Raw genomic sequence first — 261416 nt, forward strand, 5'->3', positions numbered from 1 at the left:
TATGACACTCACAATTTTATCAAAAGAATATCTTATAATATAGGACTAAGGTAGTATAATTTTTATTATCTTTTGGATAAATAATGACTCACGCAGGTCTTATACAACAATTTGCCCTAATTATTATGATGTAACATGTATGGCAGCTAGATTATATGTATCTTTTATAGATATAACAATATGATATAATAGGATTAAATTGTGATTTATCTTTGCATTGGGAGATTCTCCCATCATCTCCTAAATTTGTGACTCATATTCCGAGGTAATTATGTCTATTTTAAGTTGGCTAAAATATAAATTTAACTTTTAACTTTACACAAAATTTTCATTTTAATTATTTAATTTTAAAAAAATGTTTTTCCCATTTTATAACCTTAAAATTGTTCATTTCATAAATTAAAAAAAAAAGAAAACATAACGTTGAGTCATTGTATTTTATTCAAATTTTGTTATAAATTCTTACAGTTTTTTTTCGGTGTCATAAGTCCCTATAATTTTATTTTTTTTGGTGTTATTACAAAATAAAAATATAGACATCTAAAATATCGAGAGAGAAAAAAATGTAAGAATAAAAATATCCTTGCGTTTAAGACTATGTTTGGGCTTTTGCCTCATATTGTTTACCTACAAACTTCCAAATATTGAAAGAAACATTTTTAAATGCTGACATACAAATTTGTTTTAAAAAAACAATAATTGACACAAAAAAAAACAATTATTTCAAATTAACAGTACGATGATAAAAGGATTGAAAAGATAATCTTTTCAACAATAAAAGAACATTATCACTAACAACAGTCTAATTGATATTTCAGGGATGTTTTTGACATTTTCATTTGATGCAATTGCATATCCCAGGACTAACACGAGACCTAAAAATAGTTGGGTCAATTTATTTACCCAGTTGAACCAAGCACTCCTTGGTTCAATTGTTTTCGTTGTTGAAGCAATTATCACGAAAAAAGAAAAAAGTATCTTGATTAATGACACTATGTACATTCGGTTTTCAAGAATTCACCGGAAACAACTACAAAGCTTGGTCACATGAACACATCACATCCCCTACAATATGAAATAATCGTTTGCGACCAAAAAGCATCGAAATCACCATAACTCTAGTTGGCACATACCTGAGATCCAAGAACAGAGATGGCACAACTTGAGATCAATACACTCATCAATCATCATCCACTTCAACAGAATATTTTCCTTGAGTGCAGTAAGCACGTTCCAGACTCTCTCTCTCTCTCTCTCTCTCGCTTTTCTGCCTCTTCTGCCGAGTGCTAGGATCAAGATGAGCTCTCTTGATTTGCAAGAGAAATGACCATCAGAAACCGATCGCTGGTGCTTTATTCACAACTTAAGCTCTTGGGTAGTCACCAAAACCCCACTATTAGGCATTGGCACCTCGGAAAGGTGTTTGTGGAGACCAAGCAAACCTGAAAGTTTCTGTTCAGAGATCATGATAATGGCATCCATCAGTTAACAGCATTAAACATACCATCGCTGGTGCTTTAATCCTATCTTGCCAGAGGTGGATTATTTTCACTCACTCCCATATTCTTTCTACCTCTACTCTACAAATGCAAATCTTAATGGGCCTAGGTTCATGGGAAAGTAGAATTATTCACATTTAGTTTCCACCTAACCACAGCTTACATAGTTCGCCTTCATGAAGGGGTTGCATCCTTTAACCAAATGGGATTATATCTTTCACTCAATACACTCCTATCACTGACTAAATGTCACAGGCTCAGGTTAAAATGTTGAACAGTATCCATGGACTAACCGAGCTAAGAAAGACTATCATACAGCCTATTTGAATATAAAAATTTTGTTTATCGAAAGACAAAAGTTCAATATATATTTGCGTTTCCTCCTATTGAATGGCACAGTACTAGCTCCTTTAAAAGCCAAAAGTCAAATAATATGTAATGCACAAAATCTCTCAGATAGAGTTGCTCAATAATCTCACCACTTAGCCATGAAAGAAAAACCATTCATTCACATTCACTGCTTTGACACTTCATTAGGATTTTTTCCCCTAGAAAAAATTATATAATAAATCAGTACTATATTCCATCCTGGCAAACTGCATAACTGGAGAAAAAATCAAGTACAATAACACATATTAAAGCATGCATAGTCAACTCACACGCTAATTCTGTTAATATTTTTATTAAACAAGTTGCCACTACGAGAAGTACATGCATTTGCCCAGATACAAAAGTGAGGAATCTAATTGAGACAGGCAGAAATAATATGCTGAACAGAAAAATTGATATTATGGAAATAATCATACCAAAAACACGTATTTGCAAAGGGTAACATAGTCATAAAAAGGATAGTATTTTTGGGGGGTGTTCCTTTCCCAGGTAAAAAAAAAAAAAAAGAATACCTGCACCAAGCACGTCAGGAAGATTGTTATCTGGTATGCTAACCTCTCCTGATACTTTGTCACCCTCCAAATTTTGTGCTAGAAGGAAGTATAGACCCATGGCTCTTGTTTACCACTTTTGCCTTTCTGTATTGACATAGATAATGGGGTGCAATAAAATTTCAAATCATTAGAAGCACAATATTTTATATGTGCTGAAACATTGATTTAAAGATTTTCGTTTCAGTTCATACCTGATCATCTTTCGCTTCATAATACCAGCTTTCAACTTTGACAACCCTTTTGCAAACCATGAAAGATATTGATCAAGTCCTCTAACAGTTAGGCACATTCAGATGACAAAGTAAAGTAAGAAGACAAGTAAATATGTTATAGCTTTACCTGGTTAAAGAGCCGTGGAGGTTGAAATGGGCTTGCGATTGCCCCTCTCAAGCTTTAATTGAAGCAATAACAGAATCAGCAGTAGGTCCCAGCCCTTTTCTTCCCCACCAGCTTTACTCCCAGCTTTTCACAAAGGTAATTCATTCTCATCTCATCACCACCTCTTACCTCTCTTAGCTGCAGAACTTGTTGCCTTGATAGCATAGTGTAAACATGAAGCTGGCTGCTGCTGATTAAAATGAGACGGAAGCTGCTGGAAAAGTAATTTGTTTGAGTGTTGCTGATCTTGTTTTGAAAGGTCATGAGTCTTCTTCCTAGGCTCACCAAATGTCACCCTTAAAATTGCTGGAGCTTGGGGTCTGCATTTTTCTGGGAAAAAATGACTGAAAAGCTCCCAAATTCTATATCAGGTTCTCTAAATAAATCTGTAAGGAGGGAAGCACAAGAATGAGCATTTGAAGGAGTCCTATCAACTTCATTCTAAGGGACCTAACACTAGCATAGTGGGCCATATTTGCAGCTTCTCTTAGGCCACTAAGAAAAGCCCCATGCATAGTAGCAGGATAGCGCCTCGTGGTCGCCTCCCCAGCAAAGAATAGTCTACCATCTCCAACACTTTCTGCTAGAATGTCATAGTCATCTCCTGAAGCTCCAACTGCAACATTAGAATAAGAACCAAAACAGAATGGATCACTACCCCATCTAGTACAGACAGTTTGAAATAGGTTCGGGGACATTGATTTCCTTTTGGCTCATAGATACCTGCACACATCTAAAGCAGTTAACTTCATGAAATATTTTCTTGAAACGAAAAAGTTAACACATCCAGGAGATGCAAGGTTATTAGATTTAACAATTCACATTTTTGTAAGCAATCATTTAGAATTATCATTATAAATATAAGTTAGAAAATCTATAAAGAACCACACTATTCATGAGTCATGAATAGTGCACTGCCCCTAGGCTCCATGCAATACATTTTATTCTTGCAATCTTTCTCCACAAATTTCACTGAGTTTTTTAGCAGCTTTTTTTAAATTCCTTCAATCTTTTTTTCAAACACATTTCAGCAGGATTCAAATGTTAGAAAAAAAGTGCAATCTTCCAAAAACTTTAAAATTATTATTTATCATATGCATCACACAGGAAACAGATGCCTAGTTAGCATTAAAAATGAAGCAACTAAACAGTTTATGCTGCAATATCATAACATGATATGAATAATTTTAGACACGATGGCATTATGACAAACAACACTGCTGTGGAAATAGTATGACACTACAACAGTCAAGTGCAGCTTTGGCAGTGATGCTGATCAGAAACTTGATGGCAAAAACGAGTCACATCACAATAATCTAATCATCAGGTCATTTACTAAATATATTCAATGGTGTTTTAGATCCAGCATTGCATTTTTGCTTCATCATGTGAACTGAAGTAATTCAGTAGCACTGAAAGCAATGCTGAAAAGTCCATTAAATGGTCCACAATCTGAAACTGATTATACTTCCCCTGCTACCAAAGCAATCAACAAGGGGCCACCAGCAACTGTTGAATAGCTGTAAAACAAAAGAGAACTCTCCACGACGACTTGGATCATCAAAAAGGTGGCCAAATGTATCCAGATCTGTCTCCCAGAACACATGAGGAAAGAGCATGGCAACCTTGTTTAGCAGACCAAAACCCAGTCTTCTTATTCCATCAAGCTTTCTCTGTGGCAACTCAGGAATAAATTTAATAGATCCTTTCTTTAATACCCCTAGAGGAACCGTGCACAATGCCATATCGCCATCAAAGACCTGATTTCCTGTAATAACTTGCACTCCATCACTACTGTAGCGAACTGTATGTACAGTTTTCTCATATAAAATAGGGCACGTTCTCAGCTAAAGCTTGAACCAGCCTCCATTTCCTCCTTCCGGGCAAGAAGCAATGATCCCCACCCATATCATATGGATCATCTTGGTCCCAAAATGCCAGTGACAGATTTGATAGTAAACCAGCATTAGCATATTCCAAGTTTGCAAGATGCCAATTGAACAAGTTCATCTCCTCATCATTCACCGCATCCCCATAAACCTGTCTGAAAGTTTCCAGTGCGGCACCAAGGGACACATCAACAGAGACATCGCCCATCAACTCTCTAAGCCTGCTTGCCTTATCTAGTAATCGATTAAAAGCAGTTTCTACCTTCATATCCATGTCCGGGTCAACTGGTTTTCCATCCACACTATAAAGGGGACACTTATCTCTAACTTTGTGAAGTGTATAACCTAATTGCCTAGCTACAATCCCGAGAGGATTCCCATGAGTACCCGTTAAAACACTACCACCTAATTCTGCAGCTGCAGACACCCTATTCCCTCCCTCCATCTTCTTTGTATAAACCCGCCCGCCGGCACGCTTCCTGCCTTCCAAAACTGTCACTTTAAACCCAAAGCGCATTAGCTGCCGTGCAGCAGCCAACCCTGCAAGGCCAGCACCAATGATAATAACGCTCGGTTTACTAGGTTCAGCTGGAATTTTCTCTTTTATGGCGGGAGCAATTCCAAAGTTGATATATCCACGGGAGACCAAATAGTTATACCGCCGAGTCCAAAAGGGCGCGGTAGTGTTGAGGTATGTAATCAATAAACATTTCCTTAGTGACCCAATTGGTCACGCTTTCACGCCATTTAGCAATAATGTGGTTTCTAATGAGAGTGTAATTAACTTGTTCGATTCCACCGATAACGGGGAGAACACCAGCTTCAATTTCCTCCTCAGTAAGTGAATCGGCAGGAAAACCAGCACTGAGAGCAATCAAGGCCTCAGCCTTGGGTTCCTTGTTTATCACAATAATCTCATCAGATACGTCGGGGACAGGTCTTATTCCCGATGGATTATTATCAACATTTGTCTATTAACTGAAACTGAAGTAGAAGAAGAAGAACCGTAAGGGAGAGATCGTTGTTATTACCGTTCATAACTCCATTGAAAATAACAGGAACACGAAAGGACGCTGGGCTTCGGTGGGGCCTGCCACGCCGTCTCTTCTTAGGGACCGAGAAAGAAAGATAGTGATTTAAGCTAGGGTTAGGGTTTTCGACCAATTTGGGACCGAATTAGCGTTAGGGTAGGAGAAAACATCATGGTTTTGTTGGGGAGGGCATGGTACAAAATGCGGAGGAGGAAATGCAGAGAGTTCTTCTGGAATTTGGGTCGGAGGATCCATGTAAGCGCAGGTTTCAGTTTCACTCTGATTTTAGCGAAAAAAGGGCGTATAATGGAATTTAAACGACAAGATCATAGAGGTTGCGAAACTGCGTCGAATAGGCATGCCCCCGAGCTTCCCTGGCCAGCGCCGCCGCCGCTTGTCGGATGACTCTGATGGGATTTTTAAATCTGTAGTCAAGATTTAATATCTTATATAATATGTAAGCGTATAATGGAATTAACGACAACGATCATAGAGGTTGCGAAACTGCGTCGAATAGGCATGCCCCCGAGCCTCCCTGGCCAGCGCCGCCGCCGCTTGTCGGATGACTCTGATGGGATTTTTAATCTGTAGTCAAGATTGATATCTTATATAATATGTAATTAATGTTTTTAAAATTATTTCACTCGTTATTAATATCATTATAAATTATTAAATATTAATTATAATATTAATGCATCTCAAATTTTATTTTCCTTCAATTTTTCTCATTTAATATTGTCATTTTTAAGTCTGCATGATGATTTCCCCGATCTTATTTTACATCGCATCTCAGTTCTCACCACCCTCTCCGCTTTTCTTTTTTCTTTCTTCGTGCACGCTCCGGGCCTCTCTCTTTGTTTGCTGTCACTCGTCCTCCCTCCCTTACCTTTCTTTGTCTCCTCCTCTATTTCTTCTTTTATTCACATTTCCCTCCTCCATCCCCAATTTTTACACCTTGCAATTTTTAACACCTTGATTTGACAAATCTTTCTACTTTCATGCTTGATTTCAGCTTCCTTCAACCTTTCGACTTAAAGCTGCACTGAATCGAGTGGGGATGGAGAGAGAACCAAAATATGAAGAACGCCGAACATGCTGGGAGCACCGAAAGAAGGAGAAGACTGAAGGTGAGAACACCGAAGGAAGTAGAAATGCAAAACTAATTAAGAGAACACGAGTAATGAGAGTGAAGGATTCAAGGTAACACAAACTGAAAAAAAGTTAAAACTGAATGAGAGAACACGAGCAATGAAAGTAAATGATTGAAAGCAAGACAAACTCAAAAAGTATAAAGGAAGTTAACTCAAGGCTTCATAATTTTCTTCAATTTTTTTATATTTTAAATTTAGAAACTGCATGGTTTTGAGGGTTTAAAAAATAAAATAATTAACGTACTCAATCCTGTTAGGAGTTGAAAATGTTAATTCAAATTATCTTTAATTGATTAGTTCTCATAAAAAAAACAAATTGAATCGAATAAATAGTCAGTTCACTGATTTACCAATTCATTAGCTCGATCAATTAGTTCAGTTTGATTTTACAAATAATAAATTATGGAAACAATTTTTTCCTTTGGGATTTTCTCTCATCTTTTTGTGGAAAAATCATAAATAAGAAACTCTAAATATGATAAATTTATAATCTACATCACAAAATTATCAAATTGAATTTAGAATCATAATTTTCTTAGTTTAAAAATAATATATTTTACTAAAACGTTTGTGTGGGGTGACCAAGTTGGTAAGTCTTGGAGTGAAAATTTTTTTCCACTCAAATAAAATAATTTATAATCCTTCAAATAAATTTTCAATACAATTGAATGATTTTAAATACTAACAATTTTAAGTTGGCTAATTATAAATTTAGTGACCAATTTTTATAAATTTAGGGGTAAAAGTTTGTTCAACTCAAGTGATTCTATCACCATTTTCAGTTAAGTGCGTATTTAATTAAAGTTCATTTAATAAAAATCAACTTAATAAAAGTTAGTTGTAAAGAAAATTATATTTAGATATATTTTTAAAAAATTAGTTTGGTGGAATGAAAATTATTTGAATTATGATTAAAATTTGTTTGGAATACTTCTTTCGTTAAAAAATATAGGATATTTTTTAAGGGATTGAATTTTAAAAATGTAAAGTATTTTAATTTTTTAAGGTGTAATTATTGTCTTTTTAAGTACCCCTATTGAATAAATTGCTTTATTTATTTTAAGATCAAAATCATATTAATAAAGATAAATATAAAAAGATATATTAGTTTGAAGACAAATAACTATTTTATGGATGGTTAGATTCGATTAAAATATTTTGTATTCATAAAATTACCACAAAGAACATTAATTTTTTATTCTTTGTAATTTTATTTTGCAATAGAAATATTTAAATTATTAAAATGTAATAAAAGTTTAAATAACATAAAATTCGAGAGAAATCCTTAAGTATATGGGTATATCACATTATTTATAGTCTATTTAATTAAATATATCAGTCATCTAAATAAAATCTCATATATATTATTTTAATTATTTTTATTCTTATAATAGAATGCATATTTAATTTTTTTACATTTTTTCTCTTACTATCATTAATGTCAAAATTAATTTACATTTAATATATTTTGAATATCATTTTTTATTAGATAGATCATAAATAACATGGCGCCATTCAATCTATCTAAGAATTTCCCAAAATTTGATATGTTAAATAATAAAACCAAAATTTGATATGTTAAATAATAAAAATAAAAAATATAAAGTTTGATATATTAAAAAAATTATATAATAAATAGTTTAACATATATTAATATTTAAATTAAATATGTTTCAAAAAATATATATGATAAAAAAATTGATTTAAAAAATTTTACTAATTGGACAAACCTTTTTGATTATAAAAATTTTAAATAACATAAAATTTTATATATTAAATAATAAAAGTATATAATATTAAAATTAATATATTTGACAAAATTTTTATAAATAGCTGAATATATATTAATGCTAAAAATTAATATTATTATTATTCAATCTACAATGCTAAAACATGATTTCTAATTATTTTTTGGACAAAGATCTCTAATTATTATTATTCTTATTATTATTATTATTATTTAAATGATAATATATTTCAATGAATTAATATATTTTTTTTAATAAAAGAATAATGCTACCACAAGTTTAATTCATTCAACTTGGGGTAGCATAGTTAAATAATATTTTACTTTTAACAAACTCCATCCTCTTATGTCTACTAAAATCCACTTTTAATAATATTATTAAAATATTTTAGGATATATTTTTATCTTTTTTTTCAAACGGCATTACACATCCCAAAAGTGGGTTATCTAAAAACACTCTAAATTTCTAACCCAATTAATATGATTTCAATACTAGTGAATTTTAAAGGGAGAACTTTAGCAACATACCAAGAATATGACATAATAATAGAGAGTGACCATTAAAACCTAAAATTTTAGTTTAGTTTACAACTGAAATGAAATTAATTTAAATGATGAAATGACCAAAATAACTTTTATTTAAGCATTAAAAAATAGCAATTAGATTTATCTATAATATTTGAAAATTAACAATTAAAATTGGATAATTAACAACTGAAGTTGCTTCATAAGTTATTTGTTTCAATTAATTTATAGAAAATTATGAAGTAACATCATTTGTTAATTTTTCAACAATTTTGTAAATTACTTTACTTGACTTACAATTCTTGATTTGTTCAATCAATTTTTGTAGACTTATGAAGTAACATCAGTTGTTGATATTGCAACTTTATTTATTAATTATCCAATATCACTTATAAATTACTTTACTTGACTTGTTAATGTAACATCCTAAGTTTTCAATTTAAACTTGGAGTATTTAAAAAGGGTAAATTGGTCAAACATGTGATTTATAAATTAATGGTGTGTTTGGGACACTAACAAAGTTATTTAACTTTTAGACAGCCTTGAAAATGAGCTAAGATGATTTATGAATCAATCGAGCTCAAGAGGGTGGCTAAAATGGCATATGGCACTCGCTATGCCATATTTGTGTATCGCGGTGCATGAGCAAAATTTAGGTTAAATCAAAAGTGAAAGTACATCTATTTCAAAAAAAAGAAAAGAAAGAAATGGGAGAAAGGCGACAGAGGGGACATTGAGAGTTGCTAGGGCTTTACATTGGGAGGTAATTGGAGGTATTTAGAACTTATTGCTGCCTTGAGCAAGTTTCCTCTCCCTCTTCCCTTTCTTTTAGGCAAGATTCCCATGATTTTAGGGCAATGTAGGGCTTGAATTGTGTTTCTTTAGGTTTTGACCTAACCTATTAGCATAGTTAAGATTTTAGGAAATCAAATCAAGCTTCTAATCTTAGGTTTATGGATTGTGTAGTGATTTGAAATTTTTGATTAGAGTTTGGATGAACCTTAAGTAAAATTGAGAGTTTTAAAACAATGTGGGTAAATGAATGAGGATATTAGTGTGTTTGGGTGCAAAATAGACTAATGGACCATGTTGAAAGAATTGATGTTGATAAAATGAGATCTTTAGATATAATGGTACCAAAAATGTAGTGATTTTTGGGTTTAATTAGAGTGATAATTAACAATTATCACTTAATCGTATAGATTAGGTATTGCTTGAGTATTGTTGCACGTGTGGATTGTGTGGAGTAACCATTAAATCATGGTAATCATTTTTGTGACAAAAGGGTTGAGGTAATGAAATAATTTATTCTATTTAATTAAGTACTTAACTATTTAAGAGTAATATGTACTTTACATACGTGTGTTTTGAATGTATTGTATATTGTGAAAGGAGGATTTTGTGCATTTGAAATGATTTTAAAGCAAGAAATTTGTGAAAGCTTTTATATAAGTAATTTATGGTTTTGATACAAATATGTGATATTATGAGAAGTGAGAGCATGATCATGATAGGGATGGAAGTTCATCCGTAGGAAGGAGTAGTAGAAGTCCATTGACATTTATTTTTCTAATACCTAGTAAGGTACGATGTTGAAGATTAGCTCCTTAATACTCACGTGTGTTTTGAATGTATTGTATATTGTGAAAGGAGGATTTGTGCATTTGAATGATTTTAAAGCAAGAAATTTGTGAAAGCTTTTATATAAGTAATTTATGGTTTTGATACAAATATGTGATAATTATGAGAAGTGAGAGAGCATGATCATGATAGGGATGGAAGTTCATCCGTAGGAAGGGAGAGTAGTAGAAGTCCATAGACATTTATTTTTCTAATACCTAGTAAGGTCACGATGTTGAAGATTAGCTCCTTAATACTCATGTAGGGTGTGGTAATACTCATGTAGGGTGTGGTGTGTGGAGAATTACACTCCTTAGCATTTATGTGATACGGTGTTAGAGTAACGATATCTCAAACTGTATGTAATATGGGGAAATTATAGTTCAGAAGTGAAATAAAATACTTTTAGTTGGGTGATTTTACCACTGAAGGTGCGCTTAGGCCATTATGTATGTGTGCTTGGTTTAACAGAGCTCTTAGTTTCAATCAGGGTGATATAAAGGCTCGAATGGTAAAATAATTATGCTAGAATGGAAATGACCTATGATTATAGAAAAGCTTATGTTTGAATATGCTAAATAGGTGTTTTTACATAAATAATTTTTACTCGCTTATAGTTGTGCATGTTAATTGATAGTTGTGAATTATTTTATTACTGAAATATTTATCTTACCTCATGATTATATTTTCACAGGTGAGGGTTCTGATAAGGGCAAAGGAAAGGAAGGGATTACCAAGGATTGAGAGCTTTATCTATATAGCTCTTTCCCTTTTTATTTTGGTATTGTAATGAATTTGTGTTAATTATGCTAATTTAGGATTGCTTATTATTTCGTATTCACTTGCACGAGAATTGTGATTGTATAAGTGTATCTTAACCTAGAATGATGTATCTGTGTTGAAATTGTTGTGTGAGATTAAGATATTAGTGCAAGTGATAATCTTGTAATGTTTTATATGTATGGATGACCAAGTACGTTATTTGAGATAATATTATTACCCCTTGATATTAGCGTGAAATCAAGGTTTTAGTGGACATTGTGTATATATGGTTGTTGTTGTGATATAATTAGGTTTATCAGGTTGTATATGGTCCATTTGAGTTAGTCCAAGTGGTTTCAGGTTTGGACACCTTTGTGTGTGATATGGGTTGAAAATGGACCATGTTGGATTCAAGTACCCAACTTTTAAATAGTTGAATGTTTGGGTGCGAGACTATAGCCAATAGTTAAAGGGCTTGAAGAGCTATATGTGCATGCTTGAATCATTCAAATCAAATGTTGGATGGCAAAATGATGAGCTTTGAAAGTTGGATCTAGAGTATTGTCAGGATAGCAGCAACGTGTTGCAGCAAATAGCACATGTGTTGTGGCGGATAAAGCAATTTTTAAACAATAAATGGCCTCTTTTAGTGCTTGTTTGATAGGTTATTCGATCTTCTTGCTTTCGCTACCTTATTTGATTTGTTTTAAACTATAGTTTGAGCTCAAATATCTTTTAAAAAAAGAGTTTTCTTGGAATCCTAATATTTTAAACTATTTATTTCCAAGCCCTTAGATTGTGATGACTTTATTTAAGGATTTTAATAATCCTAGTTATCACAATGGTGTGTTAGAATATTGTTCTAGTAATGTCAATAAGGACATTATAGTTAATCCTTAAAAAAAATGAAAGAACTATTCAATTAATTTATCTAAATTTATGAAATAACTTCAGTTTATTAATTTCTAACTTTAATTGTTAATTCCATAACATGACATGTAAATTTGACTTCTATTTTTTTAATGTTTAAAAATGAGGCTATTTTTGTATTATCATCATTTAAGTTAATTTTATGGGTTAAAGGGCAAATCTACAAATAAAGTAGTCAGCCAAGGTACCAAGTATCATAAAGTAGAGAGTGGTGCAAAGTACCACACACGTTAATTAATGAGTATAGCTATTCCATATTTGTTTGAGCTAGTAAATGTTGACCATGAAAGTACACAAGTAAGCTAACAGTTGAAATACCTGCTTATATGTCCGTGTAGCTTGTCCTTCTCCTTATTAAATTTGACCTTCTAGAAGTAATAAGGGTATACCAACCATAGTAGAATCATGAGCATTAACAATAAAGAAGGTCTTCATCTTCATTGGGTACTAGCATGGCATTGTCTTCATCTTCTACCATAAGAAGTAGCAAGAAGAGGGTTGTGATCATTAGACAAGGTCAGAGGGTTGTGATCATTAGACAAGGTCAACGTGAGGAGGAATATGAAATTGTAATAAGGTATTACCATTGTGGCTTAATGGCACCCAGATAGACGGCATGGACCAAAGATAACCCAGGTGGAAGATTCTATAGTTGCAAGAGCTATTATTAGGTATAAGATTTTGAAATTAATTTATCCTCCCTCCCTTTAATACAGTCAACGGAATTTTGATGTTGAGGCTTAATTTAATAAGGTGTGGTGGTTGTTGGTTCTTCATCTGGCATGATGGTGACTTAAGGGAGAGGGAGAAGGTTTTGATTAAAGATTAGATTTTAATGGTATAGACAAACTTTATGATGAGAATACAGTACTCAAGAGAGGATACGATGGTCAAAGATTCCATGAAGAAATTATTGTCGTGCAAGCAAATTTAAAGAAGTTGAAGGAAAGATTGTGAAAGGAGGATTAAATTTGTCATGGTAGTATTGTTCCTATCTTGAGTCTTTTTCTATTCAATGTACATGAGTTGTGTGTTCATTAGAAGCTGTACATGACTTTGTAAAGGCAATACTTTTATATGTTTATTATCTTGTTCATAGACATTAAATTTCAAAAGAGATAGGAATATGAATCACTTAAGTTTGAATCACTCCCCCTTCTAAAGGTAATGATTAAATCCCCTTAAGCTCCTAGGTTTAAGAGCCTTTATTTCAAGAATAGAAAATAAGGATAAACAGAGTAAGTTTAAGAATGACTTGTTAAATGTTTAATCCTACTCAATGTTGTGCTTAAAAGGTTTCTAGATAGATAAGAATGTAAACATAACATTTGGAATATGGAAAGATTATACAAGGAATGGGAATCAAATTACATAGCAAAGGAAATGAAAAATAGAGTACAAAAATTGATGTTTATATTAGAATAAGTCAGTATAATCAAGCACAATGTGAGAATATGAGCTAAGATGTTGTTTGTGTATAAAAATTGTGTTGGAATAACTTTTTATAAAAATTGGTGATTTTGAGAGGAGTGAATAAAGATATTAATACCCTATATATCAAGAAAGTTTATATCTAAAAAGTAAGCTTATACCAAAATAAAGATAGTTATTCCTAAATAAGGATGGTTATACCCAAATAAGAGAGCTAGTTATGCCCAAATAAAGGTAGTTGCTCCTGAATAGAGATGCAAGGTGAAGCTTAAGGAAACAAAGGTCACTATATTAGAATAAAGAAGCTTTGTATGGGTATAAGGAAGCTTTGTACTGGTATAAGAAACTTATATGGGTATAAGCTGAGAAGATAAGGAAATAAGAAGAGCTATACTGATATAAACAACATTGTTCCAGTATAAGCATTCAAGACAATATGGGTCAATTTCTATTAGTCATAACTCTTTTATTTTAAATCTAAATTAGACAATGACCTATGGTTGAAAAGATCTAGATGTCTAGTTTCCAATGAAATAATATCTACTTGAAAATCTGATCTATTTTGAGAGATATGATCAAAAAAGTAAGAGAAGGTCAATAACATTTTTCAACAAAACTGGAAGCTTTAGCAGCTAATTTTGAAAAGTCAAATCTATTTCATATAAAATCTATTTTGAATAAATAAATGTCTTTAAAAAGATTTACAAGTCTATTTTGAAGTGATATAATTTTCATATTAAATGGATTTGCATGTTAAGAGATATAAAGAGAATATTAATTAAATGTTAAAAATCATATATCTTCAAAACTCTTAAACTCAAGTGCTAATAACATAATTAAACTTAAGCTAAAACTTTTCAATACTCAAGATAGATTCAAAAAGAAATTGAGATAAATCAAATATTTATTCCAATGATAAATTCAAAGAAACTTAGAACTTTGGATAAGATGATAGAGATTAATTATATAGATCAATTACTCTTAATTGCCATAAAACACAATTAAAATCTCTACAAAAACATTACAAAATACACAATCTAAGTACATAAGACAAAAATTTTGAGCAACCCAACATGATTGTTACAAGATTAAAACATATAATGTAGAACAATCTAAATGTCAACCTTCCTTAACTTGGTCTTTGTCTTTTCAATTCTCTTTTCTCATTTTGTTGACATATGAGAGGTTGTTACACAAGATTATCCATTTCACTTGAGTTTAGGGGGTTTGAATAGGAGCTGTGAAGGCTGTGTAATAGAAGTATAAGCTGTGTATTGTCTTTTCATAGACCGTAACCTTAGCGACAGATTCTCCCATCACATGTGTAACATCTTGGAATTGCAAACTTGAGAATTTTAAGTATTTTGAAGGGTATATTGGTAAAAGTATGTGAATTTTTGATTAATGATATTTTGAGAAGCTAATGGATCATTAGATAGTCTTAAAAGAGGGCTGGATTAGAGTTTGAGCAGGTCATGGCATGGAGAGAGGTTCAATTTATGTGTGGGGCACTTTATGCCATGCATCGCGACACACGTACAAAATTTACACTTATTAAACCCTCAAAAACAAATTAAAATTAGAAGTAGGAGAAGAGAAAATGTGAGAAGGTGACGAGCAACAACCGGTGGGTGCTAGGGCTCAATCTTGCAATTAGTTTGGAAGCATTTGGAGCATAATTTATCTTTAGGTGAACTTCCTACACCTCTCTCTTTATGCAAATTTTTTGAGGTTTGGGGTAACGTGGACTTGATTTTGGTTGTTCTTGGGTAATGATCGAACACATTGCCTTAATTAAGGTCTTGAAAATTTAAATCAAGCCTTTAAACCTAGATTTATGAATTATATAGTTATTTGAAATTCTTGGGTAGGGTTTAAACGAATCGTAAGCAGAAATTGAGAGATTAAAAGCAATGTAGGTAGAGATTTAGAGTTTTTAGTGTGTTTAGGTGTTAAATAGAATTAATGAAATGTGTTGGGAGAATTAGTCAAATTAAATTAAGGTTTTGAGTATAATAGGTACTCGAAATATGTTAAAAATAGGGTAATTATCATGTAGATTAATGATTAAAAGTTTAATCTTATAGATTAATTGTTGATCAAGCATTGTGTTATTAATAACACGTGTGAAGCCATTGTTTAATTACGGTAACCCTTTTAGTAACAAAAGGGTTGATGTAACTAAATTGTCTAAACTCTATTTGCGTATTTGGTTATGTGATTACTTTTAAAGCTAATACTCTTGTTTTGTAATAGCATAGTATTGATACAAAATTATTATGATTTAGAAACCCTATATGAAGTGGAATGAAAAAGTGTGTTTTGAATGTCGTGGATTTGAAAGACTAAACCTTATATTCAAGTATAATTATTTGTAAATTTTTTATGGTTTTAGTAGGAACCTCCTTGTTATAGATATGTGTGGAAATGATTAAGTTGTAAAAATTTTATGTTATGGCTATGTGAAATCACTGAGCATATGTTTGACATGATCATTGTGAGAATGTAGGAGTTCACCCTAGTGTATTGTTAGGGATGTTATTTGAAAATTCATATGATACACTTGCATTGTGGAGGCGCCAATACTCGGTATTATATTGTTTGAAAGTTTAAGTACTATGCGAGATAGATTAGGTATCGACATCCCTAGCATTCGAGACCAAGGGGAATTTGTGGTTATAGTAGATGAAGACGCTCTTGGCTGGAGCTGCCTCCTACTAATGGTGAGCTTGAGCCAGTCCAATCACATAAATTTGGTTCTATAGAGTTGTCAATTCACAAATTTAGTCAAAAAATATAAGGATGGTATAAGGTGGTGTGATGATCATACATATCATTCTATAACCATATGTATGTTTGTGTAGCTTGCTATGCATTTTAAATTCCACTTCACATACATACTATCTGTTCTCATGCACGAGTAGTTTGTTTAGACTATTTAGTTATTGAGTCCTTGACTCATCCCGTGGTTATATTTTACAGATGAAAGCTCCAATAGAGGCAAGGGAAAAGAAGGTGTGACTGAGCATCAAGGGGCCTAGCTAGTGTTTGTATAGCCCTTTTTATTTCTTTTGGTTTTGTAACGAATGATATATGCATATGCCAACTTAGGAATTATATGTTATTTTAAGAAGCACTTGCATGAATGCTAGGTCTGTTTGGTTTTCCTCCATTTCACATTCAGAAAGTAAAATTTTGCTTTTAGAAAGTTGGAAGTTGTTTGGGTAGAATATTTTACAGGAAAGCACATCTTGAAAATATATTCAAACAGTAGCTGAAAGTGAATTTCTGAAACGTAACTATTTGAAGCTTTTGAAAAGTGGATTTGAAAAGTAGGATGTTATTTGACCATACTACCCTAAGTTTAATTTCTTATTCTTTTATTTAAAAAATAGTTAATTCATTAAAAATATAATTATTATTTTAATAATAATAATTAGGTATCAATTTTTTAGTATTATAAATTGAATAATTAATCATGTTAATTTTTAGCATTAATGTATAATAAAAATTATAAATCTTTACTACATCTTTTAAAATTACAAATTAAAAAAATATAAATAATTAGAGATCAAATTTTTAGCACTATAGATCAAAATTTATGTTATTTAAAATCTTTATTACATTTTTTTAAATATTTTAAATATATTACATTTATATAATAAAAATTATAAATCATTATAAATCAATATTTTTTTTTATAATTGTACATTCAAAAGCACATTTTATTATCACAAACCAAACAACTTTCAATGTATCAAACTGACTTTTAAAAAAATATATTCAAACACAAATTTCGTTACAACAACTGACTTTTACCAAATGAACTTTTGGCAAACTGAAAACCAAACGCACATGCTGTTGTAAAGTGGCGTATCTTGGCTTGGGATATTGTATTTATGTTATAATGGCTGTGAGAGGTCGAGATGCTAGTGCCAATATTATTTTGTATGGATTCATATGATTGTTTAGCTACTGGAATGATTATTATATGTTTGTTATCCCTTATGAGATTTATGCTAAATTGTGTTTTGGGTGGCCAAATCTTGTATAGGATGTTGTTGTTGTGGTTCGAATGCATGTACAAGTTGTTTGTAGTCTATTTGAGTTGGGTCAAGTGATTCTATAATTATTGACACTTGGCATGTAAGTTTGGACACCTTGGTTGTGGTTTTGAAAAGGAAATGCACTGTTTTGGGTTTAGGTGTTCAAATTTCTTTTGGTGTGGTGTTTGAATGTGAGACCAGTGCCAATAATTTGGTAGGCTCTAAGAGCTATATGTGGACACTTGAATCACTCAAATCAAATGTTGGATGGTGAAATGGCGCTCTCTAGAATTTAGCTTGGAGTGCAGTTATAACAGCAATTGCACGCCACGGCGTATTGACACTTACGTCACGGCACAATATACAGAGAGGGATGTTTCCCTCTGTGCAGTTCAACTCGGCGAGGTGAGGCCTGCACTATGGCATACTATATCATTTTCTAGAAAACTTTCCAAAATTGTTCCTTTTGCATTTCTTATGTATATTTTAGGCTCTTATGCTTCCATTATCCTATTTAATTAGTTTTAAATAATAGTTTAAACTCAAATGAATTTTAAAAAGGGTTTTATTGTGATTTTAATTTTTTTTGAATCTTAACCCTTGAGTTATGAAAGCCACTTTAAGGGATTTAAAAGTCCTAGTTGTCATAATGGCTTTCTGTGTTTGGTGTGTTGTGTATTTGGTAATATTAGGGATGACATTACAACATGAGCCTTACTTCCTTCATTGTCACGACTCTTAACCATTTGTGCTTTGCCTTTTACTTTCTTCACCATGGTCTCACCAAGCCGTCTTCATAATTTCGAACCTTACAATACAAGAGACCTTGAGCTTTTGACTCTTGGATGTAACACAATAATATAACGAAGCGCCTAGACTTAGCTTTAAGATTCCAAGGATTAATTGTGATTCAGCCAAGGAAATACCAATAAGGATCACCTTTCACAGACACATTAGCAAATATTTCAATTGTTAGTTTACATGTGCACTTATGCGATCAGTGTTCACCATCTCAAACAAATATAGCACAATTGCACTCATTAATTTAACGTTTAGGGTATTTTCACACTTCTCTCTACTTTATGATACTAGGTGCTTCTAGACAACTAGTTTATGTGTAGATTTGCCCTTTAACCCTAATTTCATTTCAATCCTCTTAGATTGAACTAAAATTTCAGATTTTAATGGTCCTTCTTTATTATTATGTCACATCCTTCATATTTTGTTGAAATTCTCCTAATTTTAAATTGGACAATTGTAAGTTTAAAAGTAAAAACATATTTAACTAAAATAAAGTGATTTCATAACCCTTTCAACTAAATGTTTAACTCACTTAAAATAATTTCAATATTAGCAAATTTATGTTGGTATTTAAAATGGGGACATTTTAGTTAATATATTATTTTTAAAGCTAAACAAAAGATCTATGATCTTAAAATTTAAGTTCATAATTTTATGTAGAGTTATACACAAGTGAGAATGAGCCGCCCATGACTTTACCAATTACTAGCCTATTATTGGCTAAACAAGTGGCCACCAACACATACTTGTATAGACCATTTTGCACTCATTTTAAAATGGGCGCAAACTAGTATTAGCATGTCTGAGCCCGCGTGGCACTTGCAAGTAAAGATGTTCATCGAATTCCAAAACCTTGTAACATGTAACTATAGTCTATACTCTATAATTGCTAGTTGTGTGCAACATAATATTTCAAAAAGAGCCATACAAAGATCCTCACAATTAACTCAATCATCTGCATTCTGCCACCCAAACATCAATCTTTAGATATATGATATATCTAGATAAAATCCACTCTAGCATAAAAAATATTTCCAGACTTGAAAGCATTAACCTAAGAAAAATAGAAGGGAAAAGAGTATAAAAGGGAAGGAGCAATAACCTAAGAAGAAGGTAGGTCAACTGCTTGCGATGGTGGAACTGTGGAGGTGGAGGGAGGAGCTATTTGACTGCGTGCATCTACGACAGTGCGTGCATTTGTAACAATAGAGCTGAAGTCGACGATAGAGGTTGAGCATGGATAAAGGCAAATGATGAAGTTGAATAGGGGCTTAGGGAGTTGAATGGCAAAGTATGGAGTCTCAATACTCGAAAGATATCTTTGACTTTGAATAGAGGAGAAATTGAATAAAGGATTGAGGGAGGCAAGTTAGGGGCTTAGGGCACAGGTGTTTAGGACTTTGGTCTTTTAATGATAGCCGTAGGCACATCAACAAGATGAGGACTGGCCATGTATGAGATATTAAGATGTAAGAAATTAAAATAAATAATAAGTATATACAAGAGAATATGAGCCACCCATTTTTTGACATACAAGTATATACCCATCCACACTCATTTTTCTCCCTTCATGAACAGGTATGGGTTGACTTGTTTGCAATGGATAGGACGAGTATGAACAAGTTTGCAGGTAAAATGTTCACCCCTAATTTTATGATTTGATTGATTATTTGATATTTAGAGGTGTTTACCTATCATTTTATCAAGAACAAACGTACTAATCAAACAAAGTTTTTTAGAGAACATGCTCTTTTTTCGATTCTATTTAACGTACTGGAGCAAAAAAATTGTATTGTTCTTATTTTCTTTTTCATAAATGAGTTTCTTTGTTGACAAAAAAAAAATTGTACTTTCTTTACTTTGGTTTGGCTTAATTAACCCACCATAACTTTTCTCCCGTCATTGTGAGAATGTTTATTACAAACTGTAACTCCAATTCAAGACCCAATAAATTAATTCAATTAACCACGTGGATTCAATGTATCTAGTTCAAATTGCTTTTTTGGAGCAAAGTGTCTGTGGCAAAAAATTAATGGTAAAAGTATATTTTTTATGTTTGAAATATTCTCTGAGGAGCATCCAACACTCTAAATTATTAGTTAGAACAATTTCATCTTTAAAATAATTAAAACGGAGTATTTTGACCTACCGTATAATTTTTAACGTTAATCATTAGAAAATGTTAATTGAAACTTTAATATTGATTATTGAGAATTTAACTGCAAGGGCAAAAACATTTTATTTTAATTACTTTAAGAATAAAAAGCTTATTTGGATAGAGTGTATAATCAATTTTTAGGGCAAAATAATCAATTTTAATAAAAATTACCTAAACAGTCAAAAAATTTAATAATTAATTATTGAGTCAGGATTATGTTTTAAAATAAATTTTAAAAAGTTGTTTATAGATTCAATTTTACTGTTGAATAATATATTTTACTTCTTAAATATAGTTTAAAAAATTTAATTTAATAATATTAAATATAAATTTGTCAATAATTTAATTTTAAAAAGTAATATCATTTATGATAATTTATATAATTAAAATTAATTTTAAAAAATAATATTTAAATAGATTGTATTATAATATAATTAAATATAATCAAAATTAATTATATTAATTAATTATTTTTATAATCAATTATAGCTACTTAAAATCTAAATGTGCCCAAAATGTTTCAACTAATAATTTAACATATAGAGAGTACTTCAATAACAAAAAAAACATTTCTACCAAAAAATTAATATTTTTTCCATGTGATTTGATGTTACCCAAACCGTTTGCAACTTATTACAACCATGTACCATCAATATTCGCACCGCAAAAGCAGTTTATAGCAGCGGACCGATGATAGTGTAACGTTGTAGTAGGAGGCATTTGATTTTGGCAAAATTTCCTCTCGTGATTCGTGACCGCGTCTCGAGTCAACATCGTCGTGTTTATAACAGTAACACCGTCCCACGCAAGGAGGTCCACTTTCTCCCTATCTTTCCCATGACCTCCACCGCGCGCCTCAGACGACTCGGCACGGCCGTCGGAGCCGCCGTTGCCACCGCTTACGGTGGCTCAATCATCTTTCATCCTCCGATCTCTGCCAGTGATCATGGAGGTGGCCCTGCTCACCTTTCCGCCATTCGGCAGAAGATCCACGACCCCTACGCCGTTGTTCCCTCGAGAGACGTCCAGCAATCGGCCTTGATTGGTGCCAGCTCGGCCAATCCTCTCGACATACTTGTTATTGGTGGTGGCGCCACGGGTTCCGGTGTAGCACTCGACGCTGTGACCCGAGGACTCCGCGTTGGTCTCGTTGAAAGAGAGGATTTTTCTTCTGGAACTTCCTCCCGCTCCACTAAGCTCATTCATGGAGGTACAGACGTTCGTACGCGTTTTTGTGTATGTTGCAGAATTATAAGCAATGATTTTTTGGCCAACAATTTTTGGTAATGACTGATCAATGATAAGATCAAATTCAACACTTGCATTTTTTTCCCTCTCAAACTTTGGCTTCTTTAAAGTCTAGCAAAATTCAAACACTTCTGTCATTCTTAATCAAGTTGCCTGCGAATCTTTTTCATGAATGCTCATCCAGTACGTTGATTTTCAGTTGTTGGTGTTTTGCCATGTGGCGATCATATATGTCAATATGAATGTATGTATGTATGTATATCATTTTTCTATTCATATAATGACCGTCAATGTCGTCGTGGTGGCCCTCTACATTACCATGTTGGATGTCTTATAGTCATGTGCATTTGTTTGCACGATGAACATTGATCTCATTTTCTAAAAGAAAATCGTGGTAGAACTACAATCATAAGGGATGACTTATGACATGTAGTTAATAAAACTAAATTCTATAACTGAGGAATGGTTTTGGGATTTTAAATGTAAAAGCATAGAAATCACTAGTCAGAGAAGGTCAGCGGTTATTGTGATTTTAAATCTCGAGGAACTGATTTAAAAATCAAGTTAAACCTATGATAATCAACACAACAATTGTATAGGCTTATTTACTTCTTCGCAATGTAGATACCAAATGCTTGAGTATTACCCTCATGTAGTGGCATTTTATTCATGTTATGTGCCAAGAGGGATTTCTGCTCCTTCGTATTTCAAATATCTTTAGTTGTTTTTCTAATCTTTCAGTGTTTCTGTAAACTATTAGGTGTCCGCTACTTGGAGAAAGCTGTCTTTAATCTTGACTATGGGCAACTGAAATTGGTATTCCATGCACTTGAGGAGCGTAAACAGGTTATTGACAATGCACCACACCTATGCAATGCCTTGCCTTGCATGACACCATGTTTTGACTGGTTTGAGGTAGTGTACTACTGGTTAGGATTGAAAATGTACGATTTGGTCGCAGGAGCACGACTCTTGCATTTATCAAGATATTATTCCGCAAAAGAATCTTCTGAACTCTTCCCTACCCTAGCAAGGGAGGGGAAAGGTAGAAGCTTGAGGGGCACAGTAGTTTATTATGACGGGCAGATGAATGATTCAAGACTTAATGTCGGATTGGCTTGTACTGCTGCATTAGCTGGTGCAGCAGTGCTGAATCATGCAGAGGTTATTTCCTTTCTGAAGGATGATGTTGGTGAGCGAATAATAGGTGCACGAATCCGAGACAGCCTATCTGGTAACAAATATCCCTTCTACTTCAAATAGTTACTAGGGATTAGGTTCATCACTTATTTATATTATTGACAATTTGTCTATCCCAATTTCATTAAGTTTACATAGGTGTATTGAGGGGGATATATATCACTTATTTTAAAGGCACCTGGTGAACATATGACATGATCACACAAATATTCAATTAGATATTCACTTCTAACCTCTCTCCACATGCACATTCTTTCCCCAGTGGAATGAATCACATCAATTGGTTGGAAAGAACCATTAGCTTTATTTATTTTTGAATATAGAATTGCAGGACTTTGCATCTTAGTCAATCAAAAGCATATTTTTGCTTGAATGTTGTTTTTTCTTTTATTTTCTTTTATTTTTTTGATTAAGGTTCATTCACTCAGCAATTATGCACTGTTATGAGAGCAACTGACATACCATTTCTTGCAAATGGAAAGAAAAGTTCTCAGACATATCTCTGTTGGGGGTTTGTGGCCTAGGGAGTGTTCTTGTGAAAAATGAATGCAAATCTTTTTTAAGTGGGTTTGTTAGTTTGCTTGGTCTGGACTTTGTGAGTGGTAGTGATAATCTCAAAACTAAATTTTTTTTTCGTGAAGCTTGGTTACTTTTGCTTATTTAGCATGCATTTCAAATTGTGCAGGCAAAGAGTTTGATACATATGCAAAAGTAATCGTTAATGCAGCTGGACCATTTTGTGACTCTGTAAGAAAATTAGCTGACAAGGATGCACGAGCTATGATCTGTCCCAGCAGCGGTGTACATATTGTCCTCCCTGATTACTATTCTCCTGAAGGAATGGGCTTAATTGTTCCTAAAACTAAGGATGGCCGTGTTGTTTTCATGCTGCCATGGCTAGGAAGAACTGTGGCTGGAACTACGGATTCCAACACCACAATTACTTTACTTCCAGAACCGCATGAAGATGAGATACAATTCATTTTGGATGCCATCTCTGATTACCTGAATATTAAAGTACGGTATCCCTTAAATACAATTTATTTTGAAAAAATTTCTTTTGTTCCTTTTTTCACCTAATGTTAGATTTGGACTCTATGTCAAATGTACATTTTTGGTTTACTATTTTCTTGCCATTATTGAGGGAAAAAAGAAATGCGTGTCGGATATCCATTGGATTGATTCATACAAGAGAAAGTGAAGCCCCCTCTTCTTCTTCTTCTTCTTCTTCTTCTTTACGGGTCATGAAGTTTAAATTATGATTAAATTCAAGGCAGAAAGTGGTAGTGAGAAATCACTCAATCTAGGTGGTGTCATTCTTTTTAATTTTTTTACAAAGTCTGCTTGTGTTTAGACTAAAGAATGCAGGGAAATTTTAGGTAAGACGGACAGATGTGCTTTCTGCTTGGAGTGGAATTCGCCCACTAGCAATGGATCCATCAGCCAAAAATACTGAGAGTATTTCCAGGGATCATGTTGTCTGTGAGGATTATCCTGGTTTGGTTACTATAACTGGTGGAAAGTGGACTACCTATCGCAGGTAAATATTGAATGGGCCAAGCTTGCATTTCTTTGTCGGAAGTTTTTCTTGATGTGTCTACTCTCTAGCTTGGCATTTTCTTAGTCACATCGGTCATTTAGTTACTCCATTTTGCAAGTATTATTTCTGCTTCCCTTTGTTATTTTCTTTCCTTCTCGTCCTCTTACTCTTGCATCAAACTTTTTGTTACACCCATATAGTTTACTTACCTCAGTATGTTTCAGCATGGCAGAAGATGCAGTTGACACAGCTATTAAGTCTGGAAAGCTGAATGCTGCTAGCAGATGTTTGACCAGCAATCTGCGTCTTGTTGGTGGTGAAGGTTGGGATCCAGCACATTTTACCATTATTGCACAACAATACATGCGCATGAAAAGAACACATAGTGGTAAAATTGTTCCTGGAGTAATGGACACTGCTTCAGCAAAGCACTTGTCTCATGCATATGGAATATTAGCTGAACGTGTGGCTGCCATAGCTCAGGTTGGTTTGTATTACTACTATATAGGCCTCTAGGAGTATTTGGACCAAGAAATTTTGGTATCTTTTGTTGCCTTATGTTATGTTATTTGTATTATGTAGATTTATAAGATCTTGAGCACCAAGCATAACCAGTTGCATGTCAGCACCATTGATTTATTTGGTGTCACCGCCGGTTTGATTTAGAAACTGTAGCTATAACCATTGAAATGCTTGCATTCCGATAAACATGTATTGCCTTTTGCTTTGTATTTTTTTGTTGGTTCAGTTCTCGTGTTATAACTTATAACCTTACGGTTCGCCTAGGTTTAGTTTGAAATTCATCTGATGATTTTTTTCAAGTTTGGTTGAGTTTGTCTCTTTTACTTCATAAATTGGGCAACAGTTACAGGTTTTGCCTGAATGGCACTGTTTACATGTCTCTTTTACTTCATAAATTGGGCAAAAAGTTACATATTTTGCATGAATGGTACTGCCTCTTCCTATTAGGGATGAGATGATGGTCTAAGTCAGAAACTCGTGTAGCTGATCTTATCACGCACGAAACAAGGCATACAGCATAGCCATTTTCTTTAAAATAGCTTTTGATTCCGGTCATTGTACTATATTAGTATATTTCTTAAAGTATTCATGTTGTAAATGCGTGATGTAGTAAGAAACTTTATCTCACCTGCATTCAATAATAAATATTTTTGCTGTAGTTGTACTTTAGAATTTTATCTTATTTTCTTGCACTTGTGGCATAGATATAAAAAATTACCCCTTTTCTTATTCGGGATTGAGCTTCTACGTCTCATATTGATAAAATCTCTTTTGGAATTATTTTATGATTGTTGTGCTGGCGTGAAACTTCGCTACGTTTAAGGATACCTGAAGTACTTGTAACTACAATCTGAATCAGCTTGCTGTAAATTATAAACATGTGACATTATGTTATAGAAGCTGATCACAATATTGGGATGTTGCGAGGTCATTGGTCTACTTTAGTTGAATTGAAGTTCAAAAGCCAATGGTTTTAATCATGTCATCTTGTATTATATGATAAAATTATCACCCTTAATCATGGTCTGTAAGTTTTGATTAATTTTATGTTTTCATCTTGCGGCTAATTGTTTTCTTCTCTCTTATTGTTTTAATGCTAGAATGAAAATCTTGGTAAGCGACTTGCCCATGGCTACCCGTTTCTGGAGGCCGAAGTGGCCTACTGCGCACGTCATGAATATTGCGAATCTGCTATTGACTTCATTGCAAGAAGGTCTCGTCTGGCATTTCTTGACACTGATGCTGCAGGACGGGCATTACCTCGTGTTATTGAAATATTGGGTGCTGAGCACAAGTGGGACAAATCAAGGCGGAAGGAAGAGTTGAAAAAGGCTAAAGAATTCTTGGAGACTTTCAAATCGTCAAAAAACGCTCAGTTCCATGATGGAAAACACAGTTAGGATGTGGTTTCGTCATCTAACCCTGAGTCACATATAGAGAAATTTCTCGGCCCTTTATCACTGAGTCCGACACTTCTTGGGTCCAAAAGGGACAAACAATTATATTTGTTACAATTTATTATTTCTCAATAAAATTCTCAGGTTCCAGACTAGAACGAGCTGGGAATATTTTCCCCATCGTGGCAAGAATTTACCAATTATCTTCAACAAAAATTTAGCTTTTGTGACGTTGTGTCTGTGGCTATGTGCGCTTTGTTATTCATTTGCCTGCTACAGAGAAAATTATCATGCTTAAATCATGGAGTTGCGGTGAAAGAATTTTGATTTGTTGACCGGGTGAGGCTTTTTAAGGGGAACCCTATGTTTGTTTGGTAAGTTTTCGTCCTGTTATACATACATAAATGCAAATCTCTGTACGAGAGTAGAAATCTAAAGATAGTAAAATTCAACCTCTCGTGTAGCAACAATACCCTTCTTCATATGCATGTCTATGTTTTAATGTATGATTTGGTGTTTTGAAAGTGATTGTGCACATGGTCAATGCCTGAAGAATTTAAAGACTATACAATTCCCTTCTGTCTTTTGTTTTTTGAGGGGGGGGGTTGGTTTGGGGAATGCAGCTCTTCCCATAGAAATTTTATTTTATTTGTATGTTTACCTAAAAAGAAAATACACACGTTTTAGAGTAGCCTATAAGTAATTCATTAATTTTTGAGATTTCGGCTGGGAATATATAACAAAAAATTAATATATAATTTGGATTTTGAATTATACTTTAAAAGATGATTTGAATCTTATAATTAGTTCATTTTGAATCCTAAAAGTTAAAAGCAGTGCATGCCTCTCCCCACCATTAATTTGAAGCTAATGTTATTACTTTTTAAATATAGTGGGGCTGCATTCTCACTTTGTCTGCATCTCTGCCTCTTTCCTCCCCCTCTCTCTCCTCTCTTTTATTTTTTTTTATATTAAGGGAAAAGAAAACAAAGAAAATACAAACAGCAAAGCAAAAGAAATACGCCCATGGAGGTCTAAACATAAAACATATCTCCACGAGCCAAGTATTCCTCGGAGAAAGGAATAGAATCTTAAGTCATGTTTGGTACATTAGAATTGGTCCAAGAAAAATGAAATTGAAATTAAAATCATGCTTTCAATTATTTGATATGCATGAATCCAATTCCTTATGTTTCAATTCTACCAAAATACCTAGAATTCAATTCCATCTCCATCATGATGGAATTGCCACAATTCCATGGAATTGTCATAAGTGCCCCACATACACACTCCATCATGATGGCTATGTTTTTTATTTTTTTTATAAGGACATTTTAGTCTTTATCTATTTTAAATACATATATTTATTAATATTATATTCAGATTCTATCTTTATACCAAACATACATTTATAACTCAATTCAATTCTGATTCCGATTTCGATTCCATCAAAAACTCTTCCATCATACCAAACGAGGCCTTAGGTGACATCCAGTGCCTGGTTAGCTAAGCCATCAACTTCAAACGTTGGGCTGTTGAGGAATATAGCTGAGATCAACTTCCCAGTCGTGATCCAACATGGACCTAGCTTCCAATATCTCATTCTCATGCATCTCAATCTCTCCACTCGGCTACAGTCGCTAAACATCCTGCACTTTCTCGTTCCTTGTTCCCAAGCACTTTTGAACCCCATTAAGCTCGCCCATATCTCAGTAGCCAGTGCATCCCCAGTTTGTAGTTGAAACATGAACGCCCCTGTCGCACTACCTTGTGGATCCTTGAATACCCCACCACTAGCTGCCTTTCCAGTGCTACTTGAGAACGCCCCATCTCTCTCTCTCTTCTCTCTTGCTCTCTCCGACGTCGATGACTTCCTCTGGAAAAAGGAAGACAAGTGGTTGTAGTGATCTGAGTCGTATCAGCACTTCATCGGTTGATCATGGCTGTGGTTTGTTCAGCAGTGACGGCTATGACGACCAACCAAAGCTCTAGTTTCGTCTTCCAGAAGCGAGATGCCACCTCACGATGGGGTGGTAGAAGAAGAAGAAGGTGGCGTGGTGAGTGGCAGGCAATGGTGTCGCCGTGAGGGTACAATGGGGTGGAGGGTGGAAGGGAAGGTGAGAGAGAGCATGGCGATGGTGAAGAAGTCGGAGGATCCGTATAGTGATTTCAGGAGGTCGATAATGGAGATGATAGTCTCACGACTATTATCGCGACTGGAGGATGATAGTCTCACGATGATGGAGATGATAGCACTACTTCAACGTCTTCTTCTGCTTCATGGTCTCTTTAGAGCAAAGAGCAAGAGGAGCGAGAGAGATGGAGGGAGCCAGAGAAAGAAAAGGTGACAATGTGGACCTCAGTATATTCAAAAGTAATTTATATTAACTGTAGACATGGGATATATCAACTTTAATTGTTTAAAATTTAAAATATATGAATTATAAATATATGGTTTAAATTGTTGCTAAATCTGTAATTCTGAATAATATCATTAAAAGATCTTAAAAGAATTTAATATTTAATAAGGGCTTTGAACAAGTAAACATTAATAATTAATAAGTAAAATTTAAATTTTAATAAATATTCGATTTGTTCACATCTTTATTTGATATTAAATTTTTTTAAGGGTCATTTATTAATATTCTCTCTAAAAATAATTAATTTGTTATTTGCGCTTACAGCTATGTATTTTCCTTTTTCAAGAACATAGTGCACTTGTAATTCTTGTTTTTATCTTATTATTGTAAAAGCTAGTAGGTTGGCATTTTTTTTTTTGAAAAAAATCTTTTGTTCAGCTTGTTTAGATATTCCTTTTGTTAAAAAATATGAAGTATTTTTAACTGAATCTCATTTCTTAATAAAGTAATCACTTATTTTTAAACTAATCATATTTTTTTATATTTACCTCTATTAAATACTCTACAATAAATATAAAATTATTCATCAAGAAGAACACTTTTAAAAAAAATTAATGATTACATCTCAAAAAACTAAAAATATCTTATATTTTTTAGCATCTAACTTTTTAAAAAATATTTTATATTCTTAAACAAAGATAGTATAAAATAAAACAATTATATGTTGTATATATTGTGACACCGTTGCTACCAAAAATGCTTTTTTAAAAAGTAAGGTTAAAATATAAAATATTTTTCTAAACTTTAAAATAGTTGCCTAGAATTCTCTTATCTTTAAAAATTTAATGTTAACTTTCCTAATCTTTTAATGTTTATCAACATACTTGCTTACTGTTATTTATTAGTTGTATTAATAAAATAAATTGATATGTTATATTAACAAAGATACGTGACAATTTATGTGATATTCAATATAAACTAATAATGATTGTATAAAAATTTTATTCACATATATTTATGTTATTATTAATTTATATTGGATATCACATAAGTTGTAACATGTTTTTTTTAAAATTGGGGGCTGGTCTCTGCCTCTGCTAGTTGTCCATTAACCCCCAAAAATTTCCTTCATATTATAATTATTTTCACGTTATTTTGGCGGTTCATTTATGTTTCTCACTTTCTATCCTCTCATTTCAGGCTCTTGTGTACTTACTCATAGAAAGAGGAAGAGAAAAAGAAAAATAATTCAATTTTTGTTCTAAGTAGGAATAGTGAGATTTTTAATCTTTTAAACTTACAAATTAGTTTTTAATTTAATTTTTTAAGTTTAATTTTTATTGATTTAATCCTTTATATTTTTTTTAAATTATGATGGTAGTCATTTCACTTGTAAAATGTAAATTTATTCTCAAATTGATGATTTGATAACTTCACATGCATGTATAATTAAATGAGACAAAAAAAAAAAAAAACAAAGTCGAAGTTTGTTGAAGAAATTCAATTACATGAAATGGTTTGGGTTCAGCCAACAAAAATTGGACGAGTTGGAGAAATTCAAGCCCGTTCTAAGGTGGGCTGATACGATCCCCTCCACTCCACTCAATCTACCAAAAAAGTGAGCTGGCTGCCTTTTTTTTTTTAAAAAAAAAATGTTTTGATTTAAATTTTTTTTCCCTAGAATTTCCACTTTCGACAAGGTTAATAACATTTTTAATTTCAGTGTCCAGCATCCATCGATTCAATTTCCAAAATATGATTATATGTGAAATTACATATTACATGGCATTCATATAAGTTTTAAAATTACACTTTATGTTGGATCTCCTGTACAAACATGTGTTTGGGCACAAACTAGCTCAACGTTTCTTTTTTTTTGTAAAAATGAACAATTTTCAGTTCCTACTTGTGATCAAGAGGCCCATAGTTCTATCCTAAAAGCCCAGCCCACTGGCTCTTCTTTTCAGTTAGCTTCCCTCTGTATTATCGTCCTCAATCAAAATTGGCTTCTTCTGCAGTAGCAACAGCAATGGCTGCACTACCATCCCTCTCTTTACAATACTTCGCCAAAACATTCCTCACACACACTTCATCATTTCGCATGCTTCATCGTCTCACTTGTTCCTTCTCTACTTCTTCTTCTTCCTCGTCTTCCTTAGAATTCGACATTTCCTTCGCGCCCTCTAAACACAAGCCCAAGCTTGAATCCAAGACCACCGAGGCAGACCCAATTCCTGACGACGATGACGCTCCCGGTGGAGCCGGGCAGCTCTTTATCCCCTGGATTGTTCGTGGCGAGGATGGTAACCTCAAGCTTCAAGCTCACCCTCCTGCGAGTCTTCTTCAGGCCGTGGCCGATTCTGAAATTGGTCCTAAGAAGAAGAAGAAGAAGAAGAAGCAGAAAGCTGAAAAGAGTACCTCGGAGCCGAAGCACTCCAAGGCAGCCCGAAGGTTCTACAACGAGAATTTCAGAGACTCGGGGATGCGGTTAAGTAAGGTTCTTGCCGCTGCCGGAGGTAATTCCGTTGTCATTCTTTGTTACAGATGGAAGTCCCTGTGAAGATCAATTCAACTTCCATAATTTGACCGTTGCCCTCAGTAGTGCTATCTCTAATCACGAGTATATATAGCTCTTAACTTTATGTAATTATATGTGTCTGTGTGTCTTACACTTGTCAGGTTATATTTTTGTTTTCAGTTGCATCCCGACGGAGTAGTGAGGAACTTATATTTGAAGGCACGGTTACTGTTAATGGCTCTGTGTGTAATACTCCGCAGGTTTGTTTCCTCTATGTCAACTACCATGGACTCCTCAAAATTTGGGCAGGAGAGAGGAAATGATTCATCAAGAGTATATTTTATTTGCTGTTTTCTTAATAGCATTATGGAAAAAGCCATTCCTAGGATTTTCCTTTATTATGTTTCATATCGTATTCAATTATTATTTAGTGGTTTTATGTCGTTGCTTGTCAAATGCAGACTAGAGTTGATCCTGCAAAGGATGTCATCTATGTCAATGGGAACCGCCTTCCTAAGAAGCAGCCCCCAAAGGTGTATTTTGCCTTGAACAAGCCAAAAGGGTTTGTTGTATGAATATCCTTTTTTAACTGAATTTATAATTTTGGTTCACGCTATGGCCACCTACAATGTGACACAATTGTGCTTTGACAGGTACATTTGCTCGGCTGGGGAGAAGGAGTCTAAATCTGTAATAAGTTTATTCGATGATTATTTGAAGAATTGGGTATGTGCAAATTGGGATGTATCAGTACTTGTAAACGTCTGTTTTGTGCATTATGATTAGACTCAAATATGCTTGAATTCTAATTTACCATCACATATGGGGGGCTTTGGTTTCTCCTTTGTTGTTCTAAGCATCTCTGATATTTAAAAAAAAAAAAAAATCATTTCCAGGGTAAAAGAAATCCCGGAGTACCCAAACCACGGCTATTTACTGTAGGGCGCCTTGATGTTGCAACCACTGGGTTAATTATTGTGACTAATGACGGTATGTAAAGCAACCTAGATTCCCTAAGTTCATTTTAGTTCGGGTCATAAATCAAATCTAAACTTCAACAATTTCCATCTAAGTGCATACACGTCGATGCTTATTTGCAGGTGATTTTGCTCAGAGACTTTCACACCCATCATCTAATTTATCAAAGGAGTGAGTGTTTTCTCATTGGTTTTTGTTCTTGTATTGTTTTTTGTATAATTCCATGGATGAAGAACTCTTCGTTCCTATCTCTCTAATATTGTCACGTTTTGTTTTGCCAGATACATTGCAACAATTGATGGTGCAGTTCATAAGCGGCACCTAATAGCCATAAGTGAGGGAACAACTATTGAGGGCCTTCACTGCGTACCTGATGTTGTGGAGTTGCTTCCACATCAGCCAGATGCACCTAGAGCTCGTCTTCGTATTGTGGTATGTTTCGTCACTCTTCTTGTGGTTTTGATTTTGTTCACTAGATCATTTTTAGTACAGACGTAGTTTAACATATTTTTTGCTGACTGTGTTTGAAACTTCAATATTTAGTCCTTAAACAGAACTTTTATTGGACTGGGTTTTTCAGTTGAAAACTCTTTATAATCAGTCAATATTGAATAATTTCAGCATCTCTTCTTGAGACATTTGTAAGAACTCCAAAACGAATGGCCTGGATTGATTAATGGTAATCCTTTTTTCTTGTTGTCCTTAGATTGCTTACTCATTTTTGGCCATCAGTGGCAAATTGTGTATATCTATTATGCATAGGATTTGTGGTTAAGATTTAACGGATAAAACTGGAGACTGACATCCTCATCATTCAAGATGGCTTCACTGGAATCTGTTGGTTTATTTTGCTCTGTTTGCTTGTTAAGCATGTAACTTTTATGAAAATGCAGAAAGCTGAACCCAAATATTCTGTTTGCTTGTTTGGATTCTTGTAGGTTCATGACGGGAGGAAACATGAAGTTCGTGAACTTCTGAAGAATGCTGGGCTTGAGGTTAGCTTTAACAATGTGAGATCCATTTGAAATGCATGGGTTATAAGCACCATGGTTATAAGCACCGAGAACGACGTCACATGTCTAATCTATTTATTTTTAGACTAAATTGCACATACTTTTCACGTGTTTTGCTGAAATTACTCAAATCTTCCTTGAAACAAATTGTACCCAACACTTTAGTCCATTTTTTAATGAAACTAAAATACTCTTCCTTTAACTTATTTTAGATAGTGCTTGGATGGGTGGTTTTGAATTTGAATTTTAAGTTTTAAATATCAAATTTAAAATCTCACATTTAAGATCCATATATTTAAAATTCTTTTTAAATTCGTTTTTTAAAAAAATGTATTCAGGTTTATGGAGAATATTTAGACAAAAATTTAAATCAGATTTAAGTGTAGAGTAAGTTCCGGTTTTTGAGGATGATTGTGTATGCTTTGAAAATAAAAGAAGAGGTGTCTGTAATTTGAACAAAATTCAGAAGTTTTTGTATGAACCCTTACTTCTATTCTTGGGAGCAACGACTTATTTTCCTGTTTGTGTTTTCTGTTCCAGATTCATTCGTTAAAGCGAGTGCGCGTTGGCGGTTTTAAACTTCCATCAGATCTCGGGTTATAATCACGTTTTAATTTTAGTTCTTAACCAGACCGTTCTTTAGTATATGTAGCGCCATGCGATTGGCATTTGAATTATTTTTCACCTCTTATGTTTTCAGGATAGGGAAGCACATTGAACTAAAACCCACAGATCTGAAGGCATTGGGGTGAAAGAGTTGAAAAAGGTTGCTCCTTAATTGCTATAGCTAAAAATATTACTTCGACTGGTCGTTTCAGCCAAAGGCAACTCCGAAGCTAACATTTCAAGAAGTTGAAAGTGTGAATCCCGGTTTCTTTCTTGAAACTGTTTTGGGAATAGGACTGAGAAGTGCTTGATGATATCTCATGCTGTGATGCCGATGAGATGCTCTCAAAACAAAGCTATCTATCTACCTATGGAAGAGTTTGGAGAAGATTTTAGACTAAGAAATGATATTATGGCCTTTTTGTCAATTTGAATGATGATGTTAATGTACTAAATGTACCAGAGATGATGAACTATATATGATATTTGAACTGTAGGGATACAGTAAAATTTGCCAATTCAAGAGGGACATGAAGTCATCATCCCTGTATTAGGAATGGATAAAGGTGTGAATTTAGTCATGTGTTATTTTTTTTCAGAATATTCTATAGCCTAAACTGTTAAGTCATATGAAATAAACAATGAATTTTTAAAAATGGAGTATTTAGTAGTTTGTCATTAATTTCAGTTGATGTATGTCATGTGGGATTCACAATGATACATGGCACTTCACGGGCACTTCACATCAGAATGTGTAAAAATATAAATTTAGCCACGAACTATTTTTTCAAAAAGCACTGGATAATTTTTACTATAAAAAAACAAACTATCCAACATTATTCCATCAATTTTGACAAAACACTACTTATTTTTAGATTTGTGAGATTCATAACATGTCAATTTTTTCAATTTTCTTACCTTTATTCTTAATTTTAGCTCTAGAAGAAAAGATTTAAAAAGTTTTTATTTGAAGACATTCACAAAGGCGATGCTAAGAAAGTAGAAAAAAGTAATTCGTGATTAATTTAAACTAGAATCAAGCACCTTCCACATGTAATAAAATCAAACTTCTACTTTTTATTGTCATTGTTTTCATGAATATCGTTAGATCAGAACTTTTTGAACCTCTTCTTCTCAAGCTGATATTGAGAATGAAGGCAAAAAAATTAAAAAGATTGATTCATTGCGAATCTTATAAGTATGAAAATAAACTATGTTTAGTCAAAATTGAGAGAAAAGTATTGGATGACTCATTTTAATAGTAGAATTTATCTAGTGCTTCTTGAAAAATAGTTCGTAGCTAATTTTGCACTTTTATACATACTGACGTGAAGTGCTCGTAAAGTAACATATGTCATTGTGAGCCTCACATAACGGCTGTCAATTAAAGTTAATGTAGGGCCATTGAATATTTTGTTTTTTAAAGTTCATGATTTATTTTACAACATCTAATAGTTTAGGTTACCATATGCTCTTGAAAAAAATAAAATATGATCAAATTTACACCTTTATTCTATCAAAAATTATTCTCGTACATTTTGGCCCCCTAATAATAAAAATTATTATAAGAAAATTTTGATTCTATGCGATGGTCTGTTATGATTAATAACTAGCAACGCATCCGTGTCTCACGAATATTCTTGATTTTTATGTAAATTAATATTATAAAAATGAATGTGTTATGTACAATATTGTAATAATTATCGCGGCTCGCGCGCCTTGGTAACAGAAGGGTAGCTAAGTCGTTTAACATTGTAAAATATTGACACCAAAGCACCATGGTCCTTGCACAAAGGGAGAATCACAGAGAAATTTTAAAAAAATTAATTAATTTAAATTAAATTTTAAGTGTTAAATTTTAAAAATTTATAATTAAAATTTTTTTTTATAATTATACTGTGATAAATTTATAATTTATATTTTAAATTTTAATAAAAAAATAAACTTTTATATTTTTTAATAAAGTTAAAATTTAAAAAATAAATTATAAATTCATCACAGTATAATTGTAAGATTAAAAAATTAAATTATAAATTTTTAAAAATTGATAGTCAAAACTTAAATTAATTTTAAAACCTCTTTTTCATTTTACCTTAGATAGATTGTAGAGGCTGATGGACAATTAGTTGGCTCGAAAGGTACTTTTGGCAATTTTTCCTCTAGAAGTGCATGTTGAGTTATTGACTAATTAACTTCACCGTTTGTTATCACACCCATCTTTCACTTGAGGATGAAATTTGTAGATAAATGACAACAGATTCTGAAACCCGATCCTTGTATCAATGATTGGCAAATAAAAGATGCTTCAGGTTTACTCTGCAATTCCACCCTATATTCCTTCTCATCCACCTCTTCCAGAAATTCTCAAACTCAAAACCGATCTTCTCGGAAACTTCAATTCGCCATTTGAGCTCAAACAGCTTCACGCCCTTCTCATTAAAACCCACACTCCTCTCTCTTCTCTCCCTCTCACTCGCGTCGGCCTCGTCTGTGCTCTCAGTCCCAGTTTTGCTTATGCCCAACGGATTTTCCAGACCGTCGGAAAGCCACAAATTGTTGTGTGGAACTCGTGTCTTAAGATCTTCGCTGAAGAAAATTCACCCCAAGACGCCATCTTCCTTTTCTATCACCTCCGTCAGGTCGATGTTCTGCCCGACGATTTCACGTGTTCGTTTGTTCTCAAGGCGTGTGCGAATTTGTTGGACATTCTTAATGGCAGAATCGTTCATGGTTATGTGGAGAAACTTGGTCTTCAGAGTAATTTGATTCTACAGAATATGATTCTTCATCTTTACGCCTTGTGCGGTGCAATGAGTGATGCTCGGCTTCTGTTCGTCAAAATGCCTCAAAGAGATGTTGTTACCTATAATATAATGATAAGCCAATGGATCAAGGCTGGGAATCTTGATATGGCTTATGATTTATTTTCTAAAATGTCTCAGAGGAATGTAAGGTCATGGACATCAATGATTTCTGGGTTTGTACAGTGTGGGAGATCAAAGGAAGCAATTCGTTTATTCTTGGAGATGGAGAGGGAAGGTCAGAGGCCAAACGAAGTGACAGTAGTGGCTGTTGTTTCAGCTTGTGCTGATTTGGGTGCATTGGATCTTGGCAGAAGAGTCCATGAATACTCAAATCGAAGTGGGTTTCATGAAAATGTCCATATTTCCAACACATTGATTGACATGTACGTAAAATGTGGGTGCTTGGAGGACAGTTACAGAGTTTTTGAAGCCATGCGAGAAAGAACTATTGTGTCATGGTCAGCTATGATTTCAGGGTTCGCAATGCATGGACAAGGAGAGAAGGCTTTAGAACTGTATGGTACAATGATTAGATCAGGAATGAAACCCAATGATGTAACTTTCGTTGCACTACTTCATGCTTGTAGTCACATGGGACTGGTAGACAAAGGTTGGGAGTTTCTAACCAGCATGACCAGGGATTATGGCATAGAACCTAAAATTGAGCATTATGGTTGTATGGTTGATTTATATAGTCGTGCAGGCCTCCTAAAAGAGGCTCACGAGTTCATTGTAAACATGCCTATGGCGCCCAATGGGGTTGTATGGGGTGCTCTGCTCGGTGGATGCAGAGTTCATAAGAACATTGAATTAGCTGAGGAGGCAATCAGACACATATCTGAACTGGACCCACTTAATGATGGGTACTATGTTGTTTTGTCGAATGTTTATGCAGAAGCTGGACAATGGGAAGAAGTGGTGAAAATCAGGAAGCTGATGAAACATCAAGGCGTGAAGAAAACACCAGGATGGAGTTCAATCACCATTGATGGGGTGGTTCATGAGTTTGTAGCCGGGGACGGGAGTCATCCTGAAGCTGAAGAGATATTTGGAATGTGGGAACAGTTACTTGTTAAGATGAAGTTAAAAGGATACGTGCCAAATACTTCAGTTGTTCTTCTTGATGTGGAAGATAGAGAGAAGGAGAAGTTCCTTTTTCGCCATAGTGAGAAATTGGCTCTTGTTTTCGGGTTGATGAAATTGCCACCTGGAGTGTCAATTAGGATAATGAAGAACCTTCGTATGTGTGAGGATTGCCATGCTTCTTTTAAACTAATATCGGCCATTGAAAATCGACATATTGTGGTGCGTGATCGTAATAGATTTCATTGTTTCGAAACAGGGGCTTGTACATGCAGGGATTACTGGTAGTTAATGCATGACCTTTTACTTGCGTTTCCATGCAAGAGAGTTGAAAGAAATATTTATTCCTCAGCTCTAGGGATTGTAGGTTGGGATATGCTTGACAGTTCTTGTCATTTTCCAAGACTATCATAATATTTAGAGTTGGACCTAGTAAATCTATTCACTCAGTAAGCATCTCACATTACACAATAAAAACCATTTAATTTAATCAAAGTACTATAAAAAAATTATGTAATATTCAAAAAATATTAAATCTCAAATATTTGAAGGGACAACATAGCAAAAAGCGTTTTGATAATAAAAATTGTTTTAAATATTTTAATCAAAATATATCCAAAATTTTCAAGTTTTGATAAAAATTAATAACCATAATTGAAACATTCATCGAGTGACTAAATTTAGATCATTCACTAAATTTAAATCCATACATTATCTAGAGGTTCCAGAAAAGTGTAGGCTGGGATGATCTAAACTCAGTTTTTGTACTGCTCATTTGTAATGAGATCCTTTCATTATTCACACACACATCCATTTAATCCATTCTCGCGCCACCCCCAATCACAAGATGCAACTGTCAAATGTCAAGTTTTGGAATTTTATTGTCAAAGATGTTCTCAAACTTTGGCTGAAACTTAATAGCTAAATATGTGAACCAAGTTTATTGAGAAATGCCATCTTATAGTGATTCACATGTACGCGTTTTGTTTGAAGAAAATATCGACAACATTCTCCTTAAACATGGTCGAGTAGTTACAAGAAGGAAGCAGAGACAGCTTGAACATGAAGAGATACTCAACCCAAAAGGAAAGCAAAGGCATAAAAAATTGACGTTTCTCATTAAATTACATTACATTACAAACAAATGATGGAAAACAATGGAACAGCTATCATGGAGAGCGAAAACATGATCAACTCTTAAATAGTGGGTGGCAATATTGACTTGTGGCTTCAAAGGGGCAAAAATGACATATACATCCACTTGGCATCAGACTCAGAGATAGGATCAGAGGTTCATTTGATGCCAGAACCCATCAAGTCCAAAACAAACTCTGGAATATAAACAGATGAATGCATATATACTACAGTGATAAAATTTCGGATGCACGATATTGTGCATCAGGTGGTATCTCCCTCCCTGGGACCTGGACCTTTAGAAGGTTACCATACCTGTAGAAACAACGTCATCATAGTCGAAGAAAGAAAGAAAGCAATATGAAAGTAGAACAACTACAGCTGGCATCAACTTACTCGATGGCAGTAAACAAGTGCTTATGTTCTGTAACGAAGGCAATCAAGGCCTGCAATGGGTAAATTAATAATAATGATTAACGAAACGAAATGGTGTTACGAGAATTACTACGGCATGAAGCCGATAGTTCAGTTGACTTGCCTCAAATGGCATGTTTAACAGTTCATAATAGGTGCGGACTCTATCCAATCTCTGTTGAACAACTTCACTACTAATTGATGGTATAGCTGACAGTGCCTGTAATCACAACATCCCAAATTGCATGAGAATGCAGTCAATAATCATCAGATCAACGAAAATCCCAACAATTAGCTTCCTTTCAAGTGGTAATTGACTTTATCATCAATAGCGTGAATGAAACCCAGATTACATAGAAAAACGACTAAGCGGCTTGAGAAGTGAAGACATGATTCTCACATAAGAAATTAGCCATAAAGACATGTTTCCCAAAGAATCACTACATGCCATCATATAGTGTGTAAAACCTCAAATCCCAAAGGACCTAAAGACAATCGTCCATAAATAATGGGCAATTCCAGATCCCCAACGAAGAAAGGGCATGACAAAGTTTTTTCTTTTTTAGTTTTGCACAAGTGAGGGTATTGGAGGAAATCTAATTTGGTTATCTAAAATAAAAGTCCAATTTCTTAATATGTGCACAATCACTTTTTTTCATAATTTCATAGTATGGCTCATAAGTTTTATCCTTTAGTAGTTTCCACAGTTTTGAATATCCCCCTTATTCTAGTATATAGGCACCAAAGTGCTTCTCCTCCATTTCTTCAACATATTCTTGGATCTCAAAATCTCGTTAAATAGCTTAATTAGCCAAAGAACACCCTCCTCTCCCCTATATTCCCACTTTTGGGCAATGCTACTTTTTCTTCTTTATCAATCCTCCATTCAGGATTGATGGGTTCAAACCATTGCAAAAAAGTTCACAATTCGAGTTTGATAGAAACCAAGCAAATTCTTGTGGTAGTAATAATGACATGGAATCCCAGCTAGCCTATTGCTCATCTATCCCAGAATTCATGCAATGGAGTCAACATTTGATTTCACATTACCCTGATTTCTGCGACTTATTTCAGTTCAGTTCCTTCCATTTAAGCTCCTACTTTCATGGAATTCTAGTTTAGTGGCAAACATGTTGCCATGGTCCCTATAAACGTTCATTCGATTCAAATAAATTAGAGCATTCAGATTACTTTTCTTTTCCATTTTCAGCTTGAGATAGACTCTTTGCGGAAATGCATACAGAAAAACTGAGGAACAAACATCAGAGTTAGCAGAATTGCCTAAAACAGGAAAATAAAGAAGTGCAAGAAAAATGATAAAAACACTAGCTGTTTGGGATGCTAGTAGCCGAGCCTTCCAATGGCTTTCTCACAACCCCCTCATCACCTCCTTTTCCCTTCTTAATCACAACAACATTACACAAGTTCCCAGTCTATGAACCCCAACATTCCCCAGTCCACATCTCCTCACAGACTTTGATACATGGCTTTAGGAACAATTATCGTTTTGATGTGTTTGTATGTTTAATGTTTATTATGTTTTATGTCATTTACATGATGTATGTCTGTGAGCATTTGTGGGTGTGGGTTGTCTTAGTTGATTAGTAGGATTACTATAAGCTGCTGAGCAACGAACTATGATTCTAAAGAGGTCCTTTAATATATTACACAATAATTCCATATATTGGGAATCAGATTGGAAGTGAATACAATTTGGATTTCCGGTTTCAAGCCATTGCAACAGACTTCCTCTACATGCAACCTCCCTGCCACGCTCCTCTAAAATATACCTTCACCATTAGGGGTAAATCAATGTTTAAAAAAACATACCCAAGCTTTCATTATCATCGATTGACATGGCTACTAGTCCAAACTTCAGTTAAATGAGAATAACTAAAAAAAATTAAGACTAAATGACCAGATAATTTCAGAAAGAATTACTTCTATTATCAGCACAAGATTTTAGGGTCAGCATCCCCCCCCTCCAGGCGAAAACACACGCTCACACATTGTAAGCTGTAGCCCTAAACTTCTCTTTTCAAATATAGGAGTATCTAAGATGTCTAAGAGAAAAGAATGGGAACATAAGTCACCTGTTCCAGAGCGATAGAGTCTCGGCATATTTGCTGAACCCCAAAAAGGTTAATAGACTTCATATCCGCCAAAGCCTAATAAGTTCATCCTCTCATTAGCAGTGAGGAAAATGGAAACAATTCAAATGATTTAACTGGCAATGCAGCCAAAAATATAGATATGCAAAACTTTGACATAAAAACTAATGTAGAAAAACACTCATCTGTACCTTAAGGAATGCATTTGCAGCGATACTGCAAATTCCACCAAATATGTAATTCCGCTTTGCATTTGAGACAAAAGGAGCCATTTTCTCATCTCTCTGTGTTATCTGAGAACACAATAAATAAGATAAACTGGTTTGAGTTGTGTAACCATGAAATATCTTGGCACCAACTAAACTTTCTAAGACGAGTCAGCATGCTGCACTTAATGTCATGTCCAATAATTTACGCTGTTAACTGCTTTTGATGCATACGGTAAGCATCAAGAAAAGTAATCTTCAAAATCAAATCATTTCAGTAATTTGGTTTTGTTTTGTTACTGGGGCTTATTGTGAATTTCTGTCTGTGCTAAATCAGAATTGCATAGAATTTTTCAGACATTTAAATGTAGCAAAATTAGGTTTAGGAAGTTTCTATAGGTTCTGTTTAGACAACTTCAATTGTTTGCCAGGGATGATGAGATTTTGGTTATGGAATAAAAATTGTTGCATCAAGGGATTGAGTATTATTAGTTCAATTCAAGCTAGTTATATTTGGTTACATTTACTAGGCTTGCAATAGTGGAAGAAATAGGTGTCCAGTAAAATACAAGCCAACCAGAGTTAAAGCTAGCAGGGGACAACATGTATTTTATGACTAATTTTAATTGGCATTAATATCTCGACTTATATTGGCTAGCAGATGTTTGTTTCTAATTTCCCTAAAGATAATCAGTTAAACGGGGCAGACTTCTTCATGGGAATCTTGTTGCATTAAATACTCCCATTAGCCACCAATGATAATTGGGACAGTAGGGAACTAAACAGAGGATGCTAAATAAGTTGACATGCAAGCATTTAATTCAATTTTGATTTTGGGAAATACAAAAAAAAAAACAGAAATGAAAATAGAAGATCAAATGAGTAGATGAACAAACGCCTGCAAATCATTAACTACTTTTAATATCGAATATTGGGCAATACTTTGACAGTGGAGGCTTATGTAATAATCTCTTTAAAGTACTTGCACATACTGGGAGCAGGAACCCATAAAAATTCCAAGCAGAAGCAGATGATATAAAGGCACACCTGTGCAGTGAGCGAAATGATGAAGTCATCTGGTTCTTCAGCATCTTGGTCATCCAAATATTCTCTATTTGTCATTCCCTGTTCAAATTTGTGAGGCTCAGTTCAATTGGAGACAATTAGAGACAATCAAATCAAAAGAGACCAACCTGCAAATGAAATATTGTTTCCATCTGCATCTCTATACGTAAAACTTTAAGACAATCAATGGCCAATTTCCTATACTCTTGAGCAAATGATGCCAAATTCTTTGTGTTGTCTGTGTGAGTGAGATTTGGTGCTCTTTGTGTAGCTTCTCCAAGCCTGCAAATTCCACAAGAATCCAATGCACCGTTAAAAACACTGCCATAAGGCTTAAAAGAGGAACATCCATGAGTATCTGATACCATACTTCACTATTCTATTACGTCCAACACCAAAATTCCTGTGACAATTGACGCCACAGTACTTTAAGAATGTTAAGATATACTAACAAAAGCAAATCACATCCTTACAATGCGGCATCGATAGAATTTCATAGAGAAAAAGAAACAGATATTTAACCCAAAGCCGCCACCCCCTGCCCCCACCAAAAATATTTTTTTATGTCTCTCACAACTTTTTTCCACCCAAACAAACAACAAAAGGGAAGTCAATTAGCTGCATTGTAGAACAAATTCCCCCTTATAGGAAACAACTTACCCAACAAACTCAGTCCAATGGGCTAGAGACAAAAAATAGCATTCTGTGTTCAAAATAAAGATTGGATCTCAAAATACTTATGCATAAGGCTCTTGTATGATATTTATATTTCATTCAAGATCAAACTTGAAATTAAACTCCTCAGTTCCTCATGGTAAAGCATAAGATATGCATACAGTAACAGTTGCCATGAGTTTCCCACTAGCCCATATAAACTTCCTTTGAACAAGATAGAACATTGTTCTTAGGATTGCAGAGGACGGTAAGCTCACCTTTCAATAGAGTCTGCAACATACTCCAATGAATCGCTAAGAGATGCCAACAAAATAAGTTTGTTATCATCATGGATTAGATTTTCCTGAAGCAAAGAGACTGTCAACAAAGTTTCTTTTGTCTTGGTAATATAAGCTTCTCCATAGCAGCCAAAGAACAAATGGAACAAAAATTGGAAAAGAAAATAAAATCAACAAACAATGCTGATAAGGAAAAAGCAGAAAAGAAAATACAGAACTGAATTTGGCAGCTAATTGACTTGCCATTTGTTGAAATGAATGAGTTTTCAAGCAATTTGTGGGAATATTAAGCATTTATTGTAAATATTTTTAGGCTTTATTAGTCTTTATTAGTAATTATTACTATTTTCTCATTCTAGTGTATAAATACCTATTTGTATTTCAATATTCAGAATCAATGAGAAATACTTTCTTTTAAAATTCCACATGGTATCAAAACTGAGAGGAAAACACCTAGGGTTTGTGCATCAAAGTTGGGACCCAGAGTAGTGACTTGAGAATGGACATGAGTGATAGCGAGGAGTGTGATCTGGATCTCACCACCCACAAAGGGACCTCTAGCAGCCTTCGATCAGCCCAGTCCTAGAGTGCCATCTCCATTGGCGACGCGTGTGAGAGCTTTGTTTAGTGTTAGAAGGTGTAGGGCGGTGCATGGAGGCGCGTGCAAGGATTGGATTGACAGCAACGCCTTCCATCGTCGATGATGTGGAATTTCCTGTGAGAATCCAACATTCTCCGAGTCTAAGGAGTCTGCTCATCATTTCTTGGTCACGTGCTTCTTGTTTTGTTCTACCTCTCACTGTGCAAAGGGTCTCCATGTGTGGGGCTGTGCTTTCTGACTTCTCTTCGTTATGAGAAAATTTTTATGACCTTAAAAGTGCTAATATGGGTACTTCTATCAGTTGCTCCTTATGTGACCAAAACTGAAGTTAGGGTCTCAGTAGCAAAAAGAGGGAGTTTTCTTTAGGCACTAAAGACATCCCAAGATTTAATTGTGTAGATCATTGACTCGGGAGCATCTGATTATATGACTAGTTGTCATTAGTTGTTTACCACTTATATCTCGTGTGCTGGGAATATTAAATTGAAAATTGCAAATGTTCTTTAGCACCTGTAGCGGGAAAAGGGAGTACTCGAATTTCAAATTCCATAGTGTTGGAATCTGTACTCCATGTGCCTAAACTTGATTGCAATTTACTTTCCATCAGTCAATTGACCAAGCAGTCAAATTGTTATGCTAAATTTCTCCCATCCCATTGTGTGTTTCAGAATCTATCATTTGGAGCGACAATCAAAAGTACTAAGGAGTATGAGAGGCTCTACTATTTTGATGTCATCGATCGAGTGGGTAATTCACCAATTGTCAGTAATTCTGTATCTACCTTCAAAGTTGATGATTTATGTTGTGGCATAAGAAAATGGGTCACCCCAACTTTCATTACCTTCAACGATTGTTTCCTACCTTATGTCCAAACCTGAATGCTAATAAACTTCATTGTGAAGTGTGTGAACTTGCCAAACACCATAAAACATCATTTCCCAAAGCCAAATACACTCCTACCAAACCTTTTACAACAATTCATAGTGACTTGTGGGGACTATCTCCTACACCTAATCACACTAAAGCAACATGATTCATTTCCTTTACTGATGACCACACTCATGTTTGTTGGGTTTATCTCTTACAAAACAAGTCTGAGGCTGCATCCACGTTCATAAATTTCTTCAGCATGATCAAAACCTAGTTTAATACCACTATCCAAGTCTTACACACCAACAATGCTACCGAGCACTTTAACCAATCTTTGAGTACCTTCCTCCAAGTGCATGGTATTATATATACCAATTCTTGTGCCCATACGCCTCAACAAAATGGGATTGCTAAGAGAAAAAATCGTCATATCCTTGACGTTGCTAGAGCACTCATGTTTACCAACAATGTGACTAAGTTTTATTAGGGGGATGCTATTTTAACCACAACCTACCTCATCAACCGTATGCCCAGTCAAATCTTATCCTTTGAAACTCCTCTTAAAAAATTGCAAAGTAATTTCTCCACATCCCATCTTAAAATTGCTCTTCCACTTTATGTGTTTGGTTGCACAGCCTTTGTCCATAACCACTAAAGCACCAAACTTGAATCTCGAGCCACCAAATACATATTCCTTGGCTATTCTCCTACTCAGAAAAAATACAAATGTTTTGATCCTTTCACCAAACACACATTTGTCAGTCTTGATACCACCTTTCATGAAACTACTCCTTTCTATCCCAATTCTTCTATTCAAGGGGAGAGCGTAGATGAATCTCAAACTTGGGAAAAGAACCTAATCAAGAGCTAGTGCTCCTTGAACCATGGTTTACACCAACTGAGCCATAACCTTCCCCTATTCTACCTGCACCACCATCTTCTTTTATGCCACAATTAGAGGAACACCGGCAGAGAAAAGGAGATGCAAAAAAACCACAAAAGGGAGAATTGCTTGTTTACACTCGAAAAAAGAAATCAAAAGATAGTGAGCAACTTATACTTGAAGTACCAAGAGACTCAGAACCAAAGGTAGCTCTTGAAGTAGAAACTTATGGAGACTCATAATTTGGGGCAACTTCTGACATCCCAAAGATGGATGATACAGAACAAGTGAATCTACTAATCTTGACCTTCTTATTGCTTCGAGGAAGCAAACTCGCCCATATACTCTTCATCTAATAGAGAGGTTTGTTTCATACAATGCACTTTCTCCTCAATATTGGGCCTTTATTGTTCATCTTGATAAGGTAAAGGTACTTGAGACTATACAAGAAACTCTAAGTATCCCTGAATGGCGGAGTGCTGTCATGAAAGAAATGAGAGGCCTAAACAAGAATAGGACATGGAACTTGTTCGGCTACCTAAAGGAAAGAGAACAGAAATTGTAAGTAGGTGTTCACCCCAAAATACAGGGCTGATGGAACTCTTGACAAGCTGAACGCACGCTTGGTTACCAGGGAATTTACCCAAACATATGGCCGAGACTATGAAAAAACATGTGCTCTGATGGCAAAAATTGAATAATATCAAAGTCTTGTTATCTGTATCAACTAATCTTGAGTGGCCTCTTCACTAGCTTGACATCAAAAATGTCTTTTTAAATAGAGAGTTAAAAGAAGAAGTCTATATGAGTCTACCTCCTGGGTTTAATAAAGGTAGAGAAACTCAAGTTTGTAAATTGGAAAAGTCTGTATATGGCTTGAAACAGTCACCGAGAGCTTGATTTGATAGGTTCTCAAAAGTCCTAAAGTCTGAAGGTTACAAGCAAGCGCTACTAGATCATACAATGTTTGTTAGAGTGGATGGAAGCAAGAAATGTATTCTTATTGTCTATGTCGATGATATAATACTCATTGGGGATCACCTTGAGGAGATAGAGAGAGTGAAGGCTTCCCTTAGAAAGGAATTTGAAGTCAAGGACCTCAGGAAGCTAAAATACTTTCTTGAGATGGAAGTTGCCAGGTCAACAAGAGAAATCTATGTTTCTCAGAGATAATATATACTTGATCCCTTGACTGAGACAAGTATGTTGGCTTGTAGACCTATTGAAACCCCTATTGAGGTCAAGAAACCAAAGAACAAGCTTAAGGTAAATAAGGAAGGTGAAGAAGAAGAGGAGGAAGTCAAAGAAAGGAAGAAGAAGCTAACAAAGAGAGATATTAGAAGCTTGTTGGAAAACTAATATATCTCTCTCATACGAGGCCAGATACTGTCCGTATAGCCAGTCAATATATGAGCTGTCCAATGAAGAGTCATATGGAGGCAATGTTCTAGATCTTGAGATATCTAAAAGGTACTCCTAATGGAGGTTTGTTTATTAAAAAACATGAGCAAAGATCCATTAAAGTTTACACCAACGCAAGTTAAGGTGGAACTTATAAAGATCAAAGATCAACCTCCGGCTACTGTTCATTTGTGTGGGAAAATTTATTGACATGGAGAAGCCAGAAGCAAAGAGTCATTTCCAGAAGCAGTGTTAAATCTGAATTGAAAGCTTTGGCTCAAGGAATTACTAAGGAGTTGTGGTTGAAACAAGTCTTGAATGAGATACAGGTTGGAACATGCTCAACATTGAAGCTTTATTGTAATAATAAGGCTACCATAACATGGCCTTAAATCCAGTAGAACATGATAGGCCTAAACATGTTGAGATTGCCTGACACTTCATCATCGAAAAAAGTAGAAAAAGGAATTCTCTGTTTGACATATTTGCCTACAAAGTTGCAAGCTGCTGATGTTTTGACTAAAGGGTTACTTGGGCCTACATTTGAGAATTGCATAAGCAAATTGGACATGATTAATATCTATGATCCAACTTGAGGGGGAGTGTGGGAATATTAAGCATTTATTGTAAATATTCTTAGACATTTATTGTAAATATTCTTAGGCTTTATTATTCTTTATTAGTAATTATTACCATTTTCTCATTCTAGTGTATAAATACCTAGTTTTATTTCAATATTCAGAATCAATGATAAATACTTTCTTCTAAAATTCCACACAATTTTCTCAGCCATGTTATTTTATTCAGCATCAGAGGTATAGAGATTTTGAGCCAACAAGCCTGCCTCTCTAGCTCTAATAAATCTAGGTTAAATCTATCTAATAACTCTAGAAGATATGATGATAAAAAAATTAGATAAAATATCTAATAGATAAAATACTTGATGGATAAATACCTAGATATTAAATATTAGATATCTAATATCATAGGCCTTTATCCGTGACTTTCAACATCTAATTACCAGGCAGCTTCTCCATTAGGGAATAATCCAACCTATAAGAACTGGATGGCAACAAAGTTTGGCTATAACCAAGGCTTGACAAGTTCACAAAGACTATTATAGAATAAAGGCTATGGTTATATTCAAGGAAAAACTAACCACACTCTATTTACTGAGCTATCCCCTAATAGTAAAATTGCTGTTTTGATCGTCCATGTGCATGATCTCATAATGATTCATGATTTTAGAAGAAATCAAGTGGCTTAAATGAACTCTTGAAAATCAGTTTGGGATTAAGTTGCTCGCTGACCTGAAGAATTTCCCATGTAAGGAACTTACCAGCTCAAAAAAAGGAATTTTGATCACAGAGAAAATATACCCTGAATCTTCTGGAAGAGACTACATGCTGGCTGGAAAGCCAGTAGAGAATCCAATTGAACCTACGCATAAGATGTGGCTCAAAGAAGATAGACACTGAGAGATACGAAAGACATGTGAGGAAACTAATCGGCTTGTCTCATTTGAGGTGAGATGTCAATTTCTAACTCAGTTTGGTTAGCCAGTTTATAAATAGAGACCCATAGAGAAGCACATTTTTGCTGTCATCTCTTAAGGTGCTTGAAGATACACCAGAAAACTATCAATGTGATAACATGGCCCCAATCATCAATATACTAACTAACTTTGTATATCTTGACAGAACAAAACATGTGGAGCTTGAAAAAAAATTTAATCAAGAAAAAGCTCGAAAAAAAGTATATTTAAACTTCTTCACTCATCTAATAATTTCAAGTAGCAGACCCGTTGGGCAAAGCTGTGCTAGGAGCTAAATTTGAGAATATGACAAGAAAGCTAGAAATGCAAAATATCCACTTTCCAGCAAGGAAGGAGAGTTGTTGGTTGTACTTATTTGATCAGCCAATCATGTGTTTTTATCATGTTTTCTTATTATTTGTTCATTCACTTAATCGGTTGTTTTCCTACATTTTATAACTTCCCTTGTTTCTTTACTTGTTGGGTTGAGTTAGGCATCTATCCAACTTGCCTTCATACCCTAATTCATGGCATAATAAAGTCAGAGGATACAGAACTCTGATTGGTCCAGATCAAGAAGTAAATTAGTGTAATTATGAAATATAGAACCCATACAAAGCTATACTCTCTTGTATCACTCTCTTTGAATGCATAAATGCATCAATGAAGATCCAAAGGCAATTCTGACAATCCGACCAAAATACACAAAATCAATATGCAAAAAGAACAAACATTTTACTTCAGACAGCTCCACACAAACCTGCTTAATGGGACGCAAATTCAGTAGTAAATCGCTTAGCTCTAATTCAACCTCAATTGTTTCAGCATCAGGCAAATTACTTTCTGTGTTAAACTGACCAAGCAGGTTAGGCAAATATGCGCTTGAGGAGTCAATCCTCATCAGTTTGTCAACATCATGCCTCCCAATGAGCATATAACTCTGCTTCTCAAGGACAGCCTGAAAAATCATTGTCAAAGCTGTAAGGAAACTGTAGTAGAAAGAACATAGAATACAAGACAACAGTGTTCAATCATCCAATGACCCAAATAGATTAAAAGCTAAAAGTTATATTTAATTAGCAATGCAAAGAAGAAATAGCCGGCTTAATAGTATACCAAAATTACAGACGTTTATTTTAACACGGCTCTCAAATGATTGCAGTGATATAGCAAATTAAATTGCAAATTCTAATATCTTCTTCTACCAGAAAAACTTCATTGCAATTAAGGGAGAAAGATACAGTGACGTAGGTATTCTTTTGAAACACCCCAAACAACAATAAATAAATAATAAAGATACATGATAAGACTTTACCCAAATAAAAAAAGGAGAAATGATAGCATTAAAACTACAAGGCCCACCAATCTGGCAAAATCCCTATCCGGTTAAAAAAAAATCCCCGAATAAACCCATGAGCTCAACACCAAAGACAGGCAAGCAATAGAACCAACACTCAACCAGACACCACACATATGAGTAAATGTCATAGCCGAATAAAATTTTCCCTCTTTGCTCCTCCCCAGAACCCTTAATTTAACCAATAAAAATTGCTTGAAATTATGAAAAGGAACCCAAGTTTAACAAAAAAATTGGGGGACAAAAGTCACAGAGAACTACAGAACAATTTAAAAAGAGATGAGCAAACTATGACCTAAATGAAGAAAAAGAAAATAACATTCATTCAAAAATTAAAATTCCCAATAGAAACAATTCAACAGGACCAAGAAAAAAAAACATAAATAATGAATATTAAATTAAGGGGGCAAAATAGGGATAAAGAAAAAACTAAAATGAGTAAATGAACACTGTAAGCACAGTTCTAAAATTTGTAAGCAGTCTCTATTCAACAGGGTTGCTTTGTGCAATATCATAAGTTATTGTGACTGCCTTTTGAACAATGCAGCTTTTCTTTTTTTCAATTCCTTTTGGAGACTTCTTATCCTCCATTGTCGTGTCTTCCTGCTTTACTTCTACTGAATATTCTTTATTCAAGAAAGAAAGAAAAGATACCTCCATGTATGAAGTTCGACATCTTTCATAAGTCCGCTCCAGGAAAGTTTGCACATACTTCACAAGGTCACTAGCAAATTTGGGCATTGCTTGTGCCCAACCAAGAACCTATACATTAATAAGATGTCATAATCTAGAAGGAAGAACATCCGCAATTCCAAATGCTAATTTAATTTCAGGCAGACTTGATAAAAAGAAGCCCAACTCTCATGAGGTCAGTGTTTATACCTTCCAGAATATAGCATAGGAATAAAAATAAAACGAAAGAAAATATAACACGTCTTCGACAAAGTAAAGTTAAAACTTACCTCCTTTGTCAGGAAATCTATAGCCAATAGTCCTTGTAATACAGGTCGACCTTTCTCAATTGATGAAGTGTACGTAGTAACCAAGTGTGCCCTTGGGCGAAAAGCAGCTGGACCTAAAAGATTATATGCAGAAATCAAAAATTTCAATAAATCTATGCAAGTAACAAAACTGTCCAAGGACTTTCACCAAAATGCAAAGTTTTTTTTTTCCTTGAAGAAAACTCACATGCAGAAAGAACTAGAAAAGTATATCAATGAGCTATAACCTCATAACTCTGTAATCCTATTACCCTATGTCATCATATTAAGTCATTTGCAACTTCCGCAGCTTCATATTTATTATTATTGATTTGTAACACCAAATATCATGTACACAGCAAGCAAGCATAACAGCCATTTAAACTACACACTAGCAACTTCTGGATATCTAAATATAACCATACTATGAAAACTTGCATTTTTTGTACCTATATGGAGGCCAGTGCTAGATATCATTTATTCATACAAACTCAAGCTCAAAGCAAGACAGTTATCATCAAGCTTTTCAACTGAAAAAAGCCTGCGCTTTTCAGAAAACCAACAGCATGCACATAAAGCTAACTTCTTGATCTTCAAAAGCACAAATAAATAATGCAGTATGACCAAGATATTTCAAGACATGAGATGGAAAAATGAAAATATTAGTTGTCAAGCTCAAATAATATCAATAGAAAGGATCTCAATGGTTTGTAGACTTGCTTGATATGGCTTGCTGTACGCATTTTCTGTAGTCCACGAACATAGTAGGTAAAAAGTGGTCCTTCACAAAGTTCTCCACAAAAGCTAACAGTCCATCATTCCTTCTTCTGCTCAGGAAGTTGAAAACAAGATGTTTCCATTAAATTGGAAAGCAATAATGCTTTAGCGCAACAAGTTGTTCCATAATTTGATTTAGAGTAAAACAGAAAGAACAAAAGATACATACCAAAGCATAATAAGTAAAACAACTCATAAAAAGAATGTAAAGTTCAGTAAAAACATGCAGCGAAAAAATTATTTGGCCTTTCTACAGTTTCAGTGAATTGATTATTAAAGAAGCAACAATGATCTGGATGTATGCATGTTTGCGTATCCATGCAACTGGTGGACAGTTGAAGGCCTCAACCTCCTCAATGATCAGTATGCACACAAGGCAACTTTTGTTATATCACTTGTACAGAATAAAATGATAAAGTCAGCTTTGAGAACAAAAAGCATCACAATGGTTTGTAACTCACCCAAGCTGGGAATACTTTGTCGGCAGCATTGAAGCAATTTTATCTGCAAACTACATAATGAGTCAGGTCAATAAGAAAATCAAAAAGTATAAAGAACTCAATATATACTTTATAAGAAACGTTGATCTTTATGGTTTAACTTAAACAGGGACTTGGTGACAAGGAAGGATTATTCACCTTCGCACCCATTTTCCAAATTCATACTCTTAGATAATATAGCAAAAAAGGGCGGGAATATGACAAACCATATACAAATAATCAGTCCTCCTGGTAATGGTAAACTGATCAACTGCTAAGCAAACTTCTAAATCCTTGATACGTATTAACAGGAGAGAATGTAACAGTCCAATATATAATACCTGAAGCACAGGTCGGTATATAGAAGCTGCTAGATATATGCCTTGCTCTGGCAAAACTGCTGCAGATCCATAACCTTCTGGCAACACATTGGGACCCCTTCTGCTCCATCCTTGTCGGATAAGATCAACTCCTGGACATTAATACAACCAGCCATAGGCATTGAGAAATAACAAAATAAACTAGAAGCAAAGCAAGCAACCATAAATAAATATTAAAGAAAATCCACAAAAATATACTTAAACGAAATATACAAATCAAAAGTAACCCAGAAAAAAAAGTCTAAAAAAAAAAGCTCAAAATTAAAACCTTGATCAATAATTATAGGAAAACTACAAAAAGTCAAAGTGATGTCACAATAAACTCCCCTAAGCAGTTTATCATTAAAAATATGATAGACCCAAGAAAGATTAGAAAAGAATTTTCAAAATGGAATATCTTGCTATACTGAAATAAGAGAACCTACAAAGGCAGAGAGAGAAGAAAGTACAAAATTGTAAGGATAAGAGATCCTCAAATCAGAAAATAAAAAAAAAAAAAAAAGACAAACAAAGATCGATGAAACAAAAAGGATGACAATAATTAGCATAGCAGAGCAGTCAAATCTCTTCATTTAACTTTACCCAATTATTTCCAAATTATGCAAGCTTTACTTTCTGTTTATATTAAAGGAGTTTATTCAGAGTAATAAAAGAATTACAAAAATCAAGGATAAAAGGATTAAGAAATTCTCCCATAACTAACACCAAAAAAATACCGTAAAAATATTCTCCAATCAAGCCGTAAATACATTAGAGAACCACCCTTAAAAAAACCCATGAGATCAACCCATTGAGATATGTAGCAAATAGACCGAAAAACTCTTATTATTGAATCCCAGAGTATGTACACTGATTTATACATGTGAGAAGATGATCAAATCTCCAAGAAATCAGGAGATGGAATCAGGAGAGGATATTCGGGAATAGGATATCTACAAAATCCCTATTTTTACTCCTCACAGTATCCCCTTTATTAATAAATAATATTTACATTAAATATAGGTCAACCACACTCCCCCTCAAGTTGGATCATAGATGCTAATCATGTCCAATTTGCTTATACAACTATCAAATGCTGGCTTGTGTAATCCTTTGGTGAGTACATCAGCAGCTTGAAGCTTTGTTGGTATGTAGACAAGGCACACAATTCCTTCTTCAACCTTTTCCCTTATAAAATGTCTATCAATCTCCACATGTTTGGATCTTTCGTGTTGAACTGGATTTAGCGCCATACTTATGGCAGCCTTGTTGTCACAGTACAACTTCAGTGGAAGATCAGTCTTGACGTATATCTCATCTAGTACTCGCCTTACCCATAGTACCTCTGATATACCTTGGGCCAACGCCCTTAGTTCTGATTCTGCACTACTCCTTGAGACCACTCTTTGCTTTTGACTCTTCCATGAAACTAGGTTTCCCCATACACATGAGCAGTAGCCTGACGTTGATCTCTTATCCTTGTATGTTCCTCCCCAATCTGCATCTGTGTAGATTTCTATTGATCGTAGACTTTGCTTCTTGAACAATAATCCTTTACCTGGTGTCCCCTTCAAGTACCTTAGGATTCTGTATACAGCTTCCATATGCCTTTCTCTAGGGTCACACATATACTGGCTTGCCACACTTACTGCAAAAGTTATGTCTGGTCGAGTATGAGAGAGATAAATCAGTTTCCCAACTAGCTTCTGGTATCTTTCTTTTTCCACAGGCTCATTCTTCTCTCCTTCTTCTTCACAATCATTTTCCTCAGGTTCAACTTCATCTTCTTGATTTTCCATATCTTTTATTAATTTCTTCCCCTTCTTCTTCACAACAATAGGGGTCTCTACAGGTTTACATCCCAACATTCCTGTTTCAGTAAGCAAGTCGAGAACATATTTTCTTTGAGACATATAAATCCCTTTTTGTGATCTTGCAACCTCCATGCCCAGAAAGTATTTCAAGTTACCAAGATCCTTCACTTCAAATTCCTTTCCAAGAGCCTTCTTTACTCTATCTACCTCTTCCTCATAGTCACCTGTGACAATTATATCATCAACATATACAATGAGAATACATCTCTTACCACCTTCCATTTTTACAAACATTGTGTGATCAGACAATCCCTGCTTATATCCTTCATTCTTCAAGACTTCCGAGAATCTGTCAAACCAAGCCCGCGGTGATTGTTTTAGGCCATACAAGGATTTCTTAAGCTTACACACTTGATTGTTCTTTCCCGCCTCAAAACCTGGAGGTAGTGTCATGAAGACTTCTTCCTTAAGGTCACCATTTAGGAAGGCGTTTTTAATATCTAGCTGCTGGAGAGGCCAATCCAGATTTACAGCCACAGAGATTAGGATTCTGATAGTATTAAGCTTGGCTACAGGGGCAAAAGTTTCTTTGTAGTCCAAGCCATATGTTTGGGTGAACCCTTTTGCCACTAACCGTGCCTTTAATCTGTCCAACTTACCAGCAGCATCATATTTTGGGGTGAACACCCACTTGCAGCCCACAACCCTCTTCCCTTTGGTAGCTCTACAATTCCCATGTGCCATTTTTTGTTAAAGCATTCATCTCCTCTATCACAGCATTCTTCCAATCTGGTATGCTAAGGGCCTCATATACATCATTGGGAATCTTCACTTTATCAAGGTTAGTTACAAAAGTGCGGAATTGTGAGGATAGAGTCTGATAGCTCACAAACCTTTGGATGGGGTGCTGTGTACAAGTTCTGGGTTGTTTTCTGAGGGCTATCGGTAAGTCTGTCTCCGCTTTCCCAGCTTCAGGAGCCTCTTGTGGTTCGAATTCTGGTTGTGCTTCAGGTATAACAGTCTCCCTTTCTCGCCATTTCTTCCTAGAGTAGACTATGGGTGTCTTTTCCAGTGCATTTCCAGCAATTTCAGTGCAATCTGAAAGACTTTTTACTTCAGTTTCTGGCCTAGGAGATTGGACCCTGAATTCGGTGGACTGTGGGTTTAAGAGTTCAGACTCTATTTGAGAGTTTGTTGGTGCAAGAATGAAGGGATCAGAATCATGAATGGTGGTGATTTCTTTACCCCTTTGCCTCTCACTTTCACTTTCCAAAAACTGAAAGTCACTCCCCCTCTCCCCCTGACTTGAAGTGTTTGGGTAAAAGGACTCATGCTCAACAAAGCTAACGTCTCGGCTTATGTAAAGTTTCTTGGTATGAGGATCAAAGCATTTATACCCTTTTTGTGTAGAGGAATAACCAAGAAAGATACATTTGATGGCCTTAGGGTCCAGCTTTTGGGAGTGATGGGAGTGAACATAAGTGGAACAACCAAAAATTTTAAGTGGTAGGTTGGTGTCAAGATGAGTAATGGAGTGAGATTCTTTTAATTTCTCAAGAGGTGTGGTAAATGAGAGGACACGACTTGGCATGCGGTTGATTAAATATGTAGCGGTAAGAATTGCATCTCCCCAGAAATATTTGGGAACGTTATAAGTGAAGAGCAAGGCACGTGCAACTTCTAAGAGGTGTTTGTTTTTCCGTTCCGCAATACCATTTTGTTGGGGAGTGTTAGGACAGGTACTTTTATGGACAATTCCATGTTCTGTGAGGAACATATCCATGGTTTTATTAAAGTATTCAGTGCCATTGTCAGTATGGAGGACTTGGATTGTGGTGTCAAACTGGTTTTTTACCATTGTATAAAATTGAGAAAAGACAGAGGGCACAGCAGATTTATCTTGTAATAGGTAGACCCAACACATTCTAGTATGGTCATCAATAAATGTAATGAACCATTTAGTATTTGTACGATTAGCAATACGAGTAGGACCCCATAAGTCACTATGAATAATGGAAAAAGGACGGGTAGATTTATATTCAACAGGTTTGAACACAGATCTGTGATGTTTAGCAAGTTCACACTCAGCACAGTGAAATGAAGAAATTTTATTAACTTGAAATTCAGGAAACAAACGACATAAGTATTGAAAATTTGGATGACCCATTCTCCTATGCCATAACATAAGATCATTAAAGTCTTTATTTGCAATGTGACACTGGATTCGAGACCAAAGACTACTCACGGTTGATTCATCGAGATAGTAGAGACCGTTATGCTCCTTAGCACTGCCAATCATCTTCCCCGATAAGAGGTCCTGAAAAATACAATGAGTAGAACAGAAATGAGCCCAGCAATTTGCCTCTTTAGTCAACTTACTTATAGACAATAAGTTACAAGCCAAGTAAGGTACATGTAAAACATGATTCAGTCTCATGACTTTAGAAATAACCACACTTCCTGTTCCTGCTATTGACGAGGAAGATCCATTAGCTGTACTTACTGTTTCATTCCCAGCGCTAGGAATATAGGTATTGAATAGTTTAACATCTGAGGTCATATGATCAGTTGCCCCAGTATCAACAATCCATTTGGGGTTACTATTAGAAGTAAGTAAGGCACATTTACCTTTGTGAGCCACAGATGCAGTAGGATTCAGTTTCTGGTTTTTCTCATTCTTCTGCAACACACTAAGCATCTCAAGTAGCTTACCTAGTTGCTCCTTATCAATTTCAGGTATTGAGTCTGGTTTATCTGGCGGTACATCATGAGAAGTTTGATAACTTCGTTGCTTGCCCTTTTTCGGCTTCCAATCGGCTGGCTTTCCATGTATATCCCAACAAGTGTCACGGGTATGCCCAATCTTCTTGCAATGTTCACAAGTGACCTTCCCCTTTTGGTTCTTATGATTTGAATCACTGCCCTTGCTCACAAGTGCAGCAGTGTCCAAGGAAGAAGTTGGTGCAGAAATAGCTCCAGGAGTCATTACCTTGCGTCTTGAAGCCTCTGACGTACCTCTGAGAATACTTCTCTAGTGGATGGAAGTGGCATACGGCTCAGAACGCGCCCCCGTACATCATCTAGAGATTGATTCAGTCCTGCAAGAAACTGAAACACCCGTTCATTCTCGACTTGCTCCTTATAACGGATTGCATCATTACTGCTAGACCATTCCACTTCTGTCATCAAGTCTAATTCCTGCCAGATGGTATTCAGCTCCAGCCAGAAAGCCGTGACATCACGTTCTCCCTGCTGCAGTGACCATGCTTTTGTTTTAAGCTCATATATTCGCGCCAAATCCTTCCCATCAGAGTATGAATCTCGCACAGCTTTCCAGATTTCATGAGCTGATGGAAGAAATATGAAGCTCTGTTGAATTTCCGGAATCATGGCATTGATCAGCCACGATGATACCAACGAATTTTCGGTATGCCATCGCTGTAGCTCCTGCGTTCTGGACTCTTCTGGAATTTTTGATGAGCCATCGAGGTAACCCATCTTCCCTCGGCCTCCAATTGCAAGTCGCATAGCCTGTGCCCATACCCGATAATTCGAGCCATTGAGTTTCATGGTAACCACGAGCACCGATGATCCGTCATGACCAGTGATCGACCCGAGGGGACTACCGGCCTTATCTGGATCGATTTGCGAGGACCCATCACTCTTCGACATTGGAGAAGTGTGAATCGGGTGCAACTCTTGTGTCTCGTCTTCGGTGCTTTCTGTCTCAGAGTTTTCGGCGTCGATATCTGCTAGTTGCTCTGATACCATGTAGCAAATAGACCGAAAAACTCTTATTATTGAATCCCAGAGTATGTACACTGATTTATACATGTGAGAAGATGATCAAATCTCCAAGAAATCAGGAGATGGAATCAGGAGAGGATATTCGGGAATAGGATATCTACAAAATCCCTATTTTTACTCCTCACAGTATCCCCTTTATTAATAAATAATATTTACATTAAATATAGGTCAACCACAAGATACCAAATAAATTGTTCTATCCCATAAAAGATGAGAAGCAGCTAAATTTAACTAAACTCACCAATAATTCTTTCATGGGAATTACATAAAAGTCCCACTCAAGACAATTAATTACTCCTAGGTCCATTAACAATTGAGCTTAGAAGAAAGACAACACATTGAGTGGGACATTAAAGTAATTCCCCCTTCTTTCATAATAACAGGTCAATAAGTAACATTAGTTATGTTCCTCAATTAAATACGGCATACCCTGATTAGGAACAGATACAGTAGCATCAGTGAAGCGGAATGCAAAGGTAAGGCCATCATCTGATCCATCTCTGTAATCAATTGAAAACGATAAGATAAGCAAATGTGATAAACATTAATTATTAAATATCAATACATTTGACTTTACATCTTCGCTAGTTGTAGATTGCACTGAATGACCATAAGTTCCTCAATTTTGACAAATTACTATTGGAGCCGAAAGAGTTCTTTACAATGATGGTTTGCTTGAAATGAATGTAGAAGTAAGAAAGAATCAATTCTGATATGATATAGTGCAAAAGTAAGCTTTAGGCAACAGCACTAGGCATTTGCGAGTTGTTGAGGCTTAAGATTACTCTAGAAGGTTTGAAAACTACATGGAGACCCTAAGGAAACTATATAGTGAGAATCAATCAACTATCTATACAGATCATAACCCAGTTCAGAATGATAGAACTAAACATGTGAAGATTGATAAACATTTAAGGAAAAACTGGAAATTGGGTTGACTTGCATCTCGTATATACCTACAGGAGAGCAATCTATCAACTAAAGGTTGGCCAAGCTCAGATTCCAAAGGATAATAAACAAGCTTACGATTACTTTTATTTAAAACTCTACTTGGAGGGAGTGCTGAAATCATGACAATTTGAATTTACTTATGTGACTAAATTGTAAATAGCCATACTGATCATGATTCCTTGACTTTAAGGATTTACGCATTAAGTTAATCATCTATAAAGAGAATCCTTTTAACATATATACTCTTGGAAAGACGATTTATGAGAAAAGAATTTGCCTCAGTAGCCTCTTCTGTGAATTTCTAGATTCCATGTGTTTTAGTTATTGCATTGCCAAAGGACCCAATACAGTATTTCAAAAACCCTAAGCTTGACAGAAGAGAGTAATATTAAATCTTCGATTGAAAAGAGCAATATAAGTTACGAGCACTTGCCTCTTCTCTTTGGAAGGGACTTTGCTTGCAAGCCTAGCAGTTTGCACAGCAGCATCCGCTGATGCAGCTTCAGGAGTAGCCCGCAGAATCTCACAAATTAGTTGTTGACATTCACTCTACAGCAAATTAGAAAAGAAATACAAGCTGAAATGTAAAATAAGAAAGGGTATCCATCCAATATATACAATATAGGATATCTAGACTCCTCAGGTTAGGCCCTCTTCTATCTTAGTTCCATACATATTAACTAAGCAATTAATATTCACCATTAACCCTTTCACTATGAGCTAAAACGAAATGAGAAATTTGGTGTTTCTTCCACAAATGACTAAACAACACATGAAAACATAGGACAAAACATTTTGCATTTCACATTCAATAACAGTTCCATCGGCGTACATTAATCAAATGACATAGTGGGAGCAAAGTGAGCTACTGAGCTGGAGAGAAAATGCCCAACAGGTTGCATTCAAAACAAATCTCTAAGATATAATTAACCATGGCAAACCAAAAGCACATATTGGAAATAACACATCAAAAACCGTGGTCTAGTCAAGGGGAAATAGAGGTAAACAATCCACTAACTCTCTCTAAGCAAGTATCTCACTCAAAGAAAACTAGTAGCCAAGTCAAGGAGATTCTCTAGAGACTGAAATAATACTTTGATTAATTCTGAAATTGCCTTCTAGGAACAAGCAGACCAATTAAATAGACTGAACAATAACTAAAAGACTCTGAAAAAACTACTCACTTACTTAAATTTAGGACTTAGTGGGTAACTGACTCATAACTAACTGCAAATGCTTATTCAAATGAATAACTCCCCCTAAAAACTAGGGAAGAGGTTCCACTATGATACAGAATTGTAATTATGTATGAAAAAGAAAATAGAAAAGAATATGAGAGATTGGAGGGAAGAACAGAGAAGAGAGAAGAATAGGAGAGATTGAGAGATTGAAAGAGAAATGGAGAGAAAAGAGGATTCAATGAATAATATGCAAATTGTATTGATGACTTAGCATAGGAGTTACAATGAGATCGTAAGTATTTATAAGCTCTTTAATGAGATCCAAATGGGTACCTTCCTATAACTAACTCTAATGGCTAGTTCTAACATAATCAATAACTAACTAAGTCACAATTACAATTATATAACAATACCCCCCTCCCAAGAGACCCTTGCCCTCAAGGGTCATGCAAAGCCATTTGAGGGAACCTTTGCTGAAATATTGAAAAGAGAGCATGAAACTCTTAGAAGCCAATGTTCACTGTTCTCTGTCACTGTTCACTATTGCTGTGCACTATCATTGGTCACTGTTGATGCTAAATAAACATACTAGAGTCCAAAAGCATTTTTAGTAATTCTCCTTTGTACCATAGAAGAACAAACAAGTGGGTAGGGAGGAGTTGAAGACAAAGAAAAGTCCAACAAGACAGATTTTTCAATGGGTTGATTGTAATGTCTTTGAGTAACATTGGACCCACACAATTACCCCAATTCAGAAGCTGGTTCTGGTTCAGTAAAGATAAAAGGTACAGCTTCTGCATTTGAAATTTCCACCTACATGACAGATGAGGTTTTGATTTTTCAACCTTTATAGGACCTAGCCACATGACCTTCAAAACAAAACAAAAGAAAAACAAGGAGTTCCTTTTTCCTTCTTGAAACTTAAACCCATGAATTGAGTATTAGTGATAGTTGGCATCCACTAAAACTACACCCACTTGATATGGAGGATAGCTGTCTTTAACCCATGCACCCATGTGTGCAAACCCAAAAAAAAAGAAAAAAGCCCACTGAAGCTTACTGTCACATGCCCTTGCTGTTGTGAAAAGTTCATCCATGTTAAGGGAAGAGAGAAGAAGGGAGAGAAGAGCCTGATTTCATTCACAAAAATGTGCCAAGGACGTAGGATACAAGATATACCCCGAACCTAGACACGTGTCCCAAAAGGTAAGGTCCTATACTGTCAATAACTAATCTGTAATGCAAAAATTTATGAAAAGACAATAATAACCTATCAGCATAAATACAATAAAGCCATCAAATAACTATAAAATAGCATAACGTGTAACAATACTCCCCCCCCAAAAAACATCCTCGTCTACAAGGTTAGTGGTAGAAGCTGGAGCATCTGTCTTAAAGTGAGGGAACTGCTGTTTTATGGCTGAAAGATCTTCCCAAGTAGTGTCTTCAGGTTGAGAAAATTTCCAGCGAACAAACACTTGAGTCACCGGTAGATTATGGCACTTAATGATTTTTCTACCCAGTAATTCCTCTGGTTCCAGCATTAATTGACCATGATCATCCACCGGGGGTAAGGTGGGGGTAGTGGGGTTAGCCGTGCTAACATACTTTTCTAACATGGAAATATGAAAAACTGGGTGGACCTTAGTGTGAGGAGGAAGGTCCAGTTCATATGCAACTTCCCCAAGACGCCGTAACACCTTGAATGGTCCAAAGTAACGAGCAGCTAGCTTATGCAAGGAAGAGTTGTTCAAGAGATTCTTCCTAAAAGGGTGTAGTTTGAGAAAAACCATGTCTCCTTCAACAAATTTTCACTCAAACCGGTGCTTATTAGCTTGTTGAATCATCCTATGTTGAGCCTTCAACAGGTGTTGTTTCAGAAGCTGAATAGTAAGCTCCCATAAATTGCAAGTTCTATCAACCATTTCATTAGATGAATCACCAACAATGTAAGGCAGATGAGTAGGAGGAGGCACCCCATAAACAGATTCAAAGGGAGACACACCAATGGAAGAGTGGAAGATAGTATTGTACCATAATTCAACAAGTGGCAGCCACTTAACCCACTGTTAAGGAAAATCTCCCGACATGCAACGGAGGTAACACTCTAAACAGCGGTTGAGTACCTCGGTTTGGCCATCCGTTTAGGGGGTGATATGCTAAAGAAAATTGTAATTTGACCCCATACAGCCGTGCGAGTTCCTTCCAGAATTTCCCATAGAAAATAAGATCCCGTTTTGAAACAATAGACTTAGGAAACCCATGCAACTTAACCACATTATCCATGAAGATATTGGCCACATCTACAGCAGTAAATGAGTGCTTGAGAGCCATGAAATGAGCAGCCTTAGATAAACGATCAACAACAACTAAAATAGTAGTCTTAGAATAAGATTTGGGAAGGCCACTAATAAAGTCCATTGAGAGCTCGGACCAAATATGTTCCGGAATAGGTAAGGGTTGGAGAAGACCAAGGGAGGCAATTAATTCAGGTTTAAAGCGCTGACATGTAGTGCATTAACGTACAAAATTGCAAACATCCTTTTCCATTCCTTTCCAATAAAAAAAAGAGGCAAGCCCTTTGTAGGTGGGAGTCATACCTGAATGGCCCCCAATGCCATCAGCATGAAAAAACTGAAGTAAAGACTCCCTAAGACCTTGATCAGCACCCACCACCAGCTTAGCCTTTCGTTTCAACAATTGGTGTTCCCAAGTGTATTTAGGATAAGAAAAGGGATTAGTTTCCAAACTTCTAATCAGCTGCTGTAAATGGTCATCAAGAAGCCAAGAATCGCATACCCTCTCATATAATGGAGAGATTGGCATTGAAATGGCCAAACAGTCCCCTTCGGAACGCCTAGATAACGCATCAGCTGCAGTGTTATCACATCCTTTGCGGTAAATGATTTCATGGTCGAGCCCCCAAAGTTTATGCAACCACTTACACTGCTCTTGACTCAAGTCACGTTGCTCCAAGAGATGCTTCAAAGGTAAATGGTCAGTACGGATGATAAATTTGCATCCCCAAAGATAAGAACGCCACTGCTTGACAGCAAAAACAATGGCCAACAATTCACGCTCATACGCAGACAATTGTCTCTTACGGTAAGAAAGTGCCTTACTAGCAAAAGCCAAAAGATGGCCATTTTGGGATAATATTATGCCCAATCCATGCCCTAAAGCATCAGTTTCGACCATAAAGGTCTCATTAAAATTGGGAAGACCAAGCACCGGCGGGGAAGTCATGGAAACCTTGAGGGATTCAAAAGCTGATTGAGCCTTAGGAGACCAAGCGAAAGGCTCATTTTTCTTTAACAACTCAGTTAGGGGACTGCTGATAGAACCATACCCTTTGACAAAGCGTCGATAGTAACCCATAAGACCGAGGAAGCCTCGTAGTGCTTTAATGGAAGAAGGGATGGGCCAAGAAGCTATGGCCTCTAGTTTCTTTGGGTCTGCCTGAACCCCATCAACTGTGATGACATGACCAAGATAATCAATGTGTTGCTGCAAAAATGCATTTAGAGGCCTTAGCAAAAAGGTAATGCTGCCGCAAGAGTGATAAGGTTGCTCTCAAGTGCTCCAAGTGGGCTGCCCACTGTTTGCTATAAACCAAGATATCATCAAAGAAAACTAGGATAGACTTCTGCAAGAAAGGTTTGAAAACCAAATTCATAAGGCTTTGAAAAGTAGCAAGTGCATTAGTGAGACCAAACGGCATGACCATGAATTCATATAAGCCTTCATGTGTGCGGAAGGCTGTTTTAGCAATATCAGATTCATTCATTCGAATCTGGTGGTAACCGGCTCTTAAATCCAGCTTAGAGAAAAACTATACTCTAGTAAGTTCGCCTAAGAGCTCTTCGATAACTGGAATAGGAAATTTGTTCTTAACAGTGGCTTCATTTAATCTTCTATAATCAACATAGAAACGCCATGTGCCATCTTTTTTCTACACTAGAACAACAAAGGCTGCAAAAGAACTATTGTTTTCCCATATGATTCCATTATCAAGCATCTGCTGGACTTGCTGTTCAATCTCAGATTTTTGAACAGGTCCATATCGGTAAGGTCTACAACTCACAGGTTGGTCCGTTTTAAGGGGAATGGAGTGGTCAAAAGAATGAGAAGGTGGTAGGGTAGTGGGCTCAGTAAAACCATCAGTGAAGGAGTCGAGTAAATTGTGCAATTGGTTTCACTGATCAAAAGAAAGAGAAGAGTTGCAAGGTAACTGTACCTGTAAGTGTTGAGGAATATGAATGAGGTAGAGATGATCAGCCATGGTTTTATCACCATCAAAGAGAGTCATGTGCATAATGGGCTTCAGTATTCTGTAGCTCATCCCCTTTAGTGTAATTAATTGACCATTCTAATGAAATTTGAATAGATGCTCTGCCATGTCCATAGAGAAACGCCTTAAGGTTTTGAGCCATTGAGCACCCAAAATCATATCGAACGCCCCAACCTTCATGATTATAAAATCAGAAGAAAAGAAAGAAGCCCCCATTTCCCATTCCAAATTCGAACAGCATTTGGAGACTAACAGCTGCCGATTATCCGCTACAGTAATTCGAATGCCATCTCGTTCTTGAACCTTCAATTTAAGCCATTTAGCTACCCTTGAATCTAAGACATTATGCGTGCTTCCCGTGTCAATTAGGATAACAATGCTCTGATGTTTTATGCGGCCAGCAAGATGCAGCGTAGACGTGCCTTCTCTGCCCTCAATCGCATTCACTGTTCCGGTAGAGGGTAAAGGCTCGATCTCTTCTAATGCATCCTCAAAGAGTTCTAACTTATCTTCGAGGATGAGGGCAAAGAGATGGGAATCTCGGCATCCATGGGTGCTGCTATATTTTTCATTACACCAATAACAGAGCCCCTTACGACGTCGTTCATCCATCTCTCGCTTGGAAAGCTACTTAGTGGGTCTGGACGAAGCTGAACTGGACATACTGGTGGAGCTGAACGATTTGGGCTTATCAATAGTAGGGCCCGTAGACAGAAGGGGGTTGGGGTTCAGTTCGGTTTTGTGGCCCGATAGAGAGGAAGGCAGAAATCGAGAAGCAGTTGATGCAGAAAACGCAGAGGAGGCATGAAAAGGCTCATGCAGCGCTGAGGGGAGAGCATTCTTGTGAATCGCCTTAATGGTTGCAACCTGATGCCTCGCCATTTTCATTGCACTGGCCAAAGATGTGGGTTGTAGACTACGAACACTCTGTTGCACATCACTCCTAAGTCCGCCTATATAACAATTCATGGCAGCAACTTCAGATAAGTCAACTTCGGTGAGTAACTCATCAAATTTCTCTTCATACTCTTCCACAGACTCTTGCATCTGGAGCTTCTTAATAGCAATCATGGGTTTTTCATCCTTAATATCCCCAAACTTAGCTTCCATCTCATGAAAATATTCATCCCAAGAGAGGTCCGACAAAAGCCTCTGTTTTACAAAAGCAAGATGCCAACGCAAGGCGCGTTTCTCTAAATGGATACTGAGAAGACGGATGCGATGCTCGACAGGTGTTTCACCCACCTCAAAAAATTGGCGACACCTATAAGCCCATCCTCTGAAATCGGTACCATCAAATTTCAGAAACTCTACTCTGCTGTTCTTGGTTGGAACAGAGTAAGAAGGTTGAGAGGTGGGAATAAGTCCTTGGAACAAACCAAACAGAGGAGGTGGGGTTGATAGGGGAGGAGGAGGAGCTGTTGCGGAGGACGTGGTTAGTCTAGGAAATGAGGGTGGTGGAATATTGATTGGTGGGAGAGAGGCTGAAGCTGCTAGTCTAGGTGGTGTATTTGTCGCAGCGGGAGCTTGGGAAGGTTCACTAACTTCAAGGTTAGCAGAACGTGAAGGTTGATTAATAATCATGGAAAGCTTGGCATTAATGTCATTGAGCTGGGTAGAAAACTGGTTTATGGTTAGCCGCATGTCGGATATTTCCTGTGTGTGTTTGTCCACAGCAAGCTAAGTGCTAGCCACCAATGCAGATTGCATCTCCAATCGATGCTCAAGGTTGCCCACGCGTTCAGTAGAGGACCGAGTCTCTGGCGGAGCCATGGCCAGAGAGACGGCTCTGATACCAAAATATTAAGGGAAGAGAGAAGGGAGAGAAGAGACTGATTTCATTCACAAAAATGTGCCAAGGACGTAGGATACAAGATATACCCTAAACCTAGACACATGTCCCAAAAGGTAAGGTCCTATACTGTCAATAATCAATCTGTAATGCAGAAATATATGAAAAGACAATAATAACCCATTAGCATGAAGACAATAAAGCCATCAAATAACTATAAAATAGCATAACTGTAACAACCTAAGTCCTAGAGCTATGGGAAGTCTAGAATCTTTAAATGGATATGGGTAAGACATACGCACGCTGATGAGAAGACAAAAGGGGGCAGTGGTGATGGTGCAAACAACCACGAAGCATTCAGAGTTACAAAATCAGGTTGTAATAGAGGAAACCAAAGAAGTCAATGACGACGACACCCCAGAGACAGTAGATAACAATGGAGAAGTTTGTGGTGGCGGCAAAAAAACAAAAATAGGTTACGAAGAGTTGATCAGGACCAAAGGCAAAGAGAAAGTTGGAACCGAGGGTGACGGTGGCTTTGCAAGTGGGCAACAACGATGTTTTGAACAATATTGGGTATCGAAACTCAAGTCAAGACCAACGGTTTTACCCATACCAACAGCAAAAGAGCTTAAGAAGTCATGCTTAGAGATGCTCGAGCCTACTTCACTTTCAAACTCACAAAGAAACCTTCTTGAAATCACTGCCATCAGCTTACAGCTCTTGCCGTTCTTGCGCTAGTAAGGAAGATCCAACTTCAACTTCAATTGTTCTAGCTACAGGATCCCCATGACTTCTAATGCCATTCTCAGCTTGCTAACTCCCACAATCTTGTAGAGGGTACTTCCTTCATCCTTCTCCAAAAACTCTTTATGACCCATAATTATCTTGAAGTGCCCGTGCCTTCTTTTTTGTCTGACGTATAAGCATGATTTCTTACACTCTTGCAAGACTTCTAGCTTCTTGCATTATTCTTTGTTTGAAGAGACACACTGGTTCAACAAGTTCTGGCTTGAGCCCAACCATATATGTAGAAATCAAATATTTTTCTTGCAAGTTTAATCCACTGGTGTGGCTATCAAAGAATTCATTGAATTCTTTCACACTCCCCCACTGAAGAAGCCACATCTGGTCGTCATCCTCATATTGGAATGAATGATGTGCCATAGCTGAGAATGACTAGCTCTAGTACCACTGATACAGAATTGTAATTCTGTATGAGAGAGAAAATAGAGAAGAATAGGAGAGATAAGAGAGAAGAACAAAGAAGAGAGACGAATAGGGAGATTCAAAGAGATTGAGAGAATGAGAAATAAAGTGACAAGAGGATTCATTGAACAACATGCAAATTGTATTGATGACTTAGCATAGGATTTACAATGAGATCATAAATATTTATCACCATTTAATGAGATCCCAACAGCTATCTTCCTATAACTAACTCTAAATGGCTAGTTCTAATCTAACCAATAACTAAATCACAATTACAATTAGATAACACACTAACGCCTAAACTTGGGGAATAATAAACTGAATTAATAAAATAAAATAACAGACTTAAAGAAATTAGGAAAAATCCAAAATTAATCACATATCTTCCTCTTTTTTCAGTTGTATGTGATTTGTGGCCTATCACGTCAGGTGAAATTCTGGAAACTAAGCTGTAAACAAGTCATAATCCTCCCAATTAGCATCTTCAAGTGGCCGGTTTTTCCAAGATACGAATAATTCTAGCATATTCCCAAAATGCTAGCAATGATCCAATATACGATCAAGTTGCAGAGGAGCTCCCAATCATCTGAAATTGGAAGAAGAGCTAGAGAAGATGGTGGTAAAACACCATGTGCAAGACACAACAAGAAAACATGGAAGATGGGATGGACTATTGCATTAGATGGGAGTTCCAGCTTATAAACTACAACTCCTATTTTCCTTAGAATTTTGTAGGGTCCGAAAAATCTAGGAGATAGCTTCTCATACCTTTGCTTCAAGAGAGATTTCTATCTAAAGGGTTGAATGCACAACAACACATAGTCGCCTTCATGAAAAACAAGCTCTCGGCGTTGCTTATCTTACTGATTTTTCATTTGACCTTGGGCCTTTAAGAGGTTATCTCTTAATTGCCTCAACATCGAATCTCTAGTTAACATCTGCTCTTCCAACTCAGCATTAGCCATTTCACCCCTCACAAATGGGTGCAAAGGGGGACAATCCCTACCATATACCACCTTGAAGGGTGTAGTACCTAAGGACACATGGAATCTAGTGTTGTATGAGTAATCTACCTAACATAAATAAGCACTCCACTACATTGGTTGCTCATGAGAAAAACAATCAAGGTAAGCTTCCAAGCACATGTTAACCCCTTCTGTTTAGCCATCCATCTACAAGCGATAAGATGTGCTCATCAACTTGGTTTGGCTAAGACAAAACAATTCTTGCCAAAAAGAGCTAAAGAAGATGGAATCCCTATCTGAAACAATTGAGTGGGGCATGCCATGAAGACAAACAACCTCCTTGCAATAAATTCCAGCCACAATTTTTGTTGAATAAGGATGAGAAAGTGGAATAAGTGGTTATATTTGCTCAAGCAATCAGCCACAACAAGTATAGTGTTGACTCCTTGTGATTTGGGTAGACCAACAATAAAGTCAATAGCGATGTCTTCCCAAATTTGTTCTGGATTTGGCAAATGATGTGACACGCCTGAGGGAGCAAGAGTCTCATATCTGTTTTGGTGGCAAGTCAAACGTTGCTGAACGTGCAACTTCACATCCTTCTTCATTTGGGGACAATAGAACTGATCAGTAAGCTGTTTAAGTGTCTTCAAATAACCACCATGGCCTCCTGTCAAGGTTTCATGTGCTACCTATAAAAGAGTAGCATGCAAATTGGTTACAAAAGGAATCACCAACTTGCTTTTGTGAAAAAGCCTGTTGGTTGTCCATTAAAAATTTGGCCTTGAATTAGCATCTTGTTGCAAATCAAAAGTAATAGCCTAAGTGTAGGGGTATTGTAACAATGCTTCCGACAACTTGAAAAAATCCAAGGGCACAGCTATAGATAAATTGAACAATTCAGCTTGCTGTGGTTTCCGAGAAAGGGCATCTGCAGCTATATTTTACTTTCCTGCCTTATACAGGATGGTGAAGTCAAAAAGGCATTAGCTTCAAGATAAGCCTTTGCTGTGAATTAGTTGTAACATGCTGCTCCAAAAGACGCCTTAAGCTACTATGGTCAGTCTTGACAAAAAAATGATGCCCAAATAAATAATGTTTCCATTTTTGAAGAAGAAGAACAAGAGCCAATAGGTCTCTATCATAGGAAGATTTATATCAACTAGAAGGAGAAAACCCCTTACTAAAGTAAGTAATAAGATGATCTTGTTGCACGAGGACAACTCCAACTCCCTCCATGGAGGCATCACATTCAATGAATGGTTGAGAGAAATCGGGCAACTGGAGAACCAGGACAACAATTAATGCCCCCTTAAGCTTTTGAAAAGCTACCTCAACTTGTTCATTTCAGCACAAAGTATACTTCTTTATGATATCCATGAGTGGTTTGGCAATGACTCCTTAATTTTCCACAAACCTCCTTTAATACCCAGTAAGTCCAAGAAATCCTTAGAGCTCCTTGACCATTGTAGGAGAGGGCCATTGTTTGACAGAATCAATTTTCTCAGGATCAACTCCAACACCTGCCTATGATACAATATGGCCAAGAAAATTGACAACTTGGCAGCCAAAGAGCACTTCTTAGCATGAGCAAAGAAAGCACTAGTTCATAACAAATTAAGAATTGTCTCCAAATGAAGTTTATGCAAATGTAAAGAGGGCCTCTAAACCAGTTTATCATCAAAGAAAACGAAGACAAAACATCTCAAATGTGAACGAAAGAGGTCATTTATTATTGATTGAGAAGTTGATGGAGCATTAGTGAGTCCAAAGGGCATAATGGTAAATCCTTAATGATCTGAATGTGTCCAAAAGGCTGTCATGCAAATGGCTAGAGGGTTGACTCAGATTTGATGGTACCCCAAGCTAAGATCAATCTTTGAAAAGTAGGCAGCACCATGTAATTAATGAAGCAACTCATCCACATTAGGAATTGGATACTTATCTAGAACTGTAACACAGTTAAGTTCTCAATAGCCGATGCACATCCTCACAGGACTTGCAAAAGGGCTAAAGCTAGGTTGGATAAACCTTTTTGCTAAAAAATCAGCAACCTGCCTCTCAATTTCATCCTTCTAAAAGTAAGGACATATATGTGGCTTGACGTTAGGAGGTTGATAATTTAGACGTAGAATAATGGCGTGTGAGTGTGTCTAGAGAGGAGGCAAAGTTGTAGGTCCTGTAAATACATCCCTATAATCCTAAAGTAGCCCTCCAATATCTGTGAATTTATACTGGAGGCTCCCTTTAGAACCTTCCTGCTTAGCCAACACATTAAACGCATTGAATTCTGCCTTAGAAGTAGTCTTCTAGGGCACTCCTTGCAATTTATACCTCTTTCCATTAACCCAAAAAATCATAGACATCTACTGCCAATTTGCTTGTATTGTATTCAATGAAGCTAACCATTAAATGCCAAGAACCATGTCTGAACCAGCAAGAGAAAAACAGAAAAAAATCACCCACAACCTTCAAATCTTGAACTTGTACATGTAACTACTTACAAACTCGGGTGCAGCAAATTAAAGAGCCACCCCTAATGTGTACGCCAAAAGGTGGAGTGATCTGAGAGGGCAACTTGAGTTCATCAACCAATGATTCCCTCACAAAGTTATGAGTCAAACCACTGTCCACTAGTATGGTGATTTCCCACTGTTGTAACATACCATGGAGCTTCATAGTGGAGGCTGAGTTTTTCCCTAAAATGGCATGGAGAGAGATTTCAGCCTGTCTCTCAATGTTTTCAACCTACTCTTCCTCAACAAACTCAATTGCACATACAGGGTCACCTTCATTCACCTCCATGATTTTCAACGTCCATGTTCTACAACGATGCCCAAGCATAAACTTTTCATCACACCTAAAGCATACACCCTTGCCACGTAGCTTCTACTTCTGACTCCTAAGTGCTGGCCATTGCATACGAGTGGCAGAAGGTCGCGTTCGAGAACGTGTTCACTAGAATTAGGTTGTAAGATCCCAAGCTGCGTGCGTCACATGCAAGATAAGTGGAACTAGGCTAGATCCGGGTCAGGTTCGATTACCCACTCATTTTTGGCCCACGACCTAATAGGTTTTTGGCCTCAAATTCTATTTCAAGGCTCATAACCTTGTAGATTGATCGCGGCTTATGAATTCTCACATCTGCCTTCAATTCTTCCTTCAACCTACTCAAGAAGACGCCTAAGAGACAATGCTCAAGCCAATTTTTTACCCTCGCAAATCTCTTAGCGAACTCCTGTCTATACTCTTGCACCATTCCCATTTGCTTGATGCCGCAAAGATGCTCATTTATGTTTTGAAATTCAGCAAGACCATAGTGCTCTTGAAGCACCATTGTGAGTTATTCTCAGTAGAGCAAGGTTTGCTTAATATTGATCCAAGCAAAATCAAGTACATCTCCTTCAAGGTACATAGCTACAATATCTACCTTCAATTCATCAGGGTTTGATAATACTGAAAATTTTTTCGGCCTTCAAAATCCATTCTCTAGGGTCACCACCTTCAAATTTGGAGAATTCAATTTTTGTAGATGGTCACTTCAAGGGATTTTTCAGCCGCCAGGGTCTGTCATAATCATCTTCATCATTAGAATCACAGACATGTGCCTTCCCTTTGTCTTCGTTGCTTCCTTCAGCGTGAGTTTCATTGTGAGAGGCCTTAAGGGCAGCCATCTCCATGCTAAGATGACCTAACTGGGCAGCCATCTCAGAGAGCTATTGAATAAAGGCGTTTGGAAGGTTAACTTGTTCAAAGGAGCGTGTAGAAACCATCTCATAACCGGGCTCGAATACCAAATGGTAGAGTCAAGGGGAAACAAGGGTAAACAATCTATTAATTCTCTCTAAGCAAGTATCTCACTCAAAGATAACAAGTAGCCAAGTCAAGGAGAATCTCCAAAGATTGAAATAATACTTTGTTTAATCCTGAAATTGCCTTCTACAAACGAGCAAACCAATTAAATAGACTGAACAATAGCTGAAAGACTTTGAAAAAACCACTCACCTCCTTAAACTTAGGACTTAAGTGGGCAACTGACTCATAATTGACTGCAAATGCTTATTCAAATTAATAACTCCCCCAAAAAACTAGGAAGGAGGTTCCACTAACTCCTAAACTTGGGGAATAATAAACTATATTAATATACAGACTTAAAGAAATCAGGAAAAATCTGAAACTAATCACATATCTTCCTCCTTTTTCTGCTGTACATGATTAGTGGCCTATCAATCCCATAACTTAGAGGTCAAAAATCCTTTAAATGAGATATTCCACAACTTTTGTGGACACCTCAACAAGCAAGTTTTCCTTTTCAACCATCCAAATCCAATATCACATTACAATGGCTCACAGTAATTCCATCTGCCTTCCTCTTACATCTACTATTACAGGGTAGTTAAGACTTAAGAGACACTTCATAGCATATGATTAAGAGAAACATGGCTTAACTGCAGACGAGGTTCAAGAGCATAAATATGCAACATTACCAACACTGCTTTAAAATATATTAATATCTTGCAACTAAATTGCTCAAAGAGACTACCTGTAAAACTGACAGGGCGAAGCCTACACTATAACCTCCAGTAGCTTGAGATGCTTCAGAATCAAGGTTCCAATTCACATCTGCTGGCATTGATTTTGGTGTGTTCATGTCAGCATGCTGGCTGGCTTTTGATTCCAAGAGCTCCCCAACAACAACATGATTCCCTGATGTCCCATGAGATAAAAATTATTGGATGGACAATTGATTAAGAAAGAAGAAAATAAAAAATAATAATAGCATGCCTCACCAAATATTCGAACAACAGCATCCAAAATTGAATCAAGGAGCTCCTTTGCAGCAGCCTGCGCTTTCCCACCAGGAGACATAACCGGCGATACAGGGCTTACGGTCACTAGAGTCCCAGCAATTGATATTCCATTCTGATGCTTCTGCTTTGGCAACTGATAGACTTCAAGTTGACCCTTTATAAAGTGCAGCCCTCCAGCACCAGCTCGTGAACCCTGGCCAATGCTGGACCTTGACGAACTCTGATGTTCAGCATGAGCTTTAATCTTGGATGTAATAATCTCATGAATTGTTGGCCGCAATCTTTGGCTGGTATACAACAAAAGTTTATACAACATATTTACTTAAAAACATGACAACAACAACAACAACAACAACAACAACAAAAGCATGAAAGTCAGACAGGGCAAGATTTGAACAGCCAAGTGCGCCCTCCTCCAACCACAATAATGGACTTAAGGTACCATGTCTCCTAGTAACATTAATGATTTATATGGATGGAAGGGAATCCATAGAATGGAAAGGGAAATCTACAGAAAGAGAACTTTCTTCCTTTGTAAGTTTCAAAAATAAAGGAGAGTCGGTGTTATCATTTCTGTCCTTCCCCTCAAAACACCAATTTTTGTTCCCTTCCAAATTATGAGTAATGAGGGCGAACCCCAACTTTTATTATGATTGACAAAGATCAGTCAGCATAATGCTAAATTCTCTATCAAGACAAATGCCGACTATAAGAACAACAACCAACATCTAATTTCCAGCACTGGTGTTTGTAGACTAATATACCATGCAGTACCAGTGAGCACCACATGGCAGATATGTTTTAACATAGAGCAAAAACACAGCAGATGTTCACAAAATGCTATAAAGATTAGAATTTCAGGTTCACAACTCTATCAGGGATTATAGGAGACCATTTATTAAACAAAGCCCAACCCTTCCACAAATTTCTAAGACATGCCTGCAGAGAAATTAAATTCTCAAAGAGTTTCTAGCAAAAGGAATAAATCATCATGTTGGAGTGCACTGATTTATAAAAATATATGTTGTTGAACGCGATCTCTTAATTAATAATATTCCTAAAAGCTTGATAAATGATAGAGCACAATGGCGTCTTGCAATTCATGTAGCCGACCCCACCTAGTGGGATAAAGGCTTGTTGTTGTTGTTGTTGTTGTTGTTGTTGGAGTGCACTGATTTATGATTTCTCATTAGGGTTTATTAAGAAGAAAACCTACCTTATTATAGCACCTGCAGCTGCCACTTTGCCAAGCTTGCAAAGGCACTCGACCATTGTCTGAAGATACTTCACATGAAGTGGAGCATCACTTTTTCTGATTAATTCCTATGCACAAGAATTTAATCCAAAACTTCAGTTAATAGACTAGAAATCAAAACTAAGCTCAATAAGCAAAGTGAATATGCTGAAGTGGCTAGTACAAGAAACTCATCAGGAGTAGAATTTGAAAGCCATATTGGCATTTGTGAAAAAGCAGTCTTCGTGTCCTTTGTTACATCACCACCATGGACCTTCAATGTTGACATGTGCCCATCTAAGGCAGCTTCTTCATTTATTTCCAGAGCACCTTCCTCTTCGTGACCATCAAAAGATCTAAAACATTTGATCATAAATAATATATACACACACAAGTACATTATGCAAGCAAAAACACACAGTAAACAGATAAATGTGCAAATTGAATAGAAAACAGGAGATAATCTCTTACAAGAATAATGTACGTTTAAAATTATTCATAGAGGTGAAGAGTGCATGGCCTCACATGGAAAACAACACATTAGGCACAGAAAGTTACACCACACCAAACAAAGATTCATAAACAGCTAAAATTTTCCCAATTCTTCAAAGAGCAACTTAAATATTCAGTACAGTTGCTTGAAACCTTGTAAACTGTTGGAGAGCAGCATTGCACCTTCATGTGATTAGAGTTTTTTCTTTTCTACTGCCACCACGTGTTCATGACATGCTTTGATTAGTTTTATTGTTCTGTTTTATTTTTTGTTATTTAGAATTAGAACATACTTTCATCAATTCCATCAAGGAGAAAATGGTAAAAAAAAAAAAAACCATTTAAGACGGTTCAGACAAATGAAAAAAAGGCTGATGGAGGCACTAGTTTGGAGGGTTAAGCAAATGATCTTTAACCCTATCAAGAGAGTTAGAGGGAGATCAGCAAGGACACTCAAGAAAATAATCGAATGTGATCTATTAGTGCATGATATATCTAAAGAGTTGATTGTTGATAGAGTATAATGGCCTTGCAGTATTCATATAGCTGATCTTACCAAGTGGGACAAGGCCTGTTATTATTGTTGTATATTATCCTTGACTCTATTTAGATTAATAGAATCTCAGGATGTTTGGATTATAGTTTGGGAGCCCAAACCTAGCTGGAGAAGGTTCATTTAATACACCATGAATTATATTATCCAAACAAATTTCAGCAGGCCAAATGGACCTTTTTAAAAAAGTATCCAAACATAAATTGCATTACAATAACTGACTTTTACCTAAATTTCAGTTTGCAAGCTCTGGTTTATAAAAACTCTAGTTTTGCAAACCCTAATCCAAACACACTTATTAGAATAATTGAGTTGCCCTACAATCAATCAATGAGAATTAGATTGAATAAGAATACACAAAAACTCAGCCAATTTCTTCATAAACAAAAGCAAAAAATGCATCTAATGGTGAGAGAAATACTAGCATGAAGCAAATAAAATCAAAAATCAAAAATCAAGCATAGGACATGAAAATGCCAGGAAGACTTGAATCCAACAAAATGACATGTTCAAACTTTCCTCTTAATACTCAGCAAAGGATACATCTGTTTCATAGAGGAACAAGTTCTTCTCATGGAAAAAAATGTGGATGAACAAGAAAAGAAAGTGCAATGGGGAGAGATAAAAATATCTGAGAGGGGGGAGGGGAGAGACTGAACAAAACAGAAAACCAAACAAATAAAAAACAGTGAGGCCTTCCAATTCCCTCCAAAATCCAAAAGAGCCAGCCTCTTGATAGTTCAGGAGTGGAACACCAAAGGGATACCAAAATCATAATCCTATCCCCAATGGAAGAGACAAAGAAAATCCCCTGAAATCAGGGCATTCCTCTCCAAGCAAGTGTACCATAACACCATGGAAATTCCTCCAGCTAATTTCAAATAACTGAAACAGTAAACAGAAAGTGGGTACTAAAATATATTGCGTCTGTAAAGCTGCAAAATGTCATTTGCATAAATTTGTTACAAGTTGAGCACTGGCAGTCTATTAGAAAACCGTTACTGCCCAAAAGTTATTGTCAAGTATGCTCATTATTGGCTTTGTCTTTAACACCATAGTTTACGTAAAAACCCTTTTGGGCCTGAAGCATGGACATGACACAAGCCCAACATATGCTGTGCTAAAATGTCATTCAAAATGTGAAGAATGAGTGTGACAAGAACTCCTGACCACTTGAATAAAGGTCAATTATTTTTTTTATTATTTTGTTATGCTCTAATCCATGAAAAACATAAAGGACAAAAGATCAGTCCTGTAACTCAGTTCCCCTCCTCAGATACATCCTATTCCAGGATCGAACAAGATTCATGAACGCCCCAACAAGTTAAGTTAAGCTAAGCCTCAAAAGAGGACTCTTAGTAACAAGCTTTCCCACCTTTATGATGTTTCAGAGAGATGAAGTTTCCAAAACTAAAATATATGACCATTGGTGATGCATCGTACAATAAAAGAACAAATGAAGCTCAAGTAGAAGATAGGTATGTGAAACATGCAGATCAAAACAATCAAGATAATGAAAACAGTGACAAATTGAAATTATCAGTATTACCCTCCATCCATGGATCGTGACCTATATGATCCATCATTGTCACCTTTGAGTAACCTCGTTCTTCGTGACAAAGGTTGTGAATTCTGTGTAGTAAGTGCAACAGCTGTGGTGGTTGGTACTTCATCATCATTGTCCAGCATGGTGGAGCCAGCAGAGCTGTACAATAACAGTTCAAAGCTATATGAAATAAATGAACCACAACGCAAGGAATATGGATTTAAACTGAGCACTCAAAAAAATTAAAAAAAGAGAGAGATTCATGAACAGAGGTTAAGACATGCTCCTAAAGAAAAACAAAATGTGAAGTAAAAGTAGAGAGCCAACTCAAAAGTGTAATAATCTTCCAAATCCCCCGGCATAACAAACAGGGTCATGCCCTTTAAGAAAGCAAAGTCAACACACAAGAAAGAATCCACAAACAAAAGCTCATTAGATAAGACATCTCGAGGCATCAAGAGGCAGCCCTGAAAATGTAACTGCTCGTGCTCAAAAGAAAAACACCAGAGTGCATCGAAAACAGTACATTGCTGTAAAGCCTTGCAATCCTTTGTTCATTCAAAGCCTTTGAACCCAATCAAACAGAAGCATCCTAGATGAGAAACATGTTTTCCATGTACATCAAAAAAAGAAAAAAGAAATGAAAATAAAATTGAGAAAAGGAGAAATTAAGCTTCAACATCAGCTTAAGAACACCATGCCATAATGAACAGGTACATAGCACACATAAGCAACAACTAAAATGCATTTCCAAAGCACATTGTAAACAGCCTCGTGCTCAATATTCAAATGCCTCACAGAATGCTCAAACTTAGAGAACATGGTGAAAAGGAGATACCTATATTCTCCCTTGTTGTATAAATGGGCATGCAAATCCTCCAAAACCTTATAAAAGAGGACTCCCCTTAACTTTGTTAACTCCGAACGGACATCTTGAAGTGCACCAACCTGAGCCACATGTTACACCGCATGCAAAGCACATCAAAATGCATCCACATATGCAAATAAATGTGAAATAATGGACAATGCGACTTGGGAGTTCACATTTTTTATAGACTCTTTTTCTTAACTCTTAAAACTAACATCTATATGGGCAAACAGGGCAAAAAAACTTGATAACCCAACATTTGAGTAACAATAATACAGACCTTCCATGTTTTGATTATCAAAAATAACTATTTGAAAAATAGAAATAAAAGAAACACAGGAGGAGCATAAAATTCATCAATGCGACAGAAAAAAATTATTCTTGGTTTGACATCACTTTTTTTTATTTGATAAAAGAAGAATCTATTAAAACAAGAGAAGAGAATACGCAGGGGGATAAGAAATCCTTGTAAAAGGGAGAGAGAGAAAAAATTTGAAACTGAAATTTTGATGAAGCTACAATTTTGCTTCATCAGAAGATCAATTAAAAAATGTTCAACTCGAGCTGAGAAAAAGGCTGTTAACATGAACTTAAGAAACGAGTTAGATTAAAAAAAAAAAAAAAACCACCACGTGAAATTGTTTGAAGCACATAGGTTCACTTTGAAGTGCCTACTGTATCTAATATGACTGTGCAACAAATGTTGGGCACAAACATAACTCATTCATTATGTTTAGTTTTTGTGCTTCATAGGTTTCAACCTATAATGATCTAGACAAAAGCCGTCCATCAAATACTGTACATAAGTTTGACACAAAATAAGAAGTAATGATCATAGAAATAAATCAAACAGGATAATGAGAAGTTGAAATCCTACAGTTTGGAGACCTTCCCGTTCAAGCATCAACATTGACTGCACATGCAATTGAACTGCAGCATAAAACTGCTTCTCTGCAATGAGCTTCTCTATACGAGCTGGAACCTGCACCAATTTTCACCAAAAAAAAAAAAGGGGATCTTCAGAATCAAAAAGCAGATGACCTCAAACAGGCCATTGACCAGAAGCAAGCAATAAAATGGTGAGGCCCTACAAGGGTCAAGTACATAGGGATCTTTCAACTTGAAAGAACTTTGTTTAACCCCATCAGTTACAATCCAAATAAAATTTAGGAAGCCAGAGTTCGCCCATATTATTTGATTGGGCCTGAAGATAATTGACCGATATCAATAGCTTAGTGGTAAGGGTGCAAATATTTTTTTTCCTCACATTAAATTCACAATCTTGAATTCTTAACCTTCTAGGCCAATTAGTTCTTTGACACAGTATTAAAGGATGGTTGGCGAAGGTCTGTAGTTCCTCACTGACTTCAATCTTAAATCTATTGTTCAAGTCTGTAATGTTTAATTTCAGTTCTAACTAGTTGTTAACCAACACTTTATCTCAGTTTCTAGCAAATGGACTTCCAATAACTAATAGTCGCTTACCCCCAATGCCTATCTCTCTCTCTCACACACACTCTCACCTCTCATCGCATGAGCTAGTTACAATTTTGGCTCATTACCATCAAGTTCATAGCTATTATTGTCTGCAGCTCATGCCATAAAGTCAAGCGGTACCTTAACAATTTAAAAGGGAAAAAGGTAACACACACGCACAGATCCTATGCACAGGCAGCAAAATCTGTACAATTCTTTCTTTCATTACTAACCATCATCGTCATTATTCTTAAACATCCCTTGAGTTTTGTTGAAATTACATAGGCCTCTCTAATTTCAAAATATGCACTTTACTCCAATTTTCATTTCTTTCACTAAAAAACCCTTCATAAGAAAATTTCCAAGCATATATTTTAGATTATATATATGCACTTAGATAAAAGAAGGGCCTTTTAGTAAAAATAAATAAATAAATAAAAATGGAATGAAAGCACAGCAAAACTTTTCGCTTATGGGGAAGTGTATTTTAAAAAAAAAATAGAAAAGTACGTATAATTTCAACAAAACTCAAGGGAGATCTGCATAATTCACTCTTATTAACATTACCCCCACATTCTAGTAGCAGCAGCAATATTGTTGTCATTGTTGATGTGTGATAGAAGGCACGAACAGCATAAATGAAGCACATCAATTATCAAACAACACATATGTTGATGCAAGTCATTTATCTGTTTTTTCCAGCTCACAGAACTTAATCGCAGTAAGCAACTCCAATTGGAGAATAAAAATTCAGCATATGCCAGAATGTCTTAAAACAAAGGAAATGAGATTGCATTAATCTCTGCAGCTGACTAGACTTGTGCAGCAGAATCAAGAATTAACTTTTCTTTTCGCAGCAGAAGAAAAAATATAATCTACAATTGTCTTAAATCAGAACACCAGAAGACAGACCTTAGCAATGCCCTCAATTTGATCTAACAAGGAGATTATGTGTCTCAGTGTCACTGACCGATACCATAACTGATGCAATTGCTTATTGCGTGCACTAAGGCGCTTCTTTGCCTCTGCTAAATCTAATTTTAGGACTGCAATACTTTCAGTGGATTCACTGAACAGCCTCAAGATCTGTGGAGAAAGACAAATAATCATAACAAGGAAAATCACAGGGAGGGGCCAATCTTAAACTTGCTACTTTCAAAGATTTTTTGGAAAAGACTGAAACTTTGAGTTAATGATGCAAGAAGAAACTCTGAAAACCAAAGGGAAGAGAAAGTAATGATAAAACAAGAAAATGAAACATAAAGTTAAAAACCAGTAGAACTTTCCAATCATTTTTTTACAACAAATAGAGAAACTCCCTTACAAAAAGACATGAGTCAAACACCAAACAGAAGCCACGAACATAACAGTTGCTCAACGTGGCTATTTCACCAGAAGTTTGAGAGATGTATTTTAGATCGTCAAAGAAAACTATCCCCATTTTTCTACATTGCAAAGTGGCTTGGCAGGTTTGGAACAGGTTTTTTGGTATCTTGAAAATGATCTGGATCTAGCTGATTTAGAGTTGTTCAAGGCAGCAAGTTTTCTTAGCAGAATAGTGGTGCATTTGGTTAGGACAGAATTCAAGATTTTGAACAGTTCTTCGTTCTCATCATCATTCTCGGGTAAGGATTAATTTTATGGCTTCCAAGTGGATTTCAGTGGATGGCTTTTTTAGGGGGGCTGTCCCTTAAGGATCTACAAATTGGAAAGCACTTCGGTTGGTCATTTTATTGTTTTTCTTTTCCTTTGTGTTTTTTTTTTTTTTGGGCATTTGGCTGTGAGGCAGATCTCTTGCTTTTTTTATTTTGAAACATTCTCTTTTCTCAACAATTCATCTTTTTCTATCCAATAAAAAATAGAATCAAAGGACAAGAAGACACAGCTGAAAATATCATCATTTAGCCCTAATCAAATATTTTAAATCACAGCTAAAAACCAATAAATTCCTGTGTTTAAACAATGGAATGGAGAAAAATAATCATGGACATCTTGAAAAATTTAAATATAAAAATTAGGAACCACAGACAGTTTCAGTTATAGCTATTAAGATATTGCTAGTCAAATAACATTAAAATTAAATGTTCATCATTCCATGCACTTCTAACTGCACCTTATCCATTTGAAGTTCATAAATACAAAGAATACCCTGCCAAGATCATTTCTTTGCTTCCCTTTTTTCACCTTATCACTTTAAATCATACGGGAGGAAGATTCTTAAGACTGTAAATTGTGACGAAGACTTGACAGGACAAGAATTAACAAAAGATTACATCAAATGCTAAGAAATATACCAGAAAAATGCAAGCACTAGGGTATATTAAGTTGCAAATATAGAAAAGAAATTAGCTTTTGCATTGAAATAATTCTAACATGTTTTAAGAGACTTCATGATCAAACAACCGACAGTTTGATCTTTGTCTCCCCCATTCTTCTTATCAAATTTCAGTATATGGAGGAATGAACTTGTGTTTTATCATTGCTTCAAGCTTAAAGGATTTTCACATAGAGAGTGGGTTAGAGGTACACATCAAAAGTCAAAACCATTCATAGGCAATCGCCAAACTGTCAAAAAATTTTGGTCAAAATGATTATTGACAAAAACCAAATACAAAATTGTAACTGTAATAATAAAAAAAGACTAAATAAATTATAAAATAGAGATGCCACAAGGAAAACTTTATACAGTGGAAGGAGTGGCAACTATCAGGGGTCTAAACTAAAAAAGCATAAAAAATCAAGAAAATAAAAATAAAAAGAATCACCTGACTTTTCAAGACTACACATATTTTGTACAGCCAAAGCATACAGCAACATCTATTGCAATCAAAACATACAATCCACATTGTTTCCAATGGAAAAGAGACAATTTTCAGAAACCTGGGAATAGTTTTGGATGGCTTTGTTGAAGCCACTGTGATAAGAGTGTACTACTTCATCAACAACTTCTTCAATAACATCACTTTGCTCCTTCAAATATTGGACCTCACCTTCACGATCTTTTGATGTCAAAATGTGGACAACATGAGGTAAAGAATCAAAACGGGCAGCTGCCCAAAGCTCATCAACTCTAGAAAGCTCTTCCCTCAAATACTGCACTCAAGGGAAGCATATAGGTTCATTATTAATAATAGAATATATATAGTGTACATTAACAATGAACCACTATCAAAAAATCCCCCCAGCAAGAAGACTGTGAATCACCCTAAATATTAGAATCAAAAGTATCAAAGTAAAGCTTACTTCTTTCTCTGGAGGAACGGGCAATTCATCAAAAAGTCCCATCTTGAGCCTTCAATGTCTCCAGACACCATAAAAATCTAAGATTAACTCATGCTAGAAAACTACTATCCTGACTGCATTGAAAAATACAAGAATATTCAACTTCTACTGAAAAATTCCCAAAAGCATCAGAAAGAAAGAAAGGCACTGCTGATTTTCACCGCCAAAGAATTAAATTATACGTATGTTTATGTAATATGCCCCTCCAGTTTAAAATTGCAATAGCAGGCGGGACCAAGTACAGTAATTCAATTCTATATTCCTTCCTCTTGCTTAAAAAAGGTTGGGTCACCAACAAAAGAGTGATTTGGCCAGAAAAGAAAAGCAGGGTAAAGATTCAAAGGAATACCTCCCAAGTCCAGCTCCAATTGCAGCCAAGTGTCCTTTAATTTTACTTCAATAACCTGAAATAAACAACATCAAGAGATTATCAAGGAAAGAACAGTAAATCTTTCCCAATTTAAAAAAGTAAAAAAATGAAGGTATTAAAAAATTAGCACTTGATTAGATTATCGAACACATCAGAATACCTATTACACGACATTCAACAGAATCGTCATTCTCTTAAATGTTGGTGCCACATTTTATCATCAGGCAAAGGGAATTTTCCAAGTATCTTTTCGGATATAAAATATGAATCGACAAGAATTTCACCAGTTAATTTTTCAGAGTCATTTTGCATCCGATAAATTTTTTTTTAGAAATTTTAGTATTCTATTGCCATTACCTTCAACAGTTGCATGCGTGATAATTTATTCATAATCATATTTAACTTTTGATGAAATCTAATAAGGTGAATCGAAGATTAAATAAGCAATGAATAATTAGGGAATGTTGCCACTTGCCAAAATGGCCAAAAATCTTCTCTACCACCAAAAGCCGAGATAAATCCATGTTTCCTCTTCATGCGTATACTTAGTTAAGCTCCATGGTAATTTAGTTCATTCTCTACAGTTCCTCCTCTGCCCAGCAAAATATGCTACAAAACTGCTTCCTATATACACTTTCTCATAATTTCTTTAAATTCCATAGACATTTGACAATTCATAACCGTAAACAACTAGAAAAATCCAATATACATTGCACTTCAAAGATCACGAGAATTGTGCTTCATATCCGAATTCATCCAAAGACGCTCCTTTTATTTTCCACGTCAAATCAAACAATTGGTTGCGCTAATCAAATGCATTTATGCAGCAAACGTAATCTTACTCGAGCAAGGAAGCTGGATGGAGCTGAAGCTCAAGAAGCCGATGCCACCGTCGTTGCCCACTGTGAAAGCAGTGCGGAAATGGCGGCGAATGAAGGGAAGTTGTGGATTTGTGAGTGGCACTCGCAGCAGAATCGGAATTCAGAGTGGGAAGAGTGAAGTTAGCGATGGAAGCCAGACGCAACGGAGGGTAGCGAAGATTTCAGAGTGGTGGTGACGACACGGTTAACGACGGCCTGAACAGAGATTGGCGTCGTCGCGGAGGGCGTGAGCGCGTGAGGGAAGGAAATTAGAGCTCAATTAAAGAGCTACACAAATCTGAATTGACTGGTAATTAAACATGGAAGGAAGACTGTTCCTCGAAGATGTTGAAGCGCGTGTATTGGATCCAAAAGTCCCATTAGAGAGAGAGAGAGAGAGAGAGAGAGAGAGAAGGAAAGAAAGAAAGAAAGGATATTCAATTATGCATTCATAGTTTTTTTTTTAATTAAATTAAAAGTGACGGGGAAAATATTAAAACTAGTGGAAATTTCCATAAGAACCATAAAATGTAATTAACTTCAAATAAAAATGTCAAATTTCTGAAATGATTACCTTAGCCCTTCAAAAAAACAATGTCAATAAAAATGTTAAAATTCTTCCCTTTCTTTTTCTAGTGCCCATCATTTTAGCAGCCTCAACTCATATTACCATTCTCTTCTCATTAAAATTGAAAATGATAATCACTTTTGCTATTTTAGCTTGGGGTAAAAATAGGCTAGGTTCTTATTAGATGCCTATGCCATAACTTATTTTAGATTCAATATAACCTATTTAGTAAATAGGTTTAGGTTATGTTCTGAAATTTAATTAGAACTATATAGTTAAATATAGGTCGGGCCTATTTTTTAAGGCTTAGTCTACGAGTCTAACAGGTCAGCTTATTTATACACATGTATATAATGTAATATATCAGGTATGTATCAATTTCACCATTTGATGTTTAATCAATGTGTACTTTTTTATTTTTAGTTATATTTTCAATCTTATTGTATTTAATGACTTCCAATATCTTACTAAATTTATTCATGTTTTTAATGCAATTTGAAGTCATTTGTTCAAATTTATTAAACAAAAATGTGATTGATTGAATGATCATGTGTGAAATGGACACAAAAATGTAATTAGAAGTTAGTGGACTAATTATAGAATTAGTGTTAGATTTTATATATGTAGGGAGGCCTAATTTATAGGCCTAAATGTGAAAATTTTCAAAACCCAAATCTAAAGAAGTAAATTTAAAAAGAAAATCTGCACAAGTCACGTTCGCTGCAGTGAAGTAAAATTTTAATAAAATGTATAATTTTAATCTTCAATGAACTTTTTAAGATTTAGGGGCCTCATTTTTAACTATTCCTAATTGACAGTAGCTACAAAACATTTAAGGAGAAGAAAAGGAGTCAAAGGAGGGTTGGAAAGGTTTGGTTTAATAAAAAATCAAAGATTTTGCTGAAAATTGCTCTGATTAAACTTTTCTTCTCCTTTTTCTCTTTACTTGCTGTATATATTGCTGATTTTTGTTGTCATTAAAGCCATATGTGGCTGATTTTCTTTTAATCTAAGGTAGTTGTGAACTGATTCTTAGATTAGAACATGTTTGAATCATTGATTTAAGCTTGATATTAGTTTTGTTTACTTAATTTTATACTTATTTGTCTACTTAATGATTGGTCACCACTAAGTGTGAATTTTGGGATTTAAGTTTTGTGTTGAAAAAGAAAAATCTGAATTAAACCATTAGATTTAACAATGTAGAATTAGAATTATTCATAATTTGTCAATAGAATATGAATATATCTATTAGACCCATATAATCACGTTAGAGTGAATTTGTGCCCTTTTACCTTTTGGGTATTTGTGTTAGGAATAGCATATTAATTCAAGAAAGGAGTGTAATTAATTAAAAGATAATTATTTCTATTAATACTCTAAATTAAAAAATTAATATTAAGTGAATTTATTTGAATAATTACATGCTCTATGAATTGAAGAAGGAATTAGCCACCTTAAATTGCCTTGATTATTTGTGGTTGTTGGAAATTTAATTTTATTACATATGTATAACTTCAATTTTTATTTTGCATTGTCAAATCCAAATTTTGATTTGGTCAATTTAAATGAAAATGGACAATTTATAGCCTAATCACTAATTAACTTAATTTTTTGTGGAAACGACCTTTATTTATCGCTTGCTATCTTACGAATCGTACACTTATGGAATCTATTACATATTTGTGAGAATTATATTTATATATTAATTTTAATATTATTACTTTATTATTTTATTGTATTATTGATAAGTCCTTTTAATTATTATATATTATAATTAATAAATCAGGTTATATATTATATGCTAATAGTCATAAAATATATTTGAGATATTTAAAACTAATGCGAGCCTTTTTTAAATGCTTGTTTTTAAGTAGACTTTTAAATAGATTTTTAGGTTAGACTTTAGATAGCATCAAATTTGAGCCGTGAGAAAAGCCTTATACAAGCTTTAAGCTAAGTTTAGGTCTCTGATTTATTATATAGGCTCAAGTCTATTTGACTAATGCTTAACTCAATTTAACCTATTTCTACCCTTGTTCTAGCCATCCATTCAAGTGTCAAGTTACTTGGTTATTAGAAAAAGAGTTTACAAACTATATAATCAAGAAGTCATGGTCTTCAAATGGCTCGATTGAGAATGTGAAAAACTTCATTATTATAGCTATGGATTGGAGATAGAAAAAAATTTGGAAATACTTCAAAAAAATAAATTTTTATTTAACCCACTTAGTGCAATTGATAGAGCCAAAAGTTAGACAGGATAATCAGCACTTGATATAGACTAAAAAAGAGTTGTGGAAGGAATATAATAAAGGTGCCAACTCAAGAAGAGGTGATTTGGTATTAAAAGTCAAGATATAGTTGGCTTAAATGGAGTATAAGAATAGTACATGTTTCCATGCTACTACATTTAAAGAAGAAAAAATTGAGTTGATTGCTTGAAAAATCAAAATAACTATTGAGTTTTTGATCAGTTTTTTTTTTTTCGCCTGAAGAGTTTTTGATCAGTTTGAACTTGAAAATGTTGATGTTGAATGCTGTGAAACTTCGTTCACAAGCAATAGAGGATCCGTTGAATATATTTGCAAGTTTTATGGTTATTTAATCATATAACTTCATAAAAAATATGGAAACAACTTAAATATAATTTATAAAAAATTTTCAAATTCAATTTAAAATAAAAAAAAACACTTAGATGAATTTGTTCGGCTTTGCCCAACCTATAACCACGAAGCCATATTCTCAATTGATATTGATAAATAAGTCACAAAAATCACTAACATAAAGAGTAAATTAGACCAACAAAACATATTAGGAAAAACGCAAAATAGGACATGTTATTACTTATAAAGTAGATATATATTTTTTCTTGATGGTTAGTGTAAAAATTGAACTCAACATTATTATTGCATGTTATTAACTAGTCATTTATTAAATCTTCCAATCAACAGGCAATAACTAGTTATTACTTCGTGCAATGATGAATAATTAATCCTCTTCATTAATAATTATACTTGAAAAATAATATCTCACATTCCTCACTTGTAAAATATAATGAATTCCATGCACAATGTGACAAATTAAAGTTTAAATTCCTATAAAAAGATATGCTTATATTTAATGTTTAATTGTATCTTACAAGATCTTAAAAAAAAGCATGTTTAACAATGAATAGCTATTCTAAATAGCTAAATAATGTGACACAGTTAAAGAAAATGTATCATAAGATTTAAAAATCACTAAATAATAAATATAAATATTGTTCACAAAAAGATATCACAAAAGGTATCATAAAATATGGAATATTTAATATGAAAATTCTTTAATATATTAATGATTAAGAAGTATTTATATAACTAATCAAACAAAGCACATAACACAATCTACTAATCTATCCGTTAGATAATCATGGCATGTTTTCATGCAATCTACTAATCTATCCGTTAGATAATCATGGCATGTTTTCATGCTGTAATTTCCTAAATAGAAAACAAAAAAATCTAAAAGTTAAATAATACAGCTCATTTTCCTCAATAAAAAACAAAAAAAATCTAAACGTTAGATAATTACAACTCATTATTACATATCGATTGATTAATTGATCTTCACGTTTTTTTGGGCCAACAGGGTTTTTTTAGTTAAATGATTGATGGATCCAAAAAAAAAAATGATTGATTCATGAGCACAGTCCCATATTTTGGCCATTGATTTCCTCAATAAAAAATAGAAGCAAAATCCAATCAAAACATTATATAATTAATTAAATTTAATCGTTTTTCATAAATTATTAAATTTAGTATCATAAATTTAGCATTACATCCCATGAATTATTACTTATTACTAGCCGTTTGTGATAAATTTAGTTTAGCATCATATCATAGCATAAATTTAACATTATAGCTCATGAGTTATTTATCACTTAAAACATATCATGTTTTACAGCTGTAATTTACCACTAATCCAATGGGCAATGGCTATACAAATTGGCATTTTTCTTTTTATATAGACAATTTGATATGTTCTACTCTACCATATTTTCATGTATCTAAAACTGAGTTTATTGCTCAAGAGTTTAATAGCCATTTGTTACAAATTTAATTTAATATCATATATTTAATTGACTGACTTATTTTTTTAGCTAAATGATCAATTAGCCTTTTAGCACTTGTTTGTTGGATTGTTTAATCAATTCATTCACGAGAACAGCTCCCGTATATTTTACCATTGTTTTCTTTGATGACAAGAAACAGGAAAAAAAATATATTTTCAAGGGTTAGATAATTAATGTAATTTAGCCGTTGGTCATAAATTAAATTTAGTATCATAAATTTAACATTGCAGCTCAATTTTTTGTCAGCAACATTACAGCTCCTCCCGATTTATTATTTCCTTCTACAAGTTTTATGTTTTATATATTTGTAATTTGTAAGTGCATCATATGATACTTTTTATCTACAGTTAGATGAACATCTTCATGTGCATTTTTTTCTTATTATAGATGAACAGTGCCATGGAATTTTCTTTTTTCCACCTGAATTTAATACTTGCATATTAAGAGTTCAAACATGAGTTGAAACAAACATTAAAAAAAATAGGCATGGGACTCATAACAAAAAAATACTTGTAGATATTATGACTTATGAGACTTATAATAAAAATAATATGTATGAGATCTAATATATTTTTTGGTAAATGTAGGAGATTTATCATTTATTACTTGTACTATGTATGTTTAAGATAGTTACTCTTATCTTATATATTTGTAAAGTGCATCATGTTAGTATTGTTCATTTGCAGTTGGATGAATAGTACTATGAATTTTTATTCCCCCCAAATTTAATACTTGCATATTAAGAATTCATATGGAACCCAAAAAAAAAAGTATGGGACACATAATAAAAAATACTTGTAGATATGAGAACTATAATAAAAAAAATTTCTTATCTTATATAACATGTATGAGATCTAATATTTTTGTTCGCATTTGCGAGATGAATCAACTAAATAATCAAAGTATCAGGCATGTTAGAGACACCAAATTTCAAATAAAATGGATTCCCTAACTCTTTTACTTTAGTTCACTCGGATGTAGAGATGTAAATTGAGACAAAATGGAACAAGTTTGATTAAATAGTGTGCGTGAGCACGAAATTACAATGCGTAGATTGATAAGATAAACTAAACAAAAAGATAAGTTAAGGCTAAAAGCTAATAATTGACAGAGCTCCTGAGAGTTTTAATTTGTTTTTTGCGTGTCCTTTTTTTTGCTGCTATTTTCTAATTTATAGTGTGCACAAGCTATGTTAGTTATTTGCATCTACCAACCCCTGTTCCTGAAATATCCACCGATGAAGGTCACAATCTCACAAGATTTGAGGCTCATTTAGATTATGGTCTCATGTACGGCAACGATCCAACTGGTAGTTCCTAGTCTTAAGAGATTCAAGAATCCGTGCTTACTTAGTCAGGCCATTTTACCATGTTGTGGATTGGATCTATCATTATTGATCTCTTGTTAGGCCTGATACTTTACTTACTTGGCCCAATTCTTGCTATAGCCATTGTGATTTTTTGAATAGGTGTCATTTCAGTTTTAGTCCAAACATTTTTTTTTGTAAATGTAGAAAACTTATCATTTATTACTTTTATTTTGTATATGTATAAAATAATTAATTGTATATAACATACAAATTTTAATAATAAATTATGAAGTAAAATATTTTATTATTTAAATTAATCAACTTATTCTCGTTTGCTTTTATGTGAATGCAGGAGACTTATCAGTTATTGCTTTTATTATTTAAATTAATTCATAAATTTTAAAAAATTAGTTGATCCTAATAATTATATCTAAAATTGAAAAATTCAATTAAGACATATATATGCTGAACAATAATTGGATTTGAATTATTTAGACAACCATATCAAAAAAATGTGTTATTTACATTTTTCATATGAACAAGGATAAGAAATCCTTAAAAAAAGTAGTTATTTATATATAAAAGTAATAACTTTTTAACTAGAATATGTTGTTTAATTTTTAATTTGTGCGGGCATCATATAAAATTTTTTTATATTTTTTGTATGTACATGATATCATATTTTAAAATAATTTGTGTAAGAATAAACAAATTGTTATCTATTTTTTTATTATTCATAAGTATTTTTCTATTGAAGGCAATAATAGTCTAAACACAATTTTATGATAAAACAAGTTATTATTTATTTTTATTTTCTAATCACAAATATGCTAGGGGAATAAAAGTATATAGTTATTTTTCATTATTATAATTATTTATCTGTAACCACATATACAATTTTATTTCAACTTTCCATAAACTATTAGTTTTAGAAAATTATCAAATTAATATTTACTTGTAATTTAACTTCTATTAATTTTTATAATTTGTTTATATTAAAAAAAATAACTAGCAGGTGAGATTTTAAATTTTAGTGACTTTAATTTAAAAAATATATAGAATTGTAGCTAGAAAGTATTTAGGGAAAATTGATCAAAAAGACCAAGCTGGAAAAGAAATTAGTCCCAAGGATGCTCTTCAAAGACCAAGCTTTTTTATTTTATTCATTTTACTTTGTGTTGTGCTAATCAAAATGCCCTTACAACATTAAAAAAAAAGCAATAAATGAAGGAAGAGGCTGTTGAGGTTTGTCGAACATTATAGCACCAACGTCTCGCTTGCACTCGAGCATAATGGTCCAACGATTATCTTTGGCTGGGTGTAACATCCTGGTTTTTAATTCCTTGATTTACTAAGATGAATTAGGATAATTAAGTAAGTTGACATGGTGTGTGGTTAGAGGAGAATAATAAGTATTTTTAGTTAGAATTTTAGATATAATTTAGGTCCAAAGTGAAATTGGGTCACTTAGGGACCAAAAAATTGAAAAAACAAGTTAAAAAGCCTCTGTGCCACATGCCGTGATGTGCTGTGATGCACAAGGCCACAAGGTGAGAGGTTGTCTTCTCTGTGCCATATGTTGTAAAGTGTGGGGACACGCACTGCAACACAGTGCGAATTCTACAAAAATAAGTCATGAATTGATGTGAAAAACAAAAGAGAAGAAAAGGGAAACAGAGAAAACTCATATTTTCTCTACTAGGGCATGATCTAGGGGAGGATTTAAGAAGGTTTAAAGATTCAAATTGTCAAAGGTAAAGATTCTTAAACCTTTTTTTCTCCCTTTCTCTTCTATTTTCTTGAAGACTTAAGTTAGGATTCGAATAAAGATGATGATTTTAGTCCATAAAGGGTATAGGTCCAAAACTATTGACTCAAATGGAGTTAATGGGAGTTGTTTAGAGTATTTAAATCTACTATTAATGATTTTGGTGGTTGTTGGATGGTGAGTTCCATTAATACCTAAAAATGGATATTAAATCTATAATTATTATGGCTGTTGAGGTATTAATAGCAATATGGATATTCAATAAAGCTATATAATGTTAAAGATAGTTAACAAATCTAATGGATAGGCCCAAATGTGAACAATGTGGGCATTGGATAAGTTAGAAGTAGCATGTGAGTTGAGAGTATTGTGTGATCGACTTTATTGATGAAATCCAACTTGGTAAATTATAGATTAAACTCTTGGACACCTATTTGGTTTGAGAATTCAAGCTTGAAAGCTATAACATTAAGGGGTAAATCTATAACCTCTCTAAGGTTTGAGGTAATCGGGGGGACCCTACTTTGGATGGTTATATGTTAATTGTAATGTGGTGTTAATTTTGAGTTGTGAATGAGTGCATCATGCAAAGAAATCTTGTGTTTGTCTAAATACTTTGATATGCATTAAATATGCTAAAGAGATTGCGAAAATGAGTTTTAAGTTGCAAGGTGATATTTGAGATGAATTGCATGTTTATAATGTGTTTTGAATGAGTAGTTGATGATGGATTTAATAAAGGCTAGTAATTGAGATTGAAAATGATATGTTTATTGATATAAAGGGAAATAAAACTTGATGATCACTTGGGTAACACAAGGTCATGAGCCTAACGTAATTATTGTGATAATGATAAATAAAAATGTGAAAATGAGTGAGCATCATATATGGCATGATCAGCGGTAGGAGTTCACCTAGGGATTAGGAGCAAAGAAAAATTCATATGGTATTTAGGCTGCCCTCCGATGTACGGGGGTATAACCTTATCCCACAATTTATCGATGGACTGTCTCATAGTTTGTTGAGGGACTAAAACCTAGCTTTCTCCACCAGTTCAACAAGGAGAATAGCCTAGGGTATAAGACACCCTAAAGATTCGAGAGTGGGGGAAACTGTGGTTTAACGGTGAGTCATGTGATTTTTGGTCGGGTCGAACTTCATGATTAGTGAGCTTAGGTGGTTTAGTCACACGAACGGAGCCCTATTCAATGTTATAGCCCATGATTTCAGTCTAAAAAAATAAGGAAGATATAAGGTTGGTTGATTATTGCCTATGTAACTGTATGATGTGTCACATGTTTTGAGTTGTGGTAAGTTGCATGTTGTGGCGGGTCATGATCATACGTGTGTGTGTCTTGTGATTATGTACTTAGCATGTATGAGATAAAAACGTGTTAATTAGATTAATAAGTGCTGATATGTGTTAAAGCATGTTAAGTAATTGGTTTCATATACATGTGTTTGATTTACAATCGATATATAACTGTATAAGATAGGTTTTACCTTAATTATTGAGTGGCTAGACTTACCCCTTTCATTTAATACTTTATAGGCTTTAGCTCCGGTGCAGAGAGGGAGAAGGCTCAAGAGGTTAGGAAATAGTACGTTCCTATTGTATGCCTCTAGTTTCTATTTATTTTGTGTATTAGTATATGGTTGCCAATTCTAGGTTACATATAATTAATTACACTTGCACTATTTTGTTATTATAAATGTTTGAATTGTATTTTGAGCCTTGAATAATTGTGTATTAAGAAATATATATATTAATAGAGCCAAAATACTAGTGCAAGTGTAGGAATAATGTTTTAAATATGTTAAAATAGTTTTTGATGCAATGCAGCAATAATTGCCTCCCCCTTCTATTTTTAATAAAAAGGGGTTGAGGAGTGATTTTATGTTATACTAGTTTTTAAGTATGTATAACGTGTTATACTGATAGTCTTAGATCTAATGTTTATAGTTCAGGTGTTAGGAAAGTTTTTTAGCATTTATGAGTTTTGGACACCCTTTTTGTGTGAAAGTTTTGAAAAGTGGTCAAAATGTGTTTGGATGTCTAACTTTCTGGTGTGACTTGTTTTAGAAGTAAAACTAGTACCATTAGCTAGTTTATGAAAAAAACTTTCCGTAGACACCTAGATCATGTCATTCGAATGTCAGACAGAGAATTGAAACATGTTAGAAGTTCCTTGATTTTGCTGTCTAATACATGCAACATGTCGCAGCACATGGCGTTTGAGCTGCGACGCGTGGCACAGAGAGCAACACGCCTTGACGCAGTGTGCACAAGTCATAGTGCATTGCCTTGTTTCACAGCAAATGGGTATTTTTTCAATTGTTTTCGTTCTTTTTCACTCCTCTGAGGTATCTCATACTTCCGTAACTTGTTTTTACTCTAAGAGACGAGTTTATAATTGTTTTAAACTCATTTTGATTATGAAAACTTAGAATCCCTTAAATTTGAAATAAATTTTGGTAATCACCTTTATGTGTTAATCTTTTGGTTAACATGAGTTTTATTAGTTAATTTGTGGTTAGTAGGGTGAGATTTTACAACTACTGACTTAATGGTAACAGGTTTGGCCACAACTTCACAAAGGTAAGAGAGGTTGGGGGCTCGATCCCTGAGAAGGTTCTAAAAGACCTCTTTGGTGGGATAAGGAATAACCTATGTACTACTATAGGGAAAGTCACACGTGGGCCTATGAGGGGATACATGCCAAAACCACATTTGCCTGCGTAAAGGGCTGGGGGCCATGCTGTTATACTGAGCATGATGGATAAGTCATTGATAGTTAGGTATTACTTTCTTACTCTGAGGATGCTAAAAATTATTTCATTTTTGAATTTATTGCTTAGTTCAACGTTGTTTGGACATCATTGATGGATGCTTTATTCATGCATTTGAAAGCAGGAGAGCTCTTGTTCAATGCAAATGTGATTCAACTGACTCTTCATCCTCCAACATCTATCTAGCTTCAAAAATTCTCAAGTTACTATCTTTGATTTGTAAAAGGGCTTCCTCTGAAGTTTGAGACCTTAAAAAATAGAAGTGATAATTACAACACAAAGTATAAAAGCATCAATGGAGAGTAGTTTTGGGATGGTATGAGTGTGTTGTGATGTAATTTTTAATTGCAACCTTTACTGCTAAAGATGACTTACAACACTCACACCAAACTTAAAAAGCACATGATATTAGTTCCTTACTCTCTTGCTTTTAATGTATTTTTCTCGTTTGTGAAGTTTGTGGTTCTTGTTTTTTCAATATCTTGTAGAGTAAAATGATTAATGTGCAAGAGAATGAGATATATTGCTTCTTCCACTTGGGTGGGAAGATTGTGATAGTTTCTAAGGAATTTTTATATGATGGTGGGGTAGTATGTTAATGAATGGTAAGAGAAGGAACCACAGGCCCTGTTTGGTATTGGAAGGATGGGAGTGGGATTAGGATTGAGTAAATCTACTTTTATAATATTTGGTACAAAGGATTGCTTATTACTTGGGATTGTTGAAACCCATATTGGTGGGATTGGGCAAACCTATAGGAGAGGTGGTATTGAAAATTTAATCCTAGGATTGAAACTTTTTAAACCAAGTTGCCCTCCCTCTTCTCCTCCCTCTCCAGTCACCATCGTCTCTCTCGTCTCTCTGCCCTTGCCTCCAGCCCCATCCTTCGCCATTCTCTCACTCAGTCAAGTCTACTATGGCCATCCCTAGTATCGGCGTAATCCTCTACTACTAACATGTTCGTTTTCCTCCCTTCTCCCTCCATCTACCTCCCATCATTCTCCCTTCATCTTTTATCATTTCCTTTCGTCTCCCTTCCATCTTCCACCATCAAAATCATTCTCCTTTCATCTTCTACCATCAAAATCATTCTCCTTTCATCTTCCACCATCGGTGCCATTCTCGCCTTCTTACTGTTCTTACCATTTTAGTCTACTCGCCTTCTTACCTTTAAATATGAGTTAAACAGGGTTGTTGTGTTTGTTGCGTTTGCCTTTGAATCTTTGAGATTTAGGATGGATGAGAACGGTTGCTGGATTTGCTCCCAATTTTATGTCGTTGGGTACGGTGATCGGCGGTAGGGGGAGTTTGGGTTGTGAGCATATAGAGATGGGTGTTGGGAAATTTTTTTATTAATTATAAGGGTATTATAGTCTTTTTATAATTTATATTTAATTATAAAATAAAATGGAGGAAAGTATTCCCTATAATTATTATTCCATACTAAAACATAATTTTAAAGCCCCAATCCCAGTCCCAGTCCCAATCTTAATCCCTTTAAATGCAAGCCTGCGTACTAAACAAGGCCATAATTTTTTAGCTAAGAGGCATCATATCTTCATACTATATATCGAATTAGAAGGATTTATCATTAAGTTTGCACTCATGAACTTAGACAAACATACTCTAATAGATGTAGAAGGTGAAGAAGTTGTGAGGTGAGTAGTAAAGTATAACAAGAAATATGCACACCTGTAATACTATAAGAAGCATGTGACTTTAGTCATGGAGAACATCACTACTCTATGATTAGGTGTTGTTCAAAGTCATTGTAAAATCTGAGGCATTTGCTACCTTATGTTATTTTTGTTGTATTTTTGTGGATTTGTGTAGTGTACATATTAATGTTGAACCTAAATTACATGTTATTCATTTAGTTGTATATGATCTATTCTAGCTCAAAATTAGGTTGCAACTTTCTCTACTTATGAAGGAAAGAATTGGTTTGGACATATTGCTATTATTTATGAATGATTTTGGAGAAAAAATACTTTGTCTCTACTTCAATTTTTTTGAATAAACTTAGTTTGATGTTGTTTTCAATTTACATGAAATCCATTTGTATGTACATGTAATTTCACTCAAACGTGTTTAATTTACATGAAAATCCTAGATCTTACATGTAATTGTGGCTCAGTCATATTTATTAATGTAACTCATTTATCCAACTACATGTAATCAAAGGTTGTTTCCTTGGAAATCATTGACCCTAATGGTAATATGTTCTCTATCAATTAAATTTACATGAAATCCATTTGTATTTACATATAATTTTACTCAAATGTGTTTGATTTACATGAAATTCCATGGATCTTACATTTAAATGGAGTGCGGAGAGTAGAAGGGTTAAATCTTGGGTACATAGGTACAAGGAATATGACTTAGGTGCAAGGATTTTGGCTTAAGGTGTAAGGGATTTGGTTTGGGTGCAAGGGTTTTGGCTTAGGTATAAGGGTTATATGTTGTGTTATACCAACATTGATTTACATGTAAATCTTGAACTTTATCATGTAAATTTGGCTATGGGTGTAAGGCTTTAGGTTATGTGCAAGGATTATATCTTGTGTCATGACAACATTGATTTACATGTAAGTCTTGAATGTTTTTATATAAATCTGGCCTTGGTTGCAAGGTTTTTAGCTTGGGTGCAAAGGTTCTAACTTCAGGCATAAGGCTTTTGGCTAATGGTGCAAGGGGATTGGCATGTGGTCCAAAGAGTCTGGCTTTATTGATTTATATGCAATCACATGCAATTTTCATGTAATTCTTAGGCATCCACAAGGGTATCATTTCTATGTGATTTGATTTACATGTAATTCGTCAAATTACATGTAAAATTAGTTATTAGCCTTGCTCACACTTTCTCCACCTATTGATTTACATATAAACTGTATATGTTTTCATGTAATTTTTTAGCACTAACAGGGACGTCCTTTTTGTATGATTTGATTTACATGTAATCCACCAAGGATTACATGTAAAATTGGCTATAAAAGTCATGCTCACAACTTTCTCTACCTATTAATTTACATGTAAATCATATTTATTTTCATATAATTATGGGTCACTCACAAGGACATGCTCTCTGAGTATTTAATTTACATGTAATTTGCTAAGGATTACATGTAAAATTGGCTATCAGTCTTGCTCACAACTTTTTCCACCTATTGATTTACATGTAAACTGTTTATGTTTTCATGTAATTCTAAATCATTCACAGGAGCTTATTCTCTATGTGTTTGATTTATATGTAATTACTTAGAGATTACATATAAATTATTTTTCAAGCATGATCGCTGATTTTCCCCCACATCGATTTACATGAAATGAGTGATGGTTTTTATGTAATCCTCTAGGTATTGCATGTAAATTTTTTCTCATGCATGCTCAGGAGTTTTTTTTTTCATATTGCTTTACATGTAATCCATGGTGTTTTACATGGAAATTAATGGCATTGACAGCAGAATTCATATAGAATTATTCACTATTATCATGGAATTTTTGATGAGTCATATAGAAGGCAAATTATATCCATACTTAGTATCATAAATATTAAAGTGTTATTGTACATACATAAATCTATATATAGAAAAATCTATCTCTAACATGTGCTTAATAACATCTATACATTGTACAATAAAAACTATGTCCTCTTCCTAGTTTTCTTTCCTTTTACAACTTTTTAACATTCTAATTCCTCGATGACATCTTCTTGCTTGTCGTTCCATGAATGGGTTAAAAACCACCATACCACTTCAGCCCTCTGTGTAGGCAAATTAACTAGGACAATATTGAAAACATGTGATATAAGTTGATGAATTAAGCTATGAAATTATTATACATGAGTAATGCAACATACTGTAGGTAGATCAAGTCTGTTAGTGCACTTAAGAATAGAGTTATTATTCCAACCTTGAAGTTAGCATATGATAAGTATACTATAGTCATATCTGCTCATAATAGGAAATACATCATCATTTACAAAATTCAACAATGTAAAAAATGGCATGGCATGAACATGTAAAGACACAATGCTTAACGTGTTCTTCTGTTGTAGAACCCTTGTAATTTTTGAAATCAATGTGAGGAATATATCCAAATTCATCTGGGAATAAGTATGCAATAACTCTTGTAATTTTTTAGCCCGTTATCACAATACTAACAATTATATTGATATAAAAGTGTGAAGCGTACTTTAAAACTAAAATAACATAGGAAGGTTACTACACATGCAATACCACTTGTCTCCATTGATCAATCCTTACTTAGATCAAATGTTGTCCTTGTAGACCAATGATCACAGGCAGTATTGAATATGGAAGGTATAAGGTCATGCCCCTCTTCACAAAAGCATAACAAAACTAATGCTCATCTTTGCATATAAGTACAAAAATGATGTCACAAGTTGATAAATCATGTTGGGCTTAGTTGGATTCAATCAATCTCGCATGGTTTTCCAGCCTCTATTGGTCCCAACTGAATAACATGCCTCCCTACCACATAAAGAATCAACATTAGTTACTAATATCAGATATAAAAGACAAATTCAAAAAGCAAATTACATAGTAAGTATTTATCGCTAGTAAAGGATCTAAAATTAGGCACTTAAAGGTCCATTATGACTTCACTTAAAATTTAAAATCTTACTAATCACTATCATCACTTGTGATCAATCATATCGTAAGAGATTTAGATAGAACGAAACAATAAATAGTGAATGCACCATAGTACATGATATAACATCCTAGATTTTAACTTTGGGAATTTTTACTATTTATAAGGTATTTTAGTCAAATTAAGTAAATTTTTGGTTAATAATGTTTTAAGGAGACTAATGTAGCTAATGGATCATTGGATAGCCTTAAAAGAAGGCCATATCAAAGTACAAGTGGGTCATGGCACGGAGAGAGATTCAAAATAAGCCTGAGGATCTCTGTACCATGCACTGTGACAAATGAACCAATGTACTGCGGCTTATGTACAAAATTTGCATTTTGTCAATCGCGAAACAGACTCGAAATCAGAAAAAGAGAGAAATCAAAGGAAGCAATAAAGGGAGCTCATAGTTTGTTAAGGCACGACTTTAGGATCACTTTGAAAGCATTTGGAGCTTGAATTATCATTGGGTAAGCTTCCCTTTCCTTCCCTTCTCTATGTCATGCCAAAATTTTGACTTTAGGGCATTTATAGGCTTGTTTTTGGTTGTGGTTGAGCAACAGACAAACTCATTAGCTTATTTAAGATTTTGAGGAGTTAAATCAAGCCTCTAAACCTATATTTATGGATTACATAAAGATTTAGAATTTTTAATAAGGTTTGGATGAACCCTAGGTAGAATTGGATGATTAAGAGCCATGCAGGTAGTGTAATGGTGTTATTTATATGTTGGAATGTTAAATAGGGTTAATATAGTGTGTTGGAAGGATTATTAGAGCTAAATTGAGGTTTTGAACATAATGGGTACCCTAGTTGTATTATAAATGTGGTGATTAATGAGAGGATTTGACAATTAAGGGTTTAATTGTGTAGATTAATCTTGATCGAGCATTATAGTGCTAGTGAATGTGTGTGGAGCTATTGGGAGACCACGATAACCCTTTCAGTAATAAAAGGATTGAAGTAACCGGATTGTCTAATATCTCTTTTTGTGTGTTTGGATGGTAGTGTGTTCAATTTAGAAGTTATCTTTTAGTTTAATACTAGCCTACTATTAATATGAAATTATGATTGTGAAGTTATGTGAAGTGGAAAGAAAATTTATTCTAATGCTTTTTTATTTGAAAAGCTAAATGCTATTTTTATGTAAAATTACTTGCGAGATTCTATAGTTTAAGTAGAAATAAGAAATTGTGATAAATGATATGTTATGGATATGTGTTGGGTGTATTAAGTATGTTTGGCATGATCATTGTGAGATGGTGGGAGTTCACCATAGTGTGTTATCAGGACATTGTTTGGAAATTCATATAGCATACTAGCACCATAGAGGCCTCGGTACTCAGTATTATATTGTTTGAAAGTCTTAATACTACAAATAGTAGATTGGGCATCAATACCTCTAGTAATTATGGACAGGGAAAATTTGTGGTCTATAGTAGGCGAAGACGATCTTAGTCGGGTTGCCTCCTACTAACGGTGAGTTTGGGCCAGTCTAGTCACATGAACTTGGTCCTATCAAATTGTCAGCCCATAGATTCAGTCGGAAGATATAAGGAGAATATAAGGTGGTGTGTTGATCATACATATCATTTTATAACTATATGTGTGGATTTATGAGACATATTATATGATTTACTATGCCACTTCACATACGCACAAACTGTTCTCACGCACGAGTAGTTGATTAGACTATTTAGTTACTGAGTCCTCGACTTACCCCGTGGTTACATTTTATATGTGAAGGCTCTGATAGGGACAAGGGAAAGGAAGGTGCAACCAAGCATCGAGGGGACTAGCTCTAAGTTGTATAGTCCTTACATCTATTTTGGTTTGTAACAAATATTGAATGCATATGCCAACTTAGGACATATTTATATAATTTTATGACGCAGTTGCATGAATTCTGTTGTGAACAATGGGTATCTCGACCTAGGTTTGTTATATCTATGTTGTAATGGCTGTGAGAAGTTGAGATACTAGTGCAAGTATTAGTTTTGTATTGACTTATGTGTTAGATTGGTTAGTGGATTATTTATGAGGAATTATTATCCCTTCTAAAAATTATGTTGAAAATGGGGTTTTGGTGACCAATTCTTGTCTGGGTTGTTATTATTATGATATCAATGCTCTAAACAGGTTGTTTATGGTCCATTTAAGTTAGTCTAAATAGTTTCATGGCTATTGGCATTGGTTTAGGAGGTTGGGCACCTTGGTAATGTTTTTAAATGAAAATGAGCTATTTTAGGTTTGGTCCAAATCTCATTAGGCTCAATGTTTGGGTGTGGGATTGATGCCAATAGTAGGTGGTTTTAAGAGTTACATATAGACGCTTGAATCACTCGAATCAGACGTCGGATGGCAAAATGAGGCACTTCAGAAGTTAGTCTAAAGAGTTGTCATGACATGCCATGGCATATTGTCTGTTGCATCGTGGCATGAGTCGTAAAGAGGGGCGTTCCCTTCTGTGCAGTTTGCTACAGCGGGCGATGCACTGCACCACAGCGCATTGTGCCTATATGACTAGAATATTTTATTTTATATATTATAGCCTGATGAATTTCTTATACTTTCATTGTCTTATTTACTTGGTTTTAAATCATAGTTTGAGCTAAAACGATATTTTAAAAAAGGTTTTTCTCAAGGTCCCATTTTCTCAAACATTTTTCTAAACCTTGTGTATTTTTCTAAACCTTGTGTTATGATGACCATTCGCCTTGGGATTAGACTAATTTTGGTTATCATAACGGTGTTCTGTGTTTGGTGTTATTTGTGTTTAGTAATGTTAGGGATGACATTACACATGACATTTAAATTTGCCCATTAATTTATCCATTGTCTAAAGGAAAAGCAATATATTTCTTGCTAGGTTAGGTAGAGCCCATTGACTTAACAAACGATCTCCTCCTCATATCCAACTTTAGGCTTCCTAGTGTACAGTTGTACTCCTGTTCTAAAGGCTGGTGGGCATTTGAGAAAAAGGGTGAAAGTAAGAAACATGAGCTAGCTTGCTTTATCTTCTTATGATCCCAATAGAGTAATGCATTATTTGACTAGGCCACCTTACTACCATTCAAGGGAAAGTTTTGAAGAACCATAATCTGCAATCACAAGGTGAAAAAATATCATGTTTACAAGGTAATAAAAATGTAAAAACAATCAAATTATTTTACGTACAATCAAATTATGTAATTTTCATGTACCCAAACCTGTTCATAGATTAATTTACATGAAATTTTTGAAGAGCACTGGGTTCGAGCAATTGGAAGTTTAGGGTCAACCTCAAATATGAATGGAGATAAGCTAAGTTTAAATGACAAGACGCATTTCACTTAAGTTTAGATGGCGTGAAGAATGGAAGAAGCAACTCACAACAAGAGTAAACCAAGACCGTACTCCCTCGGACAAAATGGCAACTTTGACACACAATGTGCACCCGTTTGTCACCCAAGTTGCTGTTTGCTCCATCGTAGATCAACTGTAAGGCACTCTAAAGTCACTCAAAACTTGTCGATCACAATTTGTTTGATTAGGGTACCTTGCGAAGAGATAGGGTTGTCTTTTTCAAAACTTATTACTTACAACTTGCTCACAGCTTAAATTGTCAATGATATTCCATAAAAAATGTCCCTCACCACTATGCTCTAGTCTTCTCTCGTTCAAATCATGCAAATAACCTAAAATGTGAGGGTCATTTTCCTTTGCAGAATGTTTTGTTTAAGACAGTGGCATTTTGGTTAGCACAATACAAAGTAAAATAAAAAGCTTGGTCTTAAAAGAGTATTTGGTTCTTGGGACTAATTTCCTTTTTAACCTAGTCTTTTTGAGCAATTTTCTCAAGTTTTTAATTATTTTTTGTCTTTTATATCTCTCAAGCCATTTTTTTTTTAAAATTGAACTCATTAGGACATTTTTTTTCTTTTTTATTCAGTTTAAACAAAGCATGATGATTAATATTCTCGTGCAATACACGGGTGTGAAATCTATCTAGTTCATATTTAATTTAATTAAATTTGGTTTGATTTTTCCCCAGCAATTGAATGCTTCATGAGCACAATGAACGATTTCCTTTGTAAAAGGGAGCCAACAAAAAAAAAAAACAAAAAAAAAAAATGGCGACGGGGAAGGAGGAGCAAGTCGGCAAATTTGCCCGTTCCATTCTGTAGTTGAGTTTGGATTGGTTCGCTCATGTGAGCCTTGGAACAGCGCTTCGTTTCCATGGAGTTAGAAGTGAAGTTGGTAGGGAGCATAGATAACTGCTTTGTATCCCTTCCTCTTCCTCTCATCCAACTTCTGCATTCCACACGCTCGGCGCCACTCCCTCATATTCTCGCTCTCGAGCTTCGCTCTCGCTCCGACGATCCATGGGTCGTTGCTTGGTCTGGAGCCACTTCTGCTTCTAATGCCATAGAGGTAGGTGCCTTCGCTATTCCTTTTCGTTCTATCTCCGTGTCAGTCCTGTCATCGTTTAAGCAATGAAATTGGGCTTTACCGGAGATGACAATTTCTTGCGAAACTGGGGTCTTACCTTTACTTAGACATGGTGGGTAATTCACTGGAGATGACAACTGAAATCTTAGGCATTTTGAATTGCACAACAATTTATGAGCCCCCCAAAACAAGAAAAAAGGAAAAAAAGAAAGGGATGTTGAAAGAAGAATGGTGTTTTTAAGGCTTGAATTCCTTTTGCACATTGATTTTAGTTTGAAAGGCTAGGGTCCACATAAAATTTAAAAAATTCCAACCTTAATGTAGAATACAACGCTGTTTTTCTCTTTTCTTTTGTCTATGTTGTCTTCTACAGGGTGGCATCCATGAAAGTTTTGTTTGATGGCGTGCTGGACATGTCGTCCTCTTCTTTCCAAAACCTGAGATTCTGTTGAAGACTATAAGTTGAGCCTTTTATCTACGTTGCATAACCATAACTTTACGTGAAAGGTTGTATGGGCATGTGTTCTGCAGGGCGGAAAATGTTTCTACTATCTTGCCTGAATATTGTATTCACATCACCATACTTCTAATTTTCCTAGAGTTTCTTGACCATTTTTGTTCTGGTCAATTGTTGTCAGCATTATCTTTTCATACGAATTTCTTCAAGTACTAATATAGAAAAATTTAGGTTGCCCAACATTTCGCAGAATGCATTTCCTTGCCAGATCGTACTAGAGTTCAAGTAAAAGCTGCTTCTAATGTGTCACATGCTTCTCTAATCACAATAGAACCCCATACAGAAGATGACTGGGAAATTTTGGAGCTGAACTCAGAGCAAGCTGAGGCAGCAATCTTAAACCAGGTTTGCAATTTAAACCATTGAAGCGTGAGGTTATCATTTTTAACCTATACTTTGCTGGGTGGATGAATTGAGCTTATCGGACTTTGAAGAATTTGTTTTATCCTCTCGTTCTGTATTGTGTTGTACCTGTATAGGACCTCATTTGCGTGCCTGATGGGCACTTACTAAAAGCTTTTCGTTACTTTGTGCAGGTCCGGATTGTCCATGAAGGAATGAGATTTCCTTTGTGGTTGCATGGTCACACAATGATTACATTCTTTGTCACTTCTGTTATTCCCAAGAAAGCAGTGGGTAAGATGATGCCAAATGCTTTCTAGACCCTTTTTTGGTTATATTGCTAAACACATGGACACAGCTTAAAGCTATCTAATGGTACTATTGTTTGCTTTCTTTTTAACCTTGTAAGCTACTCCCACTCCCACTTGAATTGTGATGGTAAGTGTGCTATGGATGTATTATTAGTAACAGTTATTGATTTAGCATGTAACGTGCTTGTAGTGCTGAGGTCTACGAAATGCTGGCTGCACTAAAATCCAGGGAACAATCGAGCAAAACCCCATTTACTTACTCAAAGATGCCCCTATTAAAAATTGACTCTAATGATTTTTTTTTTACTTTAATTTTTAAAAGCTTGATTTTGTTCCAGTTTTCATCCTTCTAGTGAAAGTGGAATGTTATCATACAATCTATTAAAGAACAAATATTTTATTTGGTTGAAACAAAATCAACCTTTTTAGTGAAGTGATTCAAAAAACTTTGAAGAAGCCAATTGATTTATCAAATAAATCTCTTGAATGGCTTATTAACAAATATTTGTGTTTTATATATTCATTAGCTGATGCACTCAGTATATTCAATTTTATTTTCTTCCCTTGTTCAGGCATTTGCACTTGCATGCGCGGGTGTGTGAAAGGATGAACGCTGATTTGTTATTTATTTTATTTTAAGATGGAGCTCCTAGTTCTAACTCACAAAATTTATACAACTTGGTCATAAAAAATATAAGCAATTATAAATTTGTGGACCAAATTTACTGTGATGCATGCACGCTTTTAAATTGGTAGAATAAACAAGTTAACATTGTTTTTTCAAGTTGGTTTTCCGGCTCAAAGGATTCTTGAATTTGCTGTTTCTAAATTATTTTGTAAATGTGATTTTAAGGATGTTGTGTGTTAGGAAGTGATAAATTTGGTGAAAAAATACTCTTCATTATTTCACTCACGCTATTTGCAAGAGTTGGCTGTGATATTTTAAGAGTATATCAATATAGAGTAATAAATGCTATCTTAACCTCTAACCACCAACTAATAGCTATCTATTAAAGCAGTAAAATAAATTTACACAATTTAACTACATATTTTAACACTCCCCTTCAAGATGGATAGTGGATGTCATCCATTCCTAGCATGCATGCTAACGTATGAAAATGTTTGTTTGATAATCCTTTGTGAGTATATCTGCCAATTGATCACTAGAGGGTGTATAGGGGGTACATATTAGACCACTTTCCAACATCTCTTTGATAAAGTGTTAATCAATTTCAACATGCTTGGTCCTATTATGTTGCATAAGATTATGAGCAATGTTGATAGCTGACTTGTTGTCACAATAAAGTCTTATTGGACCTTCCCATTTGATTCTCAAATCTGATAAAACTATCTTTACCCACAACAACTCACAAATTCCAGGTGCCATAGCTCTAAACTCAGCTTTAGCACTAGATCTAGATACTACATCTTGCTTCTTAATCCTCCAAGTAATGAGATTTGAGCCAAGAAACGTACAATAGTTAATCTTTTCCCTCCCTTGAACATAATGCCTTTTCCTGGAGTACCTTTCAAATACTCAAGTATTTGAAAAACCGCTTGTAGATGAGGCTCTTTAGGATCATGCATAAATTGACTTACCACGCTCATTGCATAAGCAATGTCTGGCTTAGTGTGAGCTAGATAAATCAATTTCCCAACAAGCTTTGGTAGGATTCTTTATTGATAGAAGGCTTTGGAGGAGGAGTTTTGAAATGGGATGAAGACTAGTAAGGAAAGTTTTGTGACTACAAGACAATTTCTCATGGCAAGTGAAGACATTGGGCATAAGGATTTTTTGATACAACTGTGGGTCCCTTTTCTCAAAGCAATAGGTAGATTAGAATCAAGTTGTTTAGAATTATTTTCAGATACATCTTGATTATCAGAAACATCATGAGAACTTGAAGGAATTTTAGTGTTTTCAGGAAGATCAAGAGTTACCTCGCAATTTTCATGCATGAGTTCAGAAGTTTGAGCAGGAGCTGTTTTAGATGATTGGACTTACGCAAGTTGAGATATTCTCTTTTGAGTGAAGACTAGTAGTGGACGAGTAGATTGAGGAGTTGATGGTGCTTCCAAGGTCTCACTAAGTAAGGAACTACGTTTGGTGACAAGAGGATCGTGACCCTGATCCTCATTAAGAGGGCTCTCTCTTTCAAAAGGGGTATTGAAATAAGAATTAGATTCGGAAAAAGTGACATCAACAGACACAAAAAACTTCTTAGAAGGAGGATGATAACACTTGTACTCCTTTTGAGTAGATGAATACCTAACAAACACACATTTAAAAGTTCTAGGGTCAAGTTTAGTCCTTTTTTAAGAATGCACATGAACAAAGACAACATGTCCGAATATTCGAGGTATAAGACCACTTGATGCATTAAAATCAGGAAAAATTGGGAAAGAATATCGATAGGACTTTTTGAACCAAGGATAGGGGTTGGAAGTCTATTAATCATGTGTGTAGCAATTAAAACAGCTTTTCCCCAATAATGCTTAGGCACATTAGTTTGAAACAATAAGGCTCTAGTAATATTAAGAAGATGACTATTTTTCCTCTTAGCCACCCTATTTTGTTGGGGAGTATTAACACAGGATGATTCATGTAAAATTTCATGTGTATCAAAAAATATGAATAATGATTGATTAAAAAAATCTTTTGCATTGTCAGATCTAAGCCTTTGTATCTCAACTCCAAATTGAGTTTTAATCATGTTATAAAAGGTGGGAAAAATATTACTAACATTAGATTTTTGTTTTAGCAAATAAATCCATGTTACACGGGTGCAATCATCAATAAAGGACACAAACCATCGAGACCCGGTAACATTAGGGACATTAGAGGGACCCCAAATGTTGCTATGAATCAGGCTGAAAGGAATCGAAGTTCTTTTATTACTCATAGGATATGAAGATTGTTTATGTTTTGCAAACTCGCAAACATCACAATGAAAGGAGTCGACAGGTACATCTTTAAACCAAGAAGGAAACATAGTTTTCAAAACATTAAACGAGGGGTGACCCAAACGACGATGATAAAGCCAAATCTGGTTTTTTTTGACTCGACTCTTTTTGACTGAGAAGAGGAGGAAGTCATCAAGCTTTGAATCCTACTACATTCACTAGGCTCATCAAAAAAATAAAGTTCATCTCTTTCTTCAGCAAGTCCAATCATTTGATTCGTCTCTCGTTCTTGAAAAATTCAAGAGATAGAAGAGAATAGGACATAACAATTAGGATCAGTAGCAAGTTTTTTCATGGAGATAAGGTTTGTGCACAGTTTAAGCACTTGCAAGACATTTTTCAGGATAAGACTATCGCTCAATCTAACATCCCCTTGATCAGCCACAGTAGCTATAAACCTGTCACCCCACATGATTTTCCTAGTACTAGGACATGGATTATAAGATACGAAATTCTTGGAGGAATTTGTCAAATGGTTTGAGGCTCCAGAATTCACAATCCAAGAGTGAAGAAAATCTCGTTTTGAGGCAATAAATACAAATGAAAATAAGACAAATGAAGGCTGAAAGGATATACCTGAGAACCCTAAGGAATAGATTCCTGTACTAGAACTAGCAATAGTCGCCTTGTCAAGTGACTCTAGCATAGATCTTAGTTTCTCAATCTTCCCCTTAAGATCAGTCTAACTAGAATTCTCCTTGGTAGAATTAGTGGCCACATGAGCTTGTCCTTTTTTCATATTTGGAGGCTTACCATGTAGCTTCTAGTACTTCTCCTTGGTGTGCCACAACTTCTTGCAAAGAGAGCACCGGGCAGGTTCTTTTTTGGAAGAGTCCCCTCATTTTTGATTTTCCATAGAATGAGAAGCAATATTCCTTAAAATCAGGTTGGAGCTTTCCACAAGTGGAGTTTCCATCATCACTCCTCAACGGCCTTCTTCTGCTAATATAATGGCAATGGTCTCATTGAGAGAAAGAACATCTTCTCGACCAAGAATTTGAACTCTTATAGGATCAAATTCTGATTAAGTCCAGCAAGATACTCAATTCTCTGCTTCTCAATGAAGCATTTAAAGGTAGCTGCATTATTAGGATCTTTTAAAGTAATGCACTAATAATGGTCTAATTCTTGCCATAAGCTCTTCATAAAGGTAGAGTATTATTAGTGCAAGACATTACCATTGAGTCAACTTGAGGAGTCATAGATTGCCATGGCCAGGACATTACTATTGAGTCAACTTTATCCCAAGCATCGAACTTGGGTTCTCTTGGCTTAGGACCAGTCCTAAGTAAATGACTAAGCTTCCCTTAACCCTTTTAAAAAGGTACGAACATACTGAGACCGAGCTAGAAAGTCGGCTCTAGTCAATCAGTAAGCAATTGGAACACTTGGCAACTCCCCAGAAACCCCAAACAAGGAAGACCCAGTACTGTCAGACGTTTTTTTTTTCGGACATGAGTGAAACAAGGAGAGAAGGAGATTTCGAGTATAACGAAGGTGACTGGAGACCAAACAAAGCCCAGATGTGCTCTCATGCACCAAAAACACAGCACAAGGTGAATTTAGTTGAGCAGCGTGTGGCGGTGGACGGTGGTCAGACTTCTGGGCTCAGTCGGTCAGCAGTAGGTGGAGGCAATGGTCTGGCTTGTGTAGGCTAGATGGTCTCTAGCAACAATGGGTTTGACTGTTCAGAACCTAATGCATCGAGACAGCTAAACTCTAACGCAAAAATGAACCCAATCTCAAAAAAAAAAAAAAAACCCAAAGCCTTAGATAGTCTCTGATACCATGACAAACGTGGTGAAAAAATACTATATTGCACTCACTATTTACAAGAGCTGGCTGTAATATTTATAAGAGCATATCAATATAAAGTAATAAATGCTATCTTAACCTCTAACCACCAACTAATATCTATCTATTAAAGAAATAAAATAAATTTACACAATTTAACTACACATTTTAACAGGAAGATGTTAAGCTTACTTGTTATTCTATTCTTGGATGAATTTTTGCATTCTAGCACATATAATTAAGTTTAAGTTTTATCAAATACTAATTCATTCTTATTATACATTATACGACTTTCCCAGTGCAACTCATGCCAGGAACTGAAGTTGCAGTTGCCCCAAAGAGACGTAAAAGAATTTTGGATTCACTTGCAGACTTCCATCCGGGCTCCTATAATAGAGAATACACTACAAAGATGCTGCTCCGTATACAGGATCCAGACAGGCTGTGTCACACAAGTGCTTGTGTCAAAGGAGTTGATCTTCATATGGAGCTTACTTCTGCTGCTTTTGTTCATCCTGAAACAAGCAAACGGTTCTCACTAAATAGGCTTCAATTGGTCTCCATAGTTCCAAGAATATCCAACAAGAAGGCTAGTAGTACTTCCAGAACGAATTTTATGAAAACAAAAGACAGTTCAACTATTAGGGAAGTTGACTCTGGAAATTTAACTGATGAGAAAGAGTATCGACAAGCAATTGTTTATCTTATGCTTTCAGAGTCAGTGGCTAAGGGGCATGTGATGGTTGCTAAATCTCTTCGTCAGTATTTGAGAGCTGGTCTGCATTCATGTATGTCAAATTGTCTTGCACTCATCTACCCTACCTGTATGCCCATGAAATCCAAATATTTTTCTGATAAATGAATTATTTTGTCTGACGTCAACTGAATATTTGTTATTGAATTCATTGTGTTTATCATTTAATAGATCTTCATAGTTGGAGCCTGGAATGTTGCATTTTTTACATTTTGATGTTGCATCATGCATCACAATAACAGAAAAAGCATTCTGCTATTTTGACTTGCAGTGCCCTTCCTGTGGTACTTAAATTTTTTTGTTCATGAATTTTCATGGCTTTGGCAGATTAGAATTGTGAAGTTTTGTTGGGGGATAGATTTAAAAAAATGTCTTGTTCTGGAGTGTGTTCTCCTCTCAGGGGTTGATGTATTCAGTTTGAAAGCAATACTAGTTTCAAATACCAGATTCTTAGCCTTGTTACTTAAATGAGATAGGATGATTTTACTTCTTTATGCTATTTGTTCTGAGGTATTATAATAGAGACTTAGATAGTATCAAATTTTCATGTGTTGTTTGTTAGATATTCGTAATGGATCAGAGTCACCGACAGCCTTTTCAGCTAATGCTGTTAAGCCTCCTTTTTGTCTTCAAACTATCAAAAAAGCTCATACTTCTTATTTTCTTTCTTGTCATATGTGAAATGGTTTCTCCTTGCATTCTTCTTACAATAATTTATTGCAGAGGAGCAATCACTTTAATTGTTTCCAGTTTTTCTCTTTGCAGAAACTTCCTCCAAAGTCAAATATTTTATTTAGACAGCATTACTCAAAATAATTAACACAGTCAATGTGTTTCAAATTTGAAGACTAACAATAGCTATGTGTCCTAACACCACTTTTATGCACATGTACAGGCCAGAAACTGGAGCTCCTTTATTTTGGACACCATTGAGTGCCTATTTTCTTGTGGAATGATTTATTCTGGATTTTTTTGTCAGAATTGGGTTTGTTGGTAGGATTGTTTCTGTGTACAGTTCAAAATTTTTGGCTAAAATGGATGGAAGATCTGTGGCAATGTGCAGTGTATCCAGTAATTTTGATTGCATGGCTAGAGTGGAAAGTTTGTATTTGTGGGGTTGTTTCTTTTTCTCTAGATTACCATAAAATCCTGCAGTTTCATTTGTGGTGTTTGAATGGATTTGGCAGCACTATTACATTTGTGACTTTCTTTGGTCAGTTACTTTTTATTTTCTTGTTTTGGAATTTGATGGTGGGGCTCATGTACCACATGCATGAGATTATATGGGGCTCTTGTACCACATAGAACCCCATATAGTAAGTTGCATTGTTCATGGCTTGTTAATAGTGTGGCTTTCTTTAGAGTTGTTAGATATGTAGATTTCTTTTTCTTTGGAGGGTGCCTATTCCTCTTCATTTTGTTCTTTCTTCTATCTAGCACATTCTAGTGGTAAGATGTCTTCACCTCTGTGTTATTTTGTGGTCTAGGTTCTTTGCAAAGTTAATTTCAGAAGATTACTATACTGCTATAGCTTCTATGTTGCCTTCAGTATTAAATGTTCGAACAGCCTGCTATACTTCTTTCCCCCCGTCTGTTGTTCAATGCTTGTTTGGGCTGAAAAATTTGTTTGTCCTTTCAGCTTGGGGAAGTGATTTTCAAATACAATCTTTCTATTCTTACAGGGGTCTATTTGAAGGCATGTGATGTTAATTTGGAAAAAGCTATTCCCTCCCTCTCTCTCTCTCCTTGCCACGTCAGAATGTTAAGGCAGAATAATGATGATGAGAATCATATAGATAAGGACAAGCTCACAAGGACTGCATCAGGTGTCTTTGGGGATCTTGTAGATTGGACGATCCATAATGAAGTTATTAATGTTCTTTCAGATGAATCTCATTCTGAAGCAGATGAAGAGTTTGCAAATCAGTCTGAGAATCAAAAGGGGCTACAGCATCTTCTAAGACTATGGTGTATTGCACAACTTGATGCAGTTGCTTCCTTTGCCGGTATGGAGGTTAATGCACTGGTGTTGGGTAGTAAAACTTTACTTCATTTTGAAGTGAGTTACATAAAGCTTGCAACTAATGGAAAGGTTCAGTTAGCTTCTAATTCATCAGAAAACAGAAACAAGACACCAGGAATATTGTTTTTATTGACTATTGGTGAAGATTCTTTGCGTCATGGAAAAATTACTGCATATGAAATTTTACTCGGTGAAAGAAACAAAATGAACAGTATTCAGTCAGATCAACAGCTGTTTAGAAGGCTGAAGTTCACTGATCCCGTCTCTATCCAATCTCTAGAAGATAAAATATCTGAAGAACATATTACTTCAGAATTAACTAGCCTTGACTGGATGGAGGCAACTGCTTCTGATGTTATCAATAGTAGGTATTTTCTGTAAGGAGTTTCTATCTGCTCTTCAATTTATTCATTGTTCCCATCAGTTTTATTGTGTAAAACCTTGAATGTTCTTTGCGTGTGTTGGTTCTATCATAGTTAGTTATAGATGAACGGGCCAAAAAGGAAATAATTCAGAGGATGTGTGAGTATTCAATTGCCAAAGAAGTGAAACAACACCATGGATGTGGTGTTTGCTTTTATGATGGCACCCCACCTTAACTCTGTAGGTAGTTTATCCATACTAATGGAGTGCTTATGTCTCTTCTGCTTTTTCTTTTTCCTGAGTTTTGAAAGAAAGAATAAATCCATGAGGCATGCTAAATAAATCCTCTTTTAGCTTTGAATATGGGTCTCTTAAATTTTCATTTATGGGCTTCTTAAATTCAGAAGCTTTAGATAATGCATCTCATCCTTTTGCCTTCTTGGTGCTGCACCTTTAATTTTTTTCTTAACTTAATGACATTGCCTAGTAATGATATAATTTGCCGTTTCTTACTTGTTGCAGGGATGACTGTATTGTTATCTTCTACTTCTGGTATGTGGTTTGATTCATACCACTTACCACTTCCAGGACACATTCTTATATATGGACCTTCAGTAAGTGCAATTTTGTTTTTATGCTATTTAAGTCCAAGATATTAGCAGGCAATAAGTCCTGATGGCAATGTGTTCAAATGTCAAGAGTCTGCAAATACTTGTTTACTCTTTGCAACATATTGCACCTCCTTCATAATGTCTTGTGCATTTATAAAATGAATTATCAAGTATCAAACAAATGGCATGTGTCTCTGCAATTTAGAAACATAGAGGTAGTTTACCAAATATTCTCTTACTCAGTTTGCAAGTCTATAGAAGAGCTTATTGTCATTATCATGGGGACAAAAACTGGATAGCTTATGTAAGCAGAAAGACAATTCTTACTTGGTGTAGCAATGTAACTTGTACTCCTGATCACCTATATTAAAAATCCTGAATGTGCTCTTGTTTCATATTTTTTGTGGTTTCCAACATAAAAAGTCATGCAATAAGAGTTACTGACAGTTCTTTTGTTTACAAGTGCTTTGGAGCAAGGTTGTCAAAATTTTGACTAAATCTTAAGATCTTAGTACATTACATTCTAAAATAACCGTAGCAACATGATCATGTGTAAGAGTTAGTACATTGTTGATTTTCTGACTTCACCTTTGTGCCTAGTGGTGTGGTATGCTGTGTTGAATATGATGGATAGAAAATCATAAAACTAAACCAAACCCACATCAATACTGCATGCTTACAGCCTTCCACGCTTGATTTGCTCAATTTTCAAGTTCATTTGGAGAAGGTTGAGAAGAAGATATCATAGGACCAAATTTATTTGTCTAAAAAGATGCAACGTTTTAGTTGCAGCAATGGACTTTCAAGTGGGAGGTTTTTTTGGTAGAGTGATTTTGATAGTATTATGCTTATTTATGACTTCTATTACATTTTTTTAGTTTGTATTCAAACATCTCAAATTATTTTGCACTATAATCCTTAAAATTTGATCCTAGATCTATCTCTTCATGTTGTGGTTGGTGTTGGTTTCATATATTTGTTCAGGTTGCTTATCTGATATGGGTGAATAATCTTTACATTTGACAAGTTTAAAATTATATTTTTCAGGGCTCTGGCAAAACTGTGCTAGCAAGGACTGTTGCAAAATACTTTGAGATGTTTGAAGACATCTTAGCACACATGTATTAAGTTAATTCCTACTTATCACACATTACTTTTTTTCTTTTTTACCACGATTGTCTGTAACCAATTAAGTTTGTTCGAATTTGAGGTTGAGTTCAGCATACATTGCTGTGCAGAATTTTTGTTTCTTGTTCAAAACTAGCTTTGGAGAATGTCCCAATAATCCGGAAAGAAGTTACTAACAACATTATGGAAGCTTTAGATCATGCACCTTCTGTTGTCATCTTTGATGATCTTGATAGCATAATTTCCACCTCTGACTCAGATGGGCCTCAACCCTTAATGTCTGCTGCTGGACTTGCAAGTTTTCTGGCTGACATTATTGATGAATATGGGGTAAGAAATTTTTTCAATTACAATTGATTTCTGAATATGTTATACTCAGTGTGGTAATCTCATGGATACTGATTTTCATCGCCATTGTTTTTAATGTATTCGTTGCCATATCTTTTGGGTGATTGTTGTAAGTGGTAACAAACAGAAGGAAAGGTTATTGCAAACCAGAATTGGCATAGCTATAAAGGATGATAGAAGTTTAATATTTATGTCAGGAAAGTGAAATGTGATAAGGAAAATTTTTAGATATCCAAGTTGCATTCTCTATGAATTACTAGATAATAATATTATAAGTTAAAGAACTTCCAGGTCACAGAAAAAGCCTGGTTATTCAGTTTTTTAATATTTCTCTGGATAAGGGAAGTTCTTGGTTGCATGCTGGCATTTGCCCGTCTCTTTGTAACCAGGTTACAAAATTACTAATATCATTTCAGAATATTTCTAACTACATTGGAAGTCTATTTTAATGAAGTATAAGAAAGAGAAGGGAAGAGAAATCCAAACAAAAAGATGAGGGGAAGAGATGTGGGAGAAGAAACAATCAATATGGGAAGAGCTGAATATAAAATACTAAGACATGGATGTAAAGTCTTGTGAAGATGTTGTTTTCTGTCATGGGGTTATTGATGTTGAGCTTGACTATGATGATTATGATAGTATGTTGATGGTTCTGCTTTCAAGGAAGGTACTTGTAAAGATTCTGCTAGGACCTTAGAAGTTGTAAGGACTAAGGAACGGAGATTCAAAGAACAGGGTATCAACTGAGGTGAAGGAAAGGCAAGGGATGATGAAATTTCAATTTTTGGCATTGTTTTCCTAGTTATATTTAAATCTAACAAACTTTTCCCTTAGCCTCCAAAGCTTTCCTGAATTCCTAATACCTCTTGACAAACATCCTTAGGTAAGTGCCTAAAACAATTTTATGCTGCTCTCACTATTGTGGAACACATTGTCTTGATCCTTGGCATTGTTTTGTTACTCATCTGGTGGCTTTTCCCCACACGGATTCTTTTTCTGGATTTCGTTTTGCTTTCCTTGCATGTTCTAATGTTCAGCATTTCTTTCTTTTGTCATGCTTTAATAGCATGCATGGTCTGCTCACACTGCTCTTTCTTCCAAAATTTATTATTAGAAGAAATGTCTTTAAACCAAGTAGTAGTGGTAATAATAAAAACCCTACTTCTCTACCTTCAATTATTTTTAGTGGTCATGCGAAAGCCTTTCTGCCAGTAAAAAAAAAAAAAAAAAAAAGAATAGAAGAGAATGCAGAAGTCTCGTGCAGAGATGGTAATGTGGAAGTACATAAGATACTCACTTTGATGCTCATACATTTAACTACTTTTATACATAATTATATGCAAAAATTATTGTCTTACTATTCCATCAAACAGGAGAGAAGGCGAAAATCGTGTGGAATTGGACCAATAGCCTTCATAGCTTCTGTACAAGCTCTTGAGAAGATACCACAATCTTTAAGCTCTTCAGGTTTACTACTTTTTGCTATGAATTGATAACATAGTGAAATCCAATAGGAACCATGGCTCTAGGATTCTCTTTTGACCTTTGCATTCCGTTTCATGTTTTGGGTGCTAATTTCTTGGCCCTATCATTATCAGGGAGGTTTGACTTTCACATACAGCTGCCAACTCCTGCAGCTTCGGAGCGGGGGGCAATGTTGAGGCATGAAATAAAAAGGCGTCACTTGCAATGTGCTGATGACATACTTCTTGATATAGCTGTCAAATGTGATGGTTATGATGGTTATGATCTGGTATTCTGCTAATTCTGGACGTCTTAATCAATAAGGTGTTTCTGGCCTAGAAGTTGTGGGTGTCTGTTTTCTTATCCATCCTGTTGTGGTTCCTTTTGTTATGTGCACCCATGTGTGTAGTTGTGTACATATGCGGCCTGCAATGTGTAGAGAAACTGCCATGGTGAGAAGAAAAGAAAAAGGTTGCCAGGAATGAAAGATTTCTGCCCTCACGTTGCTTAAGGTTTCTCCTTTTTTTCCTTGGGAAGAGGAGGATGATTTGTTTAACATTTTTATAGAGTTATTCAGTTCTTGGCTTGAATGTGAACGACTTTTCAAGATGGTCTTGCCATCTTGTTTCTACCGAATTTAATTGTTTTGTAAATGCCTATAATTGCATCTTAACTGATGTCTACTTAATATCTTTGATGTTTGATTGTTAGCCGGTGAAAGTTGAATATATTTTAATGACAGAAATGTTAAGACCATGCCTGAGTTGTGTGTTAGGTTTTAATTTTAAATAATTTTGCCGTCCAGGAAATATTGGTTGATAGAGCTGTACATGCTGCTGTTTCTCGCTTCCTCCCATCAAAAGCTGCTCTTAATGGGCATGAGAGTTCTGCTTTACTTATGGAAGATTTCTCTCAAGCGATGCATGATTTTCTTCCAGTTGCAATGCGAGACATTACAAAAACTGCTTCTGATGGTGGACGTTCTGGATGGGATGATGTGGGAGGTCTTGTTGACATTCAAAACACTATTAAGGAGGTGATATCCCCTTTTACAATTCGATATCTGCAGTCTGGAGTTTATTTCTCTTTTCCTCATATTCAAAGTATTATATTCTAATATGGCATTGATTTTCCTTTGTTTACACTTCAAGAACAAGGGTTTTTAATGTGTGGGAAATGTTGGGAAAAAGGGAGAGCATAAATTGGGGAGAAAAAAAAATGGAATATCAAAATAAATATATATTATTGAAAGACTCGATGATGGTGTTATGTACTCCAATACTGTGACCATTTTAAAGAATTATGCCTCTGACATTGAATGCACTCCAAGAACTATTTTTTTTAACTTACGTGCCTTTTTGTAAATTTTGACACCTCTTTAAGTTCTAAGAATAACTCTTCTCGTAATTGACACATCCCCTGCATTCTTAGCATCTATGGACACGGAAATATGTTCAATTTTTGTGTTATTTATTTATGGAAAAACTTATATACTTAGCCTTATATACTCAGGGTGCTTGTTATTAATGTAATCAAGACATGCGGATCTTTTTATTTAATTATTTATTCTATAACAAACTCTTATTATTAATATTATTAACACATTAAAACTTATTCATCTTGATTTGGTTGGATAAAAATATATTAAGTATATATGGTTAAATACTTGAGTTTTTTCCCTTTGTTTATTTTAAATTTCGTGAATAATAATGTAACTTCTTTATCACATGCATGAAAGAAGTTGAAGCATGAATAGTTAGCAGTAGTTGAACGAAAACTTATGATTGCTTGTGATACTTGTTTACCCTATCTTGTGTGTTTGCATTTTACTATGTTATTGTTTCTCAAATCTTGAGTTGTTAATTTTATTTCCAGATGATAGAGTTGCCTTCTAAGTTTCCAAAAACTTTTGCGCAAGCTCCTTTGAGGTTACGATCAAATGTCCTTTTGTATGGGCCTCCTGGTTGTGGCAAAACTCACATAGTTGGTGCTGCCGCCGCCGCTTGTTCACTACGTTTCATATCTGTGAAAGGGCCAGAACTATTGAACAAGTACATTGGTGCTTCTGAACAAGCTGTGAGGGCCTACATAGATTTCGTTTAGCATTTATTTTGTCTACAATTCTGAACTTATATGCATGTTTATTAGTCCATAAACTTTGCTTGATGTCAAAGTATGACACCTTACATCCTTATACAATGATTCTATCATAATGACTCATTATAATTCTAATCCTATAATTAAACTGATTATGATTACAAAATATCTAGATACATGAAAGAATATTTCCTAAGACTCTCAAGTTAATGGCTGTTTAGATAGAAGGCTTACATATCTCTGGGGTGTGGTAGCAAACTATGGATTTAAGCAACTAGAGCACGGTTAATGAGTCCTGAAATATTTAACTGAATTTAGATGTAGGAATGATTATAAGCCGGTCAAGTACAATGTGCTATGTTGAATATTGCTTTCAGGTTAGGGATATATTCTCTAAAGCAGCTGCAGCTGCACCATGTCTACTCTTTTTTGACGAATTTGATTCTATTGCCCCCAAGAGAGGACATGACAATACTGGAGTCACTGATCGTGTTGTGAATCAGGTTAGTGATTAGCAGAGTACTTCTTATATTATCTAATATCTTATATTGATTATATTCTGATACCTATGTTTTCACTTTTCACAGTTTCTGACTGAGTTAGATGGTGTTGAGATTTTAACAGGTGTATTTGTGTTTGCCGCAACCAGGTTAGTTTCATCTGCACAAATTTTTGTTTAAATTTTGGGTAAAACAGAGATGATTGACTTGGACATGAAAACGTTGTTGCAGTCCGCTCTTATTAATTCTTAATTATTTTTATTTGGAAATAGAGACTAATTACAAGTTAAACTTCTGAAGATAATTGCAAGACTTCTAGACAATAATATGCTCTGACTCCTGGATAATGGTAAAGTCCTATTTCTCTTCGGAGTCCCATTTTGTGAAAGATTTCACTATTATGGCATTCAAGCTGAAGCTTATTCTAGATTCAACTTGTTGAAAATAAAACCCCCTTTCAAAATTTTTTCTCCTTATGATAGCTTTGGATGTGTCTATGCTGCATGGGAGATGCAAACGCAAAAGGGAAATGACCATTATAGGGAAGCTGAGTGGCATAAAGTAAAAAATGAGATGAAATGACAGCCTCTTTGATTAAGCAGTCAAGGACTGAAAACTATGTGCCTCTGAATAAAGAAAAAGGTGTTGCAAGTTGAAATGGAGCGGAAGGTTGTTGAGGACAATAAGAATGTAGAAAAGGGATGTAAATTTGCTTGGTGCTTCATCAATGTAGTAAAGAGAAAAAAGTTGGTCACTAAGCCTAGGTACAGAAAGGGTTCTACATGGGGTGACATGTAAGAGTGCCCATTGAGCCCTTTGAATGGAAATCTTGACAATTTAAGGAGAACACCTCGCATCTTTAGGGGACAGTTACAAGTAGCAAAGTATAGGGGTTAATTGTACCAGGCCTTCAATTGATGTGGATCGTGTGCAGTTTAGCTTTCCTCTTACTGGCTATTGGCCTGAGGCTAGCAAAACTCACCACAGTGACCCACTTTTGCTAACCTGGACTCTTCTTAAATGTGCATTGGACTTCGATTTGACCTCGCTCCTCAGCCTCCAACTATGATTTTGTTCTGTGTTTACCCATGTGAGGTTTTTATGTGTGATTTGGAACCTTGGTTGAGAAAAGAAAAGGGCTAGTTTAAGATTTCAGCTCTATATTGTGTTTTGTTGGGTGCCATGACTTGCAACTAGGATATTGGGTGATAGAAATAAGAATGTGAGGGGATGATCATGGGAAGCTAGTCAAAGATTGTTAGAGTAGTTATTTAATAGTAGTTGAGAGTTAGCTTTTATAAAATTCTCTTTTCTTTCTAGCACTCACCTTTACACTTTAAATACTGATATGTACTCTAATGCTACCTTCGAATAATACAGTCAAATTCTCTCTACTCTTGCTCCCTCTCTCTCACATCTGTTATGATATTATAGCTATAAACCTGGAGATGGATGGCTCGTAGAACACTCAACTCTCCTAGGCTTTATCAGTCAAGAAGGATGCGGCTGCTTCCACCTTCTCCATTTCAAGGAAGCTTGATGACAATAACTTGATGGTAATTAGGGAGTGTGATTTGCTGTTATGGGATTGAGAGGTTTATCGATCTCTCAGCTATGCCACCACCTCAATTCTTGATCAAAGATCTTAGAAGCAGGCAGCTGAACTGAGAAATTTTTCTTGGTTTATTGATCTCTTAGCAATGTTTAGTCTAGACCAGTGGTTATATTCTGTGATTATCAATATTATCAATGTTTAGTTTAGACTGGCAGTTATATTCTGTTATGATTAACAGTATTAGCTTTATCTACATACATACATACATCCATCCATATACATTTGTACACAACATCTATATTAGCTTTATCCACATACATACATACATCCATCCATATACATTTGTACACAACATCTATCAATACAAGTTTGCTCTCCGATACATTCTCGCTCCTCCGTCCCTCCAAGTCTTGATTTCATCCCATTATCAGGGCTTGGCTAAATGGAAAACCTCAATCAAGGCACCAAACTTTCACCTCAAATGTTCTCTCATGCAATCTTTATAAAGCTCAATGAGAGTAATTAAGCTTCAACACCAGGTTATCACTACTATGAGACGGTTTGCTCTGGAGAATTTCCTCCAAGGGTTGAAGTAGGTTCCATCAAAATTTGAGACGAGGGACAATCCTATTGAGGTTTGAGTCAGCAAGGAGCGTACTGGCTATTGCTAACCTCTACTCTATAAATACTGATATGACTCTAACGCAAGCAATGAATTGGAAGCATTCACAATTGCAAATATTATTGCATTGCTCTAATGTGGTTTTTGGATTACAATTGCTTCGAATTTTAGCTATTGATATTTTTAGGGATGTTGTTTTTCTAAATTTGAATTGGAAGCATGTGATCATTTGAGTCCCAATGTTTGGTCTAGGTTTTGAATTCCTAGTTTGAATATGATATTCTTTTATTATAGCTGGGTATGTAACCAGCTGAAGTTGGACTTCGAATAATCATTGGGTTGAGCTGTGTTAGAATAGTGTGTTATTGAGTTTGTACTGTATGTTCTACACTTTGGCTTAACATAGTTTATATTTATTAATTATTAACAGACACTGAGACGCATTAGCTGCTTGCTAAGTACATAAAGATATACCCCTTCAGACTACTACAAATATGAGTGAAAATTTCATTTTCTCATTCCCTTGCAATTCTGACTTATTTTCTCATGTAAAAGCAGTAGACCGGATTTGCTTGATGCAGCACTTCTGAGACCAGGCAGGTTAGATCGACTCCTATTCTGCGACTTTCCATCTTGGCAGGAGAGGTTTGAAATTCTGACAGTACTTTCCAGAAAGGTGTGTTAAGCTACTGGATTATTCAATTATTGCTTACCGATTGCTTATATATATTCTATTGTTTTTCTCCACTGCTCAATATCTTACCATTTCTTACCTGTATTGGGATGGATGTTTTTCATTTTATTTTCATTGTAGTGCATTCAGGGCTATAACTCATAAGGATATTAAAAATGAGGGATGCAATGAATTGACATTTGCAGTGCTGTATTTTTTCTTCATTTAAATTACATTTGAAGCCTATGTATTATTTTAGATTTGGCTGGCATCTGCAGATTGTGAGCAAATTTGGGGAGCATGTTTGTGTAGTCAATAATGGACTTACACTTGAGGGGGATTGTTGGGCTGTCAAGTGTGAGCGAATTTGACTTGATGTGGAGAGAATTCTCACATCAGATAAAATTAGGCTGGAGATAAAGTATACAAGTGGAAGGACCCATAAGTTCACTGCCTTAATAGATTTTGGGTTACAGTGTGATGTGTAGTCTATTTATTGCATTCTCTTATTGTTGCAGAGTCCAAGTGAACTCTTCTTCCTTTGGGCTGCTCCCTAGGTCTAAAAAGTGATCTCAAAGCTGTTCAACACGGTTTTCTAGTGTTGTCTTTCATGAATACTCCAAGCACATCAAGACTGATTGTCATTTTATCCATGAAATGATTTATTTGTGAAAAATTGAGTATGATTAACATCTATTTTCCAACTTGAGGGGAGTGTTAAAGAATATGTATTTAAGTATAGAATTGCCAATTAGGATATGATTTGTAAGTCCTTATTAGCGTTGATTGTATAGGATTTAATAACATTGATTGCATAGGAGCCTTCTAATGTTATAAATAGAGGCTCACATTGCTCAGAATAATGCAAGGAATCATTTTCCCACTCTGATTATTGGAAGCCTAGCGTAAGACAGTGCAAAACAATATACTTAACCATGAAAAGGTTGATATTTTATTACAGTTGGAGTTTGTTTATATCTTGCACAAGAAAGACACTTTCAGGATGTAAAAAAACGGTTGAAAAGTTAAATTTTTAATGAGCCGTGATTCATGATTAGCTGAAAATTTAGATGGTTATATAAACATTTTAACTAAATGACATTGAATTCAACCAGAGACTTCTGCAAGTTGTCAACTTAGTGATTTACCTTTCACTAATTAACTGACTTTGGAAGTTTCCCTATGAAGACATAAATCGAATCTTGCTCCATAACGATTATATCACATTGACATATTCTACAATACACTCATGGCGATTCAGTAGGGATGCACTAATTTCCCAGATTTTGTCTTTCAAACTTGATGTTTTCCTAACTCACAATGATTTGGTTTTAATTAATGCAGTTGCCTCTGGCCAGTGATGTGGATTTGGCTGCAGTAGCTCATATGACTGAGGGATTTAGTGGAGCTGATCTCCAAGCTCTTCTTTCAGATGCGCAACTTGCAGCAGTTCATGAAGTCTTGGACGATGCAAACACCACCTCTGGGCCCGAGAAAAAGCCAGTCATTACAGATGCCCTTCTCAGGGTTACAGCTTCTAGGGCTAGACCATCCGTTTCAGATGAAGAGAAAAGAAGACTCTATAGCATCTACAGCCAGTTCCTGGATTCCAAGAAATCTGTTGCTGCTCAGGTTTATCCCGCTCCCTCCCAGTTTTTGTTCATGTTTTCTGTTTGAAATTGGAGATTTCACATTTTGCTATGCCATATCTGATGTGGCTATCATAAAATGGTGCAGTCAAGAGATGCAAAAGGCAAGAGGGCAACTCTAGCATGACAATGCGATCCAGTATAATTTCTTCTTCATGGGGTGGAAATTGCTGTTTTCTTGTTTCTTCATTTGTGTGCCATTTACAAAGTAAATATGTGCCAACCCAGGATTTGTTTTGGCCGCTTCATTGGTCGTTTTAAAATATGTGCAAAGTAATTTTTGCCATGTAAGCAATAATTTGTGTAAGCAATAATTTGTGTGATGTATCTATAGGTTCGTCCATAGGGTTTCTTTTATGCCTCGTTTGGTACAGGGGAAATGATTTTGATGGAAATAAAAATTGATATGAAAGTGACAATGGATATGAATATGAAAGTGGATATAGAATTTAAAAATATATTTGGTATGTTCATGGAATTGAAAAATTATTTTTATTAAATATTAATATTAAAAATATGAAAAGATAAAATGCTCCTCATCCTAAAAAAATTTACCCCAACCCAGATCATCCAAATCAAAGCAAATACATTTATGCAAGCAAAATACATTCAAGCAAAAATTGTGATCCATCAGAAATTGCAAATGTAGCCTCCGTTAACAATTGATTCAAACATGGAAGCAAGGGATAGCATAGGGGAAGATGATGACATCGTCGAGGTTTTGGAAACTGGTTGCCCATGGCAATGTTGCTACCATCGCTGAGGATTTCCTTGGATGCGATGGGGTTTCAATTGCCGACCAAATAGTTTCGAAAGGAAGAACTGACAAAGTGAATTAGTGAAGAACGAAACCCATAGCACCCTCTACGACTTCTCTCTACAAAGTGATAAGAGAGGAGGAATAAGACAAACGATAAGGAGTGGTGGAAGTAGAATCAGTGAGGGAGGAGGTCGTTGATGTTGGAAAACGAGCGACAATAGCTAAACAATGGAGTTCGAAGATCGAACATCGAAGGTCGATCTTCATTGCTGATGCTGAGGAGGTCGGTATTATTCATTTGTGTGAAGGTGTGAGGGAATAAGAGAGAAAGGGTAAAAACTGAAAGAGGATATGTGGAATTGTAAAATTGATTGTTTTTTTTATGGAACCCAATTCCATCAATTTTGATGGAAATGATTTCCATGTGGAAATCAAATTCAACTTCATTTTAACCAATCAAACATAAAAAAATTTTAATTCTATCTCCATATTCATTTTCACTCTCCAAATTCTATCATACCAAATGGGCCCTTAAAGTTATGGGGTAAAAATATCTCAAAAGCTTTTGAAAAGGAATATTGAATATTTTTACCTTTTAGAAGGGGTAATGTTGTTTTAAAAGTCTAAAAAGTAGAGCAATTTTATCCTTTTCAAATGGTTGACTAATGTTTGACTAATGAAATGTTAAAAACCAATACTCGCAAGTCATATGGAATGTTAAATTGACCTGGCATTTTTAAAGAAATAAAAAAAAAATCTAGAAAGATGGAGCCTAGGCTCGTCGGACCTAAGTATGAGGAATCATCATCCTTTATGCTTAAACCTGGGTCCACCGTCAAAGCTATAAGGACCACTCGAGCTTCGTGCCAAGCTTTAAAATGCAATCATCATCCCTCCATGCTTAAACTTGGGTCCACTATGGGGGTTATTAGGACTACTCAGGCTTCATTCCAAGCTCTGAAATATAATCTTCCCAAATGAGTTCATGCTTGGGGTTGGGGCTGTTCATGCTTCAAGGACACACCCCTACTGCCAATCCCATCGGATTCCCTTATAGCTCAGCATACGGGGCTCCTTTGGACCCGATTACATGGTGGATGATCTATTAATAATCTCTGGTTATTATGAATTGAACCTGATGCCCTTGGCTTCATGAATCTCATTTTTGTTTGAGCTGGGTTCGAGTTTTAATGGATGGATATCGGGTTGGGGTTGGTCTTGGTCTTGTCCAAATCAGAGGGCAAACTTGAGCTGACTTCGTGATTGTGGTTGGAGGATGAAGATGAAAGAGAAAGTTGAGAAGATATTGATACAAATTCACAGTCTAAGTCTTTCGACAATGGAAGAGTAAGAGAAGTATAAGAGAACCTCGAGCTTCTGTGAAGGAAATGCTTCAAGGACTTGTTAGCGTAAGTAGACGACGAATTGGCTTTATGCATCTCACTCTTGAGTCTTGACAGCATTAAATTTTGGTACAGCTTCTCCTTTTAGTGAATTGAACACTTTGGAGCCTTTGGCAAGAACAAGTAAGGATCCATCCTGGAAATATTGGTTACATACCCTGCCTTGGTGGCCTCTGGCGACCTCGCCTCTAGCAAAGTCGACTTGTTTGTGGAAGGTTTTGGATGAAGTCGACAGTGAAGTCTTTCTAGATTTGTTTTTTAAATTTTTGTAGAAAATGCCAGGTCAATTTAGCATTCCACAAGGCTTGTAGGTATTGGTTTTAAGCATTCCATTAATCAAACATTAGCCAACCCTTGAAAAGGGCAAAATTGCTCTACTTTTTAGACTTTAAGAATAGCATTACTTCTTCTCAAAAATAAGGATACTTAATGTTTTTTTTCCAGAAACCTTTAGTTCTTTCTTTTATTATCTTTTTTTGGGCCAAGAATATGGTTTGTTTTACTATCAAGCAATAAATTCTTACAAATTATTTGATGTGATCCAGCAAGCTGTTTCCAGAAACGAAGTTAAATAGCACGTTGTTTCCAACACTTTAGGAGAGCCAACTATTTTAGATGCCCCAAGAGACCCTCTTCAGATTCCAAGTGGTGCAATAACAAGAGCAAGAGCAAGAGCTAGATGAGTTAAAGAAGCATTACATGGATTTGTTCAAGACACTTTGACAAAGCAAATGACAATTGGATCATCAAGCCAAAACAATAATGCTAAAAATGTCACTAATGTGATTTGGGTTGAAGACGGAGTTGTTATGCATGTTTTGGGCTTGGGGACTTCAAAATAAAAGGCTTAGTCCAAGTAACATATATGGGAAGGCTCGTTTGGGCTTTAATAATGATAATTTGAGTTTGAAGTGCTAATTACATTTAGTCATTTGTAGTTGTGCAAAAATTAGATTTAATTTGGCAGATTTGACTCTTGAGTTTTCTAAATTCATTTGAATTAAGTCTTTGTAAATTTCTAGGCTAGAATTAAGTATCTTTCAGTTTTTTTTTTCTATTTCCTTGATAATTAAGTTAGACTTTAAATTATATCACTTAAAATACTTTGTACCCACTCATTTTGCAATCAAATTTGATAAACTGAATATTGATGAGTTTTTATTGTTTTGGGTTTTTCTAGAGTTGGGAGAGATTCTTTCTAGGGTTCTTCTTAACGGACTTGTCAAGACTTGATCAACCTTGTGGCATCTTTCTGTACTTTGGGTCCTTGTTTGATAGTGCTCAAGGGTTCAAGTGAATCACAAGACTTTGTTCAGCGTTTTTGAGGTGCGTGTATCCAGATTGCTTGTGGGTTCGGGGGATTCTTCCCTAGTGAGTTCTCACCAGTATCATATGCAAGTTTGTCTTTTGCTCTGTTGCAAAGAACGATGATTTTTCGATACCACAACGTATTTAAACATACAAGTCATGTATTTTAACATGGGATCAAGTTTATAGTATGAAAACACTTTTTTTAATTGAAATATTAACACAACAAAGATAAGAAAAAAATATATGAATTCATATGAAAATATGTAACTTCTGCGTCCAGTTTATCTCATAAGCCCTCGCTTGGACAATAGAGGAAAGGAGGCAAGCAATCCAAGAGCATTGCTTCATCATGCTAAGAACAAGGAGTCTTTGCGCAAGTAAAATGCCAGAGAAAGAAAAATAGAAACGGTGCAAGAAATGGGAAGGGATTTTTTTTTTTGAAAAAAAAAAAAAAAAAGAGGCGGGGTTATATGAAGCTAGAACTAGAACCCCTTTTCCCCTTGTTATCCTAAGAATTGGGTTGGCGTATGTTTTTTTTTTTTAATAATATCATAACAAGTGAGTTTCACAAAAAATAGAGATCATTTTCATGAGGTATTAAAAATAAAAAGTAAATATCTCTCAATTAAATTGCTGCATATACCATGACTGGTGTATGTAAAATAAATATTATAATTGTTGTTTTACAGTAAAATATTTCAATCTAATAAGACAAAAAAAGTGTTCAAATGAATATGATAAGTAATTTGGATTGACTGGGTTTATTCAAATTAATTTAAAATACCTTAACATGTAAAAAAGAGAAAATTTACATTCATGTCCTATAGAAGGAAGTTTATTATTTAAAAGTCTTATGAATTTTACAAAATATTCTTAAATTTCAAATCTTGTGCATTGACAACTTGATTAAGAATATTGATAACTGTACAATGATCATTTATGACTTGTAATGAAAAATGACAACTTATAATAGCTAATTGTAAATAACTGTTGCTCAATTGTTAATGTTCTTAATCAAGTTGTTAATGTGCAGAATTTAAAATTTGAAAGTATTTTATAAAATTTATAAGACTTTCGATAATAAATTTTCTTTTGAAAACAAAATATATCTTTTTTAAAAAAAAACCCATATAATTAAACTCGACCCTAACTCCTCAAGCTTTTGGGCTAGCTCAAATACTTGAATGGTTAAATATTATTTTATTTTTTGTTTTTTTATGTAATTTCAATTTATATTTTAAAAAAATATTTTCAATTTTTATCTTATTTTTTAATATATCTTATTTTCAATAAATAGTAAAAAAGGCATTCAGGCATTGTGGCTATGTTTGGATTTCTTCAAGTTTATTCGGGTGGCCCCAATAAGCATAGAGTAAAAAAAAATATATTTTAAACTCTCAAATCCAAGCTCAAAAATTTTCATACTTATTTAGGTTAGCCTGTCGAACATGGTCCAAATTATTGCCTTTCCAAATGGATCCACAAACATAAAAGTTGCACAAGATGTTTTGGTGGTAATACTAAATTCCCTTGGCCAATATAATTTCTAGATAATACATATTTATTGTCATCAAAATAGAGATTGAGAGAATGAGAGAAGAGAGAAAACTATATTAAGAAAATGAGATAATTGAGAACTTTCTTATTTTGGTGTACCTAATACAGTCAAGTTGCATTTTATTTATAGACACAAATATATCAATTAAATAAAATAAAATAAATAAAATAATAATAATTGAAAGATATTAGATATCATAGAATTTGAAAGATATGATGAAATAACAGACATTTACATAATATTTTAATATTTATAACACTTATAAATTTATAAAATTGAATCATGGAGCTAAAAATTTTCAAGCAACAAGTCAACAAGCCTTTGAACTAAAAATAATTAGAAAAAGAAATGATAAAACCCATCACTTTATATTCAATCGGTCCATTTTCCAAATAAAAAATTTGTCATGTGTACTATTTTTTAACACGCGGGTTGACAGAGTTTGGGCCATAAAAAAGGGTACCGAACCACGCATAGCAAAATTTGAATGGAAAATAAAAAATGACCTAATAGCTAAGAGATAAAAAAGAATACTTTTTATTTAAAATTTAATTAATTATGTACAGTTTAAATACATAATTTACAGATGTCCTGTACACATAGGCTTATGCCCGTGCCCTCCTGTACACAATCAGGCACCATAAATATATATAAAAAAATAAATTTAGATAACTAAACAATATAATATGAAACAAAAAAAATAGAATATCCTTTTTAAAATATTATAATTATTATTATAACTGCATATTAATCTATAACAATGTCATTGCTCGTGAGTGTGGTCTGGATTTTTTTTGGCATTGGAAATTACTCCCTCTATCCTTATATATAAGGTATTTTTAATCAAATTATGTAAACCAATAAAAATTAGTTATCTAATTAAAAGCATAATAATATTTTAATTTTGTCCCTAATTATTATAAATAAAAAATGAATCTCTTTTTTTAAATTAAATTAAAAAAATAATTATATTTTTTTCTAATTTAATAGGACTATAATGGTTCATTCATTAAAAAAAATGTTAATAACCTCTTATATTTAAAAATAAAAAATATTTTAATTTTTTTTATATATACAGACGGAAGAAGGGTTAATTAATTAGCATATTCATGATTTTGGATATTGTGCACCGGCACACTATTATAAGTATGTGCTTACATATAGTACGTGTTTGTGACTTTTTATCAAAGAATTAGTTTTTAAAAAATTACCAAAAATGTCAAAATAGAGAAAGACACCAAAAATAGAGAGGAGGTGATAGAGAGAATATTTTTCCTATTAGAACATCTACTTTTGGATATTTTAGAGATAATTGAAGCTTGATTTCACCTAGGTATACCTTCATTATCTCTTCTTCTTTTTGCATGATGTGGAAGTAAGATTTAAGGTTAGGAGATGAGGATTTTCAAAATTAAGGCTATGGGTCCAAACCTAGTAGTCTAAATGGACTAATGGGAGTTGTTTAAGTATTTTACACATAGTTTAGAAGTTTTTATAAAGTTGTGAACTTAGGTCATCCATTTTGGACGAATCTCATACTTTTAAAATGTGATTTTGGATTGTGAGGTATTATATTGGTGATTATTTAAATCAATAAAAAATAAATGGAGTTAATGAGAGTCAATAAACTTAATAATTATGCTTAAATGCAAGATATTAGAATTTTGGGTAATTAAAGTGTTGATTGATGAAATTTGAAAGAGTGTTTATGAAGAGATTGATGATGATTGATATGATTAATTATAGATTAATCATCTTATACATCACTCAAGCTTTGGTATATTTTTTAAAGTACTTTCATTGATAAGCAAACCTTTGACTCTTAAATGTTTGAAGTAACTAAGGAAAATCTTACTTTTACCTTTATGTGCTAATTATTTACTTAGTTTTTATAAACTATTGTCGAGATATGTGAATATGTTTTTTTTAAGTGTGGCAAAAAATATTTAACAATCATATATTATGATTTATGAGATATTGAAAATAAATGTGCATAAACTTACAAATGGAATGATTGTTGTGATATAGACTAATTTAAGCAAAACTTGTACTTGTTTCATGTCTCAAATGAGTAGTGTGAGATAATGGTAAATTGATGAGTTATGTGGAGTTATGTAAAGAAAATTGTAAGTGAATATGGAGTTAAGTGTTAATTTATGATGCGAGAAGCATGCGATGATTGTGTTATGATGAAAATGATGATGATAAATTATATGCTAATTATGATGATTTATATGCATGTTATGTTTTGCGCATTTGTGCATGGCATAATCATGTGAGGTGGGAGATTGATGAGGGAGAGGAGTAAAAAATCTAAACTCACATGGTATGATCGCCATTCAGAGCTTGATATCTTGCCTTGATTATATTTATATTCTTTCACTTATTTTATGAGGGACTATCCCACTTGTTATATGAAAACTTGAACCTAACTAATTTTTCACTTGTTTGACAAGGAAGTTAGTTTAGAAAATAACACCTCATAGTGTGAGATTTGGGAAAAATTGTGAATCATAAGTAGTCAAGTAACTTTGGTTGAGTAGCTTCTCACATGTGTAAGGCTAGGGTAGTTTTATCACATAGATGAGCCCATTGTATAATAGTGCACGGTTTCATGTTGGAGACATGAATAGGTTATAAGGAAAGTGTGATCATACATTTATCATTAAGGGCATATGGTTGTTAATATTGTGACCTTAGTTAGGATTGATGTGAAATCTTTTGATTGATGATGTAATTGTGTATTGGTCCTTGAGTTAAATGCACATGTAAAAGTTATATATATCACTTGCATTTTAATTAATTAACATGAATTAGCATAGGCTTGATGTACTTTAATTATTGAGTTATTGTACTCACCTCCTCTCTTCAATATTACATGTGCTACCTCACTAATTCAAGATAGAGGGAAATTGCTTGAGGCATAGAATTTCTTATCCTAACTTATAACCCTCATTTATTTTGTGTATTATGTGTATAATATTAAATAATGTTGCCAATAAGGAGTCACATGTTCGATCTACTTGCACTATTGAATGCTTGAGTTAATTGTGTATTTTGGACTTTGGATTGTATGTGAATTAAATATGAAATCTAAATAAAGTCAAAATATTAGTGCAAGTAAGAAGTGAGTATATTTGTAAATGATGATGAATTAAATGTGGAATTATATGATTGAGACTCCCACTGTTACTTTTGAGATTAATGAGCTAAGTATTAAAGACATGTTGTACATGTTATTGGAGTATTGTGTGTGTTGTATAGGTCTTTTTGAGTCTATTGAGTATGTTCTAAAAGTGGTTGTGAACTTATGAAACTTGGTTGTGATTTTGGACACCCTAGTTATATTTTGAAATAAAAAATGAGGGAGTTTGCATTTTGATGTTCAACTTTTGATTGATAAATGATTTAAATATGAAACCAATGCCATTAGCTAGAGTTCAAAGAAAGCTTTTTGTAGATATGTAAATCACTTTAATTGGACATTGGACACAAAAATGGTGCTTATCAGATAACATAAAATTTTATGTCACAGTATATTGTTCCAGAATTGCTGTTTTCAACTCTTTTAACTCTACCTTGATTTGTTATCTTACCTTGTATGATTTTCATATATATTTTTTCTCTATTTTAAATTAGTTTATATTTGATTTCAAAGTTTAAGTCATTAAACATAGGATCCCAACTTTAAAAGGTTTATATTTTTAAATGAAGTTATTGTTGGATTGTGAAGTGAATATTCTAATACTTGTTTTTAAACATTTTAACTATAATAGACCCTTGATTTTTCTTTTCTTTTATACTATGGTTAGTATTTTAATAACTAGTTAAAGTATAACTATGGTTTGGTAATGATTTGGTTTAATTCATAATTATCATAGAGGTTTTGGCTAAGTACTGAAGTAATACAGAGAACATTACATAAGCCACTACCGATGATGGCTAAAGAATTATAGAAAATTAAGTTATCTAAAGGTGGCCAAGGGTGAGTTTGAACCCATGACCCCTTGACTTACCAAAATGATAAAAATCACCTAGTTATTAAACCTATTCAATCATATAATGTATAAAATTATACATACATATTATATATATATATATAAAATAAACTTTATTTCGAAACCACTTAATTATCATATTACTTGTTAATTGTGTAATTTTATTTATTAATATTTTTACAAGACTTGTTAATTACTTAATTTTTTTTGTTAAGTTCATGACTCCACAATAAAATTATATTACTTGTTAATTGCGTAATTTTACTTGTTAATACTTTAACAGAATTTGTTAATTATTTAACTTTTCTTATTAAGTTCGTGACTCCCACAATCGAATTACATTACTTATTAATTGCATAATTTTACTTGTTAATATCTTAGTATAACTTGTTAATTACTTAATTTTTCTTGTAAAGTTTGTGACTTCCACAATAAAACTATATTACTTGTTAATTTTTTGAAGAGACTTATTAATTATTTAAGTTTTCTTGTTAAGTCTGTGACTGTCACAATATAACTATATTACTTGTTAATCGTGTAACTTTACTTGTTAATTTTTTAAAGAAACTTATTAATTACTTAACTTTATTTGTTAAGTTCGTGGCTCCCATAACAGAACAACGTTACCTATTAATTATGTAATCTTACTTGTTAATTCTTTAAAAGGACTTGTTAATTACTTAACTTTCTTTGTTAAATCCATACTTCCACAAATAAGACTACATTACTTATTAATTGCATAACTTTACTTGTTAATTCTTTAAAAGAATTTGTTAACTACTTAACTTTACTTGTTAAGTCTGTCACTCCTAGAATAAAATTACATTACTTGTTAATCACATAATTTTACTTGTTAATTTCTCAATAGGACTTGCTAATTATTAACTTTATTTGTTAAATTCATAACTCCTACAACTAAACTGATTATTTGTTAATCGCGTAACTTTACTTATTAATTTTCCAACAAGACTTGTTAATTACTTGATTTTACTTATTAAGTCCATTACTCCCTCAATTGAATTATATTGCTTGTTAATCGCATAATTTTTCTTGTTAATTCTGCAATAATACTTATTAGTTGTATAGCTTGACTTGTTAATACTATAACAAGACTTGTTTAACCGTTGTTTCGACAAGCAATTAAATTCTTTGTTAATTGTGTAATTTCATTTGTTAATTTATCAACAATACTTATTAAGTGCCTATTGTCACTTGTTAAATGAACATATAATTTACATAAAAAAAATTAAATTTATCAAATAATAAAAGTGATGATAATGGGGTCTCCCTTATCAATATTAGCAAACTAGATACTCAACTATATATACATACATATATACATATATATATATAGAGAGAGAGAGAGAGAGAGAGAGAGTGCACAGTATTCCAAAAAAAAACAAATATAATACTAACAAGTAAAATTGAAATGACAAGCTATATTAGACTTTCAACAAGTTCACTCTATCGTAATAATTAAGAGGTTTGAAAAATCAAATTTATTACAAATATAATTTTGAGGGAGTCATGAATTTAACAAGTAAAGTTACGTGATTAATAAGTAATGTAGTTTAATTGAGGGAGTCACAAATTTAACAAGTGAAGTTAAGTAATTAACAAGTTTTGTTAAAAATTTAAGAAGTAAAGTTACACGATTAATAAGTAATGTCGTTCTATTGTGAGAGTCACGGATTTAACTAGTAAAGTCAAATAATTAATAAGTTCCTTTAAGGAATTAATAAGTAATGTAGTTTTGTTATGAGAGTTATAAACTTACCAAAAAAATTAAGTAATTAACAAGTTCTATTAAGGTATGAATAAAAAAAGTTATGCCATTAGCAAGTAATGTAATAATCAATTGGTTTGGAAGTAAAGTTTATTATATATATAATTTTATGTATTATATAATTGAATAGGTTCAATGGGATTCTTATTATTTTTTTTTCAAATGTCGCATTGGTTACCTTTAGAGAACTTAATTCTCGATAATTTCTAGCCAGTGCTAATGGTGTCCAACTGGAGGCCAGAGCTTCAGCAATAGAAGTCTAATAGCTGCTGTCACTGGTAAGGCTTCGATCATCGACCATAATGCTCTGTTGATGGTGGCTAGTGGTTTTTTTAAAATAAATAAAGGGCATTTTGATTATTTTATTTTAAAAATAATTTCAAATTAATCTTTTGATTATTTTATTATATTTTATAGTCATATCAAATTTTCCCAGTAATTAATTTAATACCACAGCTGATATCCCCTGCGAATTCCTGCGTTTATTTTGAGAAGCTCCTGCCTTGTCCGAAATAAAACTTGAGAAGTCAGTCTACTACTGCGTTTTCTAAACTGATCTCACTGCAAACTTTCCTTTCCTTGAAGACTCAGCGTCTTCTGGTGAGTTTATTCCAAGAATCATGAGGCCAGTATCGTGCGTGGTTATGGACTTGCAGACCTGAATCATCCCTAATTCTTCGAATTTCCGCTTTGCTGACAACACAAGTTCCAACGATATTCCTTGGTTTGGCTGATAATTATCGTTCTCAATGGCTCAAATTCCTAACCTCGACAATGCCCTGTCAATCTCACATCCGTTAGGTAAAAACCAATGCTCTGCAATCGTCATTAACGTCAAGTCTTCAAAGTTAATGATGTCTTCGTCTCTCCCTTCTTGTTTAATTCAGGGAACAATCTCAAAAGGAGCTCATCAATATCCTTAAGAATGTAAGTGTTTTGTTTTTAATCCTCGCCATTTGTTCGTTTCCCAAAAATGGAAATCTGACCTATGGAAAAAGAAAAGTTTTATTTCAGCTTGCTTACCATAGCATAAGAAAATGTAACTAAGGAACTCTAGTTCCGTTCTGCACTGTAACTTCATGTTCAAGCATGCTGTTTAATTTTATTTCTTGCATATAGTAACGATACTAAATTTTGACAATACGAATGTTTGCTGTATTGAACTTGAGTGCTCGCAGATAAGAGGGAAAAAGTGCTTGGTCATAGATCCGAAGCTCGGTGGCTCTCTCTCCCTGATTATACAGACATCAATTCTGAAGGCACTTTTCCTAAAACTACTCCTTCCTTGAGTTCTTTTTTTTTTTTTTGGGCCAACAATCAGTTAATTTCTGATGATAGAGAGAGGTCACATTTAGCTCTTTAAACAGGAGCTTGGGGCTGAATTGCGACATCTTTCAGCTGAGCCAATTCAAACTGACTGCACCAAAATAGTTTACCTTGTGCGCTCTCAGCCTAATTTGATGAGATTTATATGTTCAAATGTTAACAATGACATGTCAAAAGGACTGCAAAGAGAGCATCATGTTTATTTTGTCCCTCGTCGCACTGTTGTTTGTGAGAAAGTAAGTTCTTGGGAAATTTATCCATGCTCTTTAATCTAAGTCCTTTTATTGACAATTCTTTATGCATACAATAATTCATCATTTTTGTCTTGCAGGTTCTTGAGGAAGAGAAAGTGCATCATATGATGTCAATAGGGGAATATCCCTTGTATCTTGTACCAATGGATGATGATTTACTCTCGTTTGAACTGGATCTTGCTTACAAAGTATGGTGGATGATACTGTATCTGCGTATATTTATTGAGACTCGTGTCTTTGATTTTGTACTTGTTATTTCTCTTGACTAATGGCTTATCCTATTTTGCCATCTCTTTGTGGTAGGAATGCCTGGTAGATGGTGATACAAGCTCGCTTTGGCATATTGCAAAAGCTATTCACAAACTTGAGGTTTTAGTTTACTTAGTATTCACATAGATTTACATAACAGTGGAACTTTAGAATCATTAGTGGGGATATATCAATAGAATTTCCTTTTTACGAATATCATCACATATATGAAATGACATTAATATTTTCATATCTGTGATGCTTTCACTATATGTTACAGTTTTCCTTTGGATTGATACCAAATGTGAGGGCAAAAGGGAAAGCATCTGTCCGTGTGGCTGACATTCTAAACCGCATGCAATCTGAGGAGCCAGTTAGCTCACCTGATGTAATTTTTATTACTCTGCTTCTCTTCAAACTACTCAGCATGGAAGATAATGAGCATAACAAAGTTATGAGATCTTATTTAATGAAAATGCTTCCTATAACTATTCATTTGCTTATTGTTTGCACAGATGCTTGTGCCAGAGATAAATACTCTTATCCTTTTAGATAGGGAGGTAAGCCTTTTTTCACCACATCATCTTTTTGATATTCATATGGCATTTGGTAAGTTAAATTATGTTTGTGCATGGTAGTCCATTTTGTAGCTTCTCCTACATACAACATGATTGCCTGTTGAAATTCTGACGTATATTGGGATAATGAACCCTGAACATAATATTGGACAGAGAGTGACATGCCAAAATGATGTAGAAAAGCATTGAAAGGGGAAGGGAGGAATTTGGGAATGAAAAACAGAGAAGTTGGGATAGAAACTGGTAAGGATTATGGATAGAACCCAATCACTCTTAATAACTTAAAAATATAACATAATTTAAAGAAAAACAAAGAAATTTAAATTATTATTTCCAGTCTAATCTTAATTTAAATCCTATTACTTACAAATTATCTTTAATTCTTGATTTACAAATAATAAAAAAATAATTTTGTAATCTCTTTCCATTCTCCATCATTCTCCTTTGCTTGGAGAAAACTCAATCTCAATTTTTTAAGAGTGGAAGTAGTGGAATAATCCATCCTAGAGATTTTGGTAGGACAGTTGATGCTGCTTCAAATATGAGAGCCAAACCAACATTGGGCTCTCCAATACATTTGAGATAGCTAACCTGGCAGGATATAGCAGTTTACTTAGTTGGATTTGGACATGGCATTCTGCAACTTGAGGTTTAACTTCTGACTATTGTTCAGAACTGTCATGAACTTCACTCCCAAATATACTTTCAACTGCTCTTCAAAAACCTATGGTGTTAGCATCATTGTCGATGCCTGATAGATAGTCAAGGGTTCCGCGATCATCAAATTGGCTCTTTAGAGTTACCTTCTCCTATTGTATCAAGATCATGAAGACATTCTTCTTCTGCCTTTAGCTCTTGCAAGTATTTACCTGTTATTTGACTACTTAGTAGATTAATGCCTCTCAGGATTTCTTCAAAACAGTGGTCAGTATTTTCTGTCAAATTCATGCCCTCCCTCAAGGTTCTTTAGGTGAATTTGTAGCAATTTCAAAAGCTAAACTCAATAGAAAGATCCCCAAACTACTGTCAACTGATGATTATTTGCATTTAATGTTGAATTGGGTGAGCACAGGGTAAAAAAGGGTTAAATTTGACAAAATTATGGGGAGTTCCAACAGCTGAAATGTGACTAGGATAATGGTAACTTGCATTTGATACCAAAATGATATAGGGTAATAATGAAAAGGTGGAACAAGGAAGTTGGGAGAGAAAAAAATGAGTGATAATTAGTCTGAAAATTCAATAAGTCTTCAATAAAACAAAGTAATTTCAATATTAATTTCTGATATAATCTTGATTAAAATGCTATTTCCTATATTTATCTTTAATTCCTAATTTGCAAGTAATTAATAATATTTTTCCTAATAATCTTTCCTTTGTTCATTAGACCAAAAGTTTTTTAGAGGCATCCATAGTGATTTCTCCAAAGAATTTTTGTTTGTATTAAATTTTAATACACACGCATATATTTGCAATGAGTGTGGCAACGGTGATACTAAGTTTGAATGGTTATGGATAGGAAGTAGTGATAAAAATTGATGATATATTTTCATTTGTAAAGGCTCTCGCTCTTTCTCCCTTTAGTAAAAGAATTATTGAAAAGGCCAAAGGAGAATGAAATGTATGTAAGTATGCAATCTGCAGTCAGCCTACTGAACGCCTAAAATTTAACGCATATAACGTTGAGATGATTTGATTATGCTTTTGTTCACTTGATGTTAGTTTTTCATTAATTTTGTTTTTTTAATTAAACATGTCATTTGAATTGTAATTTGATTCACTTATTTTTGGTTGAAGTTCTCTTTCTTTGTGATGTCTTTGTTGACTTTCTAAAATGTTTACATTGCAGTAAATTTGTTCATAAAGTGAGTAATTAATTCAAGTTTCTGTATTGAAATTTGAACAAATTGTTGCCTCTGCATTTTGAAAATTGAATAAATTATTGCTTCTATATATATATATATATATTGCTTTGTGTTTATTTTCTGTAACATAATTTTATGTCTCCTTCAAAGTTCTTGCTATTCCAGATACAATTGATGTTTGCATAAACGGTGGTCAGATTGTTGAAATTGATTACTTTTTGATGCAGGTGGACATGGTTACTCCTTTGTGTTCTCAGTTAACATACGAGGGGCTTCTTGATGAGGCAAGTTAATGCGAATCAGACAACGTCTTTTTTTTTTTGGATAAAAAGACGTCTTTTTAAATGAGCAACTATTTCACAAAAGATTTTTTTGTTTTGTCATCTGATAGGGCCTTTCTCTTAGAGTTTTCTTTAAACAAGTTTGGTCTTTATGTGCGTGCGTGTGTGTACATGTAAAGAAAGTTTATGTGTTCATGATTTTTTTGGCAAGAAATTATCAATTCACCATAGGCTTTGTGCTGACTGCCGATCCTATTTAAAATTTGAGTTTGCATTTGTAATGAAGTCAAATATGCAATGATGCACAAATAAAAAAGGATCGAATTTTTGTGGAGGCTTAATGGAATTTTTTATCATCGTAGTTTCTGCACATCAACAATGGTGCTGTGGAGCTTGATTCATCCATTATGGGTCAACAGGAAGGAAAAAAGATGAAAGTTCCTCTTAATTCAAGGCAAGTTATTTGCTTCACTTGTTCATTTTTTGTCAGTGATGCAAATAAGTTTTTCATTTATTGTGAAATTAATTTTATAGTTTATTTCATGTTTTCTCATAGATTTTGAAGTTTATAACTTAAAGCCTACTACTCATATATTCTCTCATTTTATAAATCTACTTGTATCGATATCATAATTTTGTTTTCTAACTTGTTCAGCATGTTTGTTGATCTTGTTGCAACAGTGTGTCAATGTGTGTGATATGCACGCAAACAAAATACACTCCTGCACACACATACATTGTCATGCACACACCTGCATATGCATGCGTGTGTTTCTCAGAAGGTAACTTGAGCAAAGGGAAATGAGGGCTACTATTTTTTCCATTCTATTATAAACATCAGTAAAATATTTTCAAAACTTAGATGGCTTCCTGTTTGTCCTTTTTCTTTCTAATTAGATCAGTCATTTTTTGTTTCTTTTTATGATTTTTAGTTGATACATTGTACTAGGAAATTTTTGTTCTTTGAACAATCATGTGAAGTTAGTTGGAAACTCCTGTAAGACTGGTACCTTGCTTATTGTCAGTGTCAAGGAACAGCCCAACAAAAAAGTTTCTGCTGTTAGCCTATTGACTAAAGGCCCATGACTTATTTTATCAACAATTTTATTGGTCACTTTGCACATAATCAAAATTTAGGGTATGGATGGAGCCTCTTGCAAAAGTCTCAAAATTTTCCATAAGAGTTGGTGAAAATGAACGTTTGTGGTTCCTTATGCTTCCAACAACATTATCAGTTTTTTCCTACTGTTGAAATGCTGTTTCTTTATTTCTTTTTGTTTAAATGTAGTTTATTTCCTTCTGCTTATTTATTGGTTCACATTCACTTGCTTGGTTGTAATGTTAGTGACAAGCTTTTTAAGGAGATACGGGATCTCAACTTTGAAGTTGTTGTGCAGGTCACTTCATTTTTATCACCTTTTGATTCATTAAACATTTTCTTTTTTATCTGTTAATAATCTCTCTCACACACACATGCACTTGCGTGCACTCAAGAGTTTGTGGAAAGGTTATTAGAAATATGATGATTGGATTTCTTGGAGCCCTATTTTCTTAGTAGCTGTTTGTAGTATTATTGCAGATTTTGCGTCAAAAAGCTACATCCATGAAGCAGGACTACACAGAGATGACAACTACTGTATGTAGATGGTTTACATTTGGACTCTGATTTTTCTGTGTACACTTTGCATATATGATTTTTTTCTTTTCTGAATCATTTTTTCACAAGCATTCCTAGTGATTTTCCTGAAATCCTGTTTTATCTTGTTCCTCCTTCGTCCGGGGGTGTCAGCTTGTCAAATAAAATTGTTCCTTTATTCCTTTTCATTACCTAATAGGAGTTGTTCATTGCATGCCTGATAAATGAAAACCTTAAGAATCCAGGATTTCTGCATGATGGTGCATTTGCCTTACCTGCAGTAATAATACAAGTTTTCTTTTTCAGTTTAGGAAGAGTTAAGTGTATCTACAAATGGTTTCTGATGTATTACTTTCCATCCTGTCCAGACACAGACAGTTTCTGAATTGAAGGATTTTGTGAAAAAACTGAACTCATTGCCAGAAATGACCGTAAGATTTTTTTTTTTTTAATTTTTGATCTTGACATTCATCTACAGGATTCTCCTAGTAAATTTAAAATAATAATATGCATTAAATTATTGTTCCAGAGACACATAAATCTGGCACAGCATTTGTCAAAATTCACATCAAAGCCATCATTTCTTGGGCAGCTTGATATGGAACATACAATTATCGAGTCCCAAAGTTACGAAATGTGAGTAGTTTTACAATTATTCCAATGTAAGTTGAGAGCAACTTGATTTGATCTCACTTTATGTTGCTTGCTTTATAGATTTAGTTGCAATCGTTGACCTTATGGATTTATAGATTTTTGTTGCTTACTTTATGTCTTATGGCGTGTTGGCTGGATTTTGAATTATATGAAAATAGATCTGGATACATCAATTTTTGTATTGGAAAAATTGTCTTTTCTATTTTTTTCTCATCAGGGATTGGTGTCTTGCGGCTTTTGATGTGAGATGATATATAGGATGCTGCACTTACATGACTTAAAGATTGAAACTTATGCTGTTCAATTCATACATGCAGATGCTTTGAGTACATTGAGGAGATGATCCAGAAGCAGGAGCCACTTACAACTGTCCTTCGCCTTCTTATATTATTCTCTATTACTAATTCAGGGTTGCCAAAGAAGCATTTTGACTACTTGAGGCAAGAGTCTTATGCTTAATATGGCATTTGTCCTTTTTCTCTTCTTTTCTTTCTTCTTCTTCTTCTTCTTCTTTTTCTGTTTCTATTTGGTGACACAGTTGATCTCAGGGCTCTCTTAACTTATAAGATTGAGGAAGAATTACATTGATGTCCCACACAAGAAAATTAATTATACAAGGTCCATTGACAACTAAACTAAGCCATTGTCAATGGACCTTGTAGTAATCAATTTTCTTGTGTGGGACTCAATGTAATTCTTCCTACGATATTAACCCCCATTTTCCATTTTTTAGCATTTTTTTTCTCTTGTGGAGGACTTAAAGATATCTATATATTTTGTGCTTCCAATTTAGGAGAGAACTACTCCACAGTTATGGGTTTGAGCACATGGCAACACTAAATAATTTAGAAAAATCTGGACTGCTAAAGAAGCAGGTATGATACGTGAGTTATTTGCAAGCTCGAATAATTTAAGTGCTTACATTTTTTGTCTCTCATTTTTCATATGATCCTTTCAGGAGTCAAAAAGTAACTGGCTTACCGTAAAACGTGCTCTGCAACTGGTAGTTGATGACACTGACACAGCAAAGTAAAATTCCCTTGCCTCTTTGTTGTCTTGTATTTAGTTCATGAGTTGTGACTATGATCTGGGTTACTGGTCAACATTACCATGGATATGCAGTAGAACTGTAGCATGGTGAACCTTTTCCATAATGAACAATTTGTTCAATGCTTTCCATGGAGACTGGCAAAAGTATATTGCTTTCTGACTTAGTTTGCCCATAGTTTGGCAACCCTTTTCAGAAGCCTGTTAAATGAAATTGTTGAATTTGACCTCTGACAGTCTTCTGTCAAGGTCTAATTCTTTCTAAATCCTTGTCATCATTTACCACAGCGATTCCCCCTTCCTTTGTCCAATTTTTCTTTTCAAGTTAATTGTTGTTGCAGCATTACCTTAACTTGACTATTGTTAGATTGATGTACATGTCTCAAGTGCCTTTTTCTTGCATTTAACCATTATCATTTATACTATATGACCTTTGTAGCTTCGACATTTTCATTTATTAATGTCTTTTTGCTCTTTTAGTAGAACTGACTGTTGTTGCAGCATTACCTTTACTTGATTATTGTTAGTTTGATGCTTGTGTCAAGTGCCTTTGTTCTTGTGTTTAACTGTAATCATTTATACCATATGATCTTTGTAGCTCTGGCATTTTCATTCATTGATGTCTTTTTGGTCGGTCAATAGAACAACTGATTGTGTTTCTGTGTTGATTTGCATTGTAGTTGCAATTAAGGATGCTGTTTTCACTTTTGGGTCTTAAATTTGTCTTGGCTTCTCTTCTATTGGAAGAAAAAACTGTATTGCATGCTTTATAGGAAGTTGCACTCATAGTTTCTTACAACAGATATATGGACTATTTTTGCACTGCAATTATTTACATGTTTATTCTGTTACTTTTTCCCTACTAACACTGCAAATGATATCTTAATATGACAGCCCCAACGACATTGCTTATGTGTTCTCTGGATATGCACCACTTAGTATTCGTCTGATCCAGCATGCCATACGATCTGGATGGTAAATTTGAATCCTTGATGAAAAATGTCTTCCAAATTACTTTTTAGTAGGACAATTACTGTACTAAATCATTGTTTACCCTCAAATACAAGACAAGTTTGAATTATAGGCACTGTAAAATTCAACTTACCATCCTAATTGTTGAGCTTGGCTTAGTATAGGTGCTTAACTGTTAGATAGCATAGGCAAAAATGAATCAGTACGGACCATCAAGTATAATTCAAATTGTACACCTCTGATCTGTTGTAATAATACCTTAGGCCCTGACACATGATCGCATGTACACCAGTAATGACCTTCCTTGGTGTGATATTAAATGCTATTTATTGTCCACGCTATGCATTATGTTGAAATAATGGAATCCAAAGTGATACAATTATTAATGATAGAATTGGCATGCATTGCTCCTTGTAGTGGGTGAACTCAAATTTCTAGAACTCAAATTTCTACTCAGCCGATTATGCTTACTACTAATGGTCTTTTTCTGCAGGTAACTCAAAATTTAGAAGCTACTTCTTAGATCATAAATAGTTTTGTCATGTGATACTTTTTTAGCTTTTATTTGTACTAAAGTTTACACATCATGGCATGCAATGCCATGTTTTTGCTTCAAATGATGTATTGGTTAGTTTAGTGGTTGCATTGAATTTTCAGAAAGGTCTTTGGTTGATGAACACAAACTTTGTAGTCCGTTGACATTCTCTTTGCAAATAAATTTGATATTTTAGGCGTCCTGTTGAAGAAATTCTGAAGCTGCTTCCTGGACCTCATTTGGAAACCAAGAGGGTCAGTGTGTGATCAGTTTTCCTACTTAAAATCTTGCATAATGATATAACTATCAAGTGCCTGCTTGTGCTGGACATACAATTTTATTTCATTTTTAAGTTCTCATACTGAATATTTCAAGTTATGCCAATTCTATCTTCCCTACCCTTCCTTGTAAACTCTGAAGTTTTGCATTTTCTTCCTATTCATGCAGGGTGGATTCTCAAATAGCCCATCATTTGACGCTTTGTCTGGTGCTTCAACCAACACAACTAAGTATGTAATCCACTGGTGCTAGATTTCTAGGATTTGGCATCCTCTCTTCTTTTCGCCATAGCAGAAGAGCTACTTCTTATTTTCAGAAAAATATAAATTCCTGGAAACTTATTTTTTATATCTGAAGTCAGGATCTATGTCAAATCATTGCAGTTTAATATTTAGCAGCAGACAATTTCACACATTTGCTGCTATTCTCATTGTATTTCATTCATTGTCAATCACTTGTGGAGCAAACTTATCACCTTAGATGAGGCTAGGTGCCTTGAGAAAATTCCTTGAAGCAGGAAAGGCTTCAAGGTGTCTAATTGATTTGTAGACATTCGTGTTTAGCTACTTGAATAATGTAACATTTAAAACTGGTGGATTTACAGCAGCAAAGGTGTTAGTGGGTTTGTTCTTTGGGATTAGTTAGTTGTTTGCAGAAATTATTAAGAATTAACAATATCAAGAATTCTGTCAGATGACTTGCATCTGTAGTAGCCTATAAATATGGGATGATGGAGATGTATGATGGAGTGATTAAATGAATAGTGTTGCGTTTCCATTTTCTCTAGGTGTTCATGTAATTGCTGATTTTTTTCATTCTTGAAGAAACCAATAAATATTGTTCGCTTGTGTTATGACACTTTCCATATTTTTCAGAATAACTGATGGAAGGCGTTCACTGGTGCTTGTCGTCTTTGTTGGAGGGGTTACCTTTGCAGAGATTTCTGCACTTCGGTTTCTTAGTGCCCAGGTATGTAAATTGGTATAGTTTTAGGTCATGTTTGGTATGCAAGAATAAAGTTAAAGAAAATGGGAACGAAAATAGGAATGGGAACAAATTTTAAAAACATGTTTGGTATGTCAGTAATATGTTGATATAATTTTTATTTGATATTTATAAATATAATAGTAAAAGACATTGATGCCCTTCATCTCGTTCTTCTCCTTCGTCATTTTTCTTCTCCCTCCTAAAATCAATATGCCAGATTCAGATCAAGCAATCATCATCATCTCATCTTCCTGGAAAAATTGCAGAATTTCATATGTGTGTGTGTGTGTGTATTAACCAATCATCTCTTGTAACAAATCCATATATTCATCTTCATCCTCATTCATCAGAAAACTTTTTCCAGAAATTTTGGATTTTTATCTTCTAATTTCTTAGTTTGGATTGCCTTGCAGGAAGGAATGGCATATGATTTGATTATTGCAACAACAAAAATAATCAATGGCTGCACGGTGGTCGAAACATTCGTGGAAAAGATGGGTTGAGGAGTGAGTATAGTTTTACATCATGTCTCTGTCTTCTATCTTGGCATGGAAAACCAAACCCATCAAGGAGTTTGCCAATGGAATGCAGTTCTGAAAGCTCCCATTGGTGCTATAATATCCTCGTGTTGATTTGTGGCTGGAAATTGAGTGGTAGAACTGAAGAATAGGAGCTCAGTCTTTTGAAGGAATAATCCAGAATGAATAGCAAGGGGGATACTTTTTGATTTGCTAATGAGTGAACTCAGTATTCCATGCATGGTTGCACTTACTTTGGATTTTTTCAGAATCATTTTTGTGTGTGGGTTTGGAAAAAGAATGGGAAGTGGAAGTGAGTTAAGAATAACAACCTAAACTTATGTATAATTGCTATTACTATGGTTAAAAATAGGAGAAGGGCTTGTGTTCTTTTTGCATTTGATGACTTGAATATTTCTGTTCTTATGCTTCTATGTTTTCTTGCTCTTCTCTAGTGTAACTCGCACCATTTTGGTTCTAGACCTGATGAATGTTGCTTTAAAAAGTTTTAGAAGTTTTACTTTGGCATTTTTTATGACCTATTGGTGAATAAAAAATTCTAGAATGACTAATAGGGGTTAGATCTAGCAGATGGAGTTAAACCAAAGTTCTGCCAAGAGATGTGCTCACATTTAATATTCAATCATTATCTCTAATAAGGAGATACTTATGAATAATAAAAAAAATTCTAGAAGGATCATTTAAAGCATTCAAGGCTTACTCTCACAATCATTGAGAGGACATGCATTGTTGGCCAAGATGAATCAATGTCCTTTTGAAACAACCCATGTGAATTTCCTTGGCTGTATTGTTGTTTTAGAATAAAAACATTAGAGGCAGATCCAAAGAAAATTGAATGGAAAAATGTCATTCAAGGATGATGAAAGTAATTTAATATCAAACAAGAACTAAGAAATTCTAAAATATTATTGGAGGATCAGGGGATTGATTTAAAAATAATTTTAGATAAAAAAAAGACACTAATACATTTGCTTTGCTTTTTTTCTCTTTTAACTTGTCAACTAGTGACTAGTTTCTTATTAATTGTGAATGAGTACTTGTTAATTAATGAATGATTACTTGTTGAAATATGATTTACACTTGTCCATTCTCATGATCAAATTCTTTCAAATCCTTAAACTTATTGATTAACAAATAGCTTTTTATTAAATGTGAATGGGTACTTTTAATTAATAATTGGTTACTTATTCATGATCTATATTTGTCCTTTTTCATTACCAAGTTTTTTTTAATTATTAAACTTGTCAATTAATGAATGATTTCTTGTTAAATGTGAATGGATACTTGTTAATTAATGAATGGTTATTTATTCAAACATGATCTATAATTATTTCTTCCCACAATCATGTTCTTTTATATTTTTAAATTTATTAATTAGCGAATGACTTCTTATTAAATGTAAATTAGTACTTATTAATTTACAAATATTTACTTGTCAATTAAAAGAAAGAAAGGTAAAGATATCATATAATCTTTTCTCTTCTAAAATTATTTTCAAATCAGTCCCCTAATCCTATATATAATGATATTTTAAAATTTTTTAATTATTAATTTGTATTAAATACCCTTAGTGGTTCTTGAATGATATTTTTACGAATTGAATTGACAAATTCATGGCTTCATTTGACTCATCTTTAAGGAGATTTTTTCAGGCATACCAAGATATTATAATTTTTTTTTTTTTAGCAGTTATGGAATCATATGCATGTCACTGACAGATTTGTTGAAGAGTGCAATTTTCAAGTGAAATGAGGAAATGAATCAACCTTTTAGTTGCTGAAATCTACCATAACAGTCACAACAGTCCCTGTTCTTCCAAATTTTTCTGAAAATTTTTTGTTAGGACTGATATATCTGACATTGGCATGAGAGTTATCTCCCCTCAAACATCTGCATCCTATAGACTTGGCAAGCAAGGCATGTTGTTCTTCAAAGATAAACTTCAATCGTAAACCGCTATATCATTTTACACGAGTTTTTCTCAACATATATATATATATATATATATATTGAACTTCCTCTGAAGTCCAGTTTTTAACATGAAAGAAAACTTCGCGCTTTAACTTTTTTCAGCTGTTCGTTGAAGTGGTTCACGAATACATCTCATGAAATTGTCCGTGAAAATTCACTTGATTAACAAACCTAAACCACGAGGCTGAGAGAATAATAACCCTTGCTTGAGATAAATTGGATGGTACTGCTACTGCTGGTATAAAAATGATATAGACGTCCGTGTACGAAATTAAGCTAATATATTAAATCTTCCTGTAATGCCAACCAATCAAAAAATCTCTTGATTCAAAGGGATTAGCATTAAAGAAGCAATTAAAGAATACATGAAAACAATGGATTAACAAATATAAGGATCAGACCGTCAAGGCAGTTGCTTGACCTTGTTGCTTGTGCCTCTAGTCACTTATAGAATTCAACATGACCTGCAATCTCCCTGCACAACAGCTTTGCTGCACCAGCTAACTTGATGCTTTTAGAAATTACTAACCCTGTCAGTTTGTGTCTAGATTGAGGCTTATATATCTTGGCCTCATCTTCCCTCCCTAACAGCACAGCTTCTCTAGCAGGAATCACATTTTCCCACCAAAACTCTCGCAGAATCCCATGTATCAAGTCCCAATACTCGCGCTCCCTGCACACGCGAAAGATCGTGCTTCCGTTTGGTGTCCAACAATACAAATCAACCCAATCACGATCCATTATTTCCATCTGACCTTGCACTTGAGGCATGTAATAGAAAGGCATGGCAGACCATGGTAAGGCAGTTTCAGGCTTGCCCTTGTTGTAAGGACACTTGACTTCAAGTATCCCACCTTCTGGGAAGCAACCAAGAAGACCGTCGGGTGAGGCACCAAGCCAATCAAAGCACTCTTTCGGATGAACAGCGAAACCCATTGAGCTCACCTCATGACCTGTGATTTTCTTGTACTGATCTATAGCTGCTGCTTCATTCAGCACACCCCAATCCATGGCACCTCTCTGAGAAGGTTCCATGATTTGTGCCTCTGGTGCAAATACTTTCTCATTCCACAGCTCAGGACGACGATTCCCACTCCAAAATCCTAAGGCAGTACTGAAGGTGCTTGTAGTCAGCTTGTCCTTACGAAGGGCAAACCACTCTTCTGATCGTTGTGGAACATCAGATTGTGAAAGTTGGGAGGCTAATACCATAGATGAGGGTGGTTGAGGCATGGGAGCGGCTGTCAAAGAAATCATAGGCGAGGCATGTGTGGAAAATTTCCCTAAATTTCCTTTTCCACATGTTCTCCTTTCAAATGGTAATGTAAATGCCTTGTGGAGAATGCGAGGGAATCTAATGGTGCAGGAATTGCTTGTTGCTGGGACCATCATTCCATTCATTCCAAACTTGCCTGGAAAAAAATCCCCATTACAAAGCAAACAATAACTGAAGAGCAAGAAAAGAATCAAGAGCAACAAGAAGCTTTATCACACACCGCATTCATTAAATGTAATTGTATAATCTGCTTATGTCTTGTTCCAATCCAAGATAAAAGTAAGCTTGAAGTACGAAACTTCCATTTAAAAAAAAAAAAAAATTCCATTCACATCAATACAATGCATTGCCAACTGAGACACAACCAGCAATAGCAGCCGATTACCACTGACAGATTTACCTTCCTAAATCTAACCGAAACCAAGTAATCAAATTAGATGCATGATGAAATTTCTTAGTGTGGCCAAAATAAGCATGCACAGTGTAAGGACAAAGGAATGACGGCTACATACCCTAATTTCCCTTATACACAAAGAGCTCCACCACATCCCCTCCCCAGGTAATAAATGCTATTGTGCATCAACGTCCCCCAAGAATAAAATGTTGAAAAGAGGAGTTCAATCTAAGCTAGTTTTTATGTAGAACTTGAATGATTCTACTCACCCAGTAATACGGTCTGCATCGGCACAAAGTAGCTCAATTCAAATTTCGATTTTGGAAGTCACCTAAATGAAAGTAGGGAGGAAAGGCAATGTTCTGCTGTAACGTCGAATGCGGAGATAAGAGTCGAAGAATCGCATTATATCAGGCTAATATGCATAGACATGGGCGAAAATAATAAATTTGAAGGAATCAAAGCAGAAATTATCTAAAACTCCCCAAACCAAAGCCCCCGAGACGGAGGAACAGGAAGAGAACGATACGGCAAAGAAAAGAAACATCGACGTTTTGCTCACTCCACCATGGTTTCCAAGTCTATAGTCTGACGCAAGGTTGCCTTGTTTCAGAGAAGGTTGCATTTTTTGTTCACTTCTTGAAAAAGTTTTCATTTTTTTAAATTTTCACGTCATAAAATCATGTCTTAAGTAAAATAAATATAACAGTTGACTAATTTTAAAAAATTTTATTAAATAAGGATATAATATATATATATATATATATATATAACACCTACTTAATCTTGTCTTATAGACTAAATAGGGCTCAAAAATAGATTTTATATTATAGTTCAAAGAGAATATTTAATAATAGAGAATATTAATTTCTCTTAAATAAATGGCTGAAATTTAATAATAAATTATAGGTATCTTTATGTTGTTTTAAACCATTGGCAAATTTGTTATTTTATCAAAAGCAAATATATCAAACAAGTTTTTAGAGATTACACAATAATTATCACATTTTGTAGTATTTCTTTGTTATTCTTATATTTCAATAGTATTTCTTTGTGTTGGCGGCAGGTTCAAGAAATTGGAAGTTGCTTGAGTCGTGTTGGAAGGCATTGTCTTTAAAAACTATTCTAGCACACTCGTACGGCGGACCGATAGTTTTTTAGAATTAAACAAGCACGTCCTACAAAATGCAAGGAAGCATAACGGCAAATACCAATAGTGTAACCCAGACGAAAGTAGCATAGAACAGAAGTCGGAGGAGGAAAGAAAGGCTTGAAAACTCAAGAGCTAGGAAATTAGTTTAGTTCGCATGTATGCCTATAATAGGCCAAAATTCTAAACATGAACGTTGGATTCTTAATCTTCGAATTAATCCATCATCAAACATCAGTTATACACACATAAAACACATTTAAACGATTGTTTGGAGTCGTCGGGGGAACAGACGTGTTTAAGAAATTGATTAATTCGTTTAAGAACTCGATCAAAGCCAAAAAAAACATTTAAGGTTTAAATTCAAACTCCAAATAGCTAAAAATTGAGTTTTCCGATAAGCTAATATAAATAAATAATTATTTTTCATAAAAATAATTCGATAAAAGAAACCCAATGCCTCTTGAACTCGCATGCAGGGTGAATCAGTTGTTTTCAACTATAATTGCCTTAAGTTGGCCTGTTTCATATGTGTGAGTTCATTTCTCTTCCAAGCCCATTTTACTAGCTTATTTTATTTTTTAGTATTTATACACTAGGAGCTTTCTTCATTTAGACAATATGGGACTTTTTTTGACACACACACAAACACAATTACTACAACAATTCCTCAGATGTGGCAAATGGATCTACTATCATCTAAATTATTCACATGATGGATAATCACTTTGAATTTAGTGTTTTTTGACTTGAACCAAACTTAAACTAATAAAACTTAGCACACAAAAAAATTGGTATAACTTTGTTATTGAACCAACAGATCTTAAGCTTATTCTAGAGGTCTTATCAATTAGATTGTACCCCCACAGTCTTTGCTGTTAATGACAGTTTTGCACGTTATCGGCCATGCATGCGCCTGATTTTAATAAATGCTCTAAAGATTTTGCCTTGATCTCATAGGAACGGCCCCGCTTTACATTTGTATAGGTTTTTTCATCAAGTGTATCTGCAATAAATACACCATCCATAAGGATTATAAAAATATTAAGAGCTTCAGCTCATCCTTTGTTCAATGCTTTTTAGCACTTTCTTAGAGCCATAAGAAAAGATAAAAATTCAATGCTAACATAACTAACAAGTGACTTTTTCTGAGCTATTGAACCTTTTTTATGAGATCTCTAATCACAAAGGTTGAGTTGCCATCACTGTTAATTTCAAACAAGTTTAAGGCCCACTCCTGTTGACATTTCAATAATAAATTTCTTTCATAAAGGCTTAGTTAATGAATCCACCAGATTTAACTCTGATCTTACATAACCAATTGAAATGACCTCATCTTTGAGCTGTTGCCTTATAATATTATATCTCAATCAAATATGTCTGATTCTGCCATTAAAGGTCTTATTTTTAGCTATTGCTATTATAGATTGGCTATCACAATGTAAAGATATTGATGACGCTGGCTTTTCACCTATTGGAAATACTCACTAAGAAGTTTTTCAACCACTCAGCTTCAATTTCAGCCAACTCCATGGCAATAAATTCAAAATCCCTTGGGATTTTATGGTTAATTGTCTATTTTGCAGACTTCTAGGTTATTACACTACCATCAAGAGTGAATATATAATCACTAGTGGATTTTATCTCTTGAATCTGAGATTGAATTAGCATAACTGTATTTCCAATATAGCAGAAAATCTACTATACAATATACCATAATTCATTGTACCTCTTAAATATCTCAAGATTCTCACTAGAGCCTCTCAGTGTTTACTACCTGAATAGTGGGTATATCTACTCAATCTACCTACAGCATAAGCTATATCAAGCTTGGTAAAATTTATCAAATGCAACAAACTCCCAATAATTTGTGCATACTCAAATTAAGCAATTGGGTCACCCTTGCGCTTTTTTAATTGCACACTGGAATCATAAGAAGTATTTAAAGGAGTATCTTCAAGGTGTCCAAACTTTCTAAGAATTTTCTCAACATAGTATTCTTGAAAAAGTAAAATTCTATTACCATTCCTTATGATCTTCACGCCCAAGATTATCTTGGCTTTACCTATATCTTTCATATCAAATTTTAAAGAAAGAAATTTTTTTGGTTTCATTAACAATATACATACTAGAGCCAAAAATTAGCACGTCATCCACACATAAGCATATAATCACACAATCATTATTCATAAATTTTGTATCAATACATCTTTCTACTTCAACAATAAAAAATTCACCATTTGTCAAAACTTGATCAAGTTTTTCATGTCATTACTTAAGTGCTTGTTTTAAGCCATAGAAAGACTTGAGAAATTTACAAACTTTATTTTCTTGCCTAAGAATCATACATCCTTCAGGCTGCACCATATAAATATCTTCTTTCAAATCACCATTTAAAAATACTATTTTAACATCCATTGGTAAACAAAAAACTTATTAATTGAAGCTAAAGCAATAAGAATTTTTATAGAAAAAATTCTAGTCATAGGAGAAAAGATATCAAAATAATCAATATTTTTCTTTTGAGTAAAACCCTAGGCCACAAGCCTTGCTTTATATTTATTAATTGAACTATTTGGAGAATATTTTTTCTTAAAAATTCATTTACACCAAATAGCCTTAACTCTTTGAGGAAAATTTGCTAAAACCTAAGTTTTATTTTTCTTTAAGGAATTAATTTCAATTCCAATTGCTTCTTTTCAAAACTTAGCATCAGAAGAAAAAACAGTTTCATTAAAATTTAATAGTTCATCTTGCACCAAATAAGTATAGAAATCATTTCCAAAACTTATTTTTTTTTCTTTGCCTTTTACTTCTCCTTAAAACCAAATCTTCATTCGAATTTTATTCAACCTCAAAATTCTCAGCAAGTTTAGAAACACGCTCAATTTTTAAGGAAAAAAATGGTCAAAAAAGTATCCTTAGTCTTAACAATTGTGTTTTAATCTAAAATATCACTTTTCAAAACTAAAAATTGATAAGTTGCACTTTATTTAGCTATAAACTTGCAATTAGAAGTTTTAGAATCAACTTTTATCTTTTTAAGATTAGAAAATAAAACTTTTGTAAGACAACCCCACACTTTTAAATATTTTAAATTTGAGGTAAACCCTTTCTACAATTCGTAAGGTGTTTTCTTTGTTTTCTTATGAGGTATTCTGCTTTGTAGAAAACATGCAGACAAAATAGCTTAACCCCATAAGTTATTAGGCATAGAATAACTTATAAGCAAAGCATTCATAATCTTTTTTAATGTTCCATTTTTCCTTTTTACAATATCATTAGACTCAGGAGAATAAGGAGGTGTTTTCTCATGAATAGTACCTTCTTTTCCACAAAAATTGTTTAAAACATATTCTCCACTTTTATTAGATCTAACTCTTTTAATCTTTTTATTTAATTAATTCTCAACTTCTGCTTTGTATGAAAGAAATTTTTTAAAAACCTCATCTTTATTTCTTAATAAGTATACCTTAGTATATCTTGAAAAGTCATCAATAAAAGTGATATAATATTTTTTACCACATCAAGTCATCGTTTGTTTTAAATCACCTAAATTAGTGTAAATTAAATACACTAATTCAAATTTTCTTTAACTAGAAAAATAAAGTTTTTTTATTTTGTTTGGTTTCAGCACACATTTCACTTTTTCCAAAATTATTGTTTTTAATTTCAGAAAGAAGTTCAAGTTGTCACATTCTATTTATATAACCTTTACTAGCATAATCTAATCTAGCATGCCATAAATCAAAGGAATCAATCATATAAACAAGCATAAACTCAAAAGATGCAATATTATTCATTTCAACATTTAAAACAAACAGTCCTAGATTACAATATTCTTTCCCTACAAATACATTATTCTTTATCATTATAATCTTGTCAAATTCAAATGACACTTTAAATCCAGCTTTTCCTATAAAACAACTAACAATAAATTTGCTCTAACTTCAGGCACATGCAGAATATCATTTAGAGCTAAAGTCTTTCTTGATATGAATTTTAAGACCACTTTTCCTTTCCTTGAACTTTGACAGTTTGAGAATCAGCGAGATAAATATGGTCTTCCCTTTCATTTACAGGATCATAGGAGATAAATATCTTCCAGTTAGCACATATGTGCCTAGTAGCCCCAGAGTCTACTACCCATTTGTTCATATTAGAAATTAAGAGAGCTTGAGATACCACTGCAGTAATGATATCATCGTCATTGTCATCATCTCATTGTACCAAATTTACATTTGGCTTTTGAGGTTTATCACAATTTGCTTTCTTCCTATATTGTGCTACATAGTGTCCTAGTTTATTATAAACAAAACAATCTCCTTTTTTCTTGAAAGAGGAGTTAGAAGCATTGGGTTTGTTATCAGATTTTCTATTATTTTTGTTATCTTTAGTTTTAGGGTCATACCTCTTGTTGTGAGGCTTTTTTCCACCAAACTGGCTTTGGATGTCATTTCTTTGGTTCAAATTGCACGCACTGCCTTACAGTTGGTGTCTTCGATTATGATGTGAGTGATCAGGTCAGTCAAAAATAATTGCTTTTGTTTATGTTTTAGCTGTTGTTTGCAATCATTCAAATTTTGGCAGCTTCTCAATCAGGATTTCAGTAATGAACTCGTTTAGGAGGTTGATGCTTTTAGCACGAAGCTCCTCTAGCAACTTATGATACTTATTAATCTGCTCCTTCACATCTTTATTCTTGATCATTTCCTATCTATAGTAGTTTTCCATAACGAACTTTTGCTTTCCAACATCCTCAACAATGTACTTTATCATTAGGGACTCCCATATCTTACAGGCTTCCCTGTAGATGCAATAGACATTAAACAGATTATTAGATAAAGTACTAATGATAGTATATTTGCATACCTTATTTGCATGAGTCTAAACAACTCTTTGGGCTTAGTCAGCATTAGCAGCAGGCTTAGGTTGAGTAAGAGCAACAGTTACACCATACATGTCAAGAGTGGTAAAGACTCATTCCTGCCAGCATTTAAAATTCTTGCCATCAAAGACTTCTATCTTTGAAATATCCAAGAATGGCCTTACTAAGGGGATGACAACAGCAGTTGGGATGAACTGATCTCTATTAGAACCACTAGGCACATCCTCGGATGCCATTCTTAGCATTGGACACCATTTAGTTCTTAAGATTGTTAGTAGTAGATTCAGGAAATTGGAAGTTGCTTAAGTTATGTTAGAAGACATTGTCCTTAAGAACTATTTAGGCACACTGATACAGAGGACCCGCAGTTCCCTAGGATTAAACAAGCACGTCTTATAAAACATAAGGAAACAAAAAAGCAAATACCAACAATATAACCCAGACGAAGCAGCATAGAATAGAAGTTGGAGGAGGAAAGAAGGGCTCAAAAATTCAAGAGCCAAGCAACCAATTCAGTCTGCATGCATGCCCATATATAGGCCAAAATCCTGGACATGAATGTTGGATTTTTAATCTTCGGATTAATCCACCATCAAACCTTTATTGCACACACATAAAACACATTTAAACAATTGTCTGGAGCTGTTGGGGGAACAGACACCTTTAAGAAATTGATTAATTTGTTTAAGAACTCAGTTAAAGCAAAAAAATGTTTAAGGTTTGAATTCAAACTCTAAATAAATAAAAATAGGGTTTTTTGGTAAGCTAATATAAATAAATATTTATTTATTTTTTCATAAAAATAATCATGTAAAAGGAACCCAATACCTCTTGAACTCGTGCATATGGGGCAAATCAACTGTTTTCAATTATGATTGCCCTAAGTTGGCTTGTTTCGTGTGCGCGAGCCCACTTCTCCAAACTCATTTTACTAGCATATTTCATTCCTTACTACTTATACACTAGAAGCTCTCTTCATTTAGGCAATGTGAAGCTTCTTTTGACACACATACACAATTACTACAAAACTTTGTCATTCTCCTGAATAGAATTTTCAAATTAAAATTTATTTAATTATTTTTTGTAATTTAAAACCAACATTACCTATTTTATTAATTGTTTTCCATAACAACAAATGAATATTTTAGCACATTTTTATTAATTAATTAGTTATTTTGTTTTATTAATTATGCTTTCAAATATACTTATTTTAATATATTTCATTATTATTATACTAGCAGCATTACAGTCATTTAATCTATTTTCTCCCCATCACAAATTTCATCCAACCAAATATAAATTTACCCATCAAACTATCTTACTTTTCAACATGCACCAAACATGACAATTGTTGTTGCTTTTCCTTTCATCTCATTTTTTCCCATTCCATTTCTTCGACAAACATTATTTTAACCAAATGTAGCCATGGAATTGCAATAATGATGACAGTGATAATAAACATAGTTATCCCAAACAGTAGGACATAACAATAGACCATTAGTAGATATAAGGTTAATGTTCATTTTCATTTTTAAAATGCTTACGAAAGATTACAAATGATCCTAAACTTAATTATGGGTTCATTCTATCTTTTAACTTTAAAAATTTTTTCCTCATCATCTTACCATTTTCTCATCGTTAGTAGATCCCATATTATATTTTTTAATGTTTTTTATTGTAAAATATTTGAATTGAGGTGCAAAATGACCTTTAACCTAATAAAAAATATTAAAAATAGTGAGACTCATTGATAATTAATAGACATTAAGTATTTTTAACGTCAAAATAATAATTGACGGAATCTTTAAAATTAAGGGAAAGAGTTGACTTATAATTGAGTTTAAAATTATTTGTAACTTTTGTGTAAATTTAAGGATAAAAATGACCTTTAACCCTTGATATAAACTAGTACATTAAATCAAAATTAAAATTTTGACCATATTGTTTTAATTTTGAAAAAAATTAATCTTAATGAATATTTTGATATTAATGATATTGAATTATTTTCAAAATTGAAGATATGGTGAACACTATTAATACAATAAATTAATGCTTCAATAAAAATATTAAGCTAGATAGAAGAATTATATGCTTATAAAATATTATTGGTGATCCTTATGACAATTTTCATTGAGGAAAAAAATTTTAATTTTTAAATTAAATAATCACATCTCCCAATAAAAGTCAATCCAGTTGACAGTGGATTCTTATTATATAAAAAAATGGGTTTAAATCACGTCACTAGCAACCTTATCATCAATTAAAAGAAAAAAAAAAACTTGTTATCAAACAATTGCATCCGTCGTGGGTTCCTAATTTTCGTTATATTTGCAATTATCTCAAAAAAAAAAGTCTATTCTTCACCATAATTAATGCCAACTTCCATAGAAACAAATAAAGCATGCTGCATGTGTTGTAATTATAGAGTAAGCATGTCAATGAGAAAAGTCTCACATTGCGTGTATGAGAAGAGTTTTTAATGTATACTTCTTCCAATGTTTATTATAGGATATTTTTAACTATTTCATGCATTTAAAAAAAAGTTAAAATTTTTTTCAATATTATAAAAAATAATAAAAAATACTTTCATTTTTACTTTTAGCTTTAAATAATAATACAACTACTTAAATACTTTTATCCTAATCAAGAAGGGGTAAAATTAAAAAAAGTAATTTAATTATTATAAGGTATCCTATATTTTGAACCAAACATTACTTCTAAAAATGTCTTATAAATAAGATCAAAAGGAATATATACTAAGAAATGAAAGTGGGTTAATAAAGGGTTTGAAGAAGTGGGCTCGTGCGTATAAGACAAGCCTACATAAAGCAATTGCAGTTGAAAACAAGTTGATTTGCCCCCCGTGCATTAGTTCAAGAGTTACTTGGTTCTTTTCTTAATTTATTTTTCTGTAGTTCTTGGTTTTTGATCTTTTGAATTTTGAATTTCAAGGGTTTTAGAAAGGGTGATTTTAAATGAGATTAATTTCCTTTTAACCTTTAAACGGATTTCTTTAATCCAGCGTCCAGTAACTGAAGCCTTAAATAGATTTTATTAGTCCAGCATTCTGTAACTAAAACTTTATGGTATTTTATTCTTTGAAACCAATGTGTTGATGAGTGTCCAATGTTCATCTAGGCGTGTGCATTATATACTGAAGCATCAATGTACATAGTACCCAGCTCTTGAGCTTTCAAGCCTCTTCTTCCCTCCTCCTCTGTCAATGTTGTTTGGGTATATTATTTTGTTGCTCTTTGTTGTTCTATGCCCCTGTTGCTCTCTGCAAGATGAATTTGTTTAATTCTAAGAAGCGGTGACATGTAGCGAGATAATTCTTAATGACAGTGTCCTTAGCATGACTTAGACTGAAATTCTACTCGCGATTTGCAACAACATGATCATAACAAAACGTTATTTTGTTCATGGGAAGGGCAAAACAAAAAACAAAAAAATCAGCTTCTTGAAAAGAAAAATGATATCATCACGTCATGGAAAAACTATAAATTTAAAAGCCACCAAATGACAAAGACGATTTACATAGCAGCAGGGGAGCAATGACAGCACATCAAAACATTACATGCCAATTATATTATAGGTTCATATATGTTAGCTGCATGGCTTACCAGAGAAAGCTTTGAGTCTTACGAGTTGTCTACCTTGATGAGGGGCTACAAATAGAGGAAGGTCCCTCGAACCTAGCAAATACAGGATCAGATAGATTTTGTTTCTCCTCTCTCAATTTATCACAAATCCGAATCCTGAGTGGTCTTACAGAAGATGACTCCATTTGTGGACAATGTCGAATCTGGACTTCCTTCAAACTTGGCATAAGAACGTGCATTTGTTCAGGTAGAGACTTCAACTTCTCGCAGAAGTTGATTGTCAACAAAGTGAGTTTCGGTGCTGCAATTCCTCCCTTGGTAAAAGATGCAAATTTTGGACAGTGTTTTATGCTTAAGGATCTGAGTGATGAAAGATTTGGAGGAGGTACATCTGAATCAGAAACTGTAAGAGCTTGCAGGTTTTTACAACCCCTGATGTCTAGAGACTTGAGGTTGGGGAAGAGATCTAATGGCAAGAACTTGAGTGAATCAAAGCTATCATGTAAGTACATGGATGTGAGAAACTGGTAGCGTTGAGGACCATGTACTGGGAATTCTAAATTCTCACAGTTCTGAATGTTCAACACACGCAAATCAAGAGAAATGGGAAGTGAACAAAGGAGCTGATTGCAGTCTGTGATTATGAGTAGCTTCAAAGATGGAAGGTTACTAGGTAAATCCCCTGTCAGCTTGGTGCAGCTCTCGATATGAAGTTCTCGAAGTTGACAGAAAGCCTTGCAGCCTGTGTCAGCATCAGGACTACTCCATTTCTCCCATGCAGCCATATGCTCAAATCTAAGAATCTCAAGTGCAGGGAAGCTTTTAGTTGCAGCAGAATAACGAGTTTCATTGCCAAAAAACTCAGAGTCAATGCTGACTAATCCATCAAATCTACTGATTCGAAGCTCTTTCAATGACCGGAGCTGTCCAAGTGCAGGCAACTTACAGCAATATTTACACCCCTTGAGTTGTAAAGACACCAAGTTGAAGAAGGAATTGTCCCCCAACCATTTGGGAAATTCTGTGCCGGGATAGCCATGGATAACAAGCTCCTTCAAATTTGTATGTGGTTGTAGGCTGGCCAGTATTTTTTTCTCAAGCTGTGAATCATCAGTATCACCACTCCCACACCAATCCAAAGATAATTTGTCAAGATAATTCTTTTCCTTCAACTTCGCTTTTTCAGAATCCGTGTGGTCAATAATATGTTCTAAGCCATGAATGAACAATGATCCATGCAAATCATTTAGTTCTCCCAATTCACCAATCAAAGATCCATATTTTTTTCCTAGAAAGAAGTCACTCAACTTTTGGAGGCTTCTTAAGTTGCTCATTTGCAATGGCATCCATTTCAACCAAGCGCCACTAATATCCAAGTAACGCAAGTTAACAAGATCATGCAATCTTTCAGGCAGTTCCTTGAGACTGTAGCATCCAATTAACTTCAGTGTTTGTAAGTTGTACAAGCTGCAGATGGATTTTGGTAACCTGGAAATATTGGTGTCAGACACTTCTAGATAGCGAAGATGTTTTAGTTCACCAATTGAACCAGGCAAATTGTACAAATACACACCAACCAAGGTTAGCACCCTTAAGCGCCTTAACTTCATCAGCAAATCATTTGACATGTTGTGGAGTGAGTCAATGGATGTGGAAAACAACTGTATTTGCAGAAATGTGCGAAGACGATTTGCTTTGCAAACATCATTCATGTTTAGATAGGAGGAACTATCTGCGATAATATGTGACAAATGACGAGTTCTTTCTCCAATTGCATCAGAATTGTTGCCTTCGATTCTGACAGAAAAGGTTCCTGATGCAAATTTAGCTAAATCGTTCACCAGATGATGCATTACAAAACATGTCTTATCACGTCTTGATTGCTGAAAAAATGATCTAGCTGCTAATTCACAAAAGTATTCATATCCAGCTTCTTCAATCCTTTCATGTCGGTTTGATTGCTTCAGCAGACCTTCTGCCATCCACAACAAAGTTAATGTCTCCTTCTCAAATTCGAAATCTTTTGGGAAAATTGAACAGTAAGCAAAACATCTTTTCAAATGTGCAGGGAGATAATGATAACTTAATCTCAAAGCTGGAAGAATGTTGCTCTCATGATCTTGCAAATCCCATATCTCACTACTTAATACTTTCAACCATTCCTGCTTCTCGCTTTTAGCCCTCAAAAGCCCTGCAAGTGTCTTCACGGCCAAAGGCAATCCTTTGCACTTCCTAACTATTTCTTTACCTACTTTCTCCACACCATGATTGATATTTGAATCTCTATAACCAAATGCATGTTTTGCAAAAAGATGCCAAGAATCGTCATTTGACAACTCACTGAGATTATAAGCCGGAACAGTTTGCATGATGGATGCAACATAACTACTTCGTGTAGTTACAATAATCTGACTTCCTTGAGCCCCCGCTTGTTTAAATGGACTCCTCAACTTGTCCCATTTATCATAATTCTCATTCCAAACATCATCAAACACAAACAGAAACTTTTTCTTCATCAACAAGCTTTTTAGACTGCGGTGGAGTAAATTCAAATCTTCAACATCGCAACTACTACAAGTGACAGCCTCCAAAAGGTTTTTGGTAATCTTGCAGATGTCAAATTCTTCAGACACATAAATCCAGACTTTGAGGTCAAATTCCCTCTGTACTCTATCATCATTGTAAATAAGTTGAGCTAAAGTGGTTTTCCCAACTCCCCCCATTCCCACTATGGGAATGACACCTACATTTTCATCATCAGCATCATGTGACAACAGCAAATTAACTAACATGTCTTTATCATTGTCCCTTCCGTACACATCACACGCCTCTATTACAGACGAAGTCGGAATCTTCTGTGCCCTTTTGACTTCTCCACCCGATTTTAAATCCATGGCATCTTGCTGTTTAATGATGAATTCTAATCTTTCAATAACGTCTTCCAGTTTCCGTTCTAACTCTATTCTATCGAAAAATTTCATCGGAGTAGTGGACTCTAGAGTTTTTACCTCGTTCCCATTGGATTTTGCGTCAGTGTAGATCTCATCCAGGAGATCATCAGCATCAAAAGCGACGTCCTTAAGCTCATCGAGCCACTCCTTCACAGATGAATTTCTCACTTGCTTCTCTTCCGCATCATTTAGCACAGCATTAACAGACAACAAGGTTATCTTCAACCTTCTGAGCAACTTGACAGAGCTATTCTTCCTGAAGGAGTCAACTATTTCGGAAGAAGCTACCCTTTCAAGCAGTACATTGAACATGGCGCCCATGAAAGGCCCGCCCACAAGTTCTATGGCCATGGAATGGAAGGATAATTGTGAGAGCCTAGCAAGAAGCAGAAGAGAACAGCATGATCAATACGAATCTGTGAGCGATTCACTTGTTAATTGTGAGAAGACGACCCAAGGGTTGACCACGGCTGTGATAGTTTGCATAGCTGTATATCACTAACCAGCATGCTCCTATCAACTTCGTGTTGATTGCATGGTGATTTAATCATTTAACTGCTTTACACGTAATAAATTTATCAATTATGAATAATTTGAATTGAATTAGTTTTCAAAATTACTTTCCATTTAAATATGTCCTCTTTGTACATATTGTTGATGAGTTCTGCAAATAAAGATATTCAAGAAAAAACAATTAATGCCTTAGACAACCTGCAGACGACTATAGCATGTATCAAGGACTTGGAAACTTCTAAAGAAAACTTGGGATGAAGATGGAGGGGGCCTATAAAAAACTAGTAGAATAGTACCATGCCTTGATTACAATTTACACCAAGTCTGTAGCTTATAAAAAAGGGAGATGTAAATCTAAGGATCACTCAAAGAAATTATTCAACTAAGAAGAAGTCCCATTTGAAAAATAATAAAATATATTTGTATTTTAACAACAATTTATTTTATATTGATCCTTATCTGTGGGTAATTTTCTTGAGTAGTTCCAACATGTAATTCTCTCTGAAAAAAAAAAACAAAAGCATCTTTCTTAAAAAATAAAGGAAAAATTAATCATCTTTGTTTCTATAATTTTAGTTTGGTTATAACTCAATCCTAAATCGAAAGGCATTTGGTTCAATTGATTAAAAAAGTCAAATTAGCTTATCTTGAGATTTTGAATTTAAGTCCTTGAAATTTGTAGCCACAATATAATAAAAATGACAAATGCATCCCCTGAGATCATTATTAATTATAATGTTCCTACACAAGGGTTCAAATTAGTCTGAGTGAGTAGTAGTAATATTCCCCAGCTCAATTTCTCATGATATTGGACAATAGAATAAAAAATAACTCAATTTATAAATTTTAGCTTGATATAACTCAATTTTTATAATTTTAACGTAATCGAAATTTACTCTCTAAATTTTAACTTAATATAACTCAATCTTTATAATTTTAGCAATTTAAAATATTAGCCCCTAAGTTTCAAGAAATAACTTTAGTAGTTATAATTTTATTTTCTTAAAATATAGATACCAATATTTTAAATAATTAAAACTATAAAAATTGAATTGTAGAGAGTTAATGTTTAAAAAATGAATTACAATTGAATCAAAACCATAAAAATTACTCTCTCCATTTAAAAATATAAGATATTTTTTGAAGAGTTGAATGTTCAAAAATATAAGACATTTTTAGTCTTTTAAGATGTAATCATTATCTTTTTTTCAAAAGTGTCCTCTATTGATAAATGACTTTATATTTATTGTAGGGTGTTTAATAGGAATAAATATAAAAAAATAAGATTAGTTTGAGAGTAAAAAATTATTTTATTGAAGGTGAGATTGAGTTAAAAATACGTTATATTTTTAAATGGAGAGAATATAAAAATTAAGTTGTGATGAATTAGAATTCAGAAAATGAATTTTAATTGACTCAATATTGCAACTTAATTTTTAAAAGGTGCTTTCTTTGTTTGTCTCTTTTTAGAAGATGCTTTGTTTTTTTGTCTTTATCTTTCTTTCTTTCTTTAAATGACTTTTTAAGAAGCCAGCGGGCCAGCCCAACCATGTAGTTTGCTTGTTGAAATGAAAGTCCTTTGTCATAAGGAAAGTTAATAATTTAGTCGCTATAGGATGAAGAAAAAACAACAAAGCACCTTTAAAAAGGTGAAAGATTTCCTTTAGAAATTAGAAACCACATCTTCTGATGGCCAAACCAATGTGCAAGTTGTTCCTTCATACGCCAATAAAAACTGTCAAGCTCTTGTACTTGTTCGACTTAAATTTCCTTTATACGCTCTTCGGAGTTCATCTCTATCAGTGCATGAAATATTCAGGAAACCAATTTTACCAAAAAAAGAAATATTCAACAAACGGAGGGGGGCTAAAGCCGAGCATGACAAAAATCTTGTATTATTTTCTCACGTAACTGCTATATTGTGCCCCACTTTTACAATCTCAGCACCTTAAAAAAAAAAAAAAACATTTGAGGGTCTCACGAGATTCAGCGTACTACAATCTAATGTATAATTTGTTCGTGATCGTACTGCTTTAACTGAACTCAACACAATGTATATGAAACCAGAGAAGAGCATAATCATACTTTACACAACTCATATTATTGAACTTAGAAGGTCCCAAAGACAAAGCATGTCTTTCAGTACAGTTCCGGGTAATTCAATTAGTGGATGGACGAGGCAGTCTTTTGGCAATTTCCTGTAAGAAAGGAGCAACTAGTTAGTTTTCAAAAGCAAGTTGGAATTTCCAAATTCATCAGTTTTGGAGACTCATTTCATTGAAGCATTAGATAATTTTTGGCTCATGGAAAAGGAAATGGAAGGGGAAACAATTAATTCTAAACATTTCCTTTGATTCTAAAAAACTAATATTTTTTATATACAAGAAAAAAATGTTAGATTTAATTATGTTAAATATAAATCGAGAAAAATGTTTAGAATCAAAGTTTCCTTTCCCTTCTCTTTCCCTCCATTCTTCTCAAGCAAAATAAACGCTTGATAATCCTCGACCATACAATTATTGACAGTCTTACAACAAATGTTCTGATGCAAACAAAGAAGTCATTAATACAGTTCTTAATAATTTTAACGGTGATATATGAAGGGGGTGGGAACATAGCATTGTTTTTTACAACATTCTGATTCGCATCCTTGCCATCATACTTCACAATTCATTTTGAAATTGAACTTTAATCGGAAGCAGATAAATGTCAACAGTACCTCAAACAATTCATTTATATTATCTGCTGTCTTCGCAGAGGTCTCGATAAAGAACATTCCATTCTTCTCCGCATACTCAATGCCGTCCTTTGTCAAAAATATATATAAGCATAATATATGAGATGACAAGTGTTTGCTTTCCTCATTCAAAAAGTCAAAATATTGAGAAGACACTGCACCACCTGAACAGGCACTTCTCGCTGCTCATGAAGATCAGCTTTATTACCCACTAAGGCCAAAACTATGTCGGAGCTTCCATGCTTTTGTAACTCCTACAAGTGGTTAATATATTATCATCTGCTTAAAATATCAAAGTAATAATATTTTCACAGAAAAAGTGGGAACTCCGGACTGTTTGGGAATGATGTGCTGCTGCACAAACAAGCACTTATTTAATAAATGTAAAAACTAATTTGGTAATTGTGGCTGTATTTGGACAATAAGAAAAATCATTTTTGATGAAGCAGCAGAACCTTTTTTCCCCAAATTCTTTGATGAGGATGAGAAACTAGAATTTGAATCTTATACTGACAGAAGAAATCAATAATGGCAAGTAGCTAAATTGTTTTATTCCTCGTTTTGAACATTGCAAAACAGGTTTTTACATAGGTGATCCTCTTGAGAAAAATATTCATAGCAAGGTCAAACAGGCACGGTGTGTAACAGTGAGCATTGAAAGCACATTGAATATTCACAATTGTTGCAAGTTCCTTAAATCAAATTATCAGTTTTTATTCCTTTGGTACCACCATCGCCCATAATGACCCACAAAGGTCAACGAGGCACTCTAATGTCAAGAGGTAAGAAACAGAGGTTTTTTTAATCTCTGTAAGGGGTTGGTAAATGATTACAGAACAAACGGGCGCAGGAAAAAAGAAAAAAAGTAGCACTGTTTCACTTTGCTAAATAATAAGCATAAAGTGGACAATAAAACAGATCTAGCTAGTATTTTTTTTTTTTTTTACATATTCATTGGCCCTCTGCATCAAGTTATCATCAGTTTATTGTATTGTAACTGACTGCCATAATTTATGCTCATATAAACCTGCATTAGGTTAACTATTTTCCACTGTTTCTAATCTCTTTCTATGGCTATTGCAAAGTTCGTTTCAGCCTCCACTAGTATTCCACGGTCCACACACCAAACTCCTAAATCAAACATGATTGTTTCACTAAGCTTGTTCTGGTTCTTTTTCACATGCCATATCCCACTGAATTAATTGTTTTAATTACACCATAAGCAGGCAGTCAAGGCCTACACATTCCATCCCCCTTCTCAGCACTAATTATAACCCAAAATGGTTAGAGACAGAACTGTCAGATTCTTTTCTTATTTGGTTCATTGCAATCAAACCCCTTAATAGGTTTTTAAATAGTCAGGTACAAGCAAACACTTGCGTCCATTCAGTGACTAACTTTATTCCATTTAAGATAATTAGAAACCAGGCAAGATAAATAGTTGTACTCTATATTATGTTGAATGCTTCCAATGCCCAGACTACAAACAAGTAAACCTTCGCCCTAGCAAAGAAATCACAGCTAGCAAATTAAATAATGATATAAACACCACGTAATAGCTGAAATTCTACCTTAACCCAGTACTGTGCTTTGTCGAATGATTCTGGACTGGTTATGTCATAAACAACAACAGCAACTGCTGCACCTCTATAATACAATGGTGCCAGTGAGGCATACCTGAGCAAGACAGTTTTAAGCAACTCCATTTCTCCCTGTCATTGAAATGAGAAAGGAGGGTATAGTTTAAACGAAAAAACCTTTCTTGACCTGCAGTGTCCCATATTTCAAACTTGACTGTGGTAGAGTCTTGCAAAGCTATTGTTTGTGACAAAAATGAAGCTCCAACAGTTACCTGACATAAAAAAGACAAAATGTGCAAATCTCCATACAAATGAACCAACGTAACCTTATAAAGCAAGGCAAAAAATTACTTCATATCATTCAAAATGACCAAAAAAAAAAGTGCAGCAAGATGATTAAACTATCCCTTACCTTGGATGTCGGATCAAACTGGCCACGGACAAACCTAAGGACAATACAGCTTTTACCAACACCAGAATCACCTAGCAGAACAAGCTGTATTCAGTGACATTAAAGGTTAGTTGTTGGGTCCTAGGAAGGTTAAACATTGTTAAATCGGCTAGTACACAATTTAGATAGGTAATTTAGTAGGAATTGCTTACAATACAAAGGAATCAAGGAATTGATGTATGGTTAAACATACCATATGCAGAGACTTCTAAGCACCATACAATGTATGTGGTTATGAAACCCTTGCACCTCTCTTTCTTAATAATTATTAAAGATTTAGAAGCATGCAGCCAGCAGCTCGGCACTTGTACATAACCAAGCACTAACATGCCTTTATAGTTTCAGGCAGAAATTAAGTTACAAAAGTAACAAGGAACAATTGATTTTCATCAGCTATCAAATTTCCGTATTTTATTTTTCAAAGGCCACATACATTCTTAAATCCAAACAGAGCAGGTTGGAGTCAGTAAAGAAAGCGTACAAAATATTCCACTTTACTTCAAAAGGACTGAAATGAACAATGATGACGCAATTGCCATTTCCTTTCAGTATTCTTTTTTCCCCCTTTTTAAATCTTGGGAAATAAATGGTTGAAACCCCATTCCAGATCAAAACTGAGCTACTACCCCAAAAATGGATTCTTCCCTAAAAGATTATGTTTCAAACAGTACTGGACAAGCTATTGTACAAACATCGATACTCAATAGATAATTGTCAAGACTGAAATAATTCTAATTAATCAGAACTAACAGAATGAAAAGCCAAGATATTCATATTTCCCAATTAAGCACAGAAGATCAATAGATCATCATTATTTCTCTCCTCTGTTTGACCTCCTCAGTCAACAATGAATTTTAAATTACAAAAGACGAGAGGATAAAACCTCTTTGAAGAAGCCACGTGTCCACGATCGTGAAAATGTAAGCTAGCAAAAAACTTTGCCCATTAAGTACCTTCACACGTAGATTCTTGGCGTCCTGCCCTCCACCATTCTCCGAATTCGCTCGACCCAATTGATTAGAATTCCTCTCTGGAAACAAAGAATCAACATACCCAATGTTCAACCAAACCCACAAATCGACAATAGCTTTAGATTAATAACCAAAGCACAAAGGGCCAAACCCTATCAAACGAAAACCACAAAATCAGAATTCGAACTCACAATCAAACAGAATCACAGTTGTTCAGCTCAACAATCAAATTTCAAAAATTACAGGACAATTTCGTCCATTTGCAGGAAGGAAAAAATATGGATGAGATGATCAAATAGATTCAGATGCATGGATATAAAAAATAAACTAGAAATTTACCCGGAAGGGATGAAGAGCAACCCATAGCGTGCCAAGACTTTCGGAGTGTATTACAAAAATACGAGTATAGTGAAAGTAAATTATTGAGGCCTTTTTTCTGGGTAGAATGAAGATGTCAATGGCTGATGCACTGACTTCAATTTTGGACTACCTTGCTAAACACGAGGAGCACAATCTAAGATAGTTGAGCCTATGTTCTGGGAAACTGTTGAGAACTCCATGACGCTGTGCGCAATCATGCTTTATGTTAGTGATGGCTGATGACTTCAGATGAACCTTTTCATTTTTTTTTTTCGTCTTTATTAGTTATTCATTATAAAAAATAAAAAATTACATACTCCCTCCATTTAAAAATATAAAATATTTTTTAAAAAGTTAAATATTTAAAAATATAAAATATTTTTAATTTTTTAAAATGTAATCATTACTTTTTTTTCAAAAGTGGCCCTAGTGATTTTATATTTATTATAAAGTGTTTAATAAGAATAAATATTAAAAAAAATATTAGTTTAAAATAAATAACTACTTTTTTGAAGGTAAAATTTAGTTAAAAATTTCTTAAATTTTTTAACAAAGAGAGTATAGATTTTGTATAGTAGACTTATTCATAAGTAAGTCTCATAAAATTCAAAACTATAGTTAGTATTTTTGGGACTTGAGTATAATTTAAAATAGCACTGTAAAGACAATAATGCCCCTATAATTTATTTTCAACTACTTCATCAGCAATTTATAATATAATTTTAACTTTTTACAACTGTATTTTCACATATCCAATAGTTAAATAATTATGTATTACAAACAAAGTTTAACATTAATTATTTACAACCACTTCACAAATAATTTATAACTTTAACTTTAACTTTTTACAATTATAACTTTACATATCCAATAATTAAATTGATCAATTTAATTATTGAATATATAAAATTACAGTTGTAAAAAGTTAAAGTTATAGTTGTAAAATGCTAATGATGTATTTGTAAATTATTTGACATAAGGGCATTATTGTTTTTTTACCTTAATTTTAAATTACATTCAAGTTTTAAGGAATCTAGTTGTGATTTTTAAATTTTGCAAGACTTATTTATAAATAAATCAACTCCACATAAACTATATGTAATTTTTTGAAGTAATGAATTAATCTATCCACATATAAAAAAATATTAAACTAATCCCTAAGTAGTACTTATTTAATTAGGAGAATCACACTAAGCATCCTCAAAACATAAAAAATTACACTTTAGGCCCAATAAATTATGATAATATACTATGGGTCTAAAGGGCCTTGTTACAATTTTTGTTGGAGGAGAAAAGATAATTTTGCCCTTAATCAGAATGAAAGAAACAAACTAAAAGTGGTAGAATGATGACAAATGTAAGAAGGTTTTCCATCTAAAGCAGTTAAAGGTTTTTCAACTCCAATAGTGAGAAATAACTTTTGAGGCACGTAGATTTAAAAATTTATCCATCCTAAGTAGTGTTTAAATTTAAAAAAAAAATTGTTGAGCCTTGATTAAGGTTGTTGTTTACCATTTTTGTGCTAAAATAGAAAAAAGTTGAGAGTTAAACGGCAGAACTTGGTGAGCTAAGTAACTCTTTGATGTGCACAAAATAAATCTAGTTATTATCTTGATGAGTTGAGGATTTAGCTTAATGATCAATTTAAATGGCATTATTATTGTATGTTAGTTGCTGATAAAGTGGCAACAAAGATAATCTTGACTCATTAATATATAGTGGTTATGTAATAGGGTGTATGTGAGATTGAGTTTTTATTGTACAAATTACACTATGATGTCGTTAAAATCAAAATTTTATTTATAATTTTATTGCTGAGAGTTGTTGAATTATGTAAGTTAGTTGTGAAAGCCTTAAAGTAGATTAGTTGTTGTGCCATAATAATAGTTGACTTATTCATATTGAACTTTCACATGTAAATAAAATAAAATATGATTCCCAATATGAAAAAAAATCTATTGTCAAAAACATTGGAGTATCTGTTGTACAAAAATAAACTTTGAGTTGTTTGTATTAAATGTCAAGTTGTGTAAAATAAAAGTTGAGTTTCTGTATATAGATATTTACTTAAATTAATTTATTCATTGCATGTTAATATAAGAGATGTCAAATAGTTCTAGAAAGAAATTATTTTGTTTCTTCTATTATGATGGTGAATTTTTGAAGCATGTTGATAGTAGTATGAAGTATGAGGGTGAAAATGTAATTGCAAGAACATTAACAAAAGGATTAACATATACAGAGTTGAGTATCATTTATATCATTAGAAATTTGTCATGATGATAATAAAAGTGACATAAAGTTCAGAGTTGAGATTGATTTAAGTACATTGATAGATCTTCTTGATGATGTTAGAGTGGAAGAATTGTTTGAGCACAATGGAAGAACTGCTTGTGTGTATGTTGAAAGAAAAGCTGCACTTGAAGATGATCCTCAAGAGTAAGTGTTGACATTTATTTTAATTGAGTAATTCCTTGTCATAAAATGCCTTGTTAGAAACATTGAATTATGTGTTATGCAAACATGAACATTTACTTGTTTATATTGAATGTTTAGTTGTGTAAAATAGAAGTTATTAATACAAAGCACTAATAATGTGGCAATATTTGTAAATGCAGGATAGACCAGTTTTTACTATTTTCATATGGAAGTTCACTATCTCTAAAACATTGAGATATTGATCTAGAAGGCTTCAACTTACCTAACTCTAGAGAAAGCATTCTAATAGCCATTACAGAAGATAATTTAGCTATCTAATGTATTCCTACCCCATTCCAGAAATCAATAGCAAGTAGAAGGAATTACTTGTTTAGAGTGGGATAAACTTTTACTCATGTTATGGCATTTAAGGAGATATTATACAAGTATAGTCTAGCACACAAGTTTGGATACAAATTTCTGAATAATAACCCAAATCAAGTTATTGCTAACTATGCAGTTGAGGGATGTCCACGATATATTAAAGCATAAAATTAAGGTGAAAAAGGTAATATTTTCTTAAGTATAAGAACTTTAAAGAATGAACGTGTTCATTTTGTATAAGACAATCTTGATGTCGCCCATAACAGTAGATCAACACTGACTTTATCCATAATAATTAATGAATTGATGACTTCTATAGGAAAGTCTCCTAATAATATTAGACAAGACATGTATGAAGAGTATGGTTTGAAAACCTATTTATTGTTAAGCATATAAAGGCAAAGAGAAAGCTTTAACTGAAATACATAGTCAGCTAGACAAGTCATATATATTAATTCCTTGAATGTGTCAAAGGCTAATCAAAAGTAATCTAACCATAATTGCAAAATGGATAGATGGGCTGTGCAATAGATTTCAATGTTTGTTCATTGCATATGAACATAATATAAAAGGTTTTATGCAAGGTGTTTGGCCTATACTATATATAAATGGTTCTTACTTGAGTAAACCATAAAAGGAAACTCTACTATCGACATTTGCATATGATGTAGATAATTAGATGTTTCTTATGATATATACCATAGTAGGTGGTGAGACAGCTGATAAGTGGTCATAGTTTCCTCAAAATATTAAGAAGATAATAGAATCATGAGAAATAATAATAGTATTTGACATACATAATTCAATTATTAGGGTTGTACAAGCAATATATGGTCATGACAAGCATGCTTTATGTTATCGTCACGTGAAAAAAAAATTTAGGTTAGAGTTTTTGAAAATTGCCAGAAGCAAGAGGGAATATCAGATATTTTTTGTTTGTATATAGACAAACAACTCTTACATGTTTTGAATATCGTTGCAAACTTTTTGTATATATTAGACATGAAATATAATGTAAAATTTTATGAGGGTACTCATTTTAGTAAATAGGCCAATACCAACATGAAATTATCCATTCTAATGTAATTGTTGCTCTAATTCAATGAAAGTATGTTGTTTATTATAGACATTATGTTGTGCATTCATAAACATTTTATTGTTCATCATTTGCTTGTTCATTTCACTTATTGTGTGCATGTCCACTAGATCAATTGGACACGCATGAAAACTGTGTTGAGAAATCATGGACTGTGTTTTATAAATTCATGGATTTTTTGTTATTCATCTACGCAACTTTAACTTGTACATTTTACTTAAGCTTACATATCAACTGGACATGTATGGAAACTATGTTAAGAATTCATGAACTCTGTTTTATGCATCCATGGACCTTTGCATTTCATTTTCACTAAAATATATACATAACTCCAAGAAAAAAACAATTTGAAATTAAAAATATCATATTAAAATATATACATCATCCAATTAGAAAAACCTAATTCCATAATTTTGTGATTTTTCTTCATGTCTGCTACCAAGTCCTTAATATCATTCAATCTATTGTCCTTCTAGCATTAGGTAGCCCCATAATTTGTTAAATATCTCCTGCTCTCACTAATATAGTTTTCCCCCTTATAGTCATCTTCTTCATCAAAGGATCATAAGATCGCATTATCTCCTGGCATAGCTCTCCATAAATTTTCACACCTTCGATGTCTAACAATTTAGAAAATGAGTTGCCTCAACCTTCTCTTTTAAATGCTCATTCTCTTTTATAAAGTCTACAATTTCTTTGAATTTTTTTGGAGAACATCGAGTGTTAAAAGGTTTTTGTATTATCACCTCTCTATTTTCAATGGCCTTAATTCTATACGGCTCCCTCTCCTATTCACTCATTTTTTTCACATTTTAGTTGAAGTTTCATTTGAGTCATCTACTTTTTTGTATTTTCCTTTATTACTCTCAAAGATTTCTCTTCTAAACTCATGCCATCCTGTAATTGAAAATGTATTTTTTGGTTTGTTTAAAGCCATTTTATACTATGCACATGCATAAATTAGCAATCCAAAAGTTTAGAGTTGAAAAATTCAAGTATTGACAGAGTTCAAAAATTTAAAGCTTAAACTTTGAATATTCATAACTTCAGGTTCATCCTTTCACAAGTAAAAGTCCACAATTTTTAACTTAATATTTTCAAAACTAAGGTTCATTGATAGCAAGTAAAACTTTCATTTTTAGCAACTAAAAGTTCATAATTTCTCAAGTATAGGTTTATAGATTGACAAGAAAAAGTCTAAAATTTGTAACTGTGGTCTATGGAGAATCAAAAATAATGTTTAGTCCCAGCAAGTACCACTTTTAGATTTCACAACTACAAGTTTACAATTTCACAACATCGTTTCCACATATTAACAAGTAAAGATCTATTGGTAGTCAAATTTTATTCAAAGTTGATAAGTTGTTAGCCAACATCACAAATTTACAACTTAAAGTTCACTTATTCACAACTATATGTTCATAGATTCACAACTAAAGGTCCTAAATTTCTAACTTTAAATGATCATAAAAAATGTTTAGTGACAAGAAGTTTCAAATTTTACAATTAGAAGTTTACAGTTTCACAACATTACATTTATGTATCCACAAGTAAATGTCTATTGTGGAAATTTTTCTTCAAAGAGGTGACAAGTAGTTGGCTAAAATCAGAAATTTATAGCTTAATTTTCATATATTCACAACTAAAGGTTTATATATTAACAAGTAAAACTCCAGATTAACTTCATATAATCAAAATGTTTAGTGACACTAAATGCAAGTTTCAAATTTTACAACCACAACTTCATACTTCCACAACTTTAGCTTGACATATTAACAAGTTAAAGTCCACTACTATTGAAAGCTATGTTCAAAGTTAAAGTACATGTAGAAGAAATTCACAAAATTACAACTTTAAATTTCAAATATTCACAACTATAGGTTAAACAATTCACAAGTCAAACTCTATCAAATCTAAACAAAACGAGAAGAAAAGCACAAAATTCATAAAAAAAAAATTCAAACCAAAATGCCAATGGCTAAAAAGCCAAAGCATTTACAACATTCTGAGCATGGAGGATAGTATATTTTTGTACCAAAAAGTTGTTTGGTAGAAAGAAGAAATGGTTTAGCCTTCTTCGTCGATGGGAATGCATAGGAGTAGAAGAAATAATAGCTTTTTGTCACTTTCCTTCTTCTTTTCACAAGTCCCCTTCTTGACTGCTAAACAAATTACCTTCTAAACACCGAAAATGAGTTTGTTGAGGTCAAAAATAAATCAACTAAGGTTCAACCTTCGTGGTGAAGATGAGAGAAATAATTGTTATTTTGTGAATGAAGGTTTCACACACATTCTTTGTTTTCAAATCAGTGAGGGCAAAATTATCTTTTCACTCTTAACAAAAATTGCAACAAAGGGTCTTGGACCTGTAGTGTATTACCAAAATTTATTGAGCTCAAAGTGAAATTTTCTATTTTTGAAGGCCCTTAGTATAATTCTCCCTATTTAATCCCCTCCAAAGCTCCTTGAAAGGCTCAATTATCAAAAAATATATTGATGATTCTATTTGGTGGAATAAAGCACAATCACATTGAGCAATCTATATAGTGGACTCTATTTGGTGGAATAAAGTTTGTTATTGTTATTTATGTTTAGATTGCAATTAGGACTTTTTTTAACTATTCTAGGAGCCTTTTGTTTAAGATTAAAAATAAATGAATTTTAAAAATTCTAAATATTTTGTAAAAAAATATTTTATGTTTGGTTACAATGATGAAGAGTTTTATTATTTAGTTATTTTTAAATTTTATGATATGTTCATGTATCTCTATTTATAAAAAAGTAAGGTATTTTAAAATGTTATGATATATTCATGTGTCTCTATATTTTTATAATATTTTCTCCCATCTATTGCATCATAATATTTTATAAGTTACTTTGAATAGCTCTTCAAGATAATCAAAAAATTATTTTTTTTCAAATGCTAATTATTTTCAAAAATTTTAAAAACATAAAATTTCAAAAAATAATTTTTTGAAAAAAGTAATACTTTCTAAATCAATATTTATAATTTATTATTCACTCTAATCTAATGAAAAGGGTTAGTTTTTCTAACAAACTATAGTTTGAGTCCCCATTTCTTATTAGAGAAGGGCTTCAATAATGAAACACTGCACACAATAATAAAATCTGTGTACTCACACCATCATTCTCATGGAAAATAAAAAGATTGTGCAATGAGTTGGGATAATTAAGTATCGAGGTTTTAAAAATTGAATTAGTCATTTATTTATGATTCATTAGTTCACCGTAGTCGAATCGTGGTTGAACCGGTTGATATTAAATTAATGCATTTTTAATTTATATATCATAATTAAATAAGAAATATATGCAAATATTTACATTTTTCAAAAAATATTAATAAATACTTGGTAAAATAATATATTGTTGATGAATACATAGCTAATATTAATTATCCTTAGCTATTCTTTATTTTAATTAATTTTTAAATTTTTTAAATTTTAATTAATTCAAATCGATTTTTAAGAAAATGGGTCTAGTTTTCAATCAATTTTTTTTATTGTGGGCCAGTTTTTTTAATTATGACCAGCTCTCTTATAGTCAATTATGAAAGATCAATCAAACTAAATTAAGAGTAAATTTTTAATTTAATTAGTTAAACTGATCTCGGTCTGATTTTTGTTTAAGTCACTCAATATATAACTTTATACTGAGGATTATTTCCTAATCCAACTGGGAAGAAACTCATTTTACTATACGTCAAGACAAAGACAGCAATTAAGTATTTTAAGAAAATTGGTCTAGTTTTCAATCAATTTTTTTTATTGTTGGCCAGTTTTTTTAATTATTGACCAGCTCTCTTATAGTCAATTATGAAAGATCAATCAAACTAAATTAAGAGTCAATTTTTAATTTAATTAATTAAACTGATCATTTCGGTCTCATTTTTTTTTTAAGTCACTCAAATATATACTTTATACTGAGGATTATTTCCTAATCCAACTGGAAGAAACTCATTTACTATACGTCAAGACAAAGACAGCAATTAAGTATAGATTGTGTTGTACAAAAACCTGTTGCTAGAAAGCTATTGTCTAGGCTCCTGTTGATCCCGAAAGAATTTAATTTATGTATAGAGTATATGAGAAATTTAATACTCTACAATCGTAGATTCACACACACACACACACACGGAGGGAGAGGAGAGGGAGGAGCATTAGTTGGGCAGGAAAGTGATTGACTAGCAAGATGGGTTATGAGCCATCATTTCTATTTGAAAAATTAAACATATTTTTTAAAAATATTTGCATCAAAATATTAGAATTTATGGCACGTGATTTTTGGAATAAATTATTTAAATTAAAATCCTTTTTGATTAAAAGACTTAACAATAAATATCTAAGAATGTTATTTAGAAGTTAGAACAATAAGAAACTACAGGTTCCTTAAGAAAATTATGAACAAGCAGAATCAAATATTGGCTTCTTGCTTTTAAAATTTGACGAGCATGATGTGTGTGTGTGTGTTACCCAGAAAAAAAAAAGGTAGTAGAATAGTTTGTCAAAAACAAATTTTGGAAACAAGAAATTAAAAAAAAATTGTTTTAATCATTATTTTAAAAACTATATTTAAATTGATGAAATAAAGGGTAAAAAACATGATTTATTTTAATAACATAATTGTCATTAATGAAAGATAATATTTTCTATCTTTTATCTGATTTTGAAAAATAAAAAATAACAAAATATCTAATAAATGTTCCGGTTTTTTAGTTTTCCATAACAAGTTTTAACTTTTTTTATTTTTTAAAACAGATAACAAAAAACCATTTTTAAATAGATTTTTTTCATTTTTTAAAATAAAAAAAGTTCTAAAAATAGGCTATCAAACAGACATAAATTATCATATACAATTTCTTTGAATCACAATATAAAACATCTTTTAAAAATATTTTATAATTTAAAAAACATAGATAATTAATATTTTTTATAATTATTCTTTTAACTATACCCCTACTTTATTTATTACTCTTTCTAAAAAATTGATACATTAAAATTTAGTTATTATTATTAATTTTTTATATAGAATATTTAATGAAAGTATAATTAAAAAAATTTAGAGATTAAGGTTGAACTAACTTAAAAAAAAAAAACTATGATATAGTACTCTATACTGTGATTAAGTAAGCATTAATTTTCATGGCGTTGCTAGAAGTTTAACACACAAAATAAAAAGAAAGATGTTTGGTTCTATATTAAAAATAACCAAAACTCGATAATTTTCAGCTAAAATCAAACATATAACACGAGATTTTAGAAGTAACGACCAAATCGACTACTCATGTATATGTTTGTATATATACGTATATATTGGCCAAAGACTACTCGTATATTAACTGCTGAAGTTTCAAGACACATTTGGTTAAGATTCATAATAAGAAAATTAAAATCTAACCAAATATCACAATCACCATCACTAGCCCCTTAATCAAAAGAAAAGGGCAGGCAACAGACTCCATTAAAAGAAGAAAAACACTCTTTAGCTTCTTGCAAACACCTTGATTTATCACTCTCTAAGACTCTTACTATACATATGCTAATCAAAGCCATGCCTCTCAAACTAATCAAAGTTCCTAAATCTATATCTATTGAAATACAAAATAAACCTAACCGGAGCTCCGATCACATCCACAAGACCTGTATTTAAAAGACAGGGCGGTTAGTGGCGACGTTCCTTCGAATTCTTCTTTGGCAATAGATTTCAGTAATCGCCGGAATCTTGCCAGCAAACGAGCATTGTGACGCATCGGCGGAGGATGTAGAACCTCGCTCTCTGCTCCTTCACCAGCAAACTGCATCGCCCGCCGAAGGATCGGAATGGAGAAGTCCGGTTGCCCAATTCAGTCCTTCGCTCTTGCTTCATCGTCATGTGAAATTCTCCTTCGCGATTGATTCGCTTGGTGGAGAGAGATCCTTTGTGTGGGTTTTGTAAGTTTGATTTCCAAATTCTCTATTTTCTTCTTATTTTACATTGTATCATATTTAAGGATTATCAAATTCAATTGACATAGTTTTCTCAAAAAAAAAAAATTTATATTCATACAAACTCAAACACTGAAATATTATATTTAAATAATCATAATCATTTTATTTGTAACGACTCCGTTGGTTGAATTTGCTATTTCGACCAAAAAATCACATTTTGAGTAAATATTAAGTATATTAACCTTTCAATTCATCTCTAATTGTTTTAATTTATTAAATTAGTTTTTTCCAAATTATTATATTAGCTTATAATGATTTTGATAACTACAGAAAAAAATTTTAAATATCAAATAAAAATATTTCATGCCAATTTTTCCCTAAAATTTTCTAATTTAATAAGTTCACTTTATGTCAATGACCATGCAGGCTACTGACATACAACATTTTTAACTTCTGATTATTACTGCCTACTTCTCTGTTTGGAAAAATAATAATAATAATAACAAGTCCATTTTATTATTTTTTTTTTTTTTGGCAATTAGGCCACTTGGCGAGATATTGGAGGGAAATATTGGTATTTGAGTTAGGCAAAATTTGATACCCACCCGTTCTGTGATTCTGCTCAGCATGTCTCTCTCACACATTATCTTCGTTCAGCGCCACGAAAACAATGGATTCAAAGCCCTGTTTATTTCAACTACATAAAGTAAAGGTCCCCTCAATCCCCCTATAAAATTCCAATTTTAGGCCATATCCAGCGTCTAATTTGACTTGTCAGCCCTCACAAATAAGGGTAAAAATAGATTAGTTGAGTTAGGTTTTAATTAAATAGGCTTGAATTTATATGATAAGTCAGGGCCTAAACTTGTGTGGTGAATCTTATATAAGCTATTTTTCATAGCTTAAGCCTAAATTTATCTAAAGTCCAGTCTAACCTGAAATCATATTTAAAAACCTACTCAAAAATAAGCCCTTTCAACAAGTTCATATTTTACTAATTTTAAACGTTTCAAATATATTTAAATATATAATTCAAAAAAATATATTTGCATGGTTTTATGTGGCCTTGTAATTTAAAAAAAAAAGTCTCAAATATATTTTAGAACTATTGGTATAAATATAAAAACCTAATTTATCATTATAATATCTAATAATTAAAAGGACTTAGCAACTACAATACAATAAAATAATAAAATAATAACGTTTAAAATCAATATATAAGTCCAATGTGATTACCAACATAACTAGAAATAAAAAAAAAACAGATTGATTGAAAATCAAATGGGTGAAACTAACATATGTGCATGATATATTACATAATGTGTGTGTGTTTGTAATAGGTCAGCCTGTTAGGTTTTATAGGCTAGATTTTGAAAAACTAAGCTATTCTATTTAACTAAATAAGCCTAGTTAAAAACTTGAACCTAGTCTCAATCTATTAATAAATATGTTAGGCTGAACCTAAAGTAAGTCAGGTGTAAACCCTTATTAGGGGCTTAGCCTATTTTCACCTAACACAAATTTAGAGGCCCAATAAAGAACTTTATATAACCCAATTAAAATGGCAAGGCTTCACCATGGGAGCAAGGCCCAAAGGGTGAAAAATGGCATGCTTGGAGGAGCAAGTGAGGTCCCACACATGCACAACAAGTTCCAAGTTCAAGGATATAAGCTTATTGTGTCTAGAGATGGGAGCCCAATTCATCAATAAGGCATTCAAGGAGGGTTCTTTAATGAAAATTTATATGTTACAAGCACAATATATTAGAGAGCTCAAACAACTTGAAGTTAAAGCAAGTAAAGGGGACATTTTTAAAATACATTCCTTTTAAGGAAAGCCTGCTCAGGCCTAAGATATAAAGATCTAGCTCAAAACATCCAAACCTTGAAGAATACTTACTCACCACTTTTTTGGAGCTGATTTGAAGCCATTAAATGACATGATTTTCATCCTCTTCAAGTCTTAAATGCAAATTTAAATTGTTTCCTATTTTGTTAAAGTTTGAATTTCAAGTCTTTTATTAGTTTAATTTTTATTTTTCATTCTTAGCTTTAATGCTGGTTTCCTTTTATTTATTGTTTGATTTAACTTAGTGATTAAGACTTTAGTTATTAAAAAGTTTTTAAATTCTTCCATTTAGCCTTTATTACCCATTTTTCATGAATTAGGGAATCTTCCTAATTTGTTCAAGAGGAGCCATCTAGGGTTAGGGTTTCTAGAGTATTCTATTTCTTTATCTCTAAATAGCTTCTTATGTACTCTTTCACCCGAAAAGTGATGAATGAGAATTTTCTCTTGAATTTGGTAAAACTCTTTGTGTGTGCTGTGCTTGTTTGTGGGAAACTTAAGGTGAATGCTAACATAATCAGAGTCTAATCAACTCTTATGATATCTCGAAGGCTCAAGTTGCTAAAAGCTAGTTGTTCTAGTTATCATTGTCCTTGATCTTTATCTTCCTTATCTTTTCATTTATCTTTATTTTCGTTCCTTATCATATCTTCTTCTCTACATTTCTTTGTTTCATTTTTCATTTTTATTTGTGCTCCTGGTTCTGTCTTAAATTAGCACAATCCAACATCCCCGCTCTCCACCCCCACATCACCACCCTTTCTTACAAATCGTCAAATATATCAATATATATAATATATAATTTATAAAATAATCATGTTTTTGTTTTTATTATGATATCCTTCTATTGAAGATAATTTTATTCGAGACACAGTAAGATATTAAATATAAACACATCTCATGTTGAGAATTCAAATATTGGTTTTGGGATATATTTTTTTAATATTTTATTAAAAAACTCAAATGGTTTTAAATTTAATTTAAGTATATAGGTCAATCAGATGCACAGTCTAATACATCCTTGAAAAAATAATGTGCAAAAAAATCAAGTATTCCGTTTACATGATCCATTCACTTTAACCAAATTCAAAAGTCGATTTGAGGGGATGTAATGTAGAGATAGAACATTAACACCTGTCAAGCATAACAAAAGAATCTCCAATAATATGATTTTGAATTTTTGATGTAACATTTTTTGGGTCTTGCGTTAGAATAAGGCATAACTTTTTCTCTTGGAGAATCTGAGCATATTTGACTATTTGAGGGGATGACAGATTAATTAGGAGCAACGAAGCTGTGCATTGCATAAAATATATTCTCAAGAATATTTAAAAATTAACTTTATGTTTATTTAGAAACCAATGCATTAAATGGATGTAGCTTGAATGATTAATTTATTTGCTCAAGTTAAATTTTTAGGATCAAATTGTGATCAGGTCATAAAGTGTAGGGACTAATAGAGTAAATGACTAAAATTTGAGCTAGTGAGTAACCCAAGTTAAACTTTAATTTAAGGATTGAATGTAATAGATTTAAAAAATACAAAATTAAATAATTAATTTTTTTCTCATTTAAAAATTATTTTCTGAGATACCCACTTCATTTAAAAAAAGAAAAATATTTAGGTAGACTGGGTGCACCATGTAATTTGTGGTATGTCCAATAAAACCATGTAATTTGTGGTATGTCCAATAAAAACATAATATTTAAATGTATTAAATATAAATTAATTTAATATTGATAATAGTAGAGAAAGAAAAGACAAGAAATCAAATGTGCATTCTTTATAAAAATAAAATCAATTAAAAAATATCACACACAATTTAATTTAAATTACTTGGAGTATTTTAACTAGGCAGACTACAGAATGACATAATGCACCTGGTTTACTTAAGTATTTCTTTTAGAAATAATCTAAGAATTTCTTAGGGCGTTTTAAAATTGTGAGACTTAAGTATATATTTAAGATGTTTTAATATATGCTTTACAAATGGGCAGAGTAGGTAGTATGAAATGAATTAAATAATATACTTGTGTAAGTTAAAATAATTTCATTAACCTTTAATGACCAGAACATTGAAAAAAGAGTGAGGAAAATTCAATGATGAATCAATTGGGTACTTAGATTCTAGCAAGTATAGTCACAAAATCACATTATAGTGAGGGTGAGCAGACGTACCCTTACAAGTATAATATGTAATTTTGCAATTTTGCACATTTGCTTTTGATATTGTGCACCTTTTGAACTAAAAAAAATATTTGGGCTCAACAATTATTAGGCATGTAATATTTTAATTATAAAGATAAGATATGAATAGCATATTATGTAAAATATCATATTAACATGTTCAATATAATTTTTTTAAAAAAATGATTATCAATCCACTTATGTTATTACAATTTTAGTCATAGTGTAATATTATTTTTAAAAAGTTATTAATTTTTAAATTAAATAATTTTTCACCCATGACTTGTATCTCTAACTCCAAGTTTTGGCTCAATCATTGAGTGGAGAGAAAGATGCTAAGAACAATAGGCCTTCTTTGTCAAGTGAGAATTATAGCATGTTCATGCTTTTTTATTTGCACCCTCCCTGTTCGTTGTTGGATGGAGTTACATGCTTTATAAATTGAGTTTAACTGAGTCAAAAATATTGGGATCGGGTTATGTTAAGTCATACTTAAAAGATTAAATGTTATGCTGGTTAAAACTATGCAAGGGTCAAAAGATATTTTTTTCCCCTAAAATAAAAGCTGAGCTCTACACATATATGTAGCCTCCATGAACTCTTGTATTATATTTTGATTATTTTTCTTACATTTAAGACTTTTAGAATGACACTCAAAATTTAATTTTGAAGAGGTTATCTATAAAGGAGATCTATGATTAATATATTATACTTCATAGGTGAAATACTAGAATAGTTAGAGCTGTAGAAACGAGCCAAGTCTAATCAACTAATCAATTTAACCTACCAATTTGTCAAGGTAAGCAAAGGCTAGTTTTAAATTTTTTTTTTTTTGGGTAGGATTTAAGGAACGTGTCTCATTTAATTTAAATCATGAGTTACAAGAGCTAACACAAGTTAATGTAGATCATTTTATGTAAAACACCTAATATTTTGAACCTTCTCATGTTGAGTTAGAGATCAGTGAATTGCAATCTTTTTATGTGAAAGCTCTTTTACTAACATTATATGTTCATAGAACTTGAACTCTATACCTCGATTCAAACTGAAATAATTCTCTTATCACTTAAACCAAATATCCGGTAGTTAGATAGATTTTTTTTTAATTAAAATCAACAAGTTAGCTTGATTTCTTAAATTGCTTCTAGTAAATAATTCCAATCTCATCATATCTCTCGATACATTGAAATATTCTTCCAAAACCTTTACATTATAACATAACATGATGTAGAAGCGAAAGGTGAATGGAATTAAAATGTTGGAAAGTACACAATATCAGTTACATGTTATACTAATGCTATAGTCCTCTTTTTCTTCTAAAAAATGTTTTTGAAGAATATAAAGAGATTTCAACTTATTATAATTGATTTTATCATATATAAATACATAAATTAAAAATTAATGATAATATTTAGTTAAATGAATTGGCTCATTTAACCTACCTAGTGAGCGAGCTAGATTTCGATTTTCAACCCACCAAACTGAAATAAATTAAATGAGTTAGCTCGGTTAATTCACAACTCGTGAAAAGCAGATTCATTCAAAGGCCTTAACAAGTTTTGATGGCTCTAAAAATAATTGACAGAAAAAGTAATCTATATAAACTTAAAAGTTTAGGAAGTTTCTAGTTAAAAAAATCAATAAAATTATTTGCGCATGATTCAAAATTCAAATAGATTTAAATAATTTAATCTAAAAAGAGAAAATTGTTATTAATTAATTAGATTTAAATTTAACTAATTAGATACAGTATAAATATAAATGATGTGGCACTTCTAAGTTCTGATGCTCCACCAATGAGCTCATTTCCTTTTCAAGATATAACAGATTAACACGTGTTTCTTGTGTTTGTTCTTTTTGTTTTTTTAAATTGTCCGTTGCGATTTTTTGGGCCAACCGGCATGAGGATAGCCCATGAGCGAACCTTTTAGTCCCACATCGGCTGAGCGAACCATTTACATATTCTTTATATAGCCTGGGAACGGCGAAGCAAGTGTGTTCTTTGAAAGGAGAGATGGTTGGCATCTCCCCTGACAGGGACGGGAACAGCCTTGGGGCTTTCCTGTTACCACACGCACGGTTAAGGCTTTCCACTTCGGTGGATCTCTAACCCAATTTTTTTTCCCTTTTTCTCTAATTATATAATAACGACAATTAATAAAAACACTTTAATAAATTATATCAGACCCGGAGCATCTAAATCGTACTTTTTTTTAAAACAGATATTCAACCTTTTTTGTCATTAGCAGACAAAGTTGGCTATATTACATATGCACCAAACCCTATATATATATATATATATATATATGTATGTATATATATCTGGTATGCATTACAATTTATACATTGCTGGGCTATATTACATGCACCAAGCCCTATATATATTATACATCTTGTATGCATTATACTTTACACATTGCTGGCCTGGTTATGCCTGTGTGTGTCTGTATATAAAAGCAAGTTACGATTTGGTAAGTAACATGATGATTCTTCAAGGAGTGTTCTTGACGACCTTTGGTGAAGAACAAGTGGTGGATCCAAGACCAAGAGGTTGATAATTAATATATCTGCTCGGACCTGAAGAGGGCCGAAACCCTTTTGGCAAACAAGCTTCCACCACACCTGATCTTTCTCCACCACCATTTTCATGCCCTATGTCAGGCTTCAACTTGGTGTACTTGTAATCATCAGCAGCATTATTATTATTTGGAGCGAACGCGAGAGGCCTGCTCGCACTAGCGAAAACTCCGGCAATTGCCGTGGTGGCCGGAGGCGGAGAAGGATTGATCAGGAGGAGGAGGACAAAGAGGATAAAAGGCTTCATAAAGTGGGACAGGCGAGAGGGCATTTTAATTTGAAGCTTGAGATATTGGGAGGAGTTAATATTATTATTAGTGGAAGCTTATAAAGAGAAAGAAGGAGAATAAGGCCTTAAATAGGCTCATGTGGAGGGGTAGGAACGTAGTAGATGTGTTGCTGGCAAAGATATATTTGTCTTTGGGATTCACTTTTTGAAGATAAAAGTGTGACTCCTTCTGCCTCCCATAACTACATTCGTTGCTATAATTAATAACATTTGACTACATCTAAGTCAAACTCAATCGTATTATTATTGTTCAGTCACATTAAACTTTATCTTTTTACATATATATTCAATCACACCGCTAATTATGATTATCTATCTTTTAAATATTTATATCAGATATAATGAATTCCATACCTTGCATCTTGTACGCGCACACACACAGGTATTCCTTCGTTCATTATTAGGAGATATGAATAGCCCTTAATTGTTATAAGTCACTTAATGGATGTTAATTAAGTTATTTCAATATTACTCATTTAAAATCATTAACCATGTGAGAGAATATATTTTTGTTTAAATATGGATAAAATTAGAAATTTATTCCATTTTCATTAAAATTAATGACTTAATTATTTTCTTTATGTTCCGATGAGATGATTATAGTTACTTTATATTAGGGGCAGGAATGATATATTTTGCTTTGGTGAAATTTCGGAGTCAATATATAATTAAAGGGGATAATGGAAAGCAAAATTTCTTTTAGCCAAGAGACTAGTGTAATAAATATTAAATAGGCTCATGATCTGATTCTGAAGAAGGGTACGGACTACGGAGTAGATAAGTAGATACTATTTGCTGGCATGGAAGATACTGTAGTATCCCGTTGGGATTCACTTTTTGAAGATACGGAGAGGGAGATAGATTTCTTCTGATTATTCCGTAATTTACACTCACATCAAATGACAACGATGCAACACATGGAAGAAGATGATTGGACCACGTGTGGGTGTAGTGGTTTACCTGTAAGTTGGAATTGTTCGTTTAGATCCGTCCCAAAATACAATGACTCATACAGTGCCGTGTCTCATTTATATGTGCAACACGTATTCTTCTCGTGACCATGTGATTTACACATATTTGAGAGAATTTTAAATTTTAATAAAGAGCTTTGAATCACAGTTATTCAAATTTAAAGTCTCTATTTTTAAAAATTTTACCATAATTTAAAGGTATTATTTTGATATTAAATTTTTAAGAGAAATAATAAAATTATTTTTTATTTAGATTAATATCAAAATTTTTTTATTTCACCTATTTATTATCCTACTTTATTTATTAATTTACTTATAAAATATTATTTATTTACTTATTATTTTTATTTTAAATGTTTAAATTATCTCGAGACAACTTATTGATTCTTATATTTATATTATTTATTTATTCATGAACTATTATTCATTGTTCAATTTCACTTATTTATTATCAGCTTTTCACTTGATTTCATTTTAAAAAAAGTAAAATAGGACAATTAATAACATTTCACAATTACATGAATAAGTGAAGTAGGGTCGTTCTGATATTAATTTAAATGAAAAGTAATTTAATATTTTTTAAAAACTTAATATTAAATAAGTACTTTGGATTACAGTAAAATTTTAAAAAATTAAAGAATTTTAATTAAATAAATCTAGTTGAAGGATCTTTATTAAAATTATCTATATTCGTAATCGTAGATTTTTTTTTTTTTTTTTACCGGATGTGATCTGCTGTTCAACAGACAAATCCTGTTACTTTTTTTGTTTTTTTGGCCAAGACAAATCCTGTTACTCACGAATAACTTTTTCCTAATTAAATATTCTATGATAGTAAAATTATTTAGCCGAATATATATTTAATTCTTTAATTTTATAAAAAAATTATTTTAAGTTTTTAATTTTATCAAGTTTCTTTTGAATCTTCTAATTTTAATACGGTTAATTTTACTAATAAAAAACAGTCACTGAATTTTTAAATGTTTACAAAATATTTTAAAATATATTAATATATTAAATTTATTTTTTAAAATTATAGTGATTGACTAACTTTATTAGAATTAGATGATTGAAAATAATTAGGGATCAAATGTATACTTTTGTTAATATTTATTAGGAGTTTAAAGAATCATTAACTAAGGGTACATGTGGAAATATATTATATAAAACATCCTAAAAGCCCCAACAACGTATCATAAAAAAGGTACAATCACTTGAGAAAATTAGGCACTATATATAGGCACGGAAGGGTATGTTACAACCAGTCTTTATTTCCAAAATTGAAAATAATTAAGAATGTTAAATTATTGATAAGCTTACATCACGGAGATTTTTCTGCTGATAATGATAAAACACCTTCATTTGTTATTTTGTTTGTTACTTTCTACCGCCATGTTTTAGATGTAGATCCAATGAATGTTCAAATCCATTCACTTGATGAAAGTATTGCGTATCGCTATTGGATGTTATTAACACTAGAATTATAAAGATATATTTTTTAAATAATTTCAAATAATCTTCATGATGAGAACACTCATCACTAGTTCCTCTAAAAAAAAAAAATTAGTTTTTTCTAAATATATTTGTTTGGACTTAAAATGAATGAGGGATCTAAGAATTTTTGTTGACTTGTTGATATTGAGATTTCGCGCCTTGAATACACTTGATAAATATATTATTACCTCAGTCTCTATAGAAAACTTTTAAATGAATTTTTTTTGTTTTAAAATACAAAACACTTTGAATAGATTAAGATTTTATTAAATATATTAATTTTAATATTATCCTTCCCCTATTTATAATTAATTTTCATATATTTTTTAATATATTAAATGATGGGTATTTTTAAAAGTTTATATTTTTATTTTAGAAAGATAAAATTATTAAGTGTATTTAATAAGGTTTATTGATATATAAAATTTTATCTAAAAATATGTTATAATTTGAAATGAAAATAGTAGTTAACACCACGAACAATGTTGTATGAAAAAGTTTTTTATAGTTGTTTAATTAAATTTAATGATTATCTCATATCACATGAAATGCTCATTAGGGAGTGAATTTGTGCGATCCAAATCCCAAAGTATTGTGAAAACCGTGGAGCCTGCCAACTGGTTACTGCCAGTGCGTTCTTATTTCTTTATGACTGTCTTTAGGGTGAAATTAGGCCCAAAAAATAGTGACGAAGAAGCCTACTTTTCTCTTTGCGGATCAAAAGGCCCAATGTAATGCCCAAAACTTTAAAGGCCCAATAACAAAAAAACCTATGTCTAGGCCTTCTTTGGAGCAACCCTTAAAGCGAATATATGCATCCACCCTGACGGATTTGGCATTAGGCCCAATGAAACACCCAGAAAAAACAAAAGACCCAATGAAATACCCAAAAAAAAAAGAAAAAGAAAAGGTTTATAAACACAACTAGACACAATACCAAAATGCAGTCAAATAAATGTGTCAAAAGTTATGGATAGCGTGAGTTAATATAAATTTTATTATATACTAGGTGGATTTTATAGTTGATATATATGAAGTCTAAAAAAGGATACACTGATAACGATTTTGTAAACAGTGTAATTTACTATGATGTGTAAAAATAGTTCACACTATTAAAATTTAATAATAATTCTAGTAAAAAATTAATCCATCACCAGATTCTGCTGTTAAGGTGTATTAATTGAGTAAAAGAATGGCTAAAATTATTACAATATGGTATAGTAATGTAAATAAAATCATCTATAATAATTTATAGTATTGGCCAGGGAGATAAATTAATTGTATTTAAATCAAATGATAATGAAACTTTTAGTTGCTTGGATTTGCTTTAGTTATTGATTGGATCCTACAAGTTTCATTTTTCTTGGTCATTATATTTTCATAAATTATTATGGTGAGTTATTTAAGTTTTAAAGCACAAATTAACTCTTAAAATAATATAATATGTAAAGTATATAGATGACTTCACATATAAATGTAATTAAATAACAACAAATTAATCCTCAAGTTAATTTAATTTTTATCAATATAATCTTTTAAACTGTATTTTTATTCTCCTGCTTTTGCTAAAAAAACTATATGGTCTGTTTTTTTGTTTTAAATCACATTTATTTTCACTAATATACATGGTTACCATTAATATTCTATTTATTTTAATAATATTACCTTCTTTTTAAATAATAAGATTAAATTGATAAAAATTAAATTTGAGAAATTAAATTAATAAGTAAGACAATAAACTTAAAGATAAAAAATTGCATTATCTCTTCACTCAATTGAAAAATGGCAAACACTCCGCTGTTTTAGAGCAAAACCATATCTAGTATACCAGAAAGGTCTTTATTTATTTCACCTCATCATTAGACCGCTCCCTTCAATTGAAGTGGTTCACTTTTTTTTTTTTTTTTTAATTAATGCTGCAGCCAGGAGAGAATATTCACATATAATGGCCGCATTATTTAAAGTCTCCTTTTCTAAGACCTTGTAGACACGATTATGTAAAATTATGTTCAAACTAATAATTTTTTTCACTTTAATAGTTTATTCTTGCAAACTTTTGGATCTTGTTTAGGTCTCTGGAATATAATGTAATGAAAATGGAATTGAATTGAAAAAAAAAAAGGGTAACAATTAAGATGAGAAAATGTCATACAAATATCTAAATCAATAATAAAAGAAATAATCCTTTCAATAAAAAAGAAATGTTTATTATTAAGTAGTGATTATATAAATATAACAAATATTTCAAAGATTATTATGTAATAAAAAAGAAGTATTTCTTCGATCCTCTTTATAAGTCATTTCTACCAACCTTATCAATGTCAATATAAAAAAGCACAATAAATAAAAGTGTATAGAATTTCAAAATGCCCTTGTATAATAAATTTAAAAAGTGATGTTATGTTATTTTTTTTTCTTTTATGAAAATTAATTTTATAAATATCTTTTAAATATTATCTAAAAAACTGCATCATAAATCATAAATAAAATTAAATAAATTTTTAAAATGTGATTTATAAATGAGATGAGAAGAAATATCTTTTCTCAGCTACTCCCAGTGGGCCTATTTGGCAAATGGGTAATAAAAAGCATGTCTCAGTCCTGAAAGTTTTTAGAATCCCAAACTTTTGACAAAAAAATAAAAATGCAAGAACCAGATCCGAATTAATGTAAACAATATAATTATGCTTTATCAGCTAAATTATTTTGTTAATGATGGAACTGCCTTCATGGCTTCATCGAGCGGAATAAACAATGCACAAAGAATTAACTAATGATGTATAAGATGGATTAATTGATTAAAGTCTGTTAATCAAGCATAGCATGTGAAGCCAATGGTTGGGACCAAATCTTCTTTGATTGCTTGAGTGTTTGAAACGAATTTTTAACATGGGATTTGCTTTAATGTTTGTCTGTGTGTGAATCGAATCTACGTCGGATTATTTGTGTTTATGTGCCTGTGCATGTGAAAACAACTTCAGATCCATCTTTAATGCTTTCAAAACGGTCTTGGGATGCAAAATTTCATCGACAGTCACATGATTAACCTATAGGATTAGGTTGTACATAATTCATTAATCAAACAATTACCCTAACCTTTGACTATGGGCTGCTAATTAATCATGTATGATGATTTTCAAAGCAACGTGACGGTGGACTCCATGCGTAATAGGAAGATAGATTCCATGCATAGACACAGTGCCTAGTTTATTAAATTTATAAGGTTTATCTTGTTTACACTCAAAAGTTTTTCTTGATCCAAAATACTCCCTTCATCCTAAATTATAAAACATTTTTAAAAAAAAAATCATCCCAAAATATATAATACTTTGGGTAGATTAAGGTTTCATTAAATATACAAATTTCAACATTACTCTTTCTTTTTTTATAATTAATTTCTGTCTCTTCTCTTTTTAATATATTAAATAAAAATATTTTTTAAAAACTTATATTTTTATTTTGGAAAGATAATATTGTTAAGTATATTTAATACTCTCTCCGTCTCAAATTATGTGAAACTTTTGAAAAAGTTTCTTCGTCCCAAAATATAAGACACTTTGAGTAGATTAAGGTTTTATTAAATGCACTGATTCTAATATTACCTTCTCTATCTCTATAATTATTTGCCATCACTTTTTATTTTTAATATATTAAATTATGAGTATTTTAAAAATTTATATTTTTATCTTGAAAAGATAAGGTTGTTAAGTATATTTAATGAGATTTATTGGTATATGTGATTTTGTTCAAAAGTGTCTTATAATTTGGGACAGAAGGAGTAAGATTTATTAATATATGAAATTTTATTTAAAAGTATCTTATAATTTAGAATAGAAGGAGTGTAATTTATTTTTTTAAATTACTTGCTCCGACATTATTTACAAGGCAATTTATTGATATGTATATTTATAAAACATATCATTAACTTTTTAGTTTTTATAACCAACTTTCACTTTTATTCCTATTAAATGTTATAAAATGAAAATATCTTATTAAAATATTTATATTTAATAAGGATAAAGTTAAAAATTTATTAATTTTTTAGTCAAAATCAATGAGTTTTAAAATTTTTCTTATTTTAATTAAACATATTAAAAATTACTTGTAAATAGGACGGAAGAGAGTACCTAGGTAATTGAGTGTTTTTCCTTAAATACCCCTTGCTAATATTTGGTGGGTTCATAAAATTATGAGAGATAAGTTAGAAAAGCCATTAAAATTAATATAATTTTTTATGTGAGATAAACTATTTGTTTATGGATAAATCTAGAAACTATATGTTCTTTGGTAATTAACAACTTGATTTGTTAAACTACATTTAATCAATTTTCTTAATATATATGCAGTGTAGCAGGTATTAATGATTTATATTTCAAATCGGGGAGTATTTTTGACATTTTTTTTTATTACATCCTTGCATCCTTAGAAACTTGAGCTATTACTTTCACTTACACAAATTAACATGAACCTTTTGTTAGGTGAGATTGTTATTATTAAAAAGGTCTCATGAGTACTTTGAAAATACTTTTGACTTTTTTATTTAAGGTAAATGAATAAATTATTCTTAAAATTATATGTCCAGAAAAATCTAGAATTGTTTTGTACAATATTTTTTTTTTAACTTTTAAAAATAATATAATTTGATCCTTGTTATTAATAAAAGTTAACTCTAACTATTAATTGACCAAAAAATAACTTTAAAAATTATAGAAAAAAGATCAAGAAAATTTTCTTACCCTTTTCTCTAATTTTTGGATCGTTGTATGTAATTTTTGAATTCTTTACTGTAATTTTTGGGACTTTTTTATAATTTTGAAATTATTTTTTAGTGAATTAACAATCAAAATTAACTTTTATTAATGGTAAAGGTCAAAGTGCATTGTTTTTAAAAGTTGAAGGAAATATTATTTTTAAAATCTCAAACACTTCTAAACCTATAGTTTAAGCTAATTTTCTTATTTACCTTATGAAAAACATAGCTTTTAGTTATTATACTTTGCTCGTATTTTGCTTTTGATCCCTGTACTTTCTTTTAATATTTTAGATTCTTACGCTTTTGTTTTTCATTAGTTTCGGTCCCTCTATGAATAAAGTGTAGGGACCTTGAAGGAAACAAAAATAATAAAAAAAAGCAAAGAAACCTAAAACATTAAAAAAAAGTACAGGGATTAAAAATGAAACATGAGCAAAACACAGGAATTAAAAGTTATATTTTTTCTTTACCTTATTATTTAACACGACTGCATGTCTTAAATTTTAAACTTGAAATTTTAGTATAAATTGATTTAACACACTTAAACTAAGTGTGTCCGTCATTTTCTTATCAATATATTGAGTGGTTTGTTTTGATTTATTTAATTAGAGAGCACCAAAATTTGTTTCCATTCTAACTTCTAATTATTTTTAAATATTAGGCTACCTACCCAAAGTATTATTTTGTGGAACGAAAACTGGCCAAAGAAAAGCGCATTGTCTATGTTGGATATGCCTTTTCTTCATTCCACAGTGGATGAGGGGCGATGTCACTATGACAGTCACTTTGGGCAAAGATAAAGCAGTCCTAGGTTGGTGGCTACACCATCAAGCTGAGAACGATACAATCCATTATATGTATGAATGTTTTAATAAATAAATTGTTTTATTTATTATTTCTAAATTATATGATTTAAATTCTAAATCACTTGTAGGTACGAAACTTTTTTTAAGTTCTGTGAATTTGACTGGTAAATAATAGCTACTCCATACTCCCATGGATTTTAAATATAAGATCTATTTGTTGGTTTTGGTTTCATCCTAAATATAAAGTTTTATTCTCTCTTGTCTTCTATATATATTAAATTTTTTTCTGACTATATCCATGTTTATTGGGACATTTTTATTCCTAAGCATTAAATTTTAATCATTAAGTAATAAGGGTATATATTCAAAAAAGTGCCGCAGATTTTTTACATATTAATTACAAATAATTAACTTATCTAATTTTTTTATGTCTTTGAATTTAGTTTCATTTATTTCCTTGAATTAGTTAAAAGTATGTTATATTTAAAATTTAAGATGATGGAGAGTGTGTGATTTTATCTCCTTCGTTGACACATTATAATAATATCATATGTATTTATCAATTATCATAACTAATACTCTTTCAGTTTAAAACATAAAGTATTCTTAATTAAATTTACTCCAACAAAATTGGAGTGAATTACACAATGACTGTGAAAAATTTATTAATCAAAAATTATAGAAGAAATTTTTAAAAATTATAAAATGTGGCCTATTTACAATCAGTAAGGGTGTAACTTTTTTTTAATCTCTAAAACAAATAAAAAAAATTTTGTGTAACAGAATAGCAAAATTCTTGAAATGATTATAACTGTGGCCCATTAACAATCATATTTTGTTTTTAATATTTGAACACGTTTGAATAGTTCATCGTCCACTTAGTGGGCATAATATATTTTAAATTTAAAAATGAGAATAAAATTTTTAAATTTGAGAAGAAAGAGTGGTTACTATCATTTTAATTTAACTTAAATATTATTCCAACCATATTACAAGATATTTAAAATGTTGAGCTATTATTCTTATTTAATCATATTAAATGGACTATATGTGTAAAAAATTCTATAACATAATTATTTATTTTTAAACTAACCTCACATTTTTATATTTTTTATTTAATAAAATATTTTACTTTAAAATAAATATAAAATAATTTATTGATTACGGATGCTTTTGAGAAAAGTACATTAATTATATCTTAAAATATTAATTTTTTTTTTATATTTTTGACATTACATTATTTTAAAAATATTTTATAATTATAATTTTTAGCTGGTGGATATATAAAAAGTTTTTTTCAATAAAAGAGGAAACATTATTTTTTCACCGGAGCGTGGTCATTATTGCCCATGCATGGTCATTATTGCGCACTCAAAAAAGAGGAGTTTTTGTTAATAACTTATTTATTTATTTTTAAATTATTTATTTCATTCCAAACAAAATTAATAATTTTTTAATAATTCATTTTCACCCTCTCAAGTCTCAAATTACATAATAATAAACATCTCCTTTTTTATAAAAAAAAAAATCATGCCTTCAACTCTCTGAAGTCTGAACATTCTTTAATAAGTTCTCATTCATTTTCCCCGCTCAAATAATTACTTTCAGGCACATATCCACGTCATCATTGCCTCACATCCCTTTCTCTCTCTCCTTTATTTTGGCCACCTCACATCCCTTTCTCTGTGGCTATTTTCGTTTACTTTTACTTTACGCCCTTGGCCCACTTTTGCCACTTTCTCTGCTTTGTTTGAGGTGTCAATTTGAATTTGGAGGCATTCAAGATGACAATGCCTTGCCTTTCATTAAGAAATTTAGAAAAAAATCAGAAGAATTGATAAATTATACATTAAGATCTTCCAATAATTCTGTTTTGGAATCCATATTTCCTGACAGGACCTATTAAAATTAAAATTGTTATATTGTTTTTGAATAAATAAGTAAATTATTTTTTTAAACTTTAAGCCAAATGACACTACAAACCTTGATCTTATTCATTATGTAAACTATTTTTTTAATTTTTAAAAATAATGTAATTTAACCCTTATCGTTAATAAAAATTAATTTTGATAGTTAGTTGATTAAAAAATAAAAAAAGATCTCAAAAATTATAAAAAAGGACAGATTTTTAGCTCTTTTTTTAATTTTTTAGATCATTATCTGTAAATTTTTGGGTCCTTATTTGTATCTTTTTAGTTCTTTTGTGTAATTTTGTATTTCCTTTCTTATCATTTTTTAGTCAACTAATATTTAGAGTTAACTTTTATTAACGGCAGGAGCTAGATTGCACCATTTTTAAAAGTTAAGAAATAATTTACACAATAAATAAGTTTAGGATTTGTAGTGCTACTAAGCCTAAAATTTATGAGATAATTTGATCATTTGCCATATTAATTTTTTGGCCAAAGAATATTTCTATCACATATATAATATACATTAATTTAATATGTGATAAAATTATAAAAAATTACAATATTTATAAATTATGAAGACTCCGTACAATACAATAGCCGCACTATTTAGTTTTATTAAAAGAAAGAGTTAAGAGACAAAAACGTTTGAAATTTTTTTTTTTTGAAAAAACACTAGATATCCTTACATTTTAGAGGAGATTAGTTAATGTTAGTTGCCCGTTGAAAAAAGGCAAGGTTACTCCATTTTTTATATTTTTTATACTTTTAAAGTGACATTGTTTTTCTTAAAAGGTAAGGATACTCAATAATTTTTTTAAAAAATTTTTGAGATATTTTTGTCACTTAACCTTATAAAAAATTACTTATATTATTTTTTCCCTACTTTTAAACATACAAATATTTTTGTTTCCTATTCATTCGTTGAAACGTATTTCACCTATACATAAAACAATTTAGTAGCCTTTTGAAAGTATTATTGAGATTTACTGAGGCCATTTTTAAATTTAAAAGTTTTAATTTCTAACAGTAATAGCCCCAAACCACTGAATCATATTTTTTAATATTTTTATGATTAATCTGGAAAAGAAATATTCGTTGTTTTCGTTAAAAATTAAAAATAAATTGGAGTCTGCTCTTATGGGATTGTATTTGAAATTAAACATAAAGTTAACTTTTATTAATGACAGGAGCTAAATTGCACTATTTTCAAAAATTGAAGCAAAATAATTTTTATCTTTGCCATTATTTTTTTAAACTCACATTTTAAGAAATTATTTAAATTTTTTAGAGTATAGTTAAAAAATTTATAAATATAAAATAAAATAAATATAAACTTTCCTAAATTAAAATAAAAATTAACATTTCTACTGTGCTGTATTTTTCAAATGAACTGAAAGATCATGCATTATTGTCTTGCATGACAATGCATGTGGTGTAGAAAGATAAATTGAATTTAGACAAACAGATTACACAGCGACAAACTGTAGCTTAATTTGTTTTCATTGTGGGAAAAGTAGTTCGGTTTGTAAGTTGGTCCAAGCATATGACTTAGCTTGTCAATTGATTAGCCACATTAGCGATGTACAACTCCTTAATTAGGGGAACCAAGAAATAGTAATTAACTTTTTCTAACACAATCATCCAAAAAAACTAACTGACAAAACAACTTTTAAAATAAACATAAAAAAATTAATCATTTAATCTTTATGCTTTTATTTTCATAAAAGTCGGACCAATATTTTAAATAAATAAACTTCGTATATAAGGATTGAGTTGCCAAATTAAAAGTTTGGGAATTAGATTTTAGCTGAACAAAACTATAGAGATTGAATTGCATCGAATCAGAGTTCATAAGTTTTAATTAAATCAAGGTCATAGGGATTAAATGAGTAATTTTTTCAATCATCAACGTCAACATAACAGGTAAAGTTTATATTTATAACTTAATCAACAGTTCTTCACGTACCATATACTGAACCTATATGTTAATTTGGTTATTTTGGATAGGTTATTAGGACTCAACAAAAAAAATTGATGCAACTTTTGTTGATTATTAGGAGTAACTTAACTAATTTCCATTAGCGCATTCAAATATAAGAAAAATATTAATATGAAATTGTTGGGGTGATCAAGAGTTAGTTAGTAAGAAAAGAATTTTGGTATTAGATAAAGTTGAGTTAGAGAAAATATATATGATTAAAAAAATGGTAACCCTAATAACTTAAGATTTTAAGTTAAAATAGGATGTCAAATCTAAGTAATAATGTCCCAAGCCAAACGATAATGTTTATAATTTTTTTCAAAAAGTAGCAAAATAGGACAAAATATAATGATAATATAAAGACTATAATTGGATAAAGATAAAGTTTCTACACGTAATTAATTGTGATAAAGGACAACAAGTGAATTAAGCTTGGTGGGATCTCATTGTAATAACTGATAAGAAAGGTGATTAATATATGCCGATAATGACGACGTAAACTTTAAAAAAATGAAAATACTGAAATATATACTATTTCTTCAAATAGTAGTAATTCATGCACTAATTGGTCCAAAACCTAATTATCGTTTTGTATAAATCGCTAATTAAAATTTAGATTACTTTCTTCGGAAGAAGAAAACTTAGTTACTCTTTTTTATTTGGCCAGCTTGAAAGAATCTCTTTGAAATTAGGGGAAGTTCACTACTGGAAGGATTTAACTGTGTGTACATGTAGAGTATTAAGATAAATTTAAAAATAGAAAAACTTTATTATTCTTTTTGACCCAGATAAATTTGGACGAAGTTTTATTATCTTCCGCTGAAATTCGTTGGTTTATTTACTTGAATCCCTTTTTTAAAAAAGAATAATATACAGCTATTAAATTTATTCATGCAACAAGAGTACTAATGATGATCGATGATATGGCCATTAATTAATTTCGAATTTGTTGGTATTTTTATATTGTCTCTTGTCCCCCCCACCCAAAAAAAAAAAAAAAAACTTCGTTATGTGTCATGGAGGTGGCGGCGGGGATAAAATATTGCAATTAATATAAGGAGAGTGACAACTAAATCTCAAGTATCTACTCCTTCATTTAAAATGTAAAATATTTTTAATTAAATTTTATTTTTTAATAAAATAATTACTTATTTTTAAATTAATTTTATTTTTTTATATTTACTTCTGTTAAACACCTTAATTTAAGTATAAAACTATTATTAATAGGAACACTAAAAAAAAGACAATGATTACAGATCAAAAGATTAAAAATGTCTTACATTTTTTAACATTTAACTTCTCAAAAAATACTTTACATTTTTGAACAGGGGAGTATTAATCTAACTTAGGTCCAATCAATTTTAAAATACTAACAAAGTCACTTTTTTTTTTGGCGAATCTAACTTATAAAGAAATTGACTTAATTAATAACCTTGAGTTAAATATATAAAGCCCAATGTGATTGAAATGTTGATCTTGAATTACATTATGAGAAGATAATATTGAAGTTGATCAGGTTGCAAAACATGCACTTGCATTGCCTGTTGGCCTGTTGGTCTTAATTGTCTACCTCTAGAGGTAGTTTGTTTTTTTTATCTTTCTTTAGTATTTGTCAAAAAAATATGATTAAATTTAAAAAAAAATGTTACAAATTGGAAGCCAAACCTGTCAATCCCTGAAACTATTAGAATAATGACTTTGTTATTTTTTAACTTTAAACATTAACATTTGTGTTCCCTCTTAAAATTTAAAAAATAAATTATAAATTTATCAATTCAAAGTTACAAAATTAAAAGCTAAACTTACAAATCCTTTAAATTATTAAAACAATGGTTACTTTCTAACTTTAAACATTAATATTTGTATTCTCTCTTAAAATTTGAAAAAATATGTTACAAACTTATCAATTTGAAGTTGTAAAGTTGGGAGCCAAGTTTGTAAATTCTTGGAGTTGTTAGAACATCAACAACATATATATTCCCTATTAAAATTTAAAAAACAAGTTGGATAATCATTAGTTCCTTGCATATTCATTAATTTATTGAAATTATAAAATTAAAAGTCAAACTTACAGTTTCACCCAAGTTATCAAGGGTGTTTTAGACTTTTGCAGTATATCAAAATGCTAGTTAAGGACCAAGTGACTTACTTAGTATTCTGAAATTGCCTGGAGCTGAGTTTGAATAAATTAGTCTCGACTTAGTTGTCATTTATGCATACATATATATGTGTGTGTCTGTGTGTGGATATTGACTGTTGACATTTAAAAATCAATCTTTTTAGAATTATATTTTATTTGTTCAAAAATTAAAATTTTCATGCAAATTCCTATGATTTTATTGAAGATAATAATGATTGGTCTAGATTAACATTATTTATATTAATTGGAATCAACCTTACACCTAACTTAACTTTAATTAAAATATTTTTTGTTTTAACTAATCCATCTTGATTATAGAGGGATTAGTCAGATCACGAACATCCTTATCAATACAGTAAAGTACTTAACCATCGTATTGCCATATAACGAGGGCCATAATAGTTAATAACTATGGTTAAACTTTATTTGAACCAAAAACTTCATCAGAATTAATATAAAATTTCTCAACTTTATTATTAGGATAAATGTGCATTTTTGCCCCCAAAATATTATCTAAGGAGTACTCAGCACCCTAACTTATTTGGTGTATTATTTTTGCTTTTAAAGTAATTAAAATATAATATTTTTATCTCAAAATTAAATAATAAACATTGACTGTTAATATGATGTTAGAGAAAAGTAGTTTGACTATATAATAGAGATGTTTACGAGTATTTAACATTAAGATGGAGAATACTACGTTTTAATTATCTTTAAAACAAAAATATTATATTTTAAATAATTTAAGATGCTAGATGTTCATAAAGTACTATTTAGAGAGCAAATGCACCTTTTACTATTATTATTGTTGTTGTTATTGAGAGAGTATATGCCAATTCGTCACTTGCGTTGTGACTCAGAGATTCCTTTGTTTGTCGTAGAATTACAGTGAATATCATAATATTATTTGCCAGACCTGTACTTAATTTTGTGGAATAATTATAAATTAGTATGAATGATTCAAAGGCACATAAAAACGCCAAGGAGATCATATGGGTCGGTTTTAATTGATTAGGCAGGTTTGCTTCCAATTGATTTCTGTTGGTTTACTTTAGTTTTTAAAAATTGTGTTCGTACTTTTTTCACGTGGTCAGAGATATTTGCCAAGATCTAGCCAGCATGAAGAGTTTATTTTTTTAATTAAGATATAATAAATCAATAAAGTCATTCTCCTCAATTTATGGTCCGAGGGCCTATTGCAATTAAGTCGGCGAGTAAATTAATAGTTCAATTAGCTCATTCAAAAAAAATAAAAAAATAGTTCGATAGCCGGCCGCCTTAGCCTGACTCATACACATTAAGAATGAGATAACGTGTTGGCATAAGTTTAAATTAATTTTGTTGTTTGAAAAAAGTTAATAATCAAGTTATTTTTAGTTAATTTATTACAAATTAAAATGAACTTTAAACTAACAAAAAAATTTACCTAATAGATTTCTTATACGATCTAAATTTTTTCTCTGGGTGTTATTTTTTTAGTTTAAGAAAGTTTCATTGAAAAAAAATTAAAAAATAAGTGCACATCTTATCTTTAAGAAAATATAATTAAAATTAGGGAGAATGACAATTAAGGACCTGCTAAAAATATTAATTCTAATTACGGATCATGAAATTTTAAAATTCCAGTTAAGAATCACGGTCCTTAATTGTGATTAAAAAAAATATAATTTGTGAGGTGGGATTCATTATTACCCAACTTGAGAAAATTTGTAACGTATATTATGAAAATATGAAATCCCACTTGAAAATTGAATGTTTAACAAAAAGCGCCACTTGAAAATTTCACTAACTCGACTTGAAAAAATTTCTAATGTATATTGTGAAAACATAAAACTTCACTTGAGAATCAATTGTTTAATAAAAATATCAATTTGGATAAGTCACTTTTTATTAATGATTCTCAAGTGGGGTTTCATTTTTTTACAATATACGTTAGAAATTTTTTCAAGTCTAGTTAGTAAATTCTCAAGTGACGCTTTTTGTTAAACATTTTATTTTCAAGTGAGGTTTCATGTTTTCACAATATACGTTAGTAATTTTCTCAAGTTGGGTTAGTGAATTTTCAAGTCATGTTAGTGAATCCTATCTCACAAATTATATTTTTTTTATCACAATTAAGGACTATGGTCCTTAACTCTGATTTTAAAATTTCACAATCCGTAATTAAGATTAATGTTCTTAACAAGTCTTTAATTGTCATTCTCTCTTAAAATAATGGCATTTATCTGCTTTTACCTACTCAAGGTTAATGTGAAGCCATAAAGTATTTGAGAGATTGGGCAAACTAAGATAGAGAGAGAAATCGAATAATGAGTAAAAATCAATTTTATAGGTATTTTTATTTTTTGCTTTAATTAAAGATATTTTATAATCTTACTTTCCGCATATAGACACACATAATAATTTAACTATTTTTAGAAATTCATATTTATTTTTAAGATATAAATTCAGTTAAAATGAGTTCTAAACAAGTTCAATAGTTAAATGAATAAAAAAATACATAACTCAAATATTTAGTCTTATATATTTAAGATGTACATATGATTCCAGTCTAATCAAGACATGTGAATTCTTTTACTAAACTCTTATTATTAATATTAGTAATACATTAAATTTTACTTGTTCTAATTTAAGTGAATAAAAGCAGATTAAATATAAGGTTATGTAGATAGTTTTTTATGCCCATAAAATTTTTTGTAGAGCCTAAGGCGTCTGAAAAAAATTGGAAAATTGGAGAGACTTGTCTATGTTATTTATGACTCAAAAAAAATGCGCGTAAATTTAATGTCACATATATGCCTTAAAAAATTTTTAAATTTCACAAAATTTGGAGCACTCAAAGGTAGAATCGTGTATATATAACCACCTCAAACAAATGAGAACTAACCTACAACTCGCTCTCTCTCTCTCTCTCTCTCTCTCTAAAGTTGAATATCTGTTCTTCTATCTCTGAAACTAGTCTTTCTTCTTCTACCTTTACTTTTCCAGCAATCTTTCTTCCTTTCTCTTTTCCTTCAGATTCCTATTAGAACCTTCCCTTCTCATATATAATTACTGTATAGTGCTCTTGCATAGTTCACGAAATCATCTCACAGCTACCTGATGAGTTTTTATCTGTGTTTTTGTTTATGTGCGTGTGTGTTCGAGATCTTCTAGGTACATGTAGGTAGCTAGACCCGATTGCCACCTAACATTCATCGTACACACAAACACATAATCCACATGAATCCACCCAATACTATAGTTGGTTGAACCTTCTGTTAATTCTTGCGGTTCATATTTTGTTCTTCTTCCTCCTCCTCCTCCTTCCCTTTAAGCTTATTTTAAACCCTCTCTCTCTCTCTCTGTTCACACACACATACTATTTTCCATTGAACCGTATATTCTTTTAGGGTTCCTCAGGTAATCCTATTTCGGAGATATCTACAATATTGTCGACCTTCTTTCTTTGGGGTTATGCTATTTCAACCCAAGATTTGAAAGATCAGTGGTTTAATGTATGATTAGCAGATCAGATAACGTTCATATATGCATACGTATATATATTGGAGGAAATTTCTGGAAGCTTCCATATGGGTGCGTTTGATTCGATCAAGTCATTGTTTGCAGGTGCATCATCATCAAGATTCACACACAGAATCTTTGGTTCTCACAGGTGTCTTGAGAATCTTGATGATGCTGCATCAGCAATAAATGATTAATATTAACTTCTTTCTCATGATTAATTACGAGGTAAGATTTACTTTTGATTTAATTTCCTTAATTTTCTTACAATACTGATCTTGATCTCAGTCTCAGATCTTCTTTTTTTTCAGCTCAGTCACTCCTCTGCTTCAATATTTTGTATTAGGCGATCGATTATATGTTCTTAATTTAGGGTTTTAAAATTTAAATGATGTAATTAACAAGAAATTGAATCTCCATGAAGTGCCGTATATCTCTGTCACTGCATATACTTGTGGGTGTTTCTTTTTTCAGGTTTAATTATCCTTTGCGGAAGATACGAGGTTTACGAAATCTTAGGTTTATTGTTCTTGTCAATGTACAGGTACAGAACGTTGGGAAAAATAAAAAATGTACAGGTACAGAACTGTTTTATATATAAGAATAGAAAACCATGAAAGCCTATCAATATATGTTTGCTGAAGAAATTTACCTATTGGTGGGTTGTTAATTACTTTAACCAGATCCTCATTTCGTCTCTGAAGAAAACTAAATCTATCTTCTTCTGGTATGTTATGATCCACATAAAAATGCTATATCTGCAGTATCTAAATAACTAAATAACCTAGAATGTGATTATTATTTAATCATTTACATTTGTACATGTCTATTATCTATATATATGCATCCTGCTCGGCCTGGTGATTGGTTATAGCTTGCTGTTTCACCATCAGTTAGCAGTACTTATTGTGCTGATCATGAACATTAATATAATTACAAGTGAGTTCATCATCAGTAATTGAATATTAATCCCAAATTGAAGTTGGTATCTAATTAATTAATGTTGCTTCATCAATTATTGAGTTTTGGTGCAATCGAGTAACACTTGAATGTGTGCTGTACCTGGATACTCAATTATATCTCATTTCCATTATGAATGTGTACTTGATGAGTATCAGTCAAATGACTTGAGATACCTTGTGTCACTTTGTAAAAACAAAACAAAAAGAACAAGAAAGTAATAAATTGAAAGTTGAAGAACCAAAATATATATATATATATATATATTTACCACAGTTCATCATTCTTAACCTGACCTTTTACCACTTACCACAAGAAACACTGCACCGAGGAATATTATTATTGATTGAGTTTCTCTGTGCTAAATAAAGCCAAAACAAGGGGTAAAGTATAATCAAGTGATTAAAGTACTTAATTATAAGTGAAAAAGAGAGATGTGCAGTGAGGCAACAGCTAATAGATCACATGTAAGCATGAGACAGCACCAACCACATATATATACCAAACAAAAATGCAACACAACAACAACTAAACTACTCATCTTTGGCTCTCTCTCTCTCTCTCTCTCACACACACACACAAGAGCATAATTACTTTGGGTATTATACACACACATAGTTTCTCCCAATTAAATGATTATACATATCCAGATATGCCAGCTATCATTTACTCAAGAGTGTGCATTTATACACACTGAATTAGAGCTGTCAAAATGAATCAGAACTCGCTAATTTGATTATTAGAGACTTCCTTTAAAATTTATAATCAAACAAATTCATCTCTTTTGAGCGGGAAGTTATATGAGCTAACTTGCGAGTTAAGTGGGTTGGCTCTTTTAACTCACTATGATATTAAAAAAAAATTAAAGATCTTTTTGTATATTGGCTTTTAAGTTTTGAATGAGTATAGAAGTTCTCTTTTTCTAGATAATGTGCCCGAGCTCTTATATATTGTCTATGCTCACAAAGTCACGATTGACTACATGGTTTACAATATAATGATATAGATTGTAATTTTTTACTATGTGTTTTGGTAGTTATGCTTAACTTTCTTATCCTTCCTTTAATTTTTATTATTATTCAATTACAGAAGATGTTTTGCATGGCGGAGCAGGAGATATTGGTATATATAGATGATGGCAATGCTGCATCTAGAAGAGAAATTGCGAATGTTGTTGAAGTTTAACCAAGGCATTAATTCGATCTAGGATATTTGAACATTTCTAATTTTTTGTGTTAGAAATTAGAAAATAAACTGTTGAAGGATATATATTTATTTTTTAAGTTACAAATTTTTAGAGAGTAAACTTGTATGGTGAGCCAAGTTTTAATTTTCAACCCATCAAATTAAGCCGAGTTTTGATGGCTCTTGCTCAACCTAATGACGACCTCTTTAGATTTTACTACGATAATGCCACATTAATTAATTAGGTTGGTAATTGCAATGTAATATAATGTGGTGAAAATATTTCAACAGAGTGGGGACAACTATAATGACGAGGCTCTCTTGTCATGTTATTGAAAGTCTCTACTCTCCACACGGAAGAATCCACGAGGGAGATATTTACAACAAAATATATCAGTCTTATCCTTGTTCTTTGACTAAAGAATTGGGCGCAATTGATTTTAGTGTAAATCGAAATTAGATAATAATTAATAAGGAGATGTATTATATTGGCTTTTTCCCAATTTTTTTTTTGGTAACGCCGTTTGATGAAGAATTAATCAATGATATCGGTTTCCCAAATAACAGTCTATAATAGTGTGTTTGGATTAATGTGAATTAAATTTAGATTTAAATTTAGATCAAATCCCTCAGTTAAATGAATAAAATTTTGTGAATTTGGTTAAATGATGAATAGTCCATCTCTTGTTACATTTTCTTTCTAATTTCAAATTCCTCACCCCGTTCTCTTCGTGTTTTTGCTATTAACAGCTTTATAACTTACATATTTTTGTTATCTCTTGTTGATTAAAAAATATTGATAAACTCATTATTTTTTATTTTTTATTTTCATTTTGAATCTTAACTTATCTCCACTTTTCATTTGAAATTTTTTTGAACTATCCAAGCAAAAAATTTTGAATATATAATTCTAAATTTGACATTTGAAATGTAAGATTTTTAACCAATCCAAACACTATTTAAAATTTTTTCTAAGGCTAAACCTACAACAGGTTAAAAAATAAAAATCTACAAGGATAAAAAGTAAAAAAGGCTTGCTTTGATGGCTTGCTCTCTATTGTTTCTTATAATGACTCAATCTTCCTATTATTATTTCTTTTTTGTTTCTCTTGATCATTAGATTCTATGAAAAATATCTTTTGATTTTTTTTTAAAGCAAGTCAACTTATAAATTAAAGTAAAACGAGTACAAAAGAAATGGACTTTATTAACTTATATAAAAATATCTTTTGATGTGTCACAGCACCTTTTCAAGGATGTTATATATTGAATGCGCTAGTTTTTTTTTTTTTTTTAAGACAGCCTTTTTACCCTCGAATGTAATTACAAATAGAGAGGAGAATTATTGTGCCCATTTTCTTGCTAAGAATGCCTCTGATGAATTTGGTAACTTTTGTATCTTCAATCAACTTTCACCTTATTGTTGATAGGTGGTGAATGATGATAGGTCTGGAACGAATTGCATTACACTACCTGTGTCATCTCTTTTTATATTAATGAATCTCTTTCTCATGAAAAAGAAAAAGAAAAAGAAAAATATCTTAAAATTATGCAGCTTTGATTTATTTTTTAAAATCATAAAAAAATGCAAAGCTACATCATTTCGTTACCATAAAATATCATATTGTCTCTCATTTAACGATAAAAAAATAAGAGAAAAATAATTGAAGGGTTGAAGCACGGCAAATGACATTAGAGAGGTGAAGAATCGGAGAACCCATATCTGAAAAGATCTTTTGACAGACGATTGATTTTTTTTTTTCATATGAAAAAAAAATTAGTGCAGAGCTATATTATCATAAATTATTGTAATCTCATCAATCAATTTTCTTTTTTCTTTTTTTATGTAAAAGAAATAAATAGGAGTATCTGTGTCAGTGTGAAGGTCCATGAAAAGTTCGTAATCTGATACAACAAAACCACTGTTCATCAGTAGAAATATGTGATCGCAGCGAATCAACTTTGGAGAATTGGAGAAACTTTGTGTTCTTTCGCGATAAAAATGCTACACTGAATGCAATTAAAATTACCATTTGGATATATTATGAGAGTACATTCAATCTGCTTTTTATGACAAAATATAATATTGGCCTGATAGACTTAATATGGCTTTAATTTTATGACCATATGATGAGACATGATCTAGCTCTTAAATTTTGTAACAAAATCTTCTCCCACGTATTGCAAAGACAATAAATTAGGTTATAATTATAAGAGATCTGAAATCCTATCTAGGTTTGATTCGGCACCAATTAGGATTTTGATTATTTCTTGTCCATCGAGTTTGCTTTGTAATGTGACGCAGAGTTCAATGGTTTACATAACATTATCAACTATATTCTATATATTTACTGATGAGTAGCAAAAAAGGGAAAAACTACATATTCTTAAATAATCAATCGCATTTTAAAATAAGATGTATTAGGACTGTTAAACTCATAAATTTAAGTAAACTTTGTAACAAGAATGTAAACTCATATCACAAACTCGAATTGTAAACTTATAAAAGTTTACCTCTATTAATAAATAACAATTAAAATATAATTATAATTTAATTTAAATATAATAAAAATATAGATCATTGAAATTAAACCTACCTATAGTGACATGTTATCATATAAAAAACATAAAAATTATAAAATAGGAGAACTTATTTTTCATTTTTTTTTTTTTTTTTATTCATATTAATTTTTACATGTTAATTTTTTTTGAATTAAGTTTTATAACTTTTATGAACTGAATTTTTTATAGTATATTCTTAACTCTATCTATTAAAAAAATGACTAACTTAATAAATTTAATTAAGTTTATATTTAATTTAAATTTATGAATTAATTGACACAATTTTATAAATTAAAAAATATAAAAATAATAAATTTAAAGATATATTTATGAATTTAATTAAATTTATATTTAGTTTGAGTTTGACAATTGTGAAATGGATATGAATTTTGACATTTCGATCGGCATATATCTGGGATATATGATTTGCAGTTATGTTGCAGAAGTTGTGGATAGAACTTGATATAAACTGTGGTCCAATCTGACAAGTTGGAGCCTATGACGTGGCTTCTGAAAATTCGGTGGTATATTAAAAAAAATAAATGTGCTAGATTGGGGAAGATAAAAAATGAATTAGTGTAATTATTGAGATGTGGATCCCACGCATAGTCCTATTCTCTGACGTCACTGCAGTTGAAATGCATGAACGTGTGTCAGGTATATTGATGGTTGGATTGAATGGTTACCATCCTTTAAATACTGCGCTAGAATTACTGTCTCTTGACAAGTGTTCTGTACATTTTTTTGAAACTCTCAAATTAATTTTATAAATTTATTATTTTTATATTTTTAACTTATAAAATTATATTAATCCCTTTATAAATTTAAATTAAATAAAATTTTTAAAGTTATAAGTTAATTCTATAAATTTATTATTTTTATATTTATAATTTATAAAATTATATTAATCTACTCAAAAGTTCATTAAATAAATCTATATTGTGTAGAACTTAATTTATCATAAAAGTGGTAAGTTTCGGTTCAATGAAAAATAAAATTTAAAAAAATAAAAATTAATATTAATAAAAAAGAAAACAAAAAATATCAATTAAATAAGTTGATCTATTTTAAAATTTTAATAATTTATAAATATAAATAAATTTGTCTCTTTCATCATCATTCATTTATGTTTAGATTTTGGAAGATGATGAAAGAGTTTTTATTCAAAAAAAAAGAAAAAAAATGCAAATAGATTTAATTTTAATTATTTATATTTAAAATATATTTAAATTAAATCATACTTATATTTTATATTTTAATTATTTAAACATATATTTTTAAATGTTATTTATTACTAGAGATAAATTCTCATAAGTTTATAATTTGAGTTTACATTTTAATTATGAGTTTATTTAAATTTATGAGTTTAATAACTTTGGTCTCATCCTTTGTTGAAATATCAACTTTAGCCAAATTAATATTTACTTTGATTTAATGGAAGTTTTTCAACGCAACACTATGAGATCCATATTCACTTAAACTATCAAGAAAATAAAAAATATAAAGACTAAGCTTTTACTTTTGACCATATATTTAAATAAGCTTATTATTTTTATATATAAGATATTTTTTAAAAGTTTACTTTGTTCATAAATATAAGAGGTGTTATGATATTTTTAAATAATTAGATAATTTGATCCTTATCTTAAAAATTTAAAAATATATTAATTGTAGTGTTTTACTCACCACCATCATAATATTAATTGTGATATTGTTACGGGACAAAACTAAAAAATTATTATAATTTTATATTATTTCAATTAAATAATATGCTTTTATTAGAATGAGAGATTCAAGAAATTATTATGATTTTTTATGTTTGCCAACTTAAAAACAAATATTATTAAGAATAAAACTGAAAAATTATTATGATTTTATGTTATTTCAACCTGAGAGAGTATGCCAATTTGCTTGCACATGCAACAAGCCTACAAAAAAACAAAAAATATTATGATCATTAATCATTATCCACCTCCAAGATACAAAATCTCTTGACTTGTGTCATGGCATGGTTTTGTTTCACTGTACCATTTTTTTGTAGCCTTGTATTAAAAAATAAAAATAAAAAAAAAAACCTCGATTTTCCTTAAATAAATCTTGCTTATCATTAAATCATGCCAAAAAAGTTACTTTTAATTAAACATGACAATTATAAGTACATCTTGAGGAGGAATGCCAAGGAGGCCACACAACATAAGAAAAATAGGCTTGGAAACACCATCTAACTCTAATCAAATCTACGTTTTTCTCCCCCTCACTTTTGTCTCTGATTTGATGCTTGATTAGGATGTTTCAGCCCCAAACTAGATGCAGGGGTTCTAATAATGTTTTTGGGACTTCCAGGTTAATTGTGTGTGGGGGTGTGTGTGTCTTGTAAATAATTTTGTTGCCAAACATTTCATTAATTCCATCAAATCTGTTTGAGTAGAATTAACAATACATTATAAATAAAAAATACATCCATATCATTGCGCATTTTTTAGTTAATTAGTATAATTTTATTTATATGATTTTTTTAATCAATCAGTTCAAAATTACATATGATTATAATCAGAGTGACATAAATTATCACAATATCTATTTTGTAAATCAGCTACTGTAAAAAAATATACTCCTTGACAAATTATTAAACGTTAAAGTATTAATATTTTAATAAGATATTATTAGAAAAAAATTTTAATTACTTACCAGGTGTCAGTAATAAATATGATAATCACCTTGACAATTGATTAAAGCGGTGGGACAAAATGGTATTTTATTCATTTATACTTAATCCAATGGCATTCATTTGTAACTTCAAAAATTTAATGAGCATTGATTTTATTATTCGTGGCTTATTTATAATTATGTAAAGCCTTATCTAAATTTTACTTGTCCGCTAATGATTTGTTTTCGAAAGGATAACATTGCACTTCTTTTAATAGTTAAAGATAACATGCTCCACCCTTAACTTTAGGGTAATGTATATGGAAATAAAGAGGTAAAATATGGTAAGCTATTGCGGCTTTCAACCAGTTACAGAGTTGGGCCGTTAACTAGGTTCTTATATAAATCATGGTCGATGAACTAGAAGTCAATATCAGTTTTTACAAGATAAGGTACAAAAGAAACTGGGTAGGTGGCAGGCACAAAATTTGTCTTTTGCTGGGCGTCTAACATTAGTTCAATCAGTTGTACAGCAGGTTCTTGTTTTTTACTATGCAACATGATATTTTACTTGTAGGAGCGTGTAAGGAATTGGAAAGAATGCAACAGGACTTTATTTGAAGATCCACTCGCGACAGGATGTGGTTCATCTAATGGGGTGGGAAACTATGTGTAGACCGAAAGCATTGGGAGGCTTTGGTTTAAAGAATTTAAGAGTGATGAATGAGGCCCTATTAAGTGAGATTGGATGGACAATGCTTATATCCCCACAGAAATTAAGTTCTCAAGTTCTAATTAGTAAATATGGGTGATGGGGGCTGTTGGATTAACGATGCATTATTAAATGTATAGACTTTACTTTATGGAAGAAAAAGGGTAAGCTTTGGCTGAGTATACTATCGAACATTGGATGGGAGGTGAATAATGGGAGCAAAGTGAACTTCTGGGCTGATAGGTAGGTGTCTAACAGTGCACCTTTAGTGGACCAATGCTTGGTGATTCCTGCACCTTATGAATTATGGAAGCGTGTAAGGAATTATATGGATGAGAGGGGTGATTGGACATTAGAGGAATTAAAGGATTGGTTACCTGAGGATATAGTAGGCTAGATTCAAGCTATGCTGCCTCCTTGTGAGTTTGTGGGGGAAGACAAAATTCATTGGTTAGGTGGTGGTTCTAATGATTTTAGTGTTGCTACAATATACAAGCAACTAAGTGGGTTTGATTAACAAGAGGGCAATAGATTTTGGAAGACAATTTGGTCTTAGAAAGGTCTGAGGTGTATTCAAATGTTCTTATGGCTGGTTGCTTTGAATAGATTACTAACATCAGTTAGAAGGTTTAAAGATGTTGATGGGTCGTCTGTTTGTTGCAGGTGTAGATTGGATGAAGAGTCATGTTTGCATGTGTTGAGGGATTATTCTTATGCACGCAGTGTGTGGGAGTAGTTGATAAGGGGTATGCATTTTTCTAATTTTTTTTGTTTAAATTTGCATGACTGGTTTTAAAAGAATTTAGGAGGTAGTTTAAAGGGGGATGCGTGTAATTAGCATTTGATATTTAGGGTGGTTGTGTGGTTCATGTGGTCTTGGTGGAATAAAATGATGTTTGATCCTAACTTTGATTCCTTCAAGATTTCTGCTATGAGTATTTTGCAATATGTCAATGGGATTAATAAGGCTTGTGATGTGGATGACAATGTCTGTCTTAAGTGTTGGGAGGACATTTGGTGGTGGCCGCCTAACGAGGGCTGGTTCAAGCTTAATATTAATAGTGTTGCTAAAGGATGGCTTGGTGACACTGGTTGTGGAGAAGTCATAAGGGATTATAATGGTGACTGGATAGGGGGTTTTGTTAATAGAGTAGTAGGTGTACAGCTTTAGAGGTAGAGTTATAAGAATTATAGTCTAGGTTCCTCATGTTACAAAGATTGGGTATGAGGAAGGTTATAATTGAATTTGATTCTACTGTACTTGTACATATGCTGAAACAATTGTTGTCACGTTCCTGTGTGAAGAATTGATTCCTTCATCAAATCCAGACTATGCTTCATGCTAACTGTAATATACGTATGGCCCATACTTATAAGGAAGGAAATTTTAATGCTGACTGATTGGCTAATTGGAGTTTATCACAGGAATGTAGATTATAGATTTTGAGTGAGCCTCCTAAAGGTTTATTTGATGTACTGTATAGGGATAGATTGAGCTTGACTTGCCCATGGTTAGTTTCAGTATAATTTTGTTTGGGCTTTGCCCCTTGTGTACTAAAAAAAAAAGAGGTAAAATAATACTCCTTTTGATTCTAATCATAGGGAAAAGTTTTAAAGAACTATTTGATCCTAATTAAATACTTTTTCTGTTAAAAAATATAAGATATTTTTAATCAAATCTCACCCTCAAATAAATAATTTTTTATTTTTAAACTAACCCTATTTTCTCACATTTATCTCTATTAAAAAGGTGTATTACTCTATAATAAATATAAAATAATTTATCTAATAAGGACGCTTTTAAAAAAAAATAATGATTACATATTAAAAGACTAAAAATACCTTACATTTTTAAATATCTAACTTCTCAAAAAATATCTTATATTTTTTAATGGATCAAGTAAATAGGATAAATATATAGTGATAATTTTTTTCATGTTACCTCTCCCTAATTGCACCAAGTTGTAGTTCCTAAACACACTTTATTTTGACTATTAATTTAGTGAAGGGAAAAAAATAAAAAATCAATCATTTTTTATAAATTTAAGAATATTAATTACCATTCATAAATAACTGTAAAATTGGTTAATTAGGATCGGAGAAAGTACACTTTGATTCTTGTTAGAAGAGTTCATATGGCAATTCGTTTGACATACTTTTTATTCCCTAAATTATTTGATGGTAAGTAATTGCCACCAACTAAATACATGAAAAGTGACTCTCGAATGAAAATGATGACATTATATGATGATGTTTCACTTATCTAAGGTAAAAGTGTATGAAATGTAGATATTTTGGCCAAAAAAAATGTTATATCCATTAGATATTTACATACATATATAGCCCGAGAAAGTATCTGCTTTGAAATGGTTCATAAAATCTTCCATCTTTATCGTTGTAGTTGGAAAGGACAACAATAATGACATTGAATGGCTTTATGCATTTTGATTATTCTTTGCCGTCGTAAAACAACAATCCGGGTTTTAAATCTATTGCGTGTGAAATGTAGATATTTTTTTAAAGTAAAATATAATGACCATCTTTCTGTTATACTTTATGACTACACATATCTCTTCCCTCTATTTTAAAAACTCATAATTCTTTTTAAATTAAAATATACGATACATAAACTTTCCTTATATATTTGAGATTTTATTTTCAATCATACAACAGTTAGTTGATTGTTAACTAAGATTTTTAAACTCTTAATTTGATCAAAATTCCCTCTTTAATAAGAGTTAACTAAAAATTTATATTTTCCAAAAATATATTTTTTGTATAATAAATACATTTTGAAATTTTTATTATATTATAAAATTTATTAATTGTTATCATATAATAAATTTTTATAATTTTAATATTTATCAAATTTATTGAAACTCATTTATTTATGTTTTTTAAAATTTCTAGAAACATATTTTAAACAAATATTTTTGTTCATCACATAACATAAGATGATGTAATTTTGAGAGATTATATAAATAATTTAAATTTACAATCTAAAATTTGCAAACATGTTTTTTGCAATGAAATTATGTTAGATTCAAAATAATGTAATTCAAAATTTATTAGGGTGAGAGGTAAATTTTTAAATAAAATTTGTTTTAATACAAATTATAATTTAAAAGTATTTTTTTAGAATCTTGTTTGAATATTCCTAACAGGCTAACAAATTGGACTGAAATATATGTTTTTAAAATAGAGGGAAGATTTGTATAATTAAAGCAAAATAGAAGTGTAATGAGAGTATTTTACTCTTTTTTTTTAATGTCTCTTAGATATTTACATACATACTATAGCCTAAGAAAATAAATGTCCGGTCAATAAAATCTTCCATCTTTGTTAGTAGGAATTAGGAAAGGACAGTAACAATGATATTTTTTTTGTTATTTATAAGCATCCTTCTATCAAAAGATAGTTATATTTAAGGTCTCAAATAGATGAAAGATTTTATTAACCAATAATGACATTGATTGACCAACCATTTTAGATTCTTTAGTTTGCTACTTTTTTAACAAAAAAATTCATATTAAATATAAAAAATTTATATTTTTAATATTTTTATTTTGGCTAAAATGTACAAAACTCCCCAAAATTTTGAGATAGTTGTACATGACCTCCTCACTTTTAAAAATTTTAAATTAACTCCTTTAACCTGTAATTTTATTTTTCAAACTTCCTACTATTAATTATATTATTTTTTCATAAACATTGAAATGTCATTTAACTAAAAAATATTAATAAAAAATAATATAATATTGCAAAACTATTTATAATTAATTTCTTATTTTCTTTAGATAGTTGAGGAATTGATAGCAAAACAAAAGTTATTATTACGATATAAAATTTTAAAATATTTATGTTTATATTATTTTTATCCATTTTTTTGTTATCAATGGTGCATGGTTTTATTATTTTAAAGGATAAATTTTTATTTATATTTATTGTTTCAGATTAGATTAACGTAATGCACATGCCTAAAATATTTAAAATTTTAAATATTACCAGGTTAGATTAATTTATCCTTTAATACAAAAAAGCTATGCACCATTGATAATAAAAAATGAATAAAACTAATACAAAGTTAAATATTTAAAATTTTATATGGTGATAATAACATTTTTAGTTGTCAATGCCTCAACTATCCAAAAAATATAAGAAATTGATTAGCCATAGTTCTACAATATAATATCTTATTTGATAATATTTTTTTATTTAAATGACATTTTAATCCTTATGAAAAATAATATAATTAACAGTAGGTTAAACATTTAAAGGTGATAGGGGTCATATAAAACTATTTTAAAGTTTAGGAGAATTTTATACATTTTAACATTTTATTTTTTATATATTTTCACAAATAAATCGTTTATAATTTTTTTAATTTTATATATTTTAGATTGTATTTCACTTCTTTTAATATGTGAGTGCGCGTGTGTGAAAGGTATGGGGGGCTCTTTGATATTACAGAAGCACTAAAGAATCTAAATCATATCCAATGACCATATTATCCATATATGTGTGTGTATAGAAGACTAAAGGAACAATACACTTTAGCCTTAAATAATTAAATAAATTAATATAAATTAAACTATACCCTGTCACCGAAGCAAATATTTGCTGGAACAGCTATGAATTCAAGAATTCACACCCTCGAGTTGGCAAAAACAAAAAGAAAAAAAAAATCACAACTTCATACATTCCCCCCCCCAACCCCCCAAAAAAATGTCATTTACAAGCAAGATAACTACTTGATATTTATTTGTCTACAGTTACCTATTTGATCATGAACCGGCGGATCATCTATACCCTTGACTTCTATAAAAAAAAAAAAATTTAATCCAAACATGAAACTCAACAAATAAAATGTGTTTAGAAATTACAACTTGATACAGTTAAGGAAGGACAATATAATATCGAAAAAAAAAATTAACTACTACATCTGTCCTTAAATATAGAATTGAATGGGGCTTTGTTGGAAAAAAATAGAGCTTTAAAACTTTATCTTATAATTAAAATGGGGAATATAACATAAAAAGCCACTTTATTCCTTAGAGGTAAATAATGTAGTTTATCTTGTACTACTCTATATAAATGCACAGAACCCTCCTAAACAATTGAAAAGCAAAGAGGTGCTAGAACATATATTAAGATGTAAATTATTGGGCTTACAAGAGATCCAGGCAAGAAGATTATCATATATTTGTTGTTTCTTGTCAAAATCAAAATGCAGAAAAATTTACGCAATGGTGCTTTTATCAGCACATAACAAGTTACCAAGGATCTCAAGTTAACTGGAAGATATTATTACTTCCCTTGATTTCATTTTTTGCTTTTCTAATTGCTATGAGATATGAAAACCAGAGAAATTCCACCACAAAAGCGAGTTGGATACATCACCTTGGTATGGATATGTCTCAGTGAACTTAAGAGTTGAGACTATCTATGGAGTATATAGCAATTAGATTAGGGGTTTTATTATAAGATTGACATTTAATTTCAATAACCTAATAACGCCCGCAGAATATGGGAATCTTGGATGATTTAAAGCTTTGTTGCGAGTGGAGTTGAGAGAAAGTCAGGCCCTATAGTGACTCTACAAACTGCAAATTAAAGCTGTTGTGCCGTGGACCAATACGAGTACGTAGTAATGAATGGAATTGGCCTACTGTCATCGCCTTAGGTTTAGCAGCTGTTGCACTACTGTCAAAAATGCTTTTAGCACTTAAAGTTGACTTTCTATACCGATTATTTTAACTTGTGGGAGAAAGTCACTTTTCACACTCGTTAAATGTTTTCTCCACTAGTGTTATTAGTTGCACTAATTGCTGACTAGCACTTACCAGCACATTGCTTGAACATTGAGTTTCTTCCCATAAATAGTAAAGACCTTAGGATGAATCAGTTAATTTAATTCAATGCAGTTTGTTTGTATTGACCCTCAAGCCACTATATACCATTACTCTCTCTCTCTCTTACACACAATGAAGGCTCATCACCAACTAGCCTGGCTTTCATCAACTAGCCTGGCTTTCATTGATGAGGCTGTTACAATATGCGTTGTTATGTACATATGGGGGGTCAACATTGATGGTGATGCATCTTTGCCTCAATACTAGCCTCTTTTTTGCAATGCTTTATGATTCACTTTCACAACCTTTTATGCCAAAATTAATGAGACCATAAATTCAATATATATAATTTCATTGCAATGGTCCCCCCTAGCTAGCTATGCTCAATTCTTTTTATTCATGCATGGTCCCAACCTAACTAGCTCAACTTATTTAGTTCTGTTACACCAATATAATAATGCAAGCACGGGCGGAGCGAAGGAGGGACTAGCATTGCCCACGGCTCTCAAGTTTTTAAATTTTTTTTAATATTATACAGATATTACATGTTACTAGGCATGTTAAGATTTATGAAAGCTTTATAGCATATGTGTTTTTTAATTTTGATCCCTCTTAGCTCTGCTACTGAATGCCAACCATACATGTCCCATATGATGATACACCACTCCTTTTAGGTTGTCACTCTGCACAACTTGTACCATATTTGGCTCTGCTTATGTATTGCTACCTCATTTTCACTCCATTATAATTCACAACTTCGATCGTACGTACAGATATTATGCTTTTCTTCTCTTTCAGATAGAGTGGTTGGTTCTAATTTGCTTCTCCATCACATCAATTATTCATTGTACCTTTATTACTCACAAATAAAATAATATGTGTATTACTTCATCACGAAATATCGGTGAAATATAAATGTGTGTGTGTGATTTGAATGTATCACATGGGAAATTAGGAATGTGTAGGTTAGGGGACTCTTTAAACTCCTATATACTAGGAAATTAAATGTAGAAGAATATACAATAATATTGTGATATAGTCAATTTTGATAATCCCATATCACAAATATTTGCTAGTTCCATATATGAACAGCCACAAAAACTCACTTTTGAATTTTTTGTTGGATTTAAGTTTAAAAAACCCTAATTTCAAATTAATTAATTAAATATCCTATAGGTGACGGCTTCATCTTCTCAAGTCCTTGAACTTGACTTGCATTATTATTTTTTCAGAATGCTCATGAAAGCCTTGGCTTGCGCGTGCAATCTTGCTTTCTAACTCTTTATCTTGCGCTTTTTATAATCCTTTGATCTCTTCTCCATGCAGCTTTATTCCTCTTTCTCAGGACACTGCACAATCCCAACATATCTAAGTGCACCACGGCTTTATTTGGAATAAGAAAAAAAAAACAAAAGAAAATTATAAAAAAATATTAAAAGAAAAATACATTTTTTGGGGGAAATTAAAGGAAAGGCATTCTGCGAAGGAAGGGAAATATCTTTTTTTTTTTTTAGTTTACTCTCCTAGTTCTTTTTTCTTCTTTTTTTATCGTATCATTTCAAATGAAGAGTACAACAAGTTTGATTAAGATATTAAAAACTATATCAATTATTAAATTAATTTAAACTGTTGTAAAACCTTGGCCAAATCAATTATCAATAAATCATTCATTGAATGTTAACTAAGTGATAGTACTAATTCAATGGTTTACTGGTTCAATCGGTTGAGGGTGACCTAGTTTTTAATATTATATTTGATAATAAAATTTAAGCTGATAATTAGGTCAAGGACCATAACAAGCATGCATTTTCCCATTAACATAGTACTATTTTCTTCATTTCCTAAGTTAATTATCACGAAACCCAGGTCACAATAACCTTGAAAATGCCTACAAAATTAATGCTATAACTTTAACCAATGAGGCACCTATATATATATATATATATAAACAAAACGCTTATTTAATTTATTGTTAATCTGAACAAACTATGTAAAAAAAAAACGTCGATCTGTGTCTGTGTGTGTTCTGAAAAAAGATTGAGAAAGAGTAAGAATAAGCGTCGTGCCCACCATGAGAAAGCGAGGATGGTAAAGTGTACAAGGTTAGGGCCGACATGTTCCCCCACTGATGAAAACCTTACAGCAAAAATATACACAGATATCATCAAAATTCACTCATTATTGTAATCAGAATCTCCAGCAATATCTTTGTACAACTCAGTTTCACACCACAAAAAACATTATTATTAACCGCTAGTTTTTGTACCACGCACACACACACACACATTGAAGTAATAAAGAGCCCTAGCTACTATGATACTTTTCTCTGTTTTCTATGGACAAGGACAACTGAAAAATTTTAACTTGAATATTTTATAATACACACGCACGCACGTTTAGCTACTTATATTTGTGCTTCATTTATTCATGTATATTCATGTTTAGTTATATATATAATTATGCGTCCTTATTACAGATTAATCAATATACATAGATTACGAAGTATATATGGGTTGATTGGTCTTTTAATTTATTAACACTGTTTCTCTCTCACACATCTATGTGTGTGTCACAAAATAATCAAGAATCCATCTTTGTGGTAATGTAATGTGGTCCTGTAGAAGTTGTTTTTAGCAATGGTACGTACTGTGCTAATAATTATTGTCTTTCTGCGTGTAACCCATTCAAGCCATGTAAAGTTTCATATGGGGTCCAATTTTTCATATATATATATATATATATATACATATATCCATCAGCATCCGCTAATAATTATGATATTGTTGAACCAGGAAGACCAAGTCTGACAAGTTAATTGGGGACAGAAACTAAATTATTAAAAGGAGGAAAAATTATTTACACAGTACTTAAAAAAGGAGGAGGGATATATATGGCTAGATATTGAGACTACGTTAATCTTTAATTGGAATAATAAAAAAATATTATCTTTAATTCTTGAAAAACAAGTTCTGATATACGACTAACAAAAACAACAAGCTTAATTTTTCTTACTAAATGGAGTCAGCTACATATAAACTACTATTATAAGATGTCATTTTACTCTATTAACAACCAAATCTTTAGGTATATTGTTAACAAAAAAATCTGGTTCAACAACTTTCTTGAATATTTTCTTTTTCAAATTGTGATTCCGCGGTAATGTTTCTTGATATAAGGCGTTTAAGGTTTTAGTTAGAAACCTTGTAGAGATGCAAGTAGAGTATTATGAGAATGTTAATACCAGATCAGGCTTTTTAAAAAGATTTTTCGTATTGGATTGTAAGAAAATGAATACATCATTTTGGAAACTTAAGAAGTTGTGATGAGATCTTGATTTGGTATTATTTTTTTTTAATGAGATTCTTGGTTGTCTTGGAGACGAACTCGTGGACTTACAAACGGATAAAGATGAGGTGATATAAATTTGCGGGGATAACACAATTTTTGGTCCCTCAAATTTATTTCAATTATCAATATAATTCCTGAAGTTTAATTTTTGTCAATATAATTTTTTAAGTTTATTTTAGTTATTGATTTGATCTTTTTTATTTAAAAAAAGCAGATAACACGGTTAAAATTTGTTGACATAGATTATAAAATATTGATAACAACCATCTAAATTAATAAAAAGAAATATAATTATTTAGATAGAAGAAAAATAGACTTTGAAGTTTAAAAAAAAGAGAATAAAATATAGTAGTTTAAAAGATTAAATTAACAAAAATTAAATTAATTTGAGGATTAATTTGATTTCATTTAACTACATTTACATGTCAAATCATCAATATACTTTTCATATTAGATTACTTTGAGAGTTAATTTATTTTTTAAAACTTAAAGGACTAACATAATAATTTTAGAAAACATAAGAGATCAAATTGATAAAAATTAAACTTGAAGGACCAAATTGACAATTAAGGCAAACTTGAGGGACTAAAAGATCTATTGTTCCTAAATTTGCGTGAAGGAAGTATAATTTACTTAAACATGTATTCATTGGACATACACATGGTTGATTACAAAGAAGAGGATTTTTGTAATTGCCATGTTGAATCTCATGTTTGTGTGCTATATACATAGTTTTAAAAATTAATCGTGGAGTCATTTGTTTTTTGTTAATATGATTGACCTAGGAAGTTATTTTCGAATGTTATGGATTAGGTTGATGCAAAATCTATAAGCAAAATTAAAGGTTCAAAAGTTTGGAGACAAGGCCTTATTGCATTCTTATAAGTAAAATAAGATTAGAAAATATGTTTTGCACGTCATTGTAGTTGATGTAACTTCTTAAGGAGTTGCTTGAAGCTGGTGGAGTCGATCTTGCATCTTGGAAGATCGCTGAGCTCTTGTGGATTCAAATGGCCCAACGCATGTTTGTCCTTTTGGTTCTGCAGTACATTTTGTTCGTAACATGGTTTTCGTTTTTCCTGGGCCAGAAACAAAACAGGTTGATGTGGCTTACCATACAAGGAGAGAGAAGAATTGCATGGTTTTTCAAAATGTACATTTGACATAACTACAAATGTTATTGAAGATTAAAGCTAAAATAGGTGTGAAAGTGAAAATTAGTCTGCCAAAAACGCTACGACGGGGGAAAAAAATTAGAATTTTTGAGAATGTGCAATGTTATATATGGTCCCAATTTATTTATTTATTTATTTTGCTTGTTTATTTTTTGTGATTGTAGATATTCTATAAAAAAATTTAAAAATATGAATAACCCTTATGAGGAGGGGGCCTAATTTTTCCTCTGTTAGAGTACGTTTCTTGTATTGTTTCTTTGCAGTGGAATTGACATTTTCGAACAAAAAATTGCAATTAAATATTTTTGTGGCCAAAAACTGACAATTGGGCTTTTGGCCAAAAAGGGCTAAGCCCGTACATCATACTTTATTAGGCTATGACTTCATAATAGGCCCAGTTTCAGAGTTGAATTTTGTCTTGGAACTCTTAAATTGGACCACAAGCCCAAATTACATGAATAGTTATGAGACCCTCTTTTTGTGACAACATAAATTCATAATTCAAGGCTTTCATCCAATAAATTGGAAAGAGTCACTCTTCCTAAAGCATGTGGGGTTCGGTCTTGGTTTCAAACGTTTAGCTTCAGTCAACACTGCTTGTGGAGCCAAACTGACTTGGAAACTGATTTTAGGTGCTTCGGGCCTTTGGGTTGATGTTCAACAAAAATATATGTCTACAAATGAGGAGGATCTCTTGCAAGCCAGATCAGGCAACTCTCAACTGTGGAAATTCATTTGTCAACAGAAGGATATCATCAATGAAGGCACCATGGCAGATTGGTAATGGACAGAACGTTTCCTTTTACAAAGATTACTGGCTTATCCCTAATACAAAACTGAAAGACGTTTGTTTGAGACCTTTTAACTCCAACTGAAGTGAATAGCAAGCAAAGTAGCAGACTGGGTAGCTTATAGTTCGGGATTTTGTTAACTTAGCACAATTACTTCCCAATCATGATATCCTCAAGTTCATCTCAGAAATGATGTTATGACTTGGAATGGCAACCCCAATGGCATATTCACATACTTTCTCATTGAGCCAAACCCTCCAAACATGTTTTCACCCACTTTTAAACTTATTTGGGAGTGGGAAGGAGTGTAAAGAACAAGGCTTTTCATATGGAAGGTCTCAAACTCCTCCTCTCTTCTGTGACTGGTGTAATTCAGCTAATAAAGACATTCTCCATATTCTAAGGGACTGCAGCTACGCTCGTCGCCTTTGGACGAGAGTGGTACATCTAAGGTTCCTTTCACCTTTCTTCAATTATTCTCTTAGTGATTGGGTTAATGCTAATCTCAGCAATAATATGGGTAAATCCTTGGAACCTCACTGGGGAGTCTCTATTAGGCATTTTTGGAGATGGATCTTAGACCCAAGTTTTAGTAAGCCCCTTAATCCAGTGGCCCAACTTCGGTCTATTTGGAAATCCTTCTCTCATCATTATGACCCAAATTCACCCCTACCAGGATGGATCAAAATTAACGTAGATGGTGCAGTATCTCAATCTGACTCAAAAGCAGGGTTTGGAGATGTCTTGAGGAACCATGAAGGTACCTAGTTAGCGGGCTTCACCTACAACCCTGGTCTTTGCACCTTTCATGAGGCTGAGTCTTGGGCCTTCTTAAAGGGATCCAACTAGCAAAGGATGTGGACTTCAAGAATGTCATCCTTGAATCCGATTGCAAGAGTCTGGTAATTGTTGAGATTACAAAGCTCTTAAAGCTCAACTGGAATGATAGAATTTTCATTTCTAGTAACCAAAGCAAGGTTGCTGACTGCCGTGCAAAGGAGGCGCCGAATGTCTCTTCTTTCTTAGATTATGCTCCCCCTTCCTAAGGGACTTAATGCTTACTATTTACATGGATTTAAATCCCCACCTACTTTAATTAATTAACATATCGGGCTTTATCCTCCTTTCTACCAAAAAAAAAAAAAATTGAAGAGTGACATTAACATTCTAAAACGATGAATTTATGACAGTTAGATAGTTAACAAAATTTTTTGAAAAATTAGTTTTAAACATTAATTCAAAAAATTATAAATTTAGGAGTTCTAATTCCACATAAGATATTTAAATTTTAAATATCACTGTCAGCTTACAATTAAGATTCATGCTTGCAACTATTTAAATCAATATTTGCAACATATTTTTAAAAAAATTTGTCAAGGATATAGCTGTCATAAATTTTCTATTATAGGACTTTATTGTTATTCTCCCAAAAGCAAATTAATGGAAGTTAGGTGCTAGATAATTTTCATTTTCAAAAAAATAAGTTAGAAATGTTAATTTATATTATTGTAAATTTAGAAGGTTCAATTGTTATATATTTCTTTCTTTCTTTGTTTTTTTTTTTTTGAATTAGATGCTAATTGCTTGAGGTTACAAGGGAATCAACCCCATGACCTCTCACTTATAGGAAAGTTTACGTGCTAACTCTTATTACTCCCAACACAGAGCTAAATCCACCATGGTAACATAGGATCCACCCAAACAAATTACCACCCCATAATCCAAATACTTTAATTGTAGTCATGAAAAGACTAAATCCAGTAGAAAGGAAAAGACTTATTACAATGGTCTACTATGGTTAAGTTATTTGAAACCAATCAATTTATAAATTTAATAAACACTACTATGATAGAATAAATTCTACCATAGCAGAATAGTTCAAAATGAAGTATATCATACTTAATGAAAACCCAAATAATCAAATTCAACTTAAAACACAATAGTAATAAATATGGGATCCTAAGTTTAATAATTCAAACACCTTGGATCTAAGCCAAAACAAGCTTATACTAGAGTTATAAAACATGCAGAATCATGAGATACCAACAAGACTTTGAAATATTTAAAAATATGGTCAAAAAAGTCATTTTCCCATAAAATGAGTTGTTCGCCATAGCTAAGGAATAACACATCCCGGCCAATTACTCTCTATGCCATCCTTTTAAGCTGCAATACATTGCACAAAATTGCTGATAACAATTTGCTATCATATTTTAGTTTTAGGGATGAACTTCTAGCGTGCCCTAGAACTCCATTCAATATCTGATTAAGGTGATTTAGGTGTTCACAAAAAATTTATTTAATGAACTACTTAATGACATTGCTTTCATTTCTAAATGGTTCCATATCAAGGAGTTAGATATTCAAACCCAAACTAGTCACATTTTCACAACTCAAATGTCCAAAATTCAACCAAGTGCCAAAAGTTCAACATAACACCTAAACTACACTCAAAAGGCTTAGGATAACATGTGCAATACACCACAGTAATCCAAAACAACATATAACTCAATTTCATCCCTCAACCCATGATTTGAAGAAAAAAAATAGTTGTGGGAGGTTTTTGACATTAAATTTCAAGATAATCATTTACAACCATTCATATAATTATAACCACACTTATACCCATATTTTAGCCTTATACACATACTTCATTGCATATAACTCAAAATGTTGAATCAAAATTGGTGCTAGTATATCAAAATATGATCATAGTTGGTAATGTCAACTTAAATTACACATATTTAAACTCAAAATGCAAGAGGCATTACATTAGGAATAAAATTCCTAAGCCTTTGGTGTTTTCCCTTGTCTTGCTCATAGCTAGTACCTATAAAATGTTAGATGAAAGGGTGAATACAATCATTCAGTAATCAAGGTAGTTTAAATCATGCATACGCAAGTCAATTAATCATAGTCATGTAAAGTAGATAATTATAGAAATCATTTTTACATCCATAGCATGCATTATCATAGTCACAAAGTTATCAACCATGTGACTTTCACTCAATGAAATGCATGATCATTAATCTCCCTTATAACCGCCTAATACCTTCTTCTGAAATTGTAGGTAATTAAATCAAATAGGGTTACGTTCATGTAAATGGACTAACCCAAATTCACCAATCATGGGAGCTATCTGATCAAAGATTATTACACTCATTCTCACACCATAGTTTCCCCCCATTTGCAACTTGTTAAGGTGTTGTTAACCCTAAACTAGTTTCCTTAGGGAATAAGTGAAAACAAGCTAAGTTAGAGTCCATCATCAAATAGTGGGACAACTGGCTAGCCATTGATTTCTGAATGGCAACATACTATATGGATTTATTTCACTACTCCTCTTTTAAAGTGAACTCCCACCAATCATGATCATACAATATACACATGCTTAACACACTAGCATGCCATTATTCATTTCTTATCATGCTCAAACACAACTAACACATCTCATACCTCATTTAACATAACCATATTCATATCACATAATCTCATTCAAATTCATCGTATTCTAAAAACAACTCAAAATTCCCATTTGAATGTCACATTGCTATTAATCACTTTTATTATCATAACTCTTATCACAAAATCTCATTTAATCACATAATATTCAAGATCACTTCAACTATTAATTTCAAGAGCCATGCTTGCATTTATAATTTCTAAAGCATAAATCATATCATAGTGAATATAAAAGTTATTTCACATATTCAAAATATGTTCACAAAACTCTATAATCAATCAAACAAGCAATGCACTCAAATTAAGTGTTCATAAAAAACAATCAGGCATGGTGTCATGAGGTGTGCCAAAGATGCAGGGTTTCAAAAAGATGAAAGAACTTAATTTCTAATTAAAAGCAGGGAACCCGGGCTCCCTTACTATAGTTCACCCGGATGTGAGAATGTGAAGTGAAGAAAATTAATGTAGATGTAGGGAAGCAGAGATATATTAATTAAAAAAAGAGAGAGATGGTAGGTTATGCTGGTCATACAATAAAAAAATAAATACTAAAACTACATGATAAAAGAAAAAATAAAATAAAGTAGCAGACGTGGAGTCTAGGAATTTAACTGATAGTATGTTGATGTTGATTTTCATTGTTGAGAGAATGCTCTTCTATTTATAGATGATCCTGGCTTGTGTCCAAGCCTCGTGATCACTAGTTTTCTTGAATTTAGGAAACACTTCCTCTATCATGTCCACTCATCATGGGTGGAGTGTGGATGGTCTTAACTTAGTGGTTAAGATTTTATAAATATTTTCTTTAATTATGTGAAAGCCAATTAAATTGAGTTGAGCCTGGGCCTCCAAATTTATAATTTGGATGCAAATAATTCCTCCCGCATACAAATTGGCCGAAGCCTTCGTAGGCCAATTTTGTATGTATATGTCTTGGAGGACTGGCTCATTCTTGTTCTAATTGATAATTGATCTGGTACTTTTCTTAAAGGTCACCCTTGTGATTGAGGATTAAGGACCATGTGGTTTAGCTTAGAATAAAGTTTATTAAAGTTTCGGACATCAAGAGCTAGTTTTGAAATTGGCCCTTCAAGTTTTTTGGACTTTAAGGACCGGTTCTGTAAAACCTAATTGTTGCTAGGCTTGACTTTGACTTTCACCCTGTGGAGAGAGCCCTTTAGGATAGAACTCTTATGGAAGGGGCCCTTACAAAGCTTACTTTTCTAACTTTAGCCTTTGTGACTTTGACCTTTATGGTGCTGGCCTCTGTGGTTGCGACCCTGATAGCTTTGGCCCTAATAGCTCTAGCCCATATGGTGTTGGCCCCGATAGCTCTAACCCTTATGGCTCTAGCCTCTCTGACACTAGCTGTAATAGCTTTGGCCTAGATGGTGTTGGCCCCAATGGCTCTGGCTCTTGTGGTGTAGGCCCTTATGGTGTTAGCCCTAATACCTCCGGCCCCTGTAGTGCTGGCCTCGATAGCTTTGGCCTTTGTGGTGCTGGCCCTAATGGCTTTGGCCCCTGTGGTGTTAGCTCAAATGGCTTTGACCCTTATGGCCGAATGGGCTTGCTGTTGAATTAGACCTGCCATTTATCCTTTAAGGGATGTTATAGCAATCCTTGTTATTAATCTTTTCATCAAAGGGCGCTTTGGAAGACTGCCCATCAAGTCCATTTATTCTCTAAAGGTGCGAGCTAATTGGAGCTTGCTCCTGTGACAATCTAGATAGCATAGCAGAGATGTTCCTTAACCCATCCTTCAGAGTTTACAACAGAGCTCTTTGCCTCTTGTTAGCTCATACTTAATGTTCTGCATGTGTAGCCATGTTTTTTGAGTCGTAAGAGTCAAGTCTATTCTTTCCAACAATATATTGATCCTTATATGTCATAAGCATTCTTTTCACATGGGTCCCATTAGGTGTGCCAAAAATTGTTCATAAAAAACAATCAGGTGTAGTGTCGTGAGGCGTGCCAGAAACGTGGGGTCTCAAAAGGATGAAAGATCCTGACTTCTAAACAAAAGCGAGGAACTCAAGCTCTTTACCATAGTTCACTCGAATGTGAGAATGTGATATGAAGAAAATTAATGTAAATGCCGAGAAGCAAAGATACATTAATTAAAGAAAGAGGTAGCAGGCTATGCCAATCGTACAATAGAAAAATAAAGACTAAAACTACATGATAAAAGAAAAATAAAATAAAGTAGTAGATGTGGAGTCTGAAAATTTGACTAATAGTATGTTAATGCTGATCTCTATTGTTGAGAGAGAGCTCTTCTATTTATAGATGATCCTGACTTGGTGCCCAAGCCCCATAATCGCAATTTTCTTAAATTTAGGAAGCACTTCTTCTATCATCTCCACTCATCATAGGTGGAGTGCAGATGGTCTTGACTTAATGGCTAAGATTTTATAAATATTTTCTTTAATTATTTTAAATTCAATTAAATTGAGTTGAGCCTGAGCCTCTAAATTCACACTTTGGGTGCAAATATTAGGTCTTCTTCAGTTATCTTAAATTTTTAAGAGATTAAAGGTTACTCCTCAATCAAAACTTGCTTCTCAAGCTATACTCAAGCTCAGTCGGTACACAAGGTGGTTAATCTACAATTAACATCATAAAATAATTATTAATACTATCATAATCACACTTTCAACGCTCTAATTCTACATAACATCATAAAACAATCATTAATACTATCATAATCACACTTTCAACACTCTAATTCTACACTTTGATCACTTAAAAATCCCAAACCCTTGGGTTTACTCACGTCCAATGGGTACACTAACTTATATTAACTCCATTTAACTTCTTTAAACTCAATTATCATCATTAATGGCTCCCAACAACTCCCAACCATCATTCTAATGCCCTATTTTCATTGAAAAATAATGACCAACTCACATGGGTGCAATAATTCATCAAACATAGAAGTCAATAGTTTAAATAACTCTCATTACTTTCATTTAATTTAAACCAATTGATTCAAACCTAAAGCCCATAGGTCTAAAAATAAACTTACCATAGCAAACCCTAGCTAAAGATGTAAAGGGAAGGTAGATGAAAGCTTACATAGGTGTACACAAGCTCAAAACACTCCAACTTTCGATTCCTTCATGCCTTAGTAAAGCTTAGCATCCCTCTTCATTTTCTTCCTCTTTCCCTTCTATTTCTTTGAACATGGTTTGCATTCATTTAATCAGATTTTGGCCATTGGTAGCAGCTCATGCAGCGTCCACTGTGATGAATGATGTTGATAAAGCTTGGTCCTAATTTTGTCTCCTAGTTGGACATAAGTGACCCAATTCTATTCCGAGTGTGATTCAAAAGCTACACAGAATTCAATAAACTCATTAACCCTTTTTAACTATCCTCTGTCCAATGTTAAACTTAAATTTACTTAATTACTGTTCATTAGCCTAATTAATTAGGAAGATAAGTTTTCAGATGTTACAGTTATCATATACATATTTCTTTTTGTACATTAAAAGAGTGGCATGTAATTAGAACTTGTTTCCAGCGTGAAATGATTGATGATATGAACAGAGACAAAATGATTGGGGAAGCGTACCAATAAAACGTCATTTAATTAAGCTTTTATTCTTTGTTGTAATGAAGGGTAGTCCCCACACGAAAGGAGAATAAAATTTTCAATCTTCAGCAAATTATTATATTATATTCTTTTGACACTTGCTTTTGTCCGTTTGTTCTCTATAGTCTATGCAATTATTATGTTTGTTGTGTTCGTAAATGCTTAAAACATTTGTAAATTATGATAATAAAATAACAATGCGTTTCCTTAGAAATTTCTTTTGAACTTGTTTATTTAGAAAGTTTATAAGCTTTGTCATTACTCACGACATAAAAGTTTAAATATATGTGCATATAGTATAGCTAGATCTAATTTCAAAACATCATAAAGCTGACACACAAAGCATTATTTATTTGTTATTAGTTAACAGTTAATTACTTAATTATATATGAGTAAAATAATATAAAAATAGTAAGTCTTATCTCATTAAATATAGTTAATTATATGAATTGCATAATACTATTATAATATATCAACAATCAAATCTCTATAAATGTTATTAACCACAAGATCTCCTTTTTTTTAATAATTTCATTTATGGTGTGCCTAGATTGATGAGGATTTGTATTTACATTTTAATTTGAATCAAATCTCTTATTTGAATATATAAAAATTTATGAAAATTCATTTCTTATTATATATATTTCTTTTGAAATTTCAAATTTCTCTACACTATATATATTTAAAATTTTAGTCCCTTTAAATCTTTCATTTTCTTCATGTTTTTATTATTGATATTATTATAACTCTTATATCTTTTCTTCTCGTTCTCGTTTTTCAAGAATTGAAAAATAATGTAAATTCATCATTTTTAATTTTTTTATTTTCATTTTGAATCTCATCTCATCTATATTTTTCATTTGAATTTTTTAAACTAGCCAAATAAATGATTTTAAATATATGAATTTTAGATTTGAGATTTAAAATCTAAAATTCAAATCCAAATTTACCTTAATGTTTTCTTTGATATTTCTCTGCCACTCTTCGTAGAACTTGTAATATATATAAGTAAAATAAATATAAATTTCATTTATTTATTTTTTTGATAAACTTTATTTATTTATTTATTTATTTATCATGGGTAAAAGCAAATTAGCCTCTAAACTATAAGTCTAAGCTGGGATCCTAAACTTATTTTTTATGTAATGTTCTTTTTCAACTTTTAAAAATAATGTAATCCAGTTCCTGCAATTAACAAAAATTAACTTTAATAATTATTTGACTAGAAGATAACAAAGAATGACCTTGAAAATTGTAGAAAAGAACCAATGAAATTTTCTTAATTCTTTTATGTAATTTTTAATTTGCATCATTGTCTTTAACTTTTGAATCTTTTATTATAATTTTTATCCTTTTTGGTAATTTAAAAGTCCTTTTCTATTATTTTTTAATCAATTAATAATTAAAGTTAATTTTTGTTAACAACAGATGTTAGATTACATTGTTTTGAAAAGTTAAAAAGTAATATTATATAAAAAAATAAATTTAGAATTCTAAAACTTTTAAACCTATATGGTTTAAAGGTCAATTTATTTTTTTACTTTTTTTATCACAAAATTTTGTTTAATTTAAAACATAAAGAAATAAAGAAAATTGACCAATGCACTCAACCTATGGGTTGCGCGAGCTGGGCCAAAGTTAAATTACTTGAAAATGGATCGCATTTTTACAACTCAAACCGTTTTTGTTTGAGGTTCAGCGGACGAGCTCGATAATTTTTTTAAATTAACAAAAAAGACAACATTATAAAAAATGAATAACTTAAATATTAAAGTAAAAAAAAATTGAATTGAAGAACTACAAGTAAAACAAAACAAATATTTCAAACGCCAAAAAGTTAACTTATTATTACCAAGGACTTGCAAAACTGCTTTTGGCCTTTGTCAAAACTTGCTCGCAAGTATCAGGTAAGTCAACGTAGGACATGACTCTTGACCTAGAAATCACGATTGAACAAGACAATACCGGTTAAGTAATGACTTTAAGTACAATTTTTTTCTTTAATTATTTTTTTTAGAAATGCTATGCATTTTATACTAATAAATGAGGTTTTTTTCAAATTATTATTTAAAAGAGTAAAAATCTCTCTCTATTAGCAATCCACCATTACAAAGGGCGATTTTTTCAATTTTAAAATTGAAAACATATTATATTAAATGAAAATACCAATTAAGAATAAGTAATACTTTAGTTCTAATTAATCAGAAAAATTACAAAGAATAATCTAGAAAGTTTGAAAGATTTAATCAATATCAATTTTCTTAAAAGATCATTTCCTTAATAAATATTAAATATTTTGACAAATTATTTATTAAATTTTATTTTAACAAAATTTTAAGATGCCCAGCATTCCTATAAAAAGAGTTCAAAGATAAATTAGCATCAAAGAATATGTTATGTCAGCAAAAAATGATAGAGTTAACGAATCATTAATAGAAAAAGATTTTTGCTTCTTTAAAAAATAGTTTAACAGAAAAAACATTTCACTTATTTGTATAAATGTCTAGTGCTTATTGAAGGAAAGTATAAAGAAAAAATATACTTTAACCTAATGATTAATGATTATGATGATCAAAAGATAATTAGGTGGGTTTTTCGCATCTAGAGAGTGTGAGAAATGAGCCCTAATGATCAAATAATAACATAACTTATTGTAAAAAATAATAATAACATGACTTGTTATAAATTATATATTTTTTAGACATTTTCATTAGGTTTTTTTAATCAAGAAGCAAACTTTATCAAAGACAAAGTAAAAAAATTACAACACTAAAGCCCTAGAAAATAGTGGCAATACACAGATTGGACCAATTAGAAAACGGAACCAACAAAAAGATGGAAAATACAACCCAGAAACTAAAACCATAAAGAAACAACAAAAATGACAACCACAACTCTAACAAAAAGGAAATCATCCAGCCAACTGATCTAATTGGAATCAAAGGATGAGATAAAATTTAACATTTAGTATTTTTGATCCGTTGTAAGGTATTAAAAGACCAATAATTAAATTCAGAGCCAAGATGATAAAAGAAATCCTGAATTCATTAATTAAGATATCCTAAATGATTAATGAGTCATAAAGGCAAATAAATGAAATTTCAAAAGACCTGAAAGAGACTCTTAACATATTAGGCATAATTTAAGATACTCAAACCCATAAATCCAATTAGTTTAGCGAATATTCTTTCTTAAATTTAGGAAATTATTTTATCTTATTTTAAATTTAAATTTAAATTTAAGAAAATTAGTTTACCTTATTTTAAATTCAAATAAGGACAAAATATAGCCATCAGGATATGATCTATTCATTTGGAATGCTATATTAACTAAGATTATATCATTTAGTTTTTTTAGCAGTCTATTTAAACAGTTTAACTTTTTATATTTTGCAAGATTTGATTAAATTAATGAATTGATTTTTTTTTCAATTGTAAGACTATTTCAATTAGTGTTGTTTTTTATGAGATAATGTATTATGATTTTGAATTATTGTAAGCTATCATTCAATTCCTTGTATTATATGGTATTCAAAGCCAAGTTGATTTTAAGATTGTGTCCTTCCATCGTGTTCTTTCACTGTATTCTTCATTATTTATCATATTTATTTTTCTCATTCATTCATCCATTTTTCCATCTATTCATATTTTATTTTATTTTTAATCCATTCTTTTATTAAAAAAACTCATTTGAATTGCTATTAACTTTTTTTTGGATCTCTTTCCTTTACATATTCAGATTGAAACAAAAGGCAATGTGCTTCAAAAGAAAAGGCTAGCATCATTATTAAAAAAAGGAAAATTATGTAGAAAAAATTGAAAAAAAAAGTGCTGAAAATAAGTTAAAAAAGAGGTAGCGAAGATTCAATTTGACAGAAGATAGAGTTGGTATGCTTTTCTAATTTGGTAAATCTTATCATATCTTATCTACCATATTTTCTTTTATTTCATCTTGTTTTATTTATTTCATTTTATTTTATCTACAATATCTTATCATATCATATTTAATCTTATTTTATCTTACCTATCTTATTATATCTCATTTTTTATACTTTCTTTGTAACTTAATGTTGGCTTTATTGTAACTACTATCTCACCTAAAACTTTGCCAAATCAAATTTAAGTAAAAAAAATGTTTAACTATGCATCAAAAGAGTGATAAATATGAGTGGCATTCTATTGAACGAAACATACGAGTGAGTGTGTGAGGTCTAATTTTTATTTATTTTGCTACATTAACCTTTTAGGTATATCATAAGTAAGTATTCTCTCTTAAGGGAAAGCTCTTCCCAGAAACCTAAAATGTCAATGCTCTATAGGAGAAGCTTATTTAACTTGAAAGAGAACTTAGAGAACAGGAGATAAACACAGTATTTATGGTAAAGAAGAAGCTCATTCTAAGAGGAGAAAATCTCAATCTAAATTTTATTTTTTTGACCAAAAGGTTAAATATCTACTATTCAAGGATAATCCAAATCTAGATATTTATCTCAATTGGAAACTTAAAATAGAATAAATCTTTCAATCTAACAACATACCTAGTAAAAAGGAGGTAAAGACTGCAACCCATCAATTTTTTAATTATGCACTAATATAGCAGGAAGATTTCTTGATGAAGCATCGAATTATTAGAAAAGAGCCTCCAAAGTCTTAAGAAAAGCTTAAGAAGTACATGAAAAATAAATACGTGCCTGACTACTACTATAAAAGTTAAAAAGATAGCTGTGGTCATTCAACTAAGGTTCAATGACTGTGAAGGAGCATGTGTAAGGTCTCCCTTACTTAATCTCCAGTTAACTCTAAGTATCAAGAAAATCAAGGAATTAATCCAATAGATTACCAAGTGTGTAGACTTTACAATAATAAGATCCCAAGTTTTCAAATTTTCAAAGTGCTCCAACATGCTTTTATAAAAGAAAAATCAAAGTAGAAAATATTTGTGGAAGCATGGGATACCAATTTACATAAAAGCATTTGCATTTTGGTTAGAAAATAGCAAAATAGTGTAGAAAAACAAAGGTGACTATTGGAAAATAGCAAAACAATGCCAAAAAAAATAAAGGTGATCTATTACTAAGTTTGTATACATGCTTTGTGGCCTATTATACAATTTTGGCAGCAACAAAACTATCATATGACAGCTCCTGAGGCGAACTTCAAATGTGCCCCATTTCTCGATCTATCGTCCGATCAAGATGATTTAGGTGTCCATAGAAAGCTAATAACACTAATTTTACAATCAAATTTTTCCTCAATTAAAAATTGAATACCCATTTTTTAACTCACTTCTTTCACAATACAAACACAACTTAGGTGCCCTAATTTCAACCTAAGTGCCAAAAGCCTAAATTTCACTCTAGACTATACTCAATAGACTCTTAGATGTGCAATACACCACATGATAAATGTAATATATCCATCACATTTTCAACACTTAGCCCTTTAATAACAAAAACAAAACGGGGAGCCTCAAATTCATAAATCATCATATTATGCAACATCAACCCTATATTTGCTCACTTCTCACTTGTATTTGTATTTTTATCTTTTCTAGATTTCACAATTTAATGCATATATAACCCAGGGTCTAAAATATACAACTTAGCTCAAATTTACATAGTGTAAGTATGCATAAATATGACATCTCCTAGTTAGTAATATCAAAAAGAATTATATACATAATATTCAAAATAATCAAGGCCTATAATTTTAGGATAGAAATCCCAAGCTTTATATTGTTTCCCTCGTTCCTATTCTAATGAGTTAGCTCCTATAATATTGAAGAAAAAGGGGTGAGTACAACTATTCAATAATCAAGGTATATCTAACTTATACAATTGCATGTCAACTAATTACAATCAAGTGACAAAATATGAACTCAATCTTGTCATTTGCATTCACAATTCCATTTTCACAATTCACGATTTCAATTTTGTCAAACTCACAATTTCCATTTTCACAATCATGATATTTATCACATAATTTCAATATAAGGGATACAATACATGATCTCACGTTCCTTATATCCTCCTTATGCCTCCGACACGAGACTATGGGCCATTTCAAAATGGGTTTGTACATAAGATGAGACTACCTTAGCCCTTGATGTATGAGAAGTTACCTAACCAAGGTCGCTTAACTCACTTGTGGGTTACAATCTCCCCTAAATCTCACACTGTGGTGTGTCCTTCTCTCTAAACTAACTTTCTCGTCGAACAAGTGAAAAACTAGAGTAACTTCAAGTCCTTTATTACACAATGAGACAATCTCTCATTGAATAAATAGGACAATAAATATAACATATCCAGACAAACCATCGATTTCTAACATTTTTACCACATGGATTTTAAATTCATTACTCCCCTTCCTAGGTAAACTCCTGCCTCATATGATCATGCGATGCACAAATGTAATATCACATAGCATACAAAAATATTGCTATACAAACATGCTTAACATCATTATTGTACTCACATCATATATGATCATCACATAAACACATAACAAGTCATTGAACTCCATATCATATTACATCATTGAGCTCCTCACCATAAATATTTATGAACTCCACGACATACCATATTGTTGAACTCCTTATCATAATAAAACTCCTTAATTTCAACATTTCATTGATTACACAAAAATACTTAAGTGCATCATTTCAAGACTTCCCAACATCATTAAGGAAGATTCACATTTCATATGCCATACTTTCATTATAACAATCTGACCATGTTGGGTTCATTAAGAGTATAAGAAGATTTTTTTTGGTTACCTCAAACCTTTAAGAGGCTAAGGTTTACCCCTCTAATACAAACTTTTAAAGCTAATCTAAGCTCGAATGATGCTAAGTTGTAATCACTTTACATTTATTCACATCAACAATTTGTTAATATCCTCTTTAGGATAATTTCCACACCTACTCAACACTTTCAATTTTCGAAACCATTACCCCTGCATTATTAATCACACTTATTGGGTTCATTAGGTCACATTAACTTTATTGAACTCTCAACATACCATTAATGGCTTCATAATCACAATATTTATGGTGAATTTTTGAATATTAATGGCTTCCAACCATAAAAAATGAGTAAAGCCATTAATTCTAGGTTTTAATAACTAAATAACTTCCATTAACTCTATTTAAGTTAATAGGTTTAAACCCATAATCTTTATGGACTAAAAATTATCTTTTCTAGCAAAACCCTAACTTCTCAGCTTAAGAAAATGAAAGAAGAATGAGGATTTAGGCTTAGTTAACTTACCTTTATGTTAAGAAATTTTAAAATACTCCAATGCTTTAATATTCCTAGCCTTAGTGTAGCTCCCTTGGCCTTTTCCTTCCCTCTCACTTAAACTCTCTTTCTTTTATATGGTTTTTGTATCAAACTTATGTTTGATAAATTGAAAATCTGACCATGTGTCATAGTGCTTGCCACACACACTGTGGCATATGGTATATAGAGGTTTAATTCTCATTCTAATGATTCATGCACTATAACATGTCATGCATGCGCCACAATATGTGATACATTGCTATTTCTCTTTGTTTTTCTCCTATTTCAAAGTCTAGTGGGCTAACTTCGCTCCAATCTCAATCCTAAGGTTGAAATCATAACTTAGAACATTCATTACTCTTTATAACTACATACCACATTAATCTACATAATTAACCTCATTTAATTCATTCAGCTAATAAGGTTTAATTTTTTAAGATGTTACAATATATACATGAACTTAATCAACTTAAGATACAAGTCAGAGTATATGAAAATGATAAGGCTTCAAATACCTAAATTATTAATGGGCTGAGGCTAGAAATCAGAGATAAAATGGATATGTACACCTTTCAAGATAAGGAAATGCTCGTGCACAAGGCCATCAAAATTAAGAAAAGGTTTCAAGATAAACAATTGAAACCTTCAACTTTAATTGGTGGAACTCAAAATCAACCTCCAAATTGAAGGATTCTAAGGCCCAAGAAGAATTTAAGTCTATGCTTAAGGCTAAGGAGGAATCCAAGTCTAAATATGATGGTGGTAAGGTATCTGATTTTAGAATATCTTCTTCTATTAAAACATCTTCTCTTGAGTTATACATGTCATGAAATGGGGTATATTACTTTTCATGTCCTAACAAGCAAGTCATGATTCTTAAGGATAATGGGAAATATTGTAGCAAGCACACAAGTAATGATAATGAATTATAACACCTCTATTTTTAATTCCTTAATTTACTAAGATTAATAAGGATAATTAAGTAACTTGATGTGGTATGTGTTCAAATGAGAATAATAAGTGTTTTTAGTAGGAATTTCAAGTATAATTTAAGTTCAAAGTGAAATTGGGTCGCTTGGAGACCAAAAAGTAGAGAAAAACAAGTTAAACAGCTTTTGTGCCACATGCCGTGGTGTGTGCATGGTGTGCCGTGGCGCACGAGGCCATTAGGCAAGAACTTTCTTCTCTATACCACATGTCGTGAAGCGTAGGGTAGGTGCCGCAGCACATATTGTGAATTTTGCAAAAATAATGAGCTATCTGATATGAAAAATAAAAGGAAAGAAAAAGAAAATGAAGGAGACATACATTTTCTCTACTAAGGCACAACCTAAGGAGGAGTTAACAAGGTTTGAAACTCCAAATCATCCAAAGTAAGATCCTTAAACTATTTTTCTCCTTTTCTCTTCATTTTTTTCAAGGGTTTAAATTAAGGTTTGAATGAGGATGATAATTTTGAGCCATATAGATTAAGTGTCTGAACCTATTGACTTAAATGAAGTTAATGGGAGTTATTTAGAGTATTTAAACCTAATATTAATGATTTTAGTGGTGGTTGAAAGATGAGCTCTATTAATATTTGAAATTATATTTATATAGGTGGTTGGAAGAGTGTGATGCCATTAATAAGAGTTTAATAGCTCATTAATGTTGTTAGGGAATAAAGAGGGATAATAAACCCAATGGATAGGCTGAAATTCATGTAAAATGAATATTAAGCAATTTAGAAGTGGAGATTGAGGGTTTAATGCTTGAGTTGGTAATATTGATAGAATTTTAACTTGGTTAATTGTAGTTTTGACTTTTGAACATCTATCTTGACTTGGAAATTCAAATTTAGAAGATAAAACATTGAGGTGTAAACCTTTGATCTCTCAAAGGTTTGAGGTAACCGGAGAAATATTAATTTAGATAGTTATATGTTAATTGTAATGTGAATTGTGGTTTTATTATGAAAAATTATGATTTGTGAAATTGGGCTACATGCATTGAAATTTGGTATTCTGGTAATTGTGTGATGTGTATTACACATGTGAAAGTAGTTTCTAAATGAGTTTTGAAGTGGTAAATGTGATATTTGAAAAGCATTTACCTTTCCAATGTATTGTGAATAAGTGATTGATGATGAATATATTAAAGAGGATGTGTTATAACAAAAAAAAGAGACTTTTTGCTTACTTGGGCAGCACACGGTCGTGAGCCCAATGTGTTGATTGATTTTAAGTAAATGAAAATAGGGAGATGAGTGAGTATATTTATGGCATGATCAATGGGCGAGAGTTCGCCTAAGGATTGGAAATAGAGAAAATTCATATGGTATTCAGGCTACCTTCCAGTACACGGGGGTATAGCCTTGTCCTATAGTTTGTCGAGGGATAAGAACTTAGCTATCTTCACCTATTCAATAAGGAGAATACCCTAGGGTATGAGACACCTCAAATATTTAAGAATAGGGGAAGTCGTGGTCCAAGAGTAAGTCATGTGATCTTTAACCAGGTCACACTTCATAATTGGTAAGCTTGGGTAGTCCAATCAGACAGATAAAACCTTACTCAGTGTTATAGTTTAAGGTTTCAATCTAAGGAAATAAGGATGTTATAAGGTTGGTTGATCATTGCCTTAGTAAATATATGACATGTCACATGTGTTGAGTTGTGACAAGTCGTGTGAATGAGGGGGCATGTCACATATTTAAGAATATAGTGATAATGTACCTAGTACATGTGAGACAAGGATGTCATTAATGAAAAAGAATGAGTTATGATATGTGTGAGTATATTTTAAGTACTTGGTTTCATATGCTGTGCTTATCTTATAATTGATATATAACTACACAGGATAAGTTTTACTTTGGTTACTGAATGGCTAGACTCACCCATTTCATTTAATACTTTTCAGGCTCTAGCTCTGGTGCAGAGAAGGAGAAGGCTCAAGAGCTAGAAATTAACATATTTCTATTGTATGTCTTTGGCTTAGAATTATGTTGTGTAATAGTATATAAATACCAATTCTAGGATGTATGCCATCATACTTATACTATTTTGTTCTTATAAATGTTAGATTTGTATTTTAGGCCCTAAGCATTTGTATATGTTGAAATATATGTTTATAGGGCCAAAATACTGGTACAAATATAGAAATGATGATTTGAACATGTTTGTATTGAATTGGATGCAAAGTAATGACAATTTACCTCCCCCTCTGTTTTTAGTAAAATGAAATTGAGAAGTGAATTTTTATTACACTATTATTTTAGTGCTTGTAATGTGTTGTACTGATAGTTCTAGGTTCAATGGACATGGTTTAGGTGTTAGTAAAAGTTTTTGGCACTTGTTGAGAGTTTTGGACACCCATTTTGTGTGGAAGTGGTGACAAGTGATTAAAATGTGTTTGGGTGTCTAACTTCTTGGTGTGACTTGTTTAGAAGTGAAACTCATGCCATTATCTAGTTCATATAAAGAGCTTTCTGTAGATATCTTGATCACATCATTTGGACATCGAATAGAGAATCAAAGCACGTCAAAAGTTTCCTAATTTTGCTATCAAATACGGCAGAATCTGCTAAATTTTTGTGCAACACGCTGTGACGCGTGGCACAGAGAGCAACATGCCGCAGTGCAGCATGCATAAGCCATAGTGTATTACCCTATATCACATCATATGTTTTGTTTTTCAGCCGTCTTCAAATTCTTCCACTCCTCTAAGGTATCCCATGCTTTCAAAACTTATTTTTACTTTGATATAAAGGATTTGATTGTTTTAAACTTATTGTTATTTAGAAAACTTGGGATGCCTTAAATTTAGACAAAAGCTTGGTAATCATTTTTACGTATTAATTTTTTGATTAACATGAGTTTTAATTAAATGTGTTTAGTGGAGTGAGAAAATTACATGAATATAAAGGTATGTCTCATTTAAGTGATGCATTTGACATAGAAGAAGGCGTATCAACCAGTGAAACTTTGGTTACCATCTATTCTCTATGGGTAAAACCTCAAGCAGATCAAGAGCAAGAACTCAAGAAAAAGAAAAGTTAAAGAACTAGTTCCAATTCAAAAGAGATTCAGGGCCCATTGAAAGTTATCCCCTGAACCCATCAATTGTCAATATCATGTTCTAATTGTGTAATGCGTTGCAGTGTATGACACTTGTACCTTGGCACATAGCACAGTGAGAAGCTTGTCATGAGTGACTCAATCAATGGGTTTTCAACGTTGTATACCTATTTTCAAAACATTTTAATATAATATAGTATCCCTTGCTTCTGTAATAATTATACTCTGATTTACAAAAGTTTTATTAGGTATAATGTTATTGTATTTATTAGAAACTTTAGATCTCACTCTTATTTCTTTTACAGTTTATCTATTTTAACTATAGCTAACTTGTTTTCAAATGAGTTGGTAATTTGTTTGTATTAGCTCCATCATTACCATGGTGGTTTTGGTTTAGTGTTGGTTTAGTAAAGGCAATCTTACATTTTGTTCATTTCATTCTTCACACATAGGAGATCGATAGATCGTCATGGTCTCCTAATGTCCAACGACAAAGGTGTTTTACTATGAAGATGTCCATAATCGGTCTTCAACAAAGAGCTCGAGCTTCATCCAATTGGTGCTCATCCACAAGCAGACAGCTTTTGTTTGTGAGTTTTTCACATATGGAGTCTAGCAGAGAGCTCAACCCTTCTTGTTTGTCTATGACTATAGATGAAGGACTCCTTTGGCATTTTAATTCGCAAGTGGAGGGATCTTTTGGGCCTAGTTATTGGGCCTTTGTCTTTGGTAATTTGTTTTCAATCCTTTTTCTTATTATTTTTTACTCCTTTTTCCCTATAATCATCATAAATTATACATGTGAGACATTTATGCTTATTTTTCATATTTGATGTATTATTAAATAAATAAAAGAGAAATATATATATATAATTGAGGTCAAACAACCGTCCGAAGGTGAGTTATTAAAAAAAAATAACTCAAGAAAATTTTAATGCCAACCAAAACTATGGTGCTCTTTATAAAATTTTATAATCTTTAAGTGTAATTAATTTTTTCTAAAGATTCTTAAATGTCATTTTCCCATATCAAAATCAAGGCTATTGGATGCAGAACATAGTAATACACTCATGGCCAAGCCACATTGTAGTGAGGATGGATAAATGCATTCTCTCACTTTGAAAAAGGTATAATTAAAGTATGTAAATTTTGTAATTTTGTATTTCTTGCTCTTAATATTTTACACTTTTTGAACTAAATATAAAATATTTAAGCTCAAAAGGGATATAAGATATGAATAGCATGTTCACATAAAATATCATATTAACATGTTTGACATATTTTTTTTTTCAAATGATGATCAAGTTACTTATATTATTATAATTTTAGTTCTCATATAATTATTATTTTAAAAAATTTATTAATTTTTAAATTAAATTATTTTGCACTCTGATTGTTCGAGCCATACGCCATGACAACAATACGTCAAATCACGTCTTAGCACAGTTTTCATACTCAGATGTTGGGCCATTGTATTCCATACGTGGGTTCATTCATTTGGCTCTTTTCTACAACTTGCAATTTTAGTAATCGACCTCACAATCAATCATGCAAGTTGTCCATAAGTTACCTATTTACATATATATATATATATATATATTCAATATATAATTAAAAACTCAATTATTATTAAAATTTAAAGTTTTTCTGGGTAAAGAATTTGACTAATTTTCTTAATATATAAGATAGGTAATAGATATATATATATATATATATGAAAAGAGACTAACGGGGACAGTTGTTGACAACACAAAAAACTCGCAACACATATATTTGTGACTAATGTCATTTGTCAATATATACAAGATTGTACCACCGAACGTTTAGATGAACACTTAGATCAACTGATAAGGAATCGTCTTAATTTAACCAAAAGTCTTGAGGTTCAAGTCTTTGGAATTGTAACCAACGTGGCAAATACCCTTAGGGGTGTGGTAGAGACTTTCCTAAAAAATGAGCTAACCCGATTTCAATCTGGATTTGTCTAGCCTTGCATTTGTAAGTTGAGATATTGGATGCTATCATGCAAAACATATACAAGATTATTGATCTAAATCAATAATTAAGATATTTTTTTTTCCATGCATAATACTTCCCGTAATTAAGATGTTGATTAGATCAAGCTATATGCATCACGTATACATGCTCCAGAATTTCTAGAGAGTGGTAGTGCCTAAGTTCAATGAATGTTTGACACTGACTAATCCAATCATCTTATTTATAGGGAAGCCAAATCTAGTTGACGCTAAAAAAAATTCTAATTACTACCACTCATATATAACTAGGACTACTGATTTTTTTTCCAAAAAATATTACAAGACACTTTTTTGAAGTATTACGTTAAAAAAATATAAGATATTTTTTATCTTTTAAAGTATAATTTTGGTTTCTATTATAAGAAACTTCTAATTATCTTATCAAAATCAAAAAGAGATGGCTAAATCATTAATTTTATATAAAAATATAATAAATTTTCAATTTTCTCATTATTTAAATGAAAATTTTTCAGATTTGCATTATGTATTCTCTCATATTTAACTAGTTTAAATAATGATAATATTAAAAAATATAATTATTATCCCACCAAGTGTCTTGTATTAAGTGTCAAAGAACATTCCTAGAATGGACTATATAAAAGGGATCAGAGGGAGTATACCTTATTAAATAAGGGTGAATAAGGAAAGAATGTGCAAATTTAAATATAATTCACTATCTCATTAGGGAAATAATTCAATTAAAAGTGGTTTAATATTGATTATTGAATGAAGAGAGTACTCCTCTATCCTTATTATAGAGCTACTTCTAGAAGAATTATTTTGTAATCCTTCCGTCCTAAATTATCTGGTATTTTTGAAGGAGTTTATTCGTCTTAAAATATAAGACACTTTGAGTAGATTAAGGTTTCATTAGATGCACCATTTTTAATATTACCCTTTCTCTCTCTATAATTAATTTTCATTTTCTTCTCTTTTCAATATATTAAATGATGAGTATTTTTAAAAATTATATTTTTATTTTGAAAAAATAAGATTGTTAAGTGTATTTAATGAGGTTTATTGGTGTGTGAGATTTTGTTCAAAAGTATCTTATAATTTAAGACGGAAGAAGTATTTAATAATTGTGTTTCTATTTAAAAGACACTTCAATATTTTTTATGTTCATTTTTACCTTTTTTTATCATTAAATGATAGAAAAAATTATTAAAAATGATTCTTTTTGTCCTTGTTGGAGTTAGAGGTGAAAATTAATTAAATTTTAAAATAAAGTTAATAAAGTTTTATATTTTTCTTGATTCTAGTGAAACATATTAGAAGTGATCTATAAACAAGATCAAAGGAAATATAAGGTAATTGATAGGGTATTAATTACTTTTTTTTTTACAATATTACCTTTATTTAAGCTCATTAATTATATGAAAAAATATAATTCAAATTTAAATTTTTTTCATTTGCCTTAATTTGGTGAGGTAATTAACAGTCCATTATAATAGAAATGAGAGAGAATATAAAATTTTATATTCTCTTCGTTTAAAAATGTAAGACATTTCTAACCAAATCTTATCTTTTAATAAAATAGTTACTTACTTTTTAAGAAATTTTATCTTTTCATATTCACATCTATTAAATACCCTACAATAAATATAAAGTCATTATTAATATGAGTACTTTTAAAAAAAAGACAATGATTATACTTCAAAAGATTAAAAATATCTTATATTTTTAAACATTTAACTTCTTAAAAAATATTTTATATTTTTAAATGGAGAGAGTAATTAAAATATTTTATTAAATATGAATAACTATAAAAAAAATATTTTTAAATGTCCTTAATTAATTAACCATGACAAAGCTTCAGTCAAAACAGCAAAAGAAACATTGAAAAAGACGAAGAATGATGGTTGGTTGTATTGAATCAGATGTCTGACACGCATGTTATCCTCATGTTGTGTCTGCAGATACATTCATGTTACGGAAGAAGTGGGGAATCGAAGGCGTATTTTAATTAAATGATCATTTCGTGATCTGAAAATGATTTATATCCACCTGGCAAATCTGCTAATCTGTGGTTTGTCCACCTTATTTCCTTTTATTTTTATTCACATTTTCTTCTGACTCTCATCAGTTACTTCATTATTTTTCTTGGCATTCGTCTTGGTTTTATCCCTTTTTCATTTGATTTTTAGTCCCTCGACCAAGATATGACAGCGACAACAAAGCTAATTTCCCTGCAACTCTGATCTCTTTTTGTAAACAAGGTAAAAATATATTAGTGCTAGGAAAATATATCGATTAAATACGACTAAGAATAAAAAGTAAAAGAGAAAAAGCTCTTTATATATATATATATATATATATTGGCTTAGACAAAATGTGCAAGATGAAGGTAAGATTGAGTAGCCGTCAGCAAAGGGGTTAATAAAATGAAATTCATATTAGCAAAATTAACTCCGTAGGTGCCAACTCATGATTATTATGTATTCTCTTTGATCTTATTTATAAATTATTTTTAATATTTTTATTATAATAAAAGAAAATTTTAAAATTTATTAACTTTATCTAAAAATTCAACAAGTTTCTAACTTCAATCTTATTAAATATACATACTTAAATAATAAAATACTCTAATATTTAATGACATTCCTAATATTTAATAGGAGCAAAAGATAAAAATGAACATGATAATCATTAAAGTGCCCTCTGTCATGTAAATAGGATCAAGATAAATACTTTAAGCATGTTTGAAATTTTTTTTTGTTTTATTATTTTGAAAACCGATGTTTTATAGAACATGTTTTAAGAATAAAAAATAATGAAAAGGTGTATTTTTTTTTCGTTCTCCCTTATTCTATATAATAATAATCCCAAAACACTAAAAGGATATTTTCGTTTTCCCATTCTTCAGACCAATATCTTTTTTTAATTCTCCAAAATACTTTTTAAAAATATATTTTTAAATAAATTTTTTTTTGTAAGAGAACAGAAAATTATTTTCATAACAGGTTGCCAAACAGGCTCATCTCTATCTTATAAATAAAACCAAAATAGTACATTTTTAAAATTAAAAACAACAAAAGATATGCACAGAATAAAAACAAAACATAATCAAAATACATGAGTTATTGTAATACTTTTTTTTTTTAAAAAAAAGGCATCTGAAGACATCACATAATTGGTATATAAAATTAAGGTTGAGAATTAGTGAATTTATGATTTCTATGAGTTTCAAAGGAAGTGGAGAACCGCTAACGCATTCAAAACGATTCGTGTTTAGTCTTAAGTCAGCAAGTTAGCGTGCATTTTTCAATTCGTAAAATAAGACATGCCGTTTTTGTGAGTATACACATGTCAATAACAATTATAACGTATGGCAATTATAGGAGGTAACTAAATTAAGCAGAAAAACAATTTAAGTGGGCAAGGTAAGGTGTAATCGTGGAAATTAAATATTCAATTGCATCAATGTTGGTGTATGTTTTGGATTGATTTGAGAAGTGAGAAGTGTTGTCACGTTTTTGAAAGGAACAAGAGGGGTTGTTGGGAGAAGAGACAATGATCGATGAATGGATGTATGAAGACATAGCACATGTCGTTTGTCTCCTAAGGCCACGTATCACATCACGTTCTTGGATCCAACGCCAACACCATCACCCCCACACGTTCACGTGTTGGGATTTCGTCCAGATCACATGTCCATGTGTGTAAATTACATTCTAGCCAAACTAATCCTATATAATTAGACCTGACCACCAGATGTATGCTTGATTAGATTGATCAGAAAATTATATTATTAGTTTAATAAAAGAAGTTCGGTTCGAGATTTGAAAATGTAACCACATTTGCGAAAAAGCCGCCGCTGAAAAGGATATGCATTCGACTTGACCCGATTTAGTCTATGTAACCTCCCCCATCAAAATAGTTTTGGAAAACCATGTATTATTCTTGTCTTTTTTTTTTTGGCCAAAGTATTATTCTTGTCTTTGAATAACACCATATTTGAAGAAACATAAATTAAATTATGCAAGAGGTGATAGGGAATTAAATTCACTCATATTTTATTAAGATTATTTTTTTTAATTACATCAAAATACAATTTGTTAGCAAGTAGGAATTTCATATGAATTCCCAATAGGTGTAGGAAGAGGAAATTTGGTATCAAACCAAAAATATGTTAAGATAACCCTTAATATACTACATCAAAAGGGTCCCGCATGTACATGTGTGTGTGTGTTCCTAAATTATTAAGATGTCTAGACATGCTCATTAGACATGTTAGGAGGTGGAGGCACCATCTAGATTAGGGTTCGTTGCATGTAGTAAGACAGTGGTGGTAGCGGTGACGGTGATGATAGTAGCTTGAAAGGAGGCGACAATGGCACAAAGAGAGGTGGCAACGGCGGCATAACTAGTGATGGGATGGATGGAATGGATAAAGTTAGTGTTAATAAATATATCAATGGTAGAAGCAAATATGAATGATATGAACGAGGAAAAGGTGAGCAGAGCATTAATTATATTTAGTCTGATTTTGCTTTATATAATATACAATTATACATCATATATTTTTGGCCTAACAAAAATATAAATCATATATTACACTAATATGTATATTGTACTCTGAAATTTATATTGAATTTTTTATAAATTTTCTATTCGATTATCCATGTTGATTTTTTTGGCCAAATATCCATGTTGATTTTAAAAGCTCACTTTGCATACCATAATTGATAATTATATATTAAAAAGTTCACGGTAAAAGGAAGAAAAACTAAAACAAAAAATCTAATATTTTTTACTAATATCAATTAATACTTGACTATTTTTCATTAAACATATTCAATAAAAATATAACCTTATGGCATCCAAAAAGTTTAATCTTAATTTTTTAATTCTAAAATAAAAATAAACATTTCAACAAGTACAAACAAAAAACTATAACATTTAGCAAATGGCCAAGACCATATGAAAAATTAGTTAGTAAATACAGTGAACATGATTTTGTAATTTTACAAGGATAATATATTCTTGAGTCAATTTATTGATTATGATTCAGTTATATTTTTTATATAATGTTGAAGGCACATACAAAACCACTAAGAAATGCATTAGTTGTCATGCTTTTTATGTCTTCTTTTTCTTACTATTATTGCGATCGCAATAATGAGCCCTAGTCCGAAATCAGACATCTTTTTACATATTATTGAGAGCATTTTTGTTACCAAATTAATTAATATATTTATAATTCAGGTTCCATTTAAATTGTTCTAATAAGAAAAAAAGAAATATAAAAAATTAACAGAACCGGCAGACTCAAAAAATGTAATTTTATCCGAAACATATTACTATAAAGGAAGAATGATAGTTAAATCCTAAAAGAATGAATTAATGACAAGTCAGTCCCTAACAAAAATTTTTTATAACATGAACTATAAATATCAATTCAAATAGTTATAAATAAATTTTTTTGTTACAATCTAAGAGTGATATTTGATATTTAAATAGTTATTTATAATTAAAACTCTTAAATTTATAATAATTTGAATTAATATTTTTAACTTATTTTTTTAAAAAATATTTAGGGAGAATCACATCTAACCTCCTCAAGAAAATTAATCACAGATAAGAATTAATGTAGAATAAATTATTGTTAAAATAAGAACACGACTTATTTTTTTTAAATGAGAGTTGTTATTGGTCCTTATTTATAATTAATTTTCTTAGGAGAGTTGGATGTGATTCTCCCAAAAATTTATTAGGGATATAACTATTATTAATTTATTCCTTTAAGACCAAAATATTATTCTCCTTATTATATGCATATAATGGTATGAATATATATATATATATATATATAAAATATCTGTGTGGTACTGATAAGTTTCCGTTTTTATTTTAAACAATAAAAACTTAAAGCTTTTATAAAGAATTTGAAATTGATCTGTATCATACAATTAAAGAAAGTAGAAAGCCGAAAACGTACTTGTTTTGAATGATTGAAGATCTAAAAATGATCAAGGAAGCTGTCAGCCGTGATCCATATATTCTATTGGCATTTTCAGAAACTTCATCGGCATTTTCAGAAATTTCATCTGCATTTTATTTTATTTTATTTTATTTAATGAATTGGCTAATTTACATTGCTTAAACTCTATTTTATTTTATTTTTTTTAATGAGACGTTACACTGAAAACTTTTGCAACTTAGGCAATACTACGTCATCTTAATTTTAAGGCTAAAATATTTTACACTAAAGTTATAATACTTAATTACACTTATGTTGATCCTTCATCTTAATTTTAATAAGGTCTTTTATAATAAATTTTAATAGCATTAGATCCTCTCCTTAATTTTTCCTTTTCTTTATTTCTCACCCCTTTTTATGCCCATGAGTTTACTTTTATTTTTGGTTTCTATGTATTTTTTAGTTACATTGTTACAAAATAATCTGAATTATTAGAACGGACTTGGATGCATATGAATTTAGATTTGAATCAAATTTTTTATTTAGATACACAAAGGTCAATGAATTTGTATCCAAATTCATGTTTTATTATAATTTTTTTTTATAATTTTAGATTCTTTTTAAACTTTAATTATTTAAAATTTGAGCTAATTTGATCTTATCATTTTCTTCATATTTTCACTATCAGTGTCTCTATTACTCTTGCTCGTTCTCTTATATCTCATGCATTTTTGTCTCTCATCTATTGAAAAACAGATGTAAGTTCATCACTTTAAATTTTGTATTCACCTTGTCTCTCCTTTACTTTTAAAATTTGTTACACTATCTAAACAATAGGATTTTAAATACATGTGTGAATTTTAATTGTGACATTTTATGTAACATCCGAAAACTTTAAATCTAAAAAAAATTAATTAATTAAGGGATAAATTAGTTAAAAATATGATTAATTTATTTAATTATATTTTTGGATTGCTAATTGAATTTTTGGGTTATATTTGGCTCTAAATTGAGTTAGGATGAAAGTCGAATCAAGTCGAGAAGCATCAGGGGGAGCAAAATTAACTTGTTGCTTGCTGCATCGTGAGCTACAGCTTGCGTGGTGTGCGCTGCGGTGCACGGCACAACAGACAACTTGAAATTTCGAAAATGATCAAAAAAAGTCAGATTTTGTGGTGGGAAACCTAGAGCACGAAGAGGACAACTTTGAGGACTGCTAGAGCATCAATTTGGGAGCATTTTGAAGATAAATTGAGCCTTTAAACTCTTAAGTAAGTTTTCTACCATTCTCCTCTACTTTTTCATCTCATTTTCCATAGGATTTGGAAGAGGAAGAATTTGGTCTGATTGGATTAAGCCATGAGTCTATATTTTGAAGGTTTCTTTTGACTCTAAAGCTTTGATTTAGGTTTATTAATCTTGGATATGTGGTAATATGAAGCTATTTTGTTGTTTGGTGAAAGTGGAATCAAGCTCTAACTTGATCATGAAGTTTTGAAGTATGATAAGTTGAGATATTAAGTGTTATGTTGTGAGAGAGTTAGAGGGACTCTTAAAAGGATGGTGTGAATAAATTTTAATCTTAACAAGCCTCTTTGTTGAGAATATGAGTAAGAAGTGGGAGAATCGGGAGGTTATTGGTTGTTAATAGTGCTTGTGTTAATTGAAAATTAACACATAGTACTTGTTGTAGATTGTAGTGTGGGAAGACTTACCTTGACACAAAAAGAAATTTAGTACCACAGGTAATCCTTTTAGTAACAAAAGGATTGAGGTAACTAGATAATTTGCATTATTTATTACTTTGTATAAGTTATTCTCAAGTTGTTTTTCTATGATTTGTTGAGTATATATATATAAATTTTTTAAAGGTTAGCTATTTTAGAAAATAAGTGGAGTATTGATTTGTGAAATTCTATATTTTTAAAGTAGATGATAAGATTTGTTACTTTTGTTTGGAAAGTTATTTATGCATGGTCAAGTGGAGATATGTAGTGAAATGTGACATATTAGAGGGTGGGAGGTCACCCTAGTGAAATTAGTGAAGATTAAGTCCATATGGCATTGCTGGCACCTCGAGACACCAGGTGCAGCATTTACTCTCTTTAATGCCCAAAAATGAGTGCGGTGTTGGAGACTTACTCTCCTTAGTACCAAAAGGGTGCGGAGTTGGAGAATATGTTCCTTAGCATTCGTAGGATGCGGTGTTGGAGTAACGACACCTCAATTACTTGTAATGGGGGAACCAGTAGTCCAAAAATAGTTTAGGACACCTTGGCCAAGTAGTCCTACCATGGATGGTGAGCTTGGGGATTATACATGTGGTTTTGTTTTGTAAAATAACCTACCAGTTCGGTCAGGAGTATTGGAAGACCGGATGGTTAGGGATCATGCATATAACTTGTGGTGACTTTACATGTTGTGGTTATGTTACTTATTTTCATGCTTGTTTATAACTTGGCATGATAATCAATAATGTAGATTATCTTAATTACTGAAATTTTTATCTCACCCTGTGATTATCATTTTACATGTTCTACTACTGAGACTGAGCGATGGAAAGAATTGGGCAAAGATTAGTAGATTTGCTACATCACATAGTAATGCCCGATTTTGATTTGAGTAGTGTACATAAACTTGTTATATGATATTATATGTTGCTAACTAAGAATGCATCGCATTTTGATTAGTTGCACTTGTTTCATATTATGTTATTTTGTATTTTAGCCCAATATTATATATGATGTGAATATGTAGCAAATTTTATAATGATTATATGGTGACAATGTATATGTAGTGTATTATATGACAATAGAGGTCAAATAGTGCTTGTAGTATTAATTGTGTGTTTTGGCCCTATTGGGCGAAATGGCTATTGAGTGGTCAAATTTTATGTTTGGTATGTTTTTGTGTGTTTGAATGTTCACTCAAGTGGATTTTGGTCCATTGGACTTGGTTTAAGCCTTACAATGGGTTAATGGTATAAGTTATGAGTTTTGGGTACTTGGATACTTGAAAATCTTTTTAAAAACTGACTTTTACATCCGAGCGTCTAAAATTCTCATATGGTGTCGAATTATAACGAAACTTGTACCATTAGTTAGCTTATTGAATAAGCTTCGCGTAGGCACTTGAATCATTCCAATCGGACATTAGATGTGAAAATGGCACGCGTTTGAAATTCGTCCAGAAAAGCTATCATGACAACATTGTTGTCATGGTTACGTGCGCCGCAGTGCATGGTACAGCGAGCGAACTTGGCTTTCAGTGCCACATGTCGCGGCGCATGAACCAAAACACTCAAAAATAACATTTTTGGCCCTGTTTTGAAATATTTTGCCTCCCAAAACTTTTCCATGCTTCCAATACTTATATAAATCATTAAATTTGAGCTTAAACTATCAATGTAAAGGGTTTTTAAGGGATCCTAAATATTTCACAATTATTTTTAAAAGATTATTAGTGTTAACCCTTATATTTATAATGTGAGCTTATGAGCAATCCTTGCTTTTAATTATGATTATTTGTTGTGATTTTGTGGTGAATTTTAGTCATGTCAAGATGGACATTGCATTTTAAATATAAAAAGATTCAAATCCATCAAGTTAAATGCTATATAAAAATTATTATATGTTATCATCCCACTAAGATGTTTACTTAATTTTTTTCATGCTTAATGTCTCACTATACATTTGTCGCATATTGAATTTTAAATGGCTAAATATTATGAATTTAAAAGAGAGAAGAAAAACAAAAGGGTAACAAATGAGAGAAAAGGAAAACAATAATCAATTTTGATAGAATGTGTTAACTGTTATATTGTCAGTTTTGATAGAACGTGTTAACCGTTATATTGCTTAAGCACGAAGCTTTGGGTTTAAGTTCAATACCGATCCTATTTTTATATACAATCAATTTTATTAGCATGTGGATTTTTTTAACTTGAAACAATCTATATTTAAATGTGATTCTACAATAATTAGATTTTATTAGATCCAAATCTAAATGGGATTGGATTATAGGAATAAGGAAATAAGGCTACAAATAATTAGACTATATACTGATAATAATGATATTTCTTTTGTCCAAATTCAAAATTATGTTGAAATCTCACACAAAAAAAATTAATTACTATAAGATTCATTAATAGCTAAACTAAAGCCATTGATATTTTAATTATTCATGAATATTATAGTAATTAATTTTTTTAATGTGAGATATATGTAATTCTCTCAAATTCAAAAGGCATTGCCGCCTGAGACAATAGGAGTCAAAAAGCCTAACAATATTTAGACTCTATAATCCAAAAATATAGATAAACTTGAAATCCAGCATGAAAAATAATTAGATTGTATAATCTTCTTAAAAATTTAAATTTCATTATATTCAAATTCAGTCGGGATTATAGTAATGAAGATAAAGGAATAGGGGGGAATTAGTTAGATTATATATATTGATTTTAAATATTACCTAAAAAATCAGAATTTACAACCAGTTTTTTCAAGATAGCTAGGAGCAAATTGATTTTGCAATTTAAAAAAAAAATATAACTTTCAAAGCATAAGTCCTACTTTTATTCAATAAAGTAAAAAAAAAACAAATATTTGACAGGATCAGGCGATAAAAACAAATATTTTATTCCAGTTAAATGGCCGAGAGCTACACGGATTGAACAATGAGGATCAAGGAAATGGAGAGGAAAAGGAGAATGAAGAAGTAGAGAAAGTAGAGACATCCCGTGCCTTTTTCACACAATACACAAATCGATAATAGATGACAATACATGCAGTAACTAAAGGCTGCTTTTATGTATTATTCATATAAATTTGATAAATGTATTATAAATTATAAACAGATGTAACTTTTTATGAACTTTGCACATATCATATGCCCCCCACCCCCGGGTTTATTTTACAACAACGCTTTGTTTTAATTTCTCAATTATAGTGTAGAATTTGAAAGGCATATGATATGTGTATAATTAGAAAGGCAAAATTCTCTAAAAGAAACTAGATACTTTGCAAATTTAATATGAATTTTACAGTAATTTTTGTTCAAATCATAATCTTATATAAATTTTATATTACATATAAATATAGATAAGCTCCGATTGACGAGTACATTTTTTATCGGCGGATGTATGATCCTTTATACAAGAACTACCTTCAAGCAAGATATTTAACTACCATAATTCTTTTTGATAGAGTTAATCACCACGATCCTATATCGTATATAATATGATGCCCGCCATTTTACAATTTTTTATGGATTAAGATATATTTTTATTTTTAATTTTTTCTCGAGGTGCAATTTTACCTTTGTATTAGTAAGCAGGCAATTTTATTTTTGAATTATTTTTTTAAGGAGCACTAGGCGCCCTGTACTAGGGGTTTTTGGCTCCTCAAAAAAATAGTTCATAGGTAAAATTGCTAAACTTATCAATACATGGGTAAAATTGCTTCTTTAGAAAAAATTTAAGAGTAAAATTATATCTTAATCCTTTTTTATCTACTACTAGCTATCAGATATCAATATTTTTCTTCTTATTTTTAAAAAAATAACAAATCATCTATAAATTTATGAAAAAAATAATTTGAGCTGTTAATATTTAAAATAATTTATGAATTTTATATGAATATTTATAAATAATAATATTTAAAATATTAAATATTATTTTAATAATATTTATTAAATTTTATTTTAAAAAATTTTAGAGTACTCAGTGCTTATTGAAAAAATTTTAGAGTGTCAATGCTCTTAAAAAAGAATTAAAAAGCTAATTAATATTAAAAGATATTGTTAGATTCTTATCTGTCATGATATGTGAACCTTATACACATGGTATGACGATAAAATATGAAAAAATTAAAGTCGACTAACGGAAGGGATTTTGTTTTCTTTAAAAAAATAATTTTGCTCAAAAAAAAAAAGAATTGGGGGAAAAATTGCCTTTCCATCGGTACAGGATGCTCGGTGTTTTTTGATAAAAAGTTTAAAGGTAAAAATATATATTAACACCTTTTGTTTACCCTTGTTCCAATCATCATCTCCCGCGTCTTTTTCCTCCATCCACCAAGAGGCAAGAGCACACCGCATTTTGTCATTTTCTCCACCGTTCACTCCATTCTTCAAGTGCATTCTACAAAGACCTCGTCACGTCACATCGTATTCTTTCTCTCAAATTTAATCCCTGAAGGCCACGCACACACCTTCCCTTAAGCGGATCCGGTTTCGGCGAGCACCTACGTGCTCATCAGCAGGAAAGTCCTGGGCCCTCTAGGTTACTAAATTTTGTCAATTTTAATTTTAATTTTATAAAAATAAAATTTATAAATTTTTTAAATAAATATATTTATCATCAATTTAAAAAATATTAATTTAATTTGAGACTCTGAGTGATTTAATTTAATATTATAATTTTTATAAATTGACTCTTTAGATATACTTTGGACAAGATGAATTTAATATTAAATTTTTTAATAATTTTTATTTAATAAATATAAAATAAAAATAAGAACTTTAAATCTAGATATTGAAGATAAAAATTTATATTGAACCATCAGAATCTTAAATTGAATTAGTACTATCCAAATTAATAGTAAATATATTTATAAAAAAAATTTATAAATTTTATTTTTATAAAATTAAAATTGAAATTGAAAAAATTTAAATCATCCAGATTAAAAATATGGATGGCTTAGATGTTTCCTGGTGATGAGCACGTCTTAAGCAATTCCCATATTCAATAAAACAATTTCCACCACCATCACTTCCATTCACAGTGTCACCTAACCCCTGCATCATCCTTTCCTTCCCATAAATTTCATGGCTGTCACTATGATGGAGTTTGGAGGAAGAACACCATTCATAAGAGCTTGAACTAATTCAAAAGACAATTTGAAATGAGTATGAAGAAAGTTAGACCCTAAAATTTGCACTTGAAGGATATTGGAATGTAATTTTTCATTTATCTTTATAATTCAAGAGCTTAAGATTATTTAATTTTATATAATTTTAAATTGTAATACTTGAGTATAATTCAATTCTAGGTTATAAATATTTTAAATTTTGAATTGGATTGAATTGATATTGTGTTGAATAAATTTCTAAAATTTATGTTTATATCCAATTAAATTAATGAATGAGTTCTCATTGTTAATTTAATTGTCATTATGGTGTTTGTTGCAAATTTGAATTGTTCCTTTTACCCCTTTATTATTCAGTTGAGTTGATAATTTATTTAATTGTTTGATTAAATAATTTAAATATATTTCTTAGATTTATTTTTGAATTAATTGTCATTGGTTTTAATGTGTTTAATTGGCTTAATTTATAATTACAACATCTGATTCACTATGAGTTCTCTAGTGAATTAAGTGATATACTTTGTGCTTACAAGTTTCCTTTGTTTTAATTAGGTAATTGAATTTAGGGTTAAAGGGCAAACTAACATATAAAATAGTCAGCCAGGGTTACACAGTATCATAAAGTAAGTAAGGGGACATAAATACCCATAACATTATATAAGTAGATACAGAAGTAACCAAACTGTTAATTTTGACCTAACGACGTTAATTCCTAGCGTTAGATGCTGACTGTGCATGTCACATATAACATCTTAAAATTTAATCCAAAATTAATTAACTAATCGAGAAAAAATGACTAATTTTAAAGGAATATTTATAGATAAATAATATAGTTAGAAAATTATTATTTAAATCTAATTTAAATAAAATACTAAGTTATGATTTTTTTTAAAAATAAAAATATTAATAATTTTAAAAGAAACAAAGAAAAAAGATAAATTAAAAAATGAAAGAGGTGTGGGAGACCGTTTACCATGTGCGTGTTAGTGTGTAAATATAATTAAAAAGAAAAAAGAAAATAAGGAGGGACCGGATTGCAAAATCCATGCGAGCGCGCGATGTGAGGAATAGAATGACAACAAAATTTGTACTCGGACCCACACTTTTTTTTTTTTCCCCCCACCAACACGCACCCCTTGCCTTTTCGTTTTCCTTTCTCTTCTTTTCATTCTGCGTGTGCGAATAGAGAGAGAGAAAGAGCGAGAGCGTTCGTCCGCCGGCAACAGGGAGTTGAACTAAAATAAGGCTCCATAATAAAATATTTTAAATAAAATTTTAAGTATTTTAAGATTATACAAGTATTCCAAACATTTTTTAATTATATTTTCTCTTGACTTTTAGATTTCGGGATCATAAAAAATCTAAAGTTTAAAAAAGAGATAAATTTTTGATGAATAAATTTGATTATTAAGATTGTTGGTAGAATATTTTAAAGTATTATTTTGTTGATAAATTTAAATTTTAGGCTTTTGGGTTAAATCTTAAGTTTCTATGGGTAAATTTTTAATTAAATCTGAAAATATAAATTAATTTATTAATATTTAGATGATTATTTAGAATGAGAAGTAAATTATTACAACTCTAGAATAATGATTTTAGGCTTGATACTAAGTTTTCAATTTTTGAATATTTTTAGATGTGAATTTTTGAAATAAAAAAGAAAATTTTGATATCAAAAAATTGTTTGAAGGATGATTTTAGCCAAATTTTAATGAAATTATTGTAAGAGAAGCTATTGAATTAAGTTGATAGGTTCAAGTATATAAAATTGAATTTTAAAATTCAAGAGACTAAGATTAAGGTCTTGAAAAAATATTTAAATATTGGAATATGAGTGAAAGTTGTGTTAATTATATTATTGACATATTATAATATGATTAAATGTAAATTAATTATTATTTGGCATTAATCAAGCTTTGAAAGTTTTGAAAGTGTTGTAACTGAGGTAATCTTTGACCTCTTAAAAATTGAGGTAATTAGGGGAAATATATTTTAAACATTTGTGTATTAATTAATTATTTATGTTTGTGTAACAAATGAATATGTTTGTGTGTGTGTGTATATCCAAATCTTGATATTGTTGCTTGTAATGCATATGCAGTTTTGTTGAGATTATATAATTTGTGACTAAATTAATTGTGACATGATTTAAGTAATAAAATTGAGGGTTGATGATGATGTGCATACTTTTGATTATAAATTATGGATTATGCATAGTGATGAATTGTATATGAGCATGTTGAGTTTTTATATAATGCTAATGTGATTTATGTGGTAATATAAAAATTAATACATGAGGCATGATTGAAATATGATTATTCTTGATCCTTGTTGAGCGAGAAAGTCGATGAGCATGTGAGATAATTATGAATTACACATATGAAAGTTATTGAAATGTATTTTCTCATGAGCATGATCATATGGCATGAATTCGGCTTAATGAAGGAACTAGCGATTGTGCAAAATTTATATGGTACTTGGCTATTAACTAATAATCCTAAGGGTTATAGCCACTACTTACCTTGTAAGGTATTGTATCATTGTTTCTATTAAGGGACTTAGCCTTATTGACTTACTTGGAGTTTTAGGTAAAACTAGTTTTAGGTATGACATCTTATAATGTTTGATTTAAAGGAAACTGTGTTTATAAGTAAGTAAGATAGCTATAACCTGATAGCTCCTCATGATATGATTAAGGCCTTGGATAGTCTTACCACATGAATGATCCTTTTCAATTGTTGGCCCATGAATTTCATGTCAGAGAAAATAAAGGGAGATGTAAGAAAAAGATTGATCATACATTTTATTATTATCATGTCATTTGAGTGATTGATGACTATGTTTGAGACTATGATTGTAATTGTAAAAATGAAAACATGTGGTAAATATGTAAACAATGTATATACGACCACTTGTGCCAAATTTGTTTGAACATTCAATACGTGTGGGCAATCATGCCAATTTTATACTTGACTTTATTCTTGAGATTATTCACATGAGTTAGATGTTAATGTAATTAACATAATTTTGATATGATTGTTTACATAATTATCTTGATAAATTTATTAGCCATTTGCATTTATGGTTAATTATCATGTATTTATATAATTTAGATGTATCTTGATTATTGAGTGATTATACTTACCCCTTTCTTTTAACATATTACATGAGCTAGCTCATCTAGAAAGAACAGAGAAAGGAACGTTAGGCCAAGTGATAATAATCACTTATGTAGGCCTTTCTCTTTTTATTTTGATATGTGTATTTAGTTTATGCTATTGCCAACTAAGACAATATATTCTTGATTCACTTACATTATGGGTTTTGTGTTTGGTGGAAGTGTATTTTGGGCCCTTAGAAATGTCGTTTGGTGCTTATGTTTATATCCATGAGCTAAAATACTTATGCAAGTGAAAATAATTATTATCTGCTTGATTTGATAACTTGAATTTTGTTATGATCTCTCCTCATGTTTTTGATGTCCAAGGATAAGTAGTTGATATTAACTATATATGAACAAAAAGGAAAATTCATGTATGTGATGAACTATTGATGAATAGATGATATATGGACCATGATGATTGGGTGATAACCATTGTGATAAATGTGATTGAGACCTTGGCCTCTCGCTGCCAGCTACGGAAGGGTTTGAGTGACCAAGTGTTATGTTGGTGAATATATATACTACATGGAGTAAGGTATAGAGATAAAATAAGGGGAAAGTTTTTCTCCCATCTTAAGATGTATTTCTTAATGCTTAATTAATCTTATGCTTCTGCACATTTTTAATTGAATGATGTGAACTCTTGAAATATTTTAAAAACTTATAATCCCTTAGTTTTAAATAGTTTGTGAAAATACATGCTAATGATTTGTTTAGGTTAATCTCTATAGGATAACCCTTTTGGGTTAGTCATTGATTAATCATGATCAGTTTGATTTAAGTCCTAATTTAGGGCACCTGTTACACCACATGTTAGTCTTTGCCGACATAGACTAAAAAAGGGGGGCAAAAATATCCACGAAGTAATCAGTTAGGGGTATCTAGTAACCTAAAGTGAAAAGGGCAAAAATACACATAACGTTATTAGAGTTAGTCCAAAAGTGACTAGTTCATTAAATCTCTTAAATGTTAGCCATTTAGATGACATCTAAGCAGAAGTTGATTATTTTTTGCTGATATGCAAAAAAAAATATTTTCAGGTGAAATTCTATGGAGATTAATTAATCATCGTTTGAATACTATGTGAAAAAAATGTCATTTTGACTAAACATTAAATTAAATCGCTTGCTTCTTTGCAACAATGGCAAAAACTATTTGAAATTTTTGAACCTATCATAAATAAAATTACTTAAGGTTGTGACATTATTCTTAAAGTAAGGTGGCATAGGAGGTGTGTTTAGTCTCTATCTTCGATTGTATACAACCTATCTCACTATGTTGAATCTTAAGCTTTGATAGATTAGTCACTATTGCACCTATTAAAGTAATATTATGAGTACTCATACGATGATCAATCAACCTCTTCAAAAACTCACCTAAAAATATTTTTTGTCTACTTCAGCAAAAAAATAATTAACTTCTACTTATGTGTCAGTTAAATGATCAACATTTAAGGAATTTGATGAATTAGTCACTTTTGCACCAACTCTAACAATGTTATGGTCATTTTTACCCTTTTTTTTTTACTTTTGGCTATTGAATGCCTCTGGTTGACCATTTCGTGGGTATTTTTCCCCCTTTGTAGTCCAAATCAGTAAAGATTGACATAATGCATGCACAATCAGCATTTAACATCAAAAATAATGCCATCAAGGCAAAATTAACAGTTTGGTCACTTCTACACCTACTCATGTCACATTATGTGTATTTGTGCTCCATTCCTCATTTTGTAAAACTAGCTGCCCTTGGTTGACTACTTTTTGTGTAGACTTGCCTTTTAATCCTTGAATTTATTAATTTCACTCTCCTATCATTTCTCTTTGATCTAATTAATTGAATCGGGTTAGAAAAGTTAACTCCATGTGAAGTTTTAAGTTGTCCCCTTTATCAGAATTAAATCAAACATTTCTCAATTTTTGGTTAGTTATTCCTTTTTTCACTTAATTAATTTCTTTAACTTCCATTTCTTTTTTCTTGTAACAAAATCCCCTAATCATAATTTAAAACTCATGCACTACACAATAGAATTTAGTTGTAAGACATTAGCATTAGCATTCATTTAGGTTGTTTTAGTGGCATAAATTGCATTTTCTTGTTTGCATTTTAGTGTAAAAATCTAGCATTTAGTTTTATATTTTTTTATTAGTAATTAAATACCCAGAATCAACTTAAGAAAACCTTTAAATTTCTCATTGGAAAGAATGACATAGAGTTGGTCTATACTATATTAAGTTAATCTTAGTTTAATTGAGTGCCGACACAACTAAAGCAATCATCATTGACCAAAGTAGGAAACTCAAAGTTAGGCTCACTGGAGATTTGAGGAAGTACTTGGGTATCCTACTTATTCACAAAAAGATTCTTTCTCCCTATTTTCACTAGTTTTACAGAAGGCCAGAGGAATATTATCAAATTGAAAGAGAAATTTTTTGAACATAATAGGGAGGTGGGGAGGTTGGTGTTGATTTAATATGC

The 261416-nt window shown here is 32.3% G+C and overlaps 11 protein-coding genes, 1 long non-coding RNA gene, 1 other non-coding gene and 1 pseudogene across 21 annotated transcripts; 7 read left to right on the forward strand and 7 right to left on the reverse strand.

Annotated features, from left to right (window-relative positions):
- Positions 1-2786: 2786 nt before the first annotated feature.
- Positions 2787-5886, reverse strand: LOC129320961 (protein FLOWERING LOCUS D; the record flags this gene model as incomplete). The annotated part of the gene is given in 14 exon segments (XM_054966668.1): positions 2787-2831; positions 2833-2886; positions 2888-3004; positions 3006-3133; positions 3136-3261; positions 3264-3501; positions 3503-3523; positions 3525-3544; positions 4035-4104; positions 4290-4355; positions 4357-4656; positions 4658-5368; positions 5370-5681; positions 5716-5886. Coding segments are annotated over 14 exon segments (2379 nt in total), but the record flags the coding sequence as incomplete, so codon positions are not given.
- Positions 5887-21599: 15713 nt separating this feature from the next.
- Positions 21600-27049, forward strand: LOC129291796 (glycerol-3-phosphate dehydrogenase SDP6, mitochondrial). Of its 2 annotated transcripts, none has more exons than XM_054929332.1 (6): positions 21600-22122; positions 22921-23394; positions 24046-24377; positions 24740-24900; positions 25125-25383; positions 25483-26494. In XM_054929332.1, the coding sequence occupies exons 1-6, from the start codon at positions 21750-21752 to the stop codon at positions 25564-25566; spliced, it is 1683 nt and encodes a 560-aa protein (XP_054785307.1). In that variant the 5' UTR covers positions 21600-21749; the 3' UTR covers positions 25567-26494. The 2 variants fall into 2 exon arrangements, with proteins under 2 accessions (XP_054785307.1, XP_054785300.1); XM_054929325.1 differs by lacking the exon at positions 25483-26494 and adding an exon at positions 26523-27049 and having other exon boundaries at positions 21603-22122.
- A 4124-nt stretch (positions 27050-31173) lies between these two features.
- Positions 31174-34851, forward strand: LOC129320383 (putative ribosomal large subunit pseudouridine synthase SVR1, chloroplastic). Of its 2 annotated transcripts, none has more exons than XM_054965814.1 (10): positions 31174-31695; positions 31878-31957; positions 32159-32259; positions 32351-32423; positions 32594-32687; positions 32798-32846; positions 32957-33107; positions 33614-33685; positions 34229-34284; positions 34389-34851. In XM_054965814.1, the coding sequence occupies exons 1-10, from the start codon at positions 31209-31211 to the stop codon at positions 34438-34440; spliced, it is 1215 nt and encodes a 404-aa protein (XP_054821789.1). In that variant the 5' UTR covers positions 31174-31208; the 3' UTR covers positions 34441-34851. The 2 variants fall into 2 exon arrangements, with proteins under 2 accessions (XP_054821789.1, XP_054821793.1); XM_054965818.1 differs by having other exon boundaries at positions 33614-33670.
- Positions 34852-36562: 1711 nt separating this feature from the next.
- LOC129322968 (pentatricopeptide repeat-containing protein At5g66520-like) lies at positions 36563-38630 on the forward strand. The gene has a single exon (XM_054969451.1). The coding sequence runs from the start codon at positions 36595-36597 to the stop codon at positions 38467-38469; it is 1875 nt and encodes a 624-aa protein (XP_054825426.1). The 5' UTR covers positions 36563-36594; the 3' UTR covers positions 38470-38630.
- Positions 38631-39280: 650 nt separating this feature from the next.
- On the reverse strand, positions 39281-85179 carry LOC129317164 (exocyst complex component SEC8). The gene is made up of 28 exons (XM_054961530.1): positions 84793-85179; positions 83930-83984; positions 83542-83654; positions 83179-83391; positions 81211-81384; positions 79700-79804; positions 78793-78902; positions 77958-78113; positions 75548-75719; positions 75346-75452; positions 74109-74416; positions 73862-74025; positions 60311-60426; positions 59356-59426; positions 53288-53418; positions 52929-52978; positions 52411-52517; positions 51673-51785; positions 51365-51472; positions 50114-50311; positions 44044-44129; positions 43240-43393; positions 43094-43171; positions 42032-42133; positions 41823-41897; positions 39854-39949; positions 39712-39761; positions 39281-39630 (listed from the first exon to the last, which is right to left on the reverse strand). Exons 3-28 carry the CDS (start codon positions 83581-83583, stop codon positions 39543-39545), a joined length of 3174 nt encoding a protein of 1057 aa, XP_054817505.1. The 5' UTR covers positions 83584-83654; positions 83930-83984; positions 84793-85179; the 3' UTR covers positions 39281-39542.
- LOC129317173 (uncharacterized) lies at positions 57309-58115 on the reverse strand. Its single transcript, XM_054961540.1, has 2 exons — positions 57748-58115; positions 57309-57436 (listed from the first exon to the last, which is right to left on the reverse strand). The coding sequence occupies exons 1-2, from the start codon at positions 58103-58105 to the stop codon at positions 57402-57404; spliced, it is 393 nt and encodes a 130-aa protein (XP_054817515.1). The 5' UTR covers positions 58106-58115; the 3' UTR covers positions 57309-57401.
- Positions 85180-104084: 18905 nt separating the features above from the next.
- Positions 104085-124464, forward strand: LOC129285840 (peroxisomal ATPase PEX1). 7 transcript variants are annotated; one of them, XM_054921775.1, is made up of 17 exons: positions 104089-104428; positions 105135-105308; positions 105500-105599; positions 110674-111162; positions 112811-113515; positions 114037-114128; positions 115173-115246; positions 115364-115583; positions 116975-117068; positions 117200-117354; positions 117871-118101; positions 118941-119141; positions 119540-119665; positions 119750-119811; positions 122398-122515; positions 123857-124144; positions 124250-124464. In XM_054921775.1, exons 1-17 carry the CDS (start codon positions 104234-104236, stop codon positions 124286-124288), a joined length of 3363 nt encoding a protein of 1120 aa, XP_054777750.1. In that variant the 5' UTR covers positions 104089-104233; the 3' UTR covers positions 124289-124464. The 7 variants fall into 7 exon arrangements, with proteins under 7 accessions (XP_054777770.1, XP_054777773.1, XP_054777767.1 ...); XM_054921795.1 differs by lacking the exons at positions 123857-124144; positions 124250-124464 and adding an exon at positions 121097-121218 and having other exon boundaries at positions 104085-104428; positions 121649-122453; XM_054921798.1 differs by lacking the exons at positions 123857-124144; positions 124250-124464 and adding an exon at positions 121097-121218 and having other exon boundaries at positions 104085-104428; positions 122398-122453.
- A 305-nt stretch (positions 124465-124769) lies between these two features.
- Positions 124770-126520, reverse strand: LOC129321067 (uncharacterized; annotated as a pseudogene).
- Positions 126521-135449: 8929 nt separating this feature from the next.
- LOC129314825 (vacuolar protein-sorting-associated protein 33 homolog) lies at positions 135450-146556 on the forward strand. The gene is given in 23 exon segments (XM_054958263.1): positions 135450-135751; positions 135754-135778; positions 135865-135904; positions 136156-136236; positions 136345-136539; positions 136635-136745; positions 136861-136926; positions 137087-137194; positions 137322-137366; positions 139477-139533; positions 139893-139984; positions 140876-140927; positions 141110-141166; positions 141535-141597; positions 141696-141802; positions 142138-142260; positions 142614-142695; positions 142779-142849; positions 143762-143842; positions 144571-144628; positions 144822-144883; positions 145529-145622; positions 146054-146556. Coding segments are annotated over 23 exon segments (1785 nt in total). The 5' UTR covers positions 135450-135726; the 3' UTR covers positions 146144-146556.
- A 1858-nt stretch (positions 146557-148414) lies between these two features.
- Positions 148415-150433, reverse strand: LOC129285523 (uncharacterized). The gene is made up of 2 exons (XM_054921263.1): positions 150090-150433; positions 148415-149562 (listed from the first exon to the last, which is right to left on the reverse strand). Exons 1-2 carry the CDS (start codon positions 150106-150108, stop codon positions 148592-148594), a joined length of 990 nt encoding a protein of 329 aa, XP_054777238.1. The 5' UTR covers positions 150109-150433; the 3' UTR covers positions 148415-148591.
- Positions 150434-158923: 8490 nt separating this feature from the next.
- On the reverse strand, positions 158924-162846 carry LOC129305050 (putative disease resistance RPP13-like protein 1). Its single transcript, XM_054944958.1, has 2 exons — positions 159482-162846; positions 158924-159138 (listed from the first exon to the last, which is right to left on the reverse strand). Exon 1 carries the CDS (start codon positions 162760-162762, stop codon positions 159511-159513), a length of 3252 nt encoding a protein of 1083 aa, XP_054800933.1. The 5' UTR covers positions 162763-162846; the 3' UTR covers positions 158924-159138; positions 159482-159510.
- A 1957-nt stretch (positions 162847-164803) lies between these two features.
- LOC129305493 (ras-related protein RABF1) lies at positions 164804-169245 on the reverse strand. Its single transcript, XM_054945509.1, has 8 exons — positions 169003-169245; positions 168646-168722; positions 167654-167737; positions 167419-167513; positions 167233-167338; positions 165826-165915; positions 165644-165730; positions 164804-165122 (listed from the first exon to the last, which is right to left on the reverse strand). The coding sequence occupies exons 1-8, from the start codon at positions 169025-169027 to the stop codon at positions 165084-165086; spliced, it is 603 nt and encodes a 200-aa protein (XP_054801484.1). The 5' UTR covers positions 169028-169245; the 3' UTR covers positions 164804-165083.
- Positions 169246-184898: 15653 nt separating this feature from the next.
- On the forward strand, positions 184899-185025 carry LOC129297048 (U6atac minor spliceosomal RNA). Its single transcript, XR_008590098.1, has one exon. It is a non-coding gene; the product is annotated as a U6atac minor spliceosomal RNA (small nuclear RNA).
- A 17718-nt stretch (positions 185026-202743) lies between these two features.
- On the forward strand, positions 202744-205597 carry LOC129311572 (uncharacterized). Its single transcript, XR_008593322.1, has 2 exons — positions 202744-203559; positions 203643-205597. It is a non-coding gene; the product is annotated as an uncharacterized LOC129311572 (long non-coding RNA).
- Positions 205598-261416: the final 55819 nt, after the last annotated feature.

The sequence above is a fragment of the Prosopis cineraria genome, unplaced genomic scaffold (genome assembly GCF_029017545.1).
Source record: "Prosopis cineraria cultivar Desert tree isolate PC_DT_omini unplaced genomic scaffold, ASM2901754v1 PC1, whole genome shotgun sequence".
NCBI lineage: Eukaryota > Viridiplantae > Streptophyta > Magnoliopsida > Fabales > Fabaceae > Prosopis > Prosopis cineraria.

Coding starts and splice junctions, on each gene's coding strand:
- LOC129291796 (XM_054929325.1), top strand. CDS start 21,750: ATGACCTCCACCGCGCGCCTCAGACGACTCGGCACGGCCGTCGGAGCC. Junction 23,395..24,045: donor AATCCGAGACAGCCTATCTG/GTAACAAATATC, acceptor CAAATTGTGCAG/GCAAAGAGTTTGATACATAT. Junction 24,378..24,739: donor CTGATTACCTGAATATTAAA/GTACGGTATCCC, acceptor GGGAAATTTTAG/GTAAGACGGACAGATGTGCT.
- LOC129320383 (XM_054965814.1), top strand. CDS start 31,209: ATGGCTGCACTACCATCCCTCTCTTTACAATACTTCGCCAAAACATTC. Junction 32,424..32,593: donor ATGATTATTTGAAGAATTGG/GTATGTGCAAAT, acceptor AATCATTTCCAG/GGTAAAAGAAATCCCGGAGT. Junction 32,847..32,956: donor TCATCTAATTTATCAAAGGA/GTGAGTGTTTTC, acceptor TTGTTTTGCCAG/ATACATTGCAACAATTGATG.
- LOC129322968 (XM_054969451.1), top strand. CDS start 36,595: ATGCTTCAGGTTTACTCTGCAATTCCACCCTATATTCCTTCTCATCCA.
- LOC129317173 (XM_054961540.1), bottom strand. CDS start 58,105: ATGACTCCTGGAGCTATTTCTGCACCAACTTCTTCCTTGGACACTGCT. Junction 57,437..57,747: donor TGCATCTGTGGCTCACAAAG/GTAAATGTGCCT, acceptor TGTATTTTTCAG/GACCTCTTATCGGGGAAGAT.
- LOC129317164 (XM_054961530.1), bottom strand. CDS start 83,583: ATGGGACTTTTTGATGAATTGCCCGTTCCTCCAGAGAAAGAA. Junction 53,419..59,355: donor TGTATCTGTTCCTAATCAGG/GTATGCCGTATT, acceptor ATTAATGTCCAG/GAGTTGATCTTATCCGACAA. Junction 50,312..51,364: donor GTCGAACTTCATACATGGAG/GTATCTTTTCTT, acceptor ATGATTTTTCAG/GCTGTCCTTGAGAAGCAGAG.
- LOC129285840 (XM_054921775.1), top strand. CDS start 104,234: ATGGAGTTAGAAGTGAAGTTGGTAGGGAGCATAGATAACTGCTTTGTA. Junction 105,600..110,673: donor TATTCCCAAGAAAGCAGTGG/GTAAGATGATGC, acceptor CGACTTTCCCAG/TGCAACTCATGCCAGGAACT. Junction 118,102..118,940: donor TTCAAAACACTATTAAGGAG/GTGATATCCCCT, acceptor TTTTATTTCCAG/ATGATAGAGTTGCCTTCTAA.
- LOC129305050 (XM_054944958.1), bottom strand. CDS start 162,762: ATGGCCATAGAACTTGTGGGCGGGCCTTTCATGGGCGCCATGTTCAAT.
- LOC129305493 (XM_054945509.1), bottom strand. CDS start 169,027: ATGGGTTGCTCTTCATCCCTTCCGG. Junction 167,339..167,418: donor GACACTGCAGGTCAAGAAAG/GTTTTTTCGTTT, acceptor TGTCTTGCTCAG/GTATGCCTCACTGGCACCAT. Junction 165,731..165,825: donor AGCGAGAAGTGCCTGTTCAG/GTGGTGCAGTGT, acceptor TTTTTGACAAAG/GACGGCATTGAGTATGCGGA.